We start from the raw sequence: 288358 nt of genomic DNA on the forward strand, positions 1-288358 counted from the left end.
GAGAGGAGGAAGATTATATCCTCACATGGCAGAAGAGTAGAAGAGATAATTTATTCTTTCAAGCCCTTTTTATAGTGGCATTAATCCATTCATGAGGGTGGAGCCTTCATGACCCAAACATCTCCCAAAAGGCCCCACCTCTCAACACTAGTTGCATTGGGATTAAATTTTCAACACATGAACTTGAGGAGACACATTCAGACTATAGCAGAATAGAATAGGGTATCAGAAAGGAGGAAGATATTTTAGATAGGGGAACATAAAATGTGAAGGCAGATTTGATGTAGACATAAGTTTTCAACTCCTTTCAGTAATTACCAAGGAGACTGCATGCTGCAAAGATCGTATGGTAAAAGCATGTTTAGTCTCATAAGAAACTATCACACTGTCTCCAAAGTGGTTGTATACCATTTGGCATTCCCAGCAGCAATAAATCAGAGTTTCTATTGTTCCACAGCCTTGCCAGCATTTGGTGTTGTCAATGTTCTGGATTTGGGGAAACAGATGTTTATAGCAGCTTTATTGATAATTAGAAAACTTGGGGACAACCAAGATGTCCTTAAGTAAGTGAACAGATAAACAAACTGGTACATTCAGACAATAGAATATTATTCGGTAATAAAAGAAATTAGCTATTAAGCCATGAAAAGACATGCAGGAACCTTAAGTACATATTACTAAGCATAAGGGGCCAATCTGAAAAGGTTACATACAGTATAATTTCAACTATATGACATTCTGGCAAAGGCAAACTATGGAGACAATAAAAAGATCAGTGGTTGCAAGGGGTTGTCTGGTGGTAGGGAGGGTGGGGGAGGAGGGATAAATAGGCAGAGCCCAGATGACTTTGAGAGCAGTGAAAATACTCTGTATAAAATACTCTATGACAGATTCATATTATTATACATGTAGCCAAACCCATTGAATGTACAAAACCAACTGAATCCTAATGTAATCTTTGGACTTTGGGTGGCTGTGGTATGTCAATGTAGGTTCATCAGTTGTAACAAATGCACAGCTCTAGTGGGGGATGTTGATTACTGGGGAGGTTATACATGTGTGAGGTGAGGGAGTATGAGGAAAATTTCTGTGCCTTCCTCTCAGTTTTGCTGTTAACCTAAAACTGCTCTAAAGAAAATGAAGTCTTAAACGCACACACATACACACACACAAGTGAAGGGAGAGGAGTAAGAGTGAGCCTGATGGGTATAACACAGGAATGAAAACAGCTCAGAGAAGGACTTTCCTAAAGCTTTGCGGTAGTCCTGACATACTGTTTAAAATCAAATGTTATGAAGCTCCTGTACCCCAAAAAACCCAGTTCCCAATGATCACAACTTGTTTGTAACAGCTAATGTTGTGTAGTCTTGACTTTAGGTTACAAGCATTTGGAGGATTCAAGCAATACTGACTTAACTTCAGGGAACAATGCCTAAATACAGTGGAAGGTGCAGTGGCATACTTAATATGCTTAATAATTGCTAGGTTTCCTCTCAGTAAAAAGACAATTTTTCAAATGTTTGTGATGAGAGTTAAAATGTACCGTTTTACTCAAATGTGCAAGAATTACATATTTCTTTATTTTTAATTATCTCATCTTGTTTTTTTGTTGAGGGGGGAGCAGAGACAGAGTTTTGCTCTTGTCTGCCAGGCTGAAGTGCAATGGTATGATCTCGGCTCATTGCAACCTCTGCCTCCTGGGTTCAAGCGATTCTCCTGCTTCAGCCTCCCAAGTAGCTGGGATTACAGGCACCTGCCAGCACGCCTGGCTAATTTTTGTATTTTTAGTAGAGACGGGGTTTCACCATCTTGGCCATGCTGGTGTCGAACTCCTGACCTCAGGTGATCCACCTGCCTCGGCCTCCCAAAGTGCTGGGATTACAGGTGTGTGTCATGGCACCTGGTCCTCATCTTGTTCTTAAGTCTCCAACTTCCAGTGATAATTGAAAAAAAAAAAATCCTAATGTCTATTTAAAAATAACTGATTCCTCTAGCTGAAAGTTATCAATTCATAATTTTAACTCTCCATCAGGTATATTTCTCACTGCTGGAAGGGTCTCCTCTCCCACTCTCTCTTGCCTACATTGTTTCTGAGTAGAGAAGCTTCTGTGTATTTATGATGATGGGACGGAGAAGGACCGTTGGTCTATGTGCTGTTCTCTTGATCTGAGCTGTCCAATACAGTAGACACCAGTCATATCCAGCTACTGAGCACATGAAGTGTGGTTTTTTCGTTCTTTGGGTTTTTTAACTTTAAGTGTCGCTATTAGACAATTTTAAATCACATGTGTAGCTTGCATTATATTTCCACTGGACAGTGTTGTTCCAGGTCTTCCTCTGTGTCCAATGGAGGGCGATGAGTCTGTCTGTTTCCTCAGTAGTGGGCATTGGCATCCACCAAGGAGTGTCTGGTCCTGCATGGTCACCTCTGCTGATGACTACCTCCTCACCATGGCCTCCAGTGTAAGTTTCCCACAAACTCCAGCTTTAATTTTCCAACTCAAGCCATTTTGATCTGCCAGTCCTTATACCATCTCTGCTTCCTACCACTAAGTACTATATAAAGGTCATAGGCTGCAGACAATATCCTAGGGCCATCTCTCTAGAATCCCCATTCTGCTTTTGCTGACCTACCATTCTAGAGCCATGGTGATAGGTCAGGAAAGCAGAGTACAAAGCTGGATGGCCTCAGATTCTTCCCAAGCTATCTGGGCTTCCTGCCATTTTGCCACATGCCTCCGTTGCCCAAGATCCAGAATGATGGCTCACCAAATCTCTATTCAGGGATCCAGTTAATACTTGTCTTCTCTCTGCTTGCATTCCTTACTAATTTGCCTCCTCTTCTCCCATTATACAAAATGTCTCCTTCCTCTTTCTATCTGATGAGTAATTCCCACCCATCATGTTCTCCATGCTCTTTACACTTCCAGTTATAGTAAAACTCTATAATCTGAGTTCATGAGATTTGGTCCATGACAGTCAAAGGAGTGCTTTTAGAATATAGAATGTAAAGCCACATAGCTCTACTGGAGAATACCATATCATCTCTAACATTAGTGACAAAATAAATGCGTGATTTCCAATTTTACCTGGACTGTTCGTGTTTCCTAAAATTCTGTAATTCCCTACATAGCAATTGCTTCTAGTCTTCACATAAGCTATTTCATTCCTTACTTCATTATGCATTAAAAATAGTTGTAGCTATATATTTTTGTAAAATTACATGTGTTCATTTTAAAAATCAAAACAGTACAGAAAAAGCCAAATAAGAGAAAGCATCCAAAATATGAATATCAACACCTAAGGATAACTGCTGCTGATTTTGTGAATATCTTTCCAGATACTATTATTCCAGAGTACTATACTTAGCAATCAATTTTAAATAAATGGGATCATTCTGTACATGCTTTCTTTTCCACTGATAGAATCTTGTGGATATATTTTTTCATGAATCAATACAGAATCATATATTAATTTTTAATGGTCACAGAGTATTCCACTACAGGATTATACCATAATTTTCTTGTATAGTCCTGCTTTAATGAATTGGGAGGGGAGGATGTTAAAATACACAAAATCAGAATAAATATTTTAATATATATCGTTTTGCATTTGCACAATTTTTCCTTTGCAATAAGTCCTAAAATTGAGATGATGGGTGGCAGCCTATAGACATTTTACATTTTGATAAATTGTGGCAAACTGCCTTCTAGGAAAATTTTAGTGATTTAAACATCCACAGTGAATGAGAGGGTCTATTTTCCTTCTCCTTCTACACCAATGGGTTGTTTTAATCTTTTAAAACTTTATAGATGTAGAAACTGTATTTTATGGTTGGTTTTAGTTACATGTCTCTTATTAATAAAGTGAATATATTTTTGCATTTATTTGCTAGCTGTGCCTCTTCACATAACTCACAAGTGCTAAAGCCTATCACCGATTTTTTTCTATTGAATTATTTTTACAGGCTTATTCATTTGTACATTATGGCTATTACTCCTTCAACAAGTGTTGTGACTCTTTCACAGTTTTTTATCATTCAGCTTGTTTATAGTATTCATTACCATAAGGAAGTTCTAAGACTTAATACAATTTCCAGTTTCTATAATAATGTCCAAACAATGAAATATAAATATATACACTTATTTTCTTCAAGTTCTTTTACATTTAAATCATTCAAGTTTGTACAGATCTAAAAATAGGAATTTGACTTATCTTTTCTAAATGACTAGCCAAATGCTAAAATGTTATTTTAGGAAAAACCCATCTTTTGTTCCACTATTTTGAATGCACCTTTACCGTATAATAAATACCCATATATATTCAGTCCAACATGACATCCCTGGGGTTGTGGCCACATCACTGCAATCTCTGTCTTGTCTTCACATTGCCTCCTCTTCTGTGTGTCTTAAAACTTCCTTTGCCTCTCATAAAAATACACAAGATTGCATATACAGCCTACCCAAATAATCCAGGATAAATCCCTCTCTCAAGGTCTTTAATTTAATCACATATTTTTCCATTTAAGGCATTATTCATTATTTTGCCATAGAAGGTAATATTCACAAATTCTGGGGATTAGGATGTGAACGTCTCTTTTTGAAGATGGGGCCACCATTTAGCCCACCATACCTATTAAATTAGCAAAGCTTTAAATCAAACAAATATTAATGTAGGCAAGACAATAAAAAACAAAAACAAAACAAAACAGGCATGCATACTCACTCACAACTGGTAAAGTTATAAATTGGCACAACTCTGTTCAAAGTAATATGACACCATGAATCAAGACCATTAAAAATATTCATTCTCTTGTCTAGTAATTCCTCATCTATAATAGGAATCTGTCTTAGACAAATATATTTCAGTATGGACCAACAGAAGATTCCAATTGAAATATATATAAAAATTTACACACAGAAAAAAACTAGAAAAAATGCATCAAAATGCCTGTAGTGGTTATTTCTGCATTGTAACCCTTATGAATACTTGTCTATGGTATGTAAATATTTTAGGGTGAACTTGCATAAATTTAATACCTATTCAAGTTTACTTTCAAGTTTTAATTATATAAAATGTGGATTGGCATTTGATTGACAATAAAGGAATAAATAACTAGCCATAGATTTGTGAATTATTTTTAAAAACATTAAATATTCTATTTAGCTGTATTTCCAGAGCCAAAGCAAGACAAAATAAAACATATTCTGAGAATTCTGACTAAGCCCCTCTATTTAGAGGAGATTAAAAATAAAGTTGGGTGTGGTGGTGCACACCTGTAGTACCAGCTACTCAGGAGGCTGAAGCAGAAGGATCTCTTGAGGCCAGGAGCTAAAGTCTGCAGTGAACTATGATTGAGTCTGTGAATAGCCATTGTACTCCAGCCTGGGCAACACAGCAAGAACCCACCTCTAAAAATAAAAATAAAAAAAATAAGAGAGAGATAAGTGAAGCTGGTATGACCCACTAGGACCTCCCTTTTATGACAATAAAGGCGACCTTAAAAAAATCATCTTGCTCATTTCGTGTCCAGAGTTGGTTCCTTCCGGTGGGTTCGTGGTCTCTCTGACTTCAAGAATGAAGCCACAGACGTTCGCAGTGAGTGTTACGGTTCTTAAAGGTGGCACAGACCCAAAGAGAGTGCAGCAGCAAGATTTATTGTGAAGAGTGAAAGAACAAAACCTCCTCAGGGTGGAAAGGGACCCCAGCAGTTGCCTTGCTGCTGGCTGGGGGTGGCCAGCTTTTATTCCCTTATTTGTCTCCACCCATGTCCTACTGATTGGTCCATTTTACAGAGTGCTGATTGGTCCATTTTACAGGGTGCTGACTGGTCCATTTTACAAACCTCTAGCTAGCTACAGAGCACCAATTGGTGCATTTTTACAGAGCACTGATTGGTGCATTTTACAAACCTCCAGCTAGCTACAGAATGCTGATTGGTGCATTTTACAATCCTCCTGTAAGACAGAAAAGTTCTCCAAGTCCCCTCTTGACCCAGGAAGTCCAACTGGCTTCACCTCTCAATTTTATTAACTAAAGGGAAGCTGCACTCTAAAGAAATTTAAGTCTCTTTTAAAAGAAGTATTCTAGAAAGAGAAATCCCATATCTCCACTTAGTTTCCATGTTGTTCAATATATCAATTATTTTTGACAATTTTCTGCAGGTTAAGTAACTCAAGGAGAAATGTGAGTCTATGAATTTTCTTTTGAGAACAATCTAAAAAACAAAGGGCAGACTCTTCCTTTGATTCTATATTAAATCTAGCCACATACAGAGAAAAATTATTTTATGATTCTATTTATAACAGACTTCTGTATGAATTCTGGTTTAAAACAGATATTGATAACAAAATAATTGTTAAGGAAAAGACTATCTCTAGGTAAAATGTTGTGAACAAAATTAAAATTCCCTCTGGAATAAGAAATATTTTAATGTGCCAAATCTAGCCAGGAGTAGTATGTTAACCCTTATCATCAACTTTTAAAAAATCACTTAATTAAACCAGCAAATCCTTTTTCAGTATGCAATGTTATCATGTATGGCCAGATATAACCTGAGGGCACCAATCAACCTTAAAATATAATTACAACAAATTTATTTAGCATGTGCTTATTTAGTGATTATGAACTTCACCTATTCAATGCATTACTCAATAAAATCACTGAGAAGAAAATATCTTACAGATCCTGTCTCAGGAAGCCTTAGATGAAATGATGGCTTCCCCATTCATGACACACAAAACATCTTAAGGATTAAGACAATTGTAGTCAAAGGACTCTCCTCTTCCATTATGTACAAAGATCCTCAAAGCTTTAACCTCCAGAGATTATGCAGAAAATGTGCATATAGTTTCCCCAGAGGAAATTCAGTTTGGCTGACTAACTCCATGAGAAGATGAAGCATAAAGAAAGAGATGAGTATAACCAAGGAATACATGCTAGAGTTGTGCAATTATATTGAAAATTCAGATCTAGTTAGGTGTATTCATCCTCAAGACAGTGGTTACAGTTCTGAAAGACGTCTTTCAATGGAAGTGATTCTGCTATAAGCAGGGGACTTGTGTAAGCTACATTTGAAAATAATGTATTATTCGATGGAGTTGGTAAAGATATTTGGGTCTTCTTATCATAACCTATGGAGGAAATTATATTAAATGGATATTGAGATTTTAAAGAAAATACAGCAAAAAAAATAAATACAGACATATTTCAAACACACATATGTACATATATGGATATATAAACTCATAAATATATACAAGGACTACCTGTTGTATTCTTCAGTTGAAAAATCATGAAATGACAGAAGTACTCATTTTTGGAGGAAACCTGAGAAGGCTTCAGTGTCAATGGATTGATGTGGGGATAAGAAATTAAGAAAGGCTATAACAACAATGGTTATGTTAAGTAGTCTAGAACTGCATAAGGGAATGCTAGACAACTATTAAAAGATGATGTAGACATATATTTGTTGTCTGTGACATATTTTTATTACAGAAAAGCAAGTAATAGAACAGCATGTATATGGTATATTTCTATTTATGTAAAATTATTTACATGTGTGCATAGAAAGATGTCTGTTATATGGTAAGCACCCAATAAATAATTCATTGATAAACAGGGTTAATCTCATGGTGATAAGACCTAAGGTGAATTTTAATCCCTTCTTTTTCTTTTTCTGTATGGTTTTATTTATTTTTTCAAATATTTTACAAGTGGGAAAAAGATTTCAAAAAAATAAAAAGCCCACGAAGAAATAACATCATCACCTCCCTATGTGGCTCAGTAACACAATAGTCTTGAAATACCAGTCATCACTCAATTTAGATTTCATTTGCCTTTATCTTGTTGTTTCAGGTTTTCTCTTTTTCAAAAGTCCAAGTTGCCTGTAGTCCCAGCTACTAACAAGGCTGAGGTGGGAGGATTGCTTAAGCTCAGGAGTTTGAGGTCAGCCTGGGCAAAATAGCAAGACTCTCTCTCTCTCTTTTTTTTTTTTCTAAGCCCAAATTTCAGAGACAAAATGGTTTATAATTTGAGTAAGTAGAACTCATCTAAGATAACAGTCCGTATAGGAACTGCCATAAAATTAGGAAGGAAAAAAAAAAGATTTCACATTTCTGTGTTTTAATGCAGGTTTCTCATATTTTTCTACTTGGACAGCTTAACAGTTCAGCAGCATGAACATGAGAAGTTATCAGGAAAGTCTCCACAAGTTCGAAATTGTTTCGAAGTGTCTTATGTTTGACCTAAAGAATTATGAGATTTTTGCACTGTATTTATTCCATAGTATTATGTATTTTTAATGCAAAATGAGGCTTAAAATTAACTACCCTGGAGTACAATTGAGTTCCAAGAAAAAGCTGACCACATTTTTCTTGTAGTTTTGCATGCCTGGTAGGCTGAGGGAGTGGGGGTGCTCATCCCAGCTAGATATGCAAGTGAGTCTTCAAAGTGCAGTTTGTAAAATCAGCATCATTGACAGAACAGTTGCTCTTGTGAAACAAGATTTCAACTCTGCCCAGGGCTTCTCAGCACCTGATAGAAATCACAGAACAGGGAATGGAAACGCGTGATGAGAATGTCATAGAAGGTGTTCAATTTTACTTTCTGTTACTTTAAAAAATATTGTTTATTTTACCATTTTTTTAACGTCCTAAAAATTAAAATAGTATTTAATAAAGTAAAATACGGATTGGTAAGGTAAATAAAACATAGTCACTTAGGACTAATTAAATAGTTTAATTTTGGTACACAAAAAGAAAATCAGGAATAAAATTGAATTTTTTTATTTCAAAAGACTGTGTTTCTGCTGCTCTTATTGGTATTCTGTCAATATTATACCTTTACTACAGATTTTTTGTAATTTTTTTACAGATGCTTACTAGCAAATGAACAAGCCCCTAGATATTCATAAATCACCCACAATATGAACTTTAATTTTAAAATAAGGTATTTCTCTTCCTGTTCCAGGATGATAAAACATGATTTCTAATATGTATCTGTCCCAAGATAATAATGTTATTCTTTAAAACATGCACTTTTTCTCTTAAGAAAACTGTTCTCACAATCGTCAAAATTAAAAAAGAAAAACTTATAATAAAAGTCTTAGATAGCTCAAAATCTACCCATAACCTTCATCACTGTTTTTGTTTTGAAAGGAAAAAAATAATTATCCAGTATACCTCAAGATGAGGCAGGAATGGAGTAATAAAGATACCAACTGATGAACATTAAATTAAAACCATGTGGAAACTTGGCAATGCTATTAGGACAACAAAATTAAAATTTGAAAATTAATCTTTTAAAGTTTGTGGTAACTGAGCAATCAAGAAAATAAATTCCATGTTGTTGTAAACCTGTGCTGTTCAAAAACTCTAAAATAATACTTGCTTTTGCAGGAGAGTGTAGCTGGAGCTGACACTCTGGGGAATGTTTTCGGAGCTAAATGAAACTTTAAAAGGCTTCTTATTCTTCTGCAATTATTCATTTATTGGGTTCAGTGAAACGTGTTGAGTCACAAAGAATGATCTTGTTTTATTTTTCTTTTCCCCCCAAAACATAGTGCTATTATAAAATAAAAGTTATACAAAAAAATTAAGTACTTCTAGCAAAGGGGGCATTTTTAAAAGAATTACAAGTGCTTTTTTTACATTCAAAAGCAACACAATGTAGTAAATTACTGTATCTGAATATCCTATTTTTGCACCACATTTAAATTGTTGGAGCCTGAAAAAGTAAGTGCCAATGCTTGATTCAAAGAGATATTTATCACATTCTCTAAACTGATGGGAAGAATACACAGACACAATAGGGATTACAAGTCTCTTTGATGAAGTCTCCCTGATTTGAACCTGTTTTTTCCTCTTTCATGGAACAAGAGATAATCACCCTGAAATAAATATTTCCCCCTTTGAAAAATGATTCAAACAAAAGATAATTGGGCAAAATAAGGCACTGCATTCATAGCTAAGGTGGGAAATAATAAATAAATACAAACAGATAAAACACTAAGATTATGTCTCTTCACTCTATTTTCAAAAGGAAAAAGGTAATGAGCAGACACCCATTTGTAATTTACAAGCTGAAGTCTTCCTTTGACAACCCACAGATCAATTAAATCCTCTTCAAATTAGTTTTGATGTGTTAATGTGAGTCCCCCCACCTCCCTAAGTTTCCATGGACCATTACTGGGTTTTTATGCTGGCTTTCTACTGAATTGTTTCTAGTGTTTTGTTGCATGTTAATACAAGGTCATTTAAAACTATGTAAATATGGAGAAAAGTAACTCTAAAGCAGATTATTCCCTGCTATGCTTTATTTTCTCACACTATATCCGGCCTTCTACTAGCTAATAAAAAACAGAAAATATTTGAATCTTGATTCCTTTTTCCCTTCCACAGCTGTATCTATAATCTTTAGCAATACTTAGATTATCAAAATATAGCAAGTGACCATATTCCAATTTCTACAACCCATTTAAAAACACCTAGATTTTATAAACTGTTAACCTTAATCTGTCACAAATACTTAACTCTAATACACAGTGACTAACAGGTAAAGAGAGAATATTTTAAATTTATGACTGGGTAATTCTTTTCACATATGATGGAATCCGAAACAATACCTCAGTTTTATCTGACAGGGAATTACTGTCACGTTTGCCTCCCCAATGCTTCCTGTTGGGGGTGAGTGGTCTATTCTTCAGCATGACAAAGTCTGATTTCTGAATGGCTGGTAGTGTCAAAGGGCCATTAGTATGCTAAGCCTTTTAGTGGCATGGGATAGCTCCATTCTGCTTTCCTCAATTGTTGCACTTGGGCCACGTGATTAACTGATGATTTCAAGGCAAGCTTTGGAATCTTGATGTCTTCCAGAAATTAATACACCTCCTGGTAATATAATCTATTGACTATTACTGCTCAATTTTTAATGCCTGAAAGGAGGTACAGTCTTAGTGAAACTCTCAAGAAATGAGAAAAGAGAAGACACAGCAAACAAAATGCTAGCTTCATTCATAATTAGGTTTTATGAGTTTAAAAAGACAAGTCTAATCTGTTTGGAGAAACTATTGACAGCTCTTATGCTCTTTATTTTTAAAACTTCTAATAAAAATGATAACAGACTTAGCAATTTTTCAAAATTGATTTGAACTATTAACATTTTATAGTACTTTTTTGTACAGTCAATTCTTTATTGTTCAGCACTATTTTTTATTTCGTAAAAATTTTTTTTATGCTTATTAACTCCAAGCACCTACAGTAAAATGGAAGAAACACAAAACAATCATTCGAAAATTAGAGGAAGTGAACCAGATGATTTCTGATTCTATGCTAACTATTTTGTTACATCTTATACTTACTTTATGTTTACCTGCAAGCCAATAAGTTTGTTGAAATAGCACATTTAGCTCCAAAGAAGATTTGAAAGGTGATACACTTTAGATTAGTTTGCAAACGGTTCCAAAGGAGGAGACTAGATGGCAAAACTGAGCAGTTTCCTGGCCTTGCAGGAATGAAATCTGTATAGTGCATGTTATTTGCTTAGAAAGACATTTCAAGAGTATCAGCCACATATATACTCAAACGCAGAGAGAAAATACCTCCCAAAGTTCAATGCACAATGTTTTTTAGATTACTGAAATTTGAATTATCCACAAATTTGCTTTTATTTCTAACGGGTTAAAAATTAAGAACTGAGCAAATCTTATTACTTCTGTGGCCTAGGTCAGCAGAGACAGGCTGGCTTTTCAGAAAGCCTGTTTCTTTCTTTTTTTGTTTTTCCCCCCACGCACACAGCTAGACCACACATCCCTGCCTCTCTTGCAGTGAGGTGTAATTATGTGAATGAGTTTCAGCTAATAGGATGTATTTAGCTAATAGGATGTGGCTTCACTGCCAGGTCTGGTCCATAAAAGTCTCTTATACATGATCCTTTATGCCCTTTTTCCACCTTCCAGACTCGCTCAGAACACGGTGACTTTGAAAACTTAGGATGAAGAGGACTGAGCTACAAAATAGAAAGAGCCTTGAAACACATTCCAGAAACACTTAAGAGGAGAATCACCAATCAGGAACACCTAGATTGGACTTTATGTGAGTGAAAAAAAATATAAATATATATATCATTTTTGAACCATTACACATTTCATATTGAAAGTGAAGAACTGCTGAACGTAAGACATTTTATGACATTGGTTTTAGTGGCTGGGCATTAAACAACGAGGAAATGGATACTGCAGGCTGGAAAGATAGAGACTCATGATATCCAGAAGCAAAACGCATGGTAAAGCTGCCTCCAAGGAGAACTTGAAAGAACCACAGAACCTGTAGCATCAGTGGAAGTGACTGGAAAAAATAAGACTGATTGCTTTTAGCAAGCTATCACAAGAGACAAATGTGCTTAGGAAAGAATGGACTGGTTTGCAAACAGAAATAAAGGGGATAAAGAAAGGTTAGAAATGTGGTTCCTCAAAGGACTGGAAAAGTTGACTGCTTTTAAACTTTAGGGAATAGAAGATAACCCTGGGGAAAAAAGACTTTGAGCCACAAAGGGCCATAGGGTGACTGTATGTCCCAGTTTGCCCAGGATAGTCATGGTTTATAACTGTTGCTTCTGCCTAAATATTGATAGTATTAATACAACTTATTCTGAGCCAAATAAACAGATTACAAATGTGGCCTTCCTACCCAAAGTCTAAGTGCCTTTAAGTTAGCTGGCCAGGTAAGAGAAGAGAAAAAGGCATATCATAATATAGTTATCTACTGCTGTGTCACAAACCACCCTAAGCTTAATAGTTTAAAACAACCTTTTATCTACTAATGATTTTTGTGCAATTGAGAAGAAGCTTGGTGAGGACGTCTTGTCTCTGCCCCGCAAGGAATCTCTTAGCTGTATTTACCTGGATCACTATTCACCATAAGGATCAAGGAAGCAAAGAAATAAATGAGGCCTAGCCGGGCACAGTGGCTCACGCCTGTAATCCCAGCACTTTGGGAGGCCAAGGCGGGGGAACACAAAGTCAGGAGACCAAGACCATTCTGACTAACATGGTGAAACCCCGTCTCTACTAAAAATACAAAAAATTAGCCGGGCGTGATGATGGGCACCTTTAGTCCCAGCTACTCGGGAGGCTGAAGCAGGAGAATGGCCTGTACCTGGGAGGCAGAGCTTGCAGTGAGCTGAGATCACACCACTGCACTCCAGCCTGGGCAACAGAGTGAGATCCTGTCTCAAAAAAAAAAAAAAAAAAAAAAATGAAGCCTGAGAGCTGTATCTAAGGACTTTCAGATGTGGTTACTGACACATGGAACTGACTGAAAAGCACATAAATCAGAAATCTACCATGATTCTGAAGGAATTGAATTGTCAATGTAAGGGAGGAGACCACCCCTCATATTGTCTTATGCCCAATTTCTGCCTCCAAAGAAAGAAGAAGTACAAACTAAAAGGCAGAAATGAAATCCACAGGCAGACAGCCCAGTGCCACGCCCTGGGCCTGGTAGTTAAAGATCGACCCCGACCTAACTGGTTATATTATCTATAGATTCCAGGCATTGTATGGAAAAGCATTGTAAAAATCCCTGTCCTGTTCTGTTCCATTCTGATTACCAGTGCATGCAGCCCCTGGTCACATACCCGCTGCTTGCTCAATGGATCACGACCCTCTCAGGCAGACCCCCTTAGAGTTGTGAGCCCTTAAAAGGGACAGGAATTGCTCACTCAGGGAGCTTGGCTCTTGAGACAGGAGTCTTGCTGATGCTCCCGGCCGAATAAACCCCTTCTTTCTTTAACTTGGTGTCTGAGGGGTTTTGCCTGCAGCTCTTCTTGCTACAAATACAATCACAAGCCCGAAGTTGCACACTAGGAGCGAGCAGTAAAGATGGGCCACAACCAAGAGGGACACACTTCGGGTGTATCTGTGGAGGATATAGGACAAGCACATACATCCTAGAGGCCTGGATCTAGGAACCACAGAGAACAATGGATAATGGACTTCCTACCAGAGAAAAGAATAAAGATCTAGTCAAGGTTCAGAACCTTCCTAATGCCTGCCCAGCAAAATTCCAAAATTGCAAAGTTCGGTCGGGCACGGTGGCTCACACCTGTCATCCGAGATGGGTGGATCACCTGAGGCCAGGAATTTAAGACCAGCCTGGCCAACATGGTGAAACCCCGTCTCTACTAAAAATACAAAAAAATTAGCTGGGCGTGGTGGCGGGCACCTGTAGTCCCAGCTACTCAGGAGGCTGAGACAGGAGAACAGCGTGAACCCGGGAAGCAGAGCTGGCAGTGAGCCGAGATCAGGCCACTGCACTCTAGCCTGGGCGACAGAGCAAGACTCCATCTCAAAATAAAAAATAAAAATATAAATATAAATATAAATAAATAAATAAATATTGCAAAGACCAATGAGAGCTGGATATCTCTAATTCTTTTCCTTCCTAAATAGATGTGTGTATTGCAATTCCACCACTGTAATTTGAGTGAATATGTGGATGGCAGTGGGGGTTCATAAAACTTGTCCTTTTCTAGATCATGGTAGCCCACAATTTGGCACATCTACATGGACTATGTATGGATGCAGTGTCTGCTTTAAACTTTGGTTTGTTTGTCTTCGGAAGAGGGTGAGTGTTTTCTGTATGTAAGGAGAAAGAAAAAGGATGTTGGGTGATCAGAAGAGCAGGCTGTGGCAGAGGCTTTTATGTGTTAACCAAAGTCCATTTCCTTTTCCTTCAAGGCACCTAGATATGCCATTTTCCCCAGAATTACCTTGCAGTTATGTGTGACTGTATGACTGAATTCTGACTAATGGACTATAAGTAGAAGTGATACATGCTATTTCCAAGTCTCATCCGTAAAAACTTTCCACACTACCTGCATGGTATCTTTTCTCCTTGGCTTATTGAATGGAAAGATCTCCAAAGACCTGGAGAAGGATGGAGCCTAGTTTTCTGGCCTGATAGGGAATATCCTCAACTCTACTGACATGTGAGAGACAATTTTTTTTTTTTTTTGAGACAGAGTCTCACTCTGCCACCCAGGCTGGAGTGCAGTGGAGCAATCTTGGCTCACTACAAACTCCTCCTCTTGGTTTTAAGCAATGCTCAGGCCGCAGCCTCCTGAGTAGCTGGGGCTACAGGCACACACCACCATGCCTGGCTAGTTTTTGTATTTTTTTTCTTTTTTTTCCCCTTTTTTTATTATTATTATACTTTAAATTTTAGGGTACATGTACACAATGTGCAGGTCAGTTACATATGTATACATGTGCCATGCTGGTGTGCTGCACCCATAGTTTTTGTATTTTTAGTAGAGAGGCAGTTTTGCCATGTTTGCCAGGCTGGCTTGAACTCCTGGCCTCAAGCGATCCAACTATCTTGGCTTCCCAAAATGCTGGGATTACAGGTGAGAGCCATGACACCTGGCCTCCAGAGAAATAAATTTTTATTGTGATGAGCCACTGAGAATTTAGGTTTATTTATTAAAGCAATTGTTAACTAATACAAGGAAATCAAATGTACCAGAGACGAATGTTACCTGAGTCACAAATTACTATAGGTGTAACGTCAGTCTTATTTATAATAAATAAACCCAATTATGTTCACTGTCAACAAACATTTCAAAGTTTTTATTTTCTTTTAGGGGTTCAAGAGCAATATAAAACCTCTTAGGCAAAAGTTGGAGTATTTACTTGGCACATACACTTTCCTTTAGCATTGGTCTCTTCTGAAGGGATTGGCTTCAGCAGCCATATCTAATCAGTGCCACCGCCAGTCCTGCTGATTGACAGGGATGGAAATTTGAACCAAGATGAACCAATTTGATTCTAGCTCCATAAGATTTTGGTATTGCGAAACTACTATGTAGGAATTGAGCAAAACTAAGTCATTTTAATGGCAGGATCCTAGTGTGAATTCCATAAGCTTCTGCTGATCAATGGGTAAAATATATGACCAAGATTTGTTTTGAAATACTCCAGGAAAAAAAAAGTTTGAAGAAGATATGTGTATATGTATGTGTGTGTTAATTAAAAAAAATAAAAACAGTATAATTAATACCCATATATTCATCAAAAGCTTCAATAATTATCAACATTTGCCACTCTTGTTTCTTATTTGTACACACACACACACACACACACACACACACACACGTTCTTTGTTTTTAAAGAAGTGTATCTCTCATATGGTTAAAAATTCATATACTGGATTCTGATGGACTGGGTTTCATATCTTGTCTTTCTTGCTTTCTGGAAGTATCCAGCTTGGGTGAGTCATTTTATCTTTTGTGCAGTTCAATATTCTCATTTGTAACACAAAGAAAATATTTATACTTACATTTTAGAGATGATTAAAGATTAAATGAAATGTGTAAAGCCCTTACTATGTTATTCAAAATTAAAATAGAATAAAATATTTAAATCCCTGAGTATATTATTAAAGATCAGATAAAATATGTAAAGCCCTTAGTATGTCCAGGGTGTAGTAGGTATATAATATGTGTTTTTTAAAAAAATAGTGCTGGTCGGGCACAGTGGCTCACACCTGTAAATCTAGCACTTTGAGAGGCCGAGGCGGGCAGATCACTTGAGGTCAGGAGTTCGAGACCAACCTGGCCAACATGGTGAAACCCCATCTCTACCAAAAATACAAAAACTAGCTGGGCATGGTGGCACATCCTTGCAATCCCAGCTACTCGGGAGGCTGAGGCAGGAGAATCACTTGAACCCGGGAGGCAGAGGTTTCAGTGAACCAAGATCATGCCACTACACTCCCACCCGGGTGACAGAGCAAGACTCTGTCTCAAAAAAAAAAAAAAAAAAAAAATAGTGCCATGGAGGAAGTTTATATAATATATAGTGATGGCAAAAAGAAAAGACTGATGGATACTTCTTGGATGGTGGGAGTGGGGACATTAAATGAAAGAGCAACTGTTAACCTGGGTCTTTAAGATTGCATTGGAATTTTCTAAAAAAATAAGATTGCATAGAGGATATCCAAGAGAGAAAAGTGATGGCATTTGGGGCACATACAAGGATGCAGTGAACATTTATAATTTTTTTGACTGCCCTGCATGTAAATCTCATTTGTATGTTTGGGAAATTACCATCTTATGGATATTGACAAGAGGTGGAGACTGCCTCTTACCAAGAAACCTGAAAACGACACATCCCCTTTCCCATCTCCTATGCAGCTAAGATATAAGCATGTGACCCAGATTCAGGCATTGAGATATATTTGCCTTGGATTTTGGAGAGGGAGCCACTGGGCACCCAGGGCAGTGAAGGATCCATTATGGAGATAGGTGGCAGTAGTGGTGGCAGCAGGCATAGTTTTCATGGACAGCAATGGTCTTGGTTCCAGAAATGGGGTCTAGGAAGCTGTGCATCCTGTATTTAACACAATACTAGAGTCCTCACTGGACTACTTTTTGTGGCATAATTTGGCTTTGGTCCTGCTTTCTGCCTAGGTCATTTATTATTGCCCTTTTAAAATTTAGCTCAGTTCTTCAGACCTCTTGTGATTCGATTTCCTACTCAGTATGTTTTCAGTAACTTCCTTTACTGATGCTCCACTGACTGAGCTATTTGGGATCTTCGATAACTTCCTTTCTATAACCACAGTAGTTTTTTGTTGCTTACAACTACGAGCCCTGGTAGATAAGAAAGTGGAGCAGGGTAAGGGGTTTGGTAGTAAGTGGTAGGTGTGAAGATTGAGAGCTTACAATTTTGGATAAGGTGGTATGTTGGATTTCTGCCAGTTTGCTATCAGATTTCTTCCCTGCCTTTCCTTGCTCTGCCATTTATAAGATACCATTTCCCCTGGGTTCTCTGGACTTCTGGCTTCTAGTTGCATTAGCTAATGGGAAGCACCAGCAGACTGGAGAGTAAGTTGTGGGTACTTATCCTTCCTCCCCCTGCCTGGGGTGGGGTTATCCTTGGCAGTGGTTGCATTGTTTTCCCCATGATTTTATTTCCTGTTAGACAGCATTTCCTTCCCTGATCCCAGCTCCTGCTAAATAGCCCTTGCTGTGGTTTCGAATCCCATTGGCTACCCCAGCTTTAGAGCTCTGGTAACACCAGTTTTCCCTGTGGTGTATTAGCTCTTAGGGGTGATAGCAGATGTTGCTGATTCTAATATCTGAGTTGCCTCATGAGCTTCCTTGTTTAGTTCCTCAGAAATGCCATCACCTGTGTAAACAATTCCCCTAAATTAGATGTCCTCTGAAATATCTAAAGCAGTTTCTGTTTTCCTTACAAGACATTGACTGATATATACGTCAAGGAAAGCCTCACTGAAAAGGTGACATTTGATCAAAGACTTAAAGAATGGAGGGTGTTAGCCATGTTGATATGGGGGAAGTGTATTCTAGGCAGAGGGAACAATCCATGCAAAGGCCCTAACCTGAAAACCTGCCTGGCATGTTTAAGAAAACAACAGAGAGAGGAAGAAAAAAGTAATAGCAGATGTAAAAGATCAACTCTGATGCTAGGACCCACTGGAGGGTACTGAGCAAGGGAGTGAAATGAATTGCCTTATATTTTTGAAAAGACTACTGTGGCAGCTGTATTGAGAATATGCTATAAGTGGGTAAGGATGAATGCAGGGAGACATATTAAAAGATTTGCAGCATTCCAGGCAAGAGATGATAGTAGCATGGACCTGTGTGCTAGTAATAGAGGTAGTGAGAAGTGGTCATATTATAGTTTTACTTTGAAGGTAGAGTAAAATAAATAATAAGTGTGTAGTGATGTCTCATCATGGTCTTAACTTATATTCCTGTAATGGCTAATAATGTTGAAAACCTTTTCATGTGCCTATATGCCACCTGTATATTCTATTCAGTTAAATGTCTTCATATCTTTTGCCCAGTTTCTAAATGGCAATATTTGATTTTTTTTTCCTGTTACATTTTTAGAGTTTTTTTTATATATTCCAGATACAAGTTTTATCAATATGTAATTCACAAATATTTTCTTCCATCTGTAGTTTCTCTTTTCATCCTCTTAACAGGATCTGTAGCAGAACAAATGTTTTTAATTTTGATGACGTCTAGTTTTTATTTATTTATTTATTTAGAGACAGAGTTTCACTCTGTTGCACAGGCTGGAGTGCAGTGGTGCGATTTCAGCTCACTGCAACCTCTGTCTCCTGGGTTCAAGCTATTATTCTCCTGCCTCAGCCTCCCAAGTAGCTAGGATTACAGGTGTGTGCCACCACACCCAGCTAATTTTTGTATTTTTAGTAGAGACCGGGTTTTCACCATGTTGGCCAGGCTGGTCTCAAACTCTCGACCTCAGGTGATCTGCCCACCTCATCCTCCCAAAATGTTGGGATTACAGGTGTGAGCCGCTGTACCCAGCTATATGCTTTTGGTATGAGGTTGAAGAACTATTCACCAACCCTATGTCCTAAAGATTTTCTCTTATTTTCTTCTAAAGGGCAGACTTACTGGAAAGATCTTATACAGGTGGTTCAGGATGGGATGACATCTAGTGCACAAGTGGAGGGATTAGCTTTAGATAGAGGCATGGATAATTTATCTATGATAATAGGAGGGAAGGTAGAGTATGTGAGTGCAGCTGCTGGTAAGTGATAAGGTAGTGAGCGTCTGAAGAAGTCTTCTTTTGATTGCTCCACTTTTCTCAGTCACGTAGGAAAGTCATTGCAAGAATTGAGAACTGGAGAGATTCGAGGAGAGAAAACAAGGTATGAAAGATCCACATAATAAAGTGAGAAAATTAATGGGATAAGAATGCAAAGATGTTTAATATAATTGCCAAGTAGCAATGTGGCCAGCTTGAAGTTTATGGTCAAGTGAGACAAATCAGTATGGTTTGATACTTTTCTCCAGTCCTGTTCACTTGTATGGGTGCAGGTGCAGAATAGAGAGAGTTGGATTTAATTTAGATGGCAGTTTTGCTGAGTACAAAAAAAAAAAATGAGAAACAGACAGGAGAGTCATGAGTAGAAGCATAACAGTTGGCCATAGAATTTAACCTGGGTAAGAGAAGAGGGTCCTCATCAAAGGAGTGGAGAACAGGAAAATGGTGGTAGGATCAATAGATTGGCATTTCTTATGGAATCAAATTATGATTAGAGATCCAGGCTTGTTCCACATCATTATTCTTTCATCATTAAGTATAGATATTGTCCTCACGATCTGAGTTTTCACACTTAGCTCCAGGCAGCAGGATAAAAGAAGTAAAAGGAGAGGAAAAGAAGTGTGACTCTTATCTGTATTTAAAGGAGGTTTCCCAGAAGTTGTCACATGATACTGCCCCCTTGTATTTCAGTGGCCAGAACCTAGTCACATGGCTACTCCTAGCAATAAAGAGGCTGAAAAATAAAGTCTTTATTCCAGAAACCAGTAAAAAAATAAAATAACAAGTTCCATTACCACAAAAAAGGGGAAGAAATATATTGGGGCAGACAATTACTATATTTCTTTGATTCTAAGATGTGCATTTTCCCACAGTTTACCTCTCTGAAATCAAGACATATAATTAGTACTATGTCATGGTTCAATTGCTGCATTGTTTTCTTTCTTAATAGTACAGAAAATAATGGTGCCTTTTACAGTCGATGACATGTATTAGAAGAAAGATGATAGTACATATCTTGCCAAGGCAGAGATACTGAGGGGAAGAACAGATTTTCTTGGGGCAAGAGAAAGGGGAGAAATAGAATTAGTTTGGTTTTCTATATGTTAAGTTTGAGAATGACCTATATGCAGTTGAAAATTTAGGGCTGAAACTCCAGCGGGTGATGAAGTATGTTCTGAAATTTATGTGGGAAAATTCCTTGAGTTCTTAAGAATGTGATTATTTGTACCTCTTGTTTTCCAAAAATAATTTCAAGTGACAGATCTTCACTATAGGTAGAAATTCTTTCATTTGTTGCCAAAGCCTCAGCTGCACTGCTAGATGTCATGATAATTTTATAAGATGATAAGGTATTAAGTTTTTCAAATAAATTAGCAGTAAAAAATGAGATGTGATAAAAAAAATTAGTTTGTAGCCAATAAAGTGATGGTGGAATTTTGTCATGTCTATAGTGATTGTATGTGAAACTTCTGATAGAAATGTCTGGTTTTAATTTATTTTTTTCTGGATGCTGTACTAAAGACCCATGTGCAAGGGGGAAAATTAAAAACAGACAACTTCGGATCCACTGTAGCTTTCACATGCCATCAGAAAGTCTAAGATAAATGTTTCTTTTGGCCATCATGGATGAAGTGCAAGCAAAAAGTAAAGTCAATTTACATTTTAATACTCCTATTTGAAATAATAAAATGGTATTTGGACATAGGCATTTTACTATGCTTACTGATAGAATGTATAGTTTGATTGAAGATGTAAAAAAAATGCACACAGCAAATTATTTCTGTTCCACTCTCAGGTCTATATCCTTATTTGAAATGTAAGAAAAAAGGAAATGAAAGAGGTTATTACATTTTTTTAATGCAAGCCCAGTAAAAGATAAATTTATGTTTCCGGATCTCTTGCCAGCAACGTGGAGCTCCTGTCCCCAATATCTCACCAAGTTCTTCAGGAAATGGCAACTGATCAAAGATGAAATTTTAGAAACCAATAAGATCTGTAGACCCAAGAGAGCAATCACATTAATTTGTATGAGCTTTTCCTAAGCAAAATAGCAAATAGAGATAGCACTGTTTTTTTTTCATTTTTTGACATTTTAAAAGTTCCAGTTAGTTTCATTCACTTATTCCATACATCCTTTGGAGCCTGCTAGGCTAGATACTGGGAAAATGATAATCAAAATCAGATATGATCCTTGTCTTCAGATAACTTACTTTACATTGTAGAGAAAGTGACAATGATAGTGTACTAAAACTGAGGCACGAGAGGTGCTATGAAGAAGGAAGATGTGATGCTAGGACAGTCTACAGAAAGAGTTGACATAAAGGGAAGTCAGAGAAGTACTTTTCATGTAAGAGCACAGGAAAAGATGTTTTTGGGTGCAGAATATCTAACTAATGGAGGTTTAAACAATTAAGTCATTTATTACCTCATGTAACAGCAAGTTTGGAGGTATTTTCATCAGGTTTGGTTTAGAAGTTGGTTCAGGATTGGCTCAATGATGTCAACTAAGCCCTAGGCTCTTTTCCTCTCTCTATTCCTCCACCCCTTCTTGTTAGCTAAGCTCTTATGCTTGTCCCCTCTAGTTCAGAAGATGCCACAATTCTAGGCATTATGTCCTCATATAACTGCATTCAGAAGCAGGAAAAGAGGTATTTCTTCTTGTATGTCTTTTTTTTTTTTTTCAGAAGTCTTTTTTCTCAAAAGGGATTTCAGATCCTGTTGGCTTTGGACATGTTCATGTGCTAGCTGCAGGAGCTAATGGGAAAGCCAACATACAGCAACTTTAGTCGCTATCATAGGAGTCAGGCTCTGTCAACAAGGATGGAGGAGGTGAAAAATGCCTGTAAGACGTAGTTTCTACCATGGGGAGTGACTCTGAAGGATGTGACTCACAGCTGTGATCTGAAGGGCAAGGAGGATGACTAGAGAAAAGGCAAAGAAGTGGACTCTAGTAGTTAACATCTTCTGGGGCAGCACATTGAAATAACAAAATGGCACTTGGACCTAGACATTCTATTAAGCTTAATGGTACAGCCTGTGGTATAGGTGAAATAGTATAAATAAATAAATGAACATATCAAGTTATTTCTGTTCCATTCTAACACCTATATCCTGTATATAAGGTCAGAAAGGACCTCAGGAATGGGCAGCTGAGGGAATCCAGCAGAAAATGAAGGGAATCAAAGATTCCACTAGGGTGCTGGCAATGCTGATGTTGGATTATGGGCTGTACGAAAGACAAAGAGACTAGAGACTGGTGGCTTTCCTGGGGAATTCAGATCCATGGAAGTTGGGGACTAGAACAGGTGGTAGGTGGAGAGGTTGAGCTTTGGTTGGTAGGGCCAGTAACACGGCTATAGGAAGTTGCTCTTATGAACACTGGGACACATCCCATTACTCCTTGACATAGAAAATCTTTATTAAAATTCACCCAGACACCAAAGCCACCCTTGGGCTTAAAATTTCTCTCTGAAATAGAGAACCCAGAAATAGCCACACACAAGTATGGCCAACTGATATTTTGACAAAGGTGCAAAAGGGACTCCAGGGAAGAAGGATAAACTTTTCAATAAGTAGTGCTAGAGCAATTGGATAGCCATAAGCAAAAACCTGAACCTAAACCTCACACCTATTAATGGAAAACTTAACTCACAAAAATTACATAGACTTAAATGTAAAAGGCAAAACTAAAACAACCTTTGAAAGAAAACAAGATAAAATCTTTAGGATATAGGATTAGAGAATAGTTCTTAGACATGACAGCAAAAGCACAATCCATAAATTTAAAAAATGAGTAAACTGGACTTCATCAAAATTAAAAATATTTGTTCTGTGGCAGATCTTGTTAAGAGAATGAAAATACAAACTACAGATTGAAGAAAATATTTGTGAATCATGCATCTGACAAAAGACACATCTAATATATGAAGAACTCTCAAAATGTACAGGTAAAAAACCAAATAATGCTAATTAGAAAATGGGCAAAAGACATAAGACATTTAACTGAATGGAATATGCAGATGGCAGATAAAAACATGAAAAGATATTCAACATTATTAGCCATCAGGGGAATAAATGTAAAACTGTGATGAGGTATTACTACACATTTATTATTTACTTTAGCTCAGCTAAAACAAAAATAGCAATAATAGAAAATGCTAGTGAGGATATGGAGAAACTGGATCTCTCATACATTGCTGGAGGGAATGTAAAATGTTACAGTTACTCTGGAAAACAGTTTTTAATTTCTTTAAAAAATGAAACATACATGTATCATGTGACCTGGCAATTGCACTCCTGGGCATTTATCTCAGAGAAATGAAGATTTTTGTCCACATAAAAACCTGTATTCAATTGTTTGCAGCAGTTTTATTTGTAATTGCCCCAAATGGGAAACAATCAAAATGTTCTGCAATAGGTGAATGGTTAAACAAATTGTGGTACATCCATGTCATGAAATATTACTCAGCAATAAAAAAGGAATGAACTATTGATAAACACAACAACTTGGATGGGTCTCAAGTGCATTATGCCAAGTGAAACAAGCCAATCTTAGAAGGTCACATACTGCATGAGTCCATTTATATAACATCTCAAAATGTCAAAATTATAAAAACAGAAATAGAGATCACTAGGGTTAGGAGGGCAGGTGTTACTAAAAAGGTTAGCACCAGGGAGATCTCTGTGAGGGTGGAATAGTTCTGTATCTTGATCATGGTGGTCGTCACACAAAATATGTAGTAGAATGACATAGGACTACACAAATACTTTATATCAATGCCAGTTTCCTGGCTTTGATACTGTACTACAGTTATACGAGATGTAATCACTGGGAGAAACAGGTACACAAGACATCTCTGTACTATCTTTGCAACTTCATGTGAATCTATAACTGTTTCAAAATGAAAAGTTTAAAATAAAATTTTCTCTGAGGCATCTCTCCCTTGCCTTCCTTCATCCTGTGCATTTCTCTTTCCCCGAGTATGACTTTTTCTCTCTTTCTTTCCCCCTTTCCCTTATGTACTGAGTTTTCCTTTAACGGTCCATAATGCCAAACTAAGTCATTCCCCATCCTCCTATTGTTCCTATTTATTTAATGAAAGTTATGTTCTCATGTGCTTAATTTTAAAAGCAGGAAAGTACTAACTCTTTGAACAAATTTCTTAAAAAACAAAAACCAAAACTAACCTGCTTTTTATTTTGTATAATTCAGTTAGTCATTATTCTTTAAGGTCAGAAGTCCACAATACAAACATGTTTCCAACACTTGTATTGGAAGATAATTTTTCTTTTATATGCATGGGGCATTAATATCATTCTTCATGTCTGTGGATTATGAACACACACACATTCAGGATTTACTGGTGAAACAGTGACATCAAATATTATGTTCTATTGATTCTTCATATAAATCTACATGTCAAAAAATAATCCTTTGCCAGATCACGTATCCAGATTTTTCGTTTGGAAAATATGAACATTACTACTACCGAATATCAAACTGAATATAGCCCTGTCCTGAGGGCTTGCAAAGTGAATCTGGCAATACTTTGGAAAAGTACTACTTTAGGTTCTCAAGGACCCAAAGAACTCTCCAGCTTTTCCAGGGGGTTCAGCCCCAAATATCCTAATTTCTTCAATAAATTACGAGTTGCAGGTGTTTAAATATGCAAGTATCTTTTGGTCTTTTCATTATCATTGTAAAACACCAGTCCTAACAAGCAGTAAAGATTACACTTTATGGTGGCAATATTTACATTTAATGCACTTCTGCATTTCTTCCCACACATTTTTCTTCTTAATTCTTTAAACTAAACGTTTCCCCTCTTTTTTTAAGCCCCAGTATTCAAAAGAAAATAAAATCCCACAGAATTTCGCAATATTGCGATTGCACTGGCTTGAGAACGAAGGAAGTTAGTCCCTTGCGGTGATCCGTCCTTTCATCCTGGCGTTTGCCTGCAGCAAGATGGCGGCGGTCTCAGTGTCAGTGGCACTGAGGCAGACGTTGTGGCGGAGAAGGGCAGTGGCTGTAGCTGCCCTTTCCGTTTCCAGGGTTCCTACCAGGTAATAGAATTGTCACACTTTTCTTCAAGCTTCTTGGGTCCCTCCATTTTTGCGGAGTCTCTGCTGGCTGAGTTCCGGAGGAGGCCTCGGGGAAGGCGTCCTCTGTTGACCCTTTTCTCGGGAGAGGTCGGGCGGACTAGGGACTGTCTGCTATCAATGGGCGTTGGCCAGGCGAGTGAGGGCGTGAGTGCGAGGCCGGGGAGGAGGACCTGTGGTTTTCTGGAAGCTTTTGGCTTGTCGCTAAGGGAGAGGGTCTGTGGGGAGGTTTTGCCTCCGGAGCTGCAAGCTGAACCTTAGCCCTCAGAGAAGGGGAGGAGTCTCACTGATTTCTGTTTCCACTTTCTGCATCCCTTCCATTTGTCACCTGTTTGCCCACCACTCCAGTCCTTACAGAAGGGTTAAATCACTGTATCCCTTCCATGGTTTTAAGTGGTTTTAATTTGGTTTCTGCATAGGAAGATTGTTTATTTATCAGTCTGCTTGGGAGGAAAACTTGTTTGGAATTCAGTGTTAGTAAAAATATCACTGCTAGTAATATTGGAAGGTAATTTTTAAAAGGCTGGTGGTAATGCCCGGAGGTTTTCTAGGGATTTTGTTAAAGCCTCACAGTAATTCAGGGATTGAATTGAGTTGTTGAGGGCTCTTTGCGTCCTTGAGAACCTAAAGTAGTAGTTTTCCAAAGTATTGTCAGATTCAGTTGTCAGTTGGTTGAGTTGTTACTGTTTTTCCTTGAAGCATTTTTGTGATGATTTTTTTTTCGGCTGTATTAACCTTCCATTTTCTATTTTTCAGAATTTCCCGGAGTTTTTTAAATTATAGTACTAATACTATACATACATACACACACGTATTAGAACAAAGATTGGAAAGACTGGATGGAGAGATTTGAAGGGGGTAGGAGGGGGATGCAAGTGGTTAAAAGTTGAAAAGAAGGTCTAGTAGAATGCTAATTGATTTAGTGTTAAATAAATATAAATGGAATGCAGAGAATTAGGATGAGTTAATTCGGAAGAATTTTTAAGGATGAGTTTTATTAAGGTTTAAATATAGTGGGTGTTGGGTGGGAAAGAAGAGAGTGTCCCAGTAGGGGCCGTGGCTTATGAAAAGGCTTGAAAGCATTAGTTAAACGATTACTAAATACATAGAATAGAGTCACTCAAAAGTAAGGGTGCTAAGATTGGGGAAAGGCAAATGGTGTTTGTAATTAAGTGTTCCATATATGGAAAGTATTTTTCTTTTTTCTTTCTCTTTTTTTTTTTGAGATACATTCTCTCTCTGACGCCCAGGCTGGAGTGCAATGGCGAGATCTTGGTTCAATGCAACCTCCACCTCCCGGGTTTAAGCAGTTCTCCTGCCGCAGCCTCCTGAATAGCTGGGATTACAGGCGCGCACCACCACACCTGGCTAATTTTTGTATTTTTAGTAGAGACGGGGTTTCACCATGTTGGTCAGGCTGGGTTAAGTATTTTTCTAAGGTAAAATACTTCACTGGTTAACTTAGAGTTAATATAGCGGTGACCAAGATTAGCCCTACCCCCCGTACACGTTATAGGGATTAATTGTGCATTCCCAGATAATAATGTACTCATGGTAGCCCCAGAACTGAAAACAAGTTTGAAGGGAGCACTGGTTTATGGCTAATCAAAACATGGCGGTAATTTTAAGTCACAGCCATTTTGTCAGCAATTACAGTAATTGAAGTTGAGATTAGATTTTTGAAACTCTGATGATAATTGTTACTACATATCCAAACTTAAGAGTTTTTGCCTGCAAATGTAAGAGATTTGAAAATAAATCATTCAATCTTGAAAAAAAATCTTAACGCCAGGGAAGACATTTTTTAAATACAAATTAACACATTTATTTGTTTTCTGTGCCACATTTTTACCCCAAGAGCTTGTCATGTTCATCTTAATTTGAGGGAAATTTATAGACCCTCTCCCTTACATATTGTTTGTTCTTCGTCCTTAAGCATTCTTTTTCCATTATGATTTGATAGTAATGAGGATCTGAAAAAGGTGAGTAGAAAGAACCAATTAATGGGAAAATCTACATCTAAAATTCATTTTATTGTAATGCTTAGAAGACATTCTCAAATCATGTAACATTTCAGATCATTTGAGAAGAATATGGGAAGTGGAATCAGTAAGGTAAGGAGTGGAGTAGGGAACTGAAGAAAAGGAAGGGCCAGTGCGGTGGCTCACGCCTGTAATCCCAGCACTTTGGGAGGCCGAGGCGGGCAGATCACAAGGTCAGGAGATCGAGACCATCCTGGCCAACACGGTGAAACCCCGTCCGTACTAAAAATACAAAAAATTAGCCAGGCATGGCGGCGTGCGCCTGTAGTCCCAGCTACTCGGGAGGCTGAGGCAGGAGGATGGCGTGAACCCGGGAGGCGGAGCTTGCAGTGAGTCAAGATCGCGCCACTGCACTCCAGCCTGGGCCACAGAACCAGACTCTGTCTCAAAAAAACAAAAAAAAAAAAAAAGGAAGGATGCTGTTAGCTGCTACATTAACATATGAATTCAATTATAGTATATCAGTAAAAAGCGAAACAAAGAATGCAACAACATATACACACAAGAGAGAAAAAATTAAGTAATGTGGGTGATTGAGCTGATCTAGTTACTCACTGAGTTTGTGCTGTAGTGTTGGTCTCAGTTTCCATGTGCTTCTCATTTCCCTGTACTGAATGTGAGGAGGCAAAAAAAAGGGGTTAAATTGTCTACATTTTTTATTTTGAGATGTAGTTTTGCTCTTGTCACCCACTCTAGAGTGCAATGGTGCAGTCTCAGCTCACTGCAACCTCTGCCTCCCGGGTTCAAGCGATTCTCCTGCCCCAGCCTCCAGAGTAGCTGGGATTACAGGTGCCTGCCACCACACCCAGCTAATTTTTTTATTTTTAGTAGAGACGGAGTTTCACCGTGTTAGCCAGGCTGGTCTCGAACTCCTAACCACACGTGATCCACCCACCCCGGCCTCCCAAAGTGCTGGGATGACAGGCATGAGCCGCCGTGCCCGTCCCTAAATTGTCTACACTTATCCTTACTTTCCCTGACTTTCCTAAGGGATTTTCCAGAGTAAATTTAACTATTCTAAATGCATTTATCAGCCAGATGATACTTAAGATATTTGATGCAGTGATGTTATTATTTATTCACTTATTTAAGTGTGTTCATGTATACTTATCTCACCTCAGTATTTACTAGGTCTTGTGTTTTCCTCAAACAAGTCCTTAGGATGTTAAATCACCCAGAGGGTTTTAATTAATACTGGTGGGGACTGAGTGTATGGGACCTATTTGTGAGGCCTCTTTTATGCCCTGATCTGTGGCTTTATTCTGTTGCTGTATTTCGTTCTTCAGCATTACATAAGCTAGCATGAAATTGAGTCTTCAATTCGATGGGGAATTGAATTTGAACCTTCCAAATAGTAAGCGGTCCTTAAGGTTGACAAGAATTCTGTTTGTTAACACCTTGCTGGGAAATAGGCTAAGCTGAAATTTAGGACACTTAAGACCAATAGGTTCACTTCTACTTCAGATAAACTAAATAAATTCCTCTCCTAGGGGCAGCTATTTTTGCTATCTTTGTAACACATCCAAGCCAAAGTTTGAGAGCTTGAAAGGTTTCTAATATGTTTTCTGATAGGTTTATTTGTTTTGTTTCTTTTCCTCTTCCCAAATGCCCATACTTAGTTTTCATCAGTAGCAGACATCTTCGTTGAATTTTTGTTAGGAAAATAATTATTATATTTTGAGACAGTCTCATTCTGTTGCTCAGGCTGGAGTGCAGTGGCGCAATCTTGGCTCATGCAACCTCCACCCTCTGGGCTCAGGTGATCCTCCTGCCTTAGCCTTCACAAGCAGCTGGGACTGTAGGTGTGCTTGCCACCACACCCAGCTAATTTTTGTATTTTCAGTACAGACGGGGTTTCACACTGGTCTTGAACACCTGACCCCAAGTGATCCGCGTGCCTTGGCCTCCCAAAGTGTTAGGATTACAGGCATGAGCCACCGTATCCAGCCGGAAAATTAAATATTTCAATATGTAATGTCGGCATATAGTAAGCCTTCCCTAGATAAATGGTAATTTTATTATTGGTTTGAATGGCCTGAATATTTTTCATTTCTTTAATCTTGGTTATAAGTATTGTGACAGATTGTGTTATTGTTTAAAGTATTCACTACCATTATCTGTAACAGGATTACATATCCAAAAAACACTGGCCAAATGACTTGCTTTATCCAGTGAAATGATAGTGGAAATGATATACCATGTCAAACAGCAGCTTTGAGAGCTGTCCTGTTTTGTCATACTCTTTTTCCCTCTGATGTGAGGTAGGTGTACTCCAGGTGGGGTCTGCTGTTTTAGCTCACATCTTGGATTGTAGACTACATAGTGCAAAGCAGAAACTGATTCTTGTTGCAAGATTTTATAAAATATAAATTGAGTGAAAAATAAACCTTTGCTGTAAGCCACAAAGGTGTTTGGATTGGTTACCTCAGCATAACAACCTATACTGACTCTATTTTATATACACTCATATTTGCTAGTGAGCAGGTTTTAGCACATGGACCAATATATCAGCAGTGAGGTCGCAAGCTTTTTGAGGACACGACCACATTTTTATTTATTTATGTGTACTTCATGGCATCTAGTGTAATGGCTTGCATGTAGCAGGTAAATGCTTGTCTTGTAGATGAATAAATACATATTTAGAGATGAGTGACTGTGAGGAAAAGCAGGGAGCATTACGCAGTGTTTCTTTTAATAGCCTCATCAGTGATAGCCAGGTAGGCACTAACCTATATAAGTATGAAGACAAACTATCTACAACACATATTCTAATTATTTGCAGTGGTCTGAGTGTAGGATATTCACCTAGAACTCTGTTAACTTTTGGATTGAAGTTGTCTTATGAATAGATTTTGTATTCATACACTTTGACAAGTGTTCAGACACTTCTTTTGTATTCAGATTTAAAAATACAAGAGGAAATGAATGTTTGGGAAAAGGTACCCTTGGAACATGAGAACTTTTTTGGATTAAGAGTAACTATGCGAAGTTTTAAAAAGTTAGTAATACGGCCGGGTGCGGTGGCTCACGCCTGTAATCCCAGCATTTTGGGAGGCCGAGGCATGTGGATCATGAGGTCAGGAGTTCGAGACCAGTCTGGCCAACATGGTGAAACCCCATCTCTACTAAAAAATACAATAATTAGCCGGGTGTGGTGGTGGGTGCCTGTAATCCCAGCTACTCGGGAGGCTGAGGCAGGAGAATCGCTTGAAACTGGGAGGCGGAGGTTGCAGTGAGCTTAGATCGCACCACTGTACTCTAGCCTGGGTGACAGGATAAGACTCCAAAAAAAAAGTTAATACACGGAACTTAATGGAGAAAGATGGAGCAACTTGGTTCCTGTATAATACTTGCTAGAAGAGATCTGTTTGGGGTGAGGTATACATAGAATTTAGTCAGAATACATATTGTCTGTACTGAATACAAACAATTTCAAATGGAAGAGCTTCTAAAACATGTCCCTTGGTAGAAGTTGAGAATCGTTTATTCCGAGCAAAATTAATTCCACGTAACACTTGTTTTTAATTTACTGTGTATCAGCTACTGTGCCAAGGATTTCAGCTGTATTATCTCATGTGTTTCCCACAGTAATCCTATCAACTCAGGTGTTGTTATCCTCATTTTTCAGATGAGGAAACAGGTACAGAAGTGAAATTACTTAAGTTTACATTGCCAGGAAATGTAATTGTCTCTTGGTATCCATGAAAGATTGGTTCCAGGACTCCTCAAGGACACCAAAATCCACGGATGCTCAAGTCCCTGATTTAAGATGGTGTAGTATTTGCATATAACTTCTGTACATCCTCCTATATACTTTAAATCATCTCTGGATTACTTATGATACCTAATACAATGTAAATGCTTTGTAAATAACTGTTACCCTGTATTGTTTAGGAAATAATGACAAGAAAAAAGACTGTACATGATAAGTACAGATGCAGTTTTTCCCCCCCGCCGAGTATTTTTTTTTTTTTTTTGAGGTGGAGTCTTGCTTTGTCGCCCAGGCTAGAATGCAGTGGCACAATCTCGGCTCACTGTGAACTCTGCCTTCCGGGTTCAAGCAATTCTCCTGCCTCAGCCTCCCGAGTAGCTGGGATTACAGGTGCGCACCACCATGCCTGGATAATTTCTTTGTATTTTAATTAGAGACGGGGTTTCACCATGTTGGTCAGGCTGGTCTCAAACTCCTGACCTCGTGATCCACCCGCCTCGGCCTCCCAAAGTGCTGGAATTACAGGCATGAGCCACTGAGCCCAGCACCCTTTAATATTTTAAATCTGAGGTTGGTTGAATTATGATGTGGAACCCACAGATGCAGAGGGTTGACTAGTCTGATATAGCAGTCTAAATGAATATGTTGACTTTTGCAGTGAGGAATATTATGTCTGGTAATAATCAGTTCAAACCCTAATGTCCTCTCTGTTTTTTCTGCCTTTTAGCCAAGTGTCTTCTTTGAGAGACCATGGAATGCTCTTATCTTTACTGTTGCTCAATGGTTCCATTTGTACAGTGAGAGTTACCAAATGCACAATTAGTTGTTTATTTTTTTAAGCTAATGATTTTTTCCCCTAAATTTTGTAATTATTTTTGGTAAGGGACTTTCCATAGGTGACGACTTATACTTTTTTACCCTCTTAAAATATATATATAATAAGATATACTGGACACTTTTTTTTTTTTCTGTTTTCTTACTGATTCCAGTGATTAGGAAAAACAGTTGTATTGTGTTGCCTTTAGAAATGATTCAGTGTCTGCTATGCTTTCTGAGTTCTCGTGTCTGCTTTTTAACAGTGTTATATTCTTCCTTGACTGGTCTGCTTCCCTTTAGCAGTTTTAGCACCCCTTTTCATTTATTATGGATTTGAATGTCAAGCAACTAAACCTATTAGAATTTTGTATAAAACCAAGTATGCTTAATGAAATTCTGATGATGGCAGAAGTTTACTTTTTGTGATTAAAGACTTGAGCTCTTTTAAGGTTAAATAATTATATTTAATATATGAGCTCTTGTGACTTTTCTTTTCTAGCTTGTAGAAGTCCAAAGATCCTGATGGAACCTTATTGAACCTGAATTAGGCAGTGACCACATTCTTCATAACAACTTTCATCTAAACATATGAATAGTTTAATAAACTATTCTAAATTTTTTCTTTTAATAACAGAGCAATTCAGAATTCTTGTTTCAAGTTCTATTTTGTTGTCTGTTACTAAGTATTTTGGTAGGTAAATATGACTTTAGGTTCTTTAGAACTAGTTAGTTGCTCAAAGGTGACCTTTTCTTCTTGTCTGTACTCACTAGACTTAATTTTTCTTTTATGGGCTCATTCTCCAGTTCACTGGTTTTTAAACCCTTGTGCATCAAAATTATCCGTTGTGTGCCTAAAAAATTCAGATGCCTTGCCCCCCAGTCTATATTGGTTCAGTAAGTTTAGGTTGAGGCTTAGCTCTATGGTGATTCTAATGGGAAGCTAGGGCTGAAAATGGATTAAAAAAAAAAAGTTTCCCTATTGTATCTTGTAAGACTTAGGAAATACATTTTTCCTTGGGAGAGAGTTCAGGGAGATTTCCAGAAACAAAAATTCTTCCATTTTTGCATATTTTTCTATTCTAAATTAAGTTTTATGCTTTTCACCCATGCACATAAGAGGTATTTTCTTGGAGAAAGTTTCCTTAGAGGGAAAAAAGGCATTTTGATAATTTTGGAGAAAGCAGGCCATTATTACTCTCTCTCTAGAGACTCTTATTCTTCCTTTTGGAAGGGCTCAGGTTTAATATAGCACAGCTGTTGAACTCTGCCCTTCAAAATTTTAAGAAAGTGTTTTATCCTTTAAAATGGAAAAGGCTTTTTTAGGGAGGTGGTCTTTCGCTGGATGTAGTTCTCTAAGAAAGTTTCATGCTTCTCTATTCTTTTGTGTTTGAATTGTTTCAAATGTTGAGAGAACTGTCTCTGGGAGTAAAATCTGGCTGCTTTTGCAATATATTTTCTGTATTCTTAAACAAAGCTAGTTGAAGAGTTTATTTCTTTGTGTTTTCTAGGACTCAAAAATATGTTTTTTCCTTTATTCAGCCGCTTCATACATAAGTAAATGTTCCTTGAATAGGGCTTACTAGACAAAAGATTCTGTTCTAGATGACTGTTCAGCAAGCCATATGCTTCTCCTAAAAATGTCAGTCTGTCTTGATGAGCTTTAAAGTGAATACAGATGTTTTGGCTCTTTTGAGGACTACCACTCTTTGTATGGAAAGAGTACTTCTTTTTCAAGCGATCTCTTCAATATACTTACAGGAATTTGCATGAAATTTATGACATTTGCCTTTTAAGTCTAATAAGATTAGACTTAGACATTTGTAATTTGAATTTAATTTTAATATTCGTAGTACAAATGAGATTTGGGGAAGTAAAATACATTTCATAATATGGCTTTTTGTTCAGATTTTGTATTCAACCTTTTAAAAAATGTGAAAGTGCTTTGTAATATTTACTTTTGTGCAATAAAAAGTGATATTTTGGCAGGAAAGGTTACCTTTTTAGATGTTCAGTGTCTTCTATCTTTGTAGGTTAACTCTAGAGTTATAGTTCATAGATTTATGTAATATTTAAGTTGGAAGAAAACTCTAGAATCATTAAGTCCAACCCTTTGTTTAATGCAGGAATCCCTAGAACTTCCTGCTTCTTGATTCTCTAGTTGTTGAGGAAGTTTGGTGACTTTCTGATAACCCCAGAAAACACACTATATGTTTAGACTTACTGGTAAGTGATGTTTTTCTTTGAAACGATATAGAACAAGTTTAACCCCGTATACACTTGTCAGCCCTTCAGATAATTGAAGACATTTGTCATCACTCATTCTCCCTGCAAGTCTGTGCTCCAGGCTTGGCATGTCCAGTTTGTTTACTCTTCATTAATGATCAAATTTCGTGACGCTTTACTACCTCTTGGTACCCCTTAGGATGTTTTCCATTTTGTCAGTGTTGATCTTTGAACTATATACTGTACTTTTATTTAAATGAGATTATTAGAGATGATAGTTTCATGAGCTGAGATTGAATTAAGGAAAAAAGTTGACTCCAGGTTGGATTTATTTTATTTTATTTTTAAAATTATAAAGAAAAATTAACTGTTTTACTTTTGGTGTATACTTCTTAGAGTTTTAACACATGTATGGGTGGGTTATGTGTAACCACCACCATAATCCTAGTACAGAATACAGTGTAATGTGCAAATAACTTTTTTACTGTATTGTTTCAGGGTACAGAATACCAAAAAGCTTCATTACCCCAAGACTCCCTCATGTTATCCTTCCCTGACCACTGTAATCCCTGTCCACAGCTATCTTTTTTCATCTTTATAGTTTTACAGTTTTGAGACTGTAATATAAATGTAGTCGTATAATATATAACCTTTTGAGATTGTCTTTTTTTATTCAGCCTAATGTCTTTGAACTTCATATAAGTTTCATGTATCGATAGTTTGTTCCTTTTTACTGCTAAGTAGTATTCCGTTATGTGGAGGTACCACAGTTTATCCATTTACCTGTTGAAGGACATATGAATTATTTCAGGTTTTTGGCAGTGTAAATAGAGCTGCTGTAAACACTTCTGTACAGGATTTTATGTGAATTATGATTTTGTTTCTCTAGAGTAAATACCTGGGTAGAAGATTCCTGGGTCATAGCTGAGTATATGTTTAATTTTATAAGAAACTGTCAGACCGTTTTCCAGAGTGGTTGTAGCATTTTGCTTTCCACCAGCACCATATGAAAGTTTTAGTTGTTTTGCATCCTTGTTAACATTTGTATTGTCAGTATTTTTTTTTTTTTTTTTGAGACAGAGTCTTGCTCTGTCACCCAGGCTGGAGTGCAGTGGCACGATCTCGGCTCACTGCAAGCTCCGCCTCCCAGGTTCAAGCGATTGTCCTGCCTCAGCCTCCTAAGTAGCTGGGATTACAGGTGCACGCCACCATGCCTGGCTAATTTTTGTATTTTTAATGGAGACGGAGTTTCACAATGTTGGTCAGGCTGGTCTCGAACTCCTGACCTTAGGTGATCTGCCTGCCTTGGCCTCCCAAAGCGCTGGAATTACAGGCATGAGCCAAGGTGCCTGGCTGTATTTTTTATTTTAGCCATTCTAGTAGGTGTTTAATGGTATTTCATTATGGATTTTTATTTTGGAATGGCTTTATGTAGCTATAATTTATGTATTATAAAATTTACTCATATAAAGTATACAATTTGATGGGTTTTCCAATATTCCCAGAATTGTACAACCAAAACCACAATTTTAGAACATTTCCATCACTCAAACTCTGTACCTATTAGCAGTCACTTCTCCCCCAGTCCTAGATAACGACTAACCTTCTTTTTGTTTCTATAGATTTGCCTATTCTGGACATTTTATACAAATGCAGTCATATAATATATAGTCTTTTGCGACAGGCTTCTTTCAGTTAGCATAATGTTTTCAAAGTTTATCCAAGTTGTAGCATGTACCAGTACTTTATTCCTTTTTATTGAAGAATAGTATTCTATTGTATGGACAAACCACATTTTATTTTTAAGGGACATCTGGATTGTTTCTACCTTTTGGCTGTATGAATAGTGTTCTGTGGACATTCAGGTACAAGATTTTATGTCAACATATGTTTTTATTGTTTTGGGTATATACCTCGGAGTAGAATTGCAGGATAATATAATAACTCTGTATTTAGCCTTTTGAGTAACTGTCAGACTGTTTTCCAAAGTGGCTGCACTATTTTACATTTCCACCAGCAGTGAATGAGGGTTCCAGTGTCTTTGCATCCTCTCCAACTTTGTTATTATCTATCTTGTTGAAATTATAACTATCCTAGTGAGTATAAGGTGGTATCTCATTCTGGTTTTGACTTGTACTTTTATGATGGCTAACTCATTGTGGTTTTAATGTGCATTTCTCTAATGGCAAATGATGTCGAACTTTGGTGAAGTATCTGTTTGTGTCTTTTGCCCATTTTTAATCATGTTATTTTCTTATTGTTCAGCTTTTATAGTTCCTAAAATATTCTGGATATAAATTCTTTGTCATGTATGGGAAAAAATATATCTGTGTAGGTTCATGGTTGAGCCCCCTGCAACAAAAGACAGATGAAGAAGAGAAAAGCATACAAATGTATTTAATATAAATTTTGTGTAACATGGGAGCTTCCATAAGGAGATAAAGATCCAAAGAAATAGTTAAACTTGTATATTTTTATGCTTAGGTTTGGTGAAGAGTAGATAGGGAGAAATATGATAGAACAAAGGGGATTTGGTATATGGTAATAAGCTGGGGGAAACAGCAAAGCCAGTTTGTTCTGATTCGTCTCTGTGACTGACCATTTGTCTTCAGAGATAATAATGTTCCTTTCTTTTTGATATAGGGAAGACAATATAGGGAAGACACCTCTCACATGAGAGTTTTATAGGGAAGGTTAGATAATCCTAGATTTTATAACCTATTTCAGAGAAGAAGGGATGGGGGAAGAAGGTCAAAGTTACCTTCCTACTTCGGCCGTTTTTCAGTATTACAAGGTGGCACATTTTGGGGTAGCATGTCCTGAACTCTACCAATCAGATGTGTAATTTTCAAGTATTTTCTTCTAATCTGTAGTTTTTCTTTTTCGTTCTTTAACATTATCTTTCACAAAGTAAAAGTTTTAAATTTTGATGAAGTTAGTTTACTAATATTTTTCCTTTTAATGATTGTGCTTTCGTTGTTGAGCTCTTTGCCTAACCCCAGGCTGTGAAGATTTTTTTCTGTATTGTCTTCTTGAAGTTTTTTTTTTTTGGCGTAGTCTCTCCCTGTTGCCCAGGCTGGAGTGCAGTGGCGCAATCTTGGCTTACTGCAGCCTCCGCCTCCCAGGTTCAAGTGGATTCTCCTGCCTCAGCCTCCCAAGTAGCTGGGATTACAGGCATGCACCACCACGCCTGGCTAATTTTTTGTATCTTTAGTAGAGACGGGGTTTCACCATGTTGGCCAGGCTGGTCTCGAACTCCCGACCTCGTGATCCACCTGCCTTGGCCTCCCAAAGTGCTGGGATTAGAGGCGTGAGCTACCGTGCCTGGCCTTTGTTTTTTTTTGTTTGTTTGTTTGTTTGTTTTTAAGAGACCAAGTCTTGCTCTGTTACTCAGGCTGTAGGGTAGTGGTGTGATAATGGCTTACTGCAGCCTTGACCTCCTGACTCTACCGATTCTTTCCCACCTCGGCCTCCTGAGTAGCCAAGACTACAGGTGTTTACCATCATGCCTCGCTAATTTTTATATTTTTTTGTAGAGATGGGTGTCTCCCTATGTTGCCTGGGCTGGTCTTGAACTCCTGGGTTCAAGCAGTCCTCCTGCCTAGGCTCCCCAAAGTACTGGTATTACAGGTGTGAGCCACTGCGCCTGGCCCATCCTTCTTTTTGAAAATTGTAGCTATTTTAGTTCCCTTCCATCGTTTAGAATCAGCTCTTTTATATCTATGAAGTCCTGCTAGGATTTTGATTGTATTGCATTAAATCTATAGATTAATTTGGGAAAAGTTGACATTTCTGCTGTGTTGGATCTTTCAATCCATAAACATGGTATGTCTCTTTATTTATTTATTTAATCAATGTTGTAGTTTTGAGCGTGCAGATCCTGTATATGTTTCGTTAGATTTGTGCCTAACTATCTCAATTTGGGGGAGCTATGGTAAAGAGCATTGCTTTTAAAATTTTCTTTTCTTTATTTTTTGTTTTTTAGAGACAGGGTCTTGCTCTGTCATCCAGGCTGGAGTGCAGTGATGCAATCGTAGCTCACTACATCCCTGAGCTCCTGGGCTTAAGCAGTCCTCCCACCTCAGCCTCCCAGGCAGCTGTGACTGTAGGCATGTACCACTAAGCTTGACTAATTTTCTTATTTTATTATATTTTTTTACAGAGACAGGTTGCTATATTGCCCATGCTGGTCTCAAACTCCTGACCTCAGGTGATCCTCCTTCCTCAGCCTCCCAGAATGCTAGGATTATAGACATGAGTTATTGCATCCAGCCTAAATTTTATTTTCAAATTGTATATTGCTGTATATAGAAGTGTGATTGATTTTTGTGGTTGACTTTGTATCCTGCGACCTTGCCACATTTATTTGTTACATAAAGTTATATAAGTTTTTTGTAGATTCTTTGGGCTTTCTAAGAAAATAATCATGCAGTCCATGAATAGGGAAATTTTGTTTCTTCCTTTCCAATCACTAGGTCTTTTATTTCTTTTTTATTTCCAGGAGGATGTTAAGAATGGTAACAGCAGACATTCTTTTCATTTACCAATCTTAAGGGAAAGCATTCAGTTTTTCACCTTTACGTATAATGTTAGCTAAAGGTTTTTTGTAGAAATACCCTTTATTAGATTGAGGAGGTTCCCTTCTGCTTCTGCTTTGCTAACAGTTTTCGTCATGAATGGATGTGTCTAATGCCTTTTATGCATCAATTGGTATAGTCTTGTTTTTCTTCTTTAGACTGTTAATATGGTAGATTGATTTTCAAATATTGAATCAGCTTGCATTCTCAATAAACCCCACTTAGTTGTGGTGTTGAATTCTTTTTGTATACTGGCATATTTGGTTTGCTAATACTTTGTTGAAAATTTTTACATCTGTGTTTATGAAGGATACTGATCTGTAGTTTGTTTCTTTTTTTATTTTGGTACTGTGTTTAGATTTGGTATCAGGGTAATGCTGGACTCATAAAATGAGCTAGGAAATTTTTCATCATCTTTTCTTTTGAATTGCTTTAGTTTCATGCTACAAATTTAGATATGTTGTATTTTCATTTGGTTCAAAATATTTTATTTCCTTTGAGACTTCCTTTTTGATCTGTAAATTATTTAGAGGTGTTTTGTTTAATTTCCATGTATTTGGATACTTTCTTTATTTTTTGTTATTAATTTTTTGTTTATATTATATTCGGAGAACCCAATTCCCTGGGGTTTCCTTTATCAGTGTCCATCCAGAAAATTGTGGCTATCATTACCTTGCACTGTAGTTGCACCTAAATCAGGGGCTAAGGGACTAGAGGACAGAGAGAGAAAAAACAGAAAAGCAATGGGTGTTGGCCCCACCTTTTCAGAACCACAGCTCCAGCGGACTTAGAAGAAGAACCCTCCTTCAGATTTTTGGCTCCTGCACATTTCCATTGTTGCCACCGCATGTGGCTATAGGATTGCCTATGGCTGATTCATGGTGTATGAGAGAAAAGAGAAGACAATGGGGATTTTCTATCATTTCTCTGAGCATTTGTTTCTTTTCTTGCTCCTTGAGGCAGAATGCTTCTCCTGGAGTATTGCTCATTTCATGTTTCCAGCCGCATTTAAGTTCAGGCTGGGGACATTCAAGGGAAAAACTATTTCAGACTCACTGCTAGTTCAGTGGTCCTTTGAATTCTGATGATCTTCCCTGATCTGCCTGCTATTTCCTTTTCAGAGCCTTCATACAGCTGCTCCATTTATCCTTTCCAGATTTCATGGTTGCATTCAGTGGGAGATACAGGGTACAGTGCTTGCTACATCTTACTCAGGACAAGCCCATCCTAGGATGGATTATTTTTAAAGCTAAACGCTAACATTTCTTGCATCTTAGCACATCTGAATGGATTTAAAGGATCTGAAATGACTCAAAATATTCTTTATATGATCAGATTCTTTTTTTTTTTTTTTTTGGAGACAGAGTCTTGCTCTGTCGCCCAGGCTGGAGTGCAGTGGCATGATCTCAGCTCACTGCAACCTCCGCCTCCCGGGTTCAATCGATTCATGTGCCTCAGCCTCCCGAGTAGCTGGAATTGCAGGTGTGCACCACCATGTCTGGCTAATTTTTGTATTTTTGGTAGAGATGGGGGTTTCACCATGATGGCCAGGCTGGTTTCAAACTCCTGGCCTGAAGTGATCTGCCTGCCTCTGTCTCCCAAAGTGCTGGGATTACAGGCGTTAGCTACCACACCTGGCCTAAATGATCAGATTCTTAACCAGTTGATTCTCAACTGTAGTGGGAGAAAGGGAGGAATTCACATACCATAATCTTGGAAATGGCATAGAGAAAGGGTTTCACAATACATGTACTTGTGGTTGAAAATCATGACTTTTACTTAAAGATGTTGCCCATGTAAGTGATGCAGAGGCAGGAAAATACATTGAATCACTGGTTTAGACCATCAAACAATAAATCTTCTTTGAGAGGGAGTAGAGGTCAGAGATCTGTTTGGAATAATTGATGGAAGTTTTGGTGACTTTTCTCTAGAAATAGATACAGTCATATATATAAAATCAGAGTGGGGGATTAATGGATCCCAGGCTTTGTAGCCCTTCCTTAGATAGTATTAGGCCTTATACAGTGTTTTGTTTATACTTGTGTTTAAGTTCTTGTGTTAAGCCTTTCTCACAAGTGACAGAAACCTAAAATCTCAGATGGCTGGCTTAGGCAAGAAGAGAGAATTGGTTTACATTACCAAGCAATGGAAAGGGTAAGGGTACACCTAGCTAGTCTCAGGGACCTAAGCTAGAAAGCCACTAGGCTCTTTTTCTAGTTTGTCTCTGTCTGTCTCTGAATGACAGCTACTATTTCAGATTGTTTTTTCCCATGTGGTAGATACTATAACTGATAGAAATTTCTTCAGGTTTATATCTCCATAGCTTTATTACCAGGTAGGGACTGAAAATCCCTTTTTCTGATACCAGGTTTAAAAATCCTGGAGCAATACTTGATTTGAGTCAGATTAAACAGACTAAGGGTTTAGAAAAAATACTCAATGTTTGTAATTCTTATACTGCTATATCGTATGAATATAGATCATAGGAACCTTGAGAGTGAGATGTAATAAAAGCTGGGACCTCCTAGTCAAAAATTTAGAACAGGAATATTTTGTGTAGTGTTATCTTCGGGGAACAAATAAAGTTTGTGTATGTTTTATGGGTTAACCTTCTACCTTTTTTCCTAATGAATTCTGAGACTTTGCTAATATTTGTTCACCTATTCAACAAATATTTGTATTTCTTTTCTAGCTTCAAAGGCTGCATTTCTACAGACTTGACTAGGATGTATGCTCTTGGAACATCTGTTTTGAGGATTAGCAGTGTTCAAGCAAAGGCCAAATACTCATTTCTCAGGGTTTGTATAGGGCTTCACCTTAGTTTGGCTTCTCCATGAGTAGAGTCTGAGACAAGGACATAAGCCTAGGTGGTTTATTTGAGAGCTTACCTGGGAAGTAGGAGTGAGAAGCCTGCGGAGTGAGACAGGGAACAAAAAAGTATGACGTTGTGATTGTTGCTGTGAGCAGTAGAGAAACCTCCTGAGCAGTGTGTAGAATGCTACCCAGTATTACCCATTTGAAAGGTGGAAGGCTTGACCATTTATCCATAAGTTCTCATTCCCCTTTGATTAAAGGTGTTAACTCTTTTGTGCTTTAAGCTATACTTGTGCTTCTGAAGATGTTGAGGCATAATGGGTTCACTTGAGGTGGGATGCTAGAGGATAATGGGAGTATGAGCTCCTACAGCTGTGGCTGAAATGACAAATGGGCCAAGGGAGTGTGACACGAGCATCAAAGGTGTCTGTTACAGGACCTCATAACTAAAGAGTCTCTATAGTCTGCTTTTTTTTTTTTTTTGGTCCTAGTAAGGGGTCTAATATCTATTGTTTATTGCACACTTAGGCATTGAGGTAATTACTTTAGATATATTGTTTCATCTCAATAAAGTAAACATCTAATTTTAGATGGTCTCTTGGTGATTATATTATAGTTTGATATTTTCCCAGGGTTTTAAAAGAATTCACCCTTATTGGAATTTGTTTTACTCACCTGTTCTGAAGGGTATAACAAAGGATTTGGAAATTGAGGTCTTCCAACTCACTTAACTATAAATAATAATCTCATGGGAAAAGATAGTTTCTTCTATATAATGCTATGTTTAAAGAATTCATGATAGCAGAATATTCCTATGCTATGTGCCAGGGTAGTTGACCCGGGATTGTGTATAACATCCCAGCTAACAAAGATCAACCTACAGTTTTCTTTGAATTTGGTAGCCTAGATGATCTAATTCTCCGGATGAGCATATATTTTCTCTTCAGTGATACTGCCTAAAAGACTTAGGGTAGTTAAGAGAATTTTCTTCAACAGCTGCCTTTTAGTCTTGCTCCTGTCCCACTTTCATCTCTGACTGATTATCACTGTGATAGTCTTGTCTTCCATTTTATTAATGTCTCAGCATACCATTTTAGTTCATAGTTCGTACTAGAATGGATACAACATGCATCTGAGTTTAACAAATTTTAGATTCTTCTTTCCTTAGTTGAGACTTTAAACATTGTTATTCTGTTGCTGATGAAGTCCATGGTTTATGTCCGTCTTAGTTACTGCTTGTAAGTGGCCCCTTATTAAGGCTCACGTTTTTATTTTGGTTCTAGATTAAGTTTTTTGGCTTTAAGTTCAAATTCTTATTGTGGCCAACTCCCTTAATAGTCTCTTACCAGTGTCCTTGACCCTAGCTTTGGGAAAGACTACTTTCTAGAAATTTTCTGTTGGCTCATGATATTAGCCATGCTGTTAGGCTGTATTCTTAGCCTTCTCATACTTGAGCTACTGTATTGGACCCGTCATGTCAGTTTAGCAGACTAGTTAAGAACACAGATTTTAGAGTCAGCTCTACCTACATTTGAGTTCCTGGTCTGATACTTCCTAACTCTGTGCTTTCCTTGTTTCTGTGTCCTGTTCCGTAAACTGGACATAATACTTCCTGTTTTGTAAAGTATACAAAATGCGTAGTACAGTGCTCGGCATATGCTATAAGTGCCTGAAAAATTATAAAAAGAATATTATCATCACTGTCCTGCTCCTCCTTGATGTCGTCATCATTATTCTTTCTTTTGTAGCTTCTTTTCCTTTTTGCTTCTTTCTCCCTCCCAACTTTTTTTACTTTCTTTTTTCTTTCTTTTGGTAAATCTTACCTAGATTCCAATTTCGTGTTTTGGTTTATCAGAACATCCTGGATTTCGTCTTACTTATTTGCAGTATTTTATGCATAAATATATAATAGAATTTTGTGCACCTGGCTTTTTCCAAATTGTGACCTCCCGTGCACTCCCCAACCCAAAACAATCTATCTTTGGCATCTACCATTCCACTGAAATAGCTTTGATCAAGGTCAGCAGTGACCCTGTTGCTAATTGAATATTTTCTTCTCAGTCCTTATCTTATGTGACCTTTACCATCCAAAGACATGACTGTCTCATTCTTGAAAGATTCTTCCCTTGACTTCTGTTTTGGCTTCACTCCGTCTCAGTTTTCTTTCAGTATACATTATCTTTTGCCCATTCATTGAACTATCATTGTTTCATAAGCGTTCGATTTATACCTTTTTACTCTTTCTAAAATATTTCAAATTATATAATATTTTATATACACATGAATATATGTATCATATATATGTTAGGAACCATAATAGCAAAATGAATTCTTGTGAACCCACCATCCAATTTACACACTAGACAATTACCAGTACCTTTATTTTTGTATATTCTCTGTGAGGCTGAATAATGACACAGCCACCCACCAAATATGTTCATGTCCTAATCCCCAGAACCTGAGAATGTTACCTTATATGGCAAAAGGGACTTTGCATGCCTGGGCAACATAGCAAGACCCTGTCTCCAAAAAAGTAAAATCAAATAAAAATTTAGTTAGGTGTGGTGTCATGTGCCTGTAGTCCCAGCTACTTGGAAGGCTGAAACAGGAGGATTGCTTGAGCCTAGAAGTTCGAGGCTTCAGTGAGCTATGATTGTGCCACTGCACCCCAGCCTGGGTGACAGAGCAAGACCCCATCTCTTTAAAATAAAAAGGAGGGGAGGCTTTGCAGATGTGATAAAGTTGAGGATTTTGAGATGGGAAGATTACCCTGGTGGGCCTGATGTAATGACAATGGCCCTTATAAGAAGGATGCAGGTGGAGTCAGAGAAACAGACAGTGTAGAGTTGGAAGCAGAGATTGGAGTGATGTGACTGCATGTCAGAGAATGCCAACAGTCTCTAAAAGCTAGAAGAAACAAGAAACAAATTGTCCCCTGGAGCCTCCAGAAGAGTCCATTCCTGCTGACACATTGATATTAGCCCTGTGAGACTGATTTCCAGCTTCTGACTTCTAGAACTGTAAGAGAATAAATGTAATAAATGTGTGTTGTTTCAATCCACCAATTTCGTAGTAGTTTGTTACTGCAACTATAGGAAACTAATATACTCTCCCTGTGTCTCATTATCCACCATGACTTCATTTACCATCTATTTACACTAAAGCCTAAATGTATGATTTATTTACATCATATGTACTTTTCACTTCAGAAATTCAGCACATATACGTGGCAATTACAAATGGGTAGAGATTTTTTAAAAAACAGTTAAAAATGCAAGTTAATACTCTTACTTTTCTACTTAATGATCATTTAGGACTCAACTAAAGAAACAGTAGTTTGTTCTAGTGCTAGACGACTGGCTTATTAAGAGATAGTATGTGAGTCTCCTTTGGAGGGGAGCTTCCTAAATTAGAATTTCCAAAGATGATTTTTGCTATTTGCAATTGTTGACTAACACTGACTTTAGGATCTGCTCTTCATGAAAGATGTGATTCTGTATCTTTTCCATGAATTCTAGGTGCTTAGATCTAACCAAGACATCCTCATCTTGGATTTTGCACAGGCATCTCAAATCCAGCATACCAGAAACAATGTTACGATGATGACTTCCTCCACAACGTCACTTATTTATTTTCTTCGTTTGTTTCTTTCTTTCTCTCTCTCTCTCTTTTTCTCTTTCTTTCTCTTTCTCTCTTTCTTTCCTTTTCTTTTCTTTTCTTCTTTCTTTTCTTTCCTTCTTTCTTTCTTTCGGAGTTTCGCTCTTGTTACCCAGGCTGGAGTGCAATGGCGTGATCTTGGCTCACGGCAACCTCTGCCTCCTGGGTTCAAGCGATTCTCCTGCCCCAGCCTCCCAAGTAGCTGGGATTACAGGCATGTGCCACTGTGCCCGGCTAATTTTGTAGTTTTAATAGAGATGGGGTTTCTCCATGTTGTTCTGGCTGGTCTCGAGCTCCCAACCTCAGGTGATCTGCCTGCCTCGGCCTCCCAAAGTGCTGGGATTACAGGCGTGAGCTACTGTGCCTGGCCACACTTATTTTCCTTTTTAGTAATTGTCACCAACACCCAGCCAGTTGTCTAAGCCAGAAACCTATGTGTTATTCTTCTCTCCTTCCTCTCTTAGGCTTCATATCAGCTAGTCGTTAAATTCTAGTATTCATTTTCCTAACTCTGAATCAATTTCCATCTTTGCTACAGCTGTTGCTATCATCCTGCCTCCTAACTGATCTCCCTCTCATCAGTCTCAGTTTGTTCTCCGTGTTGGGTACATGTTGCAAAAGTCTAAACTTCCCAGCATGCCACAGAGTCCTTCATATTCCCTGCTCACTTCATTCTTTGGCATTCATACTTTCATCAGTCCCCTCCTGACCCAGTCTCCAGCTGTACATAAACTCTATATTTTAGTATTTCTCAACTGCTTGCAACCCGTAAATGTTTTCTCTCTTTTCTATAATTAAGACTCTGTATGCCTAGACTATTTCTTCTGCTTTCCTGTCTGTGCCTTCTCTGTCCCTGCCTTACCCCCAACACCCTTTGCCTATTTAAGTCCTGTTTATCCTTCAGGTGGCAGTTTAACCATCATTTTCTTTGAGGAGCATTATCTGAACTCACAAGTTTAGATTAAGTACTTATCTATGAAGTCTTAGAGCTCCCTCTCTTACCTCATCATGTTTTTGGAAACTGCTACTTTCAGGAAACAATGTATAAACAAAACCAATTTAACCATAGGCTAATTGATATAAAACAAGAGTTAAAAAAGATCATCACATTTCTAAATAAAAGCCCAAGCATTTCTAATATTAATCATTAAAATAAATGTGAGCTAGGGCTGGGTGCGGTGGCTCAGGCCTGTAATCCCAGCACTTTGGGAGGCCGAGGCAGGTGGATCATGAGGTCAGGAGATTGAGACCATCCTGGCTAACACGGTGAAACCCCGTCTCTACCAAAAATACAAAAAATTAGCCTGGCGTGGTGTTGGGCGCCTGTAGTCCCAGCTACTCGGGAGGCTGAGGCAGGAGAATGGCGTGAACCCAGGAGGCGGAGCTTGCAGTGAGCCGAGATCGCGCCACTGCACTCCAGCCTGAGCAACAGAGTGAGACTCTGTCTCAAAATAAAATAAAATAAAATAAAAAAATGGTGAGCTATATACACATTTAAGAAAGATGAATAAAAACAAGTAAGATACTTATCCATTTATTTCAGTTCAGGGTCAAGAGTGGCCAGAGCCTGCCCTGATAGCTCAGAGCACAGGACAGGAACCAGCCCTGGACAGGATGCCATCACATTGCAGGGCACGCTCATACATACCCACACTCACTCAGACCGTGGCCATGTATACATGCCAGTTCAGCTCACATGTACATCCTTCGGATGTGGGAGGAAACTGGAGTACCCAGAGAAAACCCATGTGAACATGAGGAGAATGTGCAAACTCCACACAGATAGTATCCCTGGCCGGGAATTAATTTCGTTTTTTCTTTTTCATCAACATATAACAAAATGACCTTGAACAAGCTGATATTATTCAAAGACCTGCTGTGCTTACTGTGCTTCATCATAATGGCCTGTTTACTTGTCTGTGTTTCTCTTTAGACTTAAGTTCTTCAAGATCAGGAACTGTTTCTTCACCTGTTTGTTTTTACAGGATAACACAGTACTTAGCGTGTAATAGATACTTCATATAATAGATACTTGGTAAACATCTATGGACTCATTTGATTATGGAATCATATAGAAATTTAAAACTAATGCACAGCAGCATCTCCATAAGCAGTACAGCATATATTTTTTTTGAGTCGGAGTCTCGCTCTGTCACCCAGGTTGAAATGCAGTGGCACGATCTCAGCTCACTGCAAGCTCCGCCTCTCAGCCTCCCGAGTAGCTGGGACTACAGGCGCCCGCCACCACGCCTGGCTAATTTTTTGTATTTTTAGTAGAGATGGGCTTTCACTGTGTTAGCCAGGATGGTCTCGATCTCCTGACCTCATGATCCGCCTGCCTCGGCCTCCCAAAGTGCTGGGATTACAGGTGTGAGCCACTGCACCCGGCCTTATATATTTTTTTCTTATGAAATAACTGTTTCGGTTTTAAATGTAGCCATCATGGACAATGTCAGAGATTACCAAAAAATGATGACTTTTATAGCTTTATGATGCTTCTTATTTCATACTATTGAATAATACTATTGCAAACTTTATCTTATGGCAATATTTACTAAAATGTATATGTGAAGTCCTGTCAGAAAGACAACTTTCCATGTGATTTGGGTTATTAGAACTCCAAAGTTGTGCATGAAGGAATGGACATGTATTGCAAATCTAAGTAATTGCCAATTGTAATTTTTTTCCGTAATAAATAGCTGTATAGCTATTACGTTATAGATTTTAGAACAGCAGAATGCTTGATATGCAGTATAAACCCAGACTTTTGAAATAGAAGATTATACATTCTGTTTATAGTCTGCATTAAATATACCGCATGATTTTATTTGGCTAAATTTGTTCAATTCTGTGTATTTTGGAAATAAAAGCAACTCAAAAATAGGAATCAACTAGAGTTTCAGGGATTTTTAAATATTATAGGTATTGTTACATTTTATTATTTCATTTCAATTACTGGGAGTTGGTGGGTGGCAAGATAAGATGCACTGGTGGGAGTAAATTTGGGAAGATGAAGAATTCATGGCTTTTCAACCATAATTTAAGCTACTGGTTATGTGGTACTGTACCTACATTTAAAAGTTGCCAAGTGTTGCCAACCGTGGTTGCCAAGACTGTACCGCACATAGTAAGTACAAAATGTGTGAAAGAATTCAAGTAATATGCTAAATGTTTAATTCCCTTTTCAATCTTGGGGTGTTGGATGATCAATGAAAACAAAAGTATCTGGCAGGTACAGGCAACATTGTTAAGAAAGCTTTTCCTTACAGTCCTGCTGCATCTCACTACACCTCCCACTCCCCAATGCACAGTTATTTCTCCATGCATAGAAAAGTACCTCATATGTACCTTTTTCATAGAAATTACCATTTGCATTCAAACTATTGGCATTGTGATTATTGTTTATATGTCTGCCTTCTCGCAATAAACTATAAAATCTTGAAAGCAAGTTATTATTGGGTTTAGCATTGTGCATAAGACATAATAGATATTTCATAGTAGATGTTTGGTGAATTGAGAATAGGAATTAGAATCTTGGTATACATTCTTAAATATATATGGTTGACAGAGTTCAACTGAGCTTCTTTTTTTTTTGAGATGAGTTTCGCCCTTATCACCCAGGCTGGAGTGCAATGGCACGATCTCATCTCACTGAAACCTCTGCCTCCTGGGTTCAAGTGATTCTTCTGCCTCAGCCTCCCGAGTAGGTGCCACCATGCCCGGCTAATTTTTGTATTTTAGTAGAGACGGGGTTACACCTTGTTGGCCAGGCTGTTCTTGAACTCCCGACTTCAGGTGTTCCACCTGCCTCTGCCTCCCAAAGTGCTGGGATTACAGGCGTGAGCCACCATGCCTGGCTTCAAATGAGTTTTTAAACATAGGTATGCCAATTTGTAGTTAATAAGTATTAACTCTTGTTAGATCTTTTAAACTTCTCTTCAGAGTATTTTATTGCCTGGATATTTACCAGCATAACTAAAAATGTTTTCTGTTTTTGTTTTTGTTTTGAGATAGTCTCACTCTGTTGCCCAAGGTGGAGTGCCGTGGTGGGATCTCAGCTCACTGCATCCTCTGCCTCCTGGGTTCAAGTGATTCTTGTGCCTCAGCCTCCCAAGTAGCTGGGATTACAGGTGTATGCCACCACACCCAGCTAGTTTTTCTATTTTTAATAGAGATGGGGTTTCACCATGTTGGCCAGGCTGGTCTCAAACTCCTGACCTCAAGTGATCTACCCACCTCAGAAAAGTGTTGGGATTTCAGACGTGAGCCATAGCGCTTGACCAAAAATGTTTTAAAGTTAAAAAATCTTAGGTGAATATTTTAAAATTATGGGATATTATGAAAAGTCAGTTGAAGAAGTACTGGTTTTGTGTCTCGTTTTCTTGTTGATTAGATTGGTTTTGTGATTAAAAGCAAATTGCCTATATAATTCTGATAGTACTTATTAAAAAGTCATTGACTTAGGCTTTTAGGTAACTATTCATAAATTATAAGGAAAGCCAGTGGGAGTTTTAATTACTCGTTCTGTTCTAGTAGTCTGCAGTTTTATTGGCTTGATTTGGATGAATCTTACAATAAATAATTGTTGAGTTTTTCCTAAACAGTATGAAGGCCTGTAAAAGCATAAATTGAATAACAAGCAGACTGTTTTCTTCATTAAGCTAACCACTATGAAAATTTTTGTGCCAGGCGTGGTGGCTCACGCCTGTAATCCCAGCACTTTGGGAGGCCTAGGTGGGCGGATCACCTGAGGTCAGGAGTTCGAGACCAGCCTCAACATGGAGAAACCCCGTCTCTACTAAAAATACGAAATTAGCTGGGCGTGGTGGTACATGCCTGTAATCCCAGCTACTTGGGAGGCTGAGGCAGGAGAATTGCTTGAACCTGGGAGGCGGAGGTTGCGGTGAGCCGAGATTGTGCCATTGCACTCCAGTGTGGGCAACAAGAGCGAAACTCCGTCTCAAAAAAAAAAAAAAGAAAATTTTTGTGTGTATGTTTGTGTATACACCTGTGCCTGTGTGTGTTGTAATTTATTTTTATGTGTCTTTTTGTGCTTTTATGCGTATATTTTTTGTTATGTTACATTTCTGAGTTGATAAATATTTTTTTCTTTTGTTTTGAAACTATTGGAATTTTCTATTAATTTTAAGCAAATTACCAAGTACATTAAATTTGTAGACATCAATTTTTAAAATTGTATTTTAAAATGGCATTGCTTTGCTGACTAGTATAGAATATTTTCCAGTTTTTCTTTTATTTTTATTTATTTATTTATTTATTTATTTATCTATTGAGATGGACTTTCACTCTTTGTTTTTCTTTTTTTGATGTGATTTTTATCGGCTGGGTGCAGTGGCTCCCGTCTGTAATCCCAGCACTTTGGGAGGCCGAGGCAGGTGGATCACTTGAGGTCAGGAGTTCGAGACCAGCCTGACTAACATGGCGAAACTCCATCTCTACTAAAAATACAAAAATTAGCTGGTTGTGGTGGCAGGTGCCTGTAATCCTAGCTACTTAGGAGGCTGAGGCAGGACAGTCGTATGAACCTGGGAGATGGAAGTTGCAGTGAGCCGAGATCACGCCATTGTACTTAAGCCTGGGTGACAAGAGTGAAACTTCATCTCAAAAAAAAAACCAAACCAAAACAAAAAACCCAAATAATCTCTAGTTATAGTAACTTATTACTAAATCTTTCCTTGATTTGAATCTGATTTCAGAAAAATGATTGCACTAGAACAGGCCATAGGTAGCAAACTTTACTGTAGTTGTTCAGGAAAATGAATTGTTCAGTTTGTTTGTTTGTTTGTTTGTTTGTTTGTTTATTTTGAGACGGAGTCTCACTCTGTCGCCCAGGCTGGAGTGCAGTGGCATGATCTCGGCTCACTGCAACCTCCGCCTCCCGGGTTCAAGCGATTCTCCTGCCTCAGCCTCCTGAGTAGCTGGGATTACAGGCATGTGCCACTATGCCCGGTTAATTTTTGTATTTTTAGTAGAGACCGGATTTCACCTTGTTGGTCAGGCTGGCCTCAAACGCCTGACCTCATGATCTGCCCTCCTCGGTCTCCCAAAGTGCTGGGATTACAGGCGTGAGCCACCACGCCCGGCCTGTTTAGTTATTTTTAATCTGAACCGTTTTTTTTTAGTTGAATGTAATCTAGCAACTTTAGTTTCTCAAAAGTAGTAATAATGATCGTTGCTAATAATTTTTCTTGGAATAGGTAAGGAACTATACTAAATGCTTAACATTTACATCTCATTTAAGTTTCTCAGTAGCTCTATGAGTTGATACCTTGGCTCACTAAAGATGAGGTAGAGAACACATTCTGATTATAGGAATGGTCACTTGTCTAGTCAAGCCATGCTTTGGTGTGCTCTATGACGAGGTGGTTCATAGGCACCATGACGAGAATCTTAGTTCACTAAAGCTAAATAACAGTAGTAGTCTGAAGGCAGGACTGGTCAGGTCAGGCAACAGTATCTTCCACCAAGTAGTAAATCCTAGGTCCAAATGGAGCTCTAAACTGTGTGTGTTACTCTAAAAGTCTGAGCTGCTGAGCCTGCTAAATCGGACAGGCTTGTCTAGTAGTGCCCAAGCAGGTTTTCTAGCCAACCATATATTTCAGATACCACGCATTTCATTAAAGAAAAATAATTTCAATGTTGATTTATGCCAGTCAGAAAAACCCTTTGATTTAAATTTTGATAATGCTGTTTGAAGTGCATGTTCATAAATAGCCACTTCTAGAGAGTGTGACTAGCCATTTCTACAGTTTGATTAAAATTAACTTGTACTGTTAATACTGAAGATTATTTTTCTTCAACAGCTGGACTAGCTAATATTCATTGAGCCTTGACCAAGTGCCAAGCACTTACTAAGGTTTTAATGTACATTATCTGATTTAATCCTCACCATAATCATGTCATAAGTAAAAATATAGTAAACATTACTTTTCAGTGTAATATCTTGAATAATGCAGTCAGAGAGTTTTTTGTGTGTTTGTTTCTTCTTCTTCTTTTTTTTTTTTAAGATGGAGTCTCACTCTGTTGCCCAGGCTGGAGTGCAGTGGCGCAATCTCGGCTCACTGCAAGCTCCGCTTCCCAGGTTCACGCCATTCTCCTGCCTCAGCCTCTCGAGTAGCTGGGACTACATGCGTCCACCACCATGCCTGGCTAATTTTTTGTATTTTTTAGTAGAGACAGGGTTTCACCGTGTTAGCCAGGATGGTCTCGATCTCCTGACCTCGTGATCCGCTCGCGTTGGCCTCCCAAAGTGCTGGGATTACAGGCGTGAGCCACCGCGCCCAGCCTGTTTCTTTCTTTTTTTTGAGATGAAGTCTTACTCTGTCACTGAGGCAGAAGTGCATTGGCACAATATTGGCTCACTGCAACTTCCGCTTCCCAGGTTTAAGTGATTCTTCTGCTTCAGCCTCCTGAGTAGCTGGGATTACAGGCGTGTGCCGCCACGCCTGGTTAATTTTTTTTTTTTTTTTTAGTAGAGACGGGGTTTCACTGTGTTGGCCAGGCTGGTTTCGAACTTCTTACCTCAAGTGATCTGCCTGCCTCGGCGTCTCAAAGTGCTGGGATTACAGGCGTGAACCATCGCGCCCGGCCGAGTTATATATACATAAAATAAATTCTAAGAGTCTCCTTCTCTGTCCCATCTGCTCATTTACCACTGCTTACCCCGCTCCCAAAAAATCATTATTAGTTTCTTATGCTTGGAGTCCGTTTATGCATATTTAAGAAAATATATTATTCTTGCCCATTTTTCCACAGAGGAAGCATACTAATCATAATTTTCATGTTGCTTTCAATTTTCTAACTTTCCATTAAAATTTTCACACATGCAGAAAAGTGGAGTACAGTGAATCTATAAACCTACCACCTAGATTTAACATGGTTAGTGGTTAGTATTTTGCTGGTTTTGCTTATTTTGCATATATATGTATATAAATGAGCAAAATGCATATATATGAGTATGTATAGATTAGCAACAGACAAACACATATATTGATCTAAGCCATCTGAAACTCAATTATAAATATCGTATTCCATCCCTAAATACTTTTTTTTTTTTTGAGACAGCATCTCGCTCTGTCTCACAGGCTGGAGCATGTGGTGCTATCATGACTCACTGCAACCTCCGCCCTCCGGTCTCATGTGATACTCCACACCTCAGCCTCCCAAGTAGCTGGGACCACAGGCATGTGCCACCATGCCCAGCTAATTTTTGTGTTTTTTGGTAGAGACGGGATTTCGCCATGTTGCCCAGGCTGGTCTTGAACTCTTGGGCTCAAGGGATCCACCGGCCTCAGTCTGCCAAAGAACTGGGATTACAGGTGTGACACCATGCCTGGCAATACTTCAATTTTTTAAGGTAAATTACCACTCAGTCAGTGAAGGATTTCAACCAAAAGAGTCACATGATTAGGTATAATAATTACTTGTTTAGGTTGAAGGTGCCTTTGAAGAAGAGAAGACTAGAGGCAGAGAGGCCAATTATTAATAAGTGATTGTTGTACAGGCATGCTTTGGAGATACTGCAGGTTTGGTTCCAGACCACACTATATTGTGCAAATACCCTGGTAAAGCGAGTCACACAAATTTTTTGGTTTCCCAGTGATAAAGTTATTTTTCCACCACACTGTAGACTGTTAAGTGTACAGTAACATTATGTCTAAAAAACAATGTACATACCCTAATTTAAAAATTCTTTACTGCTCAGCTCAAGAATGTTAACCATCATCTGAGCCTTCAGTGGGGTTCTCTTTCCTCTCTTGCCTTCCTATGAATTGGTCCTGCTTGTGACTAGAGGGAAAGAAGTGAACATTTGTTTCTCCACACACCAGCTACTTCATGCCAATTACTTAACTAGTTATTTAATTCTACCAGTAATTATTTGTGGTATTATCCTTATTTTTGCAGATGAGGAAATTGAAGTGCAGAGTTGTGAAATAATTTGTTCAAGATCATATTGCTCTTAAGTGGCAGATCTGGAATTTTCACGAGTCTGACTGACTGTGAAGTTACTACATGACTGTTTTCCAGTTTGTTTCATGAAGTGAAAAATATATGAATGCTGGTAATTTTTGTTTTCTTCTGCATGTATTCATTATTCTTAATGATGTGATCATCAGCCTTTTAAAAAACAGTATGTCAGTCCATTCTCAAATACACCACTCTTAGGCACTTTATTTTTGAATTGAAGTATGCAACTTGTACCAACTAGCTTTCCCTTTGATGCAATATTGCCAAACAATGAAATGTCATGTCTTATATTTTCACCATATTTTCTTTTTCAATTCACTTTTTATTTTATTTTTAATATATTTTTTATACAAACGTAATCTCAGTGGTTTTAGGGCTGATACAGAGAAGTTTTAGACCAAAAGAATCCTAAAGCGAAGCAAAAAGTGACAAGTTGAAATACTTGAAAGTGAAGAGAAAACGCGTAGCCATCTTTAAAAAAAAAAAATTAGGAGGTGATCTGTCCAAGATGACACAGTAGCATTAGAGCAGTTGTGAAGCAGATCATCTAATGGCTTTTTGACTCCTTCTGACCTTCAAAAGCGTAAGAAAATAAATTATTCTGCCCTTAAAGACCAAAACGTAGGTTTTTAAGAGCAACGTCTTGATTCATTTGAAAATAGTAAACTCAAGCTGTAACACTCCCAGCTTCAGTCAATGTAAAACAGACATCATACAACTTAAATTCTCGTATGGTAGTCCCTAGAGAAGTACTTGAATAGAGAATTGCTTATCAAGCTGTGTCAGTCAGGATACTAAACCCCAAAATACCTGTAGCTTAAAATAACAGAGATGTATTTCTTGTTCATGTTGCATTTCCCTTGTGGGACAGTCAGGAATGCTACTCCTTGTATTCTCACTTGGGAACTCAGACTAACCACTGTTGGTTACTGGGATGTAGGAAAAGAGGCAGTTACGCATTGACTTCTAAAGCTACTGCTGGATAATGTCATTTCCCCTTATACGTCACTAATTTTAAGTAAGTTATGTTCCTACACCTAACCAAGAAGTGGCAATGGGAGTGTAGTCTCAAAATACGATTAGAAGGAGAATATGATCAATACTCAGTGTCACCTTGATTGGATTGGAGGATGCAAAGTATTGATCCTGGGTGTGTCTGTGAGGGTCTTGCCAAAGGAGATTAACATTTGAGTCAGTGGGCTGGGAAAGGCAGACCCACCCGTAATCTGGGTGGGCACCATCTAGTCAGCTGCCAGTGTGGCTAGACTATAAAGCAGGCTGAAAAACATGGAAAGACTAGACTGGCCTAGCCTCCCAGCCATACATCTTTCTCCCGTGGTGGATGCTTCCTGCCCTTGAACATCGGACTCCAAGTTCTTCATTTTTGGGACTCGGGTTGGCTTTCCTTGCTCCTCAACTTGCAGATGGCTTATTGTGGGACCTTGTGATGGTGTGAGTTAATACTTAATAAACTCCCTCGTTAGTTCTGTCCCTCTAGAGAACCCTGATTAATACAGAGAAGAACTGGAATATGGGTGCCCAGCTGGAATGACTAACAAGCCTTTTGAGGAATATACAGAATTACGAATGATTGATTGGTAGAATGATTTTTTTAAAAAAATGCCAAGTAGCTTTGAAGTAATCCTGTTTTGATTGAATTAAGAGTCTTGTTGCTGAAAGGTCAACTAGGCAGTTTAGCCAAAAATGTTCAGTAGAGGAGTAAACTGGTTAATTGGACATCCTTTTGCTTGTGTTTTGTCTGTTACATTTTCATAAGCATATTTAAGATTTGCTCTTATGTGCTTGCTTATAACATAAATCTATTAATAAAGATTCACAATTATCAACTATTTTTATATAGAACATGTTGGATAATGATGCTATGCAAAGTCTAAAAAATCAAGAGGTTAATAATTGGTAGGACATACAACAAAAACTATCTCATATTTTGTATTACATAGGCAAGCACTAGTAGTTTTTAAAAAGTATATAATTTGGGAAAATTTGTTCCATGAGGCACTACAATGAATAATCATATTGAAGTTCAACAGCTTAATTCTGGACTTCTGAAATTTTCCAAGGAGGTGAGTGATTAATAGATACAAACATAGTATTTTTATGTACATATGTGAAGAGGCTGTCTCTAGGCAGTTATAAATCATCTTCATCTTTGACAAACTTTTGCATATGTGTCTTTATTGGTGTTGTAAACCAGGGTTTATCTGTTTCTTCACAAGGCATGCTCTTTTTAAAATATTGTCGTGGTTTATACATACTATGAAATTTACCGTTTTAAATATTTTTAAGTATAATTCATTGGCATTAAGTACATTCACATTGTTGTGCAACCATTACCATCATATATCTCCAGAACTTTTTCATCTTCTAAAACTGAAGCTTATACCCATTAAGCAGTAATTCTCTATTCTCTCTCATAAGCCCCTGGCAGCTACCATTTTACTTTCTGTTTCTATGAGTTTGACTACTTTAGATACCCCATATAAATAGAATCATATACTATTCTTTTGTGATTGGCTTATTTCACTTATCACAATGTCTTCATGGTTCTTCCATGGTGTAGCATACATCATAATCTGCTTCCATTTAAGGCAAAATAATATTCAATCGTATGTATATACCACATTTTGTTTACACATTCATCTGCCAGTGGACAGTAGGGTTGCTTCTGTCTTTCGGCTGCCGTGAATAATGCTGCTGTAATCATGAGTGTACACATATCTGTTCTATTCCCTGCTTTAGTTTGTCTGAATATAAATCCCAAAGTGAAGCTGCTGGATTGTATGGTAATTTTATTTTAAATATTTTGAGGAATCACACTACTGTTTTCTATAATGGCTGTGTCATTTTACATTCCCACCAGCAGTGAGCAAGTGTTCCATTTTCTTCACATCCTTGCCAGTACTTGCTACTTTTTGTTTGTTTTTTTTGGGGGGTGATAATAGCTATCTTAATAAATATGAAGTGGTATCTTATGGTTTTCTTTTTCATTTCCCTAGCACTCTTTTGCATGTTTTTGTGTGGACATATGATTTCAGCTCATTTGGGTAAATACCTAGGAGCACAGTTGCTGATCATATGTTAAAACTATGTTTTAGCTTTGTAGAAAACTGCCAGACTGTCTTCCAAATTGGCTGTACCATTTCGCATTCCCACCAGCAATGAATGAGACTTCTGTTATCTTCATCCTTTCTCGCATTCGGTGTGGTATTTTGGATTTTAGCCATTCTAATAGGTTGTGTAGCGCTGTCTCATTTTAATTTATAATTTCCTAATGACATATGATATTGAGCACTTTTTCATATACTTATTTATCATCTGTATATCTTCTTTGGTGAAGTGTCTGTTTAGAGCTTTCGCCCACTTTTCAGTTGGGTTGTTTGTTTTCTTATTGATAAGTTTTGTTGTTGTTGTTGTTTTGAGACGGGATCTCGCTCTGTTGCCCAGGCTGGAGTGCAGTGTGGTGCAATCTTGGCTGACTGCAACCTCTGCCTCCCAGGTTCAGGTGATTCACCTGCCACAGCCTCTTGAGTAGCTGGAATTACAGGCACGTGCCACCATGCCTGGCTAATTTTTTGTATTTTTAGTAGAGATGAGGGGGTGTGGCAGATTTCACCATGTTGGCCAGGCTGGTCTTGAACTCCTGACCTCAAGTGATCCGCCCGCCTCGGCCTCCCAAAGTGCTGGGATTACAGGCGTGAGCCACTGCGCCTGGCATTGTTGAGTTTTAAGAGTTCTTTGTTTATTGTAGATACAGGTTCTTAATCAGATATATGTTTTGCAGATATTTTCTCCTAGCATGTGGCTTGTCTTTTCATTCTTTTAATATTAATAGTATCTTTCACAGAGCAAAAGCTGTTAATTTCAGTGAAGTCCAACTTACTCATTTATTTTTCATAGATCTTTTTTTTTGGCATTGTATCTGAAAAGTCAGTACCAAACCCAAGGTCACCTAGATTTTCTCTTACGTTATCTTTGAGAAATTTGATCGTTTTACTTCCTACATTTAGGTCCATGAGCCATTTTCAGTTAATTTCTGTGAAAGGTGTAAGGTCACTGTGTAGATTAAGTTTTTGCATGTGGATGTCTGGTTGTTCCAGCATCATTTATTGAAGAGACTGTCATTATTGGATTGCCCTTGTTTCTTTCTCAGAGATCAGTTGACTATATTTGAATAGTCTATTTCTGTTCCATTCATCTATTTATTCTATAGCTAATACCACAGTCCTGATTACTATAGCTGTGCAGTGTGTAGTAAGTCTTAAAGTCAGGTAATAACAGTTTTCTGACTTCATTCTTCAGTATTGCATTGGCTATTTTGAGTCTTTTGTCTTTCCATATGAATTTTAGAATCATACCTGGAATAAATCCTGCTTGGTCATGGTATACAAATATTTTCATGCATTGTTGAATTCAGTGCTAATATCTGTTAATAATTTTTGCATCTATATTTATAAGAGAATTAGTCTATAGTTTTCCTTTCCTGTAATGCCTTTATCTAGTTTTGATGTTTGGGTAATGCTGGTCCCATATAATGAGTTACTACATGCTTCTATTTCCTAGAAGAGATTGTAGAGATTTAGTGTCATTTCTTCCTTAAATATTTGGTAGAATTCACCAGGAAATATCTGGACATTACGGTTTCTTTTTTTGGAAGGTTATTATTGATTCATTATCTTTAATAGATATAGGCCTGTCCCGATTATTGCTCCTTGTCAGAGTTTTAGTAATTCCTGTTTTTCAAATAATTAGCCCATTTCATTTATCAAATTTGTGAGCTTAGAGTTGTTCATAATATTTCCCTATTTTTTTAATGTCCATGGGATCAGTAGTGATGATACCTGTTTCATTTTATACATTAGGGCTTTGTGTCTCTCTCTCTCTCTCTCTCATCTGTCTCTCTGTTTCTGTTTTTTGTTAACCTGACTAAAGGTTTATCAGTTTTAATGCTCTTTTCAAAGAACAGCTTTTGGTTTTGTTTATTTTTCTTTACCAATTTCCTATTTACAATTTCATTGATGTTTACGATAATTTTTTTATCTTCTTCTTGCCTTAGGTTTATATTGCCCTTTTTTTTTTCTAGTTTCCTGTGGTGGAAGCTTAGATTATTGAATTTAGTTAGACCTTTCTTCTTTTCTAATATATGCATTCAGAGCTGTAAGTTTTTCTCTAAGCACTGTTTTTGGTGCATCCCACAAATTTTGAACATTGTATTTTCATTTTCATTTAGTTCAAAATATTTTAAAATTTTTCTTGAGACTTTTTTGACCCATGAGTTATTTAGAAGTATATTGTTTGATCTCCAAGTAATTGGAAATTTTCTAGTTTTCTGTTACTGATTTCTAATTTAATTCCATTGCTCACTGAGAGCTTGCATTGTGTGGTTTCTATTCTTTTAAATTAGTTAAGGTATGTTTTATGTCCCAGAATGTGGCCCATCTTGGTGAATGTTTCACTTGAGTTTGAGAAGAATGTGTCTTTTGCCATTGTTAGATGAAGCAGTTGACAGATGCCAATTATATCCAGTTAATTGATTGTGTTGTTTACTTCAACCATATTCTTACTGATACTCTGTCTACTGGCTTTGTCAATTACTATTCAAAGAATGTTGAAGTGTCCAACAATAATAATGCATTTCTCCTTGTAGTTTCATCAGTGTTTGCATAGCATATTTTGACATTTTCTTGTTAGGTACATACACACTAATGATTGTTACGTCTTGTTGGAGAACTGACCCCTTTATCACTATCACCTTTTTCATCCCTGATAATTTTTCTTGTTCTGGAGTCCCGTTTGTCTGAGATTAATTTAGCTGTTGAAGCAAGATTTGACTAGTGTTAACATGCTATGTCTTTTTCCATCCCTTTACTTTTAGTCTGTGTCTTTATAATTAAAAATGGGTTTCTTTTCAGTAATATGTAAGTTGTGTCTTATTTTTTAATCTACTCTGATAACTCTCTTTTAATTGGTATATTTAGACTATTTGCATTTGAAGTGATTATTGATATCATTAATATTAATGTCTATTGTGCTCATATCATATGCATTCCCTCTCCCTTTTTGGAATGATTTTTCTTTTGCTTTGTAAGCATTTTTTTATGTATCCTACAGATTAGTCCTTTATCTACTGTATGTTTTACTTATTATCTCTGATTTTTCCTTTATATGAATTTGTTGTTCAGAAATTATTTTTCATTCCTAGTTTGTGGATATTTTGCCTTAATTTGGAATACTTTAACCAATCAAAAGTTATTAAAACAAACCTCTTTTATATATTATCTCAGTATTTTTTACACACAGATACACATACATTGCATTTTGTATATACGTATGTCTGTGTGTGTGTGTCTGTGTGTGTGTGTGTGTGTGTATATATATGTGTTGATTTTTAAATCCATCTGGAATTCTTTAGTATATGATGTAATTCTTTTAGAAAGGGATTCAGACATTATGCTTCCATGAAAGGATGGCCAGTTGTCTCACTATTATTTATTGAATAGCCCACCTTTTCACCACTGATTTAAAATTGTATTTTTATTATGTAATAAATCTACAGATCTACATAGTCTGTTTTTGTACTCTGATCTGTACTATTTGTTTGATGTGTATGTCTGTGCCTGGGCATATACAATGATATTTTAATTACAGTAGTCTGTTACTTGGCAAGGAAATCTTACTTTATTATTGTTTTTCAAATTTCCTTGGTTATTTTTTATGAATTTTTTCTTCCCCATGAGAATCACCTAATTTTATAAAAATTCAATTAGGATTTGTATTACTATTGTATTTAATTTATAAGTTAATAATTGACATCTTTGTGGTCAATTATTTCCAGTTATTAATAAGACATGTCAAAGGATAGCAACACAGTTTCTTCCATTAAAGCATTCCAAGCCAGTAGACGTATTCTTCTGTGGCCAAGGTAGCTCAATGATTTCACCTTCTTAAATGTGAACATTTCATATGTTCCTTGTGTTTTGTAATATAATTACTGTCATCACCATGACATCTTTATTTCTTCTTCTTCTCTCATGTATATCTATTTTGATAACCTGTTGCTGTAAATGTAGATACATTTTTTTCTCCTTTACATTTTCCATCACACCCTCCGGTTTCTTTGTTAGCATCCTCCAGTATCTTGCCCACATTCTCCTACTTATTACTCTTCAATTCCATTTCAGAGTCTGTTACATGAACATAATTACCCTTATCCCTCTTGCACAAATCTTTCTTTAATCTGTTGGATGACTCTGAAAGGATTAGTTTCAGTTTTGGGCTTGAGCTGTGTCCAGACACACAACTGCTATTCCTACCATAGTTCTACCTGGTTCAGATGAATGAGAAAAAGAATCCTTACTTTTTCCTCCTCTATGAGCAGGAGGTGCTTACTTTTTACTGATTTGACCAGCTGAACATTTTAAGATAATATTCAGTACTGTAGATGAAGATTAGAAATTACAGCAAAAACTTTAAGTGAGAATAAAAGAATTTATGGTGTTCTAAAGAGATTTTAAACAAATTATCTTCACTATTGTTCTCTCTAATTTAAACAAAGCATTTGTGGGTTCTTTTCTTTTACTCAGTCTGTCTTTCCAGAATGTTAAAATGGTCCCTTAGGCTGGGCTCGGTGTCTCACATCTGTTATCCCAGTGCTTTGGGAGGCCGAGGCAGGAGGATCGCTTGAGCCCAAGAGTTCAAGACCAGCCTAGGCAACATGGTGAAACCATATCCCTACAAAAAACCCCCAAAAATTAGCCGAGTGGGATGGTGTGTGCCTCTAGTTCCAGCTACTCAGGAGGCTGAGGTGGGAGGATCACTTGAGCCAAGGAGGTCGTGGTTGCAGTGAGCCATGATTGTGCCACTGTACTCCAGCGTAGGTAATAAAGCCATATCCTATGTCAAAAAGTAAATAATAAAATAAAATAAAATGGTCCCTTGACCTTTTATCTTTAATTTTCCCATTAACAATTGGTTCTCTCTTTTTTCTATCTAATGAATACAGTATGCTAAAGACAGTTTAAATTTTCTTTATTGATTCGAGATACTGAAAAGCTTCAAGATTATTAACTTGAAAGTTTTCAAAGGTTTAATATCAACACATTTCAGGTGTGAGGAAATTATTGTGGCATGGAGAATATGTATATATTTTATTTCAATTAAAACTCTCAGTAATATTTCCTTATGGCTTAGCATGGAAATACTTTATGATATAATGTGAGTCTGGGTTAATTTAATTTGTAATAAGTTGACAACAAACATAATTAGTTCTAATCAAAAGGCTAAAGATTGACTCCATAATGGTTTTTATAAGATTAGGACTTTTATTTTGTCTAAAAGTCCAACACATTATTTCTGGTCCTTTGAAATTACTGGTTCAATTTTAATGTTTATAAAATCATATTCAGTTATTTATAGGGATATTTTTAAATCTATAGCTGGACACAGAGCATCCCAATAGTTGCATAAAACAACAGTAGTCTTCTGTTTTGCTTACCAATGTACAATTTGGGCAGGTTTTGGCAGGGAAGTTTGTCTGCTCCATGTGGTGTCTGCTGGGATAGCTCAACTTCCACTAGAGGTTTCATGTCCAACATACCTCACCCACATGGCTGGCAAAGTGCTATTGGCTGTCATTTGCTCTTTACATGGACCTCTCTGTGGGACAGCTTGGTCTTTTTTACAACTTGGTGGCTGGGTTCCAAAAGTGAAACATCCTAAGAAACAATATTCTAAGAGACAGGGAGTGAAAACATAGTTTCTTAAGGTCTGATGCTGGAAACACATATAACCTCAGTTTAACTTTCTTATATTGATCAAGGAATCACAGAGCTCCAATTTTAGGAGAACAGGATACAGACTTCAGCTCTTAATGGGAGGGAGGAGCGTCAAAGAAATTTGGAGTCACAGTTTCAAACTGCTACAAGGAGTATGGGAATTTTACTAAATTATTCTTAGTTGATAGGTTGTTTCAAAAGGGACATAGTATTAGTACGTTGGGTCAGTAGTGTTGTTTAGATACTATTTTTCAGTGTAATGTTTTAAAAATCTTCACTGTTTAAGACTTTTTGAAAAGTGTATTTTGAAGTGTTAAAAACAATATTTACAAGATCAACATGAAGAAGATTAGAAAACTCTGAGGAAGGATATCAAAGAAGATCCTAATGGATACATGGATAGGAAGACGCTAAGCATCATCCATGAATGAAAAATGCATCAGTTAGGCTTCATTAAGATTAAAAGCGTCTGCTCTGTGAAAGACACTTTTAAGAGAATGAAAGGACAAGCCACAAACTAGGAAGATATATTTGCAAAACACATATCTCATAAAGAACTATATCTACAGTAACAAATAATTCTTAAAATTCAACAATAAGAAAATAAGCAACCCAATTAAAAAGTGGGCAAAAGATCTAAGCAGATACCTCACCAAAGAAGATATACAGATGACAAATAATCATATGAAAATGTGTTCAACGTCATATGTCATTCGGGAATTACAAATTAAAACAACAATGAAATAGTACTACACACCTGTTAGAATGGCTGCAATCCAAAATACTGACCACACCAAATGCTGGCAAGGATGAAGAGAACAAGAAGTCTCATTTATTGTTGGTGACAATGCAAAATGGTACAGCCCTTTGGAAGACAGTCTGGCAGTTTCCTACAAAGCTAAAACATAGTCTTAACATATGATCAGCAGTTGTGCTCCTGGGTATTTACCCAAACAAGTGGCAAATTTAATGTCCACACAGAAACCTGCACATGAATGTTTTTAGCAAAATAACCCAAATGTTCATCAGTGGATGAAGAAAGAAAGAAAATGTGTGTATATATATGGTTTTGAAAGATTTTTTTAAAGAAAAACAGATTATTGTGTGAGTTGGGTGATTCTTGCATAGCATTTCCACAGGGGATTATTAAAATAAAGTAGAACTATCGTCAGTTCCACTTACTAGAATCAAATAGACTGTCATCACTAGAAGAAACTTTAGAGCAACAAGTTCCTCATTTTATGTTTTCAAAAAATAAAATATAAAGGTAGAGGAGTTGAGATTTTCTCATCTACAGCAAAGATGTTTATATAAATAAACAAATACACTGATAAAAATTTATCGCATATTGTTATCAAGCTGTATGTAAAAGACAACACAATAAAAAAGACAAAAATCTCACCAAATTGTTTTTACTTAACCACAGTTGGAAATAAGGTTTATTGATAAAAACCAGGATTAGAAATAAGGTTTATTGATTTTCATTTTCAAGATATCTCTTTTTCTTTCAGGAAACTTATACAGAAAAACAGAATAAGTGGCTTGTACACTTATAATTACCTTGACCAGTACTGGTAATTGATAATCACAATCACAACCCTCAGAGTTTATCCTTTGGGCTGAGAATTAAGAATGATACTTTACAAACCTGGAAGTTTGAACAGGCCAATTAACAAAACAAATAGATGGACAAAAATAAAGGCAAACCCATGAGGCAAACAATGTTTTTAAGTTTGTCAAAAATGAATATTAAACAGCAGAGTAAGTAAAATTATCATTTATTTTCTAATGATTACACATTAGTCATTGTTTCTACATGAACACTTACTACTGAGAACACTATTTTACTGGGTACATTGCCCAGTAAAATATGATTATTAATATTTTGGCTGTTTTTGCTTTTGGCTATTCTGAGAAATGCTGCTATAAACATTGGTGTACAAATATTTATTTGAGACTTCAGTTTTAGTTCTTTTAGGTATATACTCAGTAATGGAATTGTTGGATCATAGGATAATTCTGTTTAATTTTTTGAGAAACTGCCATACCATTTTCCATAGTGGTAGTACCATTTTACATTCCCATAAGGGTACCAATTTCTATACATTTCTGTTAATACTTATTTTCTGTTTTTTATATACTAAAATGTTGTAAAAGGGTGTAAAATGCTACCTCATTGTGTTTTGATTTGCATTTCTCTAATTAGGTCTGTTGAGCATCATTTCATGTGCTCATTAGCCATTTGTATATCTTTTTTGGATAAATGTTTATTTAGGTCTTTTCCCCATTTCTAATTGGGTTGTTTTGTTGCTGTTTGAGTTCATCTTTTAAAATTTAGAAATGACCCCCTACTTACTTGTACGAGTTCTTTTACCTCTTTCAGATGTTGATTCCTTACTGTTCTATTTTGTATTATTTTCTTCTTGTCTGTCTTTACACTTTGCTTACAGTATGTTTAGTTTTGATGTTTTTGGTTTTATGTAATAGCTTCTGTCGTTTTTTCCTTTATGCTTTCTAGGCTTTATATCTTTTTTTCTTAACAAGGTTTTCGTACTCTTAATATTTTCCTTACATCCACCATTTCACTGATGTGACATTCCTTACAGGCTGATCAATAAACAGATATTTACTGTATAATTCATGTGTAGTCTAAAATTTACTATAGATTATACTTTGTAGGTATAATTTTTATTTATTTATTTTATTATTATTTTTTGAGACGGAGTTTCATTCTTGTTGCCCAGGCTGGAGTGCAATGGCGCGATCTCGGCTCACCGCAACCTCCGCCTCCCGGGTTCAAGTGATTCTCCTATCTCAGCCTCCCGAGTAGCTGGGATTACAGGCATGCACCACCACGCCCAGCTAATTTTGTATTTTTAGTGGAGACCAGGTTTCTCCACGTTGGTCAGGTTGGTCTGGAACTCCTGACCTTAGGTGATCCGCCCTCCTCGGCCTCCCAAAGTGCTGGGATTACAGGTGTGAGCCAGCCTGCCCGGCTTATTTTTATTTTTTGTTTATTCATTTTTTGAGACAGCGTCTCACTTTGTTGCTCAGGCTGGAGTGCAGTGGTGCGATCTCGGCTCACTGCAACCTCTGCCTCCAGGTTCAAGAGATTCTCCTGCCTCAGCCTCCTGAGTAGCTGGGACTACAGGCATGCCCCACCAAGCCCAGCTAATTTTTGTATTTTTAGTAGAGATGGGGTTTTGCCATGTTGGCCAGGCTGGTCTCGAACTCCTAACCTCAGGTGATCCACCCACCTCAGCTTCCCCAAGTGCTGGGATTACAGGCGTGAGCCACTGCGCCCAGGCCGGTAGGTATAATTTATTAAATGCTGTGTTCATAATTGACTGTGGACCTTCGTTGCTACCTTAACTGTCCAGAATTGGAGAAAAACTTTTCTCCACATCTGATATTTGAGTCCTTTAATAATTGTTTTCTGCTTAGAGGGTAGTTACTTATGACATGATATAACTTACACAAGCACACATTTTAATTTAGGCATATTTTTCTGAAATAATTATTGTTTTACATAAAAATTAAAATCACCCTTTGCAATCTAACCTATCTTAAATTTTTTTACAAAAAATTTTTATTGTGATTTTTAACTTTATGGTAGGATTGTTTTACTTAACATTTTTGTCCTTTTTATTGTATTATCTTTTACATACAGCTTGATATAAATTTTTATCAGTGCATTTGTTTATAGTAAAATTTTTTTTTTTTTTTTTTTTTGAGACGGAGTCTCGCTCTGTCGCCCAGGCTGGAGTGCAGTGGCGCGATCTCAGCTCACTGCAAGCTCCGCCTCCCAGGTTCACGCCATTCTCCTGCCTCAGCCTCCGAGTGGCTGGGACTACAGGCGCCCGCTGCCACGCCCGGCTAATTTTTTGTATTTTTAGTACAGACGGGATTTCACCGTGTTAGCCAGGATGGTATCCATCTCCTGACCTTGTGATCCTCCCGCCTCGGCCTCCCAAAGTGCTGGGATTATAGGCGTGAGCCACTGCGCCCGGCCACACGTTTACAAAAGATGTTATATAAGTTTATTATTACAATTAGTTGGAGGTTAACCTAAAATTATTAAAATAAACCTATCCTTAAAGTATATTATATATGGTTTTATAAATTAAGAACTTCACTTTGGATTACAACTAATATATACTAAGATTTTCTTAAACAATTAGGACATAATCGTTTTAAGTTAAATCCCCTTTGTAGTAAAAAATTGCACAAAATGGGTACAGAATTTTAATCTACCTAATAATTTGCACTGTTTTCATCTAACAAGTCTCTTCATTTGAGAAAATATAGTGTAGCTTTTCACGGTTTTAGTTACCCACGGTCAACTGTGGTCCAAAAATATGCAGTGGAAAATTCCCAAAACAAACAATTTATGAATTTAATATTTGCTCCATTCTGAGTAGTGTGATGAAATCTCATGCCATCCAGCTCTGTCTCACCCAGGATGTGAATCATCCCTTTGTCTAGTGTATCCAGGTTGTATAGGATACCTGCCTGTGTTAGTCAGAACTTAGTAGCCATCTTGGTGATAAGATTGACCGTCTCAGTATTGCAGTGCTTGTGTTCAAGTAACCTTTATTTTACTTAATTGATCTGTTTTATTATTAGTTATTGTTAATTTCTTACTGCCTAATTTGTAAATCAAACTTTATCATAGGTGTGTATGTATTAGAAAAAACAGTGTATGTAGGGTTCAGTTCTATTAACAGTTTTAGGCATCCACTGGGCGTCTTAAAATGTATCCTACAAGGATAAGGGGGAACTACTTACTGTATTTAGAAAATGTGATGACATTTTCTGATATTTCAGATTCTCATGAGTTCTCTTATCATTACCCAATGTTTTTATTGTAATATGTGGATTTGTTTAAAAGTATTTAAAATTTTTTATTGCCATATTATTGACCTTAATGATTTCCAAAATAAAATAGATATTAAGAGGTGCTTAATTATACTTCTTTAATATAACAACCAGGACATATATTTTAACTTTGTGTAAATCATCTAAAGTTATCTCCATGTTAGTACATTTTGTGTAGGTATATTTCTGAGTGGGGCATTTACAGTGATAAAGAATTACATAATACCTTAAATTTGGGAAATAATTGACAGATATTTTAAAGTATATTCATAAAGCAGTAAAGCCTCTTGTATTTTGTTATCTTTAAATTATAATTAAGGTTTTCTATACAGCTGTGTACACATTATCAAAATTGAACTTTTAGCACAAAAAGTTCAACTGTTTCTATCAGTTATTTTTGTCAATTATTGGTTATTATGTTGCATTAAAACTATGGTAGTGAATATATTGTATTAAAAAAAAGAAAGGACCAAATGCCATATATTTGGGGTGGAAATTTGAGCCACAGTTGTATATACTTACTTTTGCAAGAGAAATCTATGTCAGATAGCCTAATAGTTTGGAAAACTCTTAAGATGCTAAAATGTCACAGCACAGTCAGGGATAGTTATGACATTCAGTAGTATACAACAATGTGTACATGAAACGTCCGTTAACGTTAAGTAATTGGAGTGAGAGTAGGAAAATGCTAATATAAAGGGGCTAGATTCTCTGCCTATTTTACGTCTAACTTAATATTTTCATTTTAACTAATTTTATTTCTCCCATTTTGTGAATGGGCTACAGGACTAAACTAATAACATTAGTCATACTAATCATTCCTATGTAAAATACTTTTGGTGTGAAATTAGAGTGAAGAAACTTTTTATTATGATTGGGATTTTTTTCTTTTCGTTTCTGATGCCATCCATTTAAGAATCAGTGTTCCAGAACAATTGGTATAGCTTTGCATGTTTCTGGCTGGTCGTGACAAATCAGCCACTGTACACTCATAGACAGCAGTACAGTACTTGTCACTGGTGGCCTTTCTGTGACAGAGAGCCTGAAGACTGACGTAAAGTGCAGCCTGTTGTGAACTGTCAAGTGAGTCTGCCAAAAACTCAGCAGACAGAACTAATTGCAGAGAAAAAGGACTTTTGTGCCCTCTTCTCTTTCTTTCCTTTCCTTTTTTTTTTTTTTAAATAAGACAGATATTGTTAAAGTAGCTTGTTTATGTAAGATTTGTCTGTCTCTCCTCTCATTGCCTGGATCCTTTTTTAACTTAAAGTCTTGCACTGCAGGTTGTTGAGGACTTCCACATGGAGATTGGCACAGGACCAGACTCAAGACACACAACTCATAACTGTTGATGAAAAATTGGTAAGGATTTTCTACTACACACTGCTATGGTTCTGCCTTCAGGGTTATTTTTGTACTATAGATACTCAGTATGGTGTTCCAAGTTTTAAGGAAAGTGATTTGAATTTGAATTTCTAGATTATACCTAAATTTTAAGAAGAAATATTTGTCATCAAAAGATAATTTATATTAAGCATTATAAACAAATACAAAACCATATGCAAATATTAATAAATTAAAATTATGAAAGGCTTTCATTTTTGTGGTGTTTATAACTAGCAGTTAGAACATTCATTACTTTTTGTAATGAATGTTTTGCTTTTTATTTTCTCAGTTACACTCCTATTTAAGTTGTGAGATACTTGCTAGTACTATCTGAAACTAAGTATATTAGGTTTTCTTGGAAGCATGCAACATTTATTATCACTATATGTAGAAATGTGTATATGCATACATACACATTTTATTTCTTCATATGTATGAGAGATTACAACAAGCAAGACTAGCAACAAATGAGTAATAATCTTTTGTGAATCAGTAACAAACAGAATTTTGGCAGCCATCACTTATAAAATTTTTTAGAGTGTGGTCTGTTACTTTACATGCAACTTGATATTTATGCTTCAATAGCATACATTTTGTAATGTTTCCAAAACTTCTGATAGAAATGAGTAATTGTATATGTGTGCTTTTCATTTTATGTCTGGTTTACCATTATCAGTGTTTCTTAACTACCCCCTTTATTATTGTACAGTATTTTATCACTCAACTTTGAGCCTGTTAAATCTAATCTAAGTAATAGGTCACACTTACATTTCTATTTGCACCATTAAAGATACAGACAAATAAATGTATAAGTAAATAGAGACAGTTTGGAAAATTCACATCTTGTGCCGACTGGTTTTATTTTAAAATTATCTCTTAGGTTTACCTACTGACGTTGTCATCATCCTGATCTAGGTTACATCATCTTTCACCTAGATTTCTACAGTAGTCTCTGACCTGATCTCCCTAGACTCTTTAATCCTAATCTGATTAATTTTCCTTAGGATGGCCAAAATCGTCTTTGAAATGCTGGTATTGTCACCCTCTTTTTGTCCTTTGGTGCTTCCCATTGCCCTTAGAGTAAACATTAAAATCCTAACATGGTCTTTGACGTCTTGCATGATTTAGCTCCTGCCTTTCTCTGTAGGTTTATCTTGTACCACTGTGTTTTACATTCTGTGGTCTAGCCACACCAAGCCTGGAACTTGCTCCTCTTTTTCCTGCTTCAAGAAATTTGGAGTTCCTGTTCACTCTACCTGGATGCATTTTAACTAACCCCGAGGTCTTCATCCGGTCACCATCTACCTATTCTTCAAATGTTACTGAAACACCACTTGCTTAGTCAAGTATAAAGGAAATGAGGGGCGGAGTGTGGTGGCTCATGCCTGTAATCCCAGCACTTTGGGAGGCTGAGGCGGGTGGATCACGAGGTCAGGAGTTCATGACCAGCCTGACCAACATGGTGATACCCTGTCTCTACTAAAAATACAAAAAATTAGCTGGGTGTGGTGGCGGGTGCCTGTAATCTCAGCTACTCAGGAGGCTGAGGCAGGAGAATCGCTTGAATCTGGGAGGCGGAGGTTGCAGTGAGCCGAGATCGCGCCATTGCACTCCAGCCTGGGCAACAAGAGTGAAACTCAGTCTCAAAAACAAAAGAAATGAGGCAGTTATGTGTGTATGAGGTGAGGATGATTTTCACATCCCGTGTGTTCATTAATGAGAGCACTATTATTTTAATTTTTCCTATGAGCATCTTTTTTAACTCTCAGGAGGTTGCCTTTTCTATAAAGTTTTCAAATTTTAGAGTTCACTAATAACTCTTCTAAGTTCTCTTCTTTCTAGTTTGAAGAATGAGTGAGTCAGCCAGTAATACATTGCCCTAAACAGAGTGCTATGAAGCATACCAGAGAGGTAGACAGACTGGATTGGTTTGGTATTTTTAATTATATGTCATAAAATCAGTTGCATACTGCTGAATTTTCTTGCCCTACATAGATTTTCCCCAGCTTTGTTATATCTTTCTTGAAGTAATAGTTGTCCCTCAGTACCTGTAAGGGGATTGGTTCTAGGACTCCCCTCAAGTACCAAAATCTGTGGATGCTTAAGACCTGTGTTAGACTGTTCTCATATTGTTATAAAGAAATACCTGAGGCCGGACGCGGTGGCTCATGCCTGTAATCCCAGCACTTTGGGAGACTGAGGCGGGCGGATCACAAGGTCAGGAGATTGAGACAATCCTGGCTAACATGGTGAAACTTCATCTCTACTAAAAATACAAAAAATTTGCTGGGCGTGGCGGCGTGTGCCTGTAGTCCCAGCTGCTGGGGAGGCTGAGGCAGGAGAATGGCGTGAACCCGGGAGGCAGAGCTTGCAGTGAGCCGAGATTGCGCCACTGCACTCTGGCCTGGGCGATAGAGTGAGACTCCGTCTCAAAAAAAAAAAAAAAAAAAAAAAAATTAGCTGGGCATGGTAGTGGGTGCCTGTAGTCCCAGCTACTCAGGAGGCTGAGGCAGGAGAATGGCGTGCACCTGGGAGGCGGAGCTTACAGTGAGCAGAGATGGTGCCACTGCACTCCAGCCTAGGCGACAGAGCGAGACTCTGTCTCAAAAAAAACAAAACAAAACAAAACAAAACCTGAGACTGGGTAATTTATAAAGAAAAGAAGTTTAATTGGCTCATGGTCCTGCAGGCTGTACAAGCATGGCACCAACATTGCTTGGCTTCTGAGGAGGCCTTAGGGGAGCTTTTACTTATGGTGGAAGGTGAAGTGGGAGCAGGCACATCACATGACAAAAGCAAGTGCAAGGGACAGGGTGGTGCCATACACTTTCTGTCGCCCAGGGTAGAGTGCAGCGGCGTGATTTCGGCTCACTGCCACCTCCGCCTCCCAGTTCAAGTGATTCTTGTGCCTCAGCCTCCCGAGTAGCTAGGATTACAGGTGCCCGCCACCATGCCCAGCTAATTTTTGTACTTTTATTAGAGACAGTTTCACCCTGTTGGCCAGGCTGAGCTCAAACTCCTGACCTCAGGTAATCCACCTGCCTTGGCCTCCCGAAGTGCTGGGATTACAGGCATGAGTCACCGTGCCCGCCACCATACACTTTTAAATAACCAGATCCCATAAGAACTGACTATCACTAAGACAGCACTAAGCTCTGCATGAGAGAGCTGCCTCCATAACCTAATCACCTCCCATCCGTCCTCACTTTCAACATTGAGGATTACATTTCAACATGAGAGTTGGGCAGGGACAAATATGCAAACTGTATCAAGTCTTATATCAAATGGCATAGTATTTGCATATAACCTATGCATATTCTCCTGTGTACTTTAAATCATGTCTAGATTACTTACAATACCTAATACAGTGTAACTGTTATACTGTACTGTTTAGAGAATAATGACAAGAAAAAAGGAGGTGTATGTGTTCAGTACAAATACAGCCATACTTTTTCTTCTTTCGAATATTTTTTACCTGCAGTTGGTTTAATCCATGATACAGAATGCACAGATATGGAGGCCTGACTGTAGATCAGGCCAGAATGTCACTATGGTTTTCCAGCTGAAATCAATTGGTTATTATCTTTGGTACATGGCAGACATTTTCTTGAAAATGAACCTGTCACTTCAAGGAAGTGTTGCCCATGATACACTTCAAGCGCAGTGATAGTTTTTCAACCCTTGCGCCCATCTCTCCTTCCCAGAACGGTCTTTAAATACTAGAAAGATGTCAAGCTCAATCACATCCATGGCAGAATTAAGTTCTATAAAAATTCTAACATTGTGTACTTTGCTCAGTACTTGGTTGATGGGATTTATCTGCCACAAATCTCAGCATCACAAAATATACCCAGGTAACAAACATGCACATGTACCTCTTGAATCTAAAATTAAAAATTGAAATTATATAAAAAAGAAGAAAAGACTGTTCTAGTGGGATTGGTAATGACACTAACGGATGTGATTTTTGATACTGTGTAATGTAATATATTAACGTTTGGAATATCCATATACCTCTGTGAACTAGTATTTTCATATGACCAGTGCATGATATATTTCATATTTTCATATGACCAGTGCATGATATAAAATCATGCATGGGTAAAAGTTTCCTTTAAAGTACAAAATAGAACAATGGATTTTAAGTAATCAAGTATGAAAATACTAAGGCTATGAAAATTTTGCTCCTTTTTCTAACTACATATCTGTATGATAATGAGTTTTCTTCATATATTGCAATAAAAACAATCCACCAAAACAGTTTGAATGCAAGAACAGATGTTAGAATTCAGATGTCCTCCATTAAGCTAGATATTAGATTTTCAAACGAGTGCCAAAATGCAAATGAGTGCCACTCTTCTCACTTTTCAGTTTTCAAAAATAGAGTTTTTTAAATTAAAATCTTTATATTATTACATAACTGGCTTATTTTAAATTAAATTTATATTTTTTTCTTCATTTTAATTTATTACGTGATAGATATTTATGGATATACAGGCATACTTGGAAGATATTGCTGGTTTGGTTCCAGACCACCACAGTTAAGCAAATACCACAATAAAGTGAGTCATGAAATTTTGTTTTGACTTCCCAGTGCATATAAAAGTTATGTTTCTACCACACTGAGGTCTGCTAAGTGTGCATTAGCATTATGTCTAAAAAATAATGTACATACCTTAATTTTAAAACACTTTATTGCTCAAAAATGCTAACGATCAGCTGAGCCTTTAGGGAATCATAATCGTTTGACTGGTGGAAGGTCTTGCCTCCATGTTGATGGCTGCTGACTCTGATCAGGGTGGTGGTTGCTGAAGGTTGGGGTGGCTGTGGTAGTTTCCTAAAATAAGACAACAGTGAACTCTGACACACTGACTGACCCTTCCTTTCATGAAAATTTCTCTGTAGCATGTGACACTGTTTGATATCATTTTACTCACAGTGGAACTTCTTTTGCAATTGGAATCAAGCCTCTTAAACCCCACTGCTGTTTTATCAACTAAGTTTATGGAATAATCTAAATCCTTTGTTGTCATTTCAACAACGTTCACAGTCTTTATCAGGAGTAGATTCTATCTCAAGAAACGACTTAGCTCATGCGTGAGAAGCAACTTCTCATTTGTTCCAGTTTAATCATGAGATTGTAGCAACTTAATCACTTCTTTAGGCTCCACCCACCACATCTGCAGTGACTTCCTCCGCTAAAGTCTTAGACCCTTCAAAGTCATTCATGAGGGTTGGATTCAACTTCTTTCTTTTTTGTTTTTGTTTTCCCATATTGAATCAATATTTATTTCAGGACATGCCATGTCAAAATAAAACAAAGATTCAACTCTTGCCTTTAACAATTGTATTGTATTATAAAAGCACTTTACAACTCCATCCCATGTTTAAGTATAAGTTACTGGCATATGGGCTAATGATTATCTATAAGCATTTCTCTATTCAGATCCATAATCCAGGTGCTCTCTGAATATTACAAGGTGACAATAAGTGGGAAGTGGAGGAGGAAGAGGAAAGAGAGGGGACTAAGGTTCTCCCAGTTTAAGGTTTTGGACTCAGTTTCTTTCAAACGTGTGCTAATGTTGCTATTTTCATCTCCTATGAGTCACAAATGTTCTTAGTGGCATCTTGAATGGGGACTCCTTTACTTTGTTCAGATCCATCAGAGGAATCACTCTCTATGGCAGCTATAGCCTTATGGAATGTGTTTCCTAAATAATAAGACTCAAAAGTCAAAATTACTCCTTGGTCCACGGGCTGCAGAATGGATGTTGTGTTAGCAGGCATGAAAATGACACCCTTGTACATCTCCATCTGGGGTGACCAGGTGCATGGTCAGTGAGCAGTAATATTTTGAAAATAATCTTTTTTTCTGAGCAGTAGATATCGACACTGGGGCATAAAATATTTAGTAAACCATGCTGTAAACAGCTGTGTTGCCATCCAGGCTTTGTTATTCATTTATAGAGCAGAGGCAGAAGAGATTTAGCTTAATTCTTAAGGGCTCTAGGGTTTTCAGAATGGTCAGTGAGCACCGGAATTGCATTAGCCTCTAAGAGTCAGCCTGTCCTTTGAAGCTTTGAAGCCAGGCATTGACTTCTCTCTACCTATGAAAGTCCTAGCTGGCATCTTCTTCTGATACAAGGCTGTACATTGAAAATCTATTGTTTAGTATAGCCACCTTTATCAGTTATCTTATTTAGATCTTCTGGATCACTTGCTGTGGCTTCTCTGTCAGCACTTGCTCCTTCACCTTGCACTTTTATATTATATAGATGCCTTCCTTCCTTAAACCTCATGAGCCAACCTCTGCTTTCCTTCCCTCTCAGTCTTCATAGAATTGAAGAGACTTAGGGCCTTGCTCTAGATTAGACTTTGAATTAAGGGAATGTTGTAGCTGGTTTGATCTTCTATCCACTGAAACTTTCTCCATTTAGCAATAAGGCTGTCTGTTTAGCCTTCTTATCATTCATGTGTTCACTGGAATAGCATTTTTAATTTTCCTCAATAACTTTTCCTTTGCATTCACAACTTGGCTGTTTGGTGCAAGAGGCCTGGCTTTTGGTCTGTTTAGGTTTTTGACATGCCTTCTTCACCTAGCTTAATCATTTCTAAATTTTTACTTAAAGTGAGAGACATGAGACTCTTCCTTTCACTTGAACTCTTATTGTTGGGTTATTAACTGGCCTAATTTCAATATTGTTGTCTCAGTGAATAGAGAGGCCCAAGGAAAGGGTGAGGTACGAGGAAATGGTTTGTCAGTGGAGGACACACACAACCTTTATTAATTTAGTTTGCTATCTAATATGGATGCAGTTTGTGGCACCCCAAAACAATTACAATAGTAATATCAAAGATCACTGATCACAGAGCACCGTAACACATATAATGCAAAAGTTTGAAATATTGGGAGAATTGTCAGAAAGTGACAAAGACTTGAAATGAGCATATACTAGTAGACTTCTCAACAGAGGGTTGCCAGAATCCTTAAATTTGGAAAAAAAAAAAAAAAACACACAAAAAAAACGAAGCACCCTTAATCTGTGAAGCACAATAAAGCAAAGTTCATAAAATGAGGTATGCCTGTATCTTTTATAAACAAAACCTTGGAGTCCCAGTAGTTTTTAACAGTATAAAGGAATCTCAACATCAAAAAGCTTGCGAATCATTCTCTTAAGTCTTCCCTTTTCTGGGTTAAACATCGCCAGGGCTTTGATTTATTTCATATGAGTTCCAGTTAATTAATCATCTTGATTGCCATCCAGTTTGAATCTCTTTTAAAATGCTTTTGCCAGAATTTTTCATACTACAGATGTGGTGCAGGTTGTGGTGGGGATTATTGCCTTTATTCCTTTTAATCATAGCAGTTCCAGTAAGGCAACTTTAAATTTAGGTTGTCATACTTCTTATGTGGATTTCATGGAGAGCTAAAACCTCAGATTGTTTCTTTTGTGTGCTGTTATCAAGTCGTGTTTCTTTTCATCCATCTTTAGTATATGATCATTATTTTTAACATATTCACAGAGTCACTCATAGGACATCTTACCCAGTAAAGCTTATTTTATTTTTTTACTGTTAGACATTTTAGAATTTTCTATACAGTATATAATAAGTTACAAGAATTTTCATAGTACCTTGTGGATGTCAGTGCTAATATAAGTACAAAGAAAAACTTGTGTTTTTTTTTTTTTCTGGGCATCAATTACATAACAACATGTATCCTATTTTTTTTTAGGCATAAAATGTAGAAAGGAAAAGTCTGCTTAGCATTTTCTAGTGCAAGAATCTATTCTTTCATTTTGGAACTATATACAATGTTAACATTGTTGAGTACAAATCTTCAGATAATAAAATTGTGGCAAATCCTGGATTATTGTTAATAAAGAATATGGTATCAGAGTACATTCTATGTTTCTAGTCAGTCAATTTTAGTTTGTTGTGTATAAACTGCTAACTAATCTTTTTACCCTTGAAACTAACAAGAATGTAAATATCAAAAGAGTAGATGACAGCATCTGAAAATAATCCTGTAAGCTTATGTTTAGAAGCACAATGCTTAAAAAAAAACTTTTTGTGGACTGTACCATTATTTCCTAATATATGATACTTCCTACAGATACTAAGGAGATCTTATAAATGGTTGTTTGCTTGGCTGTTGGTTTTTGTTGCAGGAGGAGCTGTGCCATGAGGTTAGGTGAAGAATGTCTTTGCCTTTGTGCTTTATTATGAGGGTAACTTTTTTTTTTCTTTATGCCTCCCTCTACCTCAGTCTCGTTTCAGGACATTTGATGAATACCCAAGTCCAATGAACATGTTGTCTTTTTTATATTCACTTCAGCTATACAAAAGAGAGAAGTTAAATTTGCAATGCTCTTTAAAGATTTTGAGTAGGTACTCCCCTAAAAAACAACCAAAATATAAATTAGTCCTACATAGGTGTACCTTCAGTTTGCTTTCTAATCATTTTTTTAGCCCATTTTTTACACACTGATTCCTATAACTATTTAGTACAGTTAAAATATTACTAAGAAAATAGAAAAATACCCTCAGAAAATATAATAGTTTCAATTTATTAGTAAAAAATGACACAAAATAAGCTTTAATAGTTTAGACATTAAATATATTGTTTTTATATAAATTATGTTGGCTGATATCTTTCCTTCATTCTTTATTTATTCAATAAATACTTACATATGCCGGGCACTATGCTTCAGTGTCGTATTGACACTTTACATTGTTTTCATTTGTATGCTAAGTTATTTTGTTTAAAAACTATTAAGCACCACCTGTTTTAACTTTTACAGAGGTAGTATAGTTAGTTAGATATGCATCCTCAATTTAAATGTATGTGAAAAAGGAAACTTTTTTATTTAGCAATCTGTAAAACTTAAATCTTTTGGGAGTGTGTGGAGTGAGGAAGGGCATCTATTATTTCAAAACTTTTTTGAGAAATTATAGCACAATGCTATTAATGTAAAATCCTAATAGTTTCGACATTTTTAGCACTCTAATAATATCTTTATTTAAAAATCAGGTGTGCATGTAAAACAAATGTTGTCAGTATTCTGAATGTTGCCAATTGGTTGTATTTTGCTACTTGAAAATTTCTTCCAAATAGCAATTAAACAGCACGTAAGCTTTGGTACTTGCTGAGGCTTGCAATAAATAAATCGCTGTTTGATTAATTAGCACACGGTACTGGTAGCATGCTCAGCCGATGAGGTTTTAATATTGCTGTTTTAGAATGTCTGTAAGCAGCAGCAAGTTATTTAATACAATTTTTTTGTCAATTTGTAATTGTTAAAAAAATTTTATTATTTGAACTTATTCTAAGAAGTTTGTAAAATTGAATGGTTTTTGCAAGTCTTCGAAAATAAAACAACTATGTTTGCTGTACAAGTATTTGTTGTTTTCTGTTGTTTTTTCTTCTTGACTTACTAAAAGTTTATAGATGAAAACTTATATAAGTCTGCAAACTTGAATTAAAAATTGATCATTAAGAGGTGACCTACACAAAAAGATAACCTTAAGTTAAAGGCTTACTTTTGCTTTGACTGTTTACTTTTTTTTTCCCCCTCTAAGGGTCAGTTTTCTTTTGGTAAGATTACTTTCTTTTGGTGTATGGCAGTGCTATCTCTGCTAGATTATTGGAAGGAGTAGTGTCTGCGATTGGGGTTATACAGCTTTCTAGCATCTCAAGTGTCTGTTTTGTCTGGACTTTACTCACGCAGCATTCTTGTGCAAAAATTTCAAGGCTTTAGTCTGGAGCACTGGGTCAAAGGATATGTCTCTTTGAAGGGTAGACAGGAGTTTTTTATGTTTTATTCACTAAGTAGTATTTCATTTTACATCAAAGAATAGCAGCCTTTGAGAACCTACCATGGTGGCAGTTTAGCGTGTGGGGTTTTTTTCTTTAAGACTTTCACTAAATATGTATAATGTTTCTTCAAGTGTTTCATCCTACAAAATGCTTATTTTTATTCTTAGATGAAACTTCTAATAAAAAAAGAGAAGAATCATGACTAAATATAAATGTTTATTGCAATAAATTTTGTTTTAAAAGCAACTATAGTTTTTTGTTTTTTTTTTACAATGTATTTCCCTGTGTCAGTTTTTACACTACCCACAAGCTATTGAAAAAAAAAAAAAAAAAGGATGAATAGCCTTTAAGATTGCAGCAATACTGTTGCTTAAAATTCTAAGGAAGAAGTAATGACTAGTGATTTTGGAAGTGTAGATTTCATAGTGAAATGGTCATTCCTTAATTGTTCCTTTTTTAGTACTGTCATGTGTGTGTGTAGGAGAGATTGATTTTGAAAAATACCAGACTCAAGTAATGAAAAATGTTAAGACTTCTTGAAGCTAGAAGGAAAGCTCTTCTTTTTGTACTTTTTGTGTAAGTTAATCAGTAAATAATCATATAAAAAGTGATTGCTTTACATATTTGGAAGATTATTACATTGTATTTCATATTTTTATCTCATGACGTATCTATAAACATGAACTAATATTAAAAGTTTTTTATGTTTATAAATAAAACATGCTCTTAAATAGTTGAAAGTTTATCAAAATAGTTAATCGTTTAAAATGAATTTTTTCTACTGTCCTTGATATAGTTTTAAAACCTGTTATATTTAACTATGATGATCATTAAAACAAGTCAGTTATTTTCAAATGTAATTATTTCTAAATTCTTTAGATAAATAAAATTCTGCAGAACTTCATTGTTTAAAATATATGCTTATTGAAATGTTATTTTTATGTAGTATCAAGCTATATAAAACTTAGATTTACTAAATATCACAAAGAAAATGAATGTTAAGTATTACAGTTTTTATATACAGACAGGAACCATTAAAACTTAAATAGAGAATGATCGTTCTATATTTAAATTGTTTAAGGAACAAAAGATCTTTTCCCTACAGTATTCAGCCATCTCTATTATCTGTGATTCTTCAGCAATTAAAGCAGATTTATTTTCCTCTTTGTTCCTACTTGGAATACTTGAACAATACTGGAAAATTGAACTGACTGAAATGTTTTATCTTTCAAAAGGTTTAAAGTTCTATGTACCAATTAGCAAAATACAGTAAAGGTTTAAACTGTTAATAGCCACAACATCTTTAATGCATAGACCTGTAGTATGTTAGTGCTGTATAACAGTTCTCCATTGTATGTCTCTTTTAAGGAGAGTAACTGTGTCAGTTCTTTTCTTGCTTTACTACCTGCTGTGTATGGAAATTGTGTATAGTACTTGACACTTGCTTTCAAGAATTTAAAATTCTTGCATGTTATTATGTAGGAAACTTTGGCTCTCAAGAAAATAGAATTGATAATATTTCATTTGTTTGGATTTTAAGTTTAGGTTTTTTGTCATATTCTAGAGAGTACTCATTTATATCTGAAAATACATTATTAGTCTATTACTCATTAATGAATTTGAAGTACATAAACTGTATATTATGTTCTTGAAAATTGCTTATCTAATTTTTTTCATTTAACTGAATATAGTAAGAAACTATCAAATTTATGGTAGTGTATGCAGATAGATACCTGATGCTTTATTTTCACTGTATTTGAATTTGATTTTGGGTTTTTATTTTGTTTTGTTTTGGTCTTTTTGGTAGTAAATAGTACTTTGTTTTTAAAGTTATAGCTCTTGAATTAGCCAGCTTGCCAGATAAGTTTATAACTCAAGAATTAATCCAAATACTTAAACTTATTAAAGCCTTATATCTACCATTTTGTAGTAAGTTCTCAATGAAGGTAGGGTGAGAGGAGGTAAAGAAATAGAAGTAGCATCTTTTGGTGACAATTGTATTTTCTTTTTATATCATGTATCTCAGAATAGAATTAGAGCAAAAGAAAGGAGAATGTAGACTTTAAAATTTGAGACTAGCAAACTTTGATTCTATTTCTGTGTTCAGGTTTTCTAATTTTATATGACCTAGTGTCTGCTTCTATTCTACTCTTCAAAATACCACCTGCAAGCATGTGAGATACTCACGTTTTACAAGATGGGGAAGTTTGAAAAATAGGGCAGTGATATGGAAGCTTTACTGTATGCAGTATACTATGTCTCCACAAAACTGCTTCTTTATAAGGCATACTTTTCTAGAAATGTGTGAATAGGCTTTTGTTTCAGTTGCTGTTTCATGTTTAATACTTTACTTCTAAAGGCTTTCAGCATGTTGCACGTTAGTTGATGAGGGTTTTTAAAATGTTAATGCTTCCAATAAAATAGACATGAAAAATAAACTTGGCTTTCTCTAAACAACATATAGGATACAGAAATATACCAAAATGTTGGGCAGAGAATGCTAACTTAAAGAACTGAGGATCTGATTAGTGTATTGATGTACATCTATTCCAGTGACTACAGAGTATATATTGTGTAAATTAAGATGTATCCATTAAAGATAATTTTTAAACCTAATTGAGTAGTTTAAGATTTGACATCCAAAGAATTAAAACAAGATTTCTGATTTAGTATGCATTATAATATCTTAAACATTCAAATATGGCTGCTATAGCCTGTGCCTAAGTTGTTCTGAGATTAAAAGTCCTCTAGGTCTAGTAGTTTTCATCTAAGACAATCTGTAGTTGTGAAGATCATTCAAGAGATTTTTTACTTGTCTCTTATTTATAATGTAAAATATTATTATCCTTTCCTTCATTCATTCATTTTTTTTTTTAGCATATTTTAGGCCCTGGGGATGTAGCTATGAACAAAGCACAACAACCGTGTCCTTAGAGCTTATATTCTCATGCTTAAGCATATACCAGCTTTATTCATAAATAATTACGGTATTTTTCATAGATTATGAATATTATGGAAAAAATAAAGCTAGGTGATGAGACAGAGAATAGCTGGGGTTTGGGTGAAATAGGGGTCATTTAAGTAGGGCAGTCAGCAAAACCCACTTTGAGATGGTGTGCTATGTGAATTAAGATCTGAATTGATGAGAAAGAAGCAGCTATGTGAGTATCTAAGGTAAGAGCATTTTGAGTAAAGGGAAAAGCTAATGACCAAAAGTGTAGCTGGTAGTAGTCAAATAACAGACGGAAAGATATGACGTAATAAGAAAGGAGGAGAATGATATAAAATGAGATCAGAGGTGTGGGCAGGAGCTGGATCAGGTAAGAAGGCTCTTTAGGCCCATAGTAAGAAATCTGAATATTATTTGAATTATAATGAGAAGGCTTTATATAATTCTAAGTAGAAAAGTGGTTTGATCCGATTTACTTGTAAAAGCTAGAAAATTACTAATCTATTATGGTTAAGGGCAACTTTAAAGAAGCTCAAAGGAAATGGTTAGTTTGCTGCCATTTTAATATGAAGGAACCTAATTTTTGTCTTTGCATAGGTTTTATATACGATATAACAATTTGGTGATTTTTTTTCTATTAAAGAATCTTCTGAATTTGAAATTGCTTTTTGAGAAAGACAATACTGGGACCAGGAATAATAAACTCATCTCTCTAATTCTCCATAGCCCTTCTTTCTCTGCCCTGCCCCTTTCTCCACCAAGGGAAAAAATGTTAAAGGTTTGTCATAGTGGTAAAGGAAAATAAGAATAAATTGGCTGAGGTGCTGTCCACCAGTTTAGTGCTGATAGCTTCAAATATATTTGAGTTCTGCACCTTGCTTTTGCCAGTGGCATGGGTTGATGGTGATAGTTGTCTGTCTTCATCTTAACTTTGACTCCACTTCCTCTTGTTCTGCCTCTCCTTTCCCCCCTCTTTCTCTCTGCTTCTTGAAATCTCTCTTCGCAGTTTGTATGGCTTTTCCCCTCTGTCTTTTGACACTCTCTCTGTCTATGTAGCTGTAGGTCATCTCTCTCTCCCTTTCTGGCTACGTGTGTTTTCCTGATACCACCTTATTCCCTTCCACTTTTTTCATTTTTCCTGCCTTCCCTTCTGTCTCTCTCTAGTTTTGGCTTTCTGTGTCATTCTTTGGCCGTCAGTTTTTCCCCCACTCCCCTGTCTCTTCTACTGCCCATTTTCTTCTTCCTTCCATTCTTTTTATTCCATACTTCTGTTCCTTTCATCTTTTTTCTTCTTTCTCTCACTTTCCCAAAATGACTAAGGAGCAACATCAAAACTAGTGGGAGAGACAAAAGGTGCCCCACCCTCTAACCACTTTTTGAAAAATTGTCATATTTCCTCTTTTGTAAATATATAGGACTTTTGGAGACATTTAATAACTGAAAAAGAAATGGTTTATACATTATTACATTGTTTGAAATGTTCACTCTAGTGAGATACATGGAATAATGGCAAGATCATGGACTAATTATAAATACGGCCTTAGATCTTTAGTCATCTCTTCTTTTAGCTGTATAACCTGAAGCAAGTTATTTAACCTCTGTGAGTGTCCTCATCTTATAAAATGAATATACCTTTTTATGATTGTTTTGAAAGTTAATTGAGAATACCAACACTAAACAAGAGAGCCTGGGTGCAGTGGCTCACAACTGTAACCCCAGCACTTTAGGAGGCCTAGGTGCGAGGATCACTTGAGCCTAGGAGTTTGAGACCAGCCTAGGCAAATGGGGAAACCTCATCTCTACCAAAAAAAAAATTAGCCGAGGGTAGTGGCGCGTGCCTGTGGTCCTAGCTACCTGGGAGACTGAGGCAGGAGCTGAGCTATTAATACTCAGGAGATTGAGGTTGCAGTGAGGCGTGATCATGCCACTGCACTCTAGCCTGGGTGACGGAGTGAGACCCTGTCTCCGAAATAAATAAATAAATAAATACATATTATGTTCATTATTCACTAAAAAGTGTTTTTCTTCCTTTTTTTGCTACTTGGAGTTGTTAGCCTGGAGAGAGAAGCAAACTGGAATTATAATTATTATTCTTAATCAGTTTTGAATTATTATGGAGCCCATTCTTGTGAATCAAATCTGCAGTGCAGGTACTGAGTTCTAGGGCACCTTGGAGCACAATATTGGCTTCACAGTGGTCCTGTGTTAGTCATGTGTGTATACGTATGTACATGTATAGTTGGTAATGATTTTTGTCATGTAACTTGCCTTTTCTAACAGCCTGTGGCACTAATATCATCTATTATATTATCTCTCAATATACAGTTTCTGACAATCAACTATGTAATTCTTTAATTGGTAGATAGGTTTATTGCTATATAATTATCCTTCCAGTGAGAAATTTTTTTATTCATTTATAATTTCTTTTTAATGGTGGAAATTTGAAACTGTATTACTTCAAGGAAGTTTCCAAAGTACTTATTCCTATTATTATTTTTGGTCATTAAACCCTGTGTAATTAAAAAATTACTAGTTTTAGACTGGGCACAGTGGCTCACACCTGTAATCCTAGCACTTTGGGAGGCTGAGGTGGGTGGATTGCCTGAGCTCAGGAGTTCAAGACCAGCCTGGGCAACATGGTGAAACCCCATCTCTACTAAAATACAAAAAATTAGCTGGTCGTGGGGTCGCGCATTTGTAGTCACAGCTACTCAGGCGGCTGAGACACGAAAATTGCTTGAACCCGGGAGGCAGAGGTTGCAGTGAGCTAAGATCGCACCACTGTACTCCCGCTTGGGCAACCGAGTGAGACTGTCTCCAAAATAATAATAATAATTACTGGTTTTAATAGTAAGGCATAGACATATCAAAAATCACATTAGAGGCTGGGCACGGTGGCTCACACCTGTAATCCCAGCACTTTGGGAGGCCGAGGCAGGTGGATCAGGAGTTCAAGACCAGCTTGGCCAACATAGTGAAACCCCTTTTCTACTAAAAATTAAAAAAAAAAAAATTAGCCAGGCGTGGTGGCGGGTGCCTGTAGTCCCAGCTACTTGGGAGGCTGAGGCAGAATCGCTTGAACCCAGGAGGCGGAGGTTGCAGTGAGCCAAGATCGCGACACTGCACTCCAGCCTGGGTGACACAGCGAGACTCTGTCTCAAAAAACAAACAAAAAAACCACATTATACATCATAAATATATCAAATTTTACTACCAATAAAAAAGATACATATTTTTTAAAAACATAGTAATATGTACATGTTGTGGAAACATTAATTTGGAAATGAAGAAAATTAAAATCAACTTAATCTCAGTCTCGGTGAATTTACTTCTTTTTTATATGAATATTTAAACACACTAATATCTAATGTGTTTATATGTAAGACAAATTGTTTTACAGTTTTTTTATCGTGTTTTTTCACTTTATTATAATGTGACTATATTTCTTTAAAATTATCCAAAAGCATAATTATAAATGAATGTATAATCTCTCATTGTATGGCTGTACCATAATACCTCAGCCATCATGCAGTTTTTGAACTGCAGATTGTTTACAATTTTTTGCAACTATACGCAATGCTAGAATGAACATCTTTATACCTAAGTCTAATCTTTGATGACATCTTTATTTTAGGATCAATTCTTTGAAGTGGGATTACTAAATTGAAGGGTTTAGTATCAACATTTTAGGCCAGGTGCAGTGTCAAGGTGGGAGGATTGCCTGAGCCCAGGAGTTCAAGACCAGCCTGGGCAACATAGCAGGACCCCATCTCAAAAAATGTAAAAAAAAAAAAAGGTATCAACATTTTAAATATTTTTTGATACCTAGAGATAATTGATACAGAATACTTTTAGAGAAGATTTTACCAATGTAACTTTAGAGATATGGCTTTATTTTTAATATACATGGCCTAGTTCTGTGGATACTTTTCAGACTCTGAAACGGGGCGTGTAGCAAATTCTACCTAATAGATAAATACCATATATCTAAGAATTAGAGTATATTAAAAATACTTAATACATTAATTATGCAACATTGATTTAGAAGTACTTCAAGGCTTAGTACATCCTAAGGATCAACTTATAAATTTATGTATAATTGTACTATAAATTGGTGGATATTGCTGGTTGATGAGATTTCTGTCACAAATCTCTGTATACTAGGCCAATGCACAGCAGTTAGTGCTACATAAGCGTTAACTATTGCTGCTGCTACTACATTAGTACCACTGTTACTATTACTATTATTTTATAATGCATTATAACAGAGTTTGTGGCATAAATAATGTATCTGAGGAAGTTATGAAACTTTCTCCCTATTCTTACATTCAGTCTATGTTTTTGTTTTGTTATAAAGCCTTTCCAGAACAATGCAAGGTAAACATCATCCTCTGAAATATCTACAGTACTTATCTTCATCATTTATTTGGCGAACTACATTATTACTGATTTCAAATTTAATTCTGTAGTCAGCAACATACTGTATGATTTCAATTTTCAGATTTCTTGAGACTTTTTTATCACCTAGTATATGGTCTGTCTTGATTAATGTTTCATGTACATTTTGAAAGAATATGCATTCTCCAGTTTTTGGGTTGGGTGCTCTAAAAATTTCAATTAAGTTTTAAGTTGACTAATAGTGTTAGTCACATTTTGTATATCTTTACCCATATTTTTGTCAACATTTTCTGTTAGTTCTTGAGAGAGAAGAGTTAACGTCTCAAACTATAATTGGTATCTTTCCTGTGTGTGTTGGATCACATTTTTGCTTCACTTATTTTGAAACTACTGTTGGTTGGTTCATTAACATTGAAAATTGTTGTGTGTTCTTGATAAGTTGTTGCTTTATCCTTATGTGATGTCCCTCTATCCTGGTGCTGTTCCTTTTTCTGAAGTCGAATTTGATAATAATATATAACTGCCTCAGTTTTCTTATTCTTAGTTTTGTATGGTACATCTTATTCTCATTTGTGAGTTTATATTTAAAGTTTGACCTTTGCGCTTATGTGTGAGTCTTACTTTTTTATTTAGTTTGACAATTTCTGTCTTTTAATTTTGTGTTTAAAAAATTATGTGCAAAATATTTATTGATATAATTGGGCTTACATTTACTGTCTTGCTGCTTGTTTTCTATTTGTCCTATCTGATTTCTTTTTTCTTTCTTTTTTTTTTTTTAACAGTTGCTTTAGGGATTACAAATATGCATCCTTAACTTTTCATAGTCTACCATGAACTAATAATATATCACTTCATATGTAACATAAGAACCTTAAAACAATACCTCCACTTGTCATTCCAGTCCTTTGTGTTAATGTTGACACACATTTTACTCCCATATTTGTTATAAACCTCATAGTAAATTATTATTTTTGCATTGAACAGTTGTCTTTTAAATAAATTTAGAAGTGAGAAGAAAAATCTTTTGTACTTACAAATTTATCATTTTTGTTGCTCTTAATTATTATACTTCATATAGATAAAGTTTCCATCTGGTATCCTTTTCCTTTAGCATAAAGAGCCTTATTTAACATGTCTTACAGTGCTGTTCTGTTGGGCAGAAATCTCTCAGCTTTTGTGTATCTGGAAATCCCTTTATTTTGACTCCACTTTAGACAGACCTTATCTTAGCTCAGGGTGCCACAACAAAATACCATAGACTGGATGGTTCAAACAACAGAAATTTAGTTTCTAACAGTTTTGAAGGCTAGAATTCCAAGGTTAAGGTGCCAGCATGGCCGTTTCTGTTGAGGGCTGTCTTCCTAGCTTGTAGAAGGCCACCTCCTTGATGTGTCTACATGGCCACAGAGAGAGAGAAAAAGCAGGTGAGCTTTGTCATGTCTCTTCTCATAAGGGCACTAATCCCATTATGAGGGCCTTACTCTCATGATCTCATCTAACCCTAATTACCTCCCAGAGGCCCCATTTCTAAATACCATCACATTTAGGATTAGGGACTCACTATACAAATTTTGGGAGAATACAAACATTCAGTTCATAACAGACCTTTTCATTGGATATAGAATTCTAGGTTGAAGATTGGAATGACTTAAAAATGTCATTCCAGTTTCCTTTTTTTAAAAATTGTGTTAAAGTATACATTGCACAAAGTTTACCATTTTTAAGAGCACAATTCAGTGGCATTAACCACATTCATAATGTTGAGCAATCATCACCGCTATTTCCAGAGCTTTTTCATCATCCCGAATAGAAACTCTGTACCCATTAAATAGTAACTGTCCTTTATGCTCTCCCCTGTTCCTCATAACCTCTATTATACTTTCTGTGTTATAGCACGTGTCAGAATTTCATTCCTTTTAAAGGCTATATATAATAGTTCCATTTTATGTGTATATCACACTTTGTTTATCCATCCTTCTGTCGTCGAACATTTGGATTGTTTCTAGGGCTATTGTAAATAATGCTGCTATTAATATGGATGTCCAAATATTTGTTCAAATCTCTGCCTTCAAGTTTTTAGGAAGATGCCCCAAAGTAGAATTGTTGGATCATGTGGTTATTATACGTTGAGCATTCTGAGGAACTACATACTGTTGTCCATGTTGGCTGTACCATTTTACATTCCCACAGCAATACACAAAGGTTCCAGTTTCTCTGCATCCTCACCAACACGTGTTATTTTCCATTTTCATTATAATAGCCATCCTAATGTGTGTGAAGTAGTATCTCAGTGTGGTTTTGATTTGCATGTTCTTAATAAATTAGTGATGTTGAGCATCTTTTTGTGTGTTTATTAGCCATTTATGTATCTTTGGAGAAATGTCTATTCAAGTTCTTTGCTCATTTTGAATTGGGTGGTTGTTTTTCGTTGAGTTTTCAGTATATTCTGGATCTTAATCCTCTATCAGCTAGATGTCCTTTGATGCACAAAAATTTTAATTTTGATGACGTCTGATTTATCTGTATTTTTTTGTTGCATGTGCTTTTATTGTCATATCCAGTAATTCCTTACCAAATTCACTGTCAAGAAGATTTCCTCCTAGGTTTTCTTCTCAAAGTTTTATAGTTTTAGGTCTTCCATTGAGTTCTTTGATCTGTTTTTTTTTTTTTTGAGACGGAATCTGCCTCTGTCGCCCAGGCTAGAGTGCAGTGGTGCAATCTCGGCTCACTACAACCTCCGCCTCCCGGGATCAAGCGATTCTTCTGCCTCAGCCTCCCGAGTAGCTGGGACTACAGGCGTGCACCACCATGCCCTCCTAATTTTTGTATTCTTAGTAAAGATGGGGTTTCACCATATTGGCCAGGCTACTCTTGAATTCCTGACCTCATGATCTGCCTGCCTCAGCCTCCCAAAGTGCCGGGATTACAGGCATGAGCCACCACGCCCGGCCCTTTGATTCATTTTTAGTTAACTGTTGTATATGGTGTAAGACAATGATTCATTTTCATTCTTTAGAATTGGATATCCAGTTTTCCCAGCACCATTTGTTGGTGCTTTCCACATCGAATGGTCTTCGCACTTCTTTAAAAAACCAATTGGCTATATATGCAAGGGTTTATTTCTAGGCTATTTTATTTCATTGGCCCATATGTCTGTTCTCTGTCATACCAAACTAATTATTGTAGCTTTGTAGTAAGTTTTAAAATCGGGATTTATGAGTCCTCCAGCTTTGTTCTTCATTTTCAAGATTGTTTTGAAACAAAGATTTCACGTGAATTTTAGGATGGATTTTTCTATTTCTACCCCCAAAATGTCACTTTTTATAGGGATTGCATTGAATCTGTAGATTGATTGCTTTGGGTAGTATTGTCATCTTAACAATACTGACGTTTCCAGTTGATGAACACAGGATGTCTTCCCACTTATTTATGTCTTTAATTTCTTTTAACAGTGTTTTGCAGTTTTCAGTGTACAAATCTTTCGTTTTCTAAGTTTGTTCCTAAGTATTACATTCTTTTCTATGCCATTGTAAATGGGATTGTTTTTGTAGTTTACTTTTTAGATTGTTCATTGTGAGTGTATAGAACATAACTGATTTTTGTATATTGATTTTATATTTGCCACCTTGGTGAATTTGTTTATTATCTCTAACAGGTTTTTTTGGTGGAATCTTTAGGATTTTTCACATACGTCATCTGGGAACAGAGATAATTATACATCTTTACAAGTTTGGATGGCTTTTATTTCTTTTTCTTGTCCAATTGCTCTGGCTAGAACTTCCGGTACTACATTGGATAGAATTAGTAAAAGTGGGCATCATTGTCTTTTTCCTCATCTTAGAGGAAAAGCTTTCAGTCTTTTCTGGGTTTGTGTTTGTTGTTTGGTGTGTTTTGTTTGTTTGTTTGTTTTTGTTTTTTGAGATAGGGTCTCTGTGCAGTGGCACAGTCTTGTCTCACTGCAGCCTTGAACTCCTGAGCTCAAGAGATCCTCCCACCTCATCCTCCAGAGTAGCTGGGAATATAGGCACACACCACTATACCCAGATAGTTTTGGCTTTATTTTTTGTAGAAATGGGGTTCGCCATTGTACCCAGGCTGGTTTTGAACTCCTGAGCTCATGCAGTCCGCCTGCCTCAGTCTCCCAAAGTGCTGGGATTACAGTTTTCTGTTTTCTTTTATCATCATTACCATGTAGGTAATGTGTCTTTCTTAAGGCTACTTTTATGATTATTATCTTATGTTTAAACTTTAGAAATTTTGTTATACTGTGTTTGTGGGTGGTTTTCTTTACATGTATCTTGGTTGGGGTTCATTAAGATTCTTGGAATTTTTGATTAGTATTCTTAAAAATTGGAAAATTTGGAAATTTTTCTTCAAAAAACATTTCTGTTTCAATCTTTCATCTTCTGTAACTATAACACTTATATTGTACTGCTTAATATTTTCCAGCCAGTCACTGAGGCCCAGTTTATTTGACTTCCAGTCTTTTTCCACTATGTAGTGCAATTTGGTTAGTTTCCATTGTCCTGTCTTCAAATTTAATGATCTTTTCTTCTGTCGGTGCCCAATTTTCTATTAATCCCTTATAGTATTTATCATTTTAGATACTATATTTTTCAGCTCTAGAATTTCTATTTAGTTCTTTAATATAGTTTCCACTATTCTGCAGAAATTTTTGAACTGTTCACTCATTTTGTCCATCTTTTTTCTTTAAATCTTTAAACATATTTATAGTAGTTATTATAAATCTACATCATTTCAGGGCCTATTTCTATTGATTATTTTGTTATTGTAGTTGTTGTTTCCCTTTTACATACACATTTAATGATTTTTTTTAAATTATACTTTAAGTTCTGGGGTACATGTGCACAACATGCAGGTCTGTTACATAGATATACATGTGCCATGCTGGTTTGCTGCACCTATCAACTCATCATTTACATTAGGTCTTTCTCCTAATGCTATGCCTCCCCTAGCCCCCCACCCTCTGACGGGCCCTGGGTTGTGATGTTCCCCGCCCTGTGTCCAAGTGTTTTCATTTTTCAACTCCCACTTATGAGTTAGAACATGTGGTGTTAGGTTTTCTCTTCTTGTGTTACTTTGCTGATAGTGATGGTTTCCAGTTTCATCCATGTCCCTGCAAAGGACATGAACTCATCCTTTTTTATGGCTGCATAGTATTCCATGGTGTATATGTGCCACATTTTCTTTATCCAGTCTATCATTGATGGGCATTTGGGTTGGTTCCAAGTCTTTGCTGTTGTGAATAGTGCCGCAATAAACATACGTGTGCATTTGTCTTTATAGTAGCATGATTTATAATCCTTTGGGTATATACCCAGTAATGGGATTGCTGGGTCAAATGGTATTTCTAGTTCTAGATCCTTGAGGACTCACCACACTGTTTTCCACAATGGTTGAACTAATTTACACTCCCACCAACAATGTAAAAGTGTTCATATTTCTCCACATCCTCTCCAGCATCTGTTGTTTCCTGACATTTTAATGATTGCCATTCTAACTGGCCTGAGATGGTATCTCATTGTGGTTTTGATTTGCATTTCTCTAATGACCAGTGATGAGCATTTTTTCATAAGTTTGTTGGCTGCATAAATGTCTTCTTTTGAGAAGTGTCTGTTCATATCCTTCGCCCACTTTTTGATGGGGCTGTTGGTTTTTTTTTCTCATAAATTTGTTTAAGTTCTTTGCAGATTCTAGATATTAGTCCTTTGTCAGTTTGATAGATTGCAAACATTTTCTCCCTTTCTGTAGGTTGCCCGTTCACTCTGATGATAGTTTCTTTTGCTGTGCAGTAGCTGTTTAGTTTAATTAGATCCCATATGTCTATTTTGGCTTTTGTTGCAATTGCTTTTGGTGTTTTAGTCATGAAGTCTTTGCCCATGCCTGCGTCCTGAATGGTATTGCCTAGGTTTTCTTCTAGGGTTTTTATAGTTTTAGGTCTTACATTTAAGTCTTTAATTTATCTTGAGTTAACTTTTGTATAAGGTGTAAGGAAGGGATCCAGTTTCAGCTTTCTACATATGGCTAGCTAGTTCCCAGCACCATTTATTAAAAAGGGAATCCTTTCCCCATTGCTTGTTTTTGTCAGGTTTGTCAAAGATCAGATGGTTGTAGATATGTGGGGTTGTTTCTGAGGCCTCTGTTCTGTTCCATTGATCTATATCTCTGTTTTGGTACCAGTACCATGTTGTTTTGGTTACTGTACCCTTGTTGTATAGTTAAAAGTCTGGTAGCATGATACCTCCAGCTTTGTTCTTTTTGCTTAGGATTGTCTTGGCTATGTGGGCTCCTTTTTGGTTCCATATGAAATTTAAAGTAGTTTTTTCGAATTCTGTGAAGAAAGCCAGTGGTACCTTGATGGGTATAGCATTGAATCTGTAAATTACTTTGGGCAGTATGTTTATTTTCACGATATTGATTCTTCCTACCCATGAGCATGGAATGTTCTTCCATTTGTTCGTGTCCTCTTTTATTTCATTGAGCAGTGGTTTGTCGTTCTCCTTGAAGAGGTCCTTCACATCCCTTGTAAGTTGGATTCCTAGGTATTTTATTCTCTTTGTAGTCATTGTGAATGGGAGTTCACTCAAGATTTGGCTCTCTGTTTGTCTGTTATTGGTGTATAAGAATGCTTGTGATGTTTGCATATTGATTTTGTATCCTGAGACTTTGCTGAAGTTGCTTATCAGCTTAAGGAGATTTTGGGCTGCGACCATGGGGTTTTCATGATATACAATAATGTCATCTGCAAGCAGAGACAATTTGACTTCCTCTTTTCCTAATTGAATACCCTTTATTTCTTTCTCTTGCCTGATTGCCCTGACCAGAACTTCCAGTACTATGTTGAATAGGAGTGGTGAGAGAGGGCATCCTTGTCTTTAAAGGGAATGCTTCCAGTTTTTGCCCATTCAGTATGATATTGGCTGTAGGTTTGTCATAAATAGCTCTTATTATTTTGAGATACGTTCCAAATACCTAGCTTATTGAGAGTTTTTAGCATGAAGGTCTGTTGAATTTTGTTGAAGGCCTTTTCTGCATCTATTGAGATAATCATGTAGTTTTTGTCATTGGTTCTGTTTATGTGATGGATTACATTTATTGGTTTGCATATGTTGAAGCAGCCTTGCATCCCAGGGATGAAGCCGACTTGATCGTGGTGGATAAGTTTTTTGATGTGCTGCTGGATTTGGTTTGCTAGCATTTTATTGAGGATTTTTACATTGATGTTCATCAGGGATATTGGCATAAAATTTTCTTTTTTTGTTATGTCTCTGCCAGTTTTTGGTATCAGGATGATACTTGCCTCATAAAGTGAGTTAAGGAGGACTCCCTCATTTTCTAATGGTTGGAATAGTTTCAGAAGGAATGGTATGAGCTCCTCTTTGTACCTGTGGTAGAATTCGGCTGTGAATCCATCTGGTCCTGGACTTTTTTTGGTTGGTAGGCTATTATTGCCCCAATTTTAGAATCCGTTATTGGTCTATTCAGAGATTTGACTTCTTCCTGGTTTAGTTTTGGGAGGGTTTATGTGTTCAGGAATTTATTCATTTCGTCTAGATTTTCTAGTTTATTTGCATAGAGGTGTCTATAGTATTCTCTGATAGCAGTTTGTATTTCTGTTGGATCAGTGGTGATATCCACTTTATTATTTTTTATTGCATCTATTTGATTCTTCTCTCTTCTTTATTAGTCTTGCTAGTGGTCTATTTTGTTGATCTTTTTAAAAAATCAGCTTCTGGATTCATTGATTTTTTTTTTTTTGAAGGGTTTTTTTGTGTCTCTATTTTCTTCAGTCCTGCTCTGATATTAGTTATTTCTTGCCTTCTGCTAGCTTTTGAATTTGTTTGCTCTTGCTTCTCTAGTTCTTTTAATTGTGATGTGAGGGTATCAATTTTAGATCTTTCCTGCTTTCTCTTTTGGGCATTTAGTGCTATAAATTTCCCTCTACACACTGCTTTAAATGTGTCCCAGAGATTCTGGTACGTTGTGTCTTTGTTCTCGCTGGTTTCAGAGAACATCTTTATTTCTGCCTTCATTTTGTTATTTACCCAGTAGTCATTCAGGAGCAGGTTGTTGAGTTTCCATGTAGTTTTGCAGTTTTGAGTGAGTTTCTTAATCCTGAGTGCTAATTTGATTGTACTGTGGTCTGAGAGACAGTTTCTTGTGATTTCTGTCCTTTTACATTTGCTGAGGAGTGTTTTACTTCTAATTATGTGGTCAATTTTAGAATAAGTGCGATGTGGTGCTGAGAAGAATGTATATTCTGTTGATTTGGGGTGGAGAGTTCTGTAGATGTCTATTAGGTCTGCTTGGTGCAGAGCTGAGTTCAAGTCCTGGATATCCTTGTTAATTTTCTGTCTCGTTGATGTGTCTGATATTGACAGTGGTGTGTTAAAGTCTTCCAGTGTTATTGTGTAGGAGGCTAAGTCTCTCTGTAGGTCTCTAAGAACTTGCTTTATGAATCTGGGTGCTCCTGTATTGTGTGCATATACATTTAGGATAGTTAGCTCTTCTTGTTGCATTGATCCCTTTACCATTATGTAATGCCCTTGTTTGTCTTTTTCGATCTTTGTTGGTTTAAAGTTTTATCAGAGACTAGGATTATCTGTTTTATCAGAGACTAGGATTGTAACCCCTCCTTTTTTTTCTTTCCATTTGCTTGGTAGATCTTCCTCCATCCCTTTATTTTGAGCCTATGCATGTCTTTGCATGTGAGATGGGTCTCCTGAATTCAGCACACAAATGGGTCTTGACTCTATCCAATTTATCAGTCTGTGTCTTTTAATTGGTGCATTTAGCCCATTAACATTTAAGGTTAATATTGTTATGTGTGAATTTGATCCTGTCATAATGCTAGCTGGTTATTTTGCCTGTTAGTTGATGCAGTTTCTTCATAGCGCTGATGGTCTTTACAATTTGGCGTGTTTTTGCATTGTCTGGTACCAGTTGTTCCTTTCCATGTTTAGTGCTTCCTTCAGGAGCTCTTGTTAAGGCAGGCCTGCTGGTGACAAAGATCTCTCAGCATTTACTTGTCTGTAAAGGATTTTATTTCTCCTTCACTTATGAAGCTTAGTTTGGCTGAATAGGAAATTCTGGGTTGAAAGTTCTTTTCTTTAAGAATGTTGAATATTGACCCCTACTCTCTTCTGGCTTGTAGGGTTTCTGCTGAGAGATCAGCTGTTAGTCTGATGGGCTTCCCTTTGTGGTTAACTCGACCTTTTTCTCTGGCTGCCCTTAACATTTTTTCCTTCATTTCAACCTTCGTGAATCCTACGATGATGTGTCTTGGGGTCGCTCTTCTTGAGGAGTCTCTTTGTGGTGTTCTCTGTATTTCTGCAACTTGAATGTTGGCCTGCCTTGCTAGGTTGGGGAAGTTCTCCTGGATAATATCCTGAAGAGTGTTTTCCAACTTGTTTCCATTCTCCCTATCACTTTCAGGTACACCAATCTTGTACCAATGTTGGTCTTTTCACATAGTCGTATATTTCTTGGAGGCTTTGCTCGTTTCTTTTCATTCTTTTTTCTCTAATCTTGTCTTCTTGCTTTATTTCATTAATTTGATCTTCAGTCACTGATATCCTTTCTTCAGCTTGATTGATTTGGCTATTGAAGCTTGTGTATGCTTCACGAAGTTCTCTTGCTGCATTTTTCAGCGTCATCAGGTCATGTATGTTTTTCTCTACACTGGTTATTCTAGTTAGCAATTTGTCTAACCTTTTTTCAAGGTTCTTAGCTTCCTTGTGTTGGGTTAGAACATGCTCCTTTAGCTCAGAGGAGTTTGTTATTACCCACCTTCTAAAGCCTACTTCTGTCAATTTGTCAGACTCATTCTCCATCCAGTTTCCTTTTCTTGCTGGTGAGGAGTTGTGATCCTTTGGAGGAGAAGAGGCATTCTGGTTTTTGAATTTTCACCCTTTATGCACTGGTTTCTCCCCATCTTTGTGGTTTTATCTACCTTTGTTCTTTGATATTGGTGACCTATGGATGAGGTTTTGGTGTGGATGTCGTTTTTGTTGATGTTGATGCTATTCCTTTCTGTTTGTTAGTTTTCCTTCTAACAGTCAGGCCTCTCAGCTGCAGGTCAGTTGGAGTTTGCTGGAGGTCCACTCCAGACACTGTTTGCTTGGGTATCACCAGCGGATGCTGCAGAACAGCAAATATTGCTACCTGATCCTTCCTCTGGAAGCTTCGTCCCAGAGGGGCACCCGCCAGATGCCAGTCAGAGTTCTCTATGAGGTGTCTATCGGCCCCTACCGGGAGGCGTCTCCCAGTCAGGCTACATGGCGGTCAGGGACCCACTTGAGGAGGCAGTCTGTCCATTTTCAGAGTTTGAACGCTGTGCTGGGAGAACCACTGCTGTCTTCAGAGCTGTGAGGCAGGGACGTTTAAGTCTGCTGAAGCTGTGCCCACAGCTGCCCCTTCCCCCAGGTGCTCTGTCCCAGGGGAATCTGGGATTTATCTTTAAGTCCCTGAGTGGGGCTGCTGCCTTTTGTTCAGTGATGCCCTGCCCATAGAGGTGGAATCTAGAGAGGCAGTCAGCCTTGCGGAACTGTAATGGGATCCTCTCAGTTCGAACTTCTCAGCAGCATTGTTTACACTGTAAGCATAAAACTGCCTACTCAAGCCTCAGAAATGGCGGACTCCACTCCCACCATCAAGCTCCAGCATCCCAGGTCGATCTCAGACTGCTGCGCTAGCCGCGAGAATTTCAAGCCAATGGATCTTAGTTTTGATGGGCTCCATGGGCATGGGACCTGCCAAGCCAGGCACCGAAGGGAATCTCCTGGTCTGCCGATTGCGAAGACCATGGGAAAAAGCACAGTATCTGGGCAGAAGTGTACCATTCCTCCAGGTACAGTCTGTCACAGCTTCCCTTGGCTAGGAAAGGGAAATACCCCGACCCCTTGCGCTTCCCTGGTAAGGCAATGCTGTGTTCTGCTTCGGCTTGCCCTCCGTGGTCTGCACCCACTGTCCAACCAGTCCTAGTGAGATGAACCAGGTACCTCAGTTGGAAATGCAGCAGTAACCCATCTTCTGCATCAATCTTGCTGGGAGCTGCAGACCAGAGCAGTTCCTATTCGGCCATCTTGCCAGAAAATACATTTAATGATTTTTAAGTGTGTAATTGATGTTCTGATTGCTTTGTTACTGGGAGCCTAGATTTTACTGTCTTCCTTTATACAGCATTTAAATTTGTTTCAGCAGTCTACTACTGCTGATCAGCTTACTCCTTTTAGTGATTGATATTAAGCATTGTATGGGCAGTCATAGAGTTGCTCTTCTTTTTATGTTTTACCTTTCTTGTGTCTCAATTTAATGCCCAGAGTGTTCAGCAAAATCTTCACTCTGACTTGTTAGAACTTCTCATTACTTGTCCTACTTCACAGAGTCTCATTGTAGACAAAGACTATGCAGATTTCTGAAACTCCTTTTTTGCTTAACTCCTCTTCAGAACTCTGCCTCAGAAATGTCATTTGACTCAGCATGTCTGAATGCCAATCCCTACCTTTTCTGCTCTGTGAGATTGGTTTGTTCTGCTTGGGATTTACCTCTCTGTACCATAGTCTGAAATATGCCCCCATGCATGAAGCTGAGAATTATAGTACTACATCTTGAGTTTTCCTTCTTTCAGGGATCACAGTGCTGTGCTTTCTGTTATCAGGTTGTCCAATATCTGAAAATAGTTGCTTAAAATAACTTTCCTAGTTTTATAGTTTGTAAAAGGCAAGAGTGGTAGTCTGATCCCATTATGGATTGCAGCAGGATCCATATACTACACTGTGACAATTCTTTTGCAACAGTGGCTTTGTTAATGAATCTTTACTTTTTAAACCAACCTTTAAAAATGTGCTCAGTTATTGATGTTCTCAATTCTCTTTATAAAACATACCTACTAACACCCTTGACATACTACATATATGGCTTAATTAAGGCTTCATTTTAGTATATTACCAGACTTCACCTCTCAGTCGTTGAGTCGTATGCTTTATCAAGACTCAGCAAGCTTACTTCCATACCTGTCTCTGCCGGTTATACTTGACATTGTAATTCATAATGTAATTGAGTGCTATAATCTGCTTATATGAGGACAAGAGAGTCCTTTCTGTAACAGTTCTGTTGAATACGTTGAGAAGATGATAAAGGTGAATTTCTAATGATAGTGTTCAAGACATGCAACCCCACAATATGGCGACTTGGCATATTGAATATTTTATGAAGAAAGCAGAAGCAAAAAGGTCGCTATGACCTTCCCCACTCCCTGTCTCTTATGAGGTAAGTTGTAAAACCTAGGAAGGATATTTTGACCTTTCCCTGACCATACAACCTTTATGTGAGAGATGCCTTACCTATACATTGAGGAAGATAAAGGATCACAGAGAAGAATCTGAACAAAAAGCCTTGCTAAGTTTCTGCGGTCTATTACCATTAGATCACACCCCCTTTGTCCTATCATATTTCTGACTACCCACTCTTTATCTAGACTACGCATAAAAACACACAGGTTTAACTCTTTTTTGGGTCTTCATTTCCGTATGAAGGCTTCTGTGTCACATAAAACTTATATTAAATAAATTTTTATGCTTTTCTCTTGTTAATCCGTCTTTTGTTTTGGGACCCTCAACCATGAACCTAAGATGGGTAGAAGAAAAGATATTTTGTCTCCTCCATACTAATAATTCCTGTCAACGTATGTTGAGTAAGGCAATTGTAAAAAGATTGTGTGTGGTGTAAAAGGAAATCATTAAATTCTTGCCAAATTTTGGACTCAGATTATTTCACAAACATTTTTATAGTCTCACTTCACATTTACAAAACTGAAACTATAAATTGTAGATGGTGTATTTTCTTGATGGTTTATGGAAAAAACAACACTTGGGATTCTGATAAATGAACCTATACTCAAAAGGCATTTCCCAAATCAGATTATTAAAAGAATGCACATGTACATTCTTGCATTATAATATAATGTTTAAAGTTTGTGTATATTTCTTATTTAAGTGTTTCCCTGGTTTTACTAGTATGTTCAGGCAACTGAGCTAGGACCAGTTCTTAACAACAGAAAGGTAACTTCTGTTGCATAGTTTTTTATTCTTATGCTAAATTGACAAGGAATCCCCTTACGCTTTTTTAATATGCCTTCTTGCAATCTAGTTTGACTTGCACATCATTGCCTCATGAATATTTCATTATTAAATCAGAAGCATTCAGTTTTCAATCCATTATTTTCTCTCATTTCCAGTGTCCTTTTCAGATGTAATTAAATTCCTTTATTGCTTAAACCATTGCTTGATTTTAGGAAATTTATATTCTGGCCCTTTGTCCTGATGTTTGTTTATTTAAGAATTATTTCATCTTTAGTTCTTTACTGCCATACCTTTTGTTTTCATAACTCTTAATGTATGCTATGTGTTCTTTAGCCTTTCTAATTTATTACCAGGAGATGAAGAGTACTATTTAATTAAGAAATAATAGATTGGTTCTGTTCTGTTCTTTCTTTGCTTCCCTCTCTTTTCCTTCCCTTCCCCCTCCTTCCTCTCCCTCTTCCCTTTTTCCTTCCCTATGGGTCTTGCTTTATTGCCCAGGCTGGTCTCGAATTTCCTGTGCTCAAACAGTTCATTTGCCTCAGCCTTCCAAGTAGCTGGGATTACAGCCATATGCCACCTTATCTGGTTTAGACTGGTTCTCTTCAAAAGGTAATGTTACATAAGTTCCAGGTACCTTATGGCCAGACTTTTTTTTTTTTTTTCACCTTTTATTGTAGCTTCTGAAAAGCTGCCAGGTATCCTAAGATAGGTACATGACTTGATGATTTAAAAATCTGAAAAATCCGGCTGGGTGTGGTGGCTCATGCCTGTAATCCTAGCACTTTGGGAGGCCGAGGTGGGTAAATCACCTTGAAGTCAAACGTTCGAGACCAGCCTGGCCAACATGGTGAAACCCCGTCTCTACTAAAAATACAAAAATTAGCCAGCCGAGGTGGCAGGCGCCCGTAATCCCAGCTACTTGGAAGGCTGAGGTGGGAGAATTGCTTGAACCCAGGAGGCGGTGATTGCAGTGAGCTGAGATCACGCCATTGCACTCCAGACTGGGCAACAGAGCAAAAGCTCTGTCAAATAAATAAATAAATAAATAAATAACCAACTAACCAACCAACCAAAAAATCCATCCAGACATGGTGGCTCATGCCTGTAATCCCAGCTCCTCAGCAGGCCGAGGCGGGTGGATTGCTGGAGTTCGAGACCAGCCTAGGCAACATGGTGAAACCCTGTCTTTACAAAAAAAACAAATGCAAAAAATTAGCCAGGCAGGGACCATGTGCCTGTAGTCTTAGCTACTCAGGAGGCTGAGGTGGTAGGATCACCTGAGCCCAGAAACTCAAGGTTGCAGTAAGCCATGATCATGCCACTGCACCCTAGCCTGGGTGATGGAGTGAGATCCTTTCTCAAAATAAATAAATAAGTAAAAATTAAAAAGAATCCTGAAGTATTGGGTTAAAAAGCAAATCCATTTAGCTGCTAAAAAGTTGAAATTATTAAATGTTATATTTTTGTAATTCTACGTATTTAAAAATGTATTAGTTTAATAATTTTCAAAATGCTTCTGTTAAACATACTGGTTTTCATCGAGGCATTGATCCTTCATTTCTTTGTTAAGCATATTTTTCAACAATTTCAGTTGTTCCAAAATTTGAACTTAGAAAACAAAGATTTTTAAGTTTTCCTTATAAAAATGCAAAAAGGTGTTCTAATAGATTTTTCCTATTTGGGGGAAAAATTGTATTTTTATATCATTTTTCTAAAATTGCATTTCATCATAAAATAGTTTCTTAGTAGACTTGATTTGGTTATGTCATATGTCAAATCATATACTACTATTAGGGATAAAATCTTTTGAATACCCATTGCAAAGTTTATGGCTGACACTGCTATAACAAAAGACAGATTAACAAGAAAAAAGCATAACAAATGTTTTACTTATTATTTATTTTTTAAAGAGATGGGGTCTCACTGTGTGGCCCTGGCTGGTCTCAAACTCCTGGCTTCAAGCAGTCCTCCCACTTCAGCCTCCCTAGGAGCTGGTATTACAGACGCATGCCACTGTATCCAGCTAACAGATTTTTTAAAAAACCAAAGTTTTACAGGCAGTGGCAGTCTGATAGATTTTCCTGGTTTGCAGTCTGAATGCCACAAAGGTTGTCTACACATGAGTTGTTGTGATTTCTCTGAAGTTTCTATCAATTTATCCAGCCGCAGTTTGTAAGACTTTAGGAAAAGGGAAGTTTTAATTTCAGTAATTCCAAGTCAAAGAAACTTGGGAGAAAATTGGAAGTATTAGTTTGGAGAGCTGTAGCTAGATATTAGGAGAAACCAGAAGAATTCAGGATTCATTTCAGTTTGTAGGTAAATAACAAAACTTCAAAAACAATGTGCTAGGATCTAATAATAGGTGCACTATAGTTTTCTTCTAAAACGTAATTTTTGTTTCTACAGTCATTCTCATTTTTATCAAAGATAATCAAACTAATTTGTTTGCAAAGCAAGTTTAATCTTATTAAACTTAGTGATATGGTTTGGATCTGTGTTCTTACCAAATCTCACGTGGAGATGTAATCCCTGACATTGGAGGTGGAGCCTGTTGGGAGGTAATTGGATCATCGTGGTGGTCCTTCTCGAATAGGTTAGCACCATCCTGTCTGTGCTGTTCTTGTAATAGTAAATGAGTTATCATGAGATCTGGTTTTTTAAAAGTATGTCGCATCTGCTCCCTTCTCTCTTCCTTCTCCAGCCACATGAAGATGCCTGCTCTGGCTTTGCAGTAAAAAGTAAAAGCTCTCTGAGGCCTCCCCAGTCATGCTTCTTGTACAGCCTGCCAAACTGTGAGCCAATTAAACCTCTTTTCTTTATAAAATACCCAGTTTCAGGTATTACTTTATAGCAATGTGAGAACAGACTAATACACTTAACCTGATTATTTACATTATGTGCAGCATAGGCTCTTTTTAAGTCTGCTTTGCTGGAACTTTTCATAAGGAGTCTCAGATTGGATTTGTAAAAGCCTCTCGAGACTAGAAGGCCAAGCAAAGGACTCTTCATAAGACTTTGCATTCCTAGAGATTAGGTGAATTCCTGTTTGAGGTCCCCAAATATCCTGAGGTTCCTGGGCCTTCCAAGAAGTAGCATTCTTTACTCACCTAGCTGTAAGGCAACCATACAACCATGTATTCAAGTTACCTGGCCAGTTTTTTACCCCTAAGGGGCTTTTGTTGGCTTCACAAAGTCAAACTTAGTTTCTTAAAGTTGTTTGGTTGTATTTGAAAATAAGACATTCTAGTCAAAGCCTTGGTAATATAAGCAGTAAATACACAATTTCTTGTTACAAGAACAGATTCTTCTGAACTTGTGCAAGTAACTATATTGTATAAAAATAATAATACTTGCTAATAGTTCCTGGATTCTAGAAGGATTATGCAGGGAGAGAATTTTTTCCATTTTTGTTTATAAAAGTATACTTTGCCAAATTGCTGTAAGCTGTATAGATAGTTTAAAAGAAAAGAAAAAAGAATTTCCTTAAATCTGGAAAACAGAACATTAAAGACCCACAATGTTTCAAACAACAAAAAAAATTATCCTCATTAGTTCATTCACCCTCATGTAATTCTTGATCTGCTTGATTTTGATGAGCAGTTTCACGAACCCGTTAGTTTCATCATTCGAGTTCTGGAAATTCTTTTGCAGTCCAATGGTATAATCTGAAAGTTACCAGAAATCTGTGTTACAGATTACTTGTCAGTCTTTTTCATTAATCCCCTTGAAGATGAGGCAATTTAGACTATTGCTCACTGCAAACACTTTCAGAGAAGAATCAAAATATATAGTAACTGTCTTATGAATGACAGAACACTTAAAATGGCCGTGGTTAAAACTCTGATGAGTGTTCATTATTATAATGATGCAGTTGGCAAGGAAGTTTGGCAGTTTTTTGGTATACAAAATGTTAACATACTAGCCAGAATTATGACTGATAGCATTACACCAGAACATATCAGAATTTTTGAAATGTCAATTTATGGAACACTCATTAATAATATACTCATAGATAATAACTTTGAGAAGTCTGAACATCACTTATTATTTGACAGTGCTTCCCATATAATTTAACGTATCAAATGAGCCTAATTAATACCTCCAACAGGTTGAGAGACAAATCCTTTGAGACTTTCCAGGGACCCTCTGGAAAGTTCCAAAATCAGAGGTTTAAAAAACAGTTTAGAATTTTACTTTAAGAAGTAAAAAATGTCAGAAGGTTTAAAGCATTTGATTAAATAGGCCCATAGGGCACTGTGAAACATTACCAAAGTGACAAAAGATTTTAAAGGCAAACACAGAAAACTACATAGTTATAAATATGTGGAGCTAAATAATGAGAACAAATGGACACAAAGAGGGCAACAACAGACACTGGGGCCTACTTGAGGTAGGAGGGTGGGAGAAGGTAGAGGATTAGAAAAAAATAACTATTAGGTACTATGCTTAGTACCTGGGTGATGAAATAATTGCCCACCAGACTCCCATGATATGAGTTTACCTATATAACAAACTTGCACTTGTATCCCTGAATCTAAAATAAAAGTTTAAAAAAATTATCTTGATAAAACACAAAATCTTTGTTTATTTGGCCAGTTACTTAACAGATAAAGGAAAACCTTCACTTTCTTAGACCAGTACTCCAGGAAAACTTTGTCATTTTAACAGAGAAGACCAAATTTCTAGTTTTGCATCAGTGTACTATTAATACTATAGCTATAGCTAATTTTAATAAAACTATGTAAATGAATTCATTCAATCTCAGCCATCTTTGACCACATGAGATAAGATTTTTTTCCCCCAAGATTCCTTTTCCATAAGCCTTTTTTAGTCTTGAAACAAATATCCAACTGCTTTTTCTTCCTGCTTTTTTCTCTTATTCTGGCAAACCAGTCATTTTACTTTAGCACAGAATTAATTTACTGTCTTTTTTCCCATAATGGAAAATACATCCTCATGCCTTAGAACTTCTCTTACCAAAAAATACATCCTTTATTGCATTTTTTTGTATAAAAGTTGTTTCTCTTCGCCCTTCTTAATTTCTTGTAGCTTAAACTATATGTATATATTAGAATTTTAATACTTAGCAATTGTGAATTGTCATGTAGTAGTATTCTGTAGATTAATACTATTATGATTTCTAGAAACATGCTTCCTTATAGTACAATTTCTCATTTTTATTAACAGACCAAATATGTTTAGCTACTCTATAGTATATAAAAGCAATATTCCCAAAGTATATAAATTCAAATTTATGTTCAGCAATTAATGTTTCAGCATTTTATTTTACTAAGAAATGACCTAGACATTTAATGAATATCTGTTACTTAATCTTACTTAAGTATAACTTTAAGGTTGCAAGTTACCAAAAAGATTTTGGAACCTCTTTTTAAGTTGACATCTTGTATAAAATGTTATTATTGAAAAGTTCACTTACAAATTTTTACTCCAGTTATATTTATTTAACTTTTTCTCAACAATTATACTTAAACTGCTCATGACAACTTCTTGAGACATTAAACAAAGCTAAGCATCATTTTATTTGTCTTGTTGAAAAATCAGGCAATTATAAAAAATATCACAGAAGCAAAGAAACTAAAAAGTTAAACTTATGTTTAAACTTGTTTCTTCCTCTCTCTTTTTTTCTTTTGATAACAGTTATCTCCCTGAAGTTTGTATTTCTAAAAGATAACTATTGAGTTCAAGAGAAGACAGGTAGGAAATTTACATCTCAAAGGCACAGAAAAAGAATGTAAGTTTTTTCCAGGGAGGAGTTTTATAACATATTTGCCTATTATCAAAGATTTTTCTTATGGAGGCTGTGGATGAAATTTTTAGGTGAGTGAGTGACTGAGGAAACATCTAACAGTTGTCTTTCCCCAAAGTCCATCTAAGTGAACAAAACATCCATTTCTGTTTTCAGATAGGTTTTTTTTCCCTCTTCTCAGCATTACATGGTTGCTTTTGGGAGACCTTGAATCCCTTGAGAGTAGGGGTACTTAAAGTTCAAATTACTGAGGGGCTGAGTGGAAAGTGAAGGATTCTGGCAGGGGTAGACGGAAGGATGGCAAAGTAGGAACCTGAAGGGGAACATATCAAGATTCCAAGTTACTTTATGGAAAATCAAAAGGAGGAAAGGGGAGCAGAAGAAAATGGAAGAAAAAGGTCCAGAAGGAAGAGAAAGGAGCCAATGTGGGCAGTATCTTGGTCCATTTGTGTTGCTGTAAAAGAATACCTGAGACTGGATAATTTATAAAGAAAAGAAGTATATTTGGTTTATGGTTCTGTAGGCTGTGCAAGAAGCATGGTGCCAGCATGTGCTTCTGTTGAGGCCTTCAGGCTGATTCTACTCATGGCAGAAGGTAAAGGTGAACCGGCTTGTGCAGAGATTACATGGTGATAGAGGAGGCAAGAGAGAGATGAAGAATGTGTCAGGCTCTTTTAAACAACCAGCTCTTGGAGGAACTCTTGCAGAAACTAATAGAGCAAGAACTCACCCATTACCACAAGGACAGCACCAGACCATTCATGAGGGATCTGCTCCAATGACCCAAACATTTCCCGTTAGGCCCCACTTCCAACATTGGGGATCAAATTTCAACATGAAATTTGGAGGAGACAACCCTTTCCAAAGATAGGCAAAAAGAAGGAAAATATTTTGTTGCTATAGTGGTTATGGATCTCCAGTTTCCCATGGAACATGGCATGCCTGTAATCACACACATATTAATCTGTGACATTAACCAAATGACTGACCAGCTAAGGTTGAGATGACAGAATCCCCTTAAAGACCGGGACCTTTATTACAAACTTCCCTGAGAGCCGATGTGGTTGGACAGAGAATGTCCTTTAAAAAAATGTTTGTTATTTTCTTGAGGACAGAGATCATGTTTTCACTGTTGCTCATGTGTTCAGTGTCTAATATGTAGTAAGTGCTAAAAAATACGTTGAATAAATGAGAAACATTCTTTCTGTTGCCGAAGGTAAGCACTTCACATATGTTATTTAGTACTCATTTTAGTATAGCAAACTGATTTTATACATGATGAAAAAGGAGTCTATTAATTTGCCCAAAGTTGAGAACTGGGATTCCAACCCAGTTTTGACTCAGCCCTTTGCTTTTAGCCAAGGCTTTCCTGCTCAGAAGGATCTAGGAGTGGTAAAAATAGTTTGAGATTGAAAAACATGTCTCTAATTATTAGTTTTGTACTCCTTGTATGATTAGTAGCATCATTTGCATGAACTATTTCTATCATATTATCCACAGCAGTTCATTCAAACTACCCTTTTGGCTCGATGATAGTTTTGCCCAGTATGCAAAATATAACAGATGTCACATTCCAACATTTGATTCATTGCCTGGTTGGACTCCAACATCAATTTGTTACGTTAACAAACAAACAAAAGTTGGTTCTAATGGCACAACTCAAATTTATTTTTTTGTTTTTTATTATATCTGAATCTCTATGGCCCCTAAGTTTTTAGAAGTGTTTAAGTTCTTCCACAGTAAGTAAACAGATATGATAATGCTATCTGCCAACTCTTTATATTTTTTGAACTGTAAAATTTATTTTGTAAAATGTCCTTATTTATGAAACCTTTAATGAGTTTCTTGCTTTAAATATCTGTGGGTTACTTGAAAGAAAGTTTTTATTACAGGTCTAAGACTTGCTTTTCTTTGAACATCTTTCATGGTTGAAATAGAATATAAACTCAGTCATCAAATTTAGATTAGTTTTAGCTGTAAATAACTAATAGTCTGCAGTAGAACAAGTTTCTATAAACAGTATTTTTAACGTGCTCTACTAAAACTTTTCAGCATTGATCCATACTAACATGCAATTTAGTGAACTTGCTAGGAAAAGCATGGTAAAAATGTTGGCTTTTCTGGGTGTACTGAGAGATCTAGCAAAAATGCATCCCAAAGTGCAAAAACCTTACATTTATTTCTCTTTATGACAAGTGTAAACTGTTAAGGTTAAGTGGGTGGGGCAACCGGAAGTAATTACTAAGGCCAGTGGCATTTTTGTGGTTTAATAAAGGCAGAAGCTAATTATTCAGTTTTTATTTAAGTGAAATGGTGCCAAAAAGGAGGTTCCTGTGGAGCAGCTGCACTCCTTCAGTGTTACCCTAATTTACCAAAGACACAACTGTCACAAACAAAACTTTTAAACTTGATATATAGCCACAAAAGTAAGGAGGCTTTTGTTTGGAGTGCATGCAGAAGAACTCCTTTATACAAATCAACCGGCAGATGACGGACAATGATGAAAATTTGATTCTTTGAAGTCATAATAGTCATTGAAATGTGTGAAATTCTGGTATTGAAAAGAGAGCGGCCAGCAAGACTCTAAATCCTGGGTGGTTGCAAGAAGCTTGCTGGGAGGTTTTTCTGCATTTTGACACCAACTTCCCATTGCTTGTTCCCTGCTTCCTTTGTTAAAGAAAAAAAAAGTTGAAATCACAGAAGATAAATGGAGACAGTTGATAACCGAATCATACAGTTTTAATATGGAAAACTAGTATTTTATCATGGAAATTGGTATTTGAAAGAATAAAGTTCATATACATATATTGGTACATTCATAGTGATTTTTTAAATTCCTCTTCATTTATGTAGACTTGTGAAATGGCAGGTCAGCTATCATCTCCTCCAAAATTTAAAATTGTTGAAGATATGGTGTTGAAAGAATGAACTTTGGAATTATGACATGCATCTTTCCAATAGCAAATTTTGACTTGAATGCCCTTAATCTGTGAATTATCATTGACTTATTAGTTATCATTTATTAAAATAGCATATTGTACATAAGATTGTATTTCTGAAACTTTATTAGGATAATGACATTAATAACGGAAACATAGGTTTCATATTTGACCCAACTATTCAACAATTAAAAGTTTTAAAATTCAGTAAATCTGTGTGTATTACTTATACAGTAGCTTGTTTTATTAGAATTTACAGATAATTATTAACTGGTGAGTCTTGAGGTTCTTCAGGTTCCAGCTTGAAGGCTTTTCATACCTATGTGATTTAGTTTTTTGAATTATTATTTATAAATTATTTATCTCTATTTTACCAGTAAAATAAGAAATTTGTAAAAGGCAATAGTGACATCTTTCTCCAAAGCATTTTTAGCTTTTCTAAATAGGTTTCAAAAACTCACAGGTGATCCATATTGCCATACAAAAGTAGAAATCTATAAAGAATACAATTAGTTCAATATAATTTAAATAGTTTGCAGATTTTAAATTTTTTTGTGAAAGTTAGGTCTCAGGTAGCTCCGTGAGAATTTAGAGGGAACCACACAAAGCGTTGAAGACACAAGTAGAGTTCAGCATAGCGCCTCATAGTTCTTTTCAAGTGTTACATTGTTTTAATGGAATCTTGGAGTGGGAGCTTTAGCCCATTGAAATGCGCTTAAAGAACAGGTTCTTCTGTCACTAGCCGAAGCTGTGTGGATGAAATAACAATAGGGTGTCGTGATGCATTTTTAAAGTGTGAGAAATCAGGTTGTCTAGACTGAGAGTGTGCCTACAGGGACTAGGAATTTTAGAGCCTCTGTGCCCTTTAGGTGTCAAGTATATGAGAGATGCCAAGCCTCTTTATTCTGTCTTTGGCAGCAGCTAATTGGGCTGTAGTACCTTACATGTCTTCTGCATGCAAAAACTGATTCTGTGTCATGACAACTTGGATTTCCAAAATCAGAAACCCACTTGTTCAAATGCCAACTTTAAATTAGGGGAAGATACCAATAAATAATTGCCATAATTCGAGAAGACGTGGAAGATTGGTAGTTATGAGTTCAAAATATAAATAATTTAGCAACATTGTGTAGACACTTTTTAAAAACGGTTTCCTATATATTGTCCTTTCTACTTTGTAGCTCAAATACTGTTTTATAGTATAAATCAAGAAATACTATTTCAATTTTTTTCAAAACTTGAAAAAGTCTAAAATCTTAAGTTTTTAAATCACTTTGGCATATATGCATCACAGTATAGAAGTAGGTAAAGTAAAAGTGTTTCCCCTAATCTTCCTGAGGTAACCAGTGTTAAGAGTTTAATGTGTTTCCTTTCATATAGTTTTAAAAATAGACATAACTTACAGCTCCAACTTTTATGAGCTCAGCTCAGAACAGAGAGGATGCTTTGGAATTTGGAAAAGATGCCCCACCCCATAACATGCTTATAGTGTTTGTTTATACCCAGCGTAAGCTGTAGCTGAGGAAATGAGACAGATTAATCTAAAGATATATAATATTAAATAATAAACTACTGTGGCAGATTGCAAGTATTACAGTGAATTCAAAGGAGGAATTAAACATTGAGGACTTCCCAGGAGTTGAGCCACTTTAAGCTCTTAAATAGAGACATATATGCTTCAGGAAGTCATTAAATGTAATAATACTTAAACTTTTTTTGAAGTTGAACCTGAATATTAGAAATTACCAATTAAAGTATTGCACACCTTTAAAAATTATGTGCCAACTTCACTCATTTTTACTTTAAACTAGATGTAGGGAAACTTTAAAAATAAGTAAATGTAGGCACATATTAGAAGTGCATATTTGTGTAAATATTTATATGGATAATTTTGATAGTTTCTGTAAACAAGCTGTGACAAAGTAGCCACACCTAATTATAGATGCAGGTGGAAAGGTATTGTGTTAAATAGAGGATTGGTTGCCAACTAAAATAACTTTAAAGAATTGGTTTTTAATCTTGTGGATAGAGATAATAGCCAAGTCAGAAATGTGTTTCGTGTTTTTCCCACTAGTACGTACTAGCTAAGAATACTTAGCAGCTAAGTATTCTTGCCAATTATTTGGTTCATAGCATTGATAGATTGAAACTACAAATAAACATTAGTCTTCATTAGGGTGTATATTATAATTACGTTAGATCTTTCTTATGTATTATTATGTAGATCTTTCTTCTAAATATGGTTTTCAAACTCTTTTATGTACAATATACTTATGACAGTATAAGAACCATGATTTTAAAATGCTTCATTAATAAGCATATGGTTGACCCCAATGTGATTTACTTTGATCAAATAAAGTATTTTACCATTACTCAATGGAGATTTAACCCATTTATGTCTGAGGTTGCAATTTTTAGAATTTTTGCAATCAGACCTTGGCAATGGCCTTGAGCAGTGGGATATAAATAACTCCCACATGCTTAGCGTTCCAGTAATGGAACACTAGGCATAAATAGGTTTTAAACTCTGAATTACTTTACTAATTTGTGTCCTGACTGCCACTATGTTTTGATAAATGTATCTACTCTGGGGCATCAAAATTCTGTGCATTTTCAAAATGAGCATTTGTTACTGGATAAAATTATAGAAAAATCGAGTTAAAGTTACCATTGTTTTCATCTCACATTTTGGCAAAAATTATGCCACTTTTTGGGATTACTTTTGCAGAATGTGTTTGATTGTATCATTCTCTCTTTAATAGGTTTCTCCAAAGGGAGATACATCACAATGCTAATTAAAGTTGTTAAATTTACAGCTTTACAAAAAGGTTCAGGTTTCCTTCTCAAGGTAGTGCCTTGTGGGTAAGCAATTTGACACAGAAACTATAAGTAACAGATTGTGTTCTATTTAAGATTTAAATAAACATGCAAATAAGGATTTACTTTTTATATCCCCTTTTCATATTTCCTTTATATTTTTTCTCCTCTGACTAGTTCGCACTTGCTCACAAAGTAAGAGCATTGTTGACTATAGGCTCTTCTGCGAGCAAACAGTCTCTTCAGAAAATACCAATGCTTTGTTGGACAAAAGGGCGTAAGTTTTTTTTACAATCCTTTTCCACGTCTTCTACTACCTCCCCCTAAATAAACCATTTACAGGTATCTAAATAGCAATTTATGTTGTAAAGTATCAGAATGGTAGTGAAATAAGCCAGAAAGTTTATCTCAATTTATGAACAAATCTGAATAGAGTTGCATGAATATAGGAAATAACAAAAGTACATTAGTGAGTATGTAGGCTGTTTGAAACGTGGTTTTTTTTTTATTTGTTTGTTTTTTTGCTTATTTTTCTGTAGGATATCACTACTTTAACTGGTGTTCCAGAAGAGCATATAAAAACTAGAAAAGTCAGGATCTTTGTTCCTGCTCGCAATAACATGCAGTCTGGAGTAAACAACACAAAGAAATGGAAGATGGAGTTTGATACCAGGGAGCGATGGGAAAATCCTTTGATGGGTTGGGCATCAACGTGAGTACTTTAGTTTAATGTGAATATTGTCAGCTATCTTTTTCTATGTAGATCTTTCTTCTAAATATGATTTTCAAACTTTTATGTACAGTATACTTATGACAGTACTTTTTGACGTTGTTAGGTATCACTGCTCAAAGATACACATTATATATTTAGATATTCAGATAAGTGTGGCTTAGCACAATAAACTATGACAGTCTTTTTCAGAGTACTACTTATTAGATAAAAATGACTGAATTTGAGAGCACTGTTATGGAACTCAAAGCTATGTATACAGTAGTCCCTCCTTATCTGTAGTTTTGCTTTCTACGGTTTCAGTTATCCGACAGACAGTACAATAAGATATTTTGAGAGAGAGAGACTACACTTAATATAACTTTTCTTACAGTATGTAAGTGTTATAATTGTTCAATTTTATTACAGCTTATTGTTAATTTCTTACTACGCCTAATTTATAAGTTAATCATAGGTCTGTGTGTTTAGGAAAATATAGGATTTGATACTATTCATGGTTTTAAGCATCCACTAGGGGTTTTGGAACTTGTCCCCCCTCAGACAAGGGGGAAGACTGTTTTATCCAAGATACTGTTAGAATGGTGTTTATAATATAGTGACACTTTAACTTGTTTTAAAATTACGATAAACTCCTTTGTAATATATTATATATATATATATCCTTTTTCTTTGTAAGGGGAGTAGGAACTAGGTCAATTTAGAAATTAGCTAACTTGAGGGAAACTTATAAGTTCCTGAGATACTGTGATTAATAATAATTAATAATTAATAAATTACTTTTTATTTTTATTTATTATTTTCTTTAGAGATGGGGTCTTGCCCCCTTGCCCAGGCTGGAGTGCAGTGATGTGATCTTAGCTCACTGCAGCCCTGAACTCTGGGATGATCAAGCAGTCCTCCCACCTTAATCCCCCAAGTAGCTGGGAATATAGGTACATGCCACAGCACCTGGCTAATTTTTTTTTATCTTTTTGTAGAAATGGAGTCTCGCTTTGTTGCCCGGGCTGGTCTCGAACTCCTGGCTTCAAGCGATCCACCCACTTCAGCCTCGGAAAGTACTGGGATTTCAGGTGTGAGCCACCATGTCTGGCCATTAAATTGCTTTTTAACAGTGTATTGGAATAAATTCTTGTGGTACTAATGAAGTCAGTGACCTAATTCTCCATAATGGAATTGGGCCCAAATGTTAAATAGGAGGGCTGATTCTAGTTAAATTTAAAAAGCTGTCATTAGAGAAAACATTAGGCAGATAAGCTAGAAAATTGTCATTCCTATTGAAACTCTTAGAACATTGTGTCCAGTCTCCAGTTGAAGGTAGTTATAAACTTAAATTAGAAAATGTAGACTGTCTTGTTTTAGAAAAGTATAATATTCAACATCATTTCCTGTTGATTACTTGGGAGACTTTTTTTAGAAAACATCTGTCATGTTTCAGTTTAAATAGAATTATATTTTATTAGGCAAATGATATATAGGCACAATTTTTTAGTTTTTTCTTATGTTGCAGTTTAATTTATTAAAATGAGAAAAAAGTCAAACAATACGAATTCAATTAGAACATCACAAAAATACAAATGTTCTTCCACAGATCTACAAATTTGTTATAAGATTAGTTATAATTCAGTGTGTTATAAAATTAAGAGAACCAAAATGAAACACTTTGCTAAGAATATTCTGCTTTATCAAACCACCTAGGTAGAGTCTTGAGCACTCACTGGTAGTAAAGCTGAGAAATAGATACTTATCCAACTTAGTCTTTGGAGTGAATCTGTATATGTGAGATAAGCCGCCATGTCATGGTTATAAGGAAGGGATGGAATCAGCTCATGTCCCTCAAAGCCCATAATTGTCATGTCTCCTGTAGAAGTAGTACAAGACCTGGCCTGGAAATTGTTAGAAAGGGGAGCTACCAAACGGAAAACTGAATCTACCCAGTTTCTGGAAAACAACAGATGGAGGAACATTTGGCTTCCAAACTTTTTCATATGTAAGACAATTTTCCTAAGAAATCTTGCTCTGGTGGGTTGTATATTCTCAGTACTTGTCAAGAAAACAGAAGTCTCCCATTAACTCTAACTCCAAAGAATAAATACCAGGTCAGATTTCCCAATGCACTTTACTGTTTCAAGAGATTCCTGGTGGTGCCTGCATCTGTAAGAATGGTCGTACATAGACAAAATCAGTGGTTCTCAACTGAGGGTGCTTTTGTATCCTTAAAAATTTGCCAGTGTGTGGAGACATTCCTGGTTTTAATAAGTGGTGGCTTCTGCTGACATCTAGCTAATAATGGCAATGCTATGAGACACAGGACTGCCCTCCTTTGCAACCAAGAAAAAATTTTCTGGCCTCCCAAAAGTAGAAGATGCTGAGGATTAAAAGCCCCAGTATCAAGGAGAATACTTTGAGACCATTTTTTTTTCCTTACAAAAACACAATATCCCCACCAATGTGAGATGTTAGATCACATTTTTGTACAAGGGTGGTTGTGGTAGATAGAATTCTAAGATGCCCCAGGATATCTGCTTTTTTGTTACAACTCTAATCATCCTCTTCCATAAGGTATGGCTACGTCTGTGACTTGTTCTAGACAATTGATTATGGCAAAGGTGAGGGGATGCTCTCTGGCAATTACCTTTCCTTATATCAGAAACAATAAGAATCTATATTTTCTTTCTATCTTGTGTTTGCTTTCATAATAAAGTGATTTAGAGTATCCCCTTATTCATGGAAATTTTGCCCTTTAGTCTAAGGCCCTTCATACATAATTGAATATTGTTCTTTTTTAAATTTTAGATCCAGGGGGTACATGTGCAGGTTTGTTACATGGATATATTGGGTGATGCTGGGGTTTGGGCTTCTAGTGAACTCATCACCCAAATAGTAAACACAGTGCCCGGTAGGCAGTTTTTCAACTCTTGCCCCCTTCTCCCTCTCCCCTCTATTGGAGTTCCCAGTGTTTATTGTTTCCATCTTTATGTCCATGTGTACCCATCGTTCAGCTTTCACAAATGAGAACATGCAGTATTTGATTTTCTGTTTCTGCATTAATTCACTTAGGATGATGGCCTCCAGCTTCATCCATGTTGCCACAGAGGACATGATTTGATTCTTTTTTATTGCTGCATAGTATTCCATGATGTTTATGTACCACATTTTCTTTATGTACCACATTTCTTTATCCAATCCATTGTTGATGGACACTTAGGTTGATTCCTTGACTTTGCTATTGTGAATGGTTTCTTTTTGATAAAATGAGTTATTTTTCTTTGGGTAGATACCCAGTAGTGAGACTGCTAGGTCAAATGGTAGTTCTGTTTTTAGTTCTTTGAGAAATCTCCATACTGTATTCCATAGGGGTTGAATTGCTTTACATTCCCACCATTAGTGTATAAGCATTTCCTTTTCTCTGCATCCTTGCCAACAATAGCCATTCTGACTAGTATGAAATGGTATTTCATGGTAGTTTTGATTTGCATTTCTGTGACGATTAGTGCTGTTGAGCATTTTTCGTGTTTATTGGCCATTTGTATGTTTTCTTTTGAAGTGTAGCTGTTGTGTTATCCTTTTTATTTTATGTTTCATATAATATATGGAGTCATTTTGTAAACCACATGCTTCTAGAAGCTGAAGGAATTTATAAGGAAAAAATTTGTCCCTATCCAGTGACTGAAAGGTTAATGATTACTGTTTTTCAATCACATGAGATTTTTACATGTTCATCTATTCCCCAGACTCACTGTAGTAATAATACATTCCCAGCAACATTCAGTAATAAATGATTATTTGAGTACTTGTGCCTTGTATACTCTAAATTGTTTATGAGTAAAATACTTTATATGAGAATATACATTTGAGTGGTATAGAGGTGAAAAAGTAATATCTTCCTCACATCTATTGCAAGGTTTGTGGCTGAGGACATCTATAACAAAAGATAGTTTAACAAGAGACTAGCATACAGCTTCATTTTGTGTAAGTTTTATGTGATACAGGAGACTTCAGAAATAAAGACCCAAAGAAACAGGGAAGTCTGTGTATTTTTGTGCTTAGTTTTGATGAAGAGTGGCCAGTCACACAGAAAGATGGTTGGACAAAGTTTATGATCTAATGATTATAAACTAGGAAGAACTTAGCCAGACCTGTTTGTTCAAATTCTTGTCTGTGTCTCTGTCTTCAGAAATAAGGACATTCCATTCCTTCTATTATAGGGTAGACAGTTCTGGAATGAGGGTCTTAGGACTGACTTCAGAAGGTCAGATAATTCTGTTATATCCTACTTCAGGGGAGAGTGTCAGAGAGACCTTCCTGCTTCTGCTGTTTTCTCAAATGCCAAGCTGCCATATTTTGGGGATAGTGTGTCCTGAAAGCGCATTAGTGGATTGTTTAAATAAATACAGTTTTACTTTGCTGTGCTTGCACAAAGGTTCACACAATCATTATTATAGTATTGCTTAGTCTGGAAATAGCATATTAAATGTTGAAATATGTAGTGATTTAATACTCTGATGCTTTAAGACAAAACTGTAACCTATTGTGCGTAAATATGGAAATGCTGTTTTTATTACATATTGATTGAAAATGAGATATACAACATGTTTGGGAAGTAAAGTTCTTTTTCAAAACGTAGTTTTGCCGAAGTAAAAAGTTTTTTGAAGCAATAGACCTTGTCTGCAATTGTTTTATCTGAGACATTGTTTTGAATCTTGAATAATTTTAAAAAACATTCATTACTTCTTTTTGTTCTGGTGTTAACAACCAGTAGCATGAAAAAATATAAGAAAAAAATTATTATTTAAAATATTTACTTATTTGATTTGATTACAACAGAGAATTGCTACTCTTTTTTTAGCATTTTAATGACACAAAAATAGTATGTAATTCTACTGCTTGGACATATTGAATTCTGACTTCTCTTTGTGAAATATTTTAAAGCTTTTTATAAAATTGTTAGAATTGTAAGCTGAAGGTTTTTCATGATCATCTAATTAAATTTTATCACTTAACTAAGAAATAAACCTGTGTCCCAGATAAATTAATGAGTTGACCATAGTTTGGGTTCTCAGCCTGCTTATATTTTATTTTACAATTATATATACAGTATTAATATGTAGAATATTAAAAATATAAAATATTTAAAACCTGGCTAGATAAGGTCATATAACTTGTATTTTTTTTAATCAGGAGAATTACTGTATTTAATGGAGCAAAGAGAATGTTAGTATTTTAATGTGTTTTTTGCTGTGGGTCAAGGAATGATTTTAGGATATGCTAAAAGAGAAATGACTATCCATCCTATACCTAGAATATATTTGTTTCCAAAGCCACAAGGTTTCCTAATTTAGGGGATCTTGGGCTTAACTTTATTCTTTTTTTTTTTTTTTTTTTGAGATGGAGTCTCACTCTGTCGCCCAGGCTGGAGTGCAGTAGGTGATCTCGGCTCACTGCAAGCTCCGCCTCCCGGTTTCACGCCATTCTCCTGCCTCAGCCTCCTGAGTAGCTGGGACTACAGGCACCTGCCACCACGCCCAGCTAATTTTTTTGTATTTTTAGTAGAGACGGGGTTTCACCGTGTTAGCCAGGATGGTCTTGATCTCCTGACCTCGTGATCCCCCTGCCTAGGCCTCCCAAAGTGCTGGAATTACAGGTGTGAGCCACCATGCCCGGCCAACTTTATTCATTTCTTCTAACTGATAGATACTGTCTAGGTCTATCATATTGATGGAATGGCTTGGAGGATTTAACAGACATCTAACCCTGCTGATGTAAGAGTATTACAGAGGGTTAGAAGTGTGCAGTATAAGAAATATGACAAATGTAACACCTGCAGAGATTATTTTTATATACCTTTGGAAGGGTTTTTTTTTTTCTTTTTTTACTATCTTGCTGTTAAATACACAGGAAAGGACAGATTTCATTGAGCAGCAGAGGCAGTGCTAATGGAAAAGGTAATTTTACAAAGTTACAGTAATTTTTTAATTTTACAGTAATTTCACAGTAATTTTGTGACAGGAATTTGAAATCTTAAATGTTTTCCCATATGTTTTCCTCAGTGGGGATTGAGGGGAAGGATCCTCATTGTGAAAATGGGCTTCATGACTATAAACATGGTTTTATTTTTTAAAAATATAGTGAATACATTTCATTGTTATCTGCTTATCTACAGTATTTTTTGAAAGGCCACTTTGGTTCACATGTAGGATTTTAATATAAATGTGTTTGATCTTTGTTTTTAGATTTCTAAATTCATATTTTAAAGTACTATATTTACATTTCTTTTCTCATCTAAAGTGGAGATTTTCTTATGCTCTTTTAATTACCTGAGTCTTTAAATGTTAGAACTCAAAGGTAAAAGATTTATAGTTGTGTAAATATGAAAAATATCTTAAGGTGCAAAATTGTCCTTTGGGTTTGACCCAAGTGTTTTTACTTTTTAAATCTCCTTGATCCTGTTGCAGGGAGAGAGCATGACTTATCCTTGTTTAATATTGTAGCAAGTTGCCAAAGATGACTATTGGTTATTAATCTCATTTTTTTTTTTTACAATCTTTTATCTTTTAGGTTAGTAAATGCTTACTTTTCATTTATTTCTGTAAGCAGGACTTTAATTTTGATTAAACCTAAAAATGATTTATTTTTCCTCAGCTGTATTAATGTACATTGGTCATTGAAACTCAGTGATCATTGGACTCAGTACTTTTTGTGTTAATCACATTCTGAAAATGTGACTTCTGTGTTAAATTTTAAAAATATTTTTTCATTAGAAAATTATGAATCTGTCATTCAGCTTCTGGAAACAAGGATTTGTTCCATGTCATTGTGGACATAGAAGGTCAAATAGTTTAAGCAGAGATGTGCACAAACGTAGATGTTGCAAATTCTCTCATCACTTGATCCTCAAGCCTTAAGTCATCAAAGTGGACATCTTTCTTAGGTTGGCAGATAGTTGTTTTGATTATGAGTAAGTAGCAAACAGAAGCATTGCCTGTATCATCTTTCCCCTTTACACTGTTCTAACACATTGCCAAAGCACTTCTAAAATTTGCTTTAATCAGGTGGTTCAGTTTTTTTTTAACTTTAAATAAGGATTCTGTCTACTTTTCATCTCATTACTGACTTTTGAACAAGTAAATGACTGTGCTTGCATTGTAGATTTAAACTATAGATACATATTTCCATATATAACATATAAGCCAGGAATGTTACCAGTTACTCCTCTCCCTCCCCTGCTTACTACCCTCTCACCAGTATACCCGCCCTCCCTCCGTAGAAGCCCCCACAACAATTCGGTATATATCCTTCCAGACTTTTTTCAGTGTATGTATATGCATATATTTAAGTTTATATGTCCTTTGGTGAAATGTCATGATTTTCTTAGTATAAGTTTTTCACATTTCTTAGTAAAATTATGCCAAGATATTTTAGTTTTATCACTATTTCAGATGAAGTTTCTTCATTACATTTTCTAGTTGAGTATTGCTAATATTTAAAGTTGATTTTGCATATAAGCCACATTATGTACTGTCTCTTTAGTTCTCATGGTTTTTCAAGGGATTCTGAATGGTGCTAATCAAACTAACAGCATTTAGAGCCACTTATAACTGCTGTTGATACTTAAACTAAAAAATAAACAAATAAGCTAAGCTTCCCAAGAAGAAATTCATTCACTTGCTGTTCTGTGACATTCAGAGGGCATCTAATTAAAATTCTGAGTGCCAAAATGTTTCACCAATATCTTTTATGCATGAATAGTTCTCTTAGGTAAATCAAGAGTCAGTTATAATGCTAATTTTTACGTTGTATTGATACTTAGATCTGTTTTGAATAATATTAAATAGGCCTTGCTCATAAGCAGAAAATGATCATTGAAATTCACAAATGGTAAGTATCTTCACAAAGTCTGTTTTATGGTGTAGAACAAAAAGCAATCTGCCAACCAATGTTGGACACTATAATTATGAAACAATTTTTGATATTTTATTGGTTTACTGATGTTCATCAGTGTCTAGTAAAGTATATGAAAATGATATTGGAGGAAAAGTATCTAAAATCAACCTTGGAAATGTGAACAATGTATTACTTTGCCAGGCTTAATATTGCTTTTTAAACTTTATTGAAATATACATTAAGAAAAGTATACAGATCAGAAGCATACAGCTTCATGAATTTTTACAACCTGAACACACATGCATGTGAGTAGAACCCAGATTGAGAAACAGCATTTCCAGTACCTCAGAAGTTCCCATTTCATCCCATGCTTTTTTCAGATTTCAGCCTTCCAGAGGTAACCACTGTTCTGACTTCTAATAACATAGATTAGTTTTGCCTATTTTTTTTTTTTTTTTTTTTTTTACTTAAAGAGAATTATCCTTTATGTGCTCTTTTGTGACTGGCTTTTTTGCTTAACTTTGTGAGATTCATCCATTCCACGCTATTTATTGATGGTTATTTGTGTAAATTTCTGTTTGGGTTATTATATATAATACAGTACTAAAATGAAGAATGTCGTATATATCTTTTAGTGGATATGTGGCTTTCTAATATGCTAATTAGTCCCTGAAATATTAGTCACTAATTAATTGAATTAATATTCAAACAATTAATTGAATTAATATTCAAACAATTTATATTAAGAGATAATAATAATCTATTAATTATCTGATCCCTTATGTTTCTCAAGTTAATGACAGTAGCAACTTGATAAGTTTTGTTCCAACAGACAGTTAAATTACTGATAGATGACCTTGAACTTGTGGAGGATTATGCATTATTGGAGTGGATCTGTTTCAGTTTTACCTTTAGTCTTGGAACCTAGTGTTAAAAAATAAAAAGGCACGGCCTTTCTGAAGTTTTGATGGAAAGCACAAGGTGTTTACCCACGTTCTCCCTTCAGACTCAGTCTCCCCTGTAACAGGCAGCTGCTGAAATCTTTGCTCAATTCTTTCAGCCTTCCCAGCTATCATTTTGAAACCTTACTCAATCATGTACAGTTGAAAAGCTCCCTGCTCTGTGGATTACTCTTTTCCAGCTGCTCTGGCAATCCTGGACTCCATCTCCAGGCTCCTTGCACTGAGATTACGGCTTTCTGCTTGAGTTCTCGATGCTCCTAGCTTGTCTAGACTAGAGAATACCTTATGGGAACACTGTATAAAGTTGGATCTAAATCCAACTTTAGATTGGTTCCTTTTTTTTAAAGATTGAATTCTCTAGGAGTTTTTTTTTTTTTTCTATTAGTCACTCTCTGGTCTCTGAAAATTATTTTTCTGTTTTGTCCAGAGTTTATAGTTAGGCAGATAAATCTGATATAATATTCTGCCATTACCCAAATTGGAACTTCAGTAATTGAGAAATGAGCAAATAAAGTCTAAAAATAAAAGCACAAATTATATTTAGTGGAGGTTGAAAGAGAGATTGTATACAGTTGGAGGAGGGTAGGATATGAAAGACTTCATGGAATAGGTTGGTATTCAAAGTGAAGCATGAGGGATTATTTGGATGGACTTCCATGTGCAGAGAGTAGGAGAGTATTCCAAGAGGAAGGAACAAATTGAACTGATGGGAAAGTACAGTTTTTTATGAAAACAATTAGCAACCTGATTTGACTAGTTGGTTACTTCTCAGGGGAGTAATGAAAAAGAAGGGGAATTACTTTTTAATTACTCTCAGGGGAGTAATTAAAAAGAAGGCTAGAAAGTAGTTCTATAATATGGACAGAAAGTAGTTCTGTCCATATTATAGAAGTGCTTAAATGCCAAGGTAGAAGACTGAAGTTAATGTGATAGACAGTGAAAACTGTTTGAAATTTTTGAACTGGGCAGAGAGTGAGTTTGGGATTTGAACTTTAGGAAGACTAATCTTGGTGAAGGGTGGATTGGAGTCAAGGAGGCAGAAAGATTAGTTAGGATGGGGTTATGGGAAGAATGAAAAAGAGCTTAAACTGGTGGTGACAGCCTAGAAAAGAACTACAAAATACAGGAAAGGAAGGAGAATGAGAAGGGTAGAAACTGAATGGCTGGAAGAATAGTGGCTTCTTCCAGTGGATGAATGTTGTTACTATTGGATACAGTGGACATAAGTTGTTACTATTTGATTTCTATATGTATGTATTCATAAATGAGGATAATAATAAAGGCTATACCATCTTTGCAGGAAACAGAGCTCTGGTCTCCTGGCTTCTGTCTTGTTTCTTATTCTCAACTAAGCCAATGTGCCTGTCAACACTTATCAGATTACTGCATCATATTTATGTTGATACTTCTGTTCTCAGTATATATACTTTAACTATCAACTGGAAAATCGTGTGTGCTTTGAAAAGGAGGAACCAATATAAAATTATGATGTTATTAGTACCAATATAGCCAGCCATATGAAGCTCTTTTGCTTACAAAGTGTAGGGGTGGGTTATGATAAGAATATATATAATTATAGGAATCTCAGAATAGCAACCATGGTCTGTGACCAGAAGATTGGCAGCAGTAATTAGTGGGTCTTCCCATCAGTGAGAGGTACTCCCCATTTATTCTCTTCTTTCTGTATCTCATATCTTTCCCCATCCACATTACCTTTTGAATCCTCCTTTCTATATTTTTTACTTCCACATTTCTAAGCAATGTTTCATAGAATGCTATATTCACCTCTGAGAGATTCACAATAAACATTTGTAGCAAACAGTGTTCCACCTTGTTATAAGAATAAAAGTGGGGTGGGCACAGTGGCTCACACCTGTAATCCCAGCACTTTGGGAGGCTGAGGCAGGTAGATCACTTGAGGTCAGGAGTTCGAGACCAGCCTGGCCAACATAGTGAAACCCCGTATCTACTAAAAATACACAAATTAGCCAGGTGTGGTGGTGCATACCTCTAATCCCAGCTACTTGGGAGGCTGAGGCACGAGAATTGCTTGAACCTGGGAGGCAGAGGTTGCAGTGAGCCCAGATCACGCCACTGTACTCCAGCCTGGGCGACAGAGTGAGAGTCCATCTCAAAAAAAAAAGAATAAAAGTGACGTTTCTTGAAGTTGGATTTCCTAAAGAGCCTATGTAGATTTGTAAACATTAACACTGTCGTACATTGAAGAATTCAACTGGATGTCAGATCTTAGAGCTTTATTTTTTTATGCTTTAAAAGAATATTGTTAATGATGGAAGGTTTGTCAAGAGTGGGCAATCTTCAAAAAGGAGACTCAGAAGAAGTTAATTTGAAAAAAAACAAGAATGTGTATTGTTGCATTTTCTTGGGTAATGGTAGGACTAGCAATTTTACACATCAGTAATCTTGATAGTAAATCTTAATTTCCATTTAAGAATCCCCCTGGGTTTTTAAATTCATCTCAAATTGTTTTTTTAGAGTTGAATAAAATTATTAAAGACTAACAATGCCTTTGCAATTATGAATTTTATTATTTGACAATACATATTAGAAAATCTCCCAAATTTAACACAGAAAAAGGTATTCCAACCAACAGTTTTAAAGAGATTATTACAAATAAAATAGTCCATCAATATGTACTTATTTGATTTTATAATAGCTGTTTATTTTAAATATTGATTTTGTTTCTCAGCTAAAGCTTAATGTTAAATCTTGGAAAAAAAATTGTTTCTTACAGGGCCGATCCCTTATCCAACATGGTTCTAACCTTCCGTACTAAAGAAGATGCAGTTTCCTTTGCAGAAAAAAATGGTATGTTTGGTCTGTTTTTGACAAAGTCAAGATGATGATTTTATGTTCTTAACCTTAATTAAAACCAATTAGGAATACAGAATTTGAGTTCGAATCCAGTGGTTTCATTGTATCTAATCCAGTGGTTTCAGACTTTAACTACATCAGAACACCCACCTCCAGAAAAAAAAGAAAAACCTAAATTGGAATGCTCATACAACATGTAAAAGACAGACTGCTCTAATTTGAAGTACCGACAGGGAATGAAACTACTTAACACCTACCTTGTGTATGAATTCCTCTGTAAAATTACTAACATTTTGTTAAACTTCAATTGAACATATATGGCAGCCTATTCTGGTTTTGACACCTCTGTTTACCGTTAAGTTCTTTGAGCCAAAACATAATGCCAAAATCTAGTCTATTAATCTATTTAATAACTCAGTTATTTGAAAATATTGTCTTATTGCCTGTAAAATTTCCCTTCAGTCTAAATGCCCATATTTGCTACTTTTCTAGATATAGTGGGCCTAATACCAAGCCTAATCTCAACTGTATAATAATATTAATGTGGCCTAAGAGTATATTTGCTTTTGGGGCAGCCACCTAACATCATTGGGTTATGTTGATCTTGCTATCAACAAAAATGCAAAATGTCTTCCTTTTTCCTTATTTTCTGCTGTTAAGCCAACATAGCATAATGAAAGGAAGTTTTGTAGTCAGACTAATATGGATTCTAATCTTGGTTATGCCACTTTGAAGCTATATGATTTTGGATTAATTTCATAATGGACTTAATGTTTCTCAGTTGAAATAAGGGTACCTACCTCATGAAGTGGGTGATAGCTGATACATAATAGATATTCTACTTGATAACTATTAGTTCTGACCTTCACCTCCCTCCAGCCAGTATTTCTCCTGTTTGTCTTCCTTAGATTCAAATGCACTGCTAAACATTTGTACCTGATGTATCCTGTTATTCTAGTTTCTCAAATTGAATTTGTCTGTTTAAGTGCATTGTTACTGTAAGGCAGTATATAAAAATAAGAGATTAGTGTTGTCTAACATTATCTGAAATACAAATGTGAAAGCACTATAAAGGTTATAATCTAACATATTTGCTTTTCTTTTTCACTTAGTATTGTATAGCTTATGATTAAAATTCTGAAGTCAACCTATCTGCCTTTGAATCTGTATGTCACTACCTGTATGACTTTATACTTCTGTTTCCTCATATGTGTAATGAGAATTACTGTGAGGATTAAATGAGTTAATAAAAGTGTTTAGACTAGGGTCTGACAAATACTATATGATAGTATATAAGTACATCCTATTCTGTTATTAACAGACGTTTTTTATTTAAGTTTTAGGGTACATGTGCACAACATGCAGGTTTGTTACATATGTATACATGTGCCATGTTGGTGTGCTGCACCGATTAACTCTTCATTTAACATTAGGTATATCTCCTAATGCTGTCCTTTCCCCCACCCCACAACAGGCCCCGGTGTGTGATGTTCCCCTTCCTGTGTCCATGTGTTCTCATAGTTCAATTCCCACCTATGAGTGAGAACATGTGGTGTTTGGTTTTTTTGTCCTTCTGATAGTTTGCTGAGAATGATGGTTTCCAGCTTCATCCATGTCCCTACAAAGGACATGAACGCATCATTTTTTATGGCTGCATAGTATTCCATGGTGTATATGTGCCACATTTTCTTAATCCAGTCTATCATTGTTGGACATTTGGGTTGATTCCAAGTCTTTGCTATTGTGAATAGTGCTGCAATAAACATATGTGTGCATGTGTCTTTACAGCAGCATGTTTTATAATCCTTTGGGTGTATACCCAGTAATAGGATTGCTAGGTCAAATGGTATTTCTGGTTCTAGATGCCTGAGGAATTGCCACACTGACTTCCACAATGGTTGAACTAGTTTACAGTCCCACCAACAGTGTAAAAGTGTTCCTATTTCTCCACATCTTCTCCAGCACCTGTTGTTTCCTGACTTTTTAATGATTGCCATTCTAACTGGTGTGAGATGGTATCTCATTGTGGTTTTGATTTCCATTTCTCTGATGGCCAGTGATGATGAGCATTTTTTCATGTGTCTTTTGGCTGCATAAATGTCTTCTTTTGAGAAGTGTCTGTTCATATCCTTCGCCCACTTGTCAATGGGGTTCTTTGTTTTTTTCTTGTAAATTTGTTTGATTTCATTGTAGATTCTGGATATTAGCCCTTTGTCAGATGACTAGATTGCAAAAATTTTCTCCCATTCTGTAGGTTGCCTGTTCACTCTGATGGTAGTTTATTTTGCTGTGCAGAAGCTCTTGAGTTTAATTAGATCCCATTTGTCAATTTTGGCTTTTGTTGCCATTGCTTTTGGTGTTTTAGAGATGAAGTCCTTGCCCATGCCTATGTTCTGAATGGTATTGCCTAGGTTTTCTTCTAGGGTTTTTATGGTTTTAGGTCTAACATTTAAGTCTTTAATCTATCTTGAATTTTTGTATAAGGTGTGAGGAAGGGATCCAGTTTCAGCTTTCTACATATGGCTAGCCAGTTTTCCCAGCATCATTTATTAAATAGGGAATCATTTCCCCATTTCTTGTTTTTGTCAGGTTTGTCAAAGATCAGATACTTGTAGATATGTGGCATTATTTCTGAGGGCTCTGTTCTGTTCCATTGGTCTATATCTCTGTTTTGGTACCAGTGCCATGCTATTTTGGTTACTGTAGCCTTGTAGTGTAGTTTGAAGTTGGGTAGCTTGATGCCTCCAGCTTTGTTCTTTTTGCTTAGGATTGAGTTGGTAATGCAGGCTCTTTTTTGGTTCCATATGAACTTTAAAGTAGTTTTTTCCAATTCTGTGAAGAAAGTCATTGGTAGCTTGATGGGGATGGCATTGAATCTATAAATTACCTTGGGCAGTATGGCCATTTTCACAATATTGATTCTTCCTACCCATGAGCATGGAATGTTCTTCCATTTGTTTGTATCCACTTTTATTTCATTGAGCAGTGGTTTATAGTTCTCCTTGAAGAGGTCCTTCATGAAGTCCCTTGTAAGTTGGATTCCTAGGTATTTTATTCTCTTTGAAGCAATTGTGAATGGGAGTTCACTCATGATTTGGCTATGTTTGTCTGTTACTGGTGTATGAGAAGCTTGTGATTTTTGCACATTGATTTTATATCCTGAGACTTTGCTGAAGTTGCCTATCAGCTTAAGGAGATTTTGGGCTGAGACGACAGGGTTTTCTAGATATACAATCATGTCATCTGCAAACAGGGACAATTTGACTTCCTATTTGAATACCCTTTGCTTCCTTCTCCTGCCTGATTGCCCTGGCCAGAACTGCCAACACTGTGTTGAATAGGAGTGGTGAGAGAGGGCATCCCTGTCTTGTGCCAGTTTTCAAAGGGAATGCTTCCAGTTTTTGCCCATTCAGTATGATATTGGCTGTGGGTTTGTCATAGATAGCTCTTATTATTTTGAGATATGTCTCATGAATACCTAATTTATTGAGAGTTTTTAGCATGAAGTGTTGTTGAATTTTGTCAAAGGCCTTTTCTGCATCTATTGAGATAATCATGTGGTTTTTGTTGTTGGTTCTGTTTATATGCTGGATTACGTTTATTGATTTGTGTATGTTGAACCAGCCTTGCATCCCAGGGATGAAGCCCACTTGATCATGGTGGATAAGCTTTTTGATGTGCTGCTGGATTCGGTTTGCCAGTATTTTATTGAGGATTTTTGCATCGATGTTCATCAGGGATATTGGTCTAAAATTCTCTCTTTTTTGTTGTGTCTCTGCCAGGCTTTGGTATCAGGATGATGCTGGCCTCATAAAATTAGTTAGGGAGGATTCCCTCTTTCTCTATTGATTGGAATAGTTTCAGAAGGAATGGTACCAGCTCCTCCTTGTACCTCCGTTAGAATTCGGCTGTGAATCCATCTGGTCCTGGACATTTTTTGGTTGGTAAGCTATTAATTGTCACCTCAATTTCAGAGCCTGTTATTGGTCTATTCAGAGATTCAGCTTCTTCCTGGTTTAGTCTTGGGAGGGTGTATGTGTCCAGGAATTTATCAATTTCTTCTAGATTTTCTAATTTATTTGCATAGAGATGTTTATAGTATTCTTGGATGGTAACTAAGATCAGTTCTGCCCTGATCTTAGTTATTTCTTGCCTTCTGCTAGCTTTTTGAATGTGTTTCCTCTTGCTTCTGTAGTTCTTTTAATTGTGATGTTAGGGTGTCAGTTTTAGATCTTTCCTGCTTTCTCTTGTGGGGCGTTTACTGCTATAAATTTCCCTCTACACACTGCTTTGAATGTGTCCCAGAGATTCCGGTACATTGTGTCTTTGTTCTCATTGGTTGCAAAGAACATCTTTATTTCTGCCTTCATTTCGTTATGTACCCAGTAGTCATTCAGGAGCAGGTTTTTCAGTTTCCATGTAGTTGAGCGGTTTTGAGTGAGTTTCTTAATCCTGAGTTCTAGTTTGATTGCACTGTGGTCTGAGAGAGAGTTTGTTATAATTTCTGATCTTTTACATTTGCTGAGGAGAGCTTTACTTCCAACTATGTGGTCAATTTTGGAACAGGTGTGGTGTGGTGCTGAAAAAAATGTATATTCTGTTGATTTGGGGTGGAGAGTTCTGTAGACGTCTATTAGGTCCGCTTGGTACAGAGCTGGGTTCTATTCCTGGGTATCCGTGTTAACTTTCTGTCTCGTTGATCTGTCTCATGTTGACAGTGGGGTGTTAAAGTCTCCCATTATTATTGTGTGGGAGTCTAAGTCTCTTTGTAGGTCACTCAGGACTTGCTTTATGAATCTGGGTGCTCTTGTATTGGGTGCATATATATTTAGGATAGTTAGCTCTTCTTGTTGAATTGATCCCTTTACCGTTATGTAATGGCCTTCTTTGTCTCTTTTGATCTTTGTTGGTTTAAAGTCTGTTTTATCAGAGACTAGGATTGCAACCCCTGCCTTTTTTTGTTTTCCATTTGCTTGGTAGATCTTCCTCCATCCCTTTATTTTGAGTCTATGTGTGTCTGTGTACGTGAGATGGGTTTCCTGAATACAGCACACTGATGGGTCTTGACTCTTTATCCAGTTTGCCAGTCTGTGTCTTTTAATTGGAGCATTTAGCCCATTTACATTTAAGGTTAATATTGTTACGTGTGAATTTGATCCTGTCATTATGATGTTAGCTGGTTATTTTGCTCGTTAGTTGATGCAGTTTCTTCCTAGCCTCGATGGTCTTTACAATTTATCATGTTTTTGCAGTGGCTGGTAGCGGTTGTTCCTTTCCATGTGTAGTGCCTCTTTCAGGAGCTCTTTTAGGGCAGGCCTGGTGGTGACAAAATCTCTCAGCATTTTCTTGTCTGTAAAGTATTTTATTTCTCCTTCACTTATGAAGCTTAGTTTGGCTGGATATGAAATTCTGGGTTGAAAATTCTTTTCTTTAAGAGTGTTGAATATTGGCCCCCACTCTCTTCTGGCTTGTAGAGTTTTTGCCAAGAGATCAGCTGTTAGTCTGATGGGCTTCCCTTTGTGGGTAACCCAACCTTTCTCTCTTGCTGCCCTTAACATTTTTTCCTTCATTTCAACTTTGGTGAATCTGACAATTATGTGTCTTGGAGTTGCTCTTCTTGAGGAGTATCTTTATGGCATTCTCTGTATTTGCTGCATTTGAATATTGGCCTGCCTTGCTAGATTGGGGAAGTTTTCCTGGATAATATCCTGCAGAGTGTTTTCCAACTTTCTTCCATTCTCCCTATCACTTTCAGGTACACCAATGAGACGTAGATTTGGTCTTTTCACATAGTCCCATATTCTTGGAGGCTTTGTTCGTTTCTTTTTATTCCTTTTTCTCTAAACTTCTCTTCTTGGTTCATTTCATTCATTTGATCTTGCCTCACTGATACCCTTTCTTCCAGTTGATCAAATCGGCTGCTGAGGCTTGTGCATTTGTCACGTAGTTCTCGTTCCGTGGTTTTCAGCTCCATCAGGTCCTTTAAGGACTTCTCTGCATTGGTTATTCTAGTTAGCCATTTGTCTAATTTTTTTTCAAGGTTTTCAACTTCTTTGCCATGGGTTCGAACTTCCTCCTTTAGCTCGGAGTAGTTTGATCGTCTGAAGCCTTCTTCTCTCAACTCGTCAAAGTCATTCACTGTCCAGCTTTGTTCCATTGTTGGTGCAGAGCTGTGTTCCTTTGGAGGAGGAGAGGTGCTCTGATTTTTAGTTTCCAGTTTTTCTGCTCTGTTTTTTCCCCATCTTTGTGGTTTTATCTACCTTTGGTCTTTGATGATGGTGACATACAGATGGGGTTTTGGTGTGGATGTCCTTTCTGTTTGTTAGTTTTCCTTCTAACAGTCAGGACCCTCAGATGCAGGTCTGTTGGAGTTTACTGGAGGTCCCCTCTAGACCCTTTTTGCCTGGGTATCAGCAGTGGAGGCTGCAGAACAGCGAATATTGGCAAACAGCAAATGTTGCTGCCTGATCGTTCCTCTGGAAGCTTTGTCTCAGAGGAGTACCTGTCTGTGTGGGGTGTCAGTCTGCCCCTACTGGGGGGTGCCTCCCAGTTAGGCTACTCAGGGGTCAGGGACCCACTTGAGGAGGCAGTCTGTGCGTTCTCAGATCTCCAGCTGTGTGCTGGGAGAACCACTACTCTTCAAAGCTGTCACACAGGGACATTTAAGTCTGCAGAGGTTTCTGCTGCCTTTTGTTTGGCTATGCCCTGCCCCCAGAGGTGGACTCTACAGAGGCAGGCAGGCCTTCTTGAGCTGCGCTGGACTCCACCCAGTTTGAGCTTCCTGGCCGCTTTGTTTACCTACTCAAACCTTGGCAATGGTGGGTGCCCCTCCCCCAGCCTCGCTGCCGCCTTGCAGTTTGATCTCAGACTCCTGTGCTAGCAATGAGCGAGGCTCCATGGGCGTAGGACCTTCCGAGCCAGGCACAGGATATAATCTCCTGGTGTGCCGTTTGCTAAGACCATTGGAAAAGCATGGTATTAGGGTGGGAGTGACCTAATTAGGTGCCATCTGTCACCCCTTTCTTTGACTAGGAAAGGGAATTCCCTGACCCCTTGCACTTCCCGGGTGAGGCGATGCCTCGCCCTGCTTCGGTTCACGATCGGTGTGCTGCACCCACTGTCCTGCACCCACTGTCTGACACTCCCCAGTGAGACGAACCCAGTACCTCAGTTGGAAATGTAGAAATCACCCGTCTTCTGCATCGCTTATGCTGGGAGCTGTAGACTGGAGCGGTTCCTATTCGGCCATCTTGGCTCCACCTTAACTCTTAATAGACCTTTAAAAACTTTTTTAAAAAAGGTTCTTAAGTGCAATTCCTTACTTATACTTTCTTGGCAAGTTCCAAATTTCTTAATTACATAACTGTTCTCAAAAGTGGTCTTTTAAAATATTATTTTGACTTAAAATAACATTAGTCTCTTTGTAAACTGTAACATAATTATGAAAAACAGTTCCATTAATTTTTTCATCTTTTCAGCCTATCATATTTCATGTCTGACACTTTGAAAATTATTCATTTGAAGTCTGTCACGTGAGTTTAATAACAGGAAATCTAATTAAAGTTTTAAATCCCTGGTTAGTCTAAGTGGTCACAAGGACTGCATAACTGCAGTTGCCATGTGAATTGCCAGTGTGAGCTCACCACTGTTCCTATTGAAATCAAGTGCATTTCTCATCTGACTTCTACCTCCCCAGGAAAGAAAATTGAGGAATACTATCAAAGTCTATAGAAAGTGTAACTTTAAAAAGCCTAGTGGTTAGTGACATAAAGTTGTAGGCTAACAGTGAATCAGGAATTTTAACCTTTAAGATAGCAGAACTATGTCATGTCTTGGTCACTGCTATGTGCCTGGCACCTAGCACAAAACCTGATATATAATGGACACTCAGTATCTGGTGGAATAAATGACTTTCTAAAATATATTTCTCTGGCTGGGCACAGTGGCTCATGCCTGTAATCCCAGCGCTTTGGGAGGTTGAGGTGGGTGGATCACTTGAGGTCAGGAGTTGGAGACCAGCCTGGCCAACAGCAAAACCCTGGTTCTACTAAAAATACACAAATTAGCTGGATGTGGTGGTGCGCGCCTGTAGTCCCGGCTACTCAAGAGGCTGAGACGGGAGAATTGCTTGAACTCACAAGGTGGAGGTTGCAGTGAGCTGAGATCATACCACTACACTCCAGCCTGGGTGACAGGGTGAGACTCAGTCTCAAAAAATAATTAATAAATAAATAAATAGAAAGAAGCATATTTCTTTACTCAAGAATTTGAAACCATTCTCATCTCCTGGGAAAGTCCTCAATGATTATTCCACTCTTGATTTCGCTATAGTACTTATGATCTGCCTTATTTATTTAACATGTAGCATTCTATGTCCTTAAATAGATAAATCCTGTTTCTTCAGCTACAGTGGAAGCAAGATCTAAATAAACAAACACCATTGAAGCATTACAGAAGTGGAGGTGGGGAGGCCGGGCGCGGTGGCTCATGCCTGTAATCCCAGCACTTTGGGAGGCTGAGGTGGGCAGATCACCTGAGGTCGTGAGTTTGAGATCAGCCTGACCAACATGGAGAACCCCCGTCTCTACTAAAAATACAAAATTAGCCGGGCATGGTGGCACATGCCTGTAATCCCAGCTACTCAGGAGGCTGAGGCGGGAGAATTGCTTGAACCCGGGAAGCAGAGGTTGCAGTGAGCTGAGATCGTGCCTTTGCACTCCAGCCTGGGCAACAAGAGCAAAAACTCCGTCTCAAAAAAAAAAAAAAAAAAGGTGGAGGTGGGGGATCTTTTCCAAATTCCACAGCATCCCCTTCCTTCTGACTTGCCCCTCTTGGGTAGGTAAATAGTAGTGAAGGACATACAAATGGATCCTCCCTATCCCCACAGCTAAAATCATTTGTTGTCAGCTAGTGCTATTGAAGGTTGAGTGAACCAATGTTCTCATAAGAAGTTAAGGCATTTAAAAAAAAAAAAAACGGTTCGGATGCACTAATATGTGAAGACTACTGGATTAAGAGGCTGGTAACTAAAATTCTCATTCCACAGTGGTCTGCGTCACAGGAGAACTTGAACAAGTCATGCTTCACTACACTTAGCCTTTTAGAAGCATATTTCTTCATCTTTGAAATGAGAAGTTGGATTGGGTAATGTCCAAAAACTATAGACTTAAGGATGTTAAAGCCCATGGGCTAGTTCGTCTTTATTTCTTTGCTATCTAGCCCAATGCCTTACTCATATGCTGTATAGGGGAAAATGAGTTTTTGTTAATACAGCTGATTCTGTGTTAATAGTAAAATATGACAAAGGTTATATGTTTATGGGCATTAATGCTTGCCTTTCAATAGTATCTAGAAATAGGAAGTTAGGGTAAAACTGCCACATACCTACACAAAAGATGATTTATGTATCACTTATCAAATTGTACTTTATATTAATGCAGCCTAAAAGTATATTAGCTTTTGACAGTTATTTGATTTGTATATCAATTATCAAATAAAATTTGATATCAATTGTATTTGATATACAGTTGATTATTTGTATATCAATTCAGGGACTATTCTGAAGATAAAAGGCTACCTGTTATCTCCTTAGTTTTTTCATTTCCCTTTTAAATGTCAAATAAAAAGAGAAGTCATGAGCATGGTTTCCCTTGACATTAAAGATTGTAGAAAATCAATACATCAAGGGGAGTAAGGTTTTCAAATTCAGTTGCTTTGTGGAAAACTTTTTTTTTTTGCGGGGGGTGGAGGGGTGGAGACAGAGTCTCACTCTGTCACCCAGGCTGGAGTGCAGTGGCATGATCTCGGCTCACTGCAACCTCCACCTCCCAGGTTCAAGCAATTCTCGTGCCTCAGCTTCCTGGACTACAGGCATGCACCACCATGCCCAGCTAATTTTTTTTTTTTTTTTTTTAAGTAGAGACAGGGTTTTACCATGTTGGCCAGGCTGGCCTCGAACTCCTGACCTCAGGTGATCCACCTGCCTTGGCCTCCCAAAGTGCTGCAATTACAGGCGTGAGCCACTGCACCCAGCCTTACAAAACATATTTGATGCCCTCTAATTATATTTGGAGACTCGGGTAATAAGTATTGTCACCATAGAAAGTAACATAAACACTAAATCATGAGCTAGGCACTATGCTAAGTGCTTTTCATTCTCATTTAGTAACTCTGTGAAGCAGGAACAGTTACCTCCATTTAATTGTTCAAGGCAACTGAGGTTTAGAGACATTATGTCACATTAAGTAACAGGGACACATACAAGGAGGTGAACAAGTTTTATTTGAACAGTCATGTTTATTCATTTATATATGGTCTATGACTGCTTTTCGGCTACAGTGGTAGAAAAGTAGTTGTAATAGAGACTATATGGCCCCAGAGCCTAAAAATAATTACTACTTGGCCCTTTACAGAAAATTTTAGGTGACTAAAATTTTAGTCTAGTCTAAACTGTTACGTATACTGCCTCAATACTATGACATTTATATAAGTCCCCAAATACCCTTTATTCAAACATCTTCAAGAGTCTATGTTTAATAGACAAATTCCTCAACTGATAATTCAAAGTTCTTCACAATATAGGCACTAACTTACTACCAAAGCACTAACAAGTTTTGTCTGTGTTCCAACTCTTACTTTCTGCCCTTACATTCCAAACCTACTATACACCTTCCTCCCTCTACAACCTCATTAATACTGTTCTCATTCTTATCCCCGCCTATGAAACTCCAACCTAGTCTTCATTTCATATGCTGTCTCATTTCTTGATCCCTTTTCTTAGTCCCCTCCTTCACTTCCACCTCCCGTCTACTACTGGATGAACTCCTCTTTCTTCCTTTTAACTTTCACAATAATTTGTTCCTTTCTTGCAGCTCTTATAGTATGGTTTTCTCTTTTACCTTTTTTGTACTGCACTCAGTCAGAAGCACGTTGAACACACCCTGTTGTATGTCAGCGCTGTATGGCTAGGCTCTGGGGATAAATAAGGCATAGTTCTTATACTCAAACTGTAATATTTTATCCTGCCTATTGGATTATAAGAATTTACCAGGGAAAACAAGTCTTATTTATCTTTTAATGTGCTCAATAAATATTGGTGAATTTTAACAGCAAATTTAGTAATGTTGTAAATGATTCTCCAGATTATGCTTTAAACTTTTCTTTAAATCACCTTAATTTGGTGACTTGTTATTTTTTTTAGAAGAACTGTTAATCTGTTAATTCCCTGTAATTAGAAACCTGAAGAAAGAAAGCTATAGTAGGATGATTAAAAATTTCTTACATTTTAGTGTGTTTGTAAAATACAACTAATGAATGTTTTCCTGTCAAGTTAATTTGGAGTTTATCCTGAGTTTATTAAGGATTAGCATCCTGAAGTGTATTGAAACAAAATGATTATTTCATAATGTTTGAATTGCTTCCAAGCTGTATGTTATTTATTCTAAACTCTCCTTCTGATAGGATACCAAGACCTAGAGAAGTTAAGAAAACAAGCCCCAGATCAATCACATTGCTCCTGACAGCACCTAACCTTCTAGATTCCAAGTCCAATGGTTTTCCTGGTACTATGATGCTAGTAGATCTTAAAAAATAATAATCTAGGTCTATACTATCCAGTATGGTAGCCACTGGCCACATGTGACTTTAGCTCTTGATATGTGTTTAATTTGAATTTAGATGTGCCGTTAAGTGTAAAATGAACACTGAATTTCAAAGACTTAGTATAAAAAAACAAAGTATCTCAATTTTTATTACATGAAGTGATAATTAATTTTACATATTTCCTTTTATTTAATGTGGCTATTAGAAACATATATGGCTCACATATTTCTACTGAACATCACTGATATATTTAGCAATATACAGGGTATACATTATATATATATATATTCTATGTAAATAGTTCATTAAATAATTCCTATAGTAAATATGAGAAACAGGAAACTCATATCCAACTTGGAAAAGTTCAAATGTAATACTTATTAAGAAATACAGTTCTATTCTTCAGGTACTCTTACCTAGAATGAATTAAGGATATGTAGAAACTCTTATGTTCCTTATAAAATAATAAAGAGCTACTGTAGGTCTCTACAGAGCTACTATAGTGTCCCTATAGTACCTCTATAGTATAGAGATACTATAGTATCTCTTTACTATATAGATACATGGAATAGACTATAGAGTATCTCTAGACTATATATTATTTATACTCTACTATCTATATAGTATCTCTGTATAGAGAGATAATATATATACTCCATATAGTATACTCTAGAGATGCTATAAGTTTCTATAGTATCTTTATAGTAGAGATAATAGGGAGGGTTAATAGTATAGGGATGTACTATATACCTATAGTATCTCTATAAGTACACAAGTTCCCCCATTAATCATCTGTTTTCAGTTCTTAACCAAATAAGGTATTATGCAGACTCATCTTTTTATATAAGAATACTCTCATTTTTGAGATGAAAAGAAGTTCTCTTTCTCCTGCTATTGATAATTTCTGCAGCTGTCCTCTCAGCTTGTATCTTTTTTGCATAGCTCTCTCTTCTTTACCTCACTTCTTATGGAAGGCTGGTGTTCTGAAATTGGGGAGTGGAAAAGAAGAAAAGACTGAATGCTCCCTATGACTTCATTTTCTCCCTTTTCCCACTACCATGTCCCCAAACATACTGACACACAAAGCAAATATAAATACCCCTGATTCTTTTAGCCTTAAACTTAGGGCCTCATCCTAAACATCTTAAGCTCAGCATCTATTCCAAAGGAACTCTTTAATGATAACGTTTCTTTGTAAAGAGACAAAAAGAATATCTGGGGTTTCCTCTGAAATGTAGATGACCCTCACTTCAGTTCTTTGTGGACTAAAAAGACCCACCTTTCTCACCCATGTGGCTTTTGTCTTTCCTTGTGTTATGTAATAAGTGATGGGGTAGAAGGATGGGGGGTGGAGGAAGCTACATCATGGAGAGAGGAGGTGGAAGACAGCTGTGGAAAATTTGGATGGTGGAAGACTAGAATCTACTACCATTTACATGCTAATGAAAACCAGAAATGGCCTTTTTCCCCCGTTTGATCTGATTTGAAACTTTGTGACTTTTCTCTAGTATGTCATTTTACCCCCCGTGTTTTTCTCATTGTTGTTAGCTATAAAAACTCTTTGAAATTCTCAAAATAAAGGAAGGTTTCTTTCAGGAATAGGAGGGCTGAGGACAAGCTGTGAAACTGCATTCTGTTCATAGTGGGTCTATTGGCGTGGAAAACCCGCCTCTGAAGTAATAGAAGGTAGAAGCAGGGAAGGAAACAGGTCTGGCCCCGAGTCCAGGAAAATAAAGAAAGAAATAATTGGAGATGTAGCTTAGTACTTAGAATTATCCCAGAAGTGAACAACATCAGTAAGGTCTGGGCTTCCACCTAACGTAACCTCTTATGAAGGTCTCAACCTCACATCCATATATCTTTTAAAAAAACAAAACAAACAAAAAACTTTCAAAACAAAGGCAAGAATCATGACTTTCATATAGGTATAAAATGCAAGTAAAAATTTAATTTATTTTATTCATATAAGGGAACAAGGCAGATACTACAACCAGTTCAAAGTAAAAGTCAAAACAGCACTAATTCGTGTGAAATAAGTGTAATGAATTGCAAATAGAGACAAAATTGGGTTTTGGTGGGGGAGGTCTATTAAGTAGAATACAGGACAGAAATTACATGTGTATCAATTGTGTACAACCTCAAAAGAGTTGCCAAGTAGCTAAAAGATAAGGAACTGATCTAAAATCTGATAACCTAGAAGGGGAAGGGTGTGCTAGGGACAATGCACAGTTTTCCATTGAAACAAAAATTTTTTTTTCTATTCCTTCTCCATTTTGATTAGGAAATAATCTCAGCAAGAGATTATTTGTGATCACAAAATAACATTCGTATGATATTTAGCCTTATTATTTACATAGGTGTAGCAAGAGTGTTAATTTGTCATATACGCTTTCTTGTTTGCTTTGGTGAAAGTTTTTACAAGGAATCTCTGATTGGACTTTAAGTCTCTTGAGCTAGGAAACCACGCCAAGAACTTGCCACTAGATTTAAAATCTAGTAAAAAGATTCAGTAAGTCTGGAGTATGGCCTAAATATCGGTATATTAATAAAACTCAGATAAGTGACATTGATTTCCAGTTGACATTTACTGGCCTAGAAGATGCAAGATTTAAACTACAGAAGTAAAGATGCAACCAAGTTAATATTTTTAAAAATAACAAATTATGACTGATAAACTATACTGTAATTATTTGCTGGGCAAAGCAGTACAAGGACTCAGGTAAATAGAACACATCTTGAGCAGTGAAGGCATTGACAATTCCCCAGGAACTTACCATATAGCATACAATTTTGGTTAATAACACTTTACCCATGAAATTTAACCTTGGGATGGCTAGGCATCTTTTCTGCATTGACAACTTTTATCATAGTTGACAACTGTTCCCAAGTAGCTTGTTAATAGCATATAAAATAAACCTAATTATTTTTAGCACCTCTCTTTTCACAAAATGAAAGAATATATCTTTGTGATTTTCCAGAGGCCCTCTAGGAAATCTCAAAGATAATTCTAGGTGCAGTGATATCCTGAAAGTTTTATTTTACATTTAGGATTCAGTTGTGAGAAGGGTAAATAGCAAAAGTTGTCTGGAGATGTGAACAGTTAGGATAGATATAGAATCACAGGTACCTAAGAAATGATATGTGGCCACTCATTGCAAAGTCACAGTAAAACTTAAGTATAGAAGGTAATATGATGGTAAAGAACCTTAGCTCTTACCATTCTCTTTCTCGCACAATCAGTCACTTTACTTGAGGACATAACTATTCTCTTTTTCCTTTAATAAACAAAAACACATCTCATAACATTGCATGCAAAGTTTTACCTCTCTGCCACCATTTCTCCTATTCCAGTTTCATTTATGTGTATCTTTTAACCAAAGTGACTGATTCCATAGAGAAACTGGGAGATGGAGAATTGAAAATGGTTACACATCAGCATTTTAGTAGACTAGCAGATCTCATAAATACACATAACTTTCTGTAGCTATATGCATTCCTTATAACTCCAACTTCTCTAGGTGGCAAAAATGAACATGTTCATTAACCAACCCAGAGATACAGCCTCTCTGTAGCATATGAAAATAAGTAGCAAGAGTTTATAAATTTAAAATTTTGCCTAGTAATTATAGTGGAGAAAAGATGTCTTTTCTCACCCATCACATAGGTTTGTCTCCTATAATAAAAGAGTTAAAAATAGAAAAGCACATATTTATTTAATGTAAGTTTTATGTGATACAGGACCCTTTAGAAATGAAAACCCAAAGAAACAGGAATACTTGTGTATTTTATGCTGAATTTGAAGAAAAAGTACATTGTGTGTGGAAATATGACTGGATAAAGAAGGTATGATCCAATAGTAATAAGCTAGAGAGAACTTAGCTAGGCCTGTTTGTTCAGATTCTTCTCGTAAGTCCATCCCTCTGTGATATTCCTTGCCTCTGGGTGATAGGGCACATGAGTGTCTCATGACTTCTTCCACGGGAAGGCCAGAGAATTATTTTATGGTCTACTTCAAGGTACAAGGGTGGGAGGAGGTCAGAGTGGCCTTCCTTCTCTGTTTCTTCAAATGCCAAGGTGCTATTATTTTAGGGTAGCATGTCCTGAACCCTATCATTATCAATGGATTAGTATTCTGTCTTACTTAGAAGAGATCTAGGGTTCACAACTAATTGATCACAACCGGTTACAGATTTCATTATTCCTTTTCCACTCCCACAGCTTGACTCCACTAGCCTTAAAAAATAATTAAAAAAATAAGAGATCTGGATATCTAATAAATATCTATTAATTACCTGACGATCTTGGAAATTAATTTTGACAGTGACATATTACAAAACATAATTATTGTTGAAATAAAATTGTCAATAATGAATTTGGTTAATCGTAAGTTTACATTTTTCATGACTAAACATTAAACAAGTAATTCTGGCTTATTTGATCAGTAAACATGTATAATTAAAAAAATACGCAAGTGGAATAAAAGTCTGTTTATATATTTAACATTGATAAACCAGAGAAAACCTTGCTGTTTTATTAAACCAAAATTATTAGTCTTGTTTGTCAAGATTTACCTACACAATAGGAACTTGAAGTCTCAAAATGTTTGTTAGTTGCTCTAAGAGTACTTTTTAAGTACTCTTAAAAAGTACTTGTAGCTTAAAATAATTTCTAGCACACCGAAAATATTAGAAGTTCCATTGTCTTCTCTGAAAATTTTAAGATTATTCAATTTACATAATCACTTATTTTTCTCTATAAGCTAATCAGAACAGAGTTCTTTTTTTGTTTTTTTTTTTTTTTGAGGCGGAGTCTTGCTCTGTCACCCAGGCTGAAGTGCAGTGGCTGAGATCTCAGCTCACTGCAAGCTCTGCCTCCCGGGTTCATGCCATTCTCCGGCCTCAGCCTCCTGAGGAGCTGGGACTCCAGGCGCCCGCCACCACGCCCAGCTAATTTTTTGTATTTTTAGTAGAGACGGGGTTTCACCTTGTTAGCCAGGATGGTCTGGATTTCCCGACCTCCTGATCCACCCGCCTTGGCTTCCCAAAGTGCTGGGATTACAGGCGTGAGCCACCGTGCCAGGCCCAGAGCTCCTTAAAAAGACTTTATAATCTAATTAATCAGTGCCACCTGAAGGTAGAAAAGCCCTATCTACACGCGCAATAAGGCTTTTCTCTATACAGACATTGATAGACATACAGTCACACAGAGTTTATAACTTCAGTTCTAAACTTTCAGCCATGAATTAATAATACAAAATGATGAAATACCAAAGAGCTGTTCTTTTCTGAGTACAAATTCTTAATTGATTTGAGTCCAAAATAGATTAACAAACTAGGTTCTCCATTTTTTTCTCACCCAATAGAGAACAGACCTCTATAAACCATTAATCCATTTACGGGGATCATCAGATGGTCAGATTGCAAAACCAATTCCCCAGATTAGTAGAGAGCAAAAGACCAGAGTCAGCAGAGTTCTCTTGCTGCTTTGAATTCACCGTTTAGAGCCAAGAAAAGAGGTATGCAGGCTTAAGCATAAGGTACACCATTTCTTTGATGAAGAAGTTTGCCTGTCTTTGGTTGATAAATCTATAGGATGTCTCAAGGGAACCTCCAAAATTGTTAAAAGAAATTTTCCAGAAAAAGATACATTGACTCTAGCGTAGATATACAATAAACATGTATTGAAAGATTTTACTCATCTGATGTAAGGGAGCCAGGCAAATGTTATAACCAGTTCAAAGGACAAGTCAAACAGCACAAATTTATGTAGGGTAAAGAAATGTTGAGATGAGTTGCAAATTGAGACAAAACTGATTTTTCCAGGACTGAGTTGAGAGGGGAGTCAAATCTATGAGAGAAGACAGACTTTATATATCTCTCCATTATAGTTGATTCTCCGTATTCACAGTTATGTTCTTTAAAGTCACTATGAAACACTAAATTAGCAAGAATTCTTATTCCTCAGGATATACATGGTTAGGTTCCTGCAGGCCTCTGGTCACATAGTTTGTCATCTGACCAGTACATAATCTTGTTTTATATGTGTTTTTGTTTAAAGACACCTTATTTAATACAGTTAATTCATCAACATTGAACTCACAGCCAGCAGCACTATAACTCATGCCTAAACAAAGCTTATCTGAAACACATATTGGCACATCACAGCTTTCTTGGAACGCTAGATAACATTTCAGCACAGTGTTTGCGGACCATTTTAAACAGTGAAATTACCAAAAAGCAGCACAGAAATACAAAAAATTGGCACTAAATACAGCACAAAAAGTATGCTCATTTACAGTATGAGAGCTGAAACAAGAAGTCAGAGCATTATCCTGCTTCACCTCATTTAGAAATGTGTGTTACGGGACTCAAATTTTTTGACATTCTCCACGTGTCACAAATGACCACAGAAGCACCATGGGCATTGATTTAGGAGTCGCAAATAAACTTTAGGTGAATTCACGAAAGATTTTTTTTCATACATAGCTTTTTCCTCCCAGTGTTTAATCCTGGATCCTGTCTGTGGCTAGGAAAGTACTGCTAAGGCGCGAGCACGAGAGAGAATTATATATGGTGGCTTAGTGACGTTCCTGATATAGGTTAAATAGGATTCTGAGAATCCCTATGAGTAGCTTGCAAATCTCTGGGAGTGGTTTTTGGCTATTTGTGTAGTTTTTTTCTTCAGAAAAATGTGTTCTAAATTTCTAATGACTGATTTTCAGATGTACTTTTGGAACACAAAAGCTGGAGTAATGGATTACTACCTTGGTTTGTTTTGTGGCAAATGCTGAATAGTTCCAACTACTGCTTTGAAAATAATAGTAATATTACATAGCAAGTATATTATTTGAAAAGATAAAATTTCAAGGGGCCATTGACTGTCACATCAAAGCAGTAATTTGGGGTTTGAGAGGTGGCACAGCTACAGCAGGTGTAGAGTATTACTAATCTTAACAAATATTTCAGGTGCCTCATGTTTTCACCTTATTTGCTTGTTTAAATCACTTTATATAAATTTCATGGAAAGACTTGCTTTGCCAGTGTATCCGAAACTGCTGTTATTTCTCCATAGTATTTTCTATAGAAAATCTAGGATACTTGTACATTATTCTGAACCATTTACCCCCTACTGTACCCCACCACCATATTATATACCTAATTGGTAATTTCAAAGTAAAGAGACTTTTAAAAAAAGCTATTTTTCTTTTCTCCTTCTTAAAATTATATGTTAGGGTTATGCTCTGCTTTCAGCCAGATATAATACGGGTACATAGCCTGGTGAAGAATCTTGAAACCTTCCAAGTACCAGTGTACCTTGCTTTGGCCTCCCAAAGCTTTGCTCTTCTGATCCCATGCTTCAGTTGGAAGTGACTGTCAGTTACATCAGTTTGTGCCAAATTATGTGGTAGTTCTTGTTCTGTGCACAAATGGAGAGTAGGAAAAATCATTTAGCTGTTCACTTCCAAACTCATGTCAGGGTTTGAGATTAGGTTATTAGAGAAGAAAGACCTTTCACAGAACGTCAATCAAGGTTACTTGAGGTAAAACATTTCACAAGCAGTAAAAGAACTGATGGATGTTTGTATTTTTGTATTACTGAACCATAAATGAAATGATTCTGTATAAAAATGAATGGAATTGATCTTATTTTTCTTATATGTGGAATTCATAAGTTAATTGTGGCCTGGTTTTGTTCAGAGGTTGGGGTTTTTTGGCATTTGAAAAGATTATATCATTCATATCATAGGAAATAGAATATTCCACTCACAATGTAGAGATCTACAAAATAAACTGGCATATTTCAGAAAAAGAAATTGGGCATGGGATGTTAAAGATCACATTTTAAGTTTACTACAGCATTTTCCAAAGGTACTTCTCTGATACTGGGGCTTAAAGTTCAAACTATTTTTGTGAAAGCGTTTCAGTGTGTGAAACAGCAAAGGGAGTCAGCTTCTCATCATTTAGGTGCTGGTAGTTGGGTTTGTGGCAAATCTGTGCCATATGGCTACTCTCCTCTAGAAAGTGACGGCAGCACTGGGAGCTTTACCCATCCCTGGGGCAGCTGCCTTGGACTCCATTGCTTTGATCTTCTTCTGTTGCACAGCTGGGAAGAGCAAGGGGCTGGTTTTCAGTACCCTAATAGGACAACATATGGGACCATTATGATTGTAGACTATACCTTCATTTTATATAAGCATTCTTCAGAGAGTGCAAGTATTTTCACTTCCATATTCCCATTCAGAAAAATAAGTTTGGGCTCTTTCTTTAAAAAAAAAAATTATTTTAGGGTTAAAAAAAGACATTCTTATAGAAATTTAAACATTTAATATCTACATTTTATTTCTTGCAAAATACATTCTTTCTTTTTAGCAACAAGTTTCAAATAGGAAGTAGAAAAGATGAGTATAATTCGTCTAACTTACCCATTCTTAAGCACACATGCTTAATGTCCTTTCAAGTGTTGTTATTCTTAGAGTTTTATCTTTTTAGCTCAGCTTCACTGTTTGCTCAAGTAACCTTTATATTCGAGTATAGTGGGAACAGTAAATTTGTTCATCCAGGTACTGTAACATAAACACCTTGGAGGAGGATGCTTGGAAATGTGATCAGATTCTTAACAGTGTCTCAAAAAACAGCAAATTTTTATTATGATGACAGCCCTAATAGTAGAAAAGTTTTCTGAATAATGAATAGAAAATCCAAAGAGAGATGTATGTGGATTCGTACTTTAGTTTTAGTCTCTATTGTGAATTGTCATTGGAATTCCTCATATGCTCCTTTGCGTTTAGAGAAGCACAGTTGCATGTGCAACTTTGGAAACAAAGTTGTTTGCCACAGAAAAACGGGAAGATAATAAATTTTTTGCCCTACACATCCTAACAATCATGAGTGGTCAGTGGTAATTATATAGAGGTGGATCCTATTAGCAAATGCAGGCTGCTTCTCTGTGTATTTTTGTTTGTTTTTCACAGGGTGCTTTGCCCATCCACATTCTAGTCTCTGTCATGATACTTCTATTTATTGTTGTTATCACCATCAACAGCAACTGTAATCTGGCTCACGATTCCCAGGAGCCAGCTCACTCCTTAGTTACCAGGAGAAAACCCAAACCAGTTGTTCTTTTATGTGTATAAAACTTCATTCTTCTCATATTGCAGTGACCCTGACCACATTTTGAAACTCCATAACCAGAATAGATATTAGATCTGTGTCTGAGATCTGATGTAGTACAGAGAATTCTCCCTGGCGGCTGAAAGGGTAATTGAGTGAATGAGAGAGTGATTATCAGGTTTGTGTTTGTGTGTATATTACCATTTCCTAGATATTTGAGTGCTTTCTCATTTCTTCTGCAGTTTCTTTCCTAAAGTCTTTATTGACCTGGAGAGTGTGTGTTGGGAGGTAATAAGAGGAGAGAGAACTTAGGTTTCTTACCTATTACTTGGCAAGAAAAGATTATGGAGGTCTTGGGTTAATTTTCCAGCTATCATTATAACCACATACAGAATCTACACTAGAAACTATTTCCTTCCTCACAATTGTGGGAGAGCACATGGGGAACATAGATTTGTTTTACAGGGATTCTTAAAAGTCTTTTCAACATATTTTTTCAAATAAAAGGAAATGAAATAGATAAAACTTGCAATTGTGGGATATTTTTAAAGAAATGCAGTTTTATTAATAAAGTACTTAGGTGTTAAAGTCCATCTTGGTTAAAAATCCTGGTTTTGCCACTTTATTAGCCCTGTGACCTTAGGCTGTTTATTTTCTTGATATTTTTTCCTTTAAGTTAATGTAAAATTAATATATATATTATAATGCCTTCGTTATAGCCATGCAGCCTATAAACTCTGTACATAAAATTTCAACAAAAATACATTTCAAGCACCTAGCATGGGGACTAGAACATACAACCTAGTACACCAGGAATGCTCTTGTCTCAGGGCCTTTGCAGTTACTGTTCTCTGCCTAATTCTCAGGGAGGGAGGTCTCCCCTGTATACCGCATCTAAAATGTTTTCTCCTAGGTTAGATTATAGCTAGCTATACCCGAAACATCACAAATTCAAATTTAATGGGCTCTAATGTAATGGAAATTTATATAGAGACATGTTGCTACAAAGTTGTGAATCAAATCTGAGGATCAAATAATACTTAACGTTTATTGAGTGCCTGCTATAAACCACAAGAGACAATGTAGCATAATAGGTAAGGCGTGGCCTCCAGAATCTGGCTGTCTGTGTTTAAATCCTGATTCTGCCCCTTCTTGGCTGAGTGACCTTATGCTAGTTACCTAACCTCTCTGAGCCTCAGTTTACTCACCTGTACAAGGGGAATAATATTACTTCATATAAAGGTTTTAGGAAAAGTACCTTTCTCATAGAACTCAATAAATGATTGTTAAGTCAGGGTGCTTTCTAAGCACTTTACATGAATTATCACATCCTTATGAAGTACAAGACATGTACTTTAATCCTCATGACAACCTTATGAAAGACAAACTTTTCTTATGCCCTTTAGTAAATTTTTTGAAATGGAGATAACTACTTGTTAATGTATGTACTTTATAAGTCCAGATTCTCTTAAAGTAAGCTATAGCTTTGTAACTTTAATGGATAAGAAAGTTCTCAAAACATATTTTCTACTCTGTGAAGGTAAGGTTATGTTGAGCAAGTAAATTAATATTTTCTCTCCTGGATTCTGATGTTTCATTTGCTTTCCTGCGTCCCCATTTCCTTATAGTTATTGGACTTTCTTTGGAGATGGAGTTCCAGCAGTTGGGAATGTAATATTCTCTTATGGATAAAGTAGATTAAAAGTTTAAATTAAAATACTCTGTTAAATGTTGTTACTTTCCTTTGTGTACAGTAGCAGTAGTATACTTTGATGAGTTGAGTTTCATAGGCTTAACTTTTGTGGTAAAACTGAATACTAACTAAGGGACTATGGAAATGTAAGCTTTGTGGCAGAAAGTACTATACTTACCAAGATCAAGAAGCTCACCTAGACTATATAATAATCACATTTTGGACATTTTATACATGACTGCATGATACAGCCATGAATTAGATGTTTCAAGATGAGTTATTTGAATAAAGTCCTGAGAGAAGAATAAATTACAGGTGTGGGAAAATGGATTTTATGAAGAAAAGTGAATGTTGTAGGGGTTGCCTAGCTTAGGGAATAAAAGAATGACTTAATTATATTTTTAAGGAGGAGGATGTTGATTTGTTTCCCATGTTTTAGGAGAACTAAAGAATAGGACTTAGTGCAGAAAATGTAGACATACATATACCCAGTTTTCAAAATTACAAAATTCTGAAATGGCTTTGGAAGGAAAATATATAAATACTCAGAAGAGAATAGACAGCTTTGATTAGTGGCCCTTACTTTTTTATGCATAAAAATCTCCTGGAATTGATAAACTGTAGTTTCCTAGGCCCCCACCAGAGATTCTGATCTAGTGGGCCTTTGGTCAGGCCTAACAATTTGCGCTCTTTATCAGGTACTCCCATCTGAGTCCAATTAGTGCAGATAGCCCTTGAAATAAATGTTGAAAATCAATTTTTGAGTTTAATCAGTAGCCTGTCCAAGTCCAGGGGATTGAACCAAGTAACCTGTCATGGTCCACTTCAACTATGTAGTACACACATGCACCCACACACACGTACATATATATACGTTTACATGTTTTTCTATATCCCTTTGGAAGAGTTCCAAACTCTTGTAAAGAAACCAACTTTTAGAAGAATAATGAGATTGGTTATAATGTTCATCGCTCTTCATTGCAACTATTTTAAAGGCCTATGTTAAACCCCATAGAGTAATGGAAATTTTTACGTAATACATAGATATCAGTAATTGAGCAAGGTGAAATTGAATCATAGTTTACATCTTTAACTTGGGATATGGTAAATAATCTGCAGGCAATCTTTTGGACCCTTTTCTCACAGAGGATTGTAAGGGAACAAATAGTAAGTATATCTCAGATGTGTTGACATATACTCTTGATGATAAATGAACATTAAGTTATAAAAGCTAGCCTCTGCTTGCTGTGCTCTTCAGGTATCCTCTTTAATTCTGTTTCTGTGGATTTGTCTTTGTTTTTTCCTCCTAGGATGGAGCTATGACGTTGAAGAGAGGAAGGTTCCAAAACCCAAGTCCAAGTCTTATGGTGCAAACTTTTCTTGGAACAAAAGAACAAGAGTATCCACAAAATAGGTTGTCACTGACTATATCTGTGCTTGACTGTGAATAAAGTCAGCTATGCAGTATTTATAGTCCATGTATAATACATCTCTTAATCTCCTAATAAATTTGACATTTAAACTACAGATACATTTTGTGGTGTCTATTTTAAATGTTTTTTCATGTCTCAAATTGAGCATGTTTCAATCTCCTATATATAGAGAAGATCTGAGGTGATCATACCTCTGGGAAATCTTGGTACTTAGAATCTATTAACAGGAATGCTTGAAATCAGCTGCAACATTGAAGTTTTATATTTGCTTTTTATAGCCATTCTCGTTAATATTGTTTATAAATCACCAGCCAACATTATTAAAATGTTGTCTTAGAAATGGTTTTATAATAGGTAGAGAAGTACACGATAACATTGCAGTCTTATAAACTTAAACCCCTATGTCATCATTATTAAAGTTCTTTTAATTACAACCTTATAATTTACTAAGGTACTTTGAGCCTGAATGAATTGCATTTCATAGTAATCACTGCCCAGAAATCAACACTTCATGATTATGAGGAGTTCAGGTGAAGATTTCATGTTCTTAGGAATTAAGACTCAGAGAAAATAAAAATCAGTTCATTCACGGGAATTTGTAATATTCACTGTTTTTTTTTTTTTTTTGAAATATAAGTAGATATATGCTTTTATTGTTAATCATTTAGGTCATACATTATGAGTTAAACACATGCTTTGTTTGGCTATTCAAAGAACACTTTGTATACTAACCCTCATAATAACCCTATTAGCAGGAACTATTATTTTACCCATTTTGCAAAGAAAAGACAAAAATCAAGGCTGAAAATGATTAAATAGCCTGCTCAAGATCACACAGGTCATGCACTGTGGCTCATGCCTGTAATCCCAGCTATGCAGGAGACTGAGGTGGGAAAATCACTTGAAGCCAGGAGTTCGAGACCAGCATGAGCAACATAGCAAGACGCCATCTCTAAAAATATATAAATAAATAATTTTTAAAATAAATAAATTAGCCTGGCATAGTGGCATTTGTGTATAGTCAGCTACTTGGAAGGCTGAGGCAGGAGGATCACTTCACCTAAGGAGGTCAAGGCTGTAGTGAGCTATCATCATGCCACTGCACTCCAGCCTGAGCAACAGAGTAAGACCCTGTATCTTTAAAAAAAAGTTACGCAACTCCTAAGTGCCAAATCTGGGACTTGAACTTATGTCTGTCTTCAAAACTCATGCTCTATTTTTAGTTCTGAAAATAATTAAAAATAGCTAATGGAGTTAATGTCAGATGATTTCTTAGGATTTTTAATGTTATTTGATGTTTCAAAAGTTATAAACTAAATATACATTTTCTTACAACTGCATTTCTGAAAACAATAGCTCTCATTGACAGTTTTGGAGAGCATATTCGCAGCCTTTTTTCAAAATGTTAACTTCATATTCCATTTAATTTGAAAAATGCACTTACAGGCAAATAACCTGTAGATATACAGAGGTAAATGTCCAAAGATGTTTATTGTAAAGTTGTTTCTACTAGCTAAAATGTCGAAACAATCTAAACATCTATTAAAGGGGGAACAGAGTTCAAGAGTATGATACAGCTATTTAAAACAACAGAAAAAAGTATATTAGCTTTTTGGAATGAAGTTCAAGGTATATTGCTAAGTGAAAAACACCAAGAATAGTAGATAACGTGGGGGTGAAGTGAGGCAGCAGATGCTTACATATATGTACCTGGAATATTTGAGAGAAGATATATAAGAAATTTCTTTTTATGGCTTATATTCTTTTTTTATATATATACTTTAAGTTTTAGGGTACATGGTGCACAACGTGCAGGTTTGTTACATATCTATACATGTGCCATGTTGGTGTGCTGAACCCATTAACTCGTCATTTAACATTAGGTATATCTCCTAATGCTATCCCTCGCCCCTCCCCCCACCCCACAACAGTGTGTGATGTTCCCCTTCCTCTGTCCATGTGTTCTCATTGTTCAATTCCCACCTACGAGTGAGAACATGCGGTGTTTGGTTTTTTGTCCTTGTGATAGTTTGCTGAGAATGATGGTTTCCAGCTTCATGCATGTCCCTACAAAGGACATGAACTCATCCTTTTTTATGGCTGTATAGTATTCCATGGTGTATATGTGCCACATTTTCTTAATCCAGTCTATCATTGATGGACATTTGGGTTGGTTCCAAGTCTTTGCTATTGTGAATAGTGCCGCAGTAAACATATGTGTGCATGTGTCTTTATAGCAGCATGATTTATAATCCTTTGGTTATATACCCAGTAATGGGATGGCTGGGTCAAGTGGTATTTCTAGTTCTAGATGCCTGAGGAATCGCCACACTGACTTCTACAATGGTTGAACTAGTTTACAGTCCCACCAACAGTGTAAAAGTGTTCCTGTTTCTCCACATCCTCTCCAGCACCTGTTGTTTTAATGATCACCATGCTAACTGGTGTGAGATGGTATCTCATTGTGGTTTTCATTTGCATTTCTCTGATGGCCAGTGATGATGAGCATTTTTTCATGTGTCTTTTGGCTGCATAAATGTCTTCTTTTGAGAAGTGTCTGTTCATATCCCTCACCCACTTTTTGAATGGGGTTGTTTATTTTTTTCTTGTAAATTTGCTTGAGTTCATTATACATTCAGGATATTAGCCCTTTGTCAGATGAGTAGATTGCGAAAATTTTCTCCCATTCTGTAGGTTGCGTGTTCACTCTGATGGTAGTTTCTTTTGCTGTGCAGAAGCTCTTGAGTTTAATTAGATCCCATTTGTCAATTTTGGCTTTTGTTGCCATTGTTTTTGGTGTTTTAGACATGAAGTCCTTGCCCATGCCTATGTCCTGAATGGTATTGCCTAGGTTTTCTTCTAGGGCTTTTATGGTTTCAGGTCTAACATTTAAGTCTTTAATCCATCTTGAATTCATTTTTGTATAAGGTGTGAGGAAGGGATCCAGTTTCAGCTTTCTGCATATGGCTAGCCAGTTTTCCCACCACCATTTGTTAAATAGGGAATCGTTTCCCCATTTGTTTTTGTGGGGATATCACCACCTATCCCACAGAAATACAAACTACCATCAGAGAATACTATAAACACCTCTATGCAAATAAACTAGAAAATCTAGGAGAAATGGATAAATTCCTCGACACATCCACCCTCCCAAGACTAAAACCAGGAAGAAGTAGAATCTCTGAATAGACCAATAACAGGCTCTGAAATTGAGGCAATAATTAATAGCTTACTAACCAAAAAAAGTCCAGGACTAGATGGATTCACAGCTGAATTCTAACAGAGTTACAAGGAGGAGCTGGTACCATTCCTTCTGAAACTATTCCAATCAACAGAAAAAGAGGGAATCCTCCCTAACTTGTTTTATGAGGCCAGCATCATCCTGATACCAAAGCCTGGCAGAGACACAACAAAAAAAGAGAATTTTAGACCAATATCCCTGATGAACATCAATGCAAAAATCCTCAATAAAATACTGGCAAACCAAATCCAGCAGCACATCAAAAAGCTTATCCACCATGATCAAGTGGGCTTCATCCCTGGGATGCAAGGCTGGTTCAACATATGCAAATCAATAAACGTAATCCAGCATATAAACAGAGCCAACGACAAAAACCATATGATTATCTCAATAGATACAGAAAAGACCTTTGACAAAATTCAACAACACTTCATGTTAAAAACTCTCAATAAATTAGGTATTGATGGGACATATCTCAAAATAGGAAGAGCTGCTATCTACGACAAACCCACGGCCAGTATCATACTGAATGGGCAAAAACTGGAAGCATTCCCTTTGAAAACTGGCACAAGACAGGGATGCCCTCTCTCACCACTCCTATTCAACATACTGTTGGAAGTTCTGGCCAGGGCAATCAGGCAGGAGAAGGAAATAAAGGGTATTCAATTAGGAAAAGAGGAAGTCAAATTGTCCCTGTTTGCAGATGACATGAATTGTATATCTAGAAAACTCCATCATCTCAGCCCAAAATCTCCTTAAGCTGATAGGCAACTTTAGCAAAGTCTCAGGATATAAAATCAATGTGCAAAAATCACAATAATTCTTATACACCAATAACAGACAAACAGAGCCAAATCATGAGTGAACTCCCATTCACAATTGCTTTGAAGAGAATAAAATACCTAGGAATCCAACTTACAAGGGACGTGAAGGACCTCTTCAAGGAGAACTACAAACCACTGCTCAATGAAATAAAAGAGGATACAACCAAATGGAAGAACATTCCATGCTCATGGATAGGAAGAATCAATATCATGAAAATGGCCATACCACCCAAGGTAATTTATAGATTCAATGCCATTTCCATGAAGCTACCAATGACTTTCTTCACAGAATTGGAAAAAACTACTTTAAAGTTCATATGGAACCAAAAAAGAGCCCTCATTGCCAAGTGAATCCTAAGCCAAAAGAACAAAGCTGGAGGCATCACGCTACCTGACTTCAAACTATACCACAAGGCTACAGTAACCAAAACAACATGGTACTGGTACCAAAACAGAGATACGGACCAATGGAACAGAAGAGAGCCCTCAGAAATAATGCTGCATATCTACAACCATCTGATCTTTGACAAACCTGACAAAAACAAGAAATTCTTAATGGTGACTTTAATGGATGCCATTTGTTGTGGGAAAGGGAGAGGTCTTTTACATTTATTTCAGCTTTTAATACACTGGTTAAATTATTACCATACAGATGTAATATATATTTTTATAATTATATACATACACACACACGAAGAAAACCCACTATATTTCATATGTTGGCCATCTTAAGCCTTACTTGACTAATATACATTTTAATAATTACTATTTTCGAATTTTATTTCAGATGAAAGGTAAACTTTTAAGAAATAAAGTAAACCTGTTAAGAAGTTACCCAGTTTTTCTGGACCCTTTCCTTACACCATATACAAAAATTAACTCAAGATGGATCAAAGACTTAAATGTAAAACCCAGAACTATAAAAACCCTAGGCAATACCATTCAGGACACATGCAGGGACAAAGATTTCATGACAAAAATGCCAAAAACAATTGCGACTAAAGCAAAAATTGACAAGTGGGATCTGATTAAACAGCTTCTGCACAGCAAAATAAACTATCATCGGAGTAAACAGACAACCTACAGAATGGGAGAAAAATTTTACAATTTATCCATCTGACAAAGGACTAATATCCAGAGTCTACAAGGAACATAAATTTATAATAAAAACCCCATTAAAAAGTGGCCAAAGGACATAACAGACACTTCTTGGAAGACACACATGCAGCCAAAAACATGAAAAAAAGATCAACATCACTGATCATTAGAGAAATGCAAATCAAAATCACAGTGAGATACTATTTTATGCCAGTCAGAATGGCTACTATTAAAAAGTCAAAAAACAACAGATGCTGGTAAGGTTGTGGAGAAAAAGGAGTGCTTTCACACTCTTGGTAGGAGTTTACATTAGTTCAACCATTGTGGAAGACAAAATAGTGATTCCTCAAAGACCTAGAGGCAGAAATACCATTTGACCCAGAAATCTCATTACTGGGTGTATACCCAAAGAATATAAATCATTTTATTATAAGGATACATGCATGTGTGTATTCATTGCAGCACTATTCACAATAGCAAAGACATGGAATCAACCTAAATGTCTGTCAGTGATAGACTGGACAAAGAAAATGTACATATACACCCTGGCATACTATGGAACCATAAAAAACAATGAGATCATGTCCTTTGCAGAGCCATGGATGGAGTTGGAAGCCATTATCCTCAGCAAACTAACAAAGGAACAGAAAACCTAACACTGCATGTTCTCACTTATAAGTGGGAGCTGATAGATGAGAACACATGGACACATGGCAGGGAACAACACACACTGGGGCCTACTGGTGAGGATGGGGGAAGGAGAGCATCCGAAAGAATAGCTAGTGGATGCTGGGCATAATACCTAGGCAATGGGATGATCTGCAGAAACCACCATGGCACACAGGTACCTATGTAACAAACCTGCACATCCTGCACATGTACCCCTGAACTTAAAATGAAAGTTGAAGGAAAAAAAGTCATCCCAAGGCCAAAAGTAAATAAAATACTGTCTTCAAGTAGTGCTCTTAACATAACTTCCGGCCAGGCACAGTGGCTCACGCCTGTAATCCCAGCACTTTGGAAGGATGAGGTGGCAGCATCACTTGAGCCCAGGAATTCAAGATAAGCCGGGGCAGCAGAGTGGGACCCTCTCTACAAAGAAAAAAAAAATTGCTCGGTTTTGGAAAATCCACAAATACATGGAAATTGAACAACATGCTCCTGAACACCCAATGAATCAAAGAAATGAAGAGGGGGATTTCACCTTCCGCCAGACACGATGGCTCACACCTGTAATCCCAGCACTTTGGGAAGCCAAGGCAGGAGTATTGCTTGAGCCCAGGAGTTCAGACCAGCCTGAGAGACATGGCAACAGGCCAATATGGCTGATATGGGCATACGCCAATCTCTACAAAAAATAAAATTAGCCAGGCCTGGTGGTGTGTGCCTATGGTCCCAGCTATTCAGGTGGCTGAGGTGGGAGGATTACTTGAGCCCAGGAGGTTGAGGCTGCAGTGTGCCATATTCATGTCACTCTACTCCAGCCTGGGTGACAGAGCAAGACCCTGTCTCAAATACATATATATATATATATATATAGTTTTCAAATGAAATTGGACATAAACATACCATGCAGCAAAAAGCAGTTCTAAGAGGAAAGGATATAGCAATAGATGCCTACATCAAAAGAGAAAGATCTCAATGACACCTCAGGAAAGTATAAAAAGAAGAACAAATTAGACCCAAAGTTAGTAGAAGGAGGAAATAATAAAAATCAGAACAGAAATTAAGTAGATACTAGAAAAACAATAGAAAACAACAAAACCAACAATTGGTTTTTTGAAAAGATAAAGTTTATAAACCCTTAGCTAGACTAAGAAAAAAAGAAGACTCAAAGGGGTGATATTACAATTGATACCACAGAAATACAAAGGATCATAAAAGACCACTATGAATAATTATACACTAACAAATTGGATAACCTAGAAGTAAATCAATTTCTAGACACATACAACATATCAAGGCTGGACAGTGAAAAAAATAGAAAATGTCAACAAATCAATGAGTACAAAAATTGAATCAGTAGTAAAAAGTCTCCCATCAAAGAAAATCCAAGTAACTGATGGCTTCACTACTGAGTTCTACTAAGCATTCAAAGAATTAATATAAATCCTCTAACTCTTCCTGAAAACTGAATAGGAGGGAATACTTCCCAACTCATTTTACAAGGCCAGCATTACCCTGATATCAAAGCCAGGCAAAGACACTATAAGAAAAGAAAATTACAGGCCAGTTTTCCTGATGAACACAAATGCAAAAATTCTCAACAAAGTACTTACAAAACAAATTCAGTAACACATTTAAAGGATTATAAATCATGATCAAGTGGGATTTATCACTGGGATGCAAGGATGGTTCAACATATGTAAATCTAAAAATGTGATATACCACAGTAACAGAATGAAGGACAAAAATCATATGATCATATCCACAGATGTCAAAAAACATTTGAGAAAGTTTAACACCTGTTGAAGATAAAGGCTCTCAACAAATTAGGTATAGAAAGAATGTACCTCAACATAATAAAGGCCATACATGAGAAGCCCACAGCTAACACATACTCAACAGGGAGAAGTTGAAAGCTTTTTTCCAGAGATCAGGAACAAGACAAGGATGTTCACCCTTGCCACTTCAATTCAACATAGTATTAGAAGTTGTAGCCAGATCAGTTAGGCAAGAGAAAAAGTATAACATCCAAATTGGAAAGGAAGAAGTTAAATTGTCCTTATTTTTTTTGCAGACTCACTGTCTTCACACCCCCCCGCCCCCAATCTCTCTGTCTCTACACACGCACGCACACACATACACTGATGTGTTGCTTAATGACAGGGATATGTTCTGATAAATGGGTCGTCATTAGGCAATTTCATCTTTGAAGATCATAGAGTGTGCTTACAGAAACCTAGACAGTAGATAGCCTACTACATACCTAGGCTATATGGTATAGCCTATTGCTCCTAGGCTACAAACCTGTACAGCATGTTACTATAAGAATAATACAGTAGGCAATTGTAACCCAATGGGAGGTATTTGTGTATCTAAACATATCTACACATAGAAAAGATATAGTAAAAATACAGTATAAAAGATGAAAGTTGGTATACCTATATAGGGCACTTAAGCATGAATGGAGCTTGTAGGACTGGAAGTTGCTCTGGGTGTCAGTGAGGGGTGAATGATTGTAAAGGCCTAGGACATTACTGTATACTACTGTATACTACTGTAAGCTTTATAAACAGTTGCACGTATACTAAATTTTTAGAAGATATTTTTCCTTCTTCAATAAATTTTTGTTTACTGAAACTTTATAAGCCTTAATTTTTTAAATGTTTTGACTCATAGCACTTAGCTGCAATCAGTTCAGTGTACAATGCTACAAAAATATTTTCTTTCATATATTGTGTCATAAGCTTTTATTTTTAAAATTTGTTATTTTTACTTTACTTTCTAAACTGTTAAAATGAAAGACACAGACACACAATTAACTTAGGCCTACACAGAGTCAGGATCATCAATCATCACTATCTTCCACCTCTACCTTTTGTCCCTGTAAGGTCTTCAAGGGTAATAATAAATGGGCTGTCATTTCCTATTATACCTTCTTCTGGAATACCTCCTGAAGGAGCCTACTTGAGGCTGTTTTACAGCTAACTTTTTTTAAATAAATAAGAGTACACTCTAAAATAATAAAAATAAGAGTAAATACAAAATCCAGTAACATAGTTATCATTATCAAGTATTATGTACTGTCCATAATTATATGTGAGATATATATAATATATATGCTTATATATTATACGTATTTATAAATATATATATTTATATATATAAAACCTCCTGAGGTCAGGAGTTTGAGACCAGCCTGGCCAACATGGTGAAACCCCATCTCTACTAGAAAAAAATACAAAAATTAGCTGGGCATGGTGGTGCATGCCTGTAATTCCAGCTACCTGAGGGGCTGAGGCAGGATAATTGCTTAAGCCAGGGAGGGAGAGGCTGCAGAGGCTGCAGTGAGCCAAGACTGTGCCATTGAACTCAAGCCTGGGCAACAGAGCGAGACTCCATCTCAAAAAAAAAAAAAAATATATATATATATATATAAAAAATACATAAATAATATATATTATATATTATATAATATATAGAAATATATAATATATAAAATATATTTATATTTATATTTATGTAAATATTAAAAATATAAAAATATTTTATATATAAATTTATAAATATATTTATATTATAGAAAATATAAACATATTTTATATATTATATAAATTTATATATATTATATATTATATATTTTTATATATTTTATATTTATATATAAAATAAATATGTTACATATTTATATATAATATATTTATAATATATAATATATAATTATATATAATATATTTATAATATATAATATATAATTATATATAATATATATTATTTATATGTAATATATACTTTTTTTGTTTGAGATGGAGTCTTGCTCTGTTGCCCAGGCTGGAGTTCAATGGCACAGTCTTGGCTCACTGTAGCCTCTGCAGCGTCCGCCTCCCAGGCTTAAGCAATTATCCTGCCTCAGCCCCTCAGGCAGCTGGAATTACAGGCATGCACCACCACCATGCCCAGCTAATTTTTGTATTTTTTAGTAGAGATGGGGTTTCACCATGTTGGCCAGGCTGGTCTCAAACTCCTGACCTCAGGTGATCTGCCCACCTTGGCCATCCAAAGTGCTGGAATTACAGGCATGGGCCACCATGCCCAGCCATGTGTTATATTTTTATATGACTAGTAGCTCAGTAGGTTTGTTTATACCGGCATTAACACAAACATGTGCGTATTGTTTTGTATTATTATAGCTACAGCATAACTAGGCAATAGGAATTTTTCAGCTCTGTTATAATCTTACAGGATCACTGTTGTGTATGTGGTTCATCATTGCCCCAAACATTATTATGTGGCACATGACTGTGTTTGTGTACACATCCCTAAGACTTGACCAAAAATAGTTAGAATTAATAAATAGATTCAGTAAAGTTACAGAATTCAAAATCAACAAACAAAAACTGGTAGCATTTTTAACACTAAAAATAAACTATTCGAAAAAGAAATCAGGAGAAAAATCACATTTACAATAGCTATAAAAATTATAAAATACAAGGAATAAATTTAATGGAGGAGATGAAAGTTCTGTAAATTGAAAACTATAAAACTTTGACAAAAGACACTGAAAGTGACACAAATAAATGGAAAGATATGCTGTGTTCATGGTTCAGAAAAATTTTACAAATTGCCTGAAAAGGAATTCAAAGTAATGATGTTAAGGAAACTTAGCAAGATATAGGAGGGTATGGATAAACATTCACAGAAATCTGGAAAATAATTCATGACCTGAATGAGGAATTTAACAAAGTGATAGATATAATTAAAAAGAACCAAATAGAACTCTTGGCATGGAAGAATTCAACTAATTAAATAAAAAATACAATTGAGAGCTTCAACAGCAGACTAGATCAAGCAGAAAGAATCTATACACTTGAAGACAGATCTTTTGAAATGACTCAGTCACAAGAGACAAAAGAAAAATGAGAAAGTGAAAACAGCCTAACAGATGTATATGATATTATTAAATAAACATCCACCATCCATATTATGGGAGTTTCAGAAGGAAAGGGAATAAAAAAAGGAGACAGAAAGTTTATTTAATAAAATAATTGCTGAAAACTTCCCAAATCTTTGCAAAGATCCAGACATTTAATTCCATGAAGCTCAAAAGTCCCCAAAAAGACCGAACCCAAAGAAGTCCTCCCCAAGGCACATTATACTCAAACTGTCAAAGGTCAAAGAGAATTTTAAAAGCAGCAAGAGAATAGCATCAAATCACATGTAAGGGAATCTCCATTAGACTCTCAGTGTATTTCTCAGCCAAAACCTGTGGGCCAGGAGAGAATTGAATGATACATTCAAAGTGGTAAATTAAAAAGACAAACAAACAAACAGAAACACTGCTAACCAAGAATAGTATACCCAGCAAAGATGTCATTTAAAAATGGATAGTCTTTCACAAACAAGAAAAAGCTGAGGGAATTCATTACCACTAGACCTGCCTTACAGGAAATGCTTAACAGAGTTCTTCAAGTGGAAATGAAAAGATAATTACTATCATGAATACATACAAAAGTGTATAGTTCACTAATATTGAGAAACACATAGTCAAATCCAGAATATTCCAATACTATAATGGTGGCTTGTAAATCATACATAACTTTAGTATGAAAGTCAAAATGGTCAAACATAACTAAAGTTAAAATAATTTCTCAAGGAACACACAATATAAAGAGATGTAACTTGTGACATCAAAAGACCACAAGAGAGGAGGAAAGGAACAAAAGAGCTACAAAACAACCAGTAGCAGTGATATAGTTTAAATATATGCCCCTTCCAAGTCTCATGTTGAATTGCAATTCCCAGTTTTGGAGGTGGGATGGCTTGGTGCTGTCCTTGCAGTAGTGAGTTCTCATGAGATCTGGTTTTTCTAAAGTGTGGCACCTCCTCTCCCCAACTCTGTCTCTTGCTTTCACCATGTGACATGCTCACTCCTGCTTCATCTGCCGTGAGTAAAATCTCCCTACAGCCTCCTCAGAAGCTGAACAGATGCCTGCGCCATGCTTCCTGTACAGCCTGCAGAACTGTGAGACAATTAAACCTCTTTTCTTTATAAATTACCTAGTCTCTAGTGTTTCTTTATGGCAATGCAAGAATGGACTAATACAAATAGGAAGTTGTTACTTATCAATAATAACTGTGAATGTAAATGGATTAAATCCTCCAATCAAAAGATATGAAGTGGCTAAATGGATTAAAACAAAAACAAGATCCAACTATATGCTCTCTACAAGAGACCCACACATGCTTTAGGGACACACATAAGCTGAAAGTGAAAGGATAGAAGAAGGTATTCTGTGCAAATAGTAACCAAACGAGAACAGGGGTGGCTATACTTATATGTGATAAAAATTGACTTCAGGTCAAAAACTGTCATGAGAAAAAGTCATTATTTAATGATAAAGGGATCAGATAATCAAGTGGAAATAGCCATTATAAATATATGTGTACCCAACACTGGAGCACCTAAGTACATAAAGCAAATATTAATGGACTTGAAGGGAGAAATAGGTAGCATGCAATAATAGGAGGTTTCAATACCCCACTTTCCAAACAGAAAATTAATAAGGAAATACTGGATTTCAATTGTACTTTTGGCCAAATGGGCCTAACAGACATATACACAACTTTCCATCCAACAGCAATAGAATGTGCATTTTTTCTCCAGCGCACATGGAACATTTGACAGGATAGAGCATGTGTTAGGCCACAATGCAGTCTTAACAAATTTAAAATTAAAATCATGTCTAGTATTATTTCAGACCACAATGTTATGTAACTAAAAATAACAAGAGGAATCTTGGAAAATTGACAAACAAGTGGATATTAAACAAGATGCTCCTGAAAAAGCAATTGGTAAAAAAAAAATCAAAACAAAAATTTTGAAGTATACTGAGACAAACAACAATGGAAACACAACATACCAAAACCTATGGAATACAATAAAACCAGTTCTATGGCAATAAACATCTGCATTAAAATTTATAGCAATAAATGCCTAAATCAAAGAAGAGAGATCCCAAATAAACAGTCTTAACATTACACCTCAAGAAACTAGAAAAAGAATAACTAAACCCAAATTTAGCAGAAGGAAGAAAATAATAAAAATCAGAACAGAAATAAGTCAAATAGAGAACAGAAAAGCCATAGAAAGAATAAAACAGTTTGTTTTTTGAAAAAGTTGAAAACCCCTTAGCTAGTCTAAGAAAATCAGAGAAGATGGACTTAAAATAAAAAATAACATTACAACAGATGCCTCAGAAAAAGGATCATAAGAAACTATTATGAATAATTATATGTCAACAAATTGGATTACCTAGAAGAAATGGATAAAACCCTAGAAAAATACAACTTACTGAGATTGACACAGAAGAAATAGAAAGCCTCAACAGACCAATAAAAAATTTAATTAAAATTTAATTAAAGAAGTCATCAAAAACTTCCCAACAGCTGGGCATGGTGGCTTACACCTGTAATCCCAGCACTTTGGAAGGCTGAGGTGGGTGGCTCACTTGAGGTCAGGAGTTCGAGTCCAGCCTGGCCAACATGGTGAAATGCCGTCTCTACCAAAAATACAAAAATTAGCCAGGAGTGGTGATGCACACCTGTAATCCCAGCTACTCAGGAGGCTGAGGCAAGAGAATCACTTGAACTCGAGAGGTGGAGGTTGCAGTGAGCCAAGATCACGCTATTGCACTCCAGCCTGGGCAACGAGAGAGATTCCATCTCAAAAAAAAAGGAAAAAAAAAAAAAAAAAAACTTCCCAACAAAGAAAAGCAAAGTACCAAGTGGCTTTACCTCTAAATTCTACACAACTTTCAAGGAAAAGTTAATGACAATACTTTTAAAACTCTTCCAATAAAAGGAGCAAGAGGAATACTTCCAAACCCTTTTATTGACATACATGAAATCAATATGATACATCACATTAACAGAATGAAAGATAAAAATCCGCATGATCATCTTAATTGATTCAGAAAAAGCATTCTACAAAACCAACATTCATTCTTGATAAAAAGTCTTAGTTTAGGTATAGAAGTTGCTCAATGTAATAAATATTACTTATGAAAAACCCATCATTAGCATAATCAATGGGGGAAAGTTGAACGCTTATCAACTAAGATCTAGTATAAGGCAAGGATGCCACTCTTGCCACTTCTACTTAACATAGTACTGGAAGTACTGGGAAGAGCAATCAGACAAGAGAAATAAATAAAAGACATCCAAATCAGAAAGATATAAGATCTGTATTGGCAGGTGACATAATCCTACATATAATCAACCTCAAAGATTCCATATTCACATACAGAATAACTGTTAGAACTAGTAAATGAATCCAAAGAAGTTGTAGGATGCAAAATCAAGATACAAAAATAAGTAGCATTTTTATACACAAATAGTGACCTAACTGAAAAAGAAATCAAGAAAATAATCCATAACATCAAAGAAATTAAAATACCTAGGAATAAATTTAACCAAGGAGGTAAAAGAATGGTCTGTACACTGAAAACTACAAAACATGCTGAAAGAGACTGAAGAAGACATAAAAAAATCGATAGATGTCCTGCACGCATGAATCAGAGAATTAATATTGTGAAAATGTCCAGACTACTCAGAACAATATACTGTCTCAATGTAATCCCTATCAAAATTTCAATGGCATTCTTCGTGGAAATAGAGCAATCCTAAAATTTGTATAGAATCATAAAAAATCCTGAATAACCAAAGCAATTCTGAGAAAGAGAACAAAGTTGAAGGCATCACACTTTCTGATTTAAAATTATATCACAAAATTACAGTAATCAAAAGTGTATGATACTGACATAAAAACAGACACATAGACCAGCATAACAGAATGGAGAGCCCAGAAATAAATCCAAACATAATATGGTCGAATTTTTGATATGGGCACCAAGAGGTCACAAAAGGGGAAGGAGAGTCTCTTCAACAAATTGTGTTGGGAAAATTTAGACTTTCACATGCAAAATAATGAAATTGGATCTTTATTTTACACCATACAGAAAATTCAACTCAAAATGGATAATGGACCTAAAAATAAGACCGGAAACTATAAAACCCTTAGAACAGAACATAGGGAGAATGCTTCTGGACATTAGCTTTGGCAATAATTTTTTGAATATCACACCAAAAGCTGAGGTGATAACAAGCAAAAATAAATAAACAGGACTACAAAAAACTAAAAAGCCTGTTCATCACAAAGGAAACAATCAACAAAATGAAACAGCAGCCTACAAATTGGGAAAAAATACTTGAAAACCATGTATCTGATAAGTGGTTAATGTCCAGAATTTATAAAGAGCTCATACAGCTCAAGAGTGGAAAAACAAATAACTCAATTTAGAAACTGGCAAAACACCTGAATAGACATTTCTCTAAAGAATACATTAAAATGCCCAACAGGTATATGAAAAGTTTCTCAACATCATTAAAAATTAGAGAAATGAAAATCAAAACCACTATAAGATCCCACCTCATACCCATTAGGATGGCTATTATCAAAAAGTCAAAAGATAACAAATGCTGGCAAGGGCATGGAGAACAGGGAATTCTTGTACACAGTTGGTGAGGATACAGATTGATACAGACATTGTGGAAAACAGTACGGAGGTTTATAAAGAAACTAAAAATAGAACGACCATATAACACAACAATCCCTCTTCTGGGACTATACCCAAAGGAAGTGAAATCGTCACCTCATAAAGACATCAGCACTCCCATGTGCAATATTATTCACCATAGCCAAGATATAGAAACAATCTAAGTGTCCACTGAATATTGAATGAACAAAGAAACTGTCATACATACGTACAACAGATGATTATTCACCCCTAAAAAACACCAAGATTTTGCCACTTGCCACAACATGGATGAGCCTGGGAGCATACTGCTAAGTGAAGTAAGACACAAAAAGAAAAATATTGTAAGATCTCACATATATGTGGAATCTGGAATATACGATAGTAACAAAACAGTCGTTACCAGGGGCAGGGGATCCGGGGAGGAAATTGAGAGATGTTGGTCAGAGGAAAGAAAGTATCAGATATGCAGGATGAAGTAGTCTAGAGACCTAATGTACAACATGAGAACTACAGGTAACAAATTGTAGGTAATAAAGTTGCACTGTATATGGGATTAATGCTAAATGACATTTTAAGCTGTTCTTGCCACAAAAACAAACCCCAAAGTGAGGTGAAAGATATAATTCACTTCCATATAGTAACCTTTTTATTATCTACATGCATCCCATAACATCATGCTACATACCTTAATCAGTTTTTATTTAGAGGTCAAGTATTGCTTCCATATCATTTTCTGTTTTTTTCATCATAAAATTAATTTTTTTAATGCAATAAAAATTAAATGTTGAATTCATAGAGGCAGAGTACAATGCTGGTTACCAGGGGCTAGTGAAATGTTGGTCAAAGGATACAAATTTCACTTAGCTAGGAGAATTAAGTTGAAGAGATGTATTGTACAACATGGTGACTATAGTTAATAACAATGTATTACTTTGTTGAAAATTGCTAAGAGTATATTTTAAGTGTTCTCACCACGAAAAAGAGATGAATATGTGAGGTAATGTATATGTAAATTAGCTTGCTACAGCCATTCCCCAATGTATACATATTTTAAAACATCCTGTTGTACACAATATATACAATTTTAATTAGTAAATTTAAATTTTTCTTAAATACTTTAAGTTCTAGGATACGTGTGCACAACGTGCAGGTTTGTTACCTATGTATAAATGTGCCATGTTGGTTTGCTGCACCCATTAACTCGTCATTTACATTAGGTACTTCTCCTAATGCTATCCCTCCCCTATCTTCCCACCCCATGACAGGCCCCAGTGGTGTGATGTTCCCCACTCTGTGTCCAAGTGTTCTCATTGTTCAATTCCCACCTATGAGTGAGAGCATGCAGTGTTTGGTTTTCTGTCCTTGTGATAGTTTGCTGAGAATGATGGTTTCCAGCTTCATCCATGTCCCTACAAAGGACATGAACTCATCCATTTTTATGGCTGCATAGTATTCCATGGTGTATATGTGCCATATTTTCTTAATCCGGTCTATCATTGATGGACATTTGGGTTGGTTCCAAGTCTTTGCTATTGTGAATAGTGCCGCAATAAACATACGTGTGCATGTGTCTTTATAAGTAGCATGATTTATAATCCTTTGGGTATATACCCAGTAATGGGATCACTGGGTCAAATAGTATTTCTAGTTCTAGATCCTTGAGGAAACGCCACACTGTCTTCCACAATGGTTGGACTAGTTTACAGTCCCACCAACAGTGTAAAAGTGTTCCTATTTCTCCACATCCTCTCCAGCACCTGTTGTTTCCTGACTTTTTAATGATTGCCATTCTAACTGGTGTGAGATGGTATCTCATTGTGGTTTTGATTTGCATTTCTCTGATGACCAGTGATGACCAGTGATGATGAGCATTTTTTCCTGTGTCTGTCGGCTGCATAAATGTCTTCTTTTGAAAAGTATCTGTTCACATCCCTCACCCACTTTTTGATGGGGTTGAATTTTTTCTTGTAAATTTGCTTAAGTTCTTTGTATATTCTGGATATTAGCCCTTTGTCAGATGGGTAGATTGCAAAAATTGTCTCCAATTCTGTAGGTTGCCTGTTCACTCTGATGGTAGTTTCCTTTGCTGTGCAGAAGCTCTTTAGTTTAATTAGATCCCATTTATCTATTTTGGCTTGTGTTGCTATTGCTTTTGGTGCTTGAGTCATGAAGTCCTTGCCCATGTCTATGTGCTGAATGCTATTGCCTAGGTTTTCTTCTAGAGTTTTTATGGTTTTAGGTCTAACATTTAAGTCTTTAATCCATCTTGAATTAATTTTTGTATAAGGAAAGGATCCAGTTTCAGCTTTCTACATATGGCTAGTCAGTTTTCCCAGCACCATTTATTAAATAAGGAATCCTTTCCCCAATTCTTGTTTTTGTCAGGTTTTTCACAGATTAGATGGTTGTAGATGCGTGGTGTTATTTCTGAAGCCTCTGTTCTGTTCCTATGGTCTATCTCTCTGTGTTGGTATCAGTACAATGCTGTTTTGGTTACTGTAGCCTTGTAGTATAGTTTGAAGTCAGGTAGCATGATGCCTCCAGCTTTGTGTTTTTTTGGCTTAGGATTGTCTTGGCAATGTGGGCTCTTTTTTGGTTCCATATGAACTTTAAAGTAGTCTTTTCCAATTCTGTGAAGAAAGTCATTGATAGATTCATGGAAATGGCATTGAATCTATAAATTACCTTGGGCAGTATGGCTGTTTTCATGATATTGATTCTTCCTATCCATGAGCATGGAATGTTCTTCCATTTGTTTGTGTCCTCTTTTATTTCATTGAGCAGTGGTTTGTAGTTCTTGAAGAGGTCCTTCACATCCCTTGTAAGCTGGATTCCTAGGTATTTTATTCTCTTTGTAGCAACTGTGAATGAGATTTCACTCATGATTTGGCTCTCTGTTTGTCTGTTATTAGTGTATAAGAATTCTTGTGATTTTTGCACATTGATTTTGTATCCTGAGACTTTGCTGAAGTTGCTTATCAGCTTAAGGAGATTTTGGGCTGAGACAGTGGGGTTTTCTAAATATGCAATCATGTCATCTGCAAACAGGGACAAATTTACTTCCTCTTTTCCTAATTGAATACCCTTTATTTATTTCTGTTGCCTTTCCCTGACCAGAACTTCCAATGCTATGTTGAATAGGAGTGGTGAGAGAGGGCCTCCCTCTCTTGTGCCAGTTTTCAAAGGGAATGCTTCCAGTTTTTGCCCATTCAGTAGGATATTGGCTGTGGGTTTGTCATAAATAGCTCTTATTATTTTGGGATGCATTCCATCAATACCTAGTTTACTGAGAGTTTTTAGCATGAAGGGCTGTTGAATTTTGTCAAAGGTCATTTCTGCATCTATTGAGATAATCATGTGGTTTTTGTCATTGGTTCTGTTTATGTGATGGATTACATTTATTGATTTGCGTATGTTGAACCAGCCTTACATCCCAGGGATGAAGCCAACTTGATCTTGGTGGATAAGTTTTTCATGTGCTGCTGGATTCGGTTTGCCAGTATTTTATTGAGGATTTTCACATCGATGTCCATCAGGGATACTGGTCTAAAATTCTTTTTTTGTTGTTGTGTCTCTGCCAGGCTTTGGTATCAGGATGATGCTGGCCTCATAAAATGAGTTAGGGAGGATTCCCACTTTTTCTATTGATTAGAATAGATTCAGAAGGAATGGTACCAGCTCCTCTTTGTACCTCTTGTAGAATTGGGCTGTGAATCCCTCTGGTCCCGGACTTGTTTTGGTTGGTAGGTGATTAATTATTGTCTCAATTTTAGAGCCTGTTATTGGTCTATTCAGTGGTTCAACTTCTTCCTGGTTTAGTCTTGGGAGGGTGGATGTGTCCAGGAATTTATCCAATTCTTCTAGATTTTCTAGTTTATTTGCATAGAGGTGTTTATAGTATTCTCTCATGGCAGTTTGTATTTCTGTGGGATCGGTGGTGATATCCCATTTATCATTTTTTATTGCATCTATTTGATTCTTCTCTCTTTTCTTCTTTATTTGTCTTGCTAGTGGTGTATCAATTTTGTTGATCTTTTCTGAAAACCAGCTCCTGGGATCCATTGATTTTTTGAAGGGTTTTTTTGTGTCCCTATCTCCTTCAGTTCTGCTTATTTCTTGCCTTCTGCTAGCTTTTGAATTTGTTTGCTTCTGCTTCGCTAGTTGTTTTAATTGTGATGTGAGGGTGTCAATTTTAGATCTTTCCTGCTTTCTCTTGTGGGCATTTAGTGCTATAAATTTCCCTCAACACACTGCTTTGAATGAGTCCCAGAGATTCTGGTATGTTGTGTCTTTGTTCTCATTGGTTTCAAAGAACATCTTTATTTCTGCCTTCATTTCGTTATGTACCCAGTAGTCATTCAGGAGCAGTTTGTTCAGTTTCCATGTAGTTGTTTGGCTTTGAGGTTTTGAGTGAGTTTCTTAATCCTGAGTTCTAATTTGATTGTACTGTGGTCTGAGAGACAGTTTGCTGTGATTTCTATTCCTTTACATTTGCTGAGGAATGCTTTACTTCCAACTATGTGGTCAATTATTGAATAAATGTGATGTGGTGCTGGAAGAATGGATATTCTGTTGATTTGGGGTGGAGAATTCTGTAGATGTATATTAGGTCTGTTTGGTGCAGAGCTGAGTTCAAGTCCTGGATATCCTTGTTAACCCTCTGTCTTGTTGCTCTATCTCATGTTGATGGTGGGGTGTTAAAGTCTCCCATTATTATTATGTGGGAGTCTAAGTCTCTTTGTAGGTCACTCAGGACTTGCTTTATGAATCTGGATGCTCCTGTATTGGGTGCATATATATTTAGGATAGTTAGCTCTTCTTGTTGAATTGATCCCTTTACCATTATATAATGGCCTTCTTCGTCTCTTTTGATCTTTGTTGGTTTAAAGTCTGTTTTATCAGAGACTAGGATTGCAACCCTTGCTTTTTTTTTGCTTTCCAATTGCTTGCTAGATCTTCCTCCATCCTTTTGAGTCTATGTGTGTCTGTGCACGTGAGATGGGTCTCCTGAATACAGCACACTGATGGGTCTTGACTCTTTATGCAATTTCCCAGTCTGTGTCTTTTATTTGGAGTATTTAGCCCATTTATATTTAAGGTTAATATTGTTATGTGTGAATTTGATCCTGTCATTATGATGTTCGCTGGGTATTTTGCCTGCTAGTTGATGCAGTTTCTTCCTAGCATCAGTGGTCTTTACAATTTGGCATGTTTTTGCAGTGGCTGGTACTGGTCATTCCTTTCCATGTTTAGTGCTTCCTTCAGGAGCTCTTGTAAGGCAGGCCTGCTGATGACAAAATCTCTCAGCATTTTCTTGTCTGTAAAGTATTTTATTTCTCCTTCACTTATGAAGCTTAGTTTGGCTGGATATGAAATTCTGGGTTAAAAATTCTTTTCTTTAAGAATGTTGAATATGGGCCCCCATTCTCTTCTGGCTTGTAGGGTTTCTGCTGAGAGATCCACTGTTAGTCTGATGGGCTTCCCTTTATGTGTAACCCGACCTTTCTCTCTGGCTGCCCTTAACATTTTTTCCTACATTTCAACCTTGGTTAATCTGACAATTCTGTGTCTTGTGGTTGCTCTTCTCAAGGAGTATCTTGGTGTTCTCTGTATTTCCTGAATTTCAATGTTGGCCTGCCTTGCTAGGTTGGGGAAGTTCTCCTGGATAATATCCTGAAGAGTGTTTTCCAGCTTGGTTCCATTCTCCCCATCACTTTCAGGTACACCAATCAAACATAGATTTGGTTTTTTCATATAGTCCCATCTTTCTTGGAGGCTTTGTTCATTTCTTTTTCCTCTTTTTTCTCTAAACTTCTCTTCTCACTTCATTTCATTAATTTGATCTTCAATCACTGATACCCTTTCTTCCACGTGATGTAATTGGTTACTGAAGCTTGTGCACGCATCATGTAGTTCTCGTGCCATGGTTTCCAGCTCCATCTGTTTATTTAAGGTCTTGTCTACACGTTTATTCTAGTTAGCCATTCGTCTAATCTTTTTTCAAGGTTTTTAGCCTCCTTGCTATGGGTTCAAACATCTCCTTTAGCTCAGAGAAGTTTGTTATTACCTATCTTCTGAAGCCTGCTTCTGTCAACTCGTTAAAGTCATTCTCCATCCAGCTTTGTTCTGTTGCTGGTGAGTAGCTGTGATCCTTTTGAGAAGAAGAGGCACTCTGGTTTTTAGAATTTTCAGCTTTTCTGCTCTGGTTTCTCCCCATCTTTGTGGTTCAATCTACCTTTAGTCTTTGAGGATGGTGACCTACAGATGGGGTTTTGGTGTGGATGTCCTTTTTGCTGATGTTGATGCTATTCCTTTCTGTTTGTTAGCTTTCCTTCTAACAGTCAGGTCCCTCAGCTGCAGGTCTATTGGAGTTTGCTTGAGGTCCACTCCAGATCCTGTTTGCCTGGGTAACACCAGCAGAGCCTGCAAAACAGCAAATATTGCTGCCTGATCCTTCCTCTGGAAGCTTCGTCTCAGAGGGACACCAAGCTGTATGAGGTGTCAGTCAGCCCCTACTGGGACCTGTCTCCCAGTTAGACTACATGGGAGTCAGGGACCCACTTGAGGAGGCAGTCTGTCTGTTCTCAGAGCTCAAACTCCATGCTGAGAGAACCACTGCTCTCTTCAGAGCTGTCAGACAGGGATGTTTAAGTCTGTAGAAGTTTCTGCTGCCTTTTGTTCAGCTTTGCCCTGCCCCCAGAGGCGAAGTCTACAGAAGCAAGTGGGCCTCGTTCAGCTGCAGTGGGCTCCACACAGTTCGAGCATCCTGGCCACTTTGTTTACCTACTCAAGCCTCAGCAATGGTGGATGCCTCTCCCCCAGCCAGGCTGCCGTCTTGCAGTTCAATCTCAAACTGCTGCACTAGCAGCGACCAAGGCTCCATGGGCATGAGACCTGCTGAGCTGGGCATGGGATATAATCTCCTGGTGTGCCACTTGCTAAGACCATTGGAAAAGCCCAGTATTTAGGTCTTTTTTTCCAGTACAGTCTGTCATGGCTTCCCTTGGCTAGGAAAGGGAAATCCCCCGACCCTTTGTGCTTCCTGGGTAAGGCGATGCCCTGCCCTGCTTCAGCTCAACCTCCATGGTCTGCACCCACTGTCCAACCAGTCCCAGTGAGATCAACCAGGTACCTTAGTTGGAAATGCAGAAATCACCCATCTTCTGTGCTGATCATGCTGGGAGCTGCAGACTGGAGCTGTTCCTATTTGGCTATCTTGAAACTGCATCTGCCTAAAAATATCTTAAAAGCTAAATAAAAAGGTTAAATGCAGTAATGAAGTTGGGGCCCTAATCTGATAGGACATTGGCTTTATAAGAGGAGGAGTAGAGATCACTCTTTCTATTCACCATGTGAGGACATAACTTTCTGTAAGCTTGGAGGACAGCCCTGATTAGAACCTAAATCAGTTGGCACCTTGATATTGGCCTTCCTAGCCTCTAAATCTGTGAGCAATAAATTTGTGTTGTTCAAGTAAAAAAAGTAGTCATTTCACAAATATTTCAAAGAGAATGAGTTTAAATTTCAATAACAACCTGCTTATAGCAGCATACAACCAAGTAATAGAAGTAATCCAGCCCTTTCAAACTATTCTTACAGAACTAACAGAACAATTTGTTTGGTGCTTGGTGTATACTGCTTTGTATTGTTAATTTTGTTTAGAATTTTTTTTTTCAACTTTAAGTTCCAGGGTACATGTGCAGGATGTGCATGTTTGTTACACAGAGAAATGTGTGCCGTGGTGGTTTGCTGCACAGATCAACCCATAACCTAGGAATTAAGCCCAGCATCCATTAGCTATTATTCCTCATGTGCTCCCTCCTCCTGCCCCCATTGACAAGCCCCAGTGTGTGTTGTTCCCTGACCATGTGTCCATATCATTCAGCTCTCACTTAAAAATGAGAACATGTGGTGTTTGGTTTTCTGTTCTTGTGTTAGTTTGCTGAGGATACAGCTTCCAGCTTCTTCCATGTCCCAGCAAAGGACATTATCTCATTCCTTTTTATGGCTGCATAGTATTCCATGTTGTATATGTACCAGGTTTTCTTTACCCAGTCTATCCTTGATGAGCATTTTGGTTCATTCCATGTCTTTGCTGTTGTGAGTAGTGCTGCAATAAACATACGCATGCATTTATCTTTACAATGGAATGATTTATATTCCTTTGAGTGTATAGCCATTAATGGGATTTCTGGGTCAAATGGTATTTCTGCTTCTAGATCTTTAAGGAATCATCACCCTGCCTTCCACAACAGTTGAACTAATTTAAACTCCCACCAACAGTGTGAAAGCATTTCTTTTTCTCTGCAACCTTGCCAGCATCTGTTGTTTGACTTTTTAATAATCACCATTCTGACTGGCATGAAATAGTATCTCATTGTGACTTTGATTTGCATTCTCTAATAATTCGTGATGTTAACCTTTTCTTCATCTATGTCTGTTGGCCGCATTTATGTCTTCTTTTAAGAAGTGTCTGTTTATGTCCTTAGCCCACTTTAATGGGGTTGTTTTTTACTTGTAAATTTGTTTAAGTTTCTTATGGACTCTGGATATTAGACCCTTGTCAGATGGATAGATTGCAAAATTTTTCTCCCATTCTGCAGGTTGTCTGTTCACTCTGATGATAGTTTCTTTTGCTGTCCAGAAGCTGTTTTGTTTAATTAGATCCCATTTGTCAATTTTTGCTTTAGTTGTAATTGCTTTTGGCATTGTCATGAAATCTTTGCCCCTGCCTATGACCTGAATGGTATTACCTAGATTTTCTTCCAAGGTTTTTGTAGTTTGGGGTTTTATATTTGTCCTTAAACCATCCTGAGTTAATTTTTTCTGCATATGGCTAGCCAGTTCTCCCAGTATCACTTATTAAATAGATAATCCTTCCCCTATTGCTTGTTTTTGTCAGGTTTGTAAAAAATCAGATAGTTGTAGGTGTGTGGTCTTATTTCTGAGTTCTCTATCCTGTTTCATTGTTTCATTTCTATGTGTCATTTTTTTGTACTGGTACCGTGATGTTTGGGTTACTATAGCCTTGTAGTATAATTTGAAGTCAGGTAACATGATGCCTTCAGCTTTGTTCTTTCTGTATAGGGTTGTCTTGGCTATCCAAGCTCTTTTTTTTGGTTCCATATGAAATATAAAATAGTTTTTTCTAACTTTGTGAAGAACGGCAACAGTAGTTTAATGGGAATAGCATTGAATCTATAAAATACTCTGGGAAATATGGCCATTTTCACAATATTGATTCATCCTACTCACAAGCATGAAATATTTTTTTCATTTGTTTGTGTCTTCTCTGATGTCCTTGAGCAATTGTTGGTAGTTCTCCTTGAAGAGATCCTTCACTTCCCTTGTTAGCTGTATTCCTAGGTATTTTAATCTCTTTGTAGCAATTGCAAATGGGAGTTCATTTCTGATTTGGCTCTTTGCTCACCTTTTGTTGGTGTATAGGAATGCTAGCAAATTCTGTGCATTGATTTTGTATCCTGAGACTTTGCTGAAGTTGCTTATCAACTTAAGAAGCTTTTGCACTGAGATGATGGGGTTTTGTAGATACAGGATCATGTCATCTGCAAACAAAGATAATTTAACTTCCTATCTTGAATAGGAGAGGGGAGAAAGGGCACCTTGTCTTGTGCTGGATTTCAAGGGGAATGCTTCCAGTTTTTGCCCATTCAGTATGATATTGGCTGTGGGTTTGTCATGTATGGCTATTATTTTGAGGTATGTTCCTTCAACACCTAGTTTATCGAGAGCTTTTAACATGAAGTGATGTTTAATTTTATCCAAGGCCTTTTCTGTGTCTATTGAGATAATCATGTGGTTTTTGTCTTTAGTTCTGTTTATGTGATGTTGTGTTTAGTCTGTTTATGTGATAAACTACATTTATTGACTTGCATATGTTGAACTAGCTTTGCAACCCAGGGATGAAGCCAACTTGATCACGGTGGACAAGCTTTTTGATTGCTGCTGAATTTGGTTTCCTAGCATTTTGTTGAAGATTTTTGCATTGATGTTCATCAGGGATTTTGGCCAGAAGTTTTCTTTTTTTGTAGTATATCTGCCAGGTTTTGGTATCAGGATGATGCTGGCTTCATAAAATGAGGGGTCCCTTTTTTTCAGTTGTTTGGAATAGTTTTGGTGGAAATCATACCAACTCTTCTTTGTACCTCTGATAGAATTCAGCTGTAAATCCATCTGGTCCTGGGCTTTTTTTGCTTGATAGGCTATTTATTACTGCCTCAATTTCAGAACTTGTTATTAGTCTCTTCAGGGATTCAATTTCTTCCTGGTTCAGTCTTGGGAGGGTGTATGTGTCCAGCAATGTATCCATTTCTTCTAGATTTTCTAGTTTATTTGCATAGAAGTGTTTATAGTATTTTTCTGATGGTTATTTGTATTTCTTTGGAGTCAGTGGTGATATCCTCTTGTCATTTCTGATTGTGTCTATTTGATTCCTCTATTAGTCTAGCTAGCCATCTATTTTATTATTTTTTTTCAAAAAACTGGCTCTTGGATTTGCTGATTTTTTTGAAGAGTTTTTCGTGTCTCTGTCTCCTTCGGTTTTTTCTGTGTAGGGTTGTCTTTTTGTGTGGGTTGCTCTGATCTTGGTTATTTCCTGTCTTCTGCTAGCTTTGGTGTTTGCTCTTGGTTTAGTTACTTTAGTTATGATGTTAGGTTGTTGATTTCACATCTTTCTAGCTTTTTGATGTAGACATGTAGTGCTATAAATTTCCCTCTCAACACTTCCTTAACTGCATCACAGAGATTCTGATATGCTGTCTCTTTGTTCTCATTAGTTTCAGGGTACTACTTGATTTCTGTCTTAATTTCATTATTTACCCAGAAGTCATTCAGGAGCAGGTTGTCCAACTTCCATGTAGTTGTGTGGTTTTGAGTCACTTTCTTAAACTTGCATTCTAATTTGATTGCACTGTGGTCTAAGAGACTGTTTGTTATGATTTCCACTCTTTTGCATTTGCTGAGGAGTGTTTTACTTCCAATTATGTGATCAGTTTTAGAGTAAGTGCCATGTGGCAATGAAAAGAATGTATATTCTTTTGCTTTTCGCTGAAGAGTCCAGTAGATATCTATCAGGTCGGCTTGATCCAGAGCTGAGTTCAAGTCCTGAATATCTTTGTCAATTTTCTGTTTTCATGATCTAATATGGTCAGTGGAGTGTTAAAGTCTCCCACTATTATTGTGTGGTAGTCTTAACTCTCTTTGTAGGTCTCTAAGAACTTGCTTTATGAATTTGGGTGCTCCTATATTGGGTCCATATATATTTAGGAGAGTTAGCTCTTCTTGTTGAACTGAACCCTTTACCATTAAGTAAATGCCCTTCTTTGTCTTTTTTGATCTTTGTTGGTTTAAAGTCTGTTTTGTCAGAAACTAAGACCCCTGCTCTCTTCTGTTTTCCATTTGCTTGGTAAATTTTCCTCCATTCCTTTATTTTGAGCCTATGTATGTCTTTGCATGTAAGATGGGTCTCTTGAAGACAGCATACCAATGGGTCTTGACTCTTTATCCAGCTTGCCATTCTGTGTCTTTTAGTTGGGGCATTTAGTCCATTTACATTTAAGGTTAATATTGTTATGTATGAATCTGATCCTGTCATCATGATGCTAGCTGGTTATTTTGCAGACTTGTTTATGTGGTTGCTTCATAGTGTCACTGGTCTATATACTTCAGGGGGTTTTTGTAGTTGCTGGTAACAGTTTTTCTTTTCCATATTTAGTGCTTTTGTCAGGGGCTTTTGCAAGGCAGGCCTGGTGGTGATGAATTCCCTCAGCATTTGCTTGTCTGAAAAGGATCTTATTTCTCCTTCACTTATGAAGCTTAGTTTGGCCAGATATGAAATTCTGGGTTGGAAATTCTTTTTTTAAAGAATGTTGACTATTGGCCTCCAAACTCCTGGCTTGCAGGGTTTCTGCTGAGAGGTCTGCTGTTAGTCTGATGGGCTTCCCTTTGTAGGTGACCTGACCTTTCTCTCTGGCTGCCTTTAACATTTTTTCTTCCATTTCAACCTTGGGGATTCTGATGATTATGTGTCTTGGGGTTGATTTTCTCATGGAGAGGAACCCCTTACAGGGGTTCTCTGAAGTTACTGCATTTGAATGTTGGACTATCTTGCTAGGTTGGGGAAGTTCTCCTGGATGATATCCTAAAGTATGTTTTCTAACTTAGTTCTGTTTTCCCCCCTCCTTAGGTAGCCCAATCAGTCATAGTCTTGGTCTTTTTACAAAATCCCATAGTTCTTGGAGGTTTTTTTTCATTCCTTTTGATTATTTTTTCTCTATTCTTGTCTGCCTGTCTTATTCCAGAAAGACAGTCTTGAAGCTCAGATTTTTTCCTCCACTTGGTCTATTCTACTATTGATACTTGTGATTGCATTGTGATGTTTTCATGTTGTGTTTTTCAGCTCTATCAGGTCAGTTATGTTCCTCTCTAAACTGGCTATTCTGGTTATCAGCTCCTGTATTGTTTTATCGTGATTCTTAGCTTCTTTGCAATGGGTTAGAACATTCTCCTTTGGCTCAGTGAAATTTGTTATTACCCACCTTCTGAATCCTACTCCTGCCAATTCAACCATCTCAGCCTCAACCCACTTCTGTGCCCTTGCTGGAGAGGTGCTGTGGTCACTTGGAGGAGAAGAGGCACTCTGGCTTTCTTAGTTTTCAGGGGTTTTGCTTTGATTCTTTCTCATCTTTGTGGGCTTACCTACTTTCGATATTTGAGGTTGCTAACCTTTGAATGGGAAATTAATGAGGTCTCTTTTTGTTGATGTTGTTGTTTTCTCCCCTTTTAACAGTCAGGCCACTTTTCCATAGGGCTGCTGTGGTTTGCTGGGGATCCACTCCAGCTTATTGTTGCCTCAGTTCCTCCCACACCTGGAGTTGTGCACCAGCGAAGTCTGCAAAACAGCAAAGATGGCAGTCTGCTCCTTCCTCTGGCAGCTCCACCCCAGTAGGGCAACTGCCCAATGCCAGCCTGAACACTCCCGTAGAAGGTATCTGGAGACTCCTGTTGGGAGGTCTCACCCAGTCAGGAGGAACGGGATCAGGGACCTGCTTTACAAAGTAGTCTGGCTGCCCCTTGGCAGAACAGATGCTCTGGGGGGGGGGATCCCCGCCTCATCCAGACCACCCAGATTCTCCAGAGTACAGGCTGGAAAGACTAAGTCAACTGAACTGTAGTGATAGTGGCTGCCCCTCCTTGCAGGGGCTCTGTCCCAGGGAGAGATCAGAGTTCCATCCATGTAACTCTGGCTGGAGTTGCTAAAATTCCCACAGGGAGGCCCTGCCTGGTAAGGAGGGATGGGTTGGAGTCCCACTTGAGGAAGCAGTTTTGCCATGATCTGGCACAGTAGCGGTACTATGTTGTGGGGAATTCCTCCCAGTCTGGGCCACTTGGACTCCCCACAGCCAGCTGGCAAGAACTGCCAACTCAAACCACAGAGATCCGCCTCAGGCAGTCTCCAGCCTACTGCTGCTGGCCAGCTGGAATTCCAAGCCAGTGGGTCTTAACTTGTGAGGTGCCATGGGAATGAGGCCTGCATAATGACACCGCTTGGCTCCCTGGATTCAGCCCCCTTCCTAGGAACTGATCTCCCACCTTGCCAGAATTCCCAAGACCAGAGTATGCAAAGCTCCTGGGTCTCTGTGTGTGCCCAAGCAGCCACTTTGCAAGACCACACACTCTGTTCTTTGGACCCAGGCCCTGGTGGGGTGGGCTTACAAGGGGATCTCCTGATCTATGGATTGCAAAGATCCATGGGAAAAGCATGCTTTCCCAGGTGGGGTCGCACAGTCAGTCATCACCTCCCTTGGCTGGGAATGTGGGCCCCCCTGGCTCTGTGCCTCTCCCAGATGGGATATCTCCCCACTCTGCCTTTCCTTACTCTCCATGGATTGAGCTGTCCACCTAGTCAATCCCAATGCAAGAACCTGGATTCCTCAGTTGAAGGTGCAGAATTCACCTGCTGTTTTTATTCCACTTTGTGAGAGCTGCAGACTGCAGCTGCGTCTAATCAACCATCTTGGCCCACCCACCCAAAAAAGTTAAAATTGTTTCTTTAAAATATGTGTTGCTATCCTTTGGCTCTGTGTTCCCACCCAAATCTGTCAAATTGTAATTCCCAGTGCTGGAAGAGGGGTCTCACAGGAAGTGATTGAATCATGGGAGCAGATTGATTTGTGGTTTAATTGATTACCCATAAATATAGAAATGATTACATCTGTTCTTTCAACTCCAGTTAGGTGTGGATCTAAGCTGAAGAAACTGAATGCTGAGATTTATGGCAATTTTGGGACTACTACAACTAGTAAGAAGCTTCCTTGTCTCCAGTTGTCAAGGCATTTAAGAAAAATGAATCCAGGAGATTTTATTATTGTAAGAAGTACACAATGCTGATACTGTGAACAAAGTACGCCAACGATGGCACTTGGTAATAGTAATGTATTATATCAATAGACTTTCTCCTATCTAAAGGTTACTGATTGCATTTTAAGATATTTTTAAACCACAATTTCCCTCAATTTTATCATACAAATTATAAAAATGTTGTAAATGAACACTCATTTATCAGTTAAGTTTACTAGTAAACATTTTGTCATATTTTCACCTCCCTGCCTTCCCTCTCCATTTGTGCACTGGAAAACACACACTCTCATGCACTCTCTCTTGTTTAAAAGTAAGGTATACAAGGAGGTGAAAGATCTCTACAAGGATAACTACAAAACACTGCAGAAAGAAATCATAGATGACACAAACAAATGGAAAAACATTTCATACTCATAGTTTGAAAGAATTAGTATCATTGGGTCATGTTGCCCAAAGTAATCTACAAATTCAATGCTATTTCTATCAAACTATCAATGCCACTATTCACAGAATTAGAAAAACAAAAGTATTCTAAAATTCATATTGAATGAAAAAAGAGCCCAAATAGCCAAGCAAGCGTAAGCCAAAAGAACAAAGGCAGAGTATCACATCTTCAAACTATAAGGCTACAGTAACCAAAACAGCATGGTACTGGTACAAAAACAGACACAGACTAATGGAACAGAATAGAGAACCCAGAAATAAAGCCACACACTTTAAACCATCTGATCTTCAACAAAGTTGACAAAAATAAGCAATGGGGAAATGAGTCACTGTTCAATAAATGGTGCTGGATTAGGTGGCTAGCCATATGCAGCAAAATGAAACTGGACCCCTACCTTTAATCATATACAAAATTCACAGTGTTGGGAAGATTTAAATGTAAGACCTCAAAGTATACTTATTCTAGAAGAAAACCTAGGAAATAACATTCTGGTAATAAGCCTGGGCAAAGAATTCATGACTAAGTCCTCAAAAGTAATTGCAACAAAAACAAATATTGACAAATGAAACCTAATTATACAAAAGAGCTTCTGCATAGCAAAAGAAGCTATCAACAGAGTAAACAGACAACCTACAAAATGAGAGAAAATATTCATAAGCTATGGTCTGACAAAGGTCAAATATCCAGAACTTAAATTTACAAGCAAAAAAAAAAAAAAACCCATTAAAAAGTAGGCAAAGGACATGAACAGACACTTCTCAAAGACATATAAGTAGCCAACAAACATATGAGAAAATGCTTGACATCACTGATCATCAGAGAAATACAAATAAAAACCACAATGAAATGCTATCTCACACCAGTCAGAAAGATAGATGGATGCTCGCAAGGCTGCAAAGAACAGGGAATGCTTATACACTGTTGGTGAGAATCTAAAGTATGTTAGCCATTGTGGAAAGCAGTTTGGAGATTTCTCAAAGAGCCTAAAACAGAACTACCACTGGACCCAGCAATTTTATTACTGGGTATATATCTAAAGGAAAATAAATCACTCTGTCAAAAAGACACATGCACTCATATGTTCATTACAGCACTATTCACAATAGCAAAGACATGGAATCAACCTAGGTGCCTATCAACGGTGGATTTGATAAAGAAAATGTGGTACATATATATCATGGAATACTATACAACCATATAAAAGAATGTAATCACATCCTTTACAGCAACATGGATGCAGCTAGAGGCCATTATCCTAAGCAAATTAATGCAGGAACAAAAAACCAAATGCCACATGTTCTCACTTGTGAGAAACACTGGGTACACATGGACATAAAGATAGGAAAAATAGACACTAGAGACTACTGGAGCTGTGGGAAAGAGAGGAAAGGGGCTGAAAAACTACCTATTGGGTACTATGCTCACTATCTAAGTGGTGGGATCATTTGTACCCCAACCCTCAGCATTATGCAATGTACCATAAACCTGCACATGTACCCTCTGGATCTAAAATAAAAGTTGAAATTATTTTTAAAAATTAAATAAATGAATTAAAATAACAGTGAGGTAGACATCATGATTTCATTTCTAAATATAGTTCAGAGTGTATCTCTTCAGGAAAAAAAGACATTATTCTTTATTAACTATAATAGCAATTGTCACAGTTTTTTTAAATGGATGGAGAGGGGAGGGGCAAAGGTGGCTGAATAGAAACAGCTCCGGTTTGCAGCTCCCAGCGAGACCAACTCAGAAGGTGGGTGATTTCTGCATTTCCAACTGAGGTACCCAGTTCATCTCACTGGGACTGGATAGGCAGTTGGTGCAACCCACAGAGAGTGAACAGAAGCAAGATGGGGCATCACTTCACATAGGAAGTGCAAGGGACCTCCCTCCCCCAGCCAACGGAAGCTGTGAGGGACTGTGCTACCCAGCCTGGGTACTATGCTTTTCTAATGGTTTTTGCAATCTGCAGATCAGTAGATTCCCTCATGAGCCTACACCACCAGGGCCCTGGGTTTCAAGCACAAAACTGGGTGGCTGTTTGAGCAGGCACCAAGCTGCAGGAGATTTTTTTTTCATACCCCAGTGGTGCCTGGATCCCTGGCAAGACAGAACCATTCACTCCCCTGGAAAGGAGGCTGAAGCTAGGGAGCCAAGTGGTCTCACTCAGCGGGTCCCACTCCCATGGAGCCCAGCAAGCTAAGAACCACTGGCTTGAAATTCTCACTGCCAGCACAGCAGTCTGGAGTTGACCTGGGATGATGGAGCTTGGAGTGGGGAGGGGCATCCACCATTACTCAGGCTTTAGTAGGTCATTTTCCCCTGACAGTGCTAAGGAGACTAGGAGGTTAGGACTGGGCAGAATTTAACCACAATGTGGCAAAGCGGCTGTGGCCAGACTGCTTCTCTAGATTGCTCCTCACCAGGCAGGGCATCTCTGAAGAAAATGGAGCAGCCCCAGTCAGAGGCTTACAGATAAAACTGTCATCTTCCTGGGACAGAGCACCTGTGGGGAGGGCCGTCTGTGGGCACAGCTTCAGTGGACTTAATCTTTTCTGCCTGCCAGCTCTGAAGAGAGCAGCTGATCCTGACAAGGGTGATTCTCCCAGCAAAGTGCACCAGCTCTGCAAAGGGACAGACTGCCTCCTCAAGTGGGTCCCTGACCCCCATGCCTCCTGACTGGGAGACACCTCCCAACAGGGATCGACAGAAACCTCATACAAGAGAGCTCCAGCTGGCATCAGGCTTCTGGGATGAAGCTTCCAGAGGAAGGTGCAGGCAGCAATCTTTGCTATTCTGCATCCTCCACTGGTGATACCCAGGTGAACAGGGTCTGGAGTGAACCTCCAGCAAAATGCAGCAGACATGCAGAAGAGGAACCTGACTGTTAGAAAAAAAAAACTAACAGAATGCAACAACAACATCAACAACCAAAACACCCACACAAAAACCCCATCCAAAGGTCACCAACCTCAAAGATCAAAGGTAGATATATCCATGAAGATGAAGAAAAACCAGCGTAAAAACACTCAAAATTCCAAAAACCAGAATGCCTCTTCTCTTCCAAATGATGGCAACTCCTCTCCAGCAAGGGCACAAAACTGGACAGAGATGAGATTGATGAATTGACAGAAGTAGGCTTCAGAAGGCAGATAATAACAAACTCCTGTGAGCTAAAGGAGCATCTTCTAACCCAAGGCAAGAAAGCTAAGAACCTTGACAAAAGGTTACGGGAACTGCTAACTAGAATAACTAGAGTTTACAGAGGAACATAAATGAACTGATGGAGCTGAAAAACACAGCACAAGAACTTTGTGAAGCATACACAAGTATTAGCAGCTGAATTGATCAAGTGGAACAAAAGATATCAAAGATTAAAGAACAACTTGCTGAAATAAGGCATAAAGACAAGATTAGAGAAGAATGAAAGGGAAAAAACAAAGCCTCCAAGAAATATGAGACTATGTAAAAAGACCAAACCTACAATTGATTGGTGTACCTGAGAGTGACAGGGAGCATGGAACCAAGTTGGAAAACACACTTCAGGATATTATCCAGGAGAACTACCCCAACCTAGCAAGACAGGCTGACATTCAAATTCAGGAAATACAGAGAACACCACTAAGATACTCCAAACCCCAAGAAACATAACCATCAGATTCTCCAAGGTTGACACGAAGGAAAAATTGTTAAGGGCAACCAGAGAGAAAGGTCAGGTTACCTACAAAGGGAAGCCCATCAGATTAACAGCAGACCTCTCAGCAGAAACCCTACAAGCCAGAAGAGAGTGGGGGCCAATATTCAACATTCTTAAAGAAAAGAATTATCAACCCAGAATTTCATATCCAGCCAAACTAAGCTTCATAAGTGAAGGAGAAATAAAATCCTTTACAAACAAGCAAATTCTGAGGGATTCTGTCACCACCAGGCCTGCCTTACAAGAGCTCCCAAAGGAAGCACTAAACATGGAAAGGAACAATCAGTACCAGCCACTGCAAAAACATACCAAATTGTAAAGACCATCAACACTATGAAGCAACCACATAAACAAGTTTGCAAAATAACCAGATAGCATCATGATGACAGGATCAAATTCACACATACACACATAACAATATTAACCTTAAATGCAAATGGGCTAAATACCCCAATTAAAAGACACAGACTGCCAAGTTGGATAAAGAGTCAAAACCCATTGGTGTGCTATGTTCAGGAGACCCATCTCACAGGCAGAGAGACACGAAGGCTCAAAATAAAGGCATAAAGGAATATTTACCAAGCAAATGAAAAGGAAAAAAAGCAGGGGTTGCAATCCTAGTCTCTGATAAAAGAGACTTTAAACCAACAAAGATAAAAAAACACAAAGAAGGGCGTTACATGATGGTAAAGGGATCAGTGCAACAAGAAGAGCTATCCTAAATATATATGGACCCAATACAGGAGCATCCAGATTCATAAAGCAAGTTCTTAGAGACCTACAAAGAGACTTAGACTCCCACACAATAATAGTGGGAGACTTTAACACCCCATTGTCAATAATAGACAAATCAACAGGACAAAAAATTAGCAAGGATATTCAGGACTTGAACTCAGTTTTGGGTCAAGTGGACCTAATAGACATCTACAGAACTCTCTACTCCACATCAACAGAATATACATTCTTCTCAGTGCTGCATGGTACTTATTCTAAAATTGACCACATAATTGGAAGAAAAACACTCCTCAGCAAATGTAAAAGAATGGAAATCATAACCAACAGTCTCTCACATCACAGTGCAATCAAATTAGAACTTAGGATTAGAAACTCACTCAAAACCACACAACTACATGGAAACTGATCAACCTGCTCCTGAGTGACTCCTGGGTAAATAACAGAATTAAGGCAGACATAAAGAACTTCTTTGAAACCAATGAGAACAAAGAGACAATATACCAGAATCTCTGGGACATAGCTAAAGCAGAGTTAAGAGGGAAACTGATAGCACTAAATGCCCACATCAGAAACCTGGGAAGATCTGAAATAGACACCCTAACATCACAATTAAAAGAACTAGAGAGGCAAGAGCAAACAAATTCAAAAGCTAGCAGAAGACAAGAAATAGCTAAGATCAGAGCAGAACTGAAGGAGAGAGAGACACAAAAAACCCTTCAAAAAAATAAATGAATCCAGGAGCTGGTATTTTGAAAAAAAAATAACAAAATAGATAGACCACTAGCTAGACTAATGAAGAAAAGAGAGAAGAATCAAATAGACACAATAAAAAACGATGAAGGGGATATCACCATTGATTCCACAGAAATACAAATAACCATCAGAGAATACTATAAACACCTCTACACAAATAAGCTAGAAAATCTAGAAGAAATGGATAAATTCCTGGACATGTACACCCTCCCAAGACTAAACCAGGAAGAAGTCGAACCCCTGAATAGACCAATAACAATTTCTGACATTGAGGTAGTAATAGCCCACCAACCAAAAAAAGCCCAGGATCAGACAGATTCATGCCAAATTGTACCCAAGATACAAAGAGGAGCTGGTACCATTCCTTCTGGAACTATTCCAAACAATAGAAAAAGAGGGACTCCTCCTTAACTCATTTTATGAGGCCAGCATCATCCTGGTATCAAAACCTGGCAGAGATACAACAAAAAAAAAATTTCAGACCAATATTCCTGATGAACATCAATGTGAAAGTCCTCGATACTGACAAACTGAATCCAGCGGTACATCAAAAAGCTTATCTACCACAATCAAGTCGGCTTCATCCCTGGGATGCAAACCTGGGTTCAACATATGCAAATCAATAAACATAGTCCATCACATAAACAGAATCAATGACAAAAACCACACGATTATCTCAATAGATGCAGAAATGACCTTTGATAAAATTCAACGTCCCTTCATGTTAAAATACACTAGGTATTGATGGAACATACCTCAAAATAATAAGAGCTATTTATGACAAACTCATAGCCAGTATCACACTGAATGGGCAAAAACTGGATGCATTCCCTTTGAAAACGGGCACAAGACAAGGATGCCCTCTCTCATCATTCCTATTCAACATAGTGTTGGAAGTTCTGGCCAGGGCAATCAGGCAAGAGAAAGAAATAAAGGGTATTCAAATAGGAAGAGAGGAAGTCAAATTGTCTGTTTGCAGATGACATTATAGTATATTTAGAAAATCCCATAATCTCAGCCCAAAAACTCCTTAAGCTGATAAGCAAATTCAGCAGTCTCAGGATATGAAATCAATGTGCAAAAATCACCAGCATTCCTGTACACCAACAATAGACAAGCAGACAGCCAAATCATGAGTGAACCCCTATTCACAATTGGTACAAAGAGAATAAAATACCTAGGAATCCAACTTACAAGGGATGTGAAGGACCTCTTCAAGGAGAACTACAAACCACTGCTCAAGGAAATAAGAGAATATGCAAACAAATGTAAAAAAAAAAATTCCATGCTCATGGATAGGAAGAATGAATATTGTGAAAATTGCCATACTGCCCAAAGTAATCTGTAGATTCAATGCTATTCCCATCAAGCCACCATTGACTTTCTTTGCAGAATTAGAAAAAACTGCTTTAAATTTCATATGGAACAAAAAAAGAGCCCATATACCCAAGAAAATCCTAAGCAAAAAAAAACAAACCTGGAGGCATCATGCTACCTGATTTCAAACTATACTACAAGGCTACAGTAACCAAAACAGCATGGTACTGGTTCCAAAACAGATACATAGGATGATAGAACAGAACAGAGACCTCAAAAATAATGTCACACATCTACAACCATCTGATCTTTGACAAACCTGACAAAAACAAGCAATGGGGAAAGGATTCCCTATTTAATAAATGATTCTGCAAAAACTGGCTAGTCATATGCAGAAAATTGAAACTGAACCCCTTCCTTATCCCTTAGACAAAAATTAACTCAAGATGAATTAAAGACTTAAATGTAAAACCCAAAACCCAAAACTGTAAAAATTCTAGAAGAAAACCTAGCCAATGCCATTCAGGACATAGGTATGGGCAAAGACTTCATGACTAAAACACCAAAATCAATTGCAACCAAAACCAAAATTGACAAATGGGATCTAATTAAACCTAAAGAGCTTCTGCACAGCAAAAGAAACTATCATCAGAGTGAACAGGCAACCCACAGAATGGGAGAAAATTTTTGCAATCTACCCATCTGACAAAGGTCTAATATCCAGAATCTAGAAGGAACTTAAACACGTTTACAATAAAAAAAAAACCATCAAAAAGTGGGTGAAGGATATGAACAGACGCTTCTCAAAAGAAGACATGTATGCGGCCAACAAACATAAGAAAAAAACTTTATCATCACTGTCATTAGAGAAATGCAAATCAAAACCACAATGAGATACCATCTCACGCCAGTTAGAATGGTGATTATTAAAAAGTCAGGAAACAACAGATGCTGGAGAGGCTATGGAGAAATAGGAACACTTTTACATGGTTGGTGGGAGTGTAAATTAGTTCAACCATTGTGGAAGACAGTGTGGCCATTCCTCAAGGACCAAGAACCAGAAATACCACTTGACCCAGCAATCCTATTACTGGGTATATACCCAAAGGATTATAAATCATTCTACTATAAAGACACATGCACACGTATGTTTATTGTGGCACTATTTACAATAGTAAAGACTTGGAACCAACCCAAATGCCCACCAATGATAGAAAGGATAAAGAAAATGTGACACATGTACACTATGGAATACTATGCAGCCATAAAAAAGAATGAGTTCATGTCCTTTGCAGGGACATGGATTAAGCTGGAAGCCATCATTCTCAGCAAACTAACACAGGAACAGAAAACCAAACACTGCATGTTCTCACTCATAAGTGGGAGTTGAACAATGAGAACACATGGACACAGGGAGAGGAACATGACACACTAGGGTCTGTTGGGGGTTGGGGAGGCAAGGGGAGGGAGAGCATTAGGACAAATCCGTAATGCACGCAGGCTTAAAACCTAGATGATAGGTTGATAGGTGCAGCAAACCACCATGGCACATGTATACCTATGTGACAAACCTGCACATTCTGCACATGTATCCCAGAACTTAAAGCAAAATTAAAAAAAGAAAAAAGAAAACAAAACAGACAGATGGGGAGGGGGAATTGACAGATTTCCCCAGTTTTCCCTGATACTATATACCAATTTTTAAAAATGCAGGATCCAATCCATAATCATACATTGGGTTTATTCTCCTCTAATCTTGAACAGTTCACCTGCTTTTTTGTTTCTTTCATGATATTTGGAATTTTTAAGCAATTCAAGTTAGTCATTTTATAGAATGTTCTGTGATTTCGGTTCCCCTGGTTGTTTCCTCATGATTAGATTCAAGTTAAGCATTTTTGGTAAGAATATTATATATGTAATATGTTTTTCTCAAAGAGTCCCTTCTGGAGGCACATAAAGGCAGTAATTGTTCCTGATGTTAAGTTTGATCACTCAGTTAAAGTGGTACATACCAGATTTCTCCATCATACGTTATGTAATCTAAGGGTTGATGCTTCGATATTTCATGAATCCTGATTCTGCACAAAATTTCACCAAATTGTTTTAACATCTTTTGATTATCCTTGCCTGAATTAGGTATTACTGATGATTGTAAGATGGTCATTTTCTATGCTATCATTTCTTCTACAGTTACTGGCTGGACTCACTAGGTTTTTGTTGTTGCCATCATTGTTTTTGTTAATTACTATTGAACCATAGATTCTTTTTTTAAATTACCTCTCTAATACCAGCAGCAACAAACTACAGGTAAAGTTCAAGATGTTTTTACTTGATTCTTTTTGTCTTCAGAATAAAAATTATAGAGGAGATAAAGTCAGAGTACTCTGTCTCAAGTTACTTGAATTAATTGGTTACTTGGTTGAGAAGATCATATTGTTAGAATTTATATGCAGAGTGATCTAAAAGTCAGATTTTCCATTCCATGACTAGGATGGCCCATGTGGAGCAAGGCAAAGTGAAGAAATGTTGGAAGAAATATTACTCAAAATTAACATCTACAAAAACAAAAGAATAAGATGATACTTTTGGAGTTTTCCATTATTGTGTAAAACAAAACAAAACAAAATTCTTAACATATCTTATTTGATGAAGCATTTGTTTTCTGGTGTGATTTGGTTTTCCATTTATAAATCAGTGCATGAGAAAATGAATTCATTCCTAGTTTTATTGAATACAAAATGCCAATGAGCTATCCAGCTGAAGATGCATAGCAGACAACAGGAAGTGTGGGTTTGAAGCCTAACAAACTGACCAAGAGCATTGGCTATACTGTAAAAATTAAAGCTATGGCAGTAAACAGGACAATAGAGGCAAGAGTAAGAGGAAGAGAAGAGAGGCCAAGGACAGTCTCTTGGGGGAAAATATTTCTGGTAAACAAAGAGGAAGATGTGATAAATAAGGAATAGAGAAGGCCAATAAAGGATTTTTTTTTTTAATGAAAAGACTTGCATTTAGGCTCAAGGCTACATGCTTCTTTATAGATTGATAGGTGCTGCCAATGCTCAGAGAATGACACCCCGAGTATGGGTGCCTTCGCACGTGCTGAATTCTTTCAACTGAAAAAGATTGGAAGGGCATCAGAAACAAGGTCTCTCTAATCTTCCTTACATCCTCCTTTCTTCCCCAAGGCATATCATAAAAACCAGGACTCTTCCCTGAAGTGGTCATAGAAACTAAAAATCCTTACTCCTAAAGCAAGCCATGAAATCTAAAAAGGTCACTCTCTGACCTACCTTCCCTGAAAGTGAGACCCTTTTGTCCTGCCATGTGCCCATGGGAAAAGAATACTGCAGAGAGAAGCGAAGAAGAATCTTAACAAAGAACATTTTTATGTTCCCCAAAGTTATTACCATTAGATCATACCCCTTTTTCCAAACATATTTCTCCACAAATGTCTACTTCTTTCATGGGGCTTAGCATAAAAGTACACAGTTTTCCCTGGGTCTTTGGGTCTTCATTTCTGAAGTCTCCTACTTCCCGTAAAACACCGTCAAATAAAGTTATGTATTTCTCTTGTTAATCTGTCTTTTTTTATGGGGTATTAGTCATGACCCTTATGATGGGCAAGGAAAAGATATTATTAGGTTAGTACGAAAGCAACTGCAGTTTTTGCACTGTTGAAATTTGCTGTTTGATATTGGAATTCATTCTTACATAACTGTGGTTATGTTATACATCATTTTAACGCACATTTCTCACTTTTTTTTTTTGCTAATGACATTACTTGCTGTTTATCTTATATTTATTTTAGACTATGGAAATGCTGTTAGACAAAAAGCAAATTTGAGCAATTTTCTCATTTGAGTTCAAAATGTGTCATAAAACAGTGGAGACAACTCGCAACATCAGTAATGCATTTGGCCCAGGAACTGTTAATGAACATACAATGTAGTGGCGGTTCAAGAAGTCTTGCAAAGGAGATGAGAGCCTTGAAGATGAGGAGCATAGTGGCTGGCCATCCGAAGTTGACAACAACCAATTGAGAGAATCTTTGAAGCTGATCCTCTTACAACTACACAAGAAGTTGCCTTAAAACTCAACACCAGCCATTCTATGGTCATTTGTAATTTGAAGCAAATTGGAAAGGTGAAAAAGCTTGATAAGTGGGTATCTCATGAGCTGAGCAAAAATTTAAAAAATCATCATTTTGAAGTGTCATCTCTTATTCTATGCAGTAACAATGAACCATGTATCAATCGAATTATGATGTACAACAAAAAGTGGATTTTATACAATAACCAGTGATGACCACCTCAGTGGTTAGACCAAGAAGAAGCTCCAAAGCCCTTCCCAAAGCCAAACCTGCACTAGAAAAAGGTCATGGTCACTGTTCGGTAGTCTGCTGCCAGTCTAATCCACTACAGCTTTCTGAATTCTGGCAAAACCATTACATCTGAGAAGTATGCCCAGCAAATCGATGAGATGCACCAAAAACCGCAATGCCTGCAGTTGACATTTGCCAACAGAAAGGGCCCAATTCTTCTCCACAACACCACCTGACTGCACATTGCACAACCAATGTTTCAACAGTTTAATGAATTGGGCTACGAAGTTTTGCCTCATCTGTCATATCACCTGACCTTTCGCCAACTGACTACCACTTCTTCAAGTACCTTGACAACTTTTTGCAGCGAAAATGCTTCCACAACCAGCAGGAAGCAGAAAATGCTTCCCAAGGGTTCGTTGAATCCCAAAGCATGGATTTTTACCCTACAGGAATAAACAAACTTATTTCTCACTGGAAAAAATGTGTTCATTGTAATGATTCCTATTTTGATTAATAAAGATGTGTTTGAACCTATTTATGATTTAAAATTCACAGGCTGAAACCACAAATATTTTTGCACCAACTACAGTTTTCACCCCTACTGATTTGAGAGTCAAGATTACTAGAATGTCAGAAATGAGCAAAATTAGATGCAACTTCATAAAGACAATGTAGTCCTGATAGTAAGTATAAAGGTCATTTAGTCTTTGTATCAGTTTCTTGTCATTGCTGTAACAAATTACCACAAACTTGGTGCCTTAAAACAACATTCTACAGTTTTAGAGGTCATAAGTCCAGAATCATTCACTGGCCAAAACCAAAGTGTTGAGAGACCTTCATTTCCTCCAGAGGCCTTAGGGGAGAATCCACTTTCTGTCTTTTTCAGCTTCTAGAGCATCATTTCTTTGGCTTGTAGCCCCTTCCTCTATTTTCAAAACCAGTAGCATCTTGTTTCAGTCTTCTCATCACCTTTCCCTTCTCAGGTCAAATTTCCCTCTGCTTCCCTATTATAAAGGACACTTTTGATTACATTTAGGATCCATTCAGATAATCCAAAATGTGGGAAAATAAAACCACAAAAAATGTTCCAGAACCACATCACTCTTCAGGCTGCTAATCTCTGTCAAGTTTGGTAGTATCATACTTATCAGCATTTACATGAAGCATTACTTTTCAGAAGGATTTTAAATAGCTATAATTAAAGCTATGGTGGCCAGGCATGGTAGCTCATGCCTATAATCCCAGCACTTAGGGAGGCTGAGGCAAAAGGATTGCTTGAGGCCAGGAGTTTGAGACTAGCCTGGCCAATACAGCAAAACTCTGTCTCTGTTTTAAATAAAATAAAGTTGTGGAACAGGGAGTAAATTGTGCAAGTTTACAAAACCAATCTTTTAATCAAAATGAAGCCTCATACTGTCTGTTCTTTTGAATAATTCTTAGAATGGCCACATGCCCATTTTGACCTCACTATGACAAAGTGAGGGCTGTTTGAGCCAAGAAAAGTCTAAACTAAATAAGTAAATACAGTAAAAAGTTAATTTTATTAATTTCCCCTTTGGAAAAGAGCCAAAAACATGGCATTCTAAAGCAAGACAACCCTTAGATCAAATCTCAGATGTGCCATCTGTACTTGACCAATCTGAGCCGTAGTGTCTTCATCAAATGACATTGAATAAATAAGCACTTGATAGATGCTTAATAAATGTTGGGCACTTTCTTTTTCATGAAAATTTACATCATTCATTAAATATTATTTGACTGTCTACCATGTGACCAGGCATTAGGTTAAATTTATGTGTGTCTGCTAAGATTTCTATTTTAGTAATTTTTTAAACCTTAATGTGAGATGATAGAAAGATAAAGCAAGATGTCTACAGATATGAGAAGAATTTAAATAAAATAATGTACAATTTAACATTCAAAGTTGTGTTTATAATTGAGAATAAAGAAGACCTACTGACCTGTGAGATACATATGATATATATATATATTTCTATATATACACATGTATTTTCATCCATGGTTCGTACCTCATAGCTCCCATAACCTTTGTTACAGTCTTTTACTATAATGTTGGGGTATTTTAGGCCTCAGAAACAGGCCTCAGGAAACAGAATCAATCAATCACTCTCTCTCTCTCATCTTCTCCTGCCCAAACAAGGAATCTAACCTGATTGTAGGTCATAAGACCCTTATTCCAGAGAGGGTCCTGCCCCATATTCTGGAGGAAGGAATGTTGCACAGAAAGGCCAAGAGGAATCTGAACAGGCAGGCATTGCTGGGTAATGTGGTTTGGTTTGGCTCTGTGTCCCCACACAAATCTCATGTTGAATTATAATCTTTCAGTGTTGGAAGTGGGAGGTGAATGGATCATGGGAGCAGACTTCCCCCTTGCTGTTCTTGTGATAGTGATTGAGTTCTCACAAGATCTCGTTGTTTAAAAGTGTGTAGCACTTCTCACTTCACTATCTCTCTCCTGCTTCATGTGAAGATATGCCTGCTTCCCTTTTGCCTTGCACCATGACTGAAAGTTTCCTGAGGCCTTCCCCAGCCAGCTTACCCATACAGACTGAAGAACTGTGAGCCAATTAAACCTCTTTTCTTTATAAATTACCCAGTTTCAGGTAGTTCTTTATAGCAATGTGAGAACAGACTAATGCACTGGGTTTAGATAATACTCTTTTTGTTGAATCACATTTTGACACAGTTGTCCCTGCTTCAATCATGGACAATCAATAAAGTCTCCATCAAAGGCCCAAAGGACAGGGTTAGAGAGCTTCCAAAGCACTGAACACATGGAGGTTGACAGGAAGATGTACTCATCTACGTGCCTGCAGGGTGGCAAACCCCTAACTCCACAAGGACAGTAGCTCCTGTACTCAGGACTGTCCCAGACCTCACCCTATGTATCTCTCCATCTGGCTGTTTACTTGTATCCTTTAAGATATCCATCATAATAAACTGGAAAGCATAAGTGTTTCCCTGACTTCTGTAAGCTGCTTAAGTAAATTAATTGAACTCAAAGCGGGGGTCTTGGGAGCCCCAACTTGAAGCCAATCAGAAGTTTTGGAAGTCCAGGCTTGTGACTGGTGGGAAGGAGGGAGTGGTCTTGTGGGATTGAGTTGTCAACCTGTGGAATTTGTCTCTGTCTCTGGAGGACACCCAAGCTGGTGTCGACTGCTTGGTGTGTGGGGAAAAGCCACCATACATTTCATCAGAGGTCTTCTTATGTGAAGGTGATTGTTGTGGTGTGAGAGCAGAGGGAAAAGCATGGTTTGAGGGTTTTTCCCAAAAATACAACCTGTTGTGAATTCTTGAGTTAATTGTTTTATTGATAAGCAATGATTTGGAAACAATGACTATAAAGTGATATAGTATCATTTCATTAATAGTATCTAACTCAAATTTACTCAAGTGAAATCTTTTTATCTAGAGAAAAATACCAACAATAGGTTACAATATAATATCTGCTGACATTTTTCAATATCAATATGTAACTATCAGCTCCTAAATGTTTATGAGTTTAAATCTGAAGATTTTATAAATCTTGATAGAGTATGTATGAAGGAAGAAAATTATATTTTGTTAAAATCAAAGAAGATAGTCACAAGGTAAATTTCAGTTTATCTTCATAATTTAAACAGTTACTTCTTCAGGATGAATGTCATTTTTTGTTCTTGCTAACAGTGATAGAATTCATGAATAGTTGCATTTTAGTCATTGTCATTAATTGATAAGTCAGAAGTTTGTAGTGTATCTTTGTAAGTAGATTCTTTTCCTTTAAGTGTGAGAGTGATTGACAAAAGCAGGAATCAACCAATCTAAAAGTGTTAATAACATTTAAAGTAAAGCCTGCAAATATGAACACCAATAAAAAGTGTTCTTGATACCAGTTTATAATCCTAAATGGGGGAAACATCGTGAAAATATAACACTATCAAATGACTCCTAGGGACTTCCACATCAGCCTAAACTAATATGTGCCACAATTAATAGTATGCTTTAGTCCTACTTACAAATGGCATTTCATCTAAGGACACACAAAGCAGAACGCTTGGGAAATATAAATTATACACATGTAAGACACAGAATGACTGACTGAACTTTACACGAGAAAGAAGAAAACTGGCTAGGCACGGTGGCTCATACCTCTCATCCCAGCACTTTGGGAAGCTGAGGCAGGTAGATTGCTTGAGCTCAGGAGTTCAAGACCAGCCTAAACAACATGGCAAAACCCTGCCTCTACAAAAAATACAAAAATTAGCCAGGCATGGTGGTATGCCTGTAGTCCCAGAAGGTTGAGGCTGCAGTGAGCCAAGATTGCACCACTGCACTCCAGCCTGGGTGACAGAGCAAGACCCTGTCTCAAAAAAAAAAAAAAAAAAAAAAAAGGATCATAGAGGACAATAAGACGAGTATGAATTAAGTAAATATTTAACAGTATGAAAGGACTCCTAAGAGTGTATAATATAATGTCACTGCATGTTAAATAAAGGTTAAAATGGAGTAAGTGAAGAACTGCTTCAGTTAAGCTTCTGAAGGATCAAGTACATGTTGAACTTTGCTTTAGAATACAACTCTCAAAGAGATATACGCTTAGAGTGATGAAATTCCAAAGAGGAAAACAGCAATAGCTAAATGCTAAAAGGTATATTGTATTTTAAATTTCTTTAAGTTTTAAAAAAGATAATTTAATAATAGCATATAGCAAGGGTTCTCAAATGCTTTGGTCTTAGGACCACTTTATGCTTTCAAAAATTATGAGGGACTTCTGGCCTTAGCTCCAACATGTAAAGAGCTTAAAAGTTATCATTCCATCCTTACAAGAGAGAACTAGAACACCTGACCACCCAGACCAACTGAAGTTCTCTGATGGATTCAAGAAAAGTTGTAGATTTCAAGGTAAACCACGGCCTTGAGATCTAAAGAGACAAGCAAACCCAGAGAGTCATGGCCAAGATCAGCTTACCTAGAAAATTTGCTGAAGACATAAACTGGCAGGATCATTTAAAAGATAGTTTTGACAAATTGCTGGAGGTTGAGTGTAGACTAGCTTGAGAATGAGAACTTCTTTAAGACCATAGTTTCAGTGAGGCCACCATACTTCTTCAGGTTTACCTCAAAGACACTCAACAAGGCTCTCATGGTAAGGACCAAAAATGTTTTTTGCAAGACGAAAAAGCCCTGAAGATCTATTTCACAACACTGTGAACATACTTAACATTACTGAACTGTACACTTAAAACTTGACAGAATGGTAGGCTGGGGATGGTGGCTCACACCTGTAATCCTAGCACTTTGGGAGGCCAAGGTGGATGGATCACTTGAGGCCAGGAGTTCAAGACCAGCCTGGCCAACATGATGATACCCAGTCTCTACTAAAAATACAAAAATTAGCTTGGCATGGAGGCATATGCATGTCATTCCAGCTACTTGGGAGAGCAGGCAGGAGAATCTCTTGAACTCAGAAGGTGGAGGTTGCAGTGGGCTGAGATAGTGCTACTGCACTGTCTCAGGAACGAAAAAAACCAAAATGATGGAATGGCAAATGTTATGTGTTTAACACAAAAAATTGACAGCATTCATCTGGTCAAACAATAACCAGTTAGAAGATGTAATAGACAAGAGAACCCTGATCATAATAGCAATAAAGAAGAGTAAAGATAAAATATTTAGGAATAAATTTAATAAGAGATATCCAAAATTTCTATGAAAATTATAAAACATTTCTGAAAGATACAAAAATAGACTTAAATAAATGAGAAATTATCCTTGTTAATAGGATATCTCAATATCATAAAGATGTCAGTTTTTCCTAAATTAATTTATAAAGTTAATCTGATTCCAGTAAAAATTTCAATATTCTAGTAAACTTTTTATGGATCTAAATAATTTGATCCTAAAGTTTGTATGTAAAAACAAACACATAAGAATAGCTTTAAAAAACACTAACAAAAGAAAACTATGAGGGAGGATATACTCCGACCAGATATTTAAACATACTACAAAGCCTCTATAAAACTAAAACCATTTGGTACTGGAACATGAATAGATAGGCTAATGGGATAGAATATAAAATCGAGGATAGACCACTGATATGGTTTGGATCTAAGATTTGTGTCCCCACCCAAATCTCATGTTGAAATGTAATCACCAATGTTAGAGGTGGGGTTTGATGGGAGGTAAATGACTCATGGGGGCAGCTTCTAATAGTTTAGCACCATGCCCCTAGTGCTGTTCCAGTGAGTGAGTTCTCACAAGATCTGGCTGTTTAGAAGTGTTTAGCACCTCCCGCCACTCTCTCTTCCTCCTGCTGAGGCCATGTAAGACATGCCTGCTTCCCCTTCACCTTCCACCATGATTGTAAGTTTCCTGAGCCTCTCCAAAGGCAGAAACTGCTATCCCTCCTGTACAGCCTGCAGAACTGTGAGCCAATTAAACCTCTTTTATTTATAAAGAGGTTTATTACCCAGTCTCAGGTATTTCTTTATAGCAGTGTGAGAAAAGACTAATAAAAGAAAATTGGTACCAAGGAGTAGGGCATTGCTATAAAGATACTTGAAAATGTGGAAACAGCTTTGAAATTGGGTAACTGGCAGAGGATGGAAGAGTATGGAGGGCTCAAAAGAAGATAGGAAGATGAGGGAATGTTTTGAACTTCCTAAAGACTTGTTAAATTGTTGTGACCAAAATGCTGGTAGTGATATAGACAATGAAGTCCAGGCTGAGGAGGTCTCAGATGGAGATGAGGGAGTTATCTGGGAACTGGAGCAAAGGTCACTTTTGTTATGTGTTAACAAAGAACCTGGTGGCATTGTGCCCCTGGTCTAGGAATCTGCAGAAATTTGAACCTGAGAGTGATAACTTAGAGTACCTAGCAGAAGAAATTTCTACGCAGCAAAGTGTTCAAGATTTGGCTTGGTTGCTTCTAACAACCTATGCTTATGGGTGTAAGCAAAGAAATGACCTGAAATTGGAATTCATATTTAAAACGGAAGCAGAGCTGAAACGTTTGGAAAATTTGCAGACTGGCCATGTGGTAGAAAAGAAAAATTTATTTTCTGGGGAGGAAATCAAACTGGCTGCAGAAATTTACATAAGCAAAGACAAGGCAAGTGCTGATAGCCAAGACAATGAGGAAAAGGCCTCAAAGACTGCCTTTGAGGCAGCCCCTCCTATCACAGGCCTGGAGGCCTAGAGGGAAGAATGGTTTCATAGGCCACTGCCCTGTGCAGCTTCAGGACACTGCTCCTGCATCCTGGTCACTCTAGTTTTAGCCATGGCTCAACAGGGCACAGGTACAGTTTAGGCAACTGCTTCAGAGGGTGCAAGCCATAAGTCTGGGTGGCTTCCACATGGTGTTAAGCCAGTAGGTACACAGAGCATAAGAGTTGAGGCTTGGGAGCCTCCACCTAGATTTCAGAGGACATATGGAAAAGCTTGGATGTTGAGGCAGAAACTGGCTGCAGGGACAGGGCCCTCATGGAGAACCTCTACTACAGCAATGTGGAGAAGAAATGTGGGGTTGGAACCTCCACACAGAGTCCCCACTGGGGCACTACTTAGTGGAGCTCTGAGAAGAGGGCCACCATCCTCCAGATCCCCAGAATGCTATAGAGTCACCAACAGCTTGCACCATGGGTCTGGAAAAGCCACAAGAATTCAGCACCAACCCATGGGAGCAGCTGTGGGGACTGACCCCTGCAAAAGCCATAGGGCAGGGCGGCCCAAGGCCCTGGGAGCACACCTGTTGCATCAGTGTGTCCTAGATGTGAGACATGGAGTCAAAGGAGATTATTTTGGAGCTTTAAGATTTAATGACTGCCCTGCTGGGTTTTGTATTTGCATAGGGCCTGTAGCCCCTTTCTTTTGGCTGATTTATCTCTTTTGGAACAGCAGTATTTACCCAATGCCTATACCACCATTGTATCTTGGAAGACACTAACTTGTTTTTTATGTTACAGGCTCATAGGCAGAAGGGACTGGTCTTGTGTCATATGATATTTTGGACTATGGACTTTTGAGTTAATGCTGGAATGAGTTAAAGCTTTGGGGGACTACTGGGAAAGCATGATTGTATTTTGAAATGTGAGAAAAACACGAGATTTCAGAGAGGCCAGGGGCAGAATGACATGGTTTAGATCTGTGCCCCCACCCAAATCTCATGTTGAAATGTAATTACCAATGCTGGAGGTGGGGCTTGGTGGGAGGTGATTAGACCATGGGAGTGCTTTCTAATAGTGTAGCACCATCCCCCAGTGCTGTTCTAGTGAGTGAGTTCTCACAAGATCTGGTTGTTTACAAGTGTTTAGCACCTCCCGTCTCTCTTCCTGCTCCAGTCATGTAAGACGTACCTGCTTCCCCTTCACCTTCTGCCATCATTGTAAGTTTCCTGAAGCCTCCCCAGAAGCGGAAGCCACATGCTTCCTGTACAGCCTGAAGAACTGTGAGCCAATTAAACCTCTTTTGTTTATAAATTACCCAGTTTCAGGGATTTCTTTATAGCAGTGTGAGAATGGACTAATACAACCACCTACATATAAAAATTAATATGTGGTGGAAGTAATCTCTCTTAGTGCTTGGGACAAAGATTATCTTTTTAATAAATGGTGTTAGGACAACTGACAAAGATAAAATTTGATCCATTCCTCATAGCATACACAAGAATAAGCTCCAAATGGATCAGAGATCTAAATAAGAAGGAAGGGAAGGAGAGAGGGAGTGAAGGAGGGAGGAAGGAAGGCAGGAATTATGTAAATTCTAGAAGAAACCATGAGTGAATTTTTCTATAGCCTCAGTAAAAATAGGCTTTTTACTTATAATTCAAGGCTTTTTAACTGACTTAAAATTCAGATGTAATAAAAGAAATGATACATTTGACCTCATAAAAATATAAATATCTGAGATGATAAACCACAATCAAAGTTAAAAAGCAAATAAACTGGGAGAAATATTTGCAACATATATTGTAGTTCAATAGCTGATTTCTAATGTACTAAGGACTTTAAAGAATTGGTGAGAGAGACCAAAAAATCTTAAAGAAAAATGAGTCAAAGTCATGAATAGATGATTCACAAGAAGAGGCATAAAAATGGCCCTTAAATGTAGGTAAAGATGTAACTGTGATCATAATAAAGAAAAATGCTTTTTAAAATTATCCTGAGATTTTACTTTTCTCCCAGCTGACAGGCAAAAGTTCAAAAGCTTGATGATACACTTTTGTTTAGGCTACAGAGAAACAGGCACTCCTGTACATTGTTGGTGAGAATGCTAAATGATAACAAACTACGTATATTCTTAGACTTATACTTGTAGGCATTTATGATAATACTTGTAAGAATTTATCTTGAAGATACAACTCCAACACATATTAAAATACACCTCCAGAAAATATAAAAATACATACATATACACAAACTGATTACAGCATTAATGTAATTGAAAAATGTTGGAAACTACTTAAATATCTAAGCATAAGAAGTTGTATGAATAAACTATGGAACATCCACACAACTGGGTATTATATAGATGCTTTTAAAAAAGAATGAGAAAAAAATTTCATATGAACTGATATGGTATGATTTCTAGAAGACATTGCTTACTGAAAGAACAAGTACAAGACGTTATACACACACACACACATACACATACACACACACACAGCATATGTATATAAGATATTGACATATACAGTATATATACACACATATATACATACACACAGAGACACAGTTATGTGTGTGTGTATATATATATGTATACACAGACATATATACATACATACATATTAGTGTTGCCTTTTGTGTAAAAAAAGACAAAACCAGAAAACAATGAAACTCTTTACCTACTAAAGGGATGGGAGAAAAACATGCAGAAGGGATATGGGAGTGAGTGACACCTCTCAAAATATATATTTTAGTATTATTTTGATTCTTGGAAGCATGCTAATGTTCTACATGTTTCTTAAAAAATTAAATCAATAGGGGTGAGAAGAAAAAAAAGAAGTCCTAAAATGTAAAGCAAACTGGACCAAATGATTCCACATGTATTTTAAATGAATACCATAACCACAATGAAGAGGATAAAAAGAATGAATTTATCCCAGTTACTTCGAACCCACTATTTGACTTTTTACCCAGTCTTGGATTGGGTGGGATAGTGAGAGAGAATTTCAAACAAATCCTTAACTCTTTTTCATAGCATTTTAAAATATAGTGGTATGGGCAACAAAATTCTGAAACAAATTTGGATGTATTATAAGATTGAGCAAATGAATAAATGTATTGATATTGTTGAGATCCAGAGTTTTTACTGAAGAAGAAGGGACAAACTAATATGGAACGTGGAAAGGAAAGAAATAACTTTTGTGGGGCAAACTGGAATCAGAGGAATAAATGTAAACCCATTTCTAAAATATGTCTATGCGTGTCTGTATACTTGTGTATTTACATATACATGTTTCCTAATTTTGTCCACTTAAGAGCATGAGCAAGACACTTCAGCATAACTATAGCACATTTAGCACCAAGATCTTGATCTGTAATATCCTCTCTCCCTGAAATGAATTAAAGCTTCTCAGAAAAATGACTGAGTTTAGGGCTGGGGCAGGGTAAATATGAGATGAGTCTAGAACATCTTGATATACTAGAAAGCAAGAACACATTACAAAAGGATAATGACCAAGAACACAGGATCCAAATTAAAGGGACTGCCACTTGCCAAATCTGAAAAAATTAAACAGAAAAATTTCTGTACAGTAACAAAATATAAACCATTGGAGTGAAAACTAGGAACTCATGAATCTATACTGATAATAAATAGAGATAAAGAATGGGGAAGAGATGAGGGCTCTTGCTTGTAAAATGCCAAATCCTGAGTGGTAAATATAGAAAGAATGCTAGAATTGGAAAATCAGAAATTTGCGATCATTATAGGCAAGATTTAATTACGAAGCAGGAATTCAGAAATGCCTATATGAGAAAGTTAACAGATCCTCTTCTCAAAGAAACAGTGATAAAATTGGATGAATACGTAAATTAGTTAATTAATAATAAAAAATAAAGTCTCTAGAAACTGACCACAGGGCATATAACAAATTGAGAAACATCTGCTCAAAAAAATCTGCTGCATCTCAGTAAGAAAAGTGTGAGTCTGTGTCATTCATGCCAGGGGTTGCTCCTATCTTCTCCATCTCCATGTTGCAGAAATTCTATACTGTGCAGATGGGCAGGCCATGAGGACTGGTAGCTACCATCCTCCCTCAGCAGTTCCAGACCGAGCACACAGGTGTCACTCCAGGAGAGGCTGTAGCAGGTTGGGAAGAGCAGTAGCTCCCATTCCTATCCTCATGGCTCTGCCTTGTGTTGTGACAGGTCTGTCCAGGATGGACATAGCATGACATAAGAGTGGCAGCTCCTTGACCCTGCCTGACAGGGTTAACTTTATTAGCAACAGAACATGAAAAAAGCAGGTACACTATTTAAAACAAAGAAGTGACATAAAGAAGGTGGTAGAATAGGAGGTTCCTGTATTCAAGCCCCCACAGAAACACTGATTTGAACAACCTACCCATGAAGAATGTTTATGTGATGCACATAGTCCAGCTCAGAGGTTCCACCACCCTAGTGGAGCCAAAAAATCCAAGTATAGATGCACAGAAGGTAAAAAGAACAGTTTCACTTTATGTGCATCACCCCTCCTTCAGGTAGCACAACTCTGCCAATAGATACCACTTTAATCTACAATTTCTTTCTTGGGAAAGAGAGTGAAATAAGTGCCCAAGTTCCCCAGTCTTATGACATACTGTCCAAGAGACCCACTTCTGTCTTGCCTACCCAGAACACTGAGATCAACATAGCTAAATCATCTGAAGACAACTAGGAGAAGTGAAAAGGGACAGGGAATCATAGCAACCAGCATGCAGATCTCAAGAATCAGCACAAATTCTACTAACAGACACATGGACCTAAGAGCCTAATCACAAGCTCTTAGACACCTTATTGGGAGACCACCTCCTACTAACTAACCAACAAGTGTCCCCAGCATTGTGCACCACTTTCTTTCTCCCCATAACCACTGCATGCAATTCGCCACAGAATTCACATGGATATAAGCTGATAACTCAACTCTGCTTAGTTGGAAAAAAGCACAAAACCTTAAACATTCAAGGGCACTGTCCTATGATAAATAAGCAGGAGACTTTCAGCACCCTATTACATTTGCGATATTGAGAGAAAGCACACAATCCTAAGATGCCCCCTTCAAGAGAAAACAAAGGAGTAGTGGAGTAAGCACATCCAGATAAAAGGTATGAGAAGCTCCTAGATTCTAGCTGGGCTGACTGGTGAAGATATTTCTCTCCTGAAGCCAGTCAGTAAAGACTAGAGGAAGTGACTACTTCAAATGCCAAGATGGCAGTGCAAATTTCAAGAAACATACAAACAAAATCAAGGAAACATGATACCACCAGAGACAAAACAAACCTCCAGTGGCTGACCATAAATAAATGAAAATCTATGCATTACCTGAAAAAGAATTCAAAATAATCATGTTAAAGAAGTTCAGTGAGCTTTTTTTCTTGTACATTTATTTAAGTTCCTTGTAGATTCTGGATATTAGCCCTTTGTCAGATGGACAGATTGCAAAAACTTTCTCCCATCCTGTAGGTTGCCTGTTCACTCTGCTGATAGTTTTTTTTGCTGTGCAGAAACTCTTTAGTTTAATTTGATCCCATTTGTCAATTTTGGCTTTTGTTGCAATTGTTTTTGGTGTTTTAGTCATGAAGTCCTTTCCCATAACTAGGTCTTCAATGGTATTGGCTAGGTTTTCTTCTAGGGTTCTTATGGTTTTAAGTCTTATGTTTAAGTCTTTAATCCATCTTGAGTTAATTTTTATATAAGGTGTAAGGAAGGGGTCCAGTTTCAGTTTTCTGCATATAGCTAGCCAGTTTTCTTAATACCATTTATTAGATAGGGAATCCCTCCCCATTGCTTGCTTTTGTCAAGTTTGTCAAAGATCAGATGGTTGTAGATGTGTGGTGTTATTTCTGAGGCCTCTGTTCTGTTCCATTGGTCTGTATATCTGTTTTGGTACTAGTACCATGCTGTTTTGGTTACCGCAGCCTTATAGTATAGTTTGAAGTCAGGTAGCATGATGCCTCCAGCTTTGTTCTCTTTGCTTAGGACTGTCTTGGCTATGTGGGCTCTTTTTTGGTTCCATATGAAATTTAAAGTAGTTTTTTCTAATTCAGTGAAGAAAGTCATTGGTAACATTGAATCTGTAAATTAGTTTGGGCAGTATGGCCATTTTCATGATATTGATTCTTCCTATCCATGATCATGGAATGTTTTTCCATTTGTTTGTGTATTGTCTTTTTTCCTTGAGCAGTGATTTGTAGTTCTCCTTGAAGAGGTCCTTCACATCCCTTGTAAGTTGTATTCCCAGGTATTTTATTCTCTTTGTACCAATTGTGAATGGGAGTTCACTCATGATTTGGGTCCCGGTATATGATTGGTGTATAGGAATGCTTGTGACTTTTGCATGCTGATTTTGTATCCTGAGACTTTGCTGAAGTTGCTTATCAGCTTAAGGAGATTTTGGGCTGAGATGATGGGGTTTTCTAAATACACAATCATGTCATCTGCAAACAGAGACAATTTGACATCTCTTTTCCTATTTGAATACCCTTTGTTTCTTTCTCTTGCCTGATTGCTGTGGCCAGAACTTCCAAAGCTATGTTGAATAGGAGTGGTGAGAGAGGGCATCCTTGTCTTGTGCCAGTTTTCAAAGGGAATGCTTCCAGCTTTTGCCCATTCAGTGTTATATTGGCTGTGGGTTTGTCATAAATAACCCTTACTATTTTGAGATACGTTCCATCAATACCTAGTTTATTGAGAGTTCTTAGCATGAAGTGGGTGTTGAGTATTATTGAAGGTCTTTTCTGCATCTATTGAGATAATCATGTGGTTTTTGTCATTGGGAAGTGGACGAGGGATATGAACAGACAGACCCTTTTCAAAAGAAGACATTTATGCGGCCAACATATGAAAAAATGCTCATCATCACTGGTCCTTAGAGAAATGCAAATCAAAACCACAATGAGATACCATCTCACGCCCATTAGAATGGTGATCATTTAAAAGTCAGGAAACAACAGATGCTGGAGAGTGGTGGAGAAATAGGAATACTTTTACACTGTTGGTGGGAGTGTCAATTAGTTCAACCATTATGGAAGACAATGTGGTGCTTCCTCAAGGATCTGGAACCAGAAATACCATTTGATCCAGCAATCCCATTACTGGGCATATACCCAAAGGATTATAAAACATTCTACTATAAAGACATATGCACACATATGTTTACTGCAGCACTATTCACAATAGCAAAGACTTGGAACTAACCGAAATGCCCATCAATGATAGACAGGATAAAGAAAATGTGGCACACATACACCATGGAATACTATGCAGCCATAAAAAAGGATGAGCTCATGTCATTTGCAGGGACATGGATGAAGCTGGAAACCATTATTCTCAGCAAATTAACACAGGAACAGAAAACCAAACACCACGTGTTCTCCCCCATAAGTGGGAGTTGAACAATGAGACCACACGGACACAGGAAGGGGAACATCACACAGCAGAGGCTGTCAGGGGGTGAGGGACTAGGGGAGAGATAGCATTAGGAGAAATACCTAATGTAGATGATGGGTTGATGGGTGCAGCAAACCACTGTGGCAACTGCACGTTCTGCATATGTATCCCTTAGGTGGATCACCTGAGGTCAGCAGTGTGAGACCAGCCTGGCCAACATGGCAAAACCCCATCTCTACTAAAAATAAACAAATTAGCTGGGCATGGTGGCAGGCGCCTGTAATCCCAGCTACTCAGGAGGCCGAGGCAGTAGAATCACTTGAACATGGGAGGTGGAGGTTACAGTGAACCAAGATCACACTATTGCACTCCAGCCTGGGTGACAGAATAAGACTCCATCTCAAAAAAAAAAGAAAAAAAAAAAGGTCGATGACAGGGAATTTTGAAAGCAACAAGAGAAAAGCAATTCATTTCATGCAATCAAAATCCCCTTAAGACTCTAAGCAAGTTTCTCAACAGAAACCTTGCAGACCAACAGAATGGGATAATATGTTCAAAGTCTGCCTGGAAACAGACTTGGGGCTGTTGGCAGGCAGGGTTGAGAGTATGGTGGTAGTGAGGCTGGCCCCTGTTTGCATGGGTACTAAGTGAGGCCTATGACAGTCAGCTTTCTCCCACTTTCCTGACAACCTGCATGACTCAGCACAGGCAGCCATAATCCTCCTAGGTACACAACTCCAGTGACCTGGGAATCTCATTCCACTCACCACAGCAGCTGCAGCAAGACCCACCCAAGGTGAGTCTGAGCTCAGACATGCCTAGCCCTGTCCCCAGCTGATGGTGCTTCCTGAACCACCCTGGTAGTGGAAGACAAAGGGCATGTAATCTTGGGAGTTCCAGGGCCCTGCCCACCACCGGTCCCTCTCCATAAGTAGTATAGCTGACACTTTCTGGAAAGCACAAACCTCCTGGCAGGAGGCCAACCAGCACAAAAATAGAGCATTAAACCACCAAAGCTAAGGACCCTCATGGAGTCCACTGCACCCTCCACCATCTCCCCTGGAACAGGCGCTGGTATCCACAGATCAGAAACCCATAGACAGTTTACATCACAGGACTCTGTGCAGACAACGTGGAACCAGGTAGATTCACTGGGTGACTAGACCCAGAAGAGAGACAACAAACACTGCAGTTTGGTTCACAGGAAGTCACATCTATAGGGAAAAGGGGAGAATACTACATCAAGGGAACACCCTGTGGGACAAAATAATCTGAACAACAGCCTTCAGCCCTAGGCCTTCCCTCTGACAGAGCCTATCCCAATGAGAAGGAACCAGAAAACCAACCCTGGTTAAATGACAAAACAAGACTCTTCAACACCCCCCAGAAAATCACTAGTTCACCAGCAAAGGATCCAAACAAGGAAGAAATCCCTGATTTACCTGAAAAAGAATTCAGGAGGTTAGTTATTAAGCTAATCAGGGAGGGATGAGAGAAAAGTGAAGCCCAATGCAAGGAAACCCCCCAAAAAATGATACAAGAAGTGAAGGGAGAAATACTCATGGAAAGAGATAGCTTAAAGAAAAATCAATAAAAAATTCAGGAAACTTTGGACCCACTTTTAGAAATGCAGAATGCTCTGGACAGTCTCAGCAATAGAATTGAATAAGTAAAAATTCAGAGCTCAAAGACAAGGCCTTCAAATTAACCTAATCCAACAAAGGCAAAGATAAAAGAATAAGAAAATATGAACAAAGACTCCACGAAGTCTGAGATTATGTTAAATGACCAAATCTAAGAATAATCAGTATACCTGAGTAAGAAGGTAATTCTAAAAGTCTGGAAAACATATTTGGGGGAATAATCAAGGAAAACTTCCCCAGCCTTGGGAGAGACCTAGACATCCAAATACAAGAAGCACAAAGAACATCTGGGAAATTCATTGTAAAAAGATCTTCACCTAGGCACATTGTCATCAGGTTATCCAAAGTCAAGACAAAGGAAAGAATCTTAAGAGCTTTGAGACAGAAGCACCAGGCAACTTTAAAGGAAAACCTATCAGATTAACAGCATATTTCTCAACAGAAACCCTACAAACTAGAAGGGCTTGGGCATCTATCTTTAGCCTCCTCAAATAAAACAATTATCAGCCAAGAATTTTGTATCCAGCAAAACTAAGTATCATATATGAAGGAAAGACAGTCGTTTTCAGACAAATGCTGAGAGAATTCACCATTAACAAACCACCACCACGAGAACTGCTAAAAGGAGCTCTAAATCTTGAAACAAATCCTGGAAACACATCAAAATGGAACCTCTTTAAAGCATAAATCACACAGGACCTATAAAACAAAAATACAAGTTAAAAATCAAAAACAAAAAACCAAAGTACACAGGCAACAAAAAGCACGATGAAAGCAATGGTACCTCACATTTCAATACTAACATTGAATGTAAATGGCCTAAATGCTCCACTTAAAAGATACAGAACCGCAGAATGGATAAGAATTCACCAACCAACTATCTGCTGCCTTCAGGAGACTCACCTAACACATAAGGACTCACATAAGCTTAAAGTAAAGGGGTGGAAAAAGGCATTTCATGCAAACAGACATCCAAAGCAAGCAGGGATAGCTATTCTTATATCAGACAAAACAAATTTTAAAGCAACAGCAGTTAAAAGAGGCAAAGAGGGAGTACATAATGGTAAAAGGCCTTGTCCAACAGGAAAATATCACAATCCTAAACATATATGAACCTAACACTGGAGCTCCCTAATTTACAGAACAATTACTAATAGACCTAAGAAATCAGATAGAGAGCAACACAATAATAGTAGGGGACTTCAATACTCCACTGAAAGCACTGGACAGGTCATCAAGACAGAAAGTCAACAAAGAAACAATGGATTTAAATTATACCTTGGAACAAATGAACTTAACAGATATATACAGAACCTCTCATCTAACAACTGCACAATACACATTCTATTCAACAGCACATGGAGCTTTCTCCAAGATAGACCATATGATAGGCCATAAATTGAGCCTCAGTAAATTTAAGAAAATGGAAATCAAGCACTCTCTCACACCACAGTGGAATAAAACTGGAAATCAACTCCAAAAGGAACCTTCAAAACCATGCAAATACATGGAAAGTAAATAACCTGCTCCTGAATGAGCACTGGGCCAAAAATGAAATCAAGATGGAAATTTAAAAATTTTTCAAACTGAATGACAATAATGACACAACCTATCAAAACCTCTGGGATACAGCAAAAGTGGTGCTAAGATGAAAATTCATAGCCCTAAATACCTACATCAAAATGTCTGAAAAAGCACAAACAGAAAATCTAAGGTCACACCTTGAGGAACTAGAGAAACAAGAACAAACCAAACCCAAACCCAGCAGAAGAAAGGAAATAACCAAGATCAGAGCAGAACTAAATAAAGTTGAAACAAAAAATATAAAAGATAAATGAAACAAAAATCTGGTTCTTTAAAAAGATAAATAAAATTGATAGACCATTAGCAACATTAACCAAGAACAGAACAGAGAAAATCCAAATAACCTCACTAAGAAATGAAACAGGAGATATTACAACTGACACCACTGTAATACAAAAAATCATTCAAGGCTACTATGAACACCTTTATGCATATAAACTAGAAAACCTAGAAGAGATGGAAAAATTCCTGGAAAAATACAACCCACCTAGCTTAAATAAGGAATAATTAGATAACCTGAACATATCAATAACAAGCAGAGAGATTAAAATGGTAATTTAAAAATTACCAACAAAAAATAGTCCAGGACCAGATGGATTCACAGAAAAATTCTACAAGATATTCAAAGAAGAATTTGTACCAATCCTTTTGACACTATTCCACAAGATAGAGAAAGAAGGAATCCTCGCCAATTCATTCTATGAAGCCAGCATCACCCCAGTACCAAAACCAGGAAAGGACATAACCAAAAAAGAAAACAACAGACTGATATCCTTGATGAACATAGATGCTAAAATCCTTAACAAAATACTAGCTAACCAAATCCAACAACATATCAAAAAGATAATCCACCATGATTAATTGGTGGATTACCAGAGATGCAGGGATGGTTTAACATACACAAGTCAATAAATGTGATACACCACAAAAACAGAATTAAAAACAAAAATCACATGATCATCTCAATAGATGCAGAAAAAGCATTTGACAAAGCCCAGCATCACTTTAGGATTAAAACTCTCAGCAAAATCAGCACACAAGGGGCATAACTTAATGTAATAAAAGCCATCTATGACAAACCCAAAGCCAACATAATACTGAATGGGGAAAAGTTGAAAGCGTTCCTTCTGAGAACTGAAACAATAAAAGATGTCCACTCTCACCACTCCTCTTCAACATAGTACTGGAAGTCCCAGGCAGAGCATTCAACAAGAAAAAGAAATCGCTACAGCTCCCAGCGCGAGCGATGCAGAAGACGGGTGATTTCTGCATTTCCATCTGAGGTACCATGTTCATCTCACTAGGGAGTGCCAGACAGTGGGCGCAGGTCAGTGGGTGAGTGCACCGTGCGCCAGCTGAAGCAGGGGCGAGGCATTGCCTCACTCGGGAAGTGCAAGGGGTCAGGGAGTTCCATTTACAGGGGTGACAGACGGCACCTGGAAAATCGGGACACTCCCACCCGAATACTGTGCCTTTCCGACGGGCTTAGGAAACGGTGCCCCAGGAGAGTATAGCCCACACCTGGCTCAGAGGGTCCTATGCCCACGGAGTCTCGCTGATTGCTAGCACAGCAGTCTGAGATCAAACAGCAAGTCGGCAGCGAGGCTGGGGGACGGGCGCCCACCATTGCCCAGGCTCGCTTAGGTAAACAAAGCAGCCTGGAAGCTTGAACTGGGCGGAGCCCACCACAGCTCAAGGAGGCCTGCGTGCCTCTGTAGGCTCCACCTCTGGGAGCAGGGCACAGACAAACAAAAAGACAGCAGTAACCTCTGCAGACTTAAATGTCCCTGTCGGACAGCTGTGAGGAGAGCAGTGGTTCTCCCAGCACGCAGCTGGAGATCTGAGAACGGGCTGATTGCCTCCTCAAGTGGGTCCCTGACCCCTGACCCCCGAGCAGCCTAACTGGGAGGCACCCCCCAGCAGGGGCAGACTGACACCTCACACAGCCAGCCAGGTACTCCAACAGACCTGCAGCTGAGGGTCCTTTCTGTTAGAAGGAAAACTAACAGAAAGGACATCCACACCAAAAACCCATCTGTACATCACCATCATCTAGACCAAAAGTAGATAAAACCACAAAGATGGGGAAAAAACAGAGCAGAAAAACTGGAAACTCTAAAAAGCAGAGTACCTCTCCTCCTCCAAAGGGACGCAGTTCCTCACCAGCAACGGAACAAAGCTGGACGGAGAATGACTTTGACGAGCTGAGAGAAGAAGGCTTCAGACGATCAAATTACTCCGAGCTACGGGAGGATATTCAAACCAAAGGCAAAGAAGTTGAAAACTTTGAAAAAAATTCAGAAGAATGTATAACTAGAATAACCAATACAGAGAAGTGCTTAAAGGAGCTGATAGAGCTGAAAACCAAGGCTCGAGAACTACGCGAAGAATGCAGAAGCCTAAGGAGCCGATGCGATCAAATGGAAGAAAGGGTATCAGCCCTGGAAGATGAAATGAATGAAATGAAGCGAGAAGGGAAGTTTAGAGAAAAAAGAATAAAAAGAAATGAGCGAAGCCTCCAAGAACTGTGGGACTATGTGAAAAGACCAAATCTACGTCTGATTGGTGTACCTGAAAGTGACGGGGAGAATGGAAACAAGTTGTAAAACACTCTGCAGGATATTATCCAGGAGAACTTCCCCAATCTAGCAAGGCAGGCAAACACTCAGATTCAGGAAATACAGAGAACGCCACAAAGATACTCCTCGAGAAGAGCAACTCCAAGACACATAATTGTCAGATTCACCAAAGTTGAAATGAAGGAAAAAATGTTAAGGGCAGCCAGAGAGAAAGGTCGGGTTACCATCAAAGGGAAGCCCATCAGACTAACAGCGGATCTCTCGGCAGAAACCCTACAAGCCAGAAGAGAGTGGGGGCCAATATTCAACATTCTTAAAGAAAAGAATTTTCAACCCAGAATTTCATATCCTGCCAAACTAAGCTTCATAAGTGAAGGAGAAATAAAATACTTTATAGACAAGCAAATGCTGAGAGATTTTGTCACCACCAGGCCTGCCCTGAAAGAGCTCCTGAAGGAAGCACTAAACATGGAAAGGCACAACCGGTACCAGCCACTGCAAAATCATACCGAAATGTAAAGACCATCGAGACTAGGAAGAGACTGCATCAATTAATGAGCAAAATAACCAGCTAACATCATAATGACAGGATCAGATTCACACATAACAATATTAACTTTAAATGTAAATGGACTAAATGCTCCAATTAAAAGACACAGACTGGCAAATTGGATAAAGACTCAAGACCCATCAGTGTGCTGTATTCAGGAAACCCATCTCACGTGCAGAGACACACATAGGCTCAAAATAAAAGGATGGAGGAAGATCTACCAAGCAAATGGAAAACAAAAAAAGGCAGGGGTTGCAATCCTAGTCTCTGATAAAACAGACTTTAAACCAACAAAGATCAAAAGAGACAAAGAAGGCCATTACATAATGGTAAAGGGATCAATTCAACAAGAAGAGCTAACTATCCTAAATATATATGCACCCAATACAGGAGCACCCAGATTCATAAAGCAAGTCCTGAGTGACCTACAAAGAGACTTAGACTCCCACACATTAATAATGGGAGACTTTAACACCCCACTGTCAACATTAGACAGATCAACGAGACAGAAAGTCAACAAGGATATCCAGGAATTGAACTCAGCTCTGCACCAAGCGGACCTAATAGACATCTACAGAACTCTCCACCCCAAATCAACAGAATATACATTTTTTTCAGCACCACACCACACCTATTCCAAAACTGACCATATACTTGGAAATAAAGCTCTCCTCAATAAATGTAAAAGATCAGAAATTATAACAAACTCTCTCTCAGATCACAGTGCAATCAAGCTAGAACTCAGGATTAAGAATCTCACTCAAAACCGCTCAACTACATGGAAACTGAATAACCTGCTCCTGAATGACTACTGGGTACATAACAAAATGAAGGCAGAAATAAAGATGTTCTTTGAAACCAACGAGAACCAAGACACAACATACCAGAATCTCTGGGATGCATTCAAAGCAGTGTGTAGAGGGAAATTGATAGCACTAAATGCCCACAAGAGAAAGCAGGAAAGATCCAAAATTGACACCCTAACATCACAATTAAAAGAACTAGAAAAGCAAGAGCAAACACATTCAAAAGCTAGCAGAAGGCAAGAAATAACTAAAATCAGAGCAGAACTGAAGGAAATAGAGACACATAAAACCCTTCAAAAAATTAATGAATCCAGGAGCTGGTTTTTTGAAAGGATCAACAAAATTGATAGACCGCTAGCAAGACTAATAAAGAAAAAAAGAGAGAAGAATCAAATAGATGCAATAAAAAATGATAAAGGGGATATCACCACCAATCCCACAGAAATACAAACTACCATCAGAGAATATTACAAGCACCTCTATGCAAATAAACTAGAAAATCTAGAAGAAATGGATAAATTCCTGGACACATACACCCTCCCAAGACTAAACCAGGAAGAAGTTGAATCTCTGAATAGACCAATAACAGGAGCTGAAATTGTGGCAATAATCAATAGCTTACCAACCAAAAAAAGTCCAGGACCAGATGGGTTCACAGCCAAATTCTACCAGAGGTACAAGGAGGAGCTGGTACCATTCCTTCTGAAACTATTCCAATCAATAGAAAAAGAGGGAATCCTCCCTAACTCATTTTATGAGGCCAACATCATCCTGATACCAAAGCCTGGCAGAGACACAACAAAAAAAGAGAATTTTAGACCAATATCCTTGATGAACATTGATGCAAAAATCCTCAATAAAATACTGGCAAACAGAATCCAGCAGCACATCAAAAAGCTTATCCACCATGATCAAGTGGGCTTCATCCCTGGGATGCAAGGCTGGTTCAATATACGCAAATCAATAAATGTAATCCAGCATATAAACAGAACCAAAGACAAAAACCACATGATTATCTCAATAGATGCAGAAAAGGCCTTTGACAAAATTCAACAACCCTTCATGCTAAAAACTCTCAATAAATTAGGTATTGATGGGATGTATCTCAAAATAATAAGAGCTATTTATGACAAACCCACAGCCAATATCATACTGAATGGGCAGAAACTGGAAGCATTCCCTTTGAAAACTGGCACAAGACAGGGATGCCCTCTCTCACCACTTCTATTCAACATAGTGTTGGAAGTTCTGGCCAGGGCAATTAGGCAGGAGAAGGAAATCAAGGGTATTCAATTAGGAAAAGAGGAAGTCAAATTGTCCGTTTGCAGATGACATGATAGTATATCTAGAAAACCCCATTGTCTCAGCCCAAAATCTCCTTAAGCTGATAAGCAACTTCAGCAAAGTCTCAGGATACAAAATCAATCTGCAAAAATCACAAGCATTCTTATACACTAATAACAGACAAACAGAGAGCCAAATCATGAGTGAACTCCCATTCACAATTGCTTCAAAGAGAATAAAATACCTAGGAATCCAACTTACAAGGGATGTGAAGGACCTCTTCAAGGAGAACTACAAACCACTGCTCAAGGAAATAAAAGAGGATACAAACAAATGGAAGAACATTCCATGCTCATGGGTAGGAAGAATCAATATCATGAAAATGGCCATCCTTCCCAAGGTAATTTACAGATTCAATGCCATCCCCATCAAGTTACCAATGACTTTCTTCACAGAATTGGAAAAAACTACTTTAAAGTTCATATGGAACCAAAAAAGAGCCCGCATCGCCAAGTCAATCCTAAGCCAAAAGAACAAAGCTGGAGGCATCACACTACCTGACTTCAAACTATACTACAAGGCTACAGTAACCAAAACAGCATGGTACTGGTACCAAAACAGAGATATAGATCAATGGAACAGAACAGAGCCATCAGAAATAATGCCACATATCTACAACTATCTGATCTTTGACAAACCTGAGGAAAACAAGAAATGGGGAAAGGATTCCCTATTTAATAAATGGTGCTGGGAAAACTGGCTAGCCATATGTAGAAAGCTGAAACTGGATCCCTTCCTTACACCTTATACAAAAATCAATTCACGATGGATTAAAGACTTAAATGTTAGACCTAAAACCATAAAAACCCTAGAAGAAAACCTAGGCATTACCATTCAGGACATAGGCATGGGCAAGGACTTCATGTCTAAAACACCAAAAGCAATGGCAACAAAAGCCAAAATTGACAAATGGGATCTAATTAAACTCAAGAGCTTCTGCACAGCAAAGGAAACTACCATCAGAGTGAACAGGCAACCTACAAAATGGGAGAAAATTTTCGCAACCTACTCGTCTGACAAAGGGCTAATATCCAGAATCTACAATGAACTCCAACAAATTTACAAGAAAAAAACAAACAACCCCATCAAAAAGTGGGCGAAGGACATGAACAGACACTTCTCAAAAGAAGACATTTATGCAGCCAAAAAACACATGAAAAAATGCTCAACATCACTGGCCATCAGAGAAATGCAAATCAAAACCACAATGAGATACCATCTCACACCAGTTAGAATGGCAATCATTAAAAAGTCAGGAAACAACAGGTGCTGGAGAGGATGTGGAGAAATAGGAACACTTTTACACTGTTGGTGGGACTGTAAACTAGTTCAACCCTTGTGGAAGTCAGTGTGGCGATTCCTCAGGGATCTAGAACTAGAAATTCCATTCGACCCAGCCATCCCATTACTGGGTATATACCCAAAGGACGATAAATCATGCTGCTATAAAGACACATGCACACGTATGTTTATTGCAGCATTATTCACAATAGCAAAGACTTGGAACCAACCCAAATGTCCAACAATGATAGACTGGATTAAGAAAATGTGGCACATATACACCATGGAATACTATGCAGCCATAAAAAATGATGAGTTCGTGTCCTTTGTAGGGACATGGATGAAGTTGGAAATCATCATTCTCAGTAAACTATCGCAAGAACAAAAACCAAACACCGCATATTCTCACTCATAGGTGGGAATTGAACAATGAAAACACATGGACACAGGAAGGGGAACATCAGACTTCAGGGACTGTTGTGGGGTGGGGGGAGGGGGGAGGGATAGCATTGGGAGATATACCTAATGCTAGATGACGAGTTGGTGGGTGCAGCGCACCAGCATGGCACATGTATACATATGTAACTTACCTGCACGTTGCGCACATGTACCATAGAGCCTAAAGTATAATAATAATAATAGTAATAATAATAAAAAATAAAAAATAAAAAAATAAAAAAATATAAAAAAATAAAAAAAAAAGGAAAAAGAAATCAAGGGCATCCAAATTGGTAAAGAGGAAGTCATACTGGTACTGTTTGCTGATGATATGATTGTTTACCTTGAAAACCCTAAGGACCCCTCTAGAAAGCTCGTAGAACTGATAAAAGAATTCAGCAAAGTTTCCAGATACAAGATTAATGTACAAAAATCAGTAGCTCTTATATACAGCAACAGCAACCAAGCAGAGAATTAAATCAAGAACTCAAATACTTAGGAATATACCTAACAAAGGAGTCAAAAGATCTCTACAAGGAAAACTACAAAACACTGCTAAAAGAAATCATAGCCAACACAAGCAAATGGAAACATATCCCATCCTCATGGATGGGTAGAATCAATATTGTGAAAATGACTATATGACAAAAGCAATCTACAAACTCAATGTAATCCCCATTAGAATACCACCATCATTCTTTACAGAATTAGAAATAATAATTCTAAAATTCATATGAATCCAAAAAAGAGCCCACATAGACAAACAAGACTAAGCAAAAAGAGCAAATCAGGAGGCATCACACTACCTGATTTCAAACTATACTTAAGGCCATAGTCACCAAAACCCCATGGAACTGGTATAGAAACAGCATTGACAGGAACACAGACCAATGAAACAGAATAGAGAACCCAGAAATAAACTCAAATACTGCCAACTGATCTTTGACAAAGCAAACAAAAACATAAAGTGGGGAAAGGACACCCTTTTCAACAAATGGTGCTGGCATAATTGGCTAGCCACATGTAGGAAAATGAAACTGGATCCTCATCTCTTATCTTATATAAAAATCACCTCAAGATGGATTAACGACTCAAACCTAAGATCTGAAACTATAAAAATTCTAGAAGATAACATTGGAAAAACCCTTCTAGACATTGGCTTAGGCAAGGATTTCATGACCAAGAGCCCAAAAGCAAATGCAATAAAAACAAAGATAAATAGCTGGGACCTAGCTAACTAAGGAGTTTTGCACGGCAAAGGGAACAGTCAGCAGAGTAAACAGACAACCACAGAGTGGGAGAAAATCTTCACAATCTATACATCTAACAAATGACTAATATCCAGAATCTACAACGAACTCAAATCAGTAAGAAAAAAACAATCCCATCAAAAAGTGGGCTAAGGACCTGAATAGACAGTTCTCAAAAGAAGATACACAAATGGCAACAAATACATGAAAAAATGCCCAACATCACTAATGATCAGGGAAATGCAAATCAAAACCACAATGCAATACTACCTCACTCCTGCAAGAATGGCCATAATCAAAAAAATAAAAAAAAACAGTAGATGTTGGCGTGGATGTGGTGAACAAGGAACACCTCTACACTGCTGGTGGGAATGTAAACCAGTACAGCCACTATGGAAAACAGTGTGGAGATTCCATAAAGAACTTAAAGTAGAATTACCATTTGATCCAGCAATCCCACTACTAGGTATTTATCCAGAGGAAAAAAGTCATTATTTAAAAAAGATACTTGCGCATGCATGTTTACAGCAGCACAATTCACAATTGCTAAATCATGGAACCAACCAAATGCCCATCAATCAACGAGTGGATAAAGAAACTGTGAGATAGATATACACACACACACACACACACACACACACACACACACACACAATGGAATACCATGCAGCCATCAAAAGGAATGAATAACAGCATTTGCAGTGACCTGGATGAGATATTATTATTCTAAGTGATGTAACTCAGGAATGGAAAACCAAACATCGTATGTTCTCACTGATATGTGGGAGCTAAGCTATGAGGATGCAAAGGCATAAGAATGATACAATGGACTTTCGGGACTTGGGGGGAAGGATGGGAGGGGATGAGGGATAAAAGACTACAAATATGGTGCAGTGTATACTGCTCGGGTGATGGTGCACCAAAAATCTCACAAATCACCACTAAAAAACTTATGTAACCAAATACCACCCATACCCCAATATCCCAATAACTTATGGAAAAATAAAAATTAAAAATAAATTTTGGGGGGGTTAATACTTTTACTTACATCATGGTAATTAAACAATTTCCACTATTCGATATTTTGTATAAAACCAGTTACAACTCACAAGATTTTCAAATGTGACAATATGTATCAAACTACATACATATGCAAAGTTTACAGGCCATTAGGAAGCTTTATCTTAAAAATACCTTCAGGAAAATAAACATTCATTCAACCAGTTCTCTTGGCTTTAAAAAATATGATTAGAAAATACACTGTAAAAAAAAAATCAAGACAACGATTGATCAATACTGATCAGTTACATTTTAAAACTTTTAATAATCTGTACATGAATGCAGGTTAAAGTCTGCAAATTATTAATAGAAAACTGCAGTACTATCATCGGATGAACATGTCTGCTGACAATTCTACCAGGTAATTAAGGAGGTAATTTCCTACACAGTATAGGTGAATTGTCCAGTCTTTAAACACATCTGGAGTCATCTCCACTCAGTGACGTGGAGAATACCCTGATGTGGGGAAATGGAAGAGCAGTGGCTAGCCTCTCCAGGCCAGTTTCAGTGGGAGAGAACATTTAAAGGGACAATAAAATAGGTTCTAAAAGTTGCTTTTGATGAGCACTGCTTTCCAAAATGCAATAATGATTTTTTTTTTAATGTAGAAAGAGAAGCTATCTTAAGAACAGACATCCAATGAATGCACTGCTTCTGTGGCTCAGACCGTGACTGGGAAAAGGGAAGGCCCCAGGAGAGCCCTCAGGCCATGCACAAGCCCAGGCCATCCTGCCCAGCGAGCACACTGGCCTTGAGCACACTGGCCTCATGACAATGCTTGGGAACTCCTCTAAAACTTGCCTAGGCCCAACAAAAGTGAAAGGTAGCAATCACCCCTGTGAGAGGGCTAGAGGGGAGGGGAGGAAATAGGCAGGGGACAGGCTAGGGGCATCAAGCTCAGAACTGGGGAGTTCTGGAGGCCGGCAAAGCCGCGTGCTGCCGGGAAGCACTGGCCACGCCAGGCCATTCTGCTCTCATGAGGTGCTGCTCCCTACCAAGTTCTACAAAAAGCCATGTCCATCCGTACTTCTAGGAACCCAGTTTTGCAGACGCTCTTCCTCTGGACTTCCTCAGGACTGTCCCTGACTCTTGATAATTTTGAGTCCCCAGAAAGCTTCAAGGGCACCAAAAAAATTCACTTCTAATTTTAATTCCATTGCAAATTCCATTCTGGAGTACTTTCAGGGCTATTTAAGGCTCTTAAGTTAAGGGAATCTCTCCATCTGACACAGTTTCATGTTCCATAGCAACAAGGTCTTATATAACAAGGACTCTAAGTCAGAATCCCAGAAGATTCTGGGTGTTTGTGGTTTCAGTTGGGGGTGATGGGAAGAGTCCACTCTCATTCATAGCAGGAAGAACTTTCCATCCCTCAGATCCAGAGACTTCCTGGATTCTAGAGACGGTCCCCATAAGAAAAATAATTTTTTTTTAAAAAAAGACAATATATAAAAGTATAAAACTCACTGGTAACACTGAGCATATAGTCAAATTAAGAATATTATAATACTGTAATGGTGGTATCTAATCACTTTTAACTCTAGTATAAAAGTTAAAAGACAAAAGTAATAAAAATTCGAGCTACAATAATTTGTTAATGGATACACAATATAAAAATATGTAAACTGTGTTATCAAAAACATAAATGGGGGAGAAGTAAAAGTGTAGAATTCTTGTGAACAAAGTTAAGTTGTTGTCAGCTTAAAACAGGCTGTTATATGATGTTTTATGTAAGCCTCATGGTGATCACAAAGAAAAAGAAACCTGTAGCAGATACATAAAGTGAAAGAAATCAAACCATTATCACTACCAAACAAAATTGTCAAATCATGATGCAAGACAGCATAAGCAACAAAGGGACTACAAACAGTCAGAAAACAATCAACAAAATGGCAACATTAATCCTTAACTATCAATAATTACTTTAAGTGTAAATGTATTAAATTCTCTAATCAAAAGACAGAGTGACTGAATGGATTAAAAAACACTCACTTTAGCATTAAGGACACAAACAGAGCAGTGAGCTTATACTTATATTAGACAAAATAGACTTCAAGTCAAAAACTCTCACAAGAGACAAGATAATAATATAATGATAAAGGGGTCCATTCATCAAGAGGATATACCAATTATAAATTTATAGGAACCCAAAATTAGGCTCCTAACTATATGAAGTAAATAAACAGAACTGAAGGAAGAAATAAGACAGCAATACAATAATAGTAGGGGACTTTGATACCTTACTTTCAACAATGGACAGGTCAGACAGAAAAATCAATAAATAGTAGACTGGAAAACACTATAAACCAAATGGACTTAACAGAAATATTCAAAACATTCCATTTAATAGCAGCAGAAAACACAATCTTAAGAACATTCTCCAGGATAAATCATGTTATGCTACAAAACAAGTCTTAACACATTTAAGAAGATTGCAATCATATCAAGTATCTTTTTTTTTCCACAATGGTATGAAACTAGAAGTAGGGGGAAAAACTGAAAATTCACAAATAAATGGGAAATTAACACATCTCTAAACAAGTGTATCAAAAGGGAAATCAAAAATATCTTGAGACAAATGAGAATAGAAACACAGCATACCGAAACTTATGGGATGCAGCAAAAGCAGTTCTAAGAGGAAAGTTTAGAGTGATAAATGCCAACATTAGGGAAAAAAAAAAATCTTGAAACAACCTAATTTTATACCTCTGGGACCTAGAAGACCAAAGTAAGCTCAAAGTTAACAAAGAAAGAAAACAGTAAAGATGAGAGCAGAATTAAATAGAGACTAGAAAAACGGTAGAAAGATCAATTACAGTTTTTTGAAAAGATAAAATTGGCAAACCCTTAGCTAGACTAAGAAAAAAAGAAAGAAAGCTCAAAATTATAAATGAAAGAGAGACTTTAAAATTGATACTACAGAAATACAAAGGATCGTAAGAGACTGATATGAACAATTATATTCCAAAAATCGGAAAACCTAAGCAAAAAGGATAAATTTCTAGAACGTACAACCTACCAAGACTGAACAATGAAAAAAATAGTAAATCTGAACAGACAAATAATGTGTAAGGATATTGAACCAGTAGTCCAAAACTTCCCAGCAATGAAAAGCCCAGGACTAGACAGCTTTACTGATGAATTCTACCAAATATTCAAAAAAGGATGAATGTCAATCTTTCTCAAACTCTTCTGAAAAATTGAAGAGGAAAAAATACTTTCAAACTCATAAAGCCAGCTATACCCTGACACCAAAGCCAGACAAGAACACTATAAGAAAAAAAAAATTACAAGCCAGTATCTCTGATGAACATAGATGTAGAAATCCTTAACAAAATACTAGCAAACTAAATTCAACAGCACATTAGAAGTGAGTTTAAATCATGATCAAGTGGGATTTGTCCCTGAGATGCAAGGATGGCTCAACATATGCTCAAGCAATCCTTTCACTACAGCCTCCCAAGTAGCTGGGACTACAGGCATGCACCACCATGTCCAGCTAATCTTTAAAATTTTTTTAGAGACAGGGTCTCGCTGTGTTGTCCAGGCTAGTTTGAAGCCCCTAGCCTCAAGGAATCTACTGTCTCAGCTTCCTGAATAGCTGGGATTACAGGTGCAAGCCACTAGGCCAAGCTCAAATAATATTTATAATGCTATATTATTGTATGTATATAATAGCAGAAAGGTGTGGAGAGGGAATGGAACTATACTGGAATAAAGTTTCTCTATCTTACTGGAATTACGTTCCTATAATCTGAAGTACATTCTGACAAGGTGTATGTTATAAGGCCTTAGAAGAACCATTAGGAAATGACTTAAAATTGATTTTTAAAATTAAGAAAGAAATTAAAATGGTATACTAGAAAATAATCATGTAATACAAAAGAAGGCAATAGAGGTGAAATAGAGCAACAAAAAGATAGAAGGCCTGTAGAAAATAAATAATAAAATGGAAGACATGTGCCTAACTATATCAATACTGGCATTACATGTGAATGAGTTAAACACTCCAAAGAAAAGACACAGGTTGTAAGACTTGATTACAAAAAAACAAGCAAAATTCAGTTTTATCATGTTACAAGAGACATACTTTAGAGTTTTGTTGTTTTTTTTTTTAATGTAGGTTGAAAACAAAGGGTTATGAAAAGATATGCCAAGCAAACAGCAGGCATAAGTGAACTGAAGTGGCTATACTAATATCAGACAAAATAGGCTTTAAGACAGAAACTGCTACTAGAGACAAAGAGAGGCATCTTAAATACAGTCAGTTCATTGGGAAGATATTACAATAAATGTATATATTGGCGTGACAACAGAGCTCCAAAATGAAGCAAAAACTGACAGAATTAAAGGGAGGCATAGACAATTCTATAGTAATAGTTGGAGATCTCAATGCCCTACTCTTGATAATGGGTAGAACAACTAAATGGAAAATCAGAAAGTATACAATAGACTTAAACAACACTATATGACCAACTAACCTAAATGACATCTGTAGAACATTCCATCCACAATAGAAGAATACAAATCCTTCTCAAATATATTTGGAACATTTTCCAGGATAGACCATATGGTAGGCCATAAAAACAAGCCTCAGTTTAAAAGGATTGAAACTATACAAAGAATGTTCTCTGACCACAATGGAATGAAATTACAAATCAACACCACAGCAAATTTGGAGAATCCACAAATATGTGGAAATTAAACAACACATGTCTAAATAACTCATGGATCAAACATAAAGAACAAGGGAAATTATAAAATATTTTGAACTGAATAAAAAACACAACATACCAAATTGATGGGATATAGCTAATACAGTGTTCAGAGGGAAATTTATAGTTATAAATGTCTACATTACAAAGAAGAAAGATTTTGAATAATCTAACTTTCTACCTTAAGAAACTAGAAAATGTGAAAAAGAATAGTGTGCAAATGCGCACAAGATTTCTTTTTGGGGTGATGTAAATGTTCTAAAATTAGATTGTGGTGATGGCTGTACAACTCTGTAAATGTACTATGGCAGGTAGATTATACCTTAAGAAAGCCATTTTTATAAGGTTGGATCAGGCAAAATTCATCAATGGATATTAAATCTAGAGGGACGTTTTGATGACTGGAAGGATATTTGCATGGTCTTAGACTGTCTCTCCACAGGTTCCTCCTTTATTGCAAGGGAAAACAGTAATTATTACAGTGAAGAATCAGAAAACATCTTGATCAGATAATCAAACTTAACATCACCAGAGCAGCATTCCAAGATGGATGAAAAGGAACAGCTCCAGTCTGCAGTCCCCAGTGTGATCAAAGAAGATGGGTAATTTTTGCATTTCCAACTGAGGTACCTGGTTCATCTCATTGGGACTGGTTGGACAGTGGGTGCAGCCCACAGAGGGTGAGCTGAAGCAGGGCAGGGCATCACCTCACCTAGGAAGTGCAAAGGGTTGGGGGATTTCCCTTTCCTAGCCAAGGGAAGCTGTGACGGACTACCTGGAAAAATGGGGCACTCATGCCCAAATACTGTGCTTTTCCCAAGGTCTTAGCAACTGGCAGAAAAGGTGATTCTCTCCCATGCCCAGCTCAGTGGGTCCCATGCTCACGGAGCCTTGCTCACTGCTAGCGCAGCAGTCTGAGATCGATCTGCGAGGTGGCAGCCTGGCTGGGGGAGGGGCGTCTGCCATTGCTGAGGCTTGAGGAGGTAAACAAAGCAGCCGGGAAGCTCGAACTGGGTGGAGCCCACCACAGCTAAACAAGGCCTACTGCATCTAGACTCCACCTCTGTGGGCAGGGGATAGCTGAAAAAAGAGAGGCAGCAGACAACTTCTGCAGACTTAAACATCCCTGTCTGACAGCTCTGAAGAGAGCAGTGGTTCTCCCAGCATGGTGTTTGAAATCTGAGAAAGAACAGACTGCCTCCTCAAGTGGGTCCCTGAATCCCGTGTAGCCTAACTGGGAGACACCTCCCAGTAGGGGCCGACTGACACCTCATATAGGCAGCTGCCCCTCCAGGATGAAGCTTCCAGAGGAAGGATCAGGCAGCAATATTTACTGTTCTGCAATATTTGCTGTTCTGCAGCCTCTGCTGGTGATACCCAGGCAAACAGGGTCTGGAGTGGAACTCCAGCAAACTCCAACAGACCTGCAGCTGAGGGACCTGACTGTTAGAAGGAAAACTAACAAACAGAAAGGAATAACATCAACATTAACAAAAATGTCATTTACGCCAAAACCCCATCTGTAGGTCACCAACATCAAAGAAAAAAGGTAGACAAAACCACAAAGATGGGGAGAAACCAGAGCAGAAATGCTGAAAATTCTAAAAACAAGAGCACCTCTTCTCCTCAAAAGGATTGCAGTTCCTCGCCAGCAACAGAACAAAGCTGGATGGAGAATGACTTTGAAGAGCTGACAGAAGTAGGCTTCAGAAGGTTGGTAATAACAAACTTCTCCACGCTAAAGGAGGATGTTCAAACCCATTGCAAGGAAGCTAAAAACCTTGAAAAAGTTTAGACAAATGGTTAACTAGAATAAACAGTGTAGAGAAGACCTTAAATGACCTGACAGAGCTGTAAACCATGGCACAAGAACTACGTGATGCATGCACAGGCTTCAGTAGCCAATTCGATCAAGTCGAAGAAACAGTATCAGTGATTGAATATCAAATTAATGAAATTAAGTGAGAAGACAAGTTAGAGAAAAAAGAGTAAAAAGAAACAAACAATGCCTCCAGCAAACAGGGGACTATGTGAAAAGACCAAATCTACGTTTGATTGGTGTACTATCAGGGGAAGCCAGCCCCCAATACTTCAATGTAGGTTCTTTTCTATTTTCCCTAAGTGTCGGCTGGTCTGAGAAATAAAGGGAAAGAGTACAAAAGAGAAATTTTAAAGCTGTTGTCCAGGGGAGACATCACATGTCAGCAGGTTCCATGATGCCCCCTGAGCCGCAAAACCAGCAAGTTTTTATTAGTGATTTTTAAAGGGGAGGGAGTGTACGAATAGCATGTGGGTCACAGAGCTCACATGCTTCACAAGGCAATAAAATATCACAAGGCAAATTGGGGCAGACTGAGATCACAGGACCAGGGCAAAATTACAATTGCTAATGAAGTTTCGTGTCCCATTAGACACACATTGTCATTGATAACATCTTATCAGGAGACAGGGTTTGAGAGCAGACAACTGGTCTGACTAAAATTTACTAGGCAGGAATTTCCTCATCCTAATAGGCCTGGGAGTGCTACAGGAGACAGGGGCTTATTTCATCCCTTATCTACAACTGTATAAGACAGACACTCCCAGAGTGGCCATTTTACAGACCTACCCCTGGGAATGCATTCTCTTTCTCAGAGCTGTTCCTTGCTGAGAAAAAGAATTCAGCAATATTTCTCCTATTCCCTTTTGTAAGAAGAGAAATATGGCTCTATTCCACCCGGCTCTAAGGGAGTCAGACCTAATGGTTATCTCCCTTGTTCCCTGAACATCGCTGTATCCTGTTCTTTTTTCAAGGTGCCCAGATTTCATATTGTTTAAACAAACATGCTTTACAAACAATTTGTGCAAGCAACGCAATCATTACAGGGTCCTGAGGAGACATACATCCTCAGCTTATGAAGATGATGGGTTTAAGAGATTAAAGCAAAGACAGGCGTAGGAAATTACAAGAGTATTGATTGGGGAAGTGATAAATGTCCATGAAATCTTCACAATTTATGTTCTTCTGCCATGGCTTCTGCCAATCCCTCCATTTGGGGTCCCTGACTTACTGCAACAGTGTACTTGAAAGTGATGGGGAGAATGGAACCATCATTTTCCAACAGGGTTTCACCATGTTGGCCAGGCTGGTCTGGAACTCCTAACCTCAAGTGATCCACCCACCTCGGTCTCCCAAAGTGCTGGGATTACAGGCATGAGCCACCTCTGGCCCTTCTGCCCTTCCTCCCTTCCTCCCTTCCTCCCTCCCTTCCTCCCTCCCTCCCTTCCTTCTCCTTTCTTTTTTTTTTTTTTTTTTTTTTGCCGGAGTCTTGCTCTGTCACCCAGGCTGGAGTGCAATGGCACAATCTTGGCTCACTGCAACTTTCACCTCCCGGGTTCAAGTGATTCTCCTGCCTCAGCCTCCTGAGTAGCTGAGATTACAAGTGTATGCCACCACGCCCAGCTAGTTTCTGTATTTTTAGTAGAAATGGGGTTTCACCATGTTGGCCAGGCTGGTCTCAAAGTCCTGACCTGTGGTCCATCCACCTTAGCCTTCCAAAGTGCTGCGATTACAGGCGTGAGCCACCAAATGTGGCCCGGTCCATCTTGAAGGGTTAGGGACAGTTCTAACTACAAGTAGGTTTATACAGCTTTGCTTTTTCTTCAAGATCTGTACAACACCATCCTAGAGTTGGAAGGATGTAAAGAAGTACTTTACCTCTATGGTCACTTGTTAGAACCAAAAGACACCCTCATGATAGAGATTTAAGCTAATTGGTTTACCAAGGGGCAAGTAACTTTTTAGTGGAATTTCACTAGCAGATTTGCTTAGCTGTGGTCATTTAAAAAAGCAAACATTGTTTTTCAAAATCAATTACTGCTTTCTTTCATTGTTGCCTGCCCAATTATCCTAGAAAATGATTTGGTTATTTCCTACCTCATTAGGAAATATCTTTCAATAATGGATAAATTAAGTTAATTTTACAGGTAATTAAGAGTTTGTAATGTATTTACAGAGTGTTTAAAAATCATTGAATGAGAGATTCTTTATGTTGTGACTGTGGTTTCTTGTAGGTGGGGGTTCATAAGGTTATGAATTAATGACCTTGGTTAAAATAAATGTAAATCAAACCCAGGGAAGTTACAGACAGAAAAGGGGATCAAAGGCTATTATAGGAGTTCCTAATAGCATCAGTATAATTAAAATTCTATTAAGTTTCTCAGAGGTTAATAATTTCATAGTGAAAATATGCTCAAGGCTGACATTTGGCATACAAATATTTAGCCCACAGCAATACTTTTTAAGGAAAATCTAATTAAGTTAGGCAGCAAAGGGGGGTTAAAAATGGCTGATCTGAAACCACAGAAAGAATTTTTTCCATTTCAAAGGTCTTGTCATGTCTGGCAGTGATGCAAAGGTAAGCAAATTTTTTGGAATTTACTAATGAAAAGAAAACCCTCTTTTCATATCTTCCTTTAGCAATCCTTATTCCTCAGGTAGAATAATACCCATTCAGTGTAACTGGACTTTTCGTGTCTTCTTTTTTTTTTTTTTAAGAAATAAATTTGAAAGACTCCAGCAAATGGCTGGATTCTATGTGGAAGAAGTGAAGCTTTAGATTGTGGTACATATATAAATTAAAACATCTGCTACTATGGTGCTTACCAATCACTTAACTTGAGAACTGCATTTCTGTAAGGAAGGAAAAAAGAAAACACTTTCATCACATAAATATCAGATTGAGAAGAAACATCCTCTCAATGAGACTAAAACCATGTCCAATGCTTACATACTACTCAGCCTAGCTTGTAGCTTCCACCCAGAGCTCTGGTTTGGAGCTGATTTATATTCTGCTCTTGCTGAGTTTTGATTCTAGAATCAGTGATTTGCCTTCAGTGGCCACATGAGTCACAACCCATATGAAACTTCGGATCAGGAGGAGGGACAAACCTCTGGCTTGTGAGCTTTAAAATTATATGCAGTTTCCTGGGCTGTGGGGAAGATGAGTGAGTTCATGGAAACTCACTCCATTTCATTTTCAGTTAAACATTTTCATTGTTTAATCTGAATTCATTTGGATTAGACACATAGTTTAAGTACAAGGCAGGTCCTTCAGGTCTCTACATTGCTTAATTTTTCCCAGCAACCCATAGATTGCTAAAATTAGTGACAAAAACACAGCTTTACCTTTCAAGGAAATAATAATTCCCTTTCTAAAAATTCACTCTGTTTCCTTTACATAATCTTATCAGTAAGTAGAATGACATTTCCAGTTTCATAGATGGAGTCAAGCACAGAGATGGGTAGAAAGGGGAGTTACCAAACAGTATACCTGGAGCAGGACTGGAAGACAAATACAAGGAGGAGAACAGTTTGACCAGTGCCCTCTGTCAAAGAATCTCTCATTTTCTAGACCTCCTCTCCCTGACCCCACCCCCACATACAAATAAGCAAATAAAACAAGTTAATACAATTCCTTGGATAATGAAAACTGACACCTGTTGAGTACTATGTGCCAAGCAGTCTTCTAGGTGCCTAAAATATAATAGATTATTTCATCCTCACAACAACTCTATGACTTACAGGTGGGAGAAGTGAGGCACAAAGAGGTTAATAAACTTGCCCAAGGTCGCAGTCTATTAGAGGCAAGGCAGGGCTTGTGAACTTAAGCTGCAGTACTGTTCTTGTAACCACGATGCTGTGGCCCACTGGCACCTGTATTCCATTTCAATGCTCTCTTCTTAAACTTCACAAATGTATACTGTACCAAAAGTATACGCTTTAGCTAAGATATAAGAGCTGGCATTCATACTGACCAAGATAATTTATAGATTCAATGCTATATCCATCAAGCTACCAATAATTTTCTTCACAGAATTTGAAAAAACCACTTTAAAGTTCATATGGAACCAAAAAAGAGCTTGTATAGCCAAGACAATCCTAAGCAAAAGAACAAAGCTGGAGGCATCATGCTACCTGACTTCAAACTATACTACAAGGCTACAGCAAACAAAACAATAAGGTACTGGTACCAAAACAGACATATAGACCATGGAAGAGAACAGAAGCCTCAGAAATAACACCACACATCTACAACCATCTCATCTTTGACAAACCTGACAAAAATAAGAAATGGGGAAAGGATTCCCTATTTAACAAATGGTGCTGGGAAAATTGGCTAGCCATATGTAGAAAGCTGAAACTAGATCCCTTCCTTACACTGTATACAAAAATTAAGGTGGATTAAAGACTTAAATGTAAGACCTAACACCATAAAAACCCTAGAAGAAAACCTAGGAAATACCATTCAGGACATAGGCATGGGCAAAGACTTCGTGACTAAAACACCAAAAGCAATGGCAACAAAATAGACAAACAGGATCTAATTAAACTAAAGAGCTTCTGCACAGCAAAATAAACTATCATCAGAGTGAACAGGCAACCTGCAGAATGGGAGAAAATGTTTGCAATCTACCCATCTGACACAGGACTAATATCCAGAATCTACAAAGAGCTTAAACAAATTTACAAGAAAAAAACAAACAACCCTATCAAAAGGTGGGTGAAGGATATGAACAGACACTTCTCAAAAGAAGACATTTATGCAGCCAACAAACATATGAAAAAATGCTCATCATCACTGGCCATCAGAAAAATGCAAATCAAAACCACAATGAGATACCATCTCATGCCAGTTAGAATGGCAATCATTAAAAAGTCAGGAAATAACAGATGCTAGAGAGGATGTAGAGAAGAAGGAACACTTTTACACTGTTGGTGGGAGTGTAAATTAGTTCAAGAATTGTGGATGACAGTGTGGTGATTCCTCAAGGATCTAGAACTAGAAATACCATTTGACCCAGCAATCCCACTACTGCGTACATACCCAAAGGATTATAAATCATGCTACTATAAAGGCAAATGCACACGTATGTTTATTGCGGCACTATTCACAATAGCAAAGACTTGGAACCAACCCAAATGTCCATCAATGATAGACTGGATTAAGAAAATGTGGCACATATACACCATGAAATACCATGCAGCCACAAAAATGGATGAGTTCATGTCCTTTGCAGGGACATGGATGAAGCCAGAAACCATCATTCTCAGCAAACTATCACAAGGACAGAAAACCAAACACTGCATGTTCTCACTCATAGGTGGGAGTTGAACGATGAGAACACATGGACACAGGGAGGGGAACATCACACACCTGGGTCTGTTGCGGGGTGGGGGCTGGGGGAGGGATAGCATTAGGAGAAATACCTCATATGATGAGTTGATGGGTGCAGCAAACCAACATGGCACATGTATACCTATGTATCAAACCTACACGTTGTGCACATGTACCCTCGAACTTAAACTATAATAAAAATAAAAAATGTGTTCACATAAACTTGTATAAGAATTATCACAACAGTTTTCTTCATACTAGCCCCAACAGAAAAATGGACAATAATTTACAGTATATTAATATAAAGAAATATTACTGAGTAGTTAAAAAAAATAATTAACTGTTGATCCACAACAATATGGAAGAACTTAAAAAATGTAAGTCAAAGAAGCCAGACAGATAGTATTTATATAATAAATACTATGGTATATGAGCTCATTTATCAAATCAGGTGAAACTAATCTTTGGGGAAAAATCAGAATGGTGGTTGTCTCTTAGGGAGTGGGGATGGGAACTGCCTAGAAAGGAACTTTATGGAGTGATGGAAGTGTGCATTATATAAGTATATGTGTTTGTCAAAAGCCTTATATACTGATTTGTGTATTTCACTCTATGTAAATTTGACTTGAACAAAACAATTCTATACAAAAAAAAAAAAAAGAGCTGGCATTAGTACCAGTCTACAATTCTTTATCCTAAAATTCCAAAATTAAAATATTCTAAAATCTAGAAGGGTTTTTTAAGTTTTAGACACATCTAATTTGGCAGCAAAACCTGAATGAAGACTATCTATAGCTTTATTTATCACATTAATGGCAAATATTCACATATTTTGCTATAGAAATAATTAACATATTTAATTACAGATCCTGCTCTGACCCTGCTAAAGGTACTCCATAATATATATGCATTATATTACATTTTAAAAGAAAAACAAAAGATTCTGAATTCCAAACACATTTGCTCCCAGGAGTTTCTGAATTTTGGACCTATGGGGTGTACTTTTTTCACCCTCATAACTTAAAAAAGAGAGGTGGTTTAGATCAAGGCCTGGAAGATGCATTCTGACTTATACTCCAATCAAGCACACAAGAAAACATGTCCAGAGAAATTTTATGAATTTAAATAGTACCATACAGTTAGTAGATGTTTCAGCCAGTTTGCATTTCTATAAAGGAATACCTGGGGCTGGGTAATTTATAAAGAAAACAGGTTTCTTTGGCTCATTGTTCTGCAGGCATGGTGCCAGCATTTGCTTTTGGTGAGGGACCCCAGGAGGTTTCCAATCACGGTGGAAGGCAAAGGGGAACAGGCATGTCACATGGTAAGAGAAGGGGGAAGAGAGACAGAGGAAGGCGAGACCAGGCTCTATTAAACAATCTCATCTCACAAGAACTAATAAAGTGAGAACTCACTCATTATCATGGGGAGGTCACCAAGTCATTCATGAGAGACCCATCCCAATGATCCAAACACCTCTTACTAGGCCCCAACTCTAACACTGGGATCAAATGTCAATATGAAATTTTGGGGGGAAAAATATCCAAACTATTTCAGTGGCAAAGCTGGAATTGAGGCCCAGATCTTGAAATCTTGTCCTCCAGAGTTCCTGATACGGCCCTTTGACATGGGTTTTGTGCTTTTTTGGCTTAGGTCAGAATATGGAATGGCTGCAGGTGGCTGACCAGATGCTGGCACAGGCCATGCCAGAACTGGCTCCCAGAGCAGAAGTTCAGGCCTCTCTAACTTGAAGCTTTCCTGGGGGGAAAAGGGAAGCAGCGGGTAATAACTTCCCATAAAAGTAGTTACCATGTGTTGCCAGTGAGCTCAAGAATTCTATTTTAATATTGAAATTCCAGCTCTCCTTTACTCCCTGGAGTTATACGTTGCACAGCCTTTATAGCCCTATACTGTGTCCTGTACATCAGCAGACACACTTCCCTTCTATGAATGTCCACTACACTGACCCAGTCCTGGGTGAGGGAATCAGCAAGGGAGGGCCAGTGAAAAAGAGAAAAGTTTATTCAGCTCGGATATACTTTCTAGAATGTTGCAATCAGAATATGTAAAAAAAAAAAAAAAAAAAAAAGCCACTTTAATATTTTGTGTTTTACAGTTCAATATCATTTTCTGGCATTTAAGCCTTTGAAAGATCTTACTCTAGGCTGCTGACATCTTTTCTTCTTCCCTTTTGTGTCTTTCCTTACTCTTTGCCACTTACCTGCCTACCAACTTCCTGCTCAAATGAACTCCACCTTCAATCCCTCCCCTTCAAAAACAAAAAATCATCTACTCACCACTTTCTGATCAGGCCTAACTGTCCAAAACACCCTAGCGTGACCTGGTTTCTCATTATCCAGTCTGTTTCCTTAGCTAACTCATGGCAGAAATTCAGGCACTGGGGCAAGTGGAGCAGCATATTTAGGGTATTAGAGTATTTGTTTAGGAGTTTTAAAATCACTTCCAAAATCATACCACATATCTGCCTCATTATTCATGAATGTTGATAGAGAACATAATTTCTACTAATTGTATAAGGATTGTTGTCAAGGTTTATTTAGGACTTGTGTTCAAAGCCCTCTCCTCCATAGAAAATGTGCCACAAAACAAAACAAAAAGAGTCTTTCTCAGAGCAAATGATAGCCCCCTCTAAGCTAGATCTGGCTCCATTACCAAATCTTGGTGCTGCATTGTGAACTATTTAGAGGGGAAAGATATAGACCATGTCAATGGACTAGCCAGTGCTCTGGAGAGTATAAACACTCCAGAAGAATGCAAATGTCATTTTCCCTCCAATTGGCTCAGGCCTTTGAGGCCATTAGGCATAAACCATTAACCCTTGGAGTCAAGGATTATGTCATTTGGTCTTGTAAATTATTGGCCCAGGAGTATCTTGTAGATGTCCAACAAGCAGTAAAAGAAAACATGATAGAGCTTCTGAGAACCAGCTCCCAGGGAGAAAAGCAAGGAACAGCCAGAGGAATCACAAGGTGGAGAGCAAATGAGAAGTGGCAGGAGAGTGTTTACGATGGACCAAAGTTCACCCAGGAGCCTCTGCAGCAGAGCATCAGCTAGTACACAGAGCAAAGAGGGAAAAGCAAGCCCAAGCTTAAGAAAATTTCTGATTAAGTCTTTTGATCCTTTACAAAAAGAAAAACATTTCCTTCTTCATGAAAATATGTTTCCACCTGGAAAAGCATCTTCACCAGAGACAATTTACTAATGTGAGCTACTGGCATGTATTCTATTCTAGCTACACAGCACCAGCATTCAAGTCCCACTCAAACCCAATTCTGGTCTTAGAACAAAGAAACTGGAGCTTTTCTCTTCCTAGCTATATTCAATGCAAAGCAAATCACACTCTTTGGGTAGAAATGGCTTGTGTTTCTGAAGAACACACAAGTGTTGATCTCCGGTAAAGAAACTTCCTTAGTGGTAAGTTGAATCAACAGAACCTAAATTACTCTAACTTGAAGGGGAGCTATAAATGTCTCTACATATGTTAGGCCTGATTTCCATGACCAAGGACTGGCTAGAAGTCAGATTCTTGCTCACATAGTTTATATTCAAAATATATGCACATAAAGGCAGCTGTCTTCACTGGTACACTGGACTAGTCCCTAAGTGAAGAAGAGAACATCCATTTATTTTTATGAAATCTTAAATTTGTTAAATTCTTAGTGACTTATTAAACAATTATTTTCCTGTCTATAAATGAAAACTGCTTAAGTTTCTAGTTTTCATCCTTTCAGAATACTTGCTGTGTGAAGGATTTCCATGTAACTTCAAAATTCGAGAAATAATTGAGTGCTTTTGAACATATCTGGCTACACTGTTGATATGTTCTATGTCACAATAATGTAAATTTCCTCACAGTATATATAGTTCAGGCTGATTGATGGGTAGTTTGTTTACAGTGTTTACTTGGTGATATGGCTTGGCCCTGTATCCCCACCCAAATCTCACCTCAAATTGTAATTCCCACCTGTTGAGGGAGGGAATGGTGGGAGGTGATTGGATCATGAGGGCGGTTTCCCTCATGCTGTTCTTGTGACAGTGAGGGAGTTCTCATGAGATCTGATGGTTTTAAAAGTGGCAGTTTCCCTTGCACTGTCTCTTTCTCTTGCCACCATGTAAGACGTGTCTTGCTTCTCCTTCACCTTTCACCATGATTGTAAGTTTCCTTAGGCCTCTCCAGCCATGCAGAACTGAGTCAATTAAACCTCTTTTGTTTATAATTTACCCAGTCTCAGGTAGTATCTTTATAGCAGTGTGAAAATGGACTAATACACTTGCTTGAATTGTATTTCGCTTAGACAGAATATTGTAAATTAAGTGTTCAAATACTTTGTGGTAGAAAGGAAAGGAGCATGTATTAGTTAGCTAGAGCTGCCATAACAAAATACCACAAATTGGTGGCACAACAGAAATTTATTTCTTCACTGTTCTGGATGTTGTAATTCCAAGATCAAGGTGCCGGCAGGGTTAGCGTCTGGAGAGACCTCTCATTTTGCCTTGTAGATGACCACTTTCTCACTGTGTCCTCACAGAGCCTTACCTCTGTACATGTACTCCTGGTATCTTCCTCTTCTCATAAGGATACCTGGTCCTGTTTTATTAGGACCATACATTTATGACCTCATTTAACTGTAATTACCTCCTTAAAGACCCAATCTCTAAATATAGTCACATTGGGAGTTAGGACACTCTGGCAACAGACAGACATGGATTTAAATCCTAGCACCCATCACTCAATAGCTGTGTGTCCCTGAAAAAGTGTATCCTCTCAATGCCTCATTATCTTTATCTGAAAATCAGGATAATAATTGTATGAAGGAACTTACAGAATTTTGTGAAGATTACATGGAATATGTAGAATGCTTAGACTCTAGTCAAGTACATAGTTCTCAATAAATATTAGCTATTTATATAAAAAATGCTCTTTAGAAAAAACTTAGAAAGGCTTCACAAAGTTTTAGAGATTTTAGGAATGGTCTGAACAATAGGTACAAAGAGAGGTAAGACCCATGCAAATGTAATTAGGGAATTTTCAGTTTCCACAACATACAGATTGAGATAACAGACACCCTTTTTCAGCTATAAATGTATAAACAGGTCAGAAAAAATATACAAAACATTAACTACATAGTTGAATGAAAAAAAGAAAAGACAAGTCCTCGGCCAGAAACAAAAGAGGAACTTATAGCTTGAGTTGTCAGCAGTGGCTGGGACACTCCTCACATAAGGTGGTAGAAGGAAGACCCTGTTAATGTCCAGATGGGATTAAATGGGGTCATGGGCCTCTGGATGATGGAAATCTAGAACTGAAGTCCTCCAACCCTGGAAAGACTGCCTTTTCTTTGAAAGAATGATCAAAAGGGCTACACCTCAATCTAAAGAAATAGAGATAAACTTGCCTAAGGCTCTAGGGGAGGAGAGCTTCTATGAGAAGTTACTGTTCAAAGGAATCCTGAACAACTGACACTCCTCTTGTAGCAATATTTTTACAACCCAGGCATGTTGAATCTCTCCACACAAAGACACACACACACACACACACACACACACACACACACACACACACACACAGATGACTGATAAAGATGTACTCATAATGAAAAGAAATTAAACTATATGAGGATGCAGTTTACTATAAAGCACATAGCATAAGGAGACACAACAAACACAAGTATTAGCATTAAAGTTTCTGAAAATAACAGAAAATTCTGAAAGAAAATATAAAATAGCTATGTTTACAATTATGGTGATTTTAAAAATGAAGAGAAACTTTAAAGAAGAATACTATGTACAAAGAATAGAAAGATGTGAAAAAGAACCAAATATCACTTGTATACATGAAAAGACTTTGAAACAAAGAAAAAACATTTATAGGGAGCCAAGATGGCCGAATAGGAACAGCTCCAGTCTATAGCTCCCAGCGTGAGCGATGCAGAAGACGGGTGATTTCTGCATTTCCATCTGAGGTACCAGGTTCATCTAACTAGGGAGTACCAGACAGTGGGTGCAGGTCAGTGGGTGAGTGCACCATGCACCAGCCGAAGCAGGGGCGAGGCATTGCCTCACTCAGGAAGTGCAAGGGGTCAGGGAGTTCCCTTTCCAGGGGTGACAGACGGCACCTGGAAAATCGGGCCACTCCCACCCGAATACTGTGCTTTTCCGACGGGCTTAGGAAACGGTGCCCCAGGAGATTATAGCCCACACCTGGCTCAGAGGATCCTATGCCCACGGAGTCTCGCTGATTGCTAGCACAGCAGTCTGAGATCAAACAGCAAGTCGGCAGCGAGGCTGGGGGAGGGGTGCCCGCCATTGCCCAGGCTCGCTTAGGTAAACAAAGCAGCCTGCAAGCTTGAACAGGGTGGAGCCCACCACAGCTCAAGGAGGCCTGCCTGCCTCTGTAGGCTCCACCTCTGGGAGCAGGGCACAGACAAACAAAAAGACAGCAGTAACCTCTGCAGACTTAAATGTCCCTGTCTGACAGCTTTGAGGAGAGCAGTGGTTCACCCAGCATGCAGCTGGAGATCTGAGAATGGGCAGACTGCCTCCTCAAGTGGGTCCCTGACCCCTGATCCCCGAGCAGCCTAACTGGGAGGCACCCCCCAGCAGGGGCAGACTGACACCTCACACAGCCAGCCAGGTACTCCAACAGACCTGCAGCTGAGGGTCCTGTCTGTTAGAAGGAAAACTAACAGAAAGGACATCCACACCAAAAACCCATCTATACATCACCATCATCAAAGACCAAAAGTAGATAAAACCACAAAGATGGGGAAAAAACAGAGCAGAAAAACTGGAAACTCTAAAAAGCAGAGTACCTCTCCTCCTCCAAAGGAACGCAGTCCCTCACCAGCAACAGAACAAAGCTGGACGGAGAATGACTTTGACGAGCTGAGAGAAGAAGGCTTCAGACGATCAAATTACTCCGAGCTATGGGAGGATATTCAAACCAAAGGCAAAGAAGTTGAAAACTTTGAAAAAAATTTAGAAGAATGTAGAACTAGAAAAACCAATACAGAGAAGTGCTTAAAGGAGCTGATGGAGCTAAAAACCAAGGCTCGAGAACTACGTGAAGAATGCAGAAGCCTCAGGAGCTGACGCGATCAAATGGAAGAAAGGGTATCAGCCCTGGAAGATGAAATGAATGAAATGAAGCAAGAAGGGAAGTTTAGAGAAAAAAGAATAAAAAGAAACGAGCAAAGCCTCCAAGAAATGTGGGACTATGTGAAAAGACCAAATCTACGTCTGATTGGTGTACCTGAAAGTGACGGAGAGAATGGAAACAAGTTGGAAAACACTCTGCAGGATATTATCCAGGAGAACTTCCCCAATCTAGAAAGGCAAGCCAACATTCAGATTCAGGAAATACAGAGAACGCCACAAAGATACTCCTCGAGAAGAGCAACTCCAAGACACATAATTGTCAGATTCACCAAAGTTGAAATGAAGGAAAAAATGTTAAGGGCAGCCAGAGAGAAAGTTCGGGTTACCCACAAAGGGAAGCCCATCAGACTAACAGCGGATCTCTCGGCAGAAACTCTACAAGCCAGATGAGAGTGGGGGCCAATATTCAACATTCTTAAAGAAAAGAATTTTCAACCCAGAATTTCATATCCAGCCAAACTAAGCTTCATAAGTGAAGGAGAAACAAAATACTTTACAGACAAGCAAATGCTGAGAGATTTTGTCACCACCAGGCCTGCCCTAAAAGAGCTCCTGAAGGAAGCACTAAACATGGAAAGGCACAACCGGTACCAGCCACTGCAAAAACATGCCAAAATGTAAAGACCGTGGAGACTAGGAAGAGACTGCATCAACTAACGAGCAAAATAACCAGCTAACATCATAATGACAGGATCAAATTCACACATAACAATATTAACTTTAAATGTAAATGGACTAAATGCTCCAATTAAAAGACACAGACTGGCAAATTGGATAAAGACTCAAGACCCATCAGTGTGCTGTACTCAGGAAACCCATCTCACGTGCAGAGACACGCATAGGCTCAAAATAAAAGGATGGAGGAAGATCTACCAAGCAAATGGAAAAACAAAAAAAGGCAGGGGTTGCAATCCTAGTCTCTGATAAAACAGACTTTAAACCAACAAAGATCAAAAGAGACAAAGAAGGCCATTACATAATGGTAAAGGGATCAATTCAACACGAAGAGCTAACTATCCTAAATATATATGCACCCAATATAGGAGCACCCAGATTCATAAAGCAAGTCCTGAGTGACCTACAAAGAGACATAGACTCCCACACATTAATAATGGGAGACTTTAACACCCCACTGTCAACATTAGACAGATCAACGAGACAGAAAGTCAACAAGGATATCCAGGAATTGAACTCAGCTCTGCACCAAGCGGACCTAATAGACATCTACAGAACTCTCCACCCCAAATCAACAGAATATACATTTTTTTCAGCACCACAACACACCTATTCCAAAATTGACCACATACGTGGAAGTAAAGCTCTCCTCAATAAATGTAAAAGAACAGAAATTATAACAAACTCTCTCTCAGATCACAGTGCAATCAAGCTAGAACTCAGGATTAAGAATCTCACTCAAAACCGCTCAACTACATGGAAACTGAACAACCTGCTCCTGAATGACTACTGGGTACATAATGAAGTGAAGGCAGAAATAAAGATGTTCTTTGAAACCAACGAGAACGAAGACACAACATACCAGAATCTCTGGGATGCATTCAAAGAAGTGTGTAGAGGGAAATTTATAGCACTAAACGCCCACAAGAGAAAGCAGGAAAGATCCAAAATTGACACCCTAACATCACAATTAAAAGAACTGGAAAAGCAAGAGCAAACACATTCAAAAGCTAGCAGAAGGCAAGAAATAACTAAAATCAGAGCAGAACTGAAGGAAATAGAGACACAAAAAACCCTTCAAAAAATTAATGAATCCAGGAGCTGGTTTTTTGAAAGGATCAACAAAATTGATAGACCGCTAGCAAGATTAATAAAGAAAAAAAGAGAGAAGAATCAAATAGATGCAATAAAAAATGATAAAGGGGACGTCACCACCGATCCCACAGAAATACAAACTACCATCAGAGGATACTACAAACACCTCTACGCAAATAAACTAGAAAATCTAGAAGAAATGGATAAATTCCTGAACACATACACCCTCCCAAGACTAAACCAGGAAGAAGTTGAATCTCTGAATAGACCAGTAACAGGAGCTGAAATTGCGGCAATAATCAATAGCTTACCAACCAAAAAAAGTCTAGGACCAGATGGGTTCACAGCCGAATTCTACCACAGGTACAAGGAGAAACTGGTACCATTCCTTCTGAAACTATTCCAATCAATAGAAAAAGAGGGAATCCTCCCTAACTCATTTTATGAGGCCAGCATCATCCTCATACCAAAGCCTGGCAGAGACACAACCAAAAAAGAGAATTTTAGACCAATATCCTTGATGAACATTGATGCAAAAATCCTCAATAAAATACTGGCAAACCAAATCCAGCAGCACATCAAAAAGCCTATCCACCATGATCAAGCGGGCTTCATCCCTGGGATGCAAGGCTGGTTCAATATACGCAAATCAATAAATGTAATCCAGCATATAAACAGAACCAAAGACAAAAACCATATGATTATCTCAATAGATGCAGAAAAGTCCTTTGACAAAATTCAGTAACGCTTCATGCTAAAAAGCCTCAATAAATTAGGTATTGATGGGATGTATCTCAAAATCATAAGAGCTATCTATGACAAACCCACAGCCAATATCATACTGAATGGGCAAAGCTGGAAGCCTTCCCTTTGAAAACTGGCACAAGACAGGGATGCCCTCTCTCACCACTTCTATTTAACATAGTGTTGGAAGTCCTGGCCAGGGCAATTAGGCAGGAGAAGGAAATAAAGGGTATTCAATTAGGAAAAGAGGAAGTCAAATTGTCCCTGTTTGCAGATGACATGACTGTATATCTAGAAAACCCCATTGTCTCAGCCCAAAATCTCCTTAAGCTGATAAGCAACTTCAGCAAAGTCTCAGGATACAAAATCGATGTACAAAAATCACAAGCATTCTTATACATCAATAACAGACAAACAGAGAGCCAAATCATGAGTGAACTCCCATTCACAATTGCTTCAAAGAGAATAAAATACCTAGGAATCCAACTTACAAGGGATGTGAAGGACCTCTTCAAGGAGAACTACAAACCACTGCTCAAGGAAATAAAAGAGGATACAAACAAATGGAAGAACATTCCATGCTCATGGGTAGGAAGAATCAATATCGTGAAAATGGCCATCCTTCCCAAGGTAATTTACAGATTCAATGCCATCCCCATCAAGCTACCAATGACTTTCTTCACAGAATTGGAAAAAACTACTTTAAAGTTCATATGGAACCAAAAAAGAGCCCGCATCGCCAAGTCAATCCTAAGCCAAAAGAACAAAGCTGGAGTCATCATGCTACCTGACTTCAAACTATACTACAAGGCTACAGTAACCAAAACAGCATGGTACTGGTACCAGAACAGAGATATAGACCAATGGAAAAGAATAGAGCCCCTGGAAATAACACCACCCATCTACAACCAGCTGATCTTTGACAAACCTGACAAAAACAAGAAACGGGGAAACAATTCCCTATTTAATAAATGGTGCTGGGAAAACTGGCTAGCCATATGTAGAAAGCCGAAACTGGATCCCTTCCTTACATCTTTATACAAAAATTAATTTGAGATGGATTAAAGACTTAAATGTCAGACCTAAAACCATAAAAACCCTAAAAGAAAACACAGGCAATACCATTCAGGACATAGGCATCGGCAAGGACTTCATGACTAAAACACCAAAAGCAATGGCAACAAAAGCCAAAATTGACAAATGGGATCTAATTAAACTCAAGAGCTTCTGCACAGCAAAATAAACTACCATCAGAGTGAACAGGCAACCTACAAAATGGGAGAAAATTTTCACAACCTACTCATCTGACAAAGGGCTAATATTCAGAATCTACAATGAACTCAAACAAATTTACAAGAAAAAAGCAAACAACCCCATCAAAAAGTGGACGAAGGACATGAACAGATACTTCTCAAAAGAAGACATTTATGCAGCCAGAAAACACATGAAAAAATGCTCACCATCGCTGGCCATCAGAGAAATGCAAATCAAAACCACAATGAGATACCATCTGACACCGATTAGAATGGCAATCATTAAAAAGTCAGGAAACAACAGGTGCTGGAGAGGATGTGGAGAAATAGGAACACTTTTACACTGTTGGTGGGACTGTAAACTAGTTCATCCCTTGTGGAAGTCAGTGTGGCGATTCCTCAGGGATCTAGAACTAGAAATTCCATTCGACCCAGCCATCCCATTACTGGGTATATACCCAAAGGACTATAAATCATGCTGCTATAAAGACACATGCACACGTATGTTTATTGCGTCATTATTCACAATAGCAAAGACTTGGAACCAACCCAAATGTCCAACAATGATAGACTGGATTAAGAAAATGTGGCATATATACACCATGGAATACTATGCAGCCATAAAAAATGATGAGTTCACGTCCTTTGTAGGGACATGGATGAAATTGGAAATCATCATTCTCAGTAAACTATTGCAAGAACAAAAAACCAAACACCGCATATTCTCACTCATAGGTGGGAATTGAACAATGAGAACACATGGACACAGGAAGGGGAACATCACACTTCAGGGACTGTTGTGGGGTGGGGGGAGGGGGGAGGGATAGCATTGGGAGATATACCTAATGCTAGATGACGAGTTAGTGGGTGCAGCGCACCAGCATGGCACATGTATACATATGTAACTTACCTGCACATTGCGCGCATGTACCATAAAACCTAAAGTATAATAATAATAATAATAAAATAAAATAAAATAAAATAAATAAAATTAAAAAAAGAAAAAACATTTATAGGGAGACTAAACAGCAGGCAGATTAGACAAATTGAAGAAAGAATTGGTGAACTGGTGGATAGATCTGAGGATCTGTCTGAGAATCTATCTGAGGAGAGATTATGCAAAATGAAGCAGAGAGATAAAGATGTCAAAAATATAAAAGAAGATTAAAAGAAATGAAGGAGGGACTTAAAATACTCAATATGTATGCAACAAGAGTTGTGGAAATAATAGAATATTTGAAAATTATATACATAGAAAATTTTTTGAGACAGAGTCTCACTGTGTTTCCCAGGCTGGAGTGCAGTGGAATCATCTCAGCTCGCTGCAACCTCCACCTACCAGGTTCAAGCAATCTTCTGCCTCAGCTGCCTGAGCAGCTGTAATTACAGGCACCTGCCACCACACCCGGCTAAATTTTGTATTTTTAGTAGAGATGGGGTTTCACCATGTTTGCCAGGCTGGTCTCGAATGGCGGACCTAAAGTGATCCACCTGCCTTGGCCTCCCAAAATGCTGGGATTATAGGCGTGAGCCACGACACCTGGCCTGAAAATAATATAGTTGAGAATTTTTCAAAATGGTTAAAGAGATATATCCTCAGTTTGAAGAAGCATAGGTCTTGAATAATATAAATACTTTCACATTTAGACATGTCAAACAGCAAAGAATATCTTCAAAACAACCAGAAGGAAAATATAGATTTCCTACCTTAAAAATAATTAAAATAAAAATAGATTTTCTATCAGCAATATCAAAGGCCAGAAGATAATATAAAAATTTCTTCAAAATGCTGATAAAATATAACTATCCAAAATTCTATGCTTATCATTCAAGACTAGAGAGAAATGAATAAGGTTTCAGGCAAAGTTTGAAAACCATTTTCTGAAGGAACCACTAATGCATGACCTTTTTTAAGAACCAAGGAAGAAGCTGGGAACAATGATGAATTGATACATTTATAATTATAAGTATATATAAATCAGCATTGACTCTTAATAAAAATAAGGGCTAATATGAGAGGGTTGAAAACAAGGTGCAACTACTATGTTAGACAACAATAATATGGAAGATGGGGATTAGTGAAGAGTTTAACTCTCAGGAGGAGAGAAGCAATATTAACTTTAGACTTTCTTAAGACAAGTATGCATTTTTTTAAATGAACAATATTGTAAGAATGGAAAAAGACTTCTAAACTAACAGAGGGAGAAAAGACAAAATAAGAAAACCTTAATGAATCTATTTAACAGCAAGAAAGAAGAAAAAAAGCAGTGTGTGTATATATAAAATCTCACACATTAAAATTTAAAAATAAATCAAACCACATCAGTAATTTCACAACTAAACAGGAGTACAGACATCAGCAAAATGGCAGCATAGGACTTTCCAGCACTCATTCCTCCAGCAAACATCAATTTGAATAAGATGTATAAAAATTCCTTCACAGAGCTGAGGAAATTAGGAGATTACAGCACCTGGGTATAACACAGAAATAAGAAACAATGCATTGAAGAGGATAAGAAAGACAGTTACACATTACCCACATCATCCCTTCCCTAGTCCAGGTAGCACAATGTGAATTGAGATACCTGGAGGAAATAGAGGGAAGTGAGCATTGGACTTTGCCTTGGACCCCAACACTGGGCCTGACCCAGTAAAATCCAGTGCTGGGCAGGTCCTCATAGCCCCAGACTTCAGGTCAATACCCACAGACTGAGCCTCTAGGCCTCCCCTACTACCAGGTTGACCCCAGTGGCTCCAGGTTCCAGACTGGCCCCAGGAATGGGCTGGACCCAGCAGCCCTAGGCCCACCACAGTGGCCCCACCCCAGACAAACTCCAGCACCAGATCAGCCCTCACAGACTCAGGATCTGATGTGAACACCCCAGGGCCAGGCCATCCCCAGTAGCCCCATGTTCCAAACCACCCCCAGCACTGGGCATGACCCCATATCCCCAGGCTTCAGGCTGGCATCTGCAAACTAAGGTTTCAGGCTGACCCCTGCAGAGCCAGGCTTCAGCCTGGCCCCTGTAGGCTCCAGGCTCACCCCTGCAGACTCAATCAAAAGATCCATCCCAGTGGATCTAGGCTCCAATCTCAACCCTACAGACGTAGGCACCAGGCCCACCCACTTGCTGACACAGGCACCTAGGTCAACCTGCCTTAAGATTCCAGCACAAGCCCACCTGCAGACCATATCAGAAGCTCTGCCCAGAATCTCTGGACAGACTGATTGGTGAAGAGTTTATCCAGACAAAGAGTTTTCCAGTCTGCACAGACATCAATGTATAATCAGAAGGATCAAGAACAATTGGGGAAACATGACACCACCAAAGGAACAAAATAATATACCAGCAAACTGACCCTAAAGAAACAGAGATTTATAAACTGCCTGACAAAGAGTTCAAAGTAATCATCTTTAAGAAGTTCAGTGAGCTATGAGAGAATACAGATAGACAACAAAACAAAATCAGAAGACAGACAATGAAACAAAATCAGGAAAATGATCTATGAACAAAATTTGAAGTTTAACAGAGATATAAACTATAAAAAAAATCAAAAGCTAACAAAACACAGTAACTGACCCTGAAAATTCCATAGAGAGCTCCAATAACAGACTCAAATAAAGCAGAAGAAGAATCAGTGAGCTCAAAGATAGGATATTTGAAATTATCCAGTCAGAGAAACAAAAGGAAAAAGAAAGAAGGGGAATAAAAAAAAAGCTTATAGAATTTATAGGAGAGCATCAAAAGAGCAAAGTTTCAAATTATAGGAGTTCAAGAAGTAGAAAGACAAAGAGCCAGAAAGTTTATTTAAAAGGATAATAGCAAAAAACTTTCCAAATCTGGGGAAAGAAAGAAATATCTAGATACTGGAAGGTCAAAGGTTTTTAATCAGATTCAATACAAACAAAATTGCAGACTACACTAAGACATATTATAATCAAACTACCAAAAATTTAAGACAAAGACAGGATCCCGAGAGCTGCAAGAAAAAAGAAGCATATCACATAGAAGGAGTTGCAATAAGGCTAGCAGTGGATTTCTCAGCAGAAACCTTATAGGCCGGGAGAGAGTAGATGGTATATACACAAAATGTGGGATGGGCGGGAGGAGGGAATATCCTCTCAACCAAGAATACTTTAACTGGCAAAACTGTCTTTTAGGAAAGGAGGAGTGATAAAGACTTTCCTAGACAAACAAGAGCTGAGGGAACTCATTACCATTGGACTCATCTTATCAGAAATGCTAAAGGGAGTTCTTCAAGCTTAAAGAAAAGAATGCTAGTAACACAAAAAATATGAAAGTATAAAGTTCACTGGTAAAAGAAAGAACCCACCAGGTGCAGTGGCTCACGCCTGTAATCCCAACACTTTGGGATGCCAAGGCAGGTGGATCACCTGAGATCAGGAGTTCGAGACCACCCTCACCAACATGGCGAAACCCTGTCTCTACTAAAAATACAAAAATTAGCCGGGCATGGTGGTGAGTGCCTGTAATCTCAGCTACTAGGGGAGCTGAGGCAGGAGGATTGCTTGAACCTGGGAGGCAGAGGTTGCAGTGAGCCAAGATCATGCCACTGCACTCCAGCCTGGGCAACAGAGCGAGACTCTATCTCAAAAAAAAAAAAAAAAAAAAGTAAATAAAAGAATGAATGAACCAAATTTAGAATACTCTTATACTGTAATGGTGGTATATAAATCACTTACATCTTTAGTATGAAGATTAAAAGACAAAAATATTTAAAATAACTATTGTTATAATAACTTGTTAAGGGATACATAATATTAAAAGATGTAAGTTGTGACAACAAAAGAACTGAGGAGGGTTGAATAAAAGTGTAAAATGTGTTTATGCAATCAAAGTTATTATTCTCTCAAAACAGCCAGTTGTAATTATGACATGTTTTATGTCAGCCTCATGGTAACCAGAAAAAAAAAATCTTTAGTAGAAACACAAAAGATAAAAAGGAATCAACATATACTATTAGTGAAACTCACCTAATCACAAAGGAAAACAGCAAGAGAGGAAGAAGGGAACAAAGGATCAACAAAACACTCAAAAAACAATTAACAAAATGGCAGTAATACATTCTTACATACCAATAATTACCTTAAATGTAAATGAATTTCTTGAATTAAAATACATAGAATGGCTAAATGGATAAAAACAGGACTCAACTACATGCTGCTTACAAAGTACTCACTTTACCTTTATGGACAAACTGAAGATGTGAAGAAATGAAAAAAAGATACTCCATGCAACTGGAACCCAAAAGAGACCAGGGTTGGCTATACTTATATCGGACTATACTTATAAAATAGACTTCGAAGTAAAAAACTGTAAAATGAGACAAGAAATTTCATTATATAATAATAAAAATGTCAATTCATAAGACAATATACAGTTGTAAATATAAATGCACCTAACGTCAGTGTACCTAACTATATAAATCAAATATTAATAGATCTGAAGAAAGAGAAAGACTATAATACAATAATAGTGGGGGACTTTGACATCCCACTTTCAGCAATGGACTTATCATTCAGGCAGAAAATCAGTAATGAAATATCAGATGTAAACTATACCTTAGACCAAATAAAACTAATAGACACATATAGAACATTTCATATGACTGCAGCAGAATACATATTCTTCTCAAGCACACTTGGAATATGCTCTAAGATAGATCATATGTTAAGCCACAAGTCTTACAAATGTAAGAAGTTTAAAATCATATCTAGTATCATTTTTTTACCACAATGTTAGGAAAGTACATATCAGTGACAGGAGAAATTTTGGGAAATTCACAAATACATAGAAATTGAGCAACATTCTCCTAAACAATGAATGGGCCAAAGAAGAAATTTAAAAAGAAATGAAAAAACATTAAGATAAATGGAAGTAGACATAAAACATAGCAAGGCTTACAGGATGCAGCAAAACCAGTTCTAAGAGGGAAGGTTATAGCAGTAAATAGCAGTAAATACCTACATCAAAAAAAAACAAGTCCACATAAGCAAGCTAATGTTACACCTCAAGGAACTAGACTAAGAACAACAAACTAAGCTCAAAGTTAGTAGAAGAAAGGAAATAATAAAGATCACAACAGAAATAAATGAAATAGAGACTAGAAAAATAGAAAAGATCAATGAAACTAAGAGTTGGTTTTTTTGAAAAGAGGACACTCACAAACTTTTAGATAGACTAAGAATAGAAGACTCGAAGTTGTAAATGAAAAAGTAGACATTACAGCTAAAGTATAAACAATCATAAGAGACTATTATGAATAATTATACACTAACAAATTGGAAAACCTGGAAAAAACAAATTTCTGGATGCATACAGGCTATCAAGGCTGAATCATGGAGAAAATCTGAACAAAGCAATAATGGGTAAGAGAATTGAATCAATAATAAAAAGTTTCCCATCAAAGGAAAGCCCAGGACTGGAAGGCTTCACTGCTGATTTCTACAAAACATTAAAAAGAATACAAATCCTTCCCAAGCTTTTCCCAAAACTGAAGAGAAGGAAATACTTCCCAACTTATACAAGGTCAGCATTACCATGATATCAAAGCCAAACAAAGATACTAGAAGAAAATAAAATTATAGGCCAATTTCCCTGATTAACACAGGTGCAAAAGTCCTCAAAAATATTCTAGCAAACTGAATTCAACAGCATATTAAAAATATCATAAACCGACCAGGGGTGGTGGCTCACACCTGTAATCCCAGCACTTTGAGGGGCTGAGGCGGGTGGATCACCTGAAATCAGGAGTCCAAGACCAGCCTGGCCAACATGGTGAAACCCCATCTCTACCAAAAATGCAAAAATTAGCTGGGCGTGGTGGCATGTGCATGTAGTCCCAGCTACTCAGGAAGCTGAGGAAGAGAATTGCTTGAACCTGGGAGGTGGAAGCTGCAGACAAGGATCTCCACTCTTGCCACTTCTATTCCACATAGTACTGAAAAACCTAGCTTGAGCAATCAGGGAAAGGCAAGAAATAAAAAGCAACTACATCAGAAAGGAATAAATTAAACTGTTCTTGGCTTTCAGACAACATGATCTTATATATAGAAAGCCCTAAAGACTCCATCAAAAAACTGTTAAAACCAATAAATGAATCTGATAAAGTTGTAGAGTACATTTGAGCTAAATACACTGTGGTATCCTGACTGAATCCTAGAAATAAAAATGGGCATTCATGAAAACACTGTTCACATTTGAGTAAAGTCTGTTGTTAATAGCAAAATATCAATGTGAATTTCTCAGTTTTGAAAATGGTACCATGATTACGTAAGATGTTAACATTAGGAGAAACTGAGTGAAAGGCATACAGAAACTCTTTTACCTTCCTTGCAACTTTAATGTAAATCTAAAATAAATTATTGCAAAATAAAAATTTTAAGAATTATATGGAAATTTTATATACAATTAATGATCTTTTATCTGTGACATAAAGAAAATGATACATTTTGAATATGTTTTTTTATGGGCCATGAGAACTCAACTCAGTTCACTTTCAAGGACTGACCCAAATATTACATTTGAAAGGAGAGAAGTGGGGAACAATATCAGATGAAAGTTATGTTCTTATAAAAGAAAACTTGAAGATTGTATAAGAAATGTATTTCCAGCCCCAAATCAATTGATTGGCATTGCTAAGTGGCAAAGAATCATAGAAGAAGTAAAATAAAATGGGCTAAAATGCTTAGTTGCTGGTGCTGTTTCTCCTTTTGCAAAGAAATCTCAATATGCCTAAGGCAGTGAATGCCATGTGGGATCCCCATTCCCTTCTCTTCTATAGAAAGAAGAGTGTGGAAAAAAGCAGGAGTGGCTTCTGCTGGTTCTAGGGCCATAACACATATTAGTCCCAATAAGAACACCACTTCCTGTCACTGGACAGGCAATGCCACTAAATCATAAGAAAAACTACTGCAAAAGCAAACTTTCAGGTGAACACAACAAGTCAAAGTAACCAGGAAGTCAACATTTTCCACAAGCAAAAAGTTGTAGATAGACAACTAAAATCCTTCAGGGTATTTGGCTTAGAAAAAAATTCCACCAGAAAATATTTATATAACTGTTTTAAATGAAGTCAAAATATTTCTGGAGCTCTGTGCTTGATAAGAAATTGTTTGTATTTATCTGCTATTCCATATCATGTTTTTCACTTAAGAATATCAAAAGAGTTCCATTTGTATGTCTTCATCTATTCATAGAGTGGGGGGAAATGTGTTCAGAGAGACTTGAAGCTAAGTGGGCAAATCTTTACCAGCTGGTATATTCCTACTGTTTGAAAAAGATTACTCAAACAATAGATTCCACAGCTCCACATCTCTTTTACTTGCTAGACTGCCCCTTTGGAAGTGCCTATGAACTTCATGCAACATTTTAGGGACACAAAATCAACCCTGACCCTCATAGACTGCCAAGAAAGTACGTGGAGAGCCTTATTTTTTTCCTTTTGTCATACTCCATCATGTGAGGCTGAGATTCCCCAGGAAGAAGCTCTGATATCATCATCAATGCCTGTCCCTTTTGATATCCTCTTCTTGAACAGTTGCTTCAGTTTCCTCATCCGTAAAATGAGAATAACAAATAGACCTATCTCAGGGCTATTGTGTGGATTAAATAAGAGCATTATCTCAATTTTCCTGGTGAGAAAGGCCCAGGCAAGAGTGCCTAGTGTATAAAGTGTCTAATAAATATTTGTCAAATGAGTAGATACATTAATGAATTCTTCTACCTCTAGAAAATTCATAAGTCTCTGCCATGCTCTTCCTAATACCTGGGCCACTCTTCTAAATATTGGAGGGCTGTATAGGTAGCTGGAGTACTAATTCCAGCAATTGGGTAGCCAAGCACCTATTCTTAGCCTAAAACAAAACTTCAGAATGTTGCCTGGCCTGCAGATTGTGCCATAATTTCAGCCACTCTCTACTTCAAATAAAATCTTGGCTCCTTTGCCCCCAATACTACAAAGAACTTTTCCAAACTTTAACCCCAACTGGACTATATCTTTAGAGAAATGTCTAATTAATTTGCTTCCTAGGGAACCATCTGGTGCTATTAGATTGTTTAGGTCTCAAGGTGTGTGTGTACAGTCAGCTCCGATTGAAGGGGAATTGCATAGATTCTCCAGATGGTGGGTTGCGTGACTTATTCTTTAATGTGCTAAACCCCAGTTATCAACATTAGCCCCCAAAGCACAGGGAAGAAGAGAACGTGGTCTTTCATAGAGTTCTGCCTTTCTCCACTGGGATGGCCAAAGTGAGAGATTTTGACACATTGCCTTCCTTGTCTAGAAAACTGGCATGCTTTTCTTTGTTTACCCTGGGCTTGGCCTGCCCAGCCAGTCTGGGCTTCCTGGGCAGACACAACTCAGGGTGAGTCCCTCATCCCCAACCTTCTGAATCTGGTGGAGTCACAAACCATGCCCGCCTCCCTGCTCATGCCTCAATCTTCTCAGCCCCTCCTTGTGTTGAACTCTTAGTGCTGCCACTTGTTTGTTCTTGTTCCCTGACCAGATCATATGTCCCTGCCACACAGTCCTCTCCTCACCCATCTCCTCTTTACCTTCGTTTGGTCTCCCGTCTATAAGCAGGCCAGGTTGTAGCCTCCAGAGTTCAGAACTGAAGCCTGGGCATCAGAAGCCTGCTGTTGTAGGAAATCTGAGTTTGATTCAAATACGTGGGGTGAGAGTCAGAGGCAGCTCTGGTTTCATTTTGAAGTTTCATTTTGCCAGCAACAGAAACTATGTCTGACTTAAGCAGAAAATACACTTTTTTCAAAGGATATGAGGTAGTTCACAAACTCTTCAAGAACACTGGGCTCAGAGGACAAGTGGGAGCAGAGACCCAAGACCAGTGAGGCTCTCCAGTCCCCATGGAATACAGTGAGCTGAATGTTAGCAGTATTGCCACCACTACAACCAAATGGGTTCTCTCCTGTTTCTGCTTCTTTGTGCCACTGGCTTCCTGTTCAAAGGCTGGGGTGATGCATCTGAGGGATCCACCCTAGGGCACATGCCTACACTTGAGCTGTAGGGAGGGCTAGTGAAGGGGGTTTTCTGGCCTTTAGGCAGGGAATTTCTCAAACACAAAAGGTAGTTCATATACCAGGTAGCCAAAAATGACAAATGTCAATTGCATTTGTCTCATTTGTCTCACCATTTTCCATTCTGTTCCTCATTCCTGTTTCCCGAAAACTAAAGCTACCACAATGCCCCATCCACCTCCCACTGCAGAATGTCCTGGAAATCTAGCCTCTGTGCTCCTATTTCCACCACAGCATGTGGTTCCCCAGCTCAGGATTTGTGGCATGACCTCCAATTTCTTCTCCAAAATTTTCCTTGTGCAAGTTTTGAAAGGAAAGGAACATCAGCACTCTCAGTTCATCCTGAAAGATGGAGTAGGAAGGTATAAGCTGCCACTTCTTCTCTGCTTTACACATTCCTTATCCTGAAGTTTAACACATGCTTACAAACTGTGTACATCATCAGATTAGCTTCTTTGCTTGTCTAATTCTATGATCACTGCTTTTGGAATATACAGGGGCTGGATCCAGGTTGCTGGGAAGCCACAGGCTTATTACAGCTAGTAGAAACCTTTCTGAGTTTGCAAAACAACAAGCCTTTAAAGAAAACATGTGCCCTTAGAGGACACTATCACACAAAGATTCCTTTTAGAGGACATTATCCCACAAAGGCTCCCTGCATGTCAAAGTTCTTCCAGAGACTGAGAATTCAAAGGTCATCAACTGAGAGAGATATTCCTATCACCCCTCCTTGATGATCACTAGCAAAGGGCTTTGTGTTCATTCCATTCCCTTGCCAACATTTGGTTCCCAAGCTTGTCCTCTTGTATCCGTCTACCCATGTCCTGGAATGCAGCCAGCCCACCGACACTGACAGGATGGATGATAGCTGCAGCGAGACTGCTTGTCTGCTGTATACAGAGAGGATGACAGCAGGACATCAGAACAGCTGTTGGAAGGGAGAGGAAGTGGGCAGCTGCAAGCAGGGTGGTCAGGAGAAATGCCTCAAAGATGCCCTGAGATGCAACATATCACAAAGCACCACATCTTTAAACAGCCAACGAGGCAGAACAGCCTGTTGGGAAATGACCAGAAACGTAGGATTCCTTTCTAAACGGAAGTCTGGGTCAGGAAGTGAGTCAAAGAAGCAGAGCAGCCAAAGGAGGTTAGGACTATTGTATGCTGAGAGCAGTTCCAGTGACCAAATCAAAGGTCCTTTTCCGTGTGGGCCTCTGGAAGGTCCTCCAGGTACTCCACAGCACATAGTTTTAGATGTTTTTTTGTTCTAAAGCAAAAGAAGTGGTTTCAAAATCCTTCCAATCCATCCAAACACTTCCTGGCATGTTTACACTCTATATACCACAGACAGCATGCAAAGTCTTGATGGTAAGGTCACTACAAGCATTGGAACCGATATATCAGTACCTTGGCATGACCAAGAGCAAGTTCAAAAGGGGGAAAATCATATCAAGAAGCTCTGGCAAAAGAAAGATAACAGCAATGGAGCCCAAATCCTGGCTTTAGATGCTAGCATGCTCAAGTCTAAGGCAAAACACAGTGAATTATATCATTCTCGATGTCTACTCAGAGGAGGCTAGACAAACTTTTTCTTGCTCCTGAACTATGCTTAGGTATGAGGCAGTAAGCAACTTCACTGAAGCAGTTCTGAATGCACACACACAAACACATATAAAGAGAGAGAGAGAGTGGCGCCTTCCTTATATTGCCTCCCTTCTACCCCCACAGCCCCCACAGCTTATCTCAAGCTTTTCTGGTTTTGAGATGGAGTTTTGCTCTTTTTGCCCAGGCTGGAGTGCAATGGTGCAGTCTCGGCTCACTACAACCTCTGCCTCCTGGGTTCAAGTGATTCTCCTGCCTCAGCCTTCCAACTAGCTGAGATTACAGGCAAGCGCCACCATGCCTGGCTAATTTTGGTATTTTTAGTAGAGATGGCATTTTGCCATGTTGGCCAGGCTGGTCTCGAACTCCTGACCTCATGTTATCCACCTGCCTTGGCATTCCAAAGTGCTGGGATTACAGGCATGAGCCACTGTGCCCGGTCTCTCAAGCTCTTTTAAAGACTGACTCTGTAAATTTGAGTCTCTAGGAGTCCAGAGAAATATAATACAAAAATGAAGTTTCTGGTGATCTAGGTGCTTAACATAGGGATAGCATTTACAGGCTCCTAAAGTCACCTGTGTTTCAGATTGGGCCTATTCACCCTCAAAACCCCTTTTATCAATTTCTTCAGATCCAACTGAGTCAATTAGTTTGAAACATTTCTTCCTAACTAAACGCACTTTTAAATATTTTTAAATGTTCATGTCTTATTATGAACAAATGTTTTACTGCCAACACTTTTTGAAATGTTGAAAGCCTCTCCATTGCATTAAATTCCCCTCAAGAATATCCCTTGACTTATCCTGACTTTTGACAGAAACCATTTTGCCAGAAAATATATATTTAAGGCATCTAACAAATACCATAACCCCCTCAGATTGTTGACTGAAAATCCATCATTGTGGAGGCCCAGTGTGTGGACCATAAAGGCTGTTTCATGTGAGCAATAAAGAATCTAACTTGTATCAGCACCCTCAGGGAGGACCCCAGGCCCCTGCCTCCAGGCTGGCTAAGGCCTTTTTTTCTGCAAGCCTTGCCCTACCTGTTTCTGTTCCATCAAGTTATCAGTTGAAACTCCTAACTTGCATATGATAAGCCTTGGAAGTCAAGGCCTGGCTTAGAAGATGCTGATGGCAGGGATAGTTTCCAAATGCCCCCAACACATTTTATTATAAATAAGCTGCTTTTCTGATGAAGCTATCAGGAAAGTTAAGGGCAAAAATAGCTCAATTCCTAGTAGAGATTTATTGAAAATTATCCAACTAGATGTTACTGCATATTTCAATGTGATTAGAACTAGATGTTCTTCCTGACAATGATTGTCCTGTGACTACGATTAGGAGAAGGTAAGAAGGGAGCTGAGGGGTGACCCATGCTCAGAATAACATATAAAGTAAAAAGAACCAAGAAAGAGAAGGAGCCAGATGATTCTGGATCTGGCCAAAATAGGTCCCTACCCACACAAGATAGACTATAAAGATGGTAGGAGATGTGGTCATGAAAGGTCAAAATGTAGAACAAGGTGGAAGGGAGATAAGAGAGACAAATTCTGGAAAAGTGCAGGTTCTTCACAATCATAGAAAGAGTTTTAAACAAGTGATGCTGGGCTGCTGGCTTTTCCACTCCCACTGCTTTATTTCTAAATCTACACTGCTTACAACTTTTTTCCTTTCATAATACAAATAAAGTTAAACCATAGATTTCTTTGGAAGTCACTAAGAAGGTTATAACACTGATATTAAATTCACATATGCCCATAACATATAAATCCTATATTGAGTGATCAAGAAATAATATCTTATTATCCACCTGGAAGGGCCCAAGAATATGTTTAGCAAGCCCTTTGAGTAACTGTCAGTGTGAAGGCCTGTGAGGAAGACGGAGATGATAGAAGAAAGCTGCCCCATTTCTCTTTCCTCTCTACAGTGAGGAGGCAATTCTAGCAACTTGCTGTGTAAGGATCTGTGTGGGGAGGTCCACACATGGCAGAGTCAGGCCCTTCACCTTTCTTCCCCAGTCACCAGCAGCCAAGGAGTGATTGCTTTCTCCTTTTAACAGGAAGTAGTACTGGCCCAATTCTGAATTTCTGCAAGAGTGCAAAGATGTGTTCACACGTTTAAAAGCAAAAAGTAGTAGAGGCTCCTCCTATGGAGATATCCTGCTGGCCATCTGTGTCCAGAAGCTGACTACCTTCTCAGATGCTCATTCAATTCCTTCACCAGTTACCTATCTGGGATCTCCTGTGTCCTCAGTTTAGCAGATGCTATGGGGTAGATGTTAAGCAGCATGATCTGCTGGCCCAGCAACCCAGACTGGACTGCAGCCATACACGGTGATTATTAGGTTGGCGCAAAATTAATTGCGGTTTTTGCCATTGTAATCGTAATACAATCTTGAGTGCTGGCTCTTCCTAGAGGGACTCTTATCACACAAAGCCTCTGTTAAATTCCTAGACAAAACATCTGGCCTCAGAGTTTTAAGTTCCCTTTGTGGGAGTCCTTATCTTTTTCTTAACTGTAATATTAGAGGGTGGATGATGCTGATACTAGAGTTTACATTCCATACAAATACCTAAGTGCTTTGTATACTGAATGCACTAGTCAGGACATGCACATAATAAATTGGAAAATTATTGAGCATCAACTCTATGCACAGTCTTGTGATGGGCACCCTTTTATTAGTGGGTGTTTATCAAAGTATTCAATAATGGTCAGTTAGGATAAATGTGGTTGCATAATACTGACAAAGGTAGTATTCAATATATATGTCATTATGCCTAGATATAATTATGCCTATTATTTGTTTCCTTCTGGGTTAATATTCCTTTGAGAAAAGATATTAATATACACAACAATGGCACATCTGTTCCCTACAGGTGAGGTGAGACTGACAACACCACAAGTCTACCTTTGCATAGTTTTGTGCTTATTAACATTTTAATCTATAAGTGATGCTATAACTCTGGGTGATGGCCTGGTTCCCTGGGACTGCTGTGAAGGGTGACTTCTTTGATGTAACAAAAGATATTTAAATGAGTCTAGGGACTGTACAGAAGGTTGCCCTAAAAACAAGTCACCCAGAGGTCTATTTTATAATCCCTGCACATTGGAAGCAGGCTGAGGCCTTGCTGCCAGCAGCCATCTGGGGTGGGAAGCTGTGGGAAGCACACACCTACTAAAAGGAACAAGATAACCCATCCAGAGAATGATCTATGCTGCCGAAGAATGGGTGATTTTTAACTAAGAGTGTGTGTATGTGTGTGTGTGTGTGTGTTAAAACTATATGAGCTGTGAAAGATTTTAGTGGAGGCCAGAGTTTTGATTTTGAACGGGATCAGTCTATACCTGCTGGTGTAAATCAACCCAGCTGTAGGAACTGGGCCCGCAGCTTTCTCAGACACCTATTGTTGAGGGTAGACTCGGGCTGACAGCGATATAAACACCACAGAAAAGGCTCTCAGGGGTAAACAGAAAGCAGGAAAAGACCCTGGCCCCCTCCAGCCAGCAGTTCTCTGAGTTCTGTCTTCAAAGGCAAAGCTGGGTTTCTGGAAGCCACAGGCCTCTCCCACCCCTGACTGCCCCGAGAAATGCTCACCTGCATCCTCAGTCTTGTCCATCTTGTGGCATCTGCACACACAGCCCCAGCCAGGCACTCAGCCAGAGCCTTGGAAATCCTGATTCAGCAGGTGCTCTACTTAAGAGTGGCAGGCGGGTCCCTTTGCTCCTTACTGGTGACCTCTTGCCCAGGTCATCACCTGCTTCCAAAGGGATTTAAAATGAGGCATGTGGAAAGGACCGTTACAAATTCGCACTTCATTCTCTTTATTTACACCTTCTTTCTTCTTTTCTCTCATCTTTCCCTGTGTTCTCTCCCTCTAGTTTTCCCTCTCTCTTTCCACGCACTGTGTCAGGTAGGTGAAGCTTCCAGACTACTAGGGGAACACCTGTTTCCTTAGTTGTCCCACGGTCATTCCTAAAGCCATCTCTTCTCAAGGGCAGCTGATCTCTGGGGTCTGTGTGGCACAGCCTCCAGGGAGTGGACCAGCCATGAACTTGTAAGGAAGACAGACTCCACCTTCTGCTTCCAGCTTCCTCCAGTATTGAAAAGCAGTGGAGCCAGTGAAGATCTGTTTCTGGCTGTGAAAAGAATCCCCTATATCCTAAGAGATCAGCTCAGCAATGAAGGAGTTACTCTCCTTGGTGTGGGGGTTGGGGGTGTAGAAAGTTGCGGGACACTCTTCTCAGCTTGTCTGATGGAGATGCGACCTGGCATCACTGAAAAGCTTTAAGATTAATGGAGAAAAGGCGAAATCTGACAGCTTTTCCACTGGTTTCAGTCCTCCTGGGTGGGCCGATTGGTCTTGAATGTCACTAGCTACTTAATCTTGTGTATCTGAAACAGACTGGCGTGTTTGGGGAGCCCTGTTTGCTCTGTATAGACATCAATTGGAGAGGCAGATAAAAGGAAACTGCATTGAATTTCTCCTTTAAGCCTTTCACCAGGCACTTTCTGACTGCAAAATAATTAGTGACCCTGGCAGACACAACCATCCTGTGGTAGATGCTCCCGCCACACCCCTGGTGTGACTCTGACTTCCCTGGACAAGCTGCTCCTGCTCTGTTCAGTGCAGACTCATGCCGCCTATATATTCTTCCTTCTCACCAACGTTTTTTTTCTTTTTTTAAACTACATGGGCTTGCTTACCATTATGAACCATGGGTGCCTGCTTGATCTGACGGCTAAGCAAAGGGATCTCCAGAGACACAGATCTACAAGCACAAATGTGGACAGGGAAATAGAAGGACAAAATAAATAAATAAACAAATCCCTAAATGTACCCATTTACCTGCATATATGTCTCAAACAAATAGGGTTGAGCTATTTTTTAATAACAAAAACATCTACCCAGGAATGGAAATTTAAAAATCAAATGATGCTTTCTATAGCCTGTTTTTTCAAACAGAATACATAAAAGAAGCCATTTGGGTTAAGTGTCAAGCATTAAAAGAGAAAGAATAAATACAACAGTGTTTGCAGAGGAGGTTGCAATAGATTGGCTCCTTATATTTAAAAGATAGGAATGTTTGGTGATTACTGTGTGAAATAACTCTGTCTAGTCTGGTTTGCTCTGGTGTGAGAAGTCTCTGATGCATTTTACACACACATAGTGGTTTATGAAGAACCTGTCATAAACCTGAACGATAGCACCAATTAGAAATGAGCTTCCATTGATATGTTTCAGATCATTTGCCCTTACCCTTTTCTCATTTTCTGATTCTTTAAACTCATGAACATGGTTGAGTGTATCATCGGGTGATGAATAGCTACAGATGACTGAGGTCAACAGACTATATATTAATTGTCCTTAGCCTAGCAACTGGGAATCCATAAAACTCTCTGTACTTTCAAACACAAGAGAAAGCCACGTTCTCCAATGTCTGAAATTTGCCACTTACAAGCACACACAGGTCTATGCAGGGCATCTTCCTGCAATGTGCTTTTGGCTATGATGAAAAGTTTCTTTAAGGCAAAACACTTTCCAGTAAACATATACAAAATTCATCATAAACCAGACTAATTCTTCTGTCTACCAAAGGAAGATGGAAGACATAAACTGAGTCCAACACCACAGCAAGGTATCATAGGTTTCTATTATGACTTTGAAATAGCACCAGATATCTGGCTGTTTTTAAATTGCCAGTTTCTCCTCTGTGGTCGAGGACATCTGCCAAAAAGAAGATACAGGAAGTTACTGATGGGCCGTAAAATGGAAAATGAAGTGAAAAATTAGTCTTCACTATACCAAAGCAACCTCATTTCAATTATCATTGCAAATATAGGTTATACTTTATTTTGTGACTTACTTTCTCTTTTAAAGATACAGCCTCACATTTTTGAGACCGCCATTGCAAAATTATAACTGAGGCAGTGAAAGAGATCTGAACTAACCAACTCTACCTTGCTTCTAAACTCCAAGCTGTCGTTGTTCATTCCTGGCTATAGGCCAAACTAACTCTGGGAGAAACTTAGTTTATAGTTTAGCTTTGAAACAAAGATGTTAACAGCCCTTTCCCAAAACAAACCCCCTTTCTGCCTGAGGACTAGACTGCCTTTGCAGGACTAACAAATTAGCTAAAAGATTAGAAATTATGATTTAGGAGTCATGCAGCTGGAGGCTACAAAGTTCTGAATCTCCCCAAATTGCTCCTGGGGATGACATCACTATTGTAAAACTTAAGATCAGTGCCTGAGATATTTTGCAGACCCTGCACTTGATGGATCAACTGGCACCATACAGATTGATAAACTGGCTCATCTTGTCTTGTGACCCTGACCCAGGAACTGACTCAGTGCAAGAGGACAGCTTCAACTCCTTATGAGTTCATCTCAGACCTGACCAATCAGAATTCCCGATTCACTGACCCACCTACTCACCAAATTATCCTGAAAAATTCTAATCCCCAAGTTCTCAGTAAGACTGACTTGAGTAATAATAAAACTCCAGTCTCCCACACAGCTGGCTCTGTGAATTACTCTTTCTCTTTTGCAATTCCCCTGTAGTCATAAATCAGCTCTGTCTAGGCAGCAGGCAAGGTGAACATGTTGGGCGGTTACATTATGTCAAAGCCTAAGACTAGAGTTGACTGAAGTGATGTTGAGGAGACTGAAGCTAGTCTGCATGGCAAGAGAGAGGAGATGCTTCTCCATTTCTACCAAATGTGACTGGCTGTGCTCTAGAGGACTAGGAAGTAGTTGGCCAGAGAGCATACTGAGTACAGATTTCATTAACAGGTAGGTACTGGGTACATGTTTCATGAATATCAAGAAGTATAAGAGAAGGAAGGAAACTCATACAAATACAAGGAACTAAAATGGGAGAGACTACTAGACAGAAAGGGTCATTTTTCCTGGGAATTGGCTGTGGACATTTTTCAACCTTGTTTGAGATATCTGAAACAATGCCTCTCCTCTTCCAGGTTAAAAAAAGAAAAGAAAATGTGTGTAGCTATAAACAAAAAACAGGTGAGTGCACAGAGAAGGAAACTCAAGTTCCACATCTAAAGTTATTGCTATAGTCTTTGAAACCCAAGTTGTCTCTAAGTCAGTTTTGAATGAAAGGTGGAAGTCACCACAACGTCACCACATTCATGGAGAGCCAAGAGATCCAAACATTTAAAAAAACACTGAAGTCATTCTGTGGCTATAATCACTGGCAGATTTCAGGAAGTTTCTCCACAGCCATGTTCTTGCCACGGTCATTTTATCTTTAATGGGCTTACAGGTGGCAGATACAAATGTAAATTAAACTATGGAATCCCCCAGAACCTTCTCAAGAGAATGAACCCAGGACTCTTTAGATAGGTTGATGAATTTGAGACATAAAGATGATAAGAGAACTGGGAAGAGATGAATTCAAAACGTGTTCTTGGTGGCATGCAATGCTCCTAGTTCCCCACTGTAATCTAGTGGGCAGATGAAAAGTCTCCTTACTAATTAGCCTACTTGGGTGCTTACAGGTTAGGGTTCTGTGTTACCTAGAGACCCCCATTCAAAGATAAATAACAGAGTATGAGATCCATTTACTGATCCAACAAATGATTTTTAGCATCTATTGAATGTCAGATACTGTGTTGGGGATACAGCAATGATCACAACAAACATACCTCTTGTCCTCATGGATCTTAAGGTCTATTGGGAGAGTCAGTTGTTGGACTAGGAAGTCTCCATCTGAAGAACATCAAAAAGGGGGTAGTATGGGATGCTGTGGGAGTTTAGGCTGGGTGGCTCAGAGAAGGGCTCCCTGGGACAACTGAGTGACAATGCAGGTGATGTTCCAGAAGGAACCAGATGTCTGGAGGTAGAGAAGAGTATAGGATACACAAGAAACTGAAAGAAGATGAAAATAGCTAGAATAGAAAGAGTGAGTGAAGAGTGTTGTGACACAAGAAGGCTGGAAGTGTAGAAGAGGCCATGTTACAAAGGATCTTGAGGGTACTGTTGAAAAGTCTGGTCTCTAAGAGAATGAGAAGCATTGAAGAATCCACTTTAAAAGGAAAGTGACATGAACAGATTCATATTTCAGAAAGACCCACTGTGACTGCCATATAAAGAATGTGTTGGATTGCCCTAAGCCAAAAGAACAAAGCTGGAGTCATCATGCTACCTGACTTCAAACTATACTACAAGGCTACAGTAACCAAAACAGCATGGTACTGGTACCAGAACAGAGCTATAGACCAATGGAAAAGAATAGAGCCCCTGGAAATAACACCACACATCTACAAACCAGCTGATCTTTGACAAACCTGACAAAAATAAGAAACGGGGAAACAATTCCCTATTTAATAAATGGTGCTGGGAAAACTGGCTAGCCATATGTAGAAAGCCGAAACTGGATCCCTTCCTTACATCTTTATACAAAAATTAATTTGAGATGGATTAAAGACTTAAATGTCAGACCTAAAACCATAAAAACCCTAAAAGAAAACCTAGGCAATACCATTCAGGACATAGGCATCGGCAAGGACTTCATGACTAAAACACCAAAAGCAATGGCAACAAAAGCCAAAATTGACAAATGGGATCTAATTAAACTAAAGAGCTTCTGCACAGCAAAAGAAACTACCATCAGAGTGAACAGGCAACCTATAGAATGGGAGAAAATTTTTGCAATCTACCCATCTGACAAAGGGCTAATATCCAGAATCTACAAAGAACTTAAATAAATTTACAAGAAAAAAATCAAACAACCCCATCAAAAAGTGGGTGAAGGATATGAACAGACACTTCTCAAAAGAAGACATTTATGCAGCCAACAGACACATGAAAAAATGCTCATCATCACTGGCCATCAGAGAAATGCAAATCAAAACCACAATGAGATACCATCTCACACCATTTAGAATGGTGATCATTAAAAAGTCAGGAAAACAACAGGTGCTGGAGAGGATGTGGAGAAATAGGAACACTTTTACACTGTTGGTGGGACTGTAAACTAGTTCAACCATTGTGGAATACAGTGTGGTGATTCCTCAAGGATCTAGAACTAGAAATGCCATTTGACCCAGCCATCCCATTACGGGGCATATACCCAAAGGATTATAAATCATGCTGCTATAAAGACACATGCACACGTATGTTTATTGTGGCACTATTCACAATAGCAAAGACTTGGAACCAACCCAAATGTCCATCAATGATAGACTGGATTAAGAAAATGTGGCACATATATACCATGGAATACTATGCAGCCATAAAAAAGGATGAGTTCATGTCCTTTGTAGGGACATGGATGAAGCTGGAAACCATCATTCTGAGGAAACTATCGCAAGGACAGAAAACCAAACACTGCATGTTCTCACTCATAGGTGGGAATTAACAATGAGAACACTTGGACACAAGGAGGGGAACATCACACACCAGGGCCTGTCGTGGGGTGGGGGGAAGGAGGAGGGATAGCATTAGGAGATATAGCTAATGTAAATGACAAGTTAACAGGTGCAGCACACCAACATTGCACATGTATACATATGTAACAAACCTGCACATTGTGAACATGTACCCTAGAACTTAAAGTATAAAAAAAAAAAAAAAAAAGAATGTGTTCGATTTAGTCATAGAGGATTCTGGAAAACAGATAAGAAGTCTGCAGACATCTGAATGGAGACAATGGTAGATTGGACCAAGGTGGTGGCAGCAAGATTGAAAAGAAGCAGAAATATCCTAATATCTGTAGACAAATTAACAGTGAAGACGCCTCAGGTCACAGAGACAAGGCAAAGACATGCAAGACAGCCACGTGAGGATCTCATCTCACCCTGAGAATGTGGATCTTGGCACATACATCCCTGACAGGTCTGACCAGAATGAGCAGTGGGAAGTGAGGAGGGTAGTTAGGAAGAAGGCAACTGACCAACTTGATGAGTTTTAATAGTTATGCTAATAGTTATGTTAGGAGGAATTTAGTTGTAGTAGAAAAGAATTCTGCAAATGCCTCCTTTAAAAGAAGAGTCTGGGCCGGGTGTGCTGGCTCAAGCCTGTAATCCCAGCACTTTGGGAGGCCAAGGCAGGTGGGTCAGGAGTTTGAGATCAGCCTGGCCAATGTGGTGAAACACCGTCTCTACTAAAAATACAAAAATTAGTCAGGCGTGGTGGCACGCACCTGTAATCCTAGCTACTCCGGAGGCTGAGGCAGAAGAATTGCTTGAACCTGGGAGGCAGAGGTTGCAGTGAACCACGATCGCACCACTGCACTCCAGCCTGGGCAACAGAGCAAGATTCCATCTCAAAAAAAAAAAAAAAAAAAAGAAGAAAAGAAAAAAAGAAAAAAAAAGAGGAGTCTGTATATATTTCAAATATGAATTATGAATTTTAGTTTACATGCACGTTCAGAAACCTATTACACAGCCCCCTAAAACAGTCGTACATATGTATAAAAGTCAAAGCCCTATATATGACTATATTGTATATGCATATAACATATATTCCACATATATATTTCATTTTATCTCTTAATACTAGTAGCTAGTAGGCTTCTTTCTACTATACTTCTCTACTTCTGGATCTACCAACTGAACTGTCAATTTACCAAGACTTCACTTTTTAGAGTCTGTGTCCTGGCCTTGTTCCTGTAATAATGTAATTCATTTGTAATTATACAAGTGAAACATGAGAGCAAAATGGTAGTTGTTTCTATGAAAGTTAGTTTAGGGCCAGGCATGGTGACTCACACCTGTAATCCCAGGACTTTGGGAGGCTGAGGCAGGTGGTTCACCCAAGGTCAAGACTTTGAGACCAGCCTGGCCAACACAGTGAAACCCCATTTCCACTAAAAATACAAAAATTAGTCGAGCATGGTGGTGTGTGCCTGTAGTCCCAGCTACTCAGGAGACTGAGGTGGGAGAACTGCTTGAACCCAGGAGGTGGAGGTTACAGTTAGCCGAGATAGCAACACTGCACTCCAGCCTGGGTGACAGAGTGAACCTCCATTTCCAAAAAACAAACAAACAAAAGAAAAACTTGGAAGGATTCAACAGAGGTGAGTCTCTAAAGAAAATGTGCTATCAGATTAGATATAAACAAGACAACTATAACATATTAGAGAGAGTCTGGCTATGGTGGTTCATGCTTGTAATCCCAGCATTTTGAGAGGCTGAGGAAGGAGGATCACTTGAGCCTAAGAGTTTGAGACCAGCCTGGGCAACATAGGAAGACCTCGTCTCTACAAAAATTACAAATATTAGCTGGGTGTGGTGGTGCATGCCTGTAGTCCCAGCTACTTGGGAGGCTGAGGTGGGAGGATCACATGAGCCCAGGAGGCTGAGGTGGTAATAAGACATGATTGTACCACTGCACTCCAGCCTAGGTGACAGAGCAAGACCCTGTCTCAAAAAAAAAAAAAAAAAAAAAAGATTAGAGGGGAGAAAACCTAGAAATAGACACTGTATTCAGATTCTAGAGCAAATGCCTTTAAGTTCTGGTCCACTTCAACAACAACAACAAAAAAAAATTGAAAAAATTGTAGGTGATGCAATACAGGTGTAGCTGATAATGCAAGTAAAATGGTTTAGAACCCTGGTCAGAAAACCTGTATGAAATAAAGATCTTCATTTCAGGTTGTAACCCATGAAAGTACTACTTGGAATGTAAGAAACAGTAGAATATTCACACTTTCATATGCTTATGTGAACCTAATATGTTTTAAGTAAAAATAAAATGTTAAGGGTAATGCACATATTTTTCTTATGTAATTCTCCTTTTAAACCAATTTTTTCAATTATCTGATAGCCACCATACTATTGGATAAGAAGTATTCTTTGATGGTACCAAGGGCCCAGATATAAAGAAGCCACACATTCCAAGTACAGGCTGCTGGGTTACAAGGACAGTGTGGGACACCACAGATCATCAGAACTGCAACTCATCCAGAAAAGAGATTATTTTCTCAGCCACATCTGATAAGATTTCACCAGTAACTAGTGAAGAGGAATTGGAAACTCTTACCAGAACCCTTTATATATCATTTATAGCCTATTATGCAAACACACTGTATGTGTTTATTATATAGTAAACTGCACACAGTTCTTATTTCATAGTGTGTTTAGTCATTCTCATTTAATCCTTTTGTATCTTCATAAAGTCCATCAAGAACTTCTGCAGCTGTTGTTGGTGATGGTGGTGTGTACCCAGTGGCCCTGCTTGGACTAGGTTCCCAGGCAAGCTGTCTCCTTACAGATACCGCTTTAGTGGGGCCTATTTTGGCCAGAGTTACACAAACATAGAGAGTACAGCACATTGAAAAGAAGTGCCATTTAAAGTCTTGTCTGACTTTTAGGTTCATACATTTATACTGAGTTCCATGAATGAGCTTCAAGGGATCTAGGAAGCCTTGGAAACTGTTACATATGTATGTTTGTAGGGGGAGGAATGATTGGCTTTCAGCAGATTTTCAAAAGACCCCTTAATCCCAAGAGAGGTCAAGAATCATTGGTATAATAAAAAGGAATGAAGTTCTCATACATGCTACAACATGGATGAACCTTGAAAACATTATGCTAAGTGAAAGAAGCCACAAAAGACCACATACTATATGTCTTTATTCATATGCAAGTCCAGAAAAAAGAAATCTATAGAGACAGAAAGTAGATTAGTGGTTGTTTAGGGCTAGGTTGGGAGTGGGGGAATAAGAAGAGACGGGGTTGACAGCTAAAAGGTACAGGGTTTTTGATGTGAGGAATATGTCCTAAAATTGCCTGTGGTGAGGTCTGTACATATCTATGGATATGCTAAAACCCATAGAATGGCAGACTTTAAGTAGATAAATTACATGGTATATTAATTATATATCCATAAAGCTATCTTTAAAAAAAAATTGGCATAGACTTATCATCTGCCAATCTTGTTCATATTCTTTACTTCATGAGGTATTATGAAATAAGTAAACGAACATCCAAAAGTCACTCCTAAGTGACTCACTCTACTGATGCCAATTCCATTTCCCACCATGCTTCGGCTGTTGCCTAGTGTCAGGATAGGGGGAAAAGAGCATAGACTTGGGAGCCTGGACCGCTTAATAACACTTGTACAGGCTGCTTAATCTTCATGTATTGTTCTTATTTTCCTGTTCTAAAACAGAATGTTACTCAACTAAGAGTACAGTTGTGAGACACTCTATGTTAAGTACCTAGCACTGTGCCTAGCATATGGCATATGGTAGATACTAACAAATGATAGTATATGTTTAACATTATGTATTAGCACTGATTTGGTTTTAAGTGACAGAAACTCAATCTAGTTAAACCAAAGACAGAAACGTATTAATTTATATCACTGAGAAGGCCATCTAGCTTCAGAAGAAGCAATAGCCAGAGACTCAAGTGACCTCTCAAGATCCTAGGACCCTCTTTATCTCCTGGCTTCGTCCTCAGGTGGAAACACATGGAGACAAAGTTGTCAAAGCTTCAGGCTCACATTCCACCAGCTTAGTGGCTCAAGTGGAAGAACAAACCTCTTTCTAGATAGTGCCAATAGTCCTGGAAGACTCTTACTGGCCTGGCTAAGATGCTGTGTCCATCTCTGAGCCAATCTCCATGGCCAGGGGGAAGGAATTACAATTAATCAGGCCTGAATCATGTTCCATATCTGTGGAAGGATGATGTATTAGTCCGTTTTCACACTGCTAATACATACCCAAGACTGGGTAATTCATAAAGAAAAAGAGGTTTACCATGGTAGAAGGCAAAAGGCACATCTTACATGGTGGCAAGCAAGAGAGAATGAGAGCCAAGTGAAAGGGGAAACGCCTTACAAAACCATGAGATCTTGTGAGACTTATTCACTACCAGGAGAACAGCATGGGGGGAACCACCTCCATGATTCGATTATCTCTCACTGGGTCCCTCCCACAACACATGGAAATTATGGGAGCTACAATTCAAGATGAAATTTGGGTGGGGACACAGCCAAACCATATCAGAGGATAGATTACTCCCTCCCTGCACCCCAACCCCAAACCAATACATGTGCTACATATCTACAGATATTTATTCTTTCCAGGGTGAGATAATCTTTTTAGGCTGAATGGTGAGGCAAAGAAAACTGACAATTCAGTTCTGCATTTACTGGTCACCCACTCTGGGGTAAGCACCTTCCATGTTGTGTGTGTGTATATGCACATGAACCCTTGAATATATAGGGAGCCTGTCAGATGCCAGGATGAATGAGAATCTCATATATTAATTGTTTACACATTTTATAACAACAGCAATCCCTTCCTGGTGCTTCAACTAGTTGCTGAAGTGTGGAGGAGACAATCTTTGTAAGAAATGTGGATAAAATTATATGTCATGGGTAATTTTACTTATTAAATATTTTCTCGGTTGTGAGTTTAGAAAAGAGAACAAGGTAATACAAATGAGTATTTCAGGAAGCCCCTGCAATATTAGGCAGTGACTGATAGGAAGAGGCCAGTAGTGGGTTTACATTTGCAAAGAGCCAAATCCTGCAGAATGGAGGCTGGTCTAGCTGAGGGTCAGCCCTCCTAAGGAGCCGACATGGGTGTAAATCAGATGTATGCCATTGCTTATTCTTCAGGTCTTTTCTTTTTCTTTTTGGACATTTGGATTTAATTTGTGGGTGTCTCTTCCTTTTCCAAAAGCAATGTTTAGAACATAGAGGAAATTTAAGGTTCCAGGATGCACTGCTGGGTTGTGGCCTCGCCTGTGCCATTTCCTGTCTTTATGTATTTTCATGGGTGATTCTCATTATGTTCAAAATATGTTACATGTATGTGTCTCCCTCACCTCAGAAACAGTTCAGACCCAGCTGTTCAGCATCACTAATGAGAAGTTTCTTTGTAGATCTCCCATGGTCAAAAAACAATAGAAAACTATAGTGCAGTGGTTAAGAGTGCAGGTTTTGAATTCCAATCTGGCTTTGAATCCTTACTTTATTTTTTTTTATCACCAGATCATATTAAATCACTTATTATGTTTATTATTTATATCTGTTTTCCTCAGTTAGAATATGAGCGCCAGGAGGGCAGGCATCACTGTCTGTTTTGTTCACTGATATAGTTCACGCACCTAAAACAGTGTCAGGTACTTTGAAGGCACTCAATAAATATCTGTTGAATGTGTGAATCATGTAATTAACCATATTAATATACTATTTAACACGGTTTCTGTTTTCACCCTTAGGGTTTCATCCTGAGTGTGTTGAATTATGGAATTGACAAAGAGCAGTGCTCAATATCAGTATCTGAATGTCCTCTTTTCTTTCCATCTTCTCCCTGCTCCATCTGCCCAAACACGGGTTTTATCTTTCTGTATGAACTATACACCCATACTTGGGTCAGCATGCATTCTTTCCTACTTTAAGTTTAATGTATAAACTCTATGTGGTAAGTTCTCTACCTTTGCTCTTGATATAAAAAAGCTAGATTTTGGAATCCCAGCAGAAATTCTCTCCCATCAAAGCCTGCCTAATAATAAGTCAAAAGCACTTTGACTTTTAGATTACTATGTCTCTTATGAACTTAAAAACTATTTTGAAACTCAGAGCTGAGCAATGACTTCTTTGTCTTAGACTATAACTCTTCTCTCCCTGAAATAGGACAGATAAAAAGCTATCAGTGCTGCTCAGGAAATGGTGACTTCTCAGCATCTCAGCATAGTTCCCTGCTATATCCACTTCCATAAATGATCAATGTCTCTTTTGTTGGGCTCTTCTTTGCCTTGTAATGCCTATATGTGATTACCAAACTGGGGGTTCTTTTCTCATCTTTAAGATGCCTTTATGAGTCTTTGCTTGATTCATGATATACTGATTCCCTTTTCCAGCTGTAGAAGGGCAATCTTCAACTAGAGGCTCATAAACGACTCCCCTCATGAGAAGTACCACTGTCTTCATGCTCAGATCCCACTATCTAAATCTTGTTTCCTACCTGGTCTTACCTTAGCTGATATTCATCAACAAAGTTTTGCCTGGGAAGGACAGTTTACTCTTACACAATTTGCAACTAATACAGGACCCTAAAAGTGTATATGGAGGAGGCATATTGAGTTAAAAGTACAAGTACAGTGTCTGAAACCACCAATTTCCTTTCCAGTAGTGATAAAAGATATTAAACATAGTGAGACAAATTTAAAGGAAATTTATCAGAGAGCAAGAGAGAAAACTATTTCTCCCCAAAGAAAGCATCTATGTGCAAGTAAAGCTACTAGCTGACAGGCCAGGGCTGAAAGCACCTCAGTGGCCCCTGGAGTCAGGGACAGAGGGAGTGGTAGCCTGTCTCTCAGCCCTCCATGTGCCTCCCCATACCCACAGTGTGGAGAGCTGGGAAGACAGGTATGTCAGAACCCTGGCCATGGCAGCAACCAGACAGAGGAGGCAGTCCTAAATAGACTGTGACTTTAGAAGACTAGGAGAAATCCCTTAGTTCTCAGGGATTAAATGCACCTGAAAAGACTCCTAAATTACAAAAAATGGATTTCAATTTGGCAGTGTGCACTGTTCAGAGTTCAGGGAAAGAGACAGCTCACCAGAAGACTTGATTGTCTGATCCCTATGGAAAAATGGATGCATCAGAGATCTATGGATGATTTGCAATTTAAAGTATTCAACTGGCTCCCTTCAGTTTGACTATTTGCACACTTAGCAATCTCCTGATGAGAGTTGGCTTTCTCATCTTTATTTTTTTGGCTGTATGTAACAGACTTAACCAAAACTGGCTTAAAAATTGAGAGTATCATTTTCTCAAATGAGGAGCAGTCTGAGGAACTGTAGATCTAGGGTTGGTAAATTTAGAGGCTCAACAACATCAGCAAGGACCAGATTCTTCTCATAATTCTGCACTGCAATACTTAGGGTGTTGGCTTTGGTCCTCTAGCTTGTCTCCTTATGGTCAAAAAACAGTGACAACAACCTTCACCATAGCATCCTCAAACAACAAAATGTGAAGTCCATAGTGAGAATGATATTTCTTTGCCAACAAGAAAACTTTCCCAGGCCTCCCCCCAGCCCTTTTCAAAAACCTTACCTTTGTGCCTTATTAGTCATAATTGTTCCCAAATCTTTTTCTAAGCCAACTGTCTGCAAGGAGAACACAGTCACCATGATCAACTTGGACTAATCAAGACTAATCACCTTTTGGTCCTGAACATGGGCCCAGCTTTCCTAAAACACAGAGTCACACATGAATGTATCAGAATTCTACTAATTAGAAAACCTGGGGAAATGGCTGTTACATACAAAATGCAACCAAAAGTATCTACTGCACCATGAACGTTTCCTGCAAGGAAAGACACCTAGAGTTCAACTGTCTGGTCACTATGGCTATTTGTCTCCTTATTTAAAAAATAGTATTCCAAGGCCAGGCATGGTGGCTCATGCCTGTAATCCCAGCACTTTGGGAGGCTGAGGCGGGTGGATCACTTGAGGTCAGGAGTTTGAGACCAGCTTGGTCAACATGGTGAAACCAACCCCTCTCTACTAAAAATACAAAAATTATCCAGTGGTGGCAGCCACCTGTAATCCCAGCTATTCAGGAGGCTGAAGCAGGAGAATCACTTGAACCCAGGAGGTGGAGGTTGCAGTCAGCCAAGATTGCACCACTGTACTCCAGCCTGGGCAATGGAGTGAGACTCTGTCTCAAAAAAAAAAAAAAATCCTCTTTACTTAAACATTTGTCTTCCTCTTCAGAAATAACAAAAAAAGCTCCAAGAATGAAGGGATGACCTATTAAACTTCAAACTGATGATGACTTATGCCTGCTTTCTTAAGATATGGACAGACGGATGCCCAGCAATCCCAAGGGCTGTGTGGGGTGACCAGGAGTGATGGAAAAAATCTTATCTAGTTAAAGTTTTGGCAAATGTCCACTGCCCTCAGTGGACTGTGCCAAGCAGAATACCAAGGAGATAGGGCATAGTTTCTGCTCCTAGGAATCCACAGTCAGCCTCATGACTTTGGCTGGGGATACTCTTTGTTATGAGACCTACAGCCAACCAGTCTGGGAGTCCAAGGCTGTCCAGATGGTTTGGGCTTCTGGCTGCCCAATCAGTATGGCTAGCTTGCTACCAGCAGAGAGACAGAAGGTAGTCTCTTAGCTGTCCTTCTTAGCTGACCAGGGCCCAGAGGGTGCATACATCTTGTTTCAATCCTTGGATCTGTGGTTCTTCTTGTCAGCAGGCAAGGCCAGCAGTGTCTGCCTTGTTCTACACTGTGAGTTTGGTTCAAGCCTCTGCTCTCCAGAAAAGCACTGATAGTATTTCTTAGGAATAATATCTATATAAGAAAGCCCTCAAGGAAAGCAAGAAACAAGCTTGGTACTGGGCTGAAGGGAAGAGGGCAGAGTTCTAGGAGGGAATGAGCAATGCTGTGTATAAGAAAGCACAGGATAAGCAGTGGAACATGCAATAAAAGGCATTGCACCAATTTTCCTTGTAAGGCAATGTTAACATATAAAGAATGAATTCAAACAATCTCAACACCTCAAAACCTGTAAGAAGCATGGTGCAGACACCATGACCCCTTATTTAGTAGACATTTTGGGGCTCTGTGGGTATATTAGATTAAGCAGACACTGTAGAATTTTGTTATTGTCGCTATGGTTAAAAGTAATTTGAGATGTCCATTCCAAGATGGCCGAATAGGAACAGCTCTGGTCTGCAGCTCCCAGCATGATCGATGCAGAAGATGGGTGATTTCTGCATTTCCAACTGAAGTACCTGGTTCATCTCATTGGGACTGGTTGAAAAGCGGATACAGCCCACGGAGGGCAAGCTGAAGCAGGGCGGGGCGTCACCTTACCCGGGAAGCACAAGGGGTCACGGGATTTCCCTTTCCTAGCCAAGGGAAGCTGTGACAGATGGCACCTAGAAAAACAGGACACTCCTGCTCAAATACTGCACTTTTCCAACTTTCTTAGCAAACAGCACACCAGGAGATTATATCCCCCGCCTGGCTTGGCAGGTCCCATGCCCATGAAGCCTTGCTCACTGCTAGCTCAGCAGTGAGATCAACCCGCGAGGCAGCGGCCCAGCAGGGGGAGGAGTGTCTGCCATTGCTGAGGCTTGAGTAGGTAAACGAAGTGGACTGGAAGCTCAAACTGGGCGGAGCCAACCACAGCACCACAAGGCTTGCTGCCACTATAGACTCCACCTCTGGGGGCAGGGCATAGTTGAACAAAAGGCAGCAGAAACTTCTGCAGACTTAAATGTCCCTGTCTGACAGCTCTGAAGAGAGCAGAGGTTCTCCCAGCGCAGTGTTGGAGCTCTGAGAACAGACAGACTGCCTCCTCAACTGGGTCCCTGACTCCTGTGTAGCCTAAGTGGGAGACACCTCCCAGTAGGGGCCAACTGACACCTCATATAGCTGGGTGCCCCTCTGAGACAAAGCTTCCAGAGGAATGATCAGGCAGCAATATTTGCTGTTCTGCAGCCTCTGCTGGTGATACCCAGGCAAACAGGATCTGGAGGGCACCTCCAGCAAACTCCAACAGAACTGCAGCTGAGGGACCTGACCATTAGAAGGAAAACTAACAAACAGAAAGGAATAGCATCAACATCAACAAAAACGACATCCACACCAAAACCCCATCTGTAGGTCACCATCATCAAAGACCAAAGGTAGATTAAACCACAAAGATGGGGAGAAACCACAGCAAAAAAGCTGAAAATTCTAAAAACCAGATTGCCTCTTCCCCTCCAAAGGATCGCAGCTCCTTGACAGCAATGGAATAAACCTGGATGGAGAAAACTTTGATGAGTTGACAGAAGTAGGTTTCAGAAGGTCAGTAATAACAAACTTTTCCGAGCTAAAAGAGGATGTTCAAACCCATCGCAAGGAAGCTAAAAACCTTGAAAAAAGATTAGATGAATGGCTAACTAGAATGAACAGTGTAGAGAAGACCTTAAATAACCAGATGGAGCTGAAAACCATGGCACGAGAACTACATGACACATGCACAAGCTTCAATAGCCGATTTAATCAAGTGGAAGAAAGGATATCAGTGACTGAAGATCAAATTAATGAAATAAAGCAAGAAGTTTAGAAAAAAAAAGAGTAAAAATAAATAAAGCCTCCAAGAAATATAGGACTATGTGAAAAGACCAAATCTATGTTTGATTGGTGTACCTAAAAGTGATGGGGAGAATGGAACCAAGTTGGAAAACACTCTGCAGGATATTATCCAGGAGAACTTCTCCAACCTAGCAATGCAGGCCAACATTCGAATTCAAGAAATACAGAGAACACCACTAAGATACTCCAGAAGAACAACTCCAAGATACATAATTGTCATATTCACCAAGGTTGAAATGAAGGAAAAAATGTTAAGGGCAGCCAAAGAGAAAGATTTCATTACCCACAAAGGGAAGCCCATCAGACTAACAGCAGGTCTCTCAGCAGAAACTCTACAAGCCTGAAAAGAGTGGAGGCCAATATTCAACATTCTTAAAGAAAAGAATTTTCAACCCAGAATTTCATATCCAGCCAAACTAAGCTTCATAAGTGAAAGAGAAATAAAATCCTTTACAGACAAGCAAATGCTGAGAGATTTTGTCACTACCAGGCCTGCCTTACAAAAGCTCCAAGGAAGCACTAAACATGGAAAGGAACTGGTACCAGCCACTGCAAAAACATACCAAATTGTAAAGACCATTGAGGCTAGGAAGAAACTGTGTAAATTAATGGGCAAAACAACCAGCTAACATCATAATGGCAGGATCAAATTCACACATAACAATATTAACCTTAAATGTAAATGGGCTAAATGCCCCAATTAAAAGACACAGATGGGCAAATTGGATAGAGTCAAGTCCCATCAGTGTACTGTATTCAGGAAACCCATCTCACGTGCAGAGACACATATAGGCTCAAAATAAAGGGATGGAGGAAGATCTACCAAGCAAATGGAAAGCAAAAAAAAAGGAGGGGTTGCAATCCTAGTCTCTGATAAAACAGACTTTAAACCAACAAAGATCAAAAGAGACAAAGAAGGTCATTACATAATGGTAAAGGGATCAATTCAACAAGAAGAGCTAACTCTCCTAAATATATATGCACACAATACAGGAGCATCCAGATTCATAAAGCAAGTCCTTAGAGACCTACAAAGAGACTTAGGCCCCCACATAATAATAGTGGGAGATTTTAACACCCCACTGTCAATTAGACAGATCAACGAGACAGAAGGTTAACAAGGATATCCAGGACTTGAACTAAGCTCTGCACCAAGCAGACCTAATAGACATCTACAGAACTCTCCACCCCAAATCAACAGAATATACGTTCTTCTTAGCACCACATCACGCTTATTCCAAAATTGACCACATAGTTGGAAGTAAAGCTCTTCTCAGCAAATGTAAAAGAACAGAAACCACAACAAACTGTCTCTCAGACCACAGTACAATCAAATTAGAACTCAGGATTAAGAAACTCACTCAGAACCAAACAACTACATGGAAACTGAACAACCTGCTCCTAAATGACTACTGGGTAAATAACAAAATGAAGACAGAAATAAAGACATTCTTTGAAACCAATGAGAACAAAGACACAACATACCAGAATCTCTCGGACACATTTAAAGCGGTGTGTAGAGGGAAATTTATAGCATTAAATGCCCACAAGAGAAAGCAGGAAAGATCTAAAATCGACACCCTCACATCACAATTAAAAGAACTAGAGAAGCAGAAGCAAACAAATTCAAAAGCTAGCAGAAGGCAAGCAATAACTAAGAGCAGAGCAGGACTGAAGGAAATAGAGACACAAAAGCCCTCCAAAAAAATCAATGAATCCAGGAGCTGGTTTTCTGAAGACATCAATAAAATTGATAGACTGCTAGTAAGACTAATAAAGAAAAAAACAGGGAGCCAAGATGGCTGAATAGGAACAGCTCCAGTCTATAGCTCCCAGCATGAGCCACACAGAAGACGGGTGGTTTCTGCATTTCCAACTGAGGTACCGGGTTCATCTCACTGGGGAGTGCCAGACAGTGGGTGCAGGACAGTGGGTGCAGCACACCATGCATGAGCTGAAGCAGGGTGAGGCAATGCCTCACCCGGGAAGCATAAGGGGTCAGGGAATTCTCTTTCCTAGTCAAAGAAAGGGGTGACAAACGGCACCTGGAAAATTGGGTCACTCCCACCCTAATACTGCACTTTTCCAATGGGCTTAACAAACAGCACACCAGGAGATTATATCCCACACCTGGCTCAGAGGGTCCTACACCCACGGAGCCTTGCTCCTTGCTAGCACAGCAGTCTGAGGTCAAACTGCAAGGCGGCAGTGAGGCTGGGGGAGGGGCGCCTGCCATTGCCGAGGCTTGAGTAGGTAAACAAAGCAGCCAGGAAGCTCGAACTGGGTGGAGTCCGCCACAGCTCAAGGAGGCCTGCCTGCCTCTGTAGAGTCGACTTCTGGGGGCAGGGAACTGACAGACAAAAGGCAGCAGTAACCTCTGCAGACTTAAATGTCCCCGTCTGACAGCTTTGAAGAGAGTAGTGGTCCTCCCAGCACGCAGCTGGAGATCTGAGAACAGGCAGACTGCCTTCCACAAGTGGGTCCCTGACCCCCGAGTAGCCTAACTGGGAGGCACCCCCCAGTAGGGATGGACTGACACTTCACATGGCCGGGTACTCCTCTGAGACAAAACTTCCAGAGGAACGATCAGGCAGCAGCATTTGCAGTTCACCAATATCTGCTGTTCTGCAGCCACCGCTGCTGATACCCAGGCAAACAGGGTCTGGAGTGGACCTCCAGCAAACTCCAACAGACCTGCAGCTGAGGGTCCTGACTGTTAGAAGGAAAACTAACAAACAGAAAGGACATCCACACCAAAAACCCATCTGTACATCACCATCATCCAAGAACAAAGGTAGATAAAACCACAAAGATGGGGAAAAAACAGAGCAAAAATACCAGAAACTCTAAAAATCAGAGCACCTCTACTCCTCCAAAGGAACGCAGCTCCTCACCGGCAACGGAACAAAGCTGGACGGAGAATGACTTTGATGAGTTGAGAGAGGAAGGCTTCAGAAGATCAAACTACTCCGAGTTAAAGGAGGAAGTTCGAACCAATGGCAAAGAAGTTAAAAACCTTGAAAAAAAATTAGACGAATGGATAACTAGAATAACCAATGCAGAGAAGTCCTTACAGGACCTGATGGAGCTGAAAACCACAGCACGAGAACTACGTGACCAATGCACAAGCCTCAGGAGCCGATGCAATCAACTGGAAGAAAGGGTATCAGCAATGGAAGATGAAATGAATGAAATGAAGAGAGAAGAGAAGTTTAGAGAAAAAAGAATAAAAAGAAAAGAACAAAGCCTCCAAGAAATATGGGACTATGTGACAAGACCAAATCTACGTCTGATTGGTGTACCTGAAAGTGACGGCGAGAATGGAACCAAGTTGGAAAACTCTCTGCAGGATATTATCCAAGAGAACTTCCCCAATCTAGAAAGGCAGGCCAACATTCAAATTCAGGAAATACAGAGAACGCCACAAAGATACTTCTCGAGAAGAGCAACCCCAAGACATATAATTGTCAGATTCACCAAGGTTGAAATGAAGGAAAAAATGTTAAGGGCAGCCAGAGAGAAAGGTCGGGTTACCCACAAAGGGAAGACCATCAGACTAACAGCTGATCTCTCAGCAGAAACTCTACAAGCCAGAAGAGAGTGGGGGCCAATATTCAACATTCTTAAAGAAAATAATTTTCAACCCAGAATTTCATATCCAGCCAAACTAAGCTTCATAAGTGAAGGAGAAATAAAATCCTTTACAGACAAGCAAATGCTGAGAGATTTTGTCACCACCAGGCCTGCCCTAAAAGAGCTCCTGAAGGAAGCACTAAACATGGAAAGGAACAACCGGTACCAGCCACTGCAAAAGCACGACAAATTGTAAAGACCATCGAGGCTAGGAAGAAACTGCATCAACTAACGAACAAAATAAGCAGCTAGCATCATAATGACAGGATCAAATTAACACATAACAATATTAACCTTAAATGTAAATGGGCTAAATGCCCCAATTAAAAGACACAGACTGGCAAATTGGATAAAGAGTCAAGACCCATCAGTGTGCTGTATTCAGGAAACCCATCTCGTGTGCAGAGACACACATAGGCTCAAAATAAAAGGATGGAGGAAGATCTACCAAGCAAATGGAAAACAAAAACAGACTAGGTTGCAATCCTAGTCTCAGATAAAACAGACTTTAAACCAACAAAGATCAAAAGAAACAAAGGCGGCCATTACATAATGGTAAAGGGATCAATTCAACAAGAAGAACTAACTATCCTAAATATACATGCACCCAATACAGGAGCACCCAGATTCATAAAGCAAGTCCTTAGAGACCTACAAAGAGACTTAGACTCCCACACAATAATAATGGGAGACTTTAACACCCCACTGTCAACATGAGACAGATCAACGAGACAGAAAGTTAACAAGGATATCCAGGAACTGAACTCAGCTCTGCATCAAGTGGACCTAATAGACATCTACAGAACTCTCCACCCCAAATCAACAGAATATCCATTCTTTTCAGCACCACACCACACCTATTCCAAAATTGAACACATAGTTGGAAATAAAGCACTCCTCAGCAAATGTAAAAGAATAGAAATTATAATAAACTGTCTCTCAGACCACAGTGCAATCAAACTAGAACTCAGGATTAAGAAACTCACTCAAAACCACTCAACTACATGGAAACTGAACAACCTGCTCCTGAATGACTACTGGGTACATAACGAAGTGAAGGCAGAAATAAAGATGTTCTTTGAAACCAATGAGAACAAAGACACAACATACCAGAATCTCTGGGACATATTCAAAGCACTGTGTAGAGGGAAATTTATAGCACTAAATGCCCACAAGAGAAAACAGGAAAGATCTAAAATCAACACCCTAACATCACAATTAAAAGAACTAGAGAAGCAAGAGCAGACACATTCAAAAGCTAGCAGAAGGCAAGAAATAACTAAAATCAGAGCAGAACTGAAGGACATAGAGACACAAAAAACCCTTCAAAAAAATCAATGAATCCAGGAGCCGGTTTTTTGAAAAGATCAACGAAACTGATAGACCACTAGCAAGACTAATAAAGAAGAAAAGAGAGAAGAATCAAATAGACGCAATAAAAAATGACAAAGGGGCTATCACCACCGATCCCACAGAAATACAAACTACCATCAGATAATACTATAAACATCTCTACACAAATAAACTAGAAAATCTAGAAGAAATGGATAAATTCCTCAACACATTCACCCTCCCAAGACTAAACCAGGAAGAAGTTGAATCTCTGAATAGACCAATGACAGGCTCTGAAATTGAGGCAATAATTAATAGCTTACCAACCAAAAAAAGTCCAGGGTCAGATGGATTCACAGCCGAATTCTACCAGAGGTACAAAGAGGAGCTGGTACCATTCCTTCTGAAACTATTCCAATCAATAGAAAAAGAAGGAATCCTCCCTAAGTCATTTTATGAGGCCAGCATCATCCTGATACCAAAGCCTGGCAGAGATACAACAAAAAAAGAGAATTTTAGACCAATATCCCTGATGAACATTGATGCAAAAATCCTCAATAAAATACTGACAAGCCAAATCCAGCAGCACATCAAAAAGCTTATCCACCACGATCAAGTCAGCTTCATCCCTGGGATGCAAGCCTGGTTCAACACATGCAAATCAATAAATGTAATCCATCACATAAACAGAACCAATGAGAAAAACCACATGATTATCTCAATAGATGCAGAAAAGGCCTTTGACAAAATTCAGCAGTCCTTCATGCTAAAAACTCTCAATAAACTAGGTATTCATGGAACATATCTCAAAATAATAAGAGCTATTTATGACAAACCCACAGCCAATATCATACTGAATGGGCAAAAACTGGAAGTATTCCCTTTGAAAACTGGCACAAGACAGGGATGCCCTCTCTCACTACTCCTATTCAACATACTGTTGGAAGTTCTGGTCAGGGCAATCAGGCAGGACAAAGAAATAAAGGGTATTCAATTAGGAAAAGAGGAAGCCAAATTGTCCAGGTTTGCAGATGACATGACTGTATATTTAGAAAACCCCATCATCTCAGCCCAAAATCTGAAGCTGATAAGCAACTTCAGCAAAGTTTCAGGACACAAAATCAATGTGCAAAAATCACAAGAATTCCTATACACCAATAACAGACAAACAGCAAAACCATGAGTGAATTCCCATTCACAATTGCTACAAAGAGAATAAAATACCTAGGAATCCAATTTACAAGGGATGTGAAGGACCTCTTCAAGGAGAACTACAAACCACTGCTCAGTGAAATAAAAGAGGACACAAACAAATGGAAGAACATTCCATGCTCATGGGTAGGAAGAATCAATATCATGAAAATGGCCTTACTGCCCAAGGTAATTTATAGATTCAATGCCATTCCCATCAAGCTACCAATGACTTTCTTCACAGAATTGGAAAAAACTACTTTAAATTTCATATGGAACAAAAAGAGAGCCCGCATCACCAAGACAATCCTAAGCCAAAAGAACAAAGCTGGAGGCATCATGCTACCTGACTTCAAACTATACTACAAGGCTACAGTAACCAACACAGCATGGTACTGGTACCAGAACAGAGATATAGACCAATGAAACAGAACAGAGGCCTCAGAAATAACCCCACTCATCTACAACCATCTGATCTTTGACAAACCTGAAAAAAACAAGAAATGGGGAAACGATTCCCTCTTTAATAAATGGTGCTGGCAAAACTGGCTAGCCATATGTAGAAAGCTGAAACTGGATCCCTTCCTTATACCTTATACAAAAATTAATTCAAGATGGATTAAAGACTTAAATGATAGACCTAAAACCATAAAAGCCCTAGAAGAAAACCTAGGCAATACCATTCAGGACATAGGAATGGGCAAAGACTTCATGACTAAAATACCAAAAACAATGGCAACAAAAGCCAAAATTGACAAATAGGATCTAATTAAACTAAAGAGCTTCTGCACAGCAAAAGAAACTACCATCAGTGTGAACAGGCAACCTACAGAATGGGAGAAAATTTTTGCAATCTACCCATCTGACAAAGAGCTAATATCCAGAATCTACAAAGAGCTTAAACAAATTTACAAGAAAAAAGCAAACAACCCCATCAAAAAGTGGGCAAAGGATATGAACAGACACTTCTCAAAAGAAGTCATTTATGCAGCCAACAGACACATGAAAAAATTCTCATCATCACTGGTCATAAGAGAAATGAAAATCAAAACCACAATGAGATACCATCTCATGACAGTCAGAATGGCGATCATTAAAAAGTCAGGAAACAACAGATGCTAGAGAGGATGTGGAGAAACAGGAATGCTTTTACACTGTTGGTTGGAGTGTAAACTAGTTGAACCATTGTTGAAGACAGTGTGGCAATTCCTCAAAGATCTAGAACTAGAAATACCATTTGACCCAGCTATCCCATTACTGGGTATATACCCAAAGGATTATAAGTCATGCTACTAAAAAGACACAAACACGCATATGTTTACTGCAGCACTACTCACAATAGCAGACTTGGAACCAACCCAAATGTCCATCAAAGATAGACTGGATTAAGAAAACATGGCACATATACACCATGGAATACTATGCAGCCATAAAAAAGGATGAGCTCATGTCCTTTTTGCAGGGACATGGATAAAGCTTGAAACCATCATTCTGAGACAACCATCACAAGGACAGAAAACCAAACACCGCATGTTCTTACTCATATGTGGGAAGTTAACAATGAGAACACTTGGACACAAGGAGGGGAACATCACACACCAGGGCCTGTCATGGGGTGAGGGGCTGGGGGAGAGATAGCATTAGGAGAAATACCTAATGTAAATGATGAGTTAATGGGTGCAGCAAACCAACATGGCACATGTATACCACTGTAACAAACCTGCATGTTGTACACATGTACCCTAGAACTTAAAGTATAATAATAAAAAAAGTAATTTGTACAAACTAGAAATACTAAAGGGAAAAATAAAGTGAATTCCTGGAAAAAAATAACCCCATTTATTATTAATGCTCAGTGGGAAAATCATTTAAGTAATTTACTGCTGCCTGTATGGATGTAGACATTAACCCATGCAATGATGATTAATAGCATTGTTCAGAGAAACTTACCTCTACAGATGCAAAGAATGAAAATTTACTGAGGCTTCTAGTGAGTCACAAACCACTATTGCTCTTCATATTCTTTCTTGATTAAGAAAATGAACTGAACAAAGATTCTATCACACAAACCTAAATTACACTTTTTTTTTTTTTTTTGAGACAGAGTCTTGCTCTGTTGCCCAGACTAGAGTGCAGTGGCGTGATCTCAGCTCACTGCAACCTCCACCTCCTGGGTTGGAGCAATCTCCTGCCTCAGCCTCCTGAGTAGCTGGAATTACAGACACCCGCTACCACGGCCAGCTAATTTTTGTATTTTTAGTAGAGATGGGGTTTCACCATCTTGGCCAGGCTGGTCTCGAACTCCTGACCTCCTGATCCACCCACCTCGGCACATGCCTGTAGTCCCAGCTACTTGGTAGGCTTAGTTGGAAGGATCACCTGAGCCCAGGGAGGTCAAGGCTGCAGTGAGCCATGATCATGCCACTGTATTCTAGTCTAGGCCAGAGTGCGACCCTGTTTCAAAAAAATAAAGATTCATAGATGTAGGATGCTTGTATGAAAAATGGTGTGAGCTCCACGAGGGCAGGTGCTTGGTCAGTCATGTTCACAGTTGTATCTTTAGTATCGAGAGCTGTGCCTGGGATATGATAGATGCATGATAAATAGCTGTTGAGGGATGAATGAATGCTGAATGTTGACTAATTGGCTGGCCCAGTCATCCCTGCATCTTCTCTCTCAGCTTTTTTTTTGCAGGGTACTTCCCTCCAACTTTCTTTTCACTCAGGGCTGTGTGGTACCTCACCTTTCCCATGTCTCTCCTTCCTATTTACTTTTGTCTAGCCAATTTATGGGGTTGCTCAGCAGATGTTTTGACTCCAATTGGGAAAACAAGCTCTTAGTGCCATCATTGTCACCTGGCCCAGACTCCCAAAACAAGCCTGGTGTTGAAGGAAATGTCAACTGAAAAGGTTTGGTCTGCCCCTCTGGTAGACCAAAAACAACACATCTGGATATTGAATCTGAGTTTTTTCATTGCCTTTCCAGAGAAACCCCTCCTGATCCCCTGCTCAGAGCCACTTCCACCTTCAGTGGCTCTAGAATTCTGTAAGACAGCAGCTCTCTATTACCTAAAACAAAAGTGGAAAATTTAAATGATACTTAAACTGGAGTCACTCTCTTCTGAAAGTGGAGGATGAGAAAACCAGACTCAATTTCTTTATCTGTAATATGAAAGAGTTGGTTTAGTTTAGTGGTATTCCATGGGCATAATCTGTCCCATAGTGTGTTGTGATTTGCCCATTGTATCAGGGTTCTCCAGAGAAATGGAACCAATCAGATATAGATGAAGATATGTCAATATCTACAGATATGTAAGAGGAAATTATTATGGGAATTGGCTCATGTGATTATGGAGGTAGAGAAGTCCCACGCTATGCCACGTGCAAGCTGGAGAACCAGGGAAGCTGGTGGTATAATTCAGTTGGAGTCCAAATGTCTGAGAACCAAGGAAGCTGATGGTATAACTTTCAGGCCAAGGCCGAAGGCCTGAGATTCTAGGAGGCCACTGGCATAACTCTGAGTTTGAAGCCCCAAGAACCTGGAGTTCTGATGTCCAAGGGCTGGAGAAGATGGATGGCCCACCTCCAGCAGACAGCATGAATTCACCTTTTCTCTGCCTTTTTGTTCTATTCTGGGCCTTGAAGGATTAAATGGTGCCCACTCACATGGAGTGAGGTTGGCTCTTCCTTATTCAGTCCACTCATTCAAATGCCAGTCTCCTCCAGAAACACCCTCACAGACACCGAAATAATGCTTTACCAGCGACCTGGTATATTAGTCCATTATTGCACTGCTATAAAGAAGTACCTGAAACTGGGTAATTTATAAAGAAAGAGGTTTAATTGATTCACAGTTCTGCAGGCTGTACAGGAAGCACGGCTGGAGGTCTCAGAAAACTTTCAATCATGGCAGAAGGCAAATCAAATGCACCTTACATGGCCAGAGCAGGAGTAAGAGAGAGAAGGGGGAGGTGCTACATACTTTAAAATAACCAGATCTCATGAGAAGGAACACACTCTCATGACTGCTGCAAGGGGGAAGTCCGCCGCCACGATCCAATCACCTCCCACCAGGTCCCTCCACCAACACTGGGGTGGAGACACAAATCCAAATCATATCACCTGGGTATCCCTTAATCCAGTAAGATCACATCTAAAATTAACCAACACACCTATAGAAAAAACTTTTAAAACATGAATTAGTTGCTGACATTTAAAAACCAGGAAATTTCACAGAGAAACAACAGCTGGAGTGTAACTCCAGCAGAATCAAAGCTGGAGCAGAGTCAGATTCCCTCTCTAGTGGGGCTGTGTGCTCTCCCTGTCTTCACTACTCCCTACTTTCTTTCGCTTTGTTTAGAGTCTTTGAGGCCCATGTGATCTGCTGGGGTGGCAGGCCTGCCTAACTCTCACTGTTCTGCCTGATTCCTGTGGGGACACTGGGATCTCTGAAGTCAGTGACTAAAATCAGTTCTAGCTCTCTGATTCTGGGGTATTTTAACAAGTCATTGCTGAAACATTGCAGAGTATTCCTCTATTGTGATACTCAAAGTACCTACAAATGCTCTGAGGACATTGTTAAGATGCAGATTCTAATCCAGTAGGTCTGGTATGGGGCCTGAGAGGCTGTATTTCCATCAAGCCGCCCTGTGATGTTGATGTGCAGACCACATTTTGCAGCAAGGCCCCCTACTTGCCTCCGAATTCTCTTCCATTAGAGTTTTGGAGATTGGAGTCAGCCCGGGAGTGTTTTAAAAATATACCAACACCCAGTCTGCATGCCCAGAGATTTGAATTATTTAGTTTGGGGTGGGCCCAGGGATTGGTATTTTTTTTAATGTCTCAGATTATTCTAATGTGTCTTCAGGATTAAGAACCACTGCACTGGGCCGGGTGTGGTGGCTCACGCCAGTAATCCCAACACTTTGGGAGGCTGAGGCAGGTGGATCACAAGGTCAGGAGATCGAGACCATCCTGGCCAACCTGGTGAAACCCCATTTCTACTAAAAATACAAAAATTAGCTGGGCATGGTGGTGTGTGCCTATAATCCCAGCTACTTAGGAGGCTGAGGCAGGAGAATCGCCTGAACCAGGGAGTCAGAGGTTGCAGTGAGCCAAGATTGCACCATTGCACTCCAGCCTGGTGATAGAACAAAACTCCATCTCAAAACACACACATACAAACAACCTACTGCACTAAGTGGCATTCATCCTCAATATCAAACTTCAACTTCTAGGCTGAATCTTAGCTTTAATATAAAGACATTAAATTTGTGTTGTTTTAAAAGGATAGACCGTAGTGGTTACTGAGAGAGTTAGTGTGTGCAGAGGGGCCCCTTGGTACCTCAGTTGAGTCCCACTTTCCCACCCATCTAAGTACCTTCAAGCTGCTGCTGCTCAGATTTCTGAGCCAGTTCTGTCACTTCATCAGCTGCCCTTGGCTTTGAACCCCCAGGAACAAAACCTGGTTACATCTCTCATGCCTTGGCTCACCGGCCTGAATTTTTCAACTTCAAAGTGAAAACCTTCTAACAAACTTTTAACGCAAGCCTCCATGTCTCTCTCCAAGGACTCCTGAGGCCTGGCACACCTTTTCAAGTTTATTCACTTCCACCTACGTCCCTACAATAATCTAGGAGGGCTCAACAGAGGGACTGGAGGTCAGGAGCGACTACAAAGAGAAAACATCTAGATGAAGTCTTTAAGAATAAAAGGAAGTCATTCTTTTAACTGAATAAGGTGAAGATGGCCAATCCTATATCTTAATAGACAAAGCCATATAAAAACAAGGAATTGTGTCTTTGCCCTTAGTTCTCAGTATGGAAATGTCCCATATTTGATACATGCTTGATAAATCCCTGTAAGTTAATTCATGGAGTGGAATTGCTTCTGTGAGACTGCTTGTTCTGACCAAGTGAAATCAGGTGTGGAAGGCAACTACGACTTAACTGTGTTTAAGTGAGACTCCCTGAACCTGCCCACAGCCTGGGCCTGGCTGTCCCTATTTCTCCTCGGCTCTCTGAATGCATTTCTTTTAGTGCATTGAGGGAAAGGTACATGCATGACTGTTCCTTTTTGCCCCATCCCTTCTACACATACACATATCTTTCCTCTTCCCTGGTTTCTAGGTTTGGGCTCCAACTCTTAGTATGAAGACCATTTGTAAGCATACTTCGCTGAAAAATATGGTGAAAATTATTCCACACATAACATCACTTACACCTATCCACCTCACTTCCTCCAAGATATGGGGCTTTGTTTCCAGAAACTGCCAAGAATTTATGACCTTGAACCTGTTGACAGGTAGTTGAGGAATGGGATCTTAGAGTCTGTAGGAAAGGAGTATGCCACTCCCTGGACCACTCTGGGCCCAGGACACACCCTCTACACTTCCCCTATGCCCCAAGGCCTTTCAGAAGCTGAGAAACAGCCAGAGGCTTAATAGCTGTCCTATTTAGAGAGAGGCTGGACTCTTCCTACCCCTATATTCAGAGGAATGGAACTAGAACTTATTACTTCTTGGTGCCTATAAAAACAGGCACGTGACTTTTTTGGTCTCTTAGAACTACTGCCTCTTTCCTGATGAAGAAAAGAGGGCAAGATGACTTGGCTCAGGGGGGGAGTTTGCTCTCTCCTCTGAAAGTTTTGTAATATTTCTCTTCCCTCATTTTGTTGTCCAAAATCTTCCATCTCCCAGCTAGAATGTTATTATAGAATTCATAAAGCCTGTCTGCTGAGAGAAGTTTAAAAGAATACTCATGTAGAAAGTCCAATAAATGTTTAATAAGCATCACCACAAGCTAGGAATGGACACTGGAGACAAAGTGGTGAATAAGATGGCATGGCCCTTGCCCTCTCCCAGCTTACAGTTTACGGAGAACTAATTTGCATTATTTAGTATACCAGAGCCCATGCAACTGAAGACAATATTGTTTGGAGTGGAATTGACCAACAGGCTTCAACTCATTTACAATTATATAGATTTTAACTTTTTGCTTTGCCATTTTCAATTCTCCCTGCCAGTCTTTATACTAAGATTTACTTCGTTCTTCTTGGGATCTTAATTTTGATTCATGAATTAGCCAGGGTACATCCTCAAATAATTTTTTTCAAGATGAAATACATAAGAGGTATATTTTTGAAATCTTTGTCTAGAAATGTACTTCTGTTGCCTTAACAGATGAAAAACAATGTGTATAATATTCTTAGTTTATAAATTTTCCCTTCAACATCTTGTAAACACAGCACCATTATTTTTCTGGCATTTACAGTTGAATAAACAAGTTGAAAGTTTGTCTGATTTTGTTCATTTGTGGTTATATTTTTCTGGCTAGATGCATGCAGATTTATTCACTTATCCTTGTAATTCAAGGTTTTACTAGTGTTTTTTTTTTGTTTTTTTTTTTCCTCAGAATATTCATTGGCTGAACCAAGGGGCCCTTTTCATCTATGAATCCAGGAACTTTTTTCTTCCCTGAAAAATTGTCTTTTTCATCATGATTATCACTTCTGTTCTAACTACTCTAGTTTCTACACTTAATCTTAGCCCAAAGGCTGAGAGGCAATTAACTAACTACTCTAGGGTTTTTTTTAATAAAAGAAATCTGCAGTTCTTGGTTGGCTCTCTGTATCCTTTGAATAATACTTTCTTACCCACCATTTCTTTATTCATTTTAACATATTTCTTTTCCCCTGCTTTTCACTATCTTCTGGAACAATTTCTAGGCTTATCCTCCACATTACTGATTTAAATTCTACTCTGTTAGTTCTGCTGTTTATGACTCTGATGCAGATTTAAATTGTGCTACTCCAAGTATTGTTTCCTTGCAGTCCTATTTTACCACTCCCAGTTCCCTTTCTTCTCAACATTTTCATTTTTATGTTGTATCACGTGGTATAGTTGTTGTATTGTTAGCCCTTCACTTCACAATGTTCCCATCTATGGCTTTCTGTTTCTGTTTCATTAAGGTCATGTATTATTGAGGATGCTATTTTCTAAAAATGTATTTAACTATTTTCTAACAATTTATCTTTCCAGTAAGTCATTTCTATTATTACGCAGTCCCTCTAAGTCATAGTTCTAAAGGTATCAGAATTATCTGGGGAATGTGTGAGATTGATTTCTGGCCCCCTCCTGAGAGATACTGAGATTCAGCAGGCTATGCTGGCACAGTTGGTGCCCAGAACTCAAGCAGTTCCATGGTCCACTGGATTGCAGATTCCGTTACCTTAGGTCTATGAGACAGATGTGCACAGCGTATAGCACAATTCCTGGTTACTTGCAGGCAAGCATTACATTGGCTCTGCTGGAAAGACATATAGTTTTTCTCCCCTACTTTCAAGCCTTGATCTTTGACATGCTAAACCAATCAAATACATTAAAAACTCAGATCCCCCGCAAGCATACTACCAGAGATTTTTGTCTCTGCCCTTGTCTACAGTGCTTTATGTGAGGAACCTAAATCAGCAATGCTCTACCACTGTCAGTCCCCAGCTGGGCTCTATCTGAACAAGCATATGTTGAGGTGGAGGAGGCAGCCAAGAGTTCCATACTCAGCAGGGCGCCTACATCTTGTGTCTCTGAACAAAGCAGAAAAGGAAAGCAGAGAACAGTGTGTGAGATCTTCCACCCCATCTCAGGTGAGTGAATAGAGCTGCCTTATGTTACAAAAGAAAGTGCAGCTAATTTGTGGATATTTTGCTAGATTATTCCCTCCCTTCAATTTGGATCCAGCAGCTATATTAAAAATGCCTCTTTATCAAGTTAGAAGCTAAGAAAGGTAGCATCAGTTGCTACTAGATAGGTAGCACATTCCATAGGAAAGGAAACTTATCAAGAATAATCCAAAATGGAATATAGGATGCTTTGGAAAGGGGGAAAAAGGAGGGTAAGAAAATGGGCTCTTCTTACCCAGTTGTTCTCACAATTGTGCTCCAATATCCAGGTGGTTGCAGATCATTCCTTTTACTTGTCTTTATTTTCCTTTCATCTTGTATATTACAATGGAGTTTTCTCTTATTTCTCCTCCTCCCTTTCCAACCAGACTGTCCCTGGAAGGAAATTTCACGCTCTACTTCCTCTAGTCCTAGAACCTCAGAGCCCTTTGGAAGACTCTATCTTTGCCCCGGGAAACTTACTTAAACCTGCCTCAGCAGCAAGTGCCTTTCCTCGGGTAGATGCAAATACTGCTGCTTTCTATCAATTTCCTTTCTACCCACACACTTTTCCAATTACCTCCCCAAGCCTCCTTCTCTCCCCCATGCCGCCTGGCTCCTTATACAGCTGTCATCACTTAGGTATATATTTTGTGCTTATGTGACTTATGTTATTGTGTATTTCCATTATATCTGTCCTATTTCCAGTTATATTGCATACTCATTTGGTCTTCCATCTCCTTTGTAACTTCTCACAGTCTGTTGTGTGTGCCCACACATGGAGGTCCCTCAGATTGAGATGATTACATATTTCCTTTTGCACACACACCCCCAACTATAATGACAGGTCTTTTTCTTCTGCAGTTTCTCTGTTTCTTAACCATTTCTAATTTCCCTGGTACTAGAAGTCAGAAAACCTTTGTTCTTCTCCACTTGTTTCTACTACCCTGTAACTTTATTTGAGTCATTTAACATTGGTGAGCTGTGGACTCTAACATACCTTTGCAGGGTGAGGTGGCGGGTGGGGTGAGGATTATAATGGCTTCCCCTTAGGGTTTCTGGTCACTACTGCTAATGAGTTCCCATTGGGTTCCTAGGTCAGCTGAGGTTTCAGAACTCCTGATCAGCAATTTTTTTGTTGTTTGACATTCCCCTGTTTCTGGGTCACTAGATTAAATATTGACTGAGATGTCTTCCTGCCTTCAGAACAGGTGAGCATAGCTCTTCAAATAGGAAGCCCTTGGCCTTACAAAAGTCATAAGAAACATTGTCTGCAGGGTGTCTGAGGTCTCTGGAGGCCAGCAATATCTCTTCTGAGCACACTGATTTAAAGGGCAGGATGGGAAAGGACATCCTGAATGATAAGGCAAGTCTTTCCATATGGGGAGGAGGAATACAGCCCATGGTTCAAGCTCCCACTTATATCCCCTGCCCAGAACCAAATCATTCCCAAATTCTCAAAGTGGTTATAGTACTAAACCCCCAGTGCAGTTATACAGTATCTTCTATGGCTGCTATTTCATTGCAAAATATTGTGTACTTAGACTTTATCCTAGGGTAGCTCAGTGGTGTCAAATTCCTTCCAGTAATAGCATTGGCTTTTCCAGTGCCTGATTCCAAATGAATCATATATGGTCTTATTTCTGAAATTGACATCAACTGATGTTAGGCCCAAGGTTTATATAATAGCTAAGATGTTTATGGACACTATCCCAATATAACCTTCTCTCAAGCCACAGTGTCCTCTCCAATAAGGGTTGAGTTGCAATTCTAGGTGTCTACTGCTGGCTGGAGCCTCACTCAGTTTCTAGACATTCAAATCTAAGTCTTAGCATACTACATGGTACAAAGTAGGTCCTCAAAAATATCTGTGGAGTAAAGGAATACATAAGCCCCAAGAGGAATCTTGATGAAAAATTATTTTCTAATTTCAGTGTGAAGTATATGGAAAGACTGGTTCTCTCCTCCAGATAGCAAGTGATTAAGAACAGCCAATTCCCTCATTCTCAAGTGTGACTTGGGCTGGAATACAGAGAGGGTTCCAACTTGCTGAGCAGTCTTGTTAATTCGATTCTCCCATTGCAGTTTCCTTTGGTGCCAGCTCCAATTGGCAGTTCCTGGAAGTTCCCAGCAACAGCATCTCCTGATGGTGGTAATTACTATTGGCTGTTCTGGGAATGGCAGCCACTCCTATAAAATCTTCAGTGTCTGTTATGTCCCTGAAGATGCACCATGCAACATTTTCAGCACCATTCCTACAGAGCAGTCCAAAGCTGGAGCACTGTTCTTCGAGCAACTTCCATTTGTGGTTGCTCCAAGGCCTCAGTTGCGTTGCTGCTCAAAGTGTGGTCCGTGGATTGGAAGCACTGGAATCACTTGGGAGATTGTTAGAAATACAGGACCTTGGACTACACCCCAGACCTACTGAAACAGAATCTGCATTTTAACAAGATCCCAGGTGTTTCCTATGCACATTAAAGTTCAAGAAACATTTCCCCACTACAGTTCTAATTCAATAGGTCTAGGTCTAGGGTGGGGCCCCAAATTCTGCATGTTTGAACAAGGTCCTAAGTGATGATGCAGCTAGTCCAGGGACCACCCTTCAAGTAGCAGAGCTTTAGATTCATTAGAGAAGAAAGAGTATGTAAATTCCCCACTCACCACCACCACCACCATCATCACCATCACCTGCGGCTGCTCCCAAAGGCAAGGGACAGATGACCAGTGCTTCCTTAGCCCACCAGGACACTGTTTTTCAGTCCCAGCTGCACACCAGACAGAATCACCTGGGCAGTTTTTAACAATACTGACTCCTTGGCCCATCACCAGAGTGTCTGGTTTGAATGATGTGGGAAGGAACCCAAATACTGGAATTGTTCAGCAATTCCTTAGGTGATTCTAATGGATGGAAAACTACTGGCCTTGGGTGAGCTCTTAAAATTAGTAAGGGTGCTCTCTGCTTCCACCTTCCACCAAATTCTCTTACCTCTCTTGCAGGTCTAATCTCTTGTATCTGAAAGATTTTAGCTAAATTCCTAATTCTGCTTCAAGTGCAACAAGAACAGTTGTGTAAATCAATTTCTACCAGTGCCTGGGTAGTATTCTAAGAAAACTCTAATAATGACTTGATGGTGCACTAGACAGATGATTCCCTTTCATAAGCTT

General features: G+C 38.0%; 1 protein-coding gene across 4 annotated transcripts; it reads left to right on the forward strand.

Annotated features, from left to right (window-relative positions):
* The first annotated feature begins 25524 nt into the window (after positions 1-25524).
* NDUFS4 (NADH:ubiquinone oxidoreductase subunit S4) lies at positions 25525-147720 on the forward strand. 4 transcript variants are annotated; one of them, XM_054489648.2, is made up of 6 exons: positions 25525-25669; positions 69485-69563; positions 111921-112093; positions 113089-113181; positions 123710-123783; positions 147504-147720. In XM_054489648.2, exons 1-6 carry the CDS (start codon positions 25572-25574, stop codon positions 147605-147607), a joined length of 621 nt encoding a protein of 206 aa, XP_054345623.1. In that variant the 5' UTR covers positions 25525-25571; the 3' UTR covers positions 147608-147720. The 4 variants fall into 4 exon arrangements, with proteins under 4 accessions (XP_054345623.1, XP_054345624.1, XP_054345626.1 ...); XM_054489649.2 differs by lacking the exon at positions 113089-113181; XM_054489651.2 differs by lacking the exons at positions 123710-123783; positions 147504-147720 and adding an exon at positions 113976-114051.
* The last annotated feature ends 140638 nt before the right edge of the window (positions 147721-288358 follow it).

Source organism: Pongo pygmaeus, chromosome 4, assembly GCF_028885625.2.
Source record: "Pongo pygmaeus isolate AG05252 chromosome 4, NHGRI_mPonPyg2-v2.0_pri, whole genome shotgun sequence".
NCBI classification, from domain to species: domain Eukaryota; kingdom Metazoa; phylum Chordata; class Mammalia; order Primates; family Hominidae; genus Pongo; species Pongo pygmaeus.

Coding starts and splice junctions, on each gene's coding strand:
- NDUFS4 (XM_054489648.2), top strand. CDS start 25,572: ATGGCGGCGGTCTCAGTGTCAGTGGCACTGAGGCAGACGTTGTGGCGG. Junction 113,182..123,709: donor GGAAAGTACTGGGATTTCAG/GTGTGAGCCACC, acceptor TGTTTCTTACAG/GGCCGATCCCTTATCCAACA. Junction 123,784..147,503: donor TTCCTTTGCAGAAAAAAATG/GTATGTTTGGTC, acceptor TTTTCCTCCTAG/GATGGAGCTATGACGTTGAA.